We start from the raw sequence: 243,793 nt of genomic DNA, 5'->3' as shown, positions 1-243,793 counted from the left end.
GAATCCCGCCAAGGGAAGATATTTGTATGATAAATATAAATGTCTTTTCCAGGGTTATGGATGTATATTAAATATATGTATGTGTATAATAAAAATCTTACATTTATATCCGTTATCTGGTACCTGTAACACAAGTTCTTTACGAACTTATCACGGGACCAGTTAACGTGGCGTGATTGTTAGTAAATATTTATTTATTTATTATTATATATTGAAGTGAAACTTCTTTAGAATCGTTGTGATTTCAAATTATCATGGAGGCTATAATATGAAAGATGCTAAAAAGAAGCGATTTCGTTTTTTTTTTGTTTTTCGCCATGGGGTGATATCAATTTACACAAAAATATTTTGGGGTAATAATTAAAAAAGTACCCCGATCGCTGATCTACAGCAATAAAAAGTTATTTTATCAATTTATCGTTTCTTTAATACACAATAAGTGAATGTCATCTGAATTGTTATCTAGTTTCACTGAATAGTTTTCAATTTCCGAACATTGTATACTTTTAGACTCTGAGCAAATAAATTACTCAAACATAAACTAGAAAAAGACAAAAACGATTTAAAACCTACAAATTAGAAGATGGAAGTGGAAACAATGCTGTTGACCGATTCGTTACGACCGCGTAATCTTTTTGCATAAGTCAGCTGCATGACACTTTTTGAACTAAGGTGGGTATTCGCTATCATGGACATTTAAAATTTGTCATAGTGGTTGATAAACTTTACATTTTTTAAATTTTATTACTAATTCTTTAGTAATTCCTACATAAGTAATGAATGAAAGTTACTTGAATAAAATTTTGTGCTAATTTGTAATATTCAGAAGTAATATCTCCCAAATGCCGTTTCCTCCATTGCTACTAACTATGCATGTTATACATGTTGTAATCGTGAACCAACTCACAGCTCACCTGGTGTTATGCTCTTACTGGATCTTACAAACATCGACAACGTAATTGTCTCCACCATGAGACATAGTTCTAATGTACAGTACAGTGGCTGCTCCAGTCTTCAAATAATGCGCGAATAAAATAAAAAAGATAACTATTGTGTAGAAGAGAGCATAAATAATGTGACATAATGGTCATTATCAAATTATAGAAGATGAAGATGATGCGTACAGCAATTGGTGATTACGTTGCGCAGTCTTCTATGTATACGGTCGACTGAAATAATAGCCACGATCGACCGGTCGATTGCGATCTACCGGTTGGCCACCCCTGGTAGGTATATTGGCTGTCCCACACTCAAACAGGAACTCATTACTGCTTCGCGAGATAAATAGGCAGGATGAACCTAACCATATAGTCTAACAATACCTTACAACACTGACTCGCAATCATAGTATACTCCTATGAATGCCTTAGTGGCATTTTTACAAGAACAGGGTACTTTACTGTCAATAAGGGGGCACTAATATCAGTAGCTTAGTGCTCTATAGGTTTTCCAAGGACGGCCAAGAGCACAACTGTCTCTGAGGCGCACTAATAATAATAGTATTTAGTAGTAATAGTAATAATAGAAACTAATAATAATAATAGTAGTAGTAATTACTGGTGGTAGGACCTCTTGTGAGTCCGTGCGGGTAGGTATCACCAATTATACTTCTTTACAAAAAATTATACTTCTTTTCTTTTTCGACTAATGAATTGAGGGCATGCTTCGCTGCGACATTTTTGTTGTTACAGTTTGGAACGAGTCCCCGGAACAGCTGTACGGAACAGTTGCTACGAATAACCCGATACTGTTCATGAAAGATCGTCTGGCATTATTGAAATCTATTGGCAAGAACTAATGAAACGAGACATCGACCTCCTTTTTTTATTGGTAGGTAGTGTAGAAAGTGGACATTCACGTTGTGGTTTGTATGAGCTTCGTTTACGCCAATTTCGTGTTGTGAACTAACCTCCATCTAAACATATAAATAAAATTGGAGTGTCTGTTTGTAATATTGAAATAGCCTCTTTTTACTACATGCATATGAATATATATACGGTACATACACGAAAATAACATTTTTTACAATTTTTGTCTGTCTGTCTGTTTGTTCCGGCTAATCTCTGGAACGGCTGAACCGATTTTGACGGGATTTTTACTGATATGTAACTGATGATATAAGGAGTAACTTATGCTACTTTTTTTGGACTAGCTTCGCCCCGCGGCGTCACCCGCGGTACAGCAATAACCGCGGGTAACATCGCGGGACTCAACTATTCAATAAAACAATTTTATTAATGTTTTCAAGGCGAAGCGAGGGCGGGTCGTTAGTCTAAAATAAAAATAGTCCGCAGTTAGCTTCCTTCATTAAGCAAGATAAGGCACAGGCAGATACCGTGAAATTAATGTTTCTGTTACAGAATGTTCTCTCATTGATCGTTTACAGCGATCGAATCGGTTACAGTTCGGAAAGCCCAATGTGAATTAATAAAACGAATTAATGCGTATTTATTGAATGCGGTTATAGTTCTCAAACTTTCATCTTTCAACGACAGTTATTTTCTTGGTGTTTCACTGAATACAAGAAGTACGATTGGAGCAGTTCAATACTGTGTATCTAATGATGATCCTTCATCATATAGTAGAAACACGCTGTATAAAATAACTATCAACAACTTTATAAACCGTGTTTTAGCTAATAAAATTTGATTTGATTCGAAATCGCTCACAAAAAATCACTCTTTCCCCCTTTTTTATATATTTGAAGATGGAGGATAGTCGGAGCGAGTAAGAAGAGGCTCCGGTCCACATCTGGTGCGAGGTTACCCTGCGAAGGTCAGTTTAAATAACGTAAAACACGTAAACGTTTTTTTTTGCTTCAATGGGTGGACGAGCTCACAGCCCACCTGGTGTTAAGTGGTTACTGGAGCTCATAGACATCTACAACGTAAATGCGCCACCCACTTTAAAATATAAGTTCTAAGGTCTCAGTATGGTTGCAACGGCTGCCCCACCCTTCAAATCGAAACGCATTACTGCTCGACGGCAGAAATAGGCGGGGTGGTGGTACTGACCCGTGCGCACTCACCTACCACGAGTAATTACGTAAATTATAATTTTGCGGGTTTCATTTTTATTTCACGATGTTATTCCTTCACCGTGGAAGTCAATCGTGAACATTTGTTGAGTACGTATTTCATTAGAAAAATTGGTACCCGCCTGCGGGATTCGAACACCAGTGCCTCGCTTCAACACGAACGCACCGGACGTCTTACGGCCTGGCCACGGGGATCGGCGGTGCGAACAGCGAAGCGGTGGACGAGGCGACCATTCGCGCAGCACCGTTTGCAGGCCACGGGTACTCACGTTCGCCGCCGCGACTAGTAAGGAAGTCCGACAGCGAAATGTCTATATCGAAATTATCTCGATATTGCTTACAAATTAATAGCTTTTTGGTTCAGGACCTATTATTTGGAAAATATTGTGAAGTACATGATTTGAATAAGAATCGGAGTATACCTAAAGATGGAGAATTCCACAAGAAGTACGAGAAATACTTTGGGTGGCTAGACTTCCAAATAGCTGGTCTAGCTAGTATTTCAGCTAATTTTTTTTTATTGCTTAGATGGGTGGACGAGCTCACAGCCCACCTTGTGTTAAGTGGTTACTGGAGCCCATAGACATCCACAACGTAAATGCGCCACCCACCTTGAGATATAAGTTCTAAGGTCTCAAGTATAGTTATAATGGCTGCCTCACCCTTCGAACCGAAACGCATTACTACTTCACGGCAGAAATAGGCAGGGTGGTAGTACCCACCCGTGTGGACTCACAAGAGGTCCTACCACCAGTAATTACGCAAATTATAATTTTGAGGATTTCATTTTTATTACACGATGTTATTCCTTCACCGTGGAAATCAATCGTGAACATTTGTTGAGTACATATTTCATTACAAAAATTGGTACCCGCCTGATATTCGAACACCGGTGCATCGCTCAACACGATTGCACCGGACGTCCGTTAGGCCACGACGACTTTAAAAATATAAAATAAAAAATAAATAAAAAATATAAAAATTTCGGCGATAATTTTTCGCGGCGAAAACAACTAAACTCATTTAATCACTGTACTATTCGCCGCGACTACCGCTCGACTCCGTGGCTCGCGCCGTCCGTATTCATGCATTTGTTTTGCTCGCCCGCCGCATCGCGCGATTCGCTCGGTACATTTCGCCGGTCGCTTCGTCGGTCGCCGGTGCGCGTGGCTTGTTAGGTACATTTCTATGCGCTTGTTTTAGTCGCTAGACGCTTCGCCGTTCGCACCGCGCGAATATTCGTATCGGCGAATGTCCCGTGGCCAGGCTGTTATCCCGTTAGGCCACGACGACTACAAAATTTGGTTAACGTTACGCTATCGAGAAGCCCACAGTTTCTCGCCGGATCTTCTCAGTGAGTCACGTTTCCGATCCGGTGGTAGATTCGGCGAAGCACGGCTCTTGCTAGGGTTCGTGTTAGCAACGTCGTCGGGTTTGAGCCCTGTGAGCTCACGTACTAGTTAAGGTTACGCTGAAATAGCCTCTCAAGGCTTTCAGCTTAGGTAGGAAAAAAAAAAGCTATCAAGAACGTTAAAAAACTCGCACTAAGCACACAGCTACTTCCGCTTGACTCCATATAAAAACCAGGAACGTTGCGATTTCTTTGTGGTTTGTACGACATGTCCCACGGGAAGATCGGCGGAAATTTTAGGGACGATTCCATTATTTCCATTTTACAATCAAATCAAATCAAATCAAATCAAAATCAAATCAAATCAAAAAAAATTTTATTCAACATAAATGAAAGTACATACTTGTTGAACGTCAAAAGAACTACCGCCAATTCACAAGAACTAGCCTCCGTCCTGAGAAGAATTGGCAAGAAACTCAGCGGGCATGTCTTTTTTTTTACATATAAAATTATTATTTATTTATTTTTAATATTATTATTTTTTTAAATATGAATTTTTTACACTGAGTATTATAACGTAACAATTACTACAATATTGAAATGCCTGGAGCGAGCAACTCATTCCCACTTTGTGCAATCTTCTAGATAATCATTGACTTTATAGTAAGCTTTATTGCACAGATGTTCTTTAATAGTTTTCTTAAACCTATGTATATGTAGGTTCTGAACATCATGTGGGATTTTGTTGTACAGGCGCACAGACAAACACCCGAATGAATTTCGTATCTTATGTAACCTACTCATCGGCACAACAAGCTTGTGTTTGTTCCTAGTATTTCTATTATGTATGTCCGACTGTTTAGGAAACTCCTCAATATGTTTACGAACATACATCAAATTTTCAAAAATGTACTGGGATGGCATAGTGAGAACTTTAATTTCTTTAAATTTCTCCCTCAGGGATTCCCTTGAGTGCATGTTATAAATAGCACGTATAGCTCTTTTCTGCAGAATAAATATCATTTCTACATCGGCCGCATTGCCCCATAGCAAAATGCCATAGGACATGACACTGTGGAAGTAACTAAAGTAAACTAAACGAGCCGTGTCCGCGTTTGTTAACATTCTAATTTTTTTTACTGCGTACGCTGCAGAGCTGAGCTTACTCGCCAATTTATGAATATGAGGTCCCCACTGCAGTTTGGAGTCCACTGTTATACCAAGAAATACGGTTGACTCAACAAGCTCCAATGATTCCTCAGAAACAATTACATCACTATCCACTTGTCTCACATTTAAAGATGGTTTAATACATTTTAAAGTAAATTTAATACATTTAGTTTTCTTACTATTCAATAATAGGTTATTGATACGGAACCAATGAACCACACACGAAATCGCATCATTCACTTCGTCATAGACTTGTAGTTGTCGTTTAATTTTAAATAATAAAGATGTATCATCTGCGAATAATACGACCTCGTGTCGGGACTCAATAAAACTAGGTAAATCGTTTATATATATTAGAAATAAAAAAGGACCCAAAATGGAACCCTGAGGTACACCCATTTTCAACAAGGTGCCTGAAGATCTATTACCTTTCACATCTACTGTTTGTATCCGTCCTGATAAATAGGAAGTAATAAGTTCCAATGCACCATCCCTAATACCATAGTGATGTAGTTTCCTCACCAATGTTTCATGTTCAACACAGTCAAATGCTTTGGATAAGTCACAGAAAATTCCAAGACAATCATGCGATTCCTCCCAAGATTTAAAAATATTTTTGACTAGATAAGCACCTGCATCAGTTGTAGAGCGACCCCTGGTAAACCCGAATTGTTTATTATGAAGCAGGTTATTTGAATTAAAATGTTCTAAAAGTTGGGTCAAAATAATTTTTTCAAAAATTTTACTCAACGTAGGGAGTACTGAAATAGGTCTATAGTTAGAGGGGTCATCAGTACTACCAGATTTAAAAAGAGGAATCACTTTACTATGTTTCATTAAGTCAGGAAATACACCACACCTAATACAGTCATTAAAAATACTAACAAGATGAGGAGCAATAATGTCTATTACAGACTTCAAAATCTTTACTGATATTCCCCACAAGTCAGCTGTATTTTTTACATTAAGGCTATTAAAACTTTTTATTATACTGCTTGAATTAATTTCCTTAAATTTAAAAATTTCATTACATTTGTTGACATGTTTATGCAATAATATTTCAGCTGCTGTGGGGGATGAATTTAGAGAAGTGGTAGTTGAAACTGGAATGTCAGAGAAAAACTTTTCAAAAGCATTAGCCACATCTTCATGACTAGTTACCAATTTATCATCTATTTTTAATGAGAATTCTTGGTGGCTATTTCTGACTTTTCCACTTTCTCTACCAATGATGTTCCAAGTCATCTTTATCTTGTCAGGGGCATTTTTTATTAAATCACTTAAATGTAAAGATTTTGCCGCTAAACAAACTTTTCTAAATAGTTTTGAATAGTTCCTGACATATTGATGAAATGTTTCATCATTATTATAAGCTTTTTCAGAGTACAGATCATATAACTTTTTTCTACTCTTGTACACTCCGGTGGTGGCCCACTCGCTGAACACGGTTTTGTTTTTTAATGTTACAGTTTTAGGAATAAATATATCAGTAAAGACCAAATTAATTCTCTGAAACATATTCTGGTATGACAAATTTGGGTTTTTGTTATAAATAATTTCTGAATGTTCTTGCTTAATATTATTTCTAAACTTCTCAATTCGTTTTTTATTAATAGGAACAATCACAAGAGTATTTTTATCTTTAGGATTCATATTAGATTCAAAAGACAGAAATTGTCCACTATGGTCTGATGTTAACTGATTAATAATTTTTTTGTTAGTCGGTGTTACATTTGTAAATATGTTATCTAAACATGTTGCCGATGTGGTCGTTGTCCTAGTAGGCTCTAAAAATAAGTTTGGGAGGTTATATGACTTTAACAGTGTTCTGAATCTAATAGTGGTATTTGTGTTTTCTAAAAGATTAATATTAAAATCACCACATACCAAAATTTGTTTATTAGAGACAGAAAGCTTTAGCAATACATTTTCCAAAATATTTTCAAAAGAATCATATAACGCATCAGGAGGTCTGTAGACGCAGACAACGATGAGGTGCTCAAGCTCAACACAGGAAATTTCAATAATTCTCTCAACAGAGAGGGCCACTACATCCTTTCGTTCCTTACATTTCAAACATTTACTAACGAGAATCAGTGAGCCACCGCGAATAGCGTTCTCTCTGCAGAAGGAACTTGACAACTGGTGATCATTAAAATTAAACAATAATTCATAGTTTCTAAACCAGTGCTCAGTGACACAGAATACATTAATATTATGCATATTTAAAAACATTTCAATTTCTAGCTCTTTACCCATCATCCCTTGTAAATTTTGATGCACCAAATTGAATATGTTAATAATTGAAACGTTAACGTCTTTTGATGGGTATAATCTAGTTGCACCACTCATCATCGGAACAATCTGAATAGTATTTGGGAACAACGCGCTGATCCACAGTTCGTTACAGATATCTTTGACACGTATCTGATATGACAACTGAGTAAAGTACTCAACGCTATATTTTGTCGTGCATAAGTGATGAACGAATGAAAACACGAATTTGTATTATGTCCACTCTAAATAATTAGAATAGTATTCGAAAAGCATAAATAAAAGTATTAATATTTTTTTTTTACTATTCATTTTAATATAAATTAACAACGCAATAAAAATAAGCACACGATTTAAGGAACATAAATTAAATAATTAAGAAAATAAAATTTATTTTTATTAAAAATAACACAATATATAATATAAAAATAAACAACAGGGGGTTTATATTCATGACGAAATGTACAGTGAAAATGCTTGAAGATTCATTTAAAAAAACTATTGTTAGTAAATGAATATAAATTCGTTTTAGAAGTCAGATAGCCCGGTAGTTTTAGATTGCTCTAGGAGATATGATTTTATATTTAAAGTAACATGATGAGGTACATCTCATTATAATAATTAAGTACATTTATAATTCAACCGCACAGCTATCGTCGATTGAAAATTATCTTTGTAATTTTCACTAATATCATACTTTATTACGATTAAAACGTATTTGCTACATTCTTTTTCGGCGGAAAATTTGCTAAATATGAGTGGTGTCTAGTGTTACGAGCGTATACTAATAACAATTACGATTTTTTAAAATGTTAAATGAATTCTGGTTTATTATAATGATAATCAACAGCGAGGATCTCTAATTTTAACTTTGGTATAAGAATAGGTGCTTATCGAATAAATCGAATATTAAAAAAAAACTAGTAGTATATAATAATAAAATAATAAATTTGTAGTTTTATACTGGAATATGTCAAGATCATTCTAAAAAAAAAAACTAATAAAATTAGAGATTGTAAAGTAATAAATATACATTTAGGGCTTTTTTCTGACGGAAAGGTTACATCACGAAATTCGTCAATTTTTAAACATGTAGGTAACTTTCTAGATCTAGATATGTATATATTACAATAGCAATATATACTTTAGGACATAAACATGTTAAATCCAATATATATTATATACTTATATATATGTTACATCCGGAGCTGATTAAATGCCCCATAGACTGAGTTTCTCGCCGGATCTTCTCAATGGGTGCCGATTCTAATTTACTGGTAGATTCAACGAAGCACAGATGTTGCTAGGGCTAGTGTTAGCAAATTCACTGCGGTTGAACCCGTGAATTCACCTAGTGGTCCGCGCGAAGTTGATATAGCCCCTTAGGCTCCTAGCGATTAGATAGGAAAAAAAAGATTTTATGTGAAAATCGTGGTAAAAACCCTTTTTTTCCCAACCTATTCGATAGAAGCCTAAGAGGTTATTCCAGTTACGCCCGGACGGGTAGGTGAGCTCACGGGCTCAACCTGTGAGAATTTGCTAACACTAGCCCTAGCAAGAGCAGTGCTTCGCAGAGTCTACCACCGGATCGGAATCACGACTCACTGAGAAGGTCCGGCGAGAAACTCAATGGGCTAAGTAAGAACCCGTTAAATAACAATGCGCGTGATATGATAGGTTTTAGAACACTACCCCAAAGGAACTTTCATATTACAACTATTCATTAATATAAAATAATCTTTGTACACATCACATCGTATGAAATACAGTGTCCTAATTTTTCTCGCACTTTTTTCTAGTTTTAACATGTCTTACATAATCGATAAATAATACACATTGATAAATAGCTTAGTATTTAAATGAAAGATCCACTAAAATTATTACATTTGTAACTGAGAATTCCATTCGGAAACATGACAGGAGTTGTCAATCTCATTAACAAATTTAATAATATTGATCAGTTACGATGAGCATCCCTCGTGTTCACGACAATAACGATAAATGTCCATGCCATGGCCGGATGGGCCGGATACCGGATAGTTACCGGATATCCGTTTCATCTCTGAGCTAACTGATTTAGCGTATCAAGATAGAGTTTCTAACCTATATTAAAAGTGAAATGCAGGGACCTGCAGTTTTTGAAGTAGTTCTGTAAACCTGAAGCGAAAGGTTATCACTATGCACTTCATCATATTGCAAATACAATAATCAGAAGCTAATATAAACAAGTCATTTAGACAACGATCATTATTAACTCGAAGAGATGACTGGACAGTTATCATTATCAATACCGTCTTTACCATAAGGGCACACGGGGCCCGTGTCCAGGGCCCCCATTCTCAGGGGGCCCCGAAAGACCGACAATTTCTCTCACACGCTTATTCTCAAAACATTTTTGTCGGGCACATTACACTTTTTTCACAAATCAGTAATCAGAAGGTATTTACTATGACTATAATAGAAGATTTTGCTCAACAGAAATCCCGAAAGAAACCGTTATCGAAATCGTAACCAAAAAACCAGCAGCATTCTAATATCATTAATGACATATTATATCATACTGTATTTGATTACTTACCTATAATAAATGGTCATACTCAGTAAAAAATGTTATTATAATTCGCTTTTTTACTTTCCAAAAGAGCCTCAAATTCTTGTGTGCCCAAGGGCCCCATCCTAATTTAAGACGTCCCTGATCATTATAGGTATCATATATCCTGACGTATAGAGACTTATCTGAGATTTAATTCATTGTTATTACTATTTAATATCATAAGAACGATTATGTGTCAAAGAAGTAATATATAATATTACAAAACGTGTACTAATGAAATGAAAATTTTTTTTACCGTTGTATAATTAAAATAAAATTATGAAAAAAGTAAACATTGATCATTCTTGCAGTGGACCTTTCAAATGTCTTCTTTAAATGTCATTTTACAGAATTTATTATCCTAAATTGTATAACAAATTTTAAAATTCTCTACATAAAATGCGGAATAGGTATTAATTAACTGGCAAGTAATATGTAATAAGCTAATACTGTCTAAGACAAGAATATCCACTTTCCTATATTTTATATCTATCTATCATGATATATTTTTTAATTTAATACCAATCTATACTTTAGATTTCTATCAATAGATGTAGTAAACGAACGTACTACATTATTTTCATCTAGTTATTTCAGAAACATTGATAACGAAACGCTATAATATAATTAGTGATATTGAAGTTTTTTTTTTGTATTTTAATAGAAACAAAGTGTATCCTTAACACAGATTTCATCTCGGACATCCAAATACCGCCAACTTGAAGATACAAATTTTATTTATAATAAATATACTGAGAACCATTTAATTTATGAAATGTAAAGGTATATTTAGGTCGACTAAAACTAACTATTAGAAGTTATAATATACAATTTGGTCGGGGATTCAGTTATCTCGTACAAGTCAATGTTTAATCAACAACCACGCCAAATATTACGAATTTGCGTTTAATGACAAGATTTTTATTAAAATTTTTAATTTTGGCGGTCTTTTTTATGTTCTACAGATTATACCCTGTATGCTGGTTGTACGTACATACCTACTTGTATACCTACAATAATTCATCGCATTGACATTGTAAGCAAATGTTTAATTTTAAGGTATTCGTTTTGTGTAATTCTACAAAGATACATGATTCAGAAGTTTTCTTTGTAGACTATGAGTCACTGCTTTAAATATATTCGGACGTGATACCTCCACAGCAATTATGTATATAAAAATCACAATTTGAATCTTCAAGTTTAATTTAGGTCAACCAAGCTTATTACGTTGTATGTATACAGCTCACGATAATATTTGACTACCCTAGTTACCGTTTGTAATACGCTTTTATTAGCTTCAGACATATGTATGTTAGTAAGTAGTTAGAATCTTTGAACATGATTTTGACGCCTTCAAAACGTCGGATTAACTCAAAATTTGGTATACTTATTAAGGACCGATGACAATTTAATATTAAGAAAAAATTAAAAAAATATATGACAAAATTGAAATTCAACTAAAAATGAAAAATAAATAATAGTTTATAAAAACTAACAAAATACCCTTTTATAGAAAATCCAACTAAAAAATAGAAAATAAAATTTAATAAATTTGAATTAAAAATAGTGTAAGAAAAAATGATTTTATTGTAAAAAAAAGCGTGGGGTGCATGTTATCAGTAGTTATAAATATTTTATGAACAGATATAAGTAGAAGGGTTATTTTGATAATATCCTGAAGTCATTTTTTCTTACACTATTTTTAATTCAGATTTATTAAAATTTATTTTCTATTATTTGGTTGGATTTTTTAAAAAGTGTATTATGTTTTAGCTTTTTTAAACAATTATTTATTTTAAATATTGGATTAAAAATTTTAAAGCTTTAAGATATCATCGAGAGTTGTTTACAATTATGTTGGTTAACCGTTTAGAGTAGGTATTATTACCTACTCTGGCAGTTGGACGTCGGTGATCAACGCGTATCGGTACCGTCATACGTTGCATATGGCCTGGTAGGCCTCGATGTGCCCGTCAGCTGTGGGCGTGAGTGTGAGCTGACGGCTCGCCTTCAGGAACAGCACGACCCCGGCACGGACGGGCACCGGCTCCGTGTCGCACGCCGAGCCCGCCCCTGACGTCACTATGAGGAGACTCGGACTGGGCCGGATCTGGGTGTTGTACGGCTCCGGACCCACCACCTGAACAAACAATGCAAAATCCCATTTATACATTGTTTTCTGGTGGTAGGAGTCCGCACGGGTAGGTACCACCACCCTGCCTATTTCTGCCGTGAAGCAGTAATGCGTTTCGGTCTGATGAACCGTTGTACTCATGTCTCAAGGTGGATGGCAGCAATTATTGTAGATGTCTCCAATAGGCTCCGGTAACCACTTAAGACTAGGTGGGCCGTGAGATCGTCCACACATCTAAGCGATAAAAAAAATACAGGACACTACAGAAACCTTAACACAACAGAAACGGCTCTATATCGATAAGCACAAACACTAGTATGCGAATAATACTTTTTTTGTAAATATAAAATAACTGTTAGATTTCATACCTACAACTCATTTCTCAATATGGGTGGCAGAATTTACATTTTGAATATCTGTGGGCTCCAGTAACACAGTCGTGAGTCCGTCTAAGCAATGAAAAAGTTAGTAGTTTCCTACAAGGTAATTAGGTTTGCACATTATTATTAATCTAAACCTGAGGGATCTATGTAGATAGATTTACTTAAGTAACTAAGCCACGGCTTTCCAGCCACTGATAATAATAATTGTTGCTTAGATATATTGAAAATATTGTGTGCATTTCGAAACTGTTTTGAATATGTAATACACATAGCAATATACATACATTTATCTTCACAACAGCAAAATCAGGCACCGGAGGACGCCAAATACAACTATTTGCATCTTCTAATTGGGGGTGGAATAGGAGTTGATCTTTTCCATAGCTATTATAGTCCAGCATATCGACTAGTGTGGGCACATCAATATGTTTCGGAGTCAAGCCAGCACGGATCACATTATCAGAACATGCCATGCATTCTACACAATCTGTAAGGTAAAGTTTAACATGTTAGTATATATTTATAACATATTACAAATTAATTAATTTCTTATTATTGAATACCATCATTGAATTTAATCTAGTCTAGTAGAGATTTTAATAAAGTTTTGTTATTCTATGAAATATTTTAAGTAATGAACTTAAAATATTTCATGAATATTTAGTATTAGCTAATATAATTTGTTTAACATTTAATGTAAATATAACTTTAATCAGGGAGAAGTTAAACTGACATTTGCCCCCAAACTAAGAGCCCCTCTAAGAGAATCAGACAGTTTGATTATTAATATATTTAATATAATGTTTTTATAGTTAAATATATTTATATATACATTTGAATGTATATATATACATATTTGAATTTTAAACACCGGTATAATGATATTTAAAAATTAATTGTACTAATTATTTGTGAATGCATTGCTAACCTTCACGTGGCACAATGAGCACTCTCATTTGGTACCAAGTATACTTTTCAAAACAATATAAACAAATCAGATAAAATAGTGAAGGGGAAATTAAAAACACTTAAAACTGACTTTCCTGTTTGGGTAAATTAGTTTCGTATTTATAACTGTGTATGATTTTGAATATTTCGTTTGGTCTAGTCACATCTAGTATTCAGACCTGTTAATTAGTATTGTACATTACAGTAACAGTTAGTTCAGTAGTAGATAGTACTGTATAAGGTTTAGGTTTAATTACTGGGTAAAGATAACGTTATGGTAATTAAAATATACTTTGTAGTCTCTGTGAACTTGTTCTTGTATGTGCGTTTTCAGGCTGTTGAAAATAGACCTTAATGATTTTGGTTTTTGATCCCTTTATTTTTAATTCCTAATGATTATTCATTTATTTAGACAATCTTTGATCTAATTCAAAACCATTTACCTCCACTCAAGTAGGCGTGTGGCAGGTTCGGCTTCAAGAAAATAGCTTGGCCTGGGTGCAGCACAATATAATTCAAGAAGTATGGACCCCAACAGCCAACATCTCCAGGGAAATCACTATGTAAGCGACGCAGAAGAGAATAGAGTAAAAATGTTTGATTTGATGCATCTAAAATCAGAGTTTATGGATGAAAAATAATGTAACAGATATTAATAATCCGATTATTTGGTGCAACTATATATCCTTAATTTGTATATTAATGTAACATTTGATAGTTTATTATCACTAGTGTATATAATATAAAAATTGTAGTCCATACCATCTTTCTCAAGCCTGTTGATCAAGTTTTGCAAGCTGTTGGAAACAGAAGCTTTTTCACAAGTCATCAGTGACTCAAACAATGGCCTTAGAATTTTGTCATTGTCTCCTTGATCCTGATTAGTGAGCACTCTGTGAACAGCTTCTTTGGATAGAATGTTGGTAAGTTCAGGAAGTTCTGAAAATAGATATGAAACCAATATGACAATGCTGTCACAAGCACCACAATTGTTGGTAGACTGGAAATGACAGATAAGCAGGACTGAAGATAATAGCGGATGGAAATCAATATTAGATTTACTAAAAAACAATACTTTCTTAATGTATTCAGAAAAAAACTGTCAGTACCGTGAGTTTATATTGTCAGGTTGAGTCACAGAGAGCAATACCAAAAAATGGATTAGAAAGAGTGTAGGCAGATTTTTCTGCTCTTAAGTTCCTACATTAGTCTTCAGTCTACCCATGCTCATGGCGAATAAAATAGCATAAAATATTGTGTACTCATTAAATGTGAAAATTATGGTAAGACCCCATTAAATAATAGGGAGTGTAATGTTTTCAATGTATAAAAATAATAAAAAAAAACAATCAATTAACTAACTTTTTAAGAACTCCCTGATTTCAGACAAAGGCCTAAATCCACAAAGAGCCTCAAATGATGTCAAGGCAATGGCAATCTCGGGCTTGTGATTTGGATCTTTGTACATATCAGGGAAGTTTTTGTGTAGCTGTTCAGCATGTTCCTAAAATCAGAAGAAGTAATGAGTATTCTTAAGCTATAGACAGCAGAGTATCAATAATTTATGGTTGTTCACAACACACCACCTGTAATTGGATCGCTTTAATTGGATTGATTGGTTTATATGAAAAGAATTAAACTCAATTAATTTCTTTTAAATGTCATATACTAAAGCTATTATTGATAATTATTAAACAAATCATCTTCTAAAAAAACGCTTTGGTGTTATTTAAAATGTTGATATATTACCTTGTTGGGATGGGCTTGTATAGACAGGGCCTTTTTGATAGACAATATCTTCAAAAGGAAAGGTATGGCTACACCAAATTTTTTCCTTACAGCTGGCCCAATGGCATCAAGATTTTCTTTGAGGTAGTCAGACAATAAAATATTTCTCTCAATAATTAGAGAAGGACCATTAGGATGAGTTCCCATCCATAACTCAGCATAAGGTTTTGTTTGATCTATGTCAATTCTAGAATCAGCACTATGTAACAGCCTAGCAACTATACTCTCAGAGCCAACTTTGCCCCAATCATAATGCAAAGCTTTGCACTGCAATTCCATATTTGTCTGAAATGAAATTCACAGTTTAATCACAGTATTAGTAGTTACATAGTACCAACATTACGATTGTACTGTATTGTTTTTCGCTGCTATTTATGTTGTGTTAAAATGGGTACAGTTCTGAATCGTAGAGATAATGCAAAAACAAATTTTCTATGCCAGGGAGCAAACTCGACTTACTAGTGCCAGTGCGAATCAAGAAAGAAAATTAAATTATTTTTAATACTTACCAATCGATATTAGCGATATGAGGCAGTTTGGAGTGGTTAAATTTATTCAAAACGTGTTTGATTATATACCACAAGGCACCAATGCAAGGTGCGCATTAAATATTGACACAAACTAAAAGAGAGACCACATTTTATTTTTATAAACTTTATTAAGCAATCATTTTTTTTTATTAATCTAACGAAAACAACCGCAGTTTTTTTTTTGGTTAAATTGTTTTCACAGATAATTATTTTATGACCTTCAGATTTTATGACCTGGTAACTAAGATCTTTAAGTCAAGTCTTATTTTAATTTATATTCTTATTTTTCTGAAAAATGATAATATGAAGTGAAATGAAATTAAGATGGGATGAAATTAAATGAAATGAGTTGAGATGGTATGGGATCAAATATAATCTCAGTAAAATGGTGGTGGTCATTTACTAAGATTTTTTCAGTGGACTTTTTGGAGGATCCCGAGAAGTTACGTCCAGCGGCTTTTTTCATTTTCCCACATTTGTGCACTTTCACAGATATTAAAAAGTTATTAAACCACCGTTATTACACATTTAAACCTGAAGAAACACTAAATAGACAAAATAAAAGAAATCACACAGCTTCACTCGTCGCGTTCCCGCCAAAAAGTCCTTCAGTCAGTGTTGTTCATGAATACAGATTATTAAACAATTTAAATACACTAAAATTGTTACACAGCTACCATGCCTAATACGAGAGGGGATATTTGCAGTGGTGTCGGGAGGGCGACCCCTTTTGAAAAGCACGGCTGTTTTTCAGGTGGAATTTGCTTAGAAGGAGCTATCAAATAATAATATTCCTTCTGCAACAAATGGTTGTATTATTTCTTCTAGCTTGGTAAGCGACTCAGAGAAAACATGCAAGAGATCACAAATTTATTATCTTTATTATCACCCACTATTGTTCATTCACCGGTACCAGCTGCTTAACAGTAGGTAGCGGCTTGGCTTTACCCTTGGCATTTCTGATATTCATGAATGACGGTAACCACTCACTATTTGGTGAGTAGTATCATCGTCTGCGTGCAAGGGCAAAATAAAAACCATAATTCCCTTCTTCGAGAATGCAAGAAATTATATACCTCCTCGCTACTTCAAATGTTCTTCTTCAATACCTATCCCTCATGTTTTATCTGAAGCACTAAATAATGTTATCTTAGGCGTGGGTTTGGCAGAAGTTGTGGACGATTTGGTTATTGTGGACAGGACGCTTTCAATTAGGTTGTTGAAACTCACACTGTTGACTTTTCAAAAATTTCAGAAAAAGAAGAAGATTAGCGTCTATTTTGTCCATCTCTGTCTCCCGATACGCCGTAACCAGTGGTGTGGAATAGTCTAAAGTGATTTTGGGTAACAAAGATTTGTGGCATTTACTCTTTATTGATGCAAATTAGGCCTCGTCATTTTTGTCCAACCTTGCCCCTAATACAGTTCCAAAAAGTGAACGAACTCTGTGTAAACTGCAAACCATATTTTATAAAATTCATTTTCAAATTTGTATTTTTTTTATTGCTTAGATGGGTGGACGAGCTCACAGCCCACCTGATGTTAAGTGGTTACTGGAGCCCATAGACATCTACAACGTAAATGCGCCACCCATCTTGAGATATAAGTTCTAAGGTCTCAGTATAGTTACAACGGCTGCCCCACCCTGCGAACCGAAACGCATTACTGCTTCACGGCGGAAATAGGCAGGGTGGTGGTACCTATCCGTGCGGACTTCCAAGAGGTCCTACCACCAGTTAAAAATGTGTGTACCATGTGTAGTACTTTTTTACTTTCCTCCACAATTTGGTTTAGTTTAAAGTTATATCTAAAAATACATAGTCAAAAGTTCTTGAGTGGCTTCCGTGTACCGGAAGACGTAGCGTGGGTAGGTCTCAAGATGGACCTATTGAGGTTCGCGGGGATCCGCTGGATGCAAGCAGCACAATACCGAACTTTGTGGCGAGGCTTAGGGTGGCCTATGTCCAGCAGTGGACGTCTGTGGGCTGGTAGAACTAGAAGTTGTAGGTATCTATTGATAAAAGTGTAAAGGTATTGCAATGTTAGTTTATTGATATTTTTTTTGAATTCAAATAGATTCTAAATCTGAGGTTTGAGTATGGCATCTTGCTTATACAATTTTTCATTGTTAAAAACTTCAGCTCCTTTATTATCCCTCGGAGGAATAGTGAAACCTGATAATCCCCTATTGAATATTTCTACGTTTGGCCCCTCTTCTAACGGTTCACATAAACTGGAATCACCACGAAGATGCGATCCAGATTCAAATTCAAAACTTTCTCGTGCAATCTTGTTTGATGCCGGCCTGTACTTCATTTCGAACTCTTTTAAATCCAGATAAGGATATTTTTTCATAAAGACCAATTGTTCATAATGGGTCAGGTCATTAAGATTATTTTTTGATGTTTCTTTATTTTTACCATTCAAAAACAACTGAAAATTTTTGCCAACATCTTGAGTTGAATCTTTTATTTTCTTCAATGCGTTTTCAATATTACTTGCCCTTTTTTTTGTTCGATAAAATGGAGTACCCTGATTTTCTTTGTTGCATAATTTAAAATCTGAAAAAAAAAAACAGTAATCCAAGGGTTATTATTATTAAAACCTAGCTGGAATAGCCCCTTAGGCTAGCAGCGAATAGTAACAAAAAACATTTAAATCGAAGACAGGTATTAGGTCTAGTGGTTTCATTTGTTTATTTATTCCAATAAATGAGTGAACAAGCCACCACCACCTACCGCGAGTTAAGTGCTTACCAAAATCTATACCTAGACATCACAACGTAAATGCTGCCACGCACCTTGAGACATAGAGGTTGAAAATATGTGATAGATACGTTGTAAACAAAAATTAGTTAGTCTTCCTAATCGTTTACTGGTGATAGTATGTCTTGTGAGTCCGCAAGGGTAGGTACCACCACCCAGCTTATTCCTACCGTGAAGCAGTACCTAATGCGTTTCGGTTTGAAGAGTGGGGCAGCCGTTGTACTGTAAAAACTGAGACCTTAGAACTTATGTCTCAAGGTAGGTGGCGGCATTTACGTCGTAGGTGTCTATGGGCTTTAGTAACTACTTAACACCTTTTGAGCCGTGAACTCGTCGACCCACCTAAAAAATAAAATCGACTTACGGGTAACATAATGAGTTTCAAAGGGCATCATTCGCTTACTATCTCGGTGCATTGGAAATGTGGAATTGAAAGAAAGACACAAAAACATATAAATTAGTCTTAGAACACTGACATTGTACATTTTAGATGTATTTACTTTTATTTTATTATTTGAATGACATTAGCATTTTCCATCGCAAATTTACTTTTTACTGAATATACTTTTTACTGAAATTCAGAAGTTAGAATCACGCTTCCTCGTGATTACTACACGCTTATATTATTTTGTTAAATTTTATATAATGTTTTTAATTATATCATATCTAGTGTGTATTGCGAATTTCATAATGAACAAAAATATCGAACATTTGTCTTAAATTTTCCATCCCCAATGGAATTTAACAGTAGAGAATGTAGCAGTGCTTCGCTCTGTTAGTTCATCAACGTCTGCAACTGAAGTCAACATCGCAAAATGATAACTGAAAATCTTCATTCAAGCTTGTGAGAGATAGCTGTCGAACTTGTCATGTCTCACGAGTCGATTTTACATAATCACTTGGGTATGAAACATGTTGCTGTTGAGCTGTTCTGTGCTGTATTGCTGGTCGGTTAGTTCGACCTTATATCCCACGTTGATGCGATGTGGACTGCGGTAACCGCTTACCACCAAGTGAGTCATGAGTTCGTCGTTAAATTTGGAACTAATAAAAAAAACTCATAAAATCTAACACAATTGATCTGTATTTTCAATAAACTTGCAACTAAATAAGATTGGGAAAGAATTAGCTTCCTTTCTAATACATGCAAGATAGTTTAATATCAGTTAGTTGTACTGAGTTTTAAATAAATGTACAATAAAAAAATCTCACGCTCCGCCTCACTAACACGCCTCTCCAGCGCTTATTGGTTGAAAAGCTCTATTCCCTTGTGAAGTTGTTCGGGATAAAGCAGTAGCCATAAATAGGGGCGGGACTAACGTCCTACGGGAATGAGTTATAGCCACGATGAAAACCAAAACACGCGTCGTCCGCGACTGGGCAAGACGTCTCCCGTCTGTTATAAGCCTCTTCAGTGACCGGTAAAATGAGTGACGAGTCAGATCCGGATAAGTTACAAACTGATGCTAGTAAAATTCACGCGCCACGTCCCTCGTCACCTCGAAAGTTTTTTGCCAGACTCTACGGTCACCTTGAGGAGCCGAAGCGAACTACCCAAGTCGAGGGTCCTGTTGAAAGTGAATCTTCTTCGGATATTGAAGTGGGCGTGGGAGAAACAGAAGGTGTTGAATTGATGACGAATCGAAATATGACTTTATGGCAGCCACCGCCGTTACCAATTTGTCCCCGGCCCATGCTGCTGCCTCATCAGCAACTAGCCTTTGGTGCTGGATTGGCGGCTTTTTGTGAGTAACTTTTTTTTTGTTTTCAATAAAAATTAACTACCATAACTTTTCTGGTTTTTCAGTCTTGCAATCTATTTAAGAATAAGCTATATATCTACTTATTGTAGGTATGTAATATATGTATTTTCTTTAATAATGTATTGTTAATAGTACACAGCAACATATGTGCTGTCTATTTATCTTTTTCAGAAGTTCTGTAAATAAAATGGTTGTATGGAAGACATCCCTTTAGCGTTATGGCCACCTATTGTACAAATATATCTGCTTCTTGACTGTTTTTTAAAGTGAATTATATTGTAGTGTGCACTAAAGTATATTCTCTCGCTCTCTCTATCTCAGAAAGGAATAAAATTATTATAGATAACAGTTTTTATTTATTTTATAAATAGTATAATTAACGTATTTTTATCAGAATTTTTACATGTAATGAATTCCTGATATTTTGGCGCTGGTACAAGCATGTACGCATGAGAAAACTTTTTCATCTTTGTGTTTTTCTAATGGTCCTCCGCCTTTCGTGTCGTCTCACTCCGTAGTGTGCGTTATTTTGTTATAGCGCTATCATGACTTTCTATATCAATGCTTCCCAATCTTTTTTCGAAATAAAATTTTCATTAATTACCACCCCTCCTCTTATAACTCGATACCTAATCCTAAAAATGTGTCTCGTTATTCTTAAGATCTATCGGCCGCTCGGTTTCTATTAAGGACGTTTTAGTTATAAGGTTTATTTTATAGGCCCCGCAGACTACCTAGTCTTGCCATAAATACTAAGATAAAGGAAAAAAAAATTATATTGCAAATAACATTTATTACTTTTACAGTGTGTTAGTTTAATACAAAAATATAAAACAATTTAAAGTATAAAAAGCTTATTCGAAGTGGTCTCCATTGGCTGCAATACAGTCCTTTAAACGTTGAGGCCAGTTATCAATAGAAGCACGCACTCTTTCCATGGGAAATTTTTTCACTGCCAATCGTACGGATTGTTTTAGGGAGTCCAAATTATCATGGCGCTTAGAGCAAGCCGTACTCTCTAAAACTGACCATAAATCATAATCCAGCAGATTAAGATCGGGACTAGACGATGGCCAGTCTTCAGCTCTGATGAAGTCCGAAACGTTCGTTTCCAACCAAGACTGCGTAAACCGAGCTTTATGACCTGGCGCCGAGTCTTGCTGGAAGGACCATTCTTGATTATTGAACATGGTGTTGTTAAGGGGCTTCACTACCTTCTCAAAAATGGTATCTTGATACACTTGTGCCGATGTTTTGATACCTTTTTCACAAAAGTATGGCTCAGTCACTCATTCATAGCTAATACCCCACCAAACCGTCACTGAAGTCGGATAGTGCCCACGTTGCACTCTGTCGACTAATTGGTAAGCTTCCTTAGAGCTTTGAGCATAAATACGGTCATTTTGTTTGTTAAAATGAGGCTCAATTGTAAAAATTTTCTCATCCGTAAACAAAAAATGTCTATGACCTCCCTTTGCGTACCGCTTCAGTAGTTGTTTCGATTTTACCACCCTATTCTCTTTTAAATTATCAGTTAAGAAATGACCAGTATGTCTCTTATAGGCTGCAAGTCCTAAGTCATCTTTTAAAATACGCGACATGGTTCTAGGTGCTATCTTTATCTCCCGAGATAAAATCTTTTGCTTTCAGACAGGATTTCTTCGAATTCTTTCCCTTACTGCTTTTACCACCTTTTTCGTACGAACACTACGTGGACGGCCAGATCTTTTTCTGTCACAAACAGAGGAGGTCTCATTGCACCTATTAATAGCCCGGTACACAAACATTTTACTAATATCAAGCGTATGGAGAGTTTTAAAAATTGCATTTGGCTCCATACCTACTTTGTGTAATGTAATCACAGCGATTCGGTTCTCTTTATCACCCCACTCCATTTTAATATCGCAAAATATTGTACAATGTATTGGCGCCAAAATGAGAAAACTCAATGAGCAATCATATAAAAATGACAGATTCCAAATTCAAATGTAATATTTTGTTTATTTTTAATTGTAGCAGTATTTATGGCCAGACTAAGTAGACTTTCTATCGGCCGATGATTTGGTCGGCGCCTTAATCAGTATGGAGATGTATGCAAGTGCGCAAACTGTAACGATTAGTAATCGGCCGATGAATCAGTTTGATGGGATTCCCGTTGCCTTCAAGCTAAGCTGTCGGCCAACTATCGGGCGATCGCTTGATCAGTACGGCGCTCTTGCCCGCCCGCACACTTGCCGATTGTTACAGACTTCTTGTTGACTTCTTCTTGACTTGTTACATACTTTTGTTGTTAAACTTTTCTAATCTATACAAATAAATAAAATTGGAGTGTCCGTTTGTAATAATAAAATAAGCACTTTTTACTAAACGCGTAAGTACCTATGTACTCAAAGTACATATACCAAAATAACATATTTTTAAATTTTTGTCTGTCTGTTTGTTCCGGCTAATCTCTGGAACGGATCGATCAATTTTGACGGGAGTTTCACTGATAGGTAGCTGATGATATAAGGAGTAACTTAGGCTATTTTTTACACTAGCTTCGCTTCGCGGCGTCGCCCGCGGTACGACAATAACCGCGGGCAACATCGCGGGACTCAGACATAAGTTAAATTTATCAGCGACGGTGACGACTAATTATCAGGTGGACCATACCACTATGGAAAACGTTAGAACAACGGCATGTCAAACGATACCACAAGTTTTGACAGACGTTTATGTCAAATCTGTTCGCTTCATCACATCCAATGTGTTGGATCCATTTAACGTTAAACTTTGTATAATTAGATATCAGTTATTAAACATTTCTACAAAACTCATTTTCTAAAATTTTGGAACAACTAATTTGTATGTAATATTAAATTAATGTTTACGTTAAAATAATTGCAAAGTAAAATAAGTTGATACATATATATATTTTTTTAAATCATCTATATTTGTCACATCTACCCGCGTTTACCGACGCTTTACATTTATTGTTGATTTGTAGCGTAGCTAATATTCGTGAAAATGATTAAATAAAAATAATCTTCAGATTTTTGTAATTTTCCATTTAATTGATAAGAATGTTAATAAAAGTCTGAAAACGGAAAACCGCTATCCATTGCGGTTTCAAATGTTTGCGGTATGTTTTGTAATTTGCTATTAACAATTAATTATTATTGATATTACGGTTTTTATTTTGTTTGAACTCATGTTGCGTGTGAAGAAATTCTTCTTCTTCTTCTCAGTCGTGTCACTCTTGACAGAGTGGTCGTGATCGTCATGTAGTGTTGGAAGGGGCAGACTTGATGCGTCTCACGATGTCGCGCCATCTCTCCCTGCTCATCAATTAAGAAATTAATCAACAAAATACAAAAACAATCGTGGTAGCGGGTAGTTATCATGGAACGCAAGATATTTGACAGATGCCTGAATTTCATGTTATGAATGTTACAAAGAATTACGACCATCGATCTACCAAGTAATTCACTCGCTCGGTAGAAGACCATCCCTTTTCTTTTTATTTCAAATAATACATAAACAGTTATTCAAACAAATCAATTAACAATCACACATTGTTCTCAGTAACAACGTTTGATTGCTACGAATACAATATATAAGTACATAAGTTTTTCGTTACCTACATTCCTATAACGAAGGAGGAAAAATATTTGAGGCATTGTCATCACTTTTGAAAGAAAATTATCATCTGAAGACAACTTATGTTTAATTCTCAATGATTTTCATATACATATTATTCCTGCTTTTAATAGACAGTAGATGGAAGCTTCACGTAAGAAGGAAATATTTTTAATAAAAAACAATGATTGGTTGGAATCAGAATATTCAATAACTTTATCGAACTCTGAACACGTTACAACCGAATGTAGGTATATCATCTACTATTCTGGAAAACGTTGGAGACCGCACGTATCTATTAGAATCTTCACAATCCAGGTAAATATGAAAAATAGTATGTTACTTAATGAATACAGATTTATGCACAAATACAATGCATATCTTTAAGGATGACGTTCAATAGGAGAAGAAACAGAAGCAAAACTTGTGGAAACATTACTGACAGTGAAAATATGACCTTATTCTAGAGGCTTAGAGAAGACGCACGGCTGAAAAAAATGTTAACGAATCAGGAAGCTTTGAGTGTGTTTATTGATTTAGATTTTACGAAACCGCAATGTTTGTACTTTAGAAATTTAACAAATGACTTTTGTTCGTGTTTTGTGTTTGCCCCATATTACGAAGTTAAAAAAACTTGACGACCCTTTCACACTTTCCCTGTTAATTTTTCCACTCGTTGGTGGCTCTTCAATAGAACATTTTCCATAAATTGAGGTTGCGCAAGCTTGATATAGTTTGTTTTATGAACCTGTGCTGAAGTAATGAAACAGGCTATGCTATTCTTCTAGTTTATCTCATTTGAGTGTTCTCTAATTTAATGGCACGGTATTTATTTATTTGGGAAACAAACAGTACAATACAAACATATAATATTTTAAAAAAATATAGCTATAACAATAACCAAATATGTTTCCAAAATCAAAATCACATATAAGTAAAAAGTGAACAGAGAAGAGAAATTTAGAAATTTAAATTACAAAAAAACAAAAGCAACACAATACACACATATTATTTTATACATCAACTTACACTATAAAACTATAATACTTATCGGGCTAAATCACCTTATAAATATTTTAAAATAGCTTTTCTATATGCTACAAGTGACAAGCAAAAGATGTCTGCATTAGAGAACTTGGCATCATACAACCTACAAGATCTACGGACAAAAGAATTAGAAGCATATTTCGTTCGAGCCGTGGACATGTGAAGGTCTGTTTAGAACGCGCGGAAATACGACTACATTTAAATGAAATTTTTAAAAGAAGATAGCTAGAATCATGCTCATTATTTATTATTTTATGTAAAAACATTTGATCCCTCAGTAGCCTACGATCGACTAGAGAGATAAATTCTGTCGGTTCTGGAGAGGTACAACAATGGTATAAAATATGCTTAAAAATTTTTTTTTGGAGTCTTTCTAGTCGCTCAATATAAATATTATATTGGGGATTCCATGTGACGGAGCCATATTCCAATATAGACCGTACAAAACTGTTGTACAACAGAATCAGAGTAGATGGTCTTTTAAATTCTTTACCAACTCTAAGTATGAAGCTTAACATTCGAAAAGCCTTATTTACAATTTCATTAACATGAACATCAAAAATCAAACTGGAATCCAAATAAATACCCAAATCAGGAACAACTGTGGTGCGTACCAAAGTTTGACCATTAATAGAATAGTCATATAAGATATTCGATCTTTCACGTGAGAATGTTATAATAGTACACTTGTTAGTATTCACTGTAAGTTATTTTGACAGTAAACAAATAAGTTGTTCAAATCATCCTATAATTCCAAACAGTCATTTAAGGACTTTATAACTTTATATACTTTTTTGTCATCGGCGTACATAATGATTTGGATTTCTTGAAAACATTTGAAACGTCATTGACAGTTATGAGGGAACAGGTGCAAATGGAGAACAAAAACCATTGAAAGTCACAGCCTGACTGCGATCTCTAACATAAGACTCAAGCCATCGCAGCAAATCACCGTGGACCCCAAGTCCATGCAATTTCTCAATCAAAATGTCAAAATTTATTCGTTCGAACGCTTTGGAATAATCCGTGTACACCACATCAACCTGATGACCATCCTCCATGCCGTTCAATACATAATCCAAAAACTCACAGAGGTTTGTCTCAGTAGATCTATGGCTTATAAAACCATGTTGCTGCTCTATAATATGAGGCCTAATCAATGGAAAAAAAAAATCATAAACTATACGTTCAAACATCTTAGGGATGGCACAAATTTTAGAAATTGGTCAGTAGTTAGCTGTTATGTTTATCACCGCTCTTAAAGACAGGTACCACGTACGATCGCTTCCAAATACGGGGCAGAGCAACAGTTGATAATGAGAGATTAAAAAGGAGATGCAAAGGCTAACACAGCTGAGTGTAACATTGTCGCAAAAAACAGGCGGAATACCATCCGGACCAGCACCCTTGGAAATATCAAGATTTTTCAAATATTGTTTGACTTTACCCACCGAAATAAAAAATAAAGAAATATCTACACTGTTCAGGTCGTAAGAGGCAGGGGTATAACTGAACGATGATACTAAAGGTGTATTGTTAGTTAAAAAGACAGAACCAAAATGAACATTATTACATAAATTACATATTTCAGAGCAATCAGATGAGCACCTATTATTTAAAAACAACCACTTATAAAACCACTAAGGCCCACCGGGTATTGAGTGGTTATTGGAGCTCAACATCAAATATATACCTACATCATAACGTACCACCAACCAGCTTGAAATACGAGGTGAAGCTCCAACTTTCAATTAATTTACTTGTCCTTCCTGCGACCTACTCCAGGGTGTCGGTTCACATTCTACTCCTTCGAAAGCTTAGTGGATAATCAAAACGTTAAGAGGCCTCAAGTCTACACTAACCTTCGAGCAGCACCTGAAACATGAGGTCAGGCAGTTAGGTAATGTGAATTAGGCTAACTCTTACCCCGTTTTTCGGGTTCCTCAATCTCTGTTTGGGGTTCGTTTCAGGGGCCTATGAAGACATAACATTATAATAAATAAATAAATACAATCAATACAGTAGAAAAGCACCGGGCTCTCCGACGTCGCTTCGTAGCAGGGTATGGTAGTAGCCATACTATTACAAAAGTATCGCCTTTAAAAACGCGGTCTTGCTTATAAAAAAGCGGAAGTGATCCGCATATGCATGCATAAAGTATGCATACAAAATATGTTAGAATATACCTACTTCGAGCGTGACCAATAGAAAGGATGACTTTCTTTTTTTATATGCTACCTACTAGAAAGTACTTCTTGCGAATAAAGAAGCACAAATTGCAAACCATAGGACATTTTATTAAGATTTATAAAAGAAGTTCCGAAGCAGGTAGGTACTGAATGAATTCATCTTGTGATAAAAGTTACAATTTCCATTAAAATACCACTGAAGATAAACTTCTGGGATGTTTCGTATTTTAAATACTTCGTAGATACCTACATATTATCCGATGAAAGTGATGAAATAGTAAGATTACGTTTTGAAAAGCGCAACGATATAAAAACGAGGAGATCAAAGATACGAATGTGCTTTATACATCGCTCGCTGGCTACTTATCGTCACAAATAAAATATCACTACAAAAATATTTGAATATTATCACAATATAATGGTTGGTATCGGTCCAGATAATCCTCGTTGCGTGGAAACGTCTGTAAATACCCTTTTACTTTTTACTGGACAGCTCTTTGAATAGGAAAAATCAAGAAACGGGGAATTTATTTCTAACATCATGTTTTCTCATAAGCAGCACCGTATCTACTAAGAATATATTGAATTCAAACCAAAATCTACTATGCTATATTGTTGCCCATTTAGCTGAAAGTACATAAAACATGATACTTTGAAGATTCCTTTCCTAAAATTTATGTGATGTTGATCCGATTACTATGGTTTCATTTTTAGCCTGCAAGTTAAGACTCACTTTAAACTATATTCACTAAGTATGACGTACTTATGATTTTAATTGAGACAACAGTATAAGCTCCATAATTGAATTCATTATTAAAAGACGTAAGATTGTAGATAGTCGTTAGTATATTTTAGACTATCTATACATTTGAATAAAAATCAATATCAGCTGATACGTGTGACTTCGTTCCTTACCCGTTCATCTGATTATGACTAAATTTTGTAGTTGTACATATTTGGTATTCCATGGAAGTATTTGGTATTCAAGTTAAAAAACCATGTTTGAAACTATTTTGTCTACACTCATTTTTAAAACTATTTTTATTATATAACCCATTGTTCGTGTACAAGAACATTATAATTCGAATAATAAAAATAATAATTCGAAGCAGGCGAAATAACACAATGAATTTAATAAGTGCGATATTAAACCCTAAAAGTAGTTTTGATTTAACTGTAACAGGGTCACATTATTTACTTGTATAAAAATTAATTCAGTCTTCTTTGTATTTAATTTTGTAAAATAACAGAGCGAGCCATAAAATAACAAAGATACCTATTCCTTTATTTCACAATACTAAACATCCAAAAACAGTATAAGCTCATTAATTGTAATCATTTTCTGTGGGCTCTTATTGCCATGAAAATAGAATCATAATGGTTTGTCGCGTCGCTGAAATGCTTTCAGAGGGTGTTTAATGGAGGCGTGGGTGTCGGCTGATGCGGGAGGCACGACAGCCCGCTTGGCGTCGCTTCTGATGCGATTACCTCACCACGTCTCGGCGCCTCCCAATGCAAACGAGTCGGCTCCTATTGAGAACCAGTCTCATGTGAACTGTTTTCGTTCTACCGTTATAAAATCCATTGTCCAACTCTAATAACTATTACGAAATAACAGCCAATAAAATTCGAATTGCATTAAGCCGGGTCTCTGTTGTTTGTTTTGATAATAAAAAAAATTCAAATTTAATTGATAATAAATACTTAAATTTTGATGTTTCAAACTGAACTTGTCCCCATTAATCATTTATTTAAAAGAATCTTGTTACTTGCCCAATGTACCTAATCTGAGATTCATAACTGATTAACTTTTTTTCATACCTAATCGTTGATAACCTAAGTTGCTATTCTAGCTATGCTCGGTCTGGTAGGAGAACTCACGGGCTCTATCTGACAGAATTGCTAACACTAGCTCTGGCAAAAGCATTGCTTCGCTGAATCCACTACCGGATCGGAATCGCAAACCATTGAGATGATCCGACGAGAAACTCGGCGAGGTAAGCGGTAGCATTTGGTAACAAAAAGAAGAAAATGCAGGGTTTAATTTGTAACTGAATATCTAACGCTTATTCAGAAACAACTTCCACGCAACGGTGGAATAACATCATGTCATCAAATACAACTTCCAAAATGTCTTTTTTTTATTGCCCTTGTAGGCAGACGAGCATACGGCCCACCTGATGGTGAGTGGTTACCGTCGCCCATGGACTTAAGCAATGCCAGGGGCAGAGCCAAGCCGCTGCCTACCGCTTATTACTCTCCACAAGCCTTGTTTGAAGAAGGACATGTCATAGCGCTCGGGAAACACCGTTGAGGGGAGCTCATTCCATAGCCGGATGGTACGTGGCAAAAAAGACCTCTGAAAACGAACTGGGGATGACCGCAGTGGCTCCAGGTAGTATGGATGAACTCTACTCCGGTGGCGGGCGGTGCGATGGTAAAAACGAGATGCCGATATCATCTCGAACAATTCCTCAGAGCACTCCCATGGAACATACGGTACAAAATATAGGGGGAACCGAAGTCCCTCCGCAGACCCAGAGGTTCCAAGCGATCCATGAGAATGGGATTATCGACAATCCGAACGGCCCTCCTCTGTATGGAGTCAAATGGAAGAAGCTGGTATTTGGGAGCCCCGGCCCAGAGATGGAAGCAGTACTCCACGCGAGGTCGGACTTGTGCTTTATAAAGCAAAAGCCTTTGTCCAGGCGTGAAGTACCGCTTCGCTCTGTTGAGGACTCCCAGCATTTTGGACGCCAACTTGGTTTTGCCTTCCAGATGACTCCGAAACTGGACATCGCTCGAAATGTCTAATTTTTTTTATATCTTATATGGGTGGATGAGCTCACAGCCCACCTGGTGTTAAGTGGTTACTGGAACCCATAGATATCTACAACGTAAATGCGGCACCCACTTTGAGATATAAGTTCTAAGTTCTTAGTATAGTTACAACGGCTGCCCCACCCTTCAAACCGAAACGCATTACTGCTTCACGGCTGAAATAGGCAGGGTGGTGGTACCCACCCGCGCGGACTCACAAGAGATCCTACCACCAGTAAACTAAATTTCCGTTTCGCATTGAAGGATAATTGAGATAGCTCATCAATCGGCTACGTTATATCATGCAATAGAGATTTCGACTTATGTATGAGATTTCGAGCTCACCTGAGTTCGCCAGCTTATCTCGAGCAATAAAAAAACATTAGATACCTCCGAATCATGTGTTCCTTACAATTCTAACCTAACTTTAATTCCTATCTTGAGTATTATTATTTTTGCCTCTGCCAAGGCAGTCGAGAACACGAAAGGCCTGATGGAGAGTGGTTACCATCGCTCGAGGCCTGACTGATTACTCTTCGTAAAACTGCAAAGCGCTAAGGAAACACCGAGATGGGAAGTTCATTCCAAAGCCGGATGGTGCTTGACAGAAAATATTCGAACAATTATTATATTCTGTCACATAGCTTATTCAGATTAATTGTTTCGGGTGAAAAACACATTTTCCTAATATTCGTTTTCTATATTAAAAGACCAAATACTCATCTATATCATTCTCGTCCAGTCAAACGATCCGAGCGTGAACCATGCTCACGCCTCTAAAAATAAACACAAAAAAACAATCTCAGTGCGATTTTCCAACAGGACTTGAGCCCAATTGAAATTCACTGAAGCGATGTCTCCTCAATATCAATATTTCTAGAAAACCTATTGAAAACAATACGAAATAATAAGTAAGGTGTATTGGTTTCTCATTTCAGTATTGAAACGGACGAACGGGCATGGTAATTAGGGGATTCGTAATATACATTTAGGGGTGGTCCCCACCCTATCGCACACAACGTTATTGTAATCACGATCTTGCATTTAATCTTAAAATTTGTATGGTATAGTTCTGTATATTAATTGTTCATAACCATCAGTTAAGCGATATATTTGAATTTACGATACACTAGCTGCTATCCACGACTTCGCACGCGTGCTCAAGAAAGTGTCAGTGTTATTTGAGATGCATTTAGGGAGGGATTAAAGGTAAACTACCTTTGTGCTCTCCTGACCTAAAACTATAACTTAAATTTTTTATCATGTCAATCCAATCATGTGAATATACCTAATCTTGTCAATCCGTTGCACTGTTTCGACGTGGAAGAAGGATACACTAACCTAAACTGTGTTTGAAAATCTTACACATTTTCACAGTTTTTAATATTAAAGTGTAGAAGAATGGATTTGTTGTTAATACAGTCGACTCTCGTTAATTCCAACCTGCGATAATTAGAACCTCTCTATAATTCAAAGTTATCATGAGTTCCCTACAAAATCTCTTTATATTTCGAACTAAATCAATACCTTTTTATGCACTTGGTAATACGAACGAAAAAATCATTGCTATATAATAAAACGACGCGTTAATGCGAACTCATCGGCGTCCAACACTCGACAATTCAAAGTTGCAGAGAGAAAGAGGTCGAATGATTGTAATGTACGTACATTTTGCGACAAGTTCAAACTTGTATCAACATACACGAGCCTTTGTTTTTGTTATGAACAAAAGTGAAGAAAAAGCATTTCAGGCTCTTTTTCTATTAAAAAAAGTTATTGAGCAGTCTGAGCAGCAGCAATGTGTTTTGAAGCAAACCAGTAAGTATAACAGAGTTCTTTCGAAACATTAATTAATTTACATTATGAATAGGTTTATGTATGTATACGAATGTAGGTACATGTATGTATGTACACTCTAAACTTTTTTCATTGTTATAGAATAGCAGTTAATAATTATTGATCAATACTTAGTAATTCGAAGTTTTATTTATTTTCTCTCACAAATTTCGAACCATTTGATATTTCAAACATTCGATAATTTATAATTCGTAATATTTTAAGAGTCCCTCAAGTTTCGAATTAACGAGAGTCGACTGTACTTATATTTAGTAAAGAGTTAGTGATTCGTTATGTTTGTCGTTCATTATTTACAAAGCAATTATTTTACTATAATAGTCAAGCTGTTAAGATTATTATTTTTTATTGCATTTGTAGGTAGACGAGCATACATACCTACGCCCTACCTGGTGGTGAGTGTTACCGTCGCCCATAGACGTAAGCAATGCCAGTGGCAGAGCCAACCTACTGCCTACCGTTAAATAGTAGGTATATTATAATGCTATGCGTCATGATAATCGCCTTATCGTTGCCGCCGCTGACTTCTCCCCGAATCCTGATCATGCAGGAGCCAGTCACCGTCGACACCCTAGACACGTCCTTACGGATCCATCAGATTCAATAAACTTTGCATTAGACGCCTTCAGCTCTAATACTAGGAGCAGGCTTAGGGACCCCGGTAACCGTACTCATCGAACTCGACAAAGAGGTCGACGCGCAACTTAACCCATGCATCAGCCCACTGAGTTTCTCGCCGGATCTTCTCAGCGGGTCGCGATTCCGATACGGTAGTAGATTCATTCGCGAAGCAATTGCTCTTGAGTTGTTAGGTCTCCTTCGGAGACGCTCGGGCAGCTGTTAGCAAATCCCACCCCTCCTGGCTGAGCCTTTGCTCGCCCACCTGTCCTGGTGAAACTGGAAAGGCCTTCGGGCCACTAGTAATCTGTCAATCATAAAAAAAAAGTATATTAAAATGAACATTTGTGCAATATAATTTAATGTAGTACCTATAATACATACGTGTAGTAATACAGGAGCAGTAGTTATTGATCTTGAAATTGCATCACATCGCATGAAATTGCATGGCATCGCAATCTGAATGGCGCCTACCCTGAGACATGAGGTCGAAGTCTCCATGGTATTAAATAACGGATGTCCCACTCTTCAAATCAGAACGCATGACCACTTTGCAGCAGGAATAAACAGGATCAAACCTGTGTATTTTTACAATCCGCCTTCCCACCAATATATAGGGGTTGGTGATCGCAGGATGCTAGTATAACATTCAAAGAATGTTGCTGCCCATTCCCCAGTGAATTCTTGAGTCGTCCTTTACGACACATACGAAAAGAGACGGGCTGGTGGTATTCATGAGCGACATCACATTATAAAAAAATATTTAAACAACTCGCGGAGAGCTTATTTATTTTAATAGACTTGCTCACTATAAATAATATGCTGTATGTGGTAAATACAAACACTACCTACATACTTCGTTCTGATTCATAAAAAGAAGAGGCCTCCTCTACGAAGAGGGGCGTATATTTATATTCGTAATACTGCAGGTGCATCAACCAGGAGGATACGGCGTCTTTGGATTCCCACTGCACTAGAATCAAATGAAATCTGATTACGAGTGTAACAATACACAATCGAGAAGACATTTTAAAGACATCAATGACAACGTAGCTTTGGAATAACCAAGTCAATATAAATTTTATGTTTGTGTTTGACACACAACGGACACCGTGAACTAGATATTTTTTTTCGGAAGATATGTTTAGAAAAAAAACACGTGTTGCCAACTTTTAAAACAAAATCCTCCGATAATCCATTTAAATACCCTCGTATAAGTACAATTACTTTCGAGTCGATTAACCGCATGACAATTTAATATGACAACACTCAGTCAGATAATATCGCTATTGTGGCTCAATTACATGTATTTATGTGTGTTTCGGTGATCACAGCTGTAGACTCCCACAGTATCAACCCCTTTTGAATTTGCTCACATTATAAAGTGATCGGATCACACAATACTACGGAGCACTTGATTTATTTTTATTGAATAGATTTTCGGAAATGCTGCCTAATTGTTTTTTTCTCTCTACAATTTGGCTTTTTGTTATAGTACGCTGCTTGATACTGAGGTTAAAATTGAAGCACAATTTAAGTAAATGTCACACACAGTGTCTTACTCAATGTTTAGTTCAAAGAAATAAGTAATAAGCGATGCACTCAGTATGTTGCTATTCCATTCCGGTGGTAGATTCAGCGAAGCACTGTTCTTACCAGGGTTAGTGTTAGCAATTCTCTCCGGTTGCCCTCGACTCACCTACCGGTCCATGAGTAGTTAGGATAGTATGCACAATGACAAATATGTTGTTTTAATGAAATAAATATTCCATTAATTTCAATCAAAATCCACACTCTCTGATCCCATGTCTTTTTTGTTTGTTTGAAAACAACAGAACAATAAACATATTGTTAGATAGAAAGAATGAAATGAAAATAATGTGGCACGCACAACTCGAATTCAAGCTAATGATGTCGACCACGTGAAGATCTGCAATCTATGTATTCGTATTGTCTCTTCACAAATGTATTGTTAGGATATTTTTATGGAATCATTTCCGTGCCCACTCATTTTATCATACTATCTTATGACTGTTAATTGTAGATTGTCTTTCGCAATTAAGAATGTTTTTCTTTCGTATTTCGACTTACTTTATGGAAAGTAAGTAATATTTATAAATTACCTACGTGAAAAAGGTTATTTTGCGGAGGTGTCAGCTAGGTATGTTCGTTTTGCAGTGTGTAGTGTGTATAAGATATATGTAGTATGCAATGTAGTATGTATAGGAAAGGTTAGTGTGAGCATTTCCTAAAGGGAAGATGTACCACCATGCCCGATACATGGATAGTGCCGACAAAATTTCGTTTTTAGGAATTCTAATGCTGGATCTATCAGATCCGTTCTCTATTGTACCTAAAGATTGTAACCATTTGAATAATTATATAATAAATCTAAACGAATTAGGTTCGAAATTTAGATACCCTAATATATATTGAATTTCACGCAATGTCATGTATATTACATAATTTAAATGAGCGGACTCACGTGATTTACGGTGTCAGTGGCGAGGCGGGCTGCATCAGACAACAATAATCGCGATTACTTAGAAATCTCAACTTTAACAGTAGCATCGATGCTTAGTTTGGTAGACCAAAAGTGTTCTCTATTTCTAGTTTACTGCCCTGTTCTCTAGTTTACCCCCTTAAACTATGTATGTGAAAATAATGTTTAGTTAGGTACCTATAAGATGTAATATTTATTAGTTCATAGATACAGCTCACTGAGTTTCTCGCGGGATCTTCTGAGTTAGGTATAAACAAGTACCTATTTGATTTAAAACATAATTGCCCCAGGATCGACCCCCAAACCACTAGCCGGTATCTATATTGCCCATAAGCGAACCTTAACGATTCATTTTCTGCTGAAATATTTAAGACGTTGATGTTTAAATGGAAGTATTACTAATTGTAACTTATTTCGTTAATCTAGTATTAATTCGGAAGTTGATGAATGCTCATCATTTCCGGCCAATCTGTGATCGCTGTTCACTGTATCGTGAACATTGTCAAGCATATTGACCGGACGATATTGTAATAGACACGGCGCGCCATATGGCAAAGACGAAACCACGGGCCGTTTTGATTTCTGAGTTGACAAGATTTTTTATTAACTTAATAACGTGCCTAATAGCAAAATACGAGTATTTGGGACGGATTTTCCTAATTAAGACCAAAATTTAGTAAGCTTGAATCACTGCTGATAGACCGTGACACTTTAACTTGAAGTGAGTGAAGCTTTAAAAGTTTGTGTATGACTATTGCTCTTGAAGGTTACCTTCCTTCGTAGACATCAAGAACAGCCCACTGAGTTGCTCGCCGGATCTTCTCAGTGGATCGCGTTTCCGATCCGGTGGTCGATTCTGAGAAGCACTGCTCTTGTTAGGGCCAGTGTTAGCAACACACCCGGTTTCCACCTCGTGAGCTCACCTACACGACAAGGAGAAGCTGAAATAGCCTCTCAAGGCTATAAGCATAGGTAAGGAAAAAAAAGACATCAAGATTGATAAAATTAAGTCGCTGCCTGTCAGAAAAACTCACAAGTAACAAAAAAAAAATGCAGTATTAATAAAGAAAATACAAACACGGGTTAAGTTGTAAGTAGTATATTTACGTATTAATTATTATATTTTATCGTGATTCACCTTTGTCCGGGCGCCGCAGGGTTTCACTTCCGGCACAATATGGTGCGGAATCGCGGAACCTTACAAGCACGTTTTTCTCATGGCTCAATCAGTTGCCAGCACTTGCGTGCAGGAATCACGAAGAATCCTTATTATGTTTTAACGCGCATTATAATCCAGTGGGTAAAACAAGTAAATGATATTTTAAATTTTCCATACCGCACTAAGATTTTGTTCGCGGTTTGTGGTGAATACTGAAAAACAAAGCGGGAAGATCCTTTTTGTTTTTTGTTTTAAAAATTTGCACGGGAAGATTCTCACGGTATAATATGTTTATACTATAAGTATATAAAGTGCACGTATGTAAATACCTAATCATATTTATGATATGAAATATACACACATTTAAATGAATAAGTCACCTATTCTAAAAAAAAATGTGTGCGTGTACTAGTGTACACACGTAAGAAGTGAAACTTGTTTATGGCCTTATTTTTCGAAAAATGATCTACATGCAACTTTCTAGAAATTGGTTAAATAAAGTTAAATTAGATAAAGTTTAAACAAAAGGATTTTATTATCATAGACATGAATACAAAAAAGTTAAATTAGATAAAGTTTAAACAAAAGGATTTTATTATCATAGACATGAATACAAAACAGATGGCGCGTAACGGAAAAAAGTGACGCGTAACCGAAAAATGTGACGGTAAATTTTTTTCCAACGCCGATAAGGAAGTTTCACTTCAATATTACCATACTTCTTCTTTTGAATTTTTTTTCCTTACCTTATCGTTGGTACTTAAGGGTCTATTCCAACTATGCGCGGTTTGGTAAGGTTGTGTCTATTGGCTAGTTCGCACGCCGAACTCTTCATCGTAATCGACAAGTTCGATGAGAACAGTGAACAGTGCTTGAAGACCATAAAAGTACCGAGAGTGGATCCGGAGGATCCGACGAGATAGATATGTTTGGGCGACGGCAGCTTTGCGTTTCCTCGTCGCCTTGGTCGGATTTGTAGTTAACGGCGGCCACTATATAAGAGAGGGTTAACGTAGCGCACCGCTTTTTCAAAGTAGCGTTTTGACACTTAAATTTTTATAAACGATTGTTGAACCTCAACCTCTAATACTTAGTTATTTTTCTTATTATTTTGTATTATTCTACTGTTATTCATTGTTGTTGGTATACTTTAGTGCACATTGGGATTACTAATAAGAGTTAAGTACAGTTATTTACGATTAACGATATAGGTATTTATGAGCACGGAGTATCTTATCCTTTAGGCTACGACGACTTACATAAATGTTGTACAACTAAATAATTGTAGGTACTATTGTATTTTGAACGCGTTTACCTGGATACAAATTATATTTAGGTACAGATTTTTACATTGTATTTACATCCGGTTACACGAGGTCGATGAATATAACATTTAAATAATAAAATAAAGTAGTAATTAGTAAAGCAATTCCATCATATACATATCTATACTAATATTATAAAGAGGAAAGATTTGTTTGTTTGTATTGAATAGGCTCTGAAACTACTGAACCGATTTGAAAAATTCTTTCACTGTTTGGAAGCTACACTATTCCCGAGTGGCATAGGCTATAATCTTTTTTGAAAAAAGTTAGGGATCCTTACTAAAACTACAATAACGTAATCCAAAGTGTAAAAAAATTACCTAAAATGTTCATTACATCGCGTGCGCTGCGAAAACTATTGATGATAGAATAAAATAATGTACTACGACTTTGTAGAACACATTATTATTTACAAAAAGTGTTGCAGCAGCATATGTCTAACTATTATAGTTATGTCGCAATAAGTGTTCTTTTATTTTAAAAAATAAAACAACGTCAAATATCGTTGAAATTTTTGTTAAAGACCTGAGCGGAGCTGGAGCGAGCCGCTTGTATCTTATAAATATGTACTACTATTTCACCATTCCTAAGAAGGGTAGATTTGCAATACTACAACCTAAATTAAACACAGGTTTTTTAATACATTAGATAAACGGCAGCTTACGGTTTACCTAGTTACTAGGGCCCATAGACATCGCCAGCTGAGCCCCGCGGCCCATCTTGAGACATGAAGGGGAAGTCTCATTCATATTGTCCTCCTCAGACCGCACACGAATTTTTCACGACTTACCATAAGGTTTACAAACCGCTAGCATCTAAATGCCTTTTTTTCCAAGCTGATAGTCTTGACAGGCTATATCAGCGTAACCGAACGGAGTTGAGCTCACGGGGCTCAAATCTTTTTTTTTTTTTTCTTAGGTCGGTGGACGAGCTCACAGCCCACCTGGTGTAAAGTGGTTACTGGAGCCCATGGACATTCACAACGCAAATGCGCCACCCACCCCGAGATACAAGTTCTAAGATCTCATTATAGTTACAACGGCTGCCCCACCCTTCAAACCGAAACGCATTACTGCTTCACGGCAGAAATAAGCAGGGTGGTGGTACCTACCCGCGCGGACTCACAAGAGATCCTACCACCAGTAAATCTGGCGAAGTTGCTAACACTGACCCTAGCAAGAGCAGTGCTTCGCAGAATCTACCACCGGTTTGCAAACGCGACCCACTGAGAAGATCCGGCGAGAAACTCAGTAGGCTGTGTCTGTGAGTTAGTTTACTCGCCGAGCACTTCGTCGCAAGCAACGGGTTCGACGAGAACGATGACCGGTGCTTGAGGTACCTAAAAGCACCGTTAGTTTTACTGGTGGTAGGACCAATTGTGAGTCCGCGCGGGTAGGTACACCACCCCGCCTATTTCTGCCGTGAAGCAGTAATGCGTTTCGGTTTGAAGGGTGGGGCAGCCGTTGTAACTATATTGAGACCTTAGAACTTATATCTCAAGATGGGTGGCGCATTTACGTTGTAGATGTATATGGGCTCCAGTAACCACTTAACATCAGGTGAGCTGTGAGCTCGTCCACCCATTAAAGCAATAAAAAAAAAGTAGATCGGGAGGTTCCGAAATGACATATAAATGTCTACATCTATCTATAGAACAACGTTTCAGCAAAAAAAATATCTCGCACTCGAATAGGTTAAGTTAACATGAGTTGTATAAAGACCGTACAGTGGCAACGTTCCGAACTTATGACCTCTACTATCATAACAGAGAATCGTGAATACCTTCTGGCAGCGCTATAAAGAATTCTTATAAATAACATCAAATAGCTCTCACAACACTGGGGCATATTAAATTTTAACCTACACTTATTTGTTTTCAGTGGCCCGGAGACGACGAAAAGAGAGTAGACCAAGACGACAGAGGACAACATTTTCAGCACATCAAACACTGCGATTAGAACTAGAGTACGCTAGAGGAGAATATGTTGCTAGAGCAAGAAGGTAGATAAGATCTTAGTCTTCAGAAACAAACGCTAGTTAAGTGTTTTAAATGAGGTAAATTCTAATTAGGTAGTAGTGAGTTTCGGTTTGGAAAACAAAACAGCTGTTATTATTTCAAATGATACTCTAACCTAACGTCTAAAGGACGGTAGTAAATAATCAGTATACGGGCTTCAGTAATACCTCTTAACTTTAGATGGTTCGTGAGCACGTTAGCGTATATACGTCAGCAAAAATATACACGCGGTTCAGATCAAAATCTGCTGATACGAGGCGCGATTAATGGCGATTAGGGTAGGATACCGTATGCTTTACTAATCTCAGATACAAAATGATCGTATATTTTATTACTTTCTCATTTTCAAATATTTTTAAGAGCATGCGTTGAATTTTATTGCTGCGTTGATTGACATGGCTCGCGGCTGAAGTCAGCGCTCCAAACATAATGTATAATTATTTAACAGGTGTGAGTTAGCTTCGGCATTATCGTTAAGTGAAACCCAGGTTAAAATATGGTTTCAAAACAGAAGAGCCAAAGATAAAAGGATAGAGAAAGCGCAAATCGATCAACAATACAGGTAAGTTCTAGCGCAGCTTTTATTTAGTTTTTTTTCCTACCTAAGCTGGTAACCTAGTGGGCTATGACAGCGCAAACGGGCGAATAGATGAGCTTACGGGGCTCTAACCTGAGGACGGCTTTTACTAATTAAAGCCGTTGTATACATACTGTGTGCATCTACATAGATCATACTAAAGAATTGCGTGTAAGCCTGTGACCCGTGCGGGCTTATTATTACGCCCCATCGCCAGTATTTCTTTTAATATTACTAATCTTAGCCGTTTTCGTGTTTGTGTACCAGCCCCTCCTCTTCCTCCAATCGATTGATCATTGCTGAGCATCGTGATGCGCTCGTCTGAGACCTTTTCGCGTAATTTGTAGCCACTTAAGTCGTTCAGTGGCACAGTGAAGGGCGTCGCTCAGGCTCGTGTCGATGATCGGACACTTGATCACTGCATCTTTTTTTGGCTCCGACCTCTGGATAGTTGTATATCTACTTTACCTGTAATTATGAGTCTCTCCAGTCTCTCCAAATAACGATGTGTAATCTGTATCTGTAACCTTTTTACAGCAGCGGACGAATATCTTGCTTATAATACAATCATATTATCAATAACAATCAATATTTTTCCATCGATTTGATCTCGATCTGTAGATTTTTTTGGGTTGACCTCATCAATTTTTTTCTATCGCGTCACCTACCATCGGAATACATCATCACTGTCAACTTTTCTTTATATACCTACTCCTATATAATCGTCCCGAATGTGTCCTTCAAAAAAAATTTAAAAGATTTCCGATTAAGTATAATATCGTTTGGCTATTTTTTTTTTTATTGCTTAGATAGGTGGACGAGCTCACAGCCCACCTGGTGTTAAGTGGTTACTGGAGCCCATAGACATCTACGACGTAAATGCGCCACCCACCTTGAGATATCAGTTCTAAGGTCTCAGTATAGTTACAACGGCTACCCCACCCTTCAAACCGAAACACATTAATGCTTCACGGCAGAAATAGGCAGGGTGGTGGTACCTACCCGTGCGGACTCACAAGAGGTCCTACTACCAGTAATTACGCAAATTATAATTTTGCGGGTTTGATTTTTATTACACGATCCTTCACCGTGGAAGTCAATCGTGAAAAAAAAAAAAAAAACACCCTTGTAGGCAGACGAGCATACGGCCCACCTGATGGTGAGTGATTACCGTCGCCCATGGACTTCAGCAATACCAGGGGCAGAGCCAAGCCGCTGCCTACAATTGGTACCCGCCTGCGGGATTCGAACAGCGGTGCTTCGCTCAACACGAATGCGCCGAACGTCTTATGCTTTAGGCCACGACGACTTATATTGCTGTTATGAACGACGGTAAACACTTAAACACTCATAGATTGTTTTACTGCCCTTGACAATAAAATAACCGATTTATCAAATAGTCAAATATTTATCGTTCTAATTTTTATTCGAATTATATCGGCAGGAATTTAGCTGCAGCCTCCGGTCTCTTCCCCACGGTACTCGGACCACCTTACTGCACCGCACCTGTTTGTCCATGTTTACCGGGGCCACAACCTTCAAGTATAGAGAAATAGGAACAGAAGAAAAAGAATCAATGAAGTGATTATTTGAGCCATTAAGCTATAAATTAACGTTACGTAAAATCACGAAGTAACGAACACTTTGCGACTGTCGCATTTATTCAAGCAGATACCGGGCGTTACCCGAACACGTCATTAGCCATGAAGAAAAATATTACATTTGTTAATCCAGGTTATTGTCTTTCTCCGAAGTTTCATCTGAAACCGTAGACCCATTAAACGTAATTGAATTACAACATCCAAACATATAAACTAATAATGTAAGGTAATAATAAATATATTATTACACATTGTATATAGTCTACACCTTTACCTTTATATAACGATATTGTTTTTTTTGTTACTAGAGTGAATCGAATAAATAATACTCACAATGTCAAATTGAGTAACTGAAGTGTTTTAGGTACCAGGAATTCCTATAGGTTACTTACCAAAAAATGTATTATATAAGTACTTCCTTTTTTTTTAATTCATATCTATTAATTAATTTTATGACTTTACAAGGGATTTATTACCATCGAAATTATATATTTTTTTATTTAACTGTTAAATAGTGTATTATTTATTGATCACCGTGTTGATATAGTTTATTCGACAATACATCAGATATGTGACTCGTTTTTTTCTCCTACCTATGCTGATAGTCTTGAGAAACTATCATTCGCCTTGACGTGTAGGTGAGCTCACGGGGCTCAAACAGGAAGTCTTGCTAACACTGACTCTAGCGAGAACAGTGCTTCGCAGAATTTACCACCGGATCAGAAACGCGACCCACTAAGAAGATCTGGCGAAAAACTCGGTGGGCTGTCCGTGGGTTAATTTACTTGTCTACTACTACCTGCCATGGAGGCTCCGGTTTGAAAGCCTTTAGAGAATATAATTGAGACTCAGAACTAACGTCTCAAGGTGAGTGATGGAGTTGATATTTTGGTATTTAACGGCTCCGGTGACCACTGAACACCAGGTTGCTCATCACATTGTCTGCCAATCCACGACAATAATGAAACGTAGAGAAAAACTAAATTTAAGCCCTCTTCGTGAGGGGATTCTGTCCCAGGAAGCCACCCTAATTTTCTAAAGCACTCAATTCTCAACTATCGTACGTTGACTGTTCCAAATTTTTATATCACTCAATTAAGCCACAACGGACGCGTAGACAGTGAACAAACATACAAACATTACTTTTGAATATTAGAATAAGATTTTTTTTAGATAACTATTGTGTGACTACTGTATATTGTTGTACATAAAAAATATATATATTGCAAGACTTAGGTTAAAACTTACTGTATTACGAATTTAGAAACATAAGGTTGGATATGAAATATTTTTTGTGGAAAATCGTTTTCAAACTAATTCGATTGTAGATTTTTGTCTTATTAATGTGTTATCTAGTCTATTTGAAAAAAACCTTAAGTCGCTAACTTCGGAATTTATTTAGTTTTACTTATGTGTAGCATATCGGCTGTAATGTTTGCTAAAAAGTGTTAAAATAAAACATTGAATGTATTTTGTATGGTTTTATTTGGTCAACTTACCACGGCCATTTCCATTGAGGAAAGCTCGACACCGTTTAAGCGGAATCCATGAAAAATAGTATTCATTTAATTTTATCCACACATACAATAACAAAATATATCATACTATTCTAACATGACAAATAAAACTTATTTTTTTTTAAATCTTAATGATAAACAAAAAGGTCAAATCACAATTATTATAAGAACAATATAATTAGGCGTTGCACTTTTCAACTTAGAAATTAAAACGGTAATACTCAATATCTCTGGTTTATAACCAGGCACCTTTCAGTTTTACAACAAAAAATTATAATGTATTATATTCTCAAAAATAAATATCTTCTTAATCTCGTTGGACAGTTAATCGGTTATTTGTAAATACGTGTCTGCGTTAACGCATTCAATATTAAATGTTGTCGTCTTATAACTAAGTAAAACGTTAGGAATGTATTTCTTTAACTTGTTATTTTTTCTTCTTCGAAATACGTCTGAGAACATTTACTGCTTATTTTTAATGAAAAACAAATTAGTAAAAAGAAAACAATTTAAGACACATACTTCGTGCATCTTATACAAACGTTTAGAGAAACATAAATCTTGAATTCTCTGAATGAATGAATGTAAAAATGTTTTCAAATCATTTACGTAAAAACTATTAGAATTTTGAGTACTAGTAACTATGTGTTTAATGCACGTTATATTCTATAGTACCTATAATACCTTGTGAACAAACCTGAGTGATAGAACGATTTATAAAATATTCAAAATTAATTTCGCCTCACTATGCCGCTTGTCTGTCATTGGCTAGTTGTTGCAAGCCTACCTTCGGTCACTACTCTACCGTCTGCCTGCCTAGCTTCAACTTAGCAACTTGAGACCTACGCATTAAAAAATAACCATTGTCAGTACACAGAATTGTATTCACAAGACATCCGATTCAGAATTATCATTCAAAATAGGTAATATATTTTTTTACCAATTTCAGTTAGACCTTATAATGTGTAAGCCCTGTGAAAATTCTAAAAATATAAACAACTAGCTGTACCCGTCCGCTTCGCTGGGCATTTAAAATTAACATTATTATTTCTCAACCCCGCAAAGATCCTCAACATTGACGCCCCCGCAACTAGTGTAGGGAGTCCAACACTCATATAAATATTAGCCTATCCATTAAGCACATGTATTTTCTACATGGATACCAAGTTTCAAGTCAATCGGATGCATGGTTCAGTAGTTATAACGGAACATCCGTAAAAACCACTGTACATTTATATATTAGTATAGAAATATACACTCATCAGTCCAAAAATATTTCCTAGTTACTTGAATTTGACATGTATATAATATATAAATATATATATGCTTAAAGTATCAATAAAAAGATTTACTTACATGTTTAGTGAAGCAGTTTAAAACCTGCGCTGGTTACCGGTTGCAGGAGCTGTGCCTCCAGAATTGTATCCAGACGAACCATAACCGCTACCTAAAAATTTACTTTCCACTATAGTTTCTATATATTATTTTAAATGTAATGTTTGTGAGCAATTAGTTTTTTTTTTTTATAACATATACTGGTGGTTGGACTTGTTGTGAGTCCGCGCGGGTTGCTACCACCACCCTCCTTATTTTTGCCGTGAAGCAGTATTGCGTTTCGGTTTGAAGGGTAGAGCAGCCGTTGTACCTATACTTGAGACCTTAGAACTTATATCTCAAGGTGGGCGGCGCATTTACGTCGTATATGTCTATGGGCTCCAGCAACCACTTAACACCAGGTGGGCTGTGAGCTGGTCCACCCTTCTAAATATAACAAAAAAACCTATTCATGTACAGTCTGCAGCCCATGACATTACCACACTAGCTTGACGTCGTAGCTTTGCCAGATTGGTTTACACTTATATCGCGTTGGTAAAAACCCGTATTCAGCGGTGGAATGAAAGGTAGGTTAATTTTTTCTATGGTTCAAATTATAACATATCAAATTTCATCAAAATATCTTTGGTGAGTTGGGTGTGAAAACGTAACGGAAAGACAAAGTTAGATTCTTATTTTATGTATATAGTATATAATAAATATTGAGGTGTAATTAATGTTTTACACTTACCAGAATTATATGGCTGTTGCCTTTGCGTATTATAATTAGGCCTCACGGGACCACCACTGTAACTTTGTTGGTATCCACTACCAAAGGACCCCCAATTACCCTGGTCTCCATAGCCCTGATTAGACCAGTTTCCGCCACCATTATCGTCCCAAGGGTTTTGATTCCCCCAGTTGCCACCTTGACTGTATCCTTGCCCCTGGTTAAAACTACCATCTAAAACATTATGAATTGCATGATGATGTAAATTTTTTAGATATTGATTCATATAAACTAGGTCAAGGACAATGCTTGACAATGACAACGACAAATCCAACCTTGATTTCCCCATTGATCAGAACGACTCCAACCTCCGCCGCCTCCCGCCCGACCCCCGCGTCGACCGCGACCTCCTCTATCATTACCCCCGCCAGACATGTCAGTTTTCGATATTGCTTTTTTCACATCCAAATGTTGATCTTTAATTTGGTGATTTTGTTGCACTAAAATTATTTATTATACACAAATAAATTGACACTTTAAATTCACTACACGGTACAAAAATATGAAAAATATTAAATATGTTTAAAATTGAAAAGCAACTTACAGCATACTCTGTCAACTGGATCATAATCATCAAACTCTACAAAACCAAAGCCCCTTTTCTTTCCAGTTTCTTTATCTGTCACAACACTAACAGAAACAATATTTCCAAATGTACTAAAATACTCTCTCAAGTCTTCTTCTTCAATGTCTTGCTTCAGTCCAGCTACAAACAACTTTTTAACGGTGGCACTAGCTTCTGGTCTTTTAATCTCTTCCCTTGGAACTGCTCGTTTTGGCTCGACAATTCTATTTAAATTTCAATGTTTATTACAAGATGCACAGAAATACCGTTTTTTTCCATTCTGTAAAGCTACATTTTAAGCAGTGTAATATTATAATCAACATTATATTCAGCAGCAAGATGTACAGCATTTACTGATCATAGGCGTCCTATTGTAGGTTTTTAACATTAGAATGTGTAAGCTAGCTCTATGACCAATACAAACAATTTTTTATGAAATAAAATTAAAAAACAAACAATTAAATATTACCTTCCGTCAATTTTGTGAGGCCTATTATTTTGAGCTTCATCAACCATATGGGCTTGAGAATATGTAATAAATCCAAATCCTTTTGATCTCTTGGTTTTTGGGTCTTTCATTACAACTACATCTACAATTTCTCCCCATTGCTCATAGAATTCTTTTAATGAAGAATCTGTGGTTCTATAGTCGAGTCCACCGATAAAAAGTTTACGTGTGTGTTCAGGTTCTTCCTTAAATTGCAGAGAAAGTTTTTTTAAACATTGTGATATATTGACCAAAAATGTCCTTAAATTTTAACTGTATTTTTATATCCTAAACCTGAGTCAAAAAATTATTGTTACTGTTGCCCTGGTGGCCCCTGTTTACCTTTTAATTTAATCTTGTTATTTACACTTTATTCCTTATATACTTTTACTGTACTTGTAACATTTAAGTTATATTTAATTCTTTCTTATTTAATATGTAGTCTTTTGCCATATAAACATTATGTAGACTTGTCAAGTAATTTCTATATTTTAATTATACAAATTATAAAAACATTTTAACTTCATTGACTCATTAAACTAAATAGTACATCTATTGCATTTAGATATTTCCTAATTGGTTTCATCTTCTTTAGTGATACATTTCAATGTTTATTATAAAATTAGGACCTTTTTTCTTAAAAGATGGCAGTTGCAGTACCCAGTTTGTGAAATTACGAATTTTCGAAAATCGAATACACATGCAAGGTAGTAGTGTATCTAACCTTAAATTTCAGTGTATGGTGTGGGACTTCAGTGTAAACAAATTAATTTTTCACAGTTCTGAAAATGTCTACTTTTGTGCCAAATAAAGTGTATTTAATGTAGTGAATTTTATTGTACTACTTTATTCAAAAAAATCTGCAGCTGAAGCACATAGAATTCTTGTTGAGACTTATGGTACCATGCAGACTGGTTTCGACACTCCGATTCGCTTTCGATTACTCGATCAAGATCAATGTGAGACGCTAGCAGAATTTTGAAAAACATTACAAGTCAATGAGCCAACTGTTTCAAAACATTTAAAAGTTTTAGCGGCTATATGAGTAGAGACACAACAAAATGATTATGCTACAATGCTCTCTCATGTTGCAAAACCTGTGAAATCCTATCTGGAAACACTTCAATCTGAAGTTCTACCTCACCCGCCGTATTCATCTGACATCGCTTCTTCTGATTTTCACCTATTACGTTCAATGACGATTTTTCGATGTGGAATTCATATACTTCCAGAATGATGGGAGAAATGTCGCTAGCTATGGGCAATACTTTGAATAATATATTTTTGTTCCTTAAAAACCTTTTATTTTAAAAAAGAAACAGCAAAAGCTTATTCAAAGTGCGAATATATTGTACGGATAAATATTTCAAAATGTTTTAACACCCACCTTAATAGTGAAATGCAATCACCGTTTTCGACCATACCTATTTATCTTTGGTAGTTTCATGATGGTATTTAATGAAAGTGAACAAATGTATTTTTTTTTTTTTTTTTTTTTTTTTTTTATTGCCTTTGTAGGCAGACGGGCATACGGCCCACCTGATGGTGAGTGGTTACCGTCGCCCATGGACTTCAGCAATGCCAGGGGCAGAGCCAAGCCGCTGCCTACCGCTTAATACTCTCCATAAACCTCGTTTGAAGAAGGACATGTCATAGCGCTCGGGAAACACCGTGGAGGGGAGCTCATTCCATAGCCGGATGGTACGTGGCAAAAAAGACCTCTGGAAACGCACTGTGGATGACCGCAGTGGCTCCAGGTAGTATGGATGAACTCTACTCCGGTGGCGGGCGGTGCGATGGTAAAAACGAGATGCTGGTATCATCTCGAACAATTCCTCAGAGCACTCCCCATGGAACATACGGTACAAAATACAGAGGGAACCGAAGTCCCTCCGCAGACCCAGAGGCTCCAAACGATCCGAGAGAATGGGATTATCGACAATCCGAACGGCCCTCCTCTGTATGGAGTCAAATGGAAGAAGCTGGTATTTGGGAGCCCCGGCCCAGAGATGGGAGCAGTACTCCACGCGAGGCCGGACTTGTGCTTTATAAAGCAAAAGTCTTTGTCCAGGCGTGAAGTACCGCTTCGCTCTGTTGAGGACTCCCAGCATTTTGGACGCCAACTTGGCTTTGCCTTCCAAATGACTCCGAAACTGGACATCGCTCGAAATTTCGACCCCAAGTATCCCGATACTCTCGGAAGGTTGCAGGGATACTCCTTGGAATTGCGGCGCCATGACAAAGGGGTCCTTCTTCGCAGTGAACGCGCAAACCTGTGTCTTCAACGGGTTGAATTGAACTAAGTTCGATTCACCCCATTTGGAGACTCGCCCCAGAGAGTTCTCCACTTCAGACACAAGTTTTGATCGTCTCTCTTGCACCACGCTCCGAGAGAGACTCTGATGGCCGATATATCGCGCATCCCCCGTGCTATCATCTGCATAGCAATGCATGCCATCAATAGACAGCATGTCATTGATATACAGGATGAAAAGCGTGGGGGAGAGCACCGAACCTTGTGGAACGCCAGCGTTAATGGTCATGGTATCAGAACAGTCACCGTCTACAACGACCGTGATGCTCCGCCCATCCAAAAAGCTAGCGATCCACTTGCAGAGACCCTCGGGGATTCCGTAAGATGGTAACTTCGATAGAAGTGCCCTATGCCAGACCCTGTCGAAGGCCTTCGCGATATCAAGGCTCACAGCAAGAGCCTCGCCCTTGCTCTCCAAGGCTTCAGCCCACCTGTGAGTAAGGTATACAAGAAGATCGCCAGCTGAGCGACCGTGACGGAAACCGTACTGTCGGTCACTGATCAGCTGGCGATCTTCAAGATACTTCAGGAGTTGTGTATTTATAATTCGCTCCATCACCTTGGAAAGCAAGGAAGTTATCGCGATAGGCCTGTAGCTCGATGGGTCCGACCGGTCACCCTTCTTGGGGATAGGGTGGACGTGGGCGGTCTTCCATGAAGACGGAACCCTGTTAGTGCAATAAGAGAGGCGATACAAACGCGTTAGCGCAGGTGTCAGCTCAGGGGCGCACGCTTTCAAAACCACTGCGGGGATGCCGTCTGGCCCACTCGACTTATGGACGTCCAGGAGTCTGAGCTCCCGCCTGACTGCACACTGTGTGAAGCAGATTTCCGGCAGGGAGCTATCACACCGGGGGATTTTCGGTGGTGTGGCACCCCCGTCGTCCACAGTCGAGTTCGAGGCGAAGAGTTTGACCAGAAGGTCAGCCTTCTCTTTCGCGCTGTGGGCCAGACTGTCATCGGACTTGTGCAGTGGTGGGAGACTAGACCTGCAGAAGTTTCCTTCTGCAGCTTTGGCGAGCGACCAAAAAGCACGGCTCCCGGAGGGATAGCTCTTCAATCGCTCGCCAACTCTAGCGACGTGCTCCGACTTCGCCTTGGCAATTACCTTCTTGTAGGACCTGGAAGCGGCGTTATATTTCCGCCTTTCCCCTGAGATGTTAGGATCCCGACGTCTCCTGGCATTATTCCATGCCACGTATGCGGACCGCTTGAGGTGTGCAGCATCCCTGCTGGCATTGTTATACCAGGGTCTGCTGCGACCCCCAACGGGCACTTCAGAGGAGGGAATAAACAATTCCATCCCCTGGAGCACCACGTCTTTAAGACGGTCCGCACAGACGTCAGGATCAGCAGAGGAAAAGCAGAACCGCCCCCATGGGTAGGATGCGTAAAATTCACGCAATCCATCCCAGTCTGCTGACATATACCGCCAAACTCTTCGATACCTGGTCGTCGTTCGACGATCAGGACGAGAGAGTGGTACGGCAGCACGAATAAGGCAGTGATCAGACGATCCAAGCGGAGCGTCGACCACCACACTGTATCCGACCGGATCTGTGGTCAGCAGAAGGTCCAACAAAGAAGGCTCGTGCCCCTCGATATCTGGGACACGGGTGGGCTGTGTCACCAGCTGGGAGAAGCCGTAGGCCAAGGCGAAATCGTAGGCAGTCCGACCCGGGAGGTCAGTGGTTCTGGATCCCAACCACTCTTGGTGGTGAGCGTTAAAGTCTCCAAGAACCACCACCTCCGCAGATGGGTACTGCTCAAGCACGCGGTTAGTCCCCTCTTGCACATGCTCAAACAGAGCTGAACCTGCATCACTGCTGTGGGACCTGTACAGGCACGCGTAGATTCGGCTAGGGCCCCCGTGATCTACGCGCAGCCACAAGAGGGACAGGTCCCGTTGTTCGAGGCCCCGAAGACGGCGACAACAGACATCAGCCCGGACGAATACGCACACCCCGGCTTTACGCAGGAAGTTGTGCTCCAATACGTAGCCGGGGTATTCAAGGTATGAGGTATCATCCGGAGCAGATATCTGCGTCTCCGTTAAAAAAAGCAGGGCAGGCTGCGCCGTCTCAAGGTGGTGGTGTACGGCGTCAAGGTTGCTATGTAGGCCCCTGACATTGCTGAAATCCACATTAAATGTGGAATGGGGGACCGCCTGTGAAACCCTTTTCTTTTTTTTTGTCGTCTTCATGATGTTTAAGTTTTCGGAGAGTAGGATTAGGAGAGGTAGGATGTTGGAGGTGAGATCGAGGCAACACCTGAATGAAGCGCGGAACATAGTACGTGCTCGACCACGGGTTGCGTGAGAGACTGACGCAGGGCATGGAAGGGCCCCCAGTCCACTCTGCGTGCGATCGCCGGGATCCACTCCGGTCTCCGACTCCGGCACGACGACCGCACGGCAGGATTTTACACCGGTTGGCGGGACAGCTTCCCGGGGCGGAGTTTAGTAGAGACACCCGGGTTCAGGTCCCCTACTGACCGGCGGGCGGCAGCGGGTACCGTTTCACTGGGTCTCCCTATACCCCCGTCAAACAATCACGCCCCGTGAGTTCGCACGCACGTCTGCTCCGCAAGTTCCAGGCGTCACCAAGACTCAACCCCAACAAGGAAGGGGAAAGGGAAGGGATAGAACTGGCTCTCCAACCCACGCGCCGGAACACAGCTAGGCTATTTGGCGGCGGACTCTAGTTGGAGGGTGGTCGCCAGCCAGTCGGACTAGGTCCTACCACCGGTTATGTTTTCGGCTCCCGTTTAGCACCACCCAGGGGTCACTTGTAGGGAATCGCGGGTTAAACCTACGGAAGCGGGAAGCACCAACCCCAACCCAATAATAAATGTATTAAATACATTTATTATTGTTTTGCTGGTTCGAGTTTCACTTTTGTATTCCACTAAATTTGTATACTATTAAACTATTAAAAGCTAAATATTTCAATTGTTTGAAATTATAACCAGAAATGGCGTGATTATTTTAAAATATATGTTAGGCAATGAATTCACTCATTAAACTTGTAAAGTTTAGATGCGATTTCTACCATATTTCTAAACTGATAAAAAATATAGAAGTACTTTGACAATAAAATCATAATCACTTGGTTTTAATCGGATTCGACCACCGTGACAGAAAATAACTGACATTTTACCCAAACGTGCACACTTACATAGTCATCGCCGCTTTCCGAAGGCTTCATATTTAATATTTACTAGACTTGAAGTCCTAAGATGTTAATAATCAATTAAGAATTGGATTTCAGTTTAATTTGCTAAGTCTTTGTTTCTGCAGTATTAAATATTCCGTGAGCTTCCTTTCGTTAATCACCTCTACTTTCCAAGTTGCCGATGCAAGCAGCGTTCACGTCACCGTAGCAAATGTCAGACAGAACATGTGTCAAGTAGTAGTAGTTTTATTTTTCCAACTAGAAAGGCAAAAGTATCATACCATACAGTCTAATCTTTTATGTACCGTAAAATGGGGCGATTAGGGATTGGGTGGTGAATGGGGAAAAAACCAGGAAAATCTTTCGACGCTCAATATTAATCATTTAATCGTTGCAAAATCTTCTATTTTTTGTAGTGTAATAGTAGAACGTTGAAAGTTCACAAAACAACTCTGAATATGCATGATAACAGCTGCTAACTTATAAAAAGGCGCATTTCAAATTAACTTCTTGTGGTGGTAATTATTTTAGTGTTAGAAACTTTGCTCTCTTTTATTTATCTAATAATAATAGAAGACGACTGTGATTTATAAACGTAATTTAGTGTTTGAACCATCATATATAATAAAGGTACCGTACAATGGGGTAAATAGGGACAAAATTGACCTTCAGATTGAATTTTAAAATAGTTCCAATTAAATAGTCACTGCTCAACCAAAGAAATAAGTTGAGTCTTGAACGTACCTAGGTGATAAAAACCGTTACATTATTTTAATTATTCATTTTAAAGAAATAATCGGTAAAATAATGGCCGTCCCAATTTACCCAGCGTCCGGGGTAAATTGACACGGTTAAGGGTTAAATTGGGATATTTGTAAGGGTTGTCAACTCGCAGTACTGCGATATATAGGTAGGTGCCATATAATTATTTATATGGACCGAAATGATGAATACAATCCATAATTTAAGCACAATACACAACATAGTGTAAATTAAGCTGGTTTCTATTCCGAAGCAATGTGACGTGAATGATAATCAACAATACAATGATCAAAAAAAGTACGTGCATGTTATATTTTAGAAAATTATTATTTAATTTCCTTAAAAATCACAACTCTGAACCAAAATCATAAAATAGAATAAAAAATAGAAAACAAAAGGACTCGAAATGCATTAATACAATTTTATTTAATCAACATTTTCAAAATGATCTTTGAGCAAGAGTAAGATATCAGGTGAATAAGATAAAAAAACAGCTTTATCTGATTACTGCCAATAATAACAAAAATAAAAGAAATTCTTTCTAAGCTAAATAACTAAACTCAATTAATTCACTCACTCATAATTGGATATCTCGGATTTTTAATTAATGTTACATTTAAAATCTGAGGCCTGTTTTTATTTGTGTGTGTTCGTTGTGAATGTTAACAAAATCATGATTCGACGCGTGAATAGATTCTGAAATAACAAAAGTTTTGATTCGTTTGAGTTCTTTTAACTTTTAATTTTTTTTATTGCTATAAAGAACATGCGACCGGGCAGATATTACAAGGTAAATGTCGCGAAAAAAAGTAATTATATATATACTTTTCTTTTACCTATAATACTTACATAAACTAACTGATAAACACATTAACCTTCTTTACATCACGCAATTAAGTGATAGTATAGGCTAAAAAATCTATTATAAGATATCAGTGACAACCCTCACAAGCCATCCCTATTTTGTCTTTTGGCGTTCCAATTTTGTGTTTTCTCGTCCCTAATTTTTCCAGTCTCGTTTCAAATTACCCTACATACGTCCCAATTTTCCCCAAAAAGAAAGGAAAAAATATACATTTTTTATTTTGTCGAAATATTGTATTTAAAATAAGAATATTGCAACTTACCGTTTGTTGTGGTATTTCCAGGTGTATTAAAAACTTATATAAACTGTGATCTTATTGAAAAAACAACGATAATATTACTTTTTTTAAAAGTTCTTTAAGCTGTTTTAAAACGCACTTTTCAACCACTATTTTAAATTTAATTTGACGAATTTTTGGGACCAACTTAACTCATATTTAGTACTTCCATAGTTAACTTGGTTTTTCTTCTATACATTGATAAATATTAACATAAACAAAATTAGGTAGATTCCGTGTTACAGGTACTTTGAGAATCTTCCGCAGGTTTGTCCCAATTTACCCCAGGATCCCAATTTACCCCATGTCATGGTAAGTCTCAGTTGTTATTGGTTTTCGAAACGATCTAAGTATAAATAGGCACAGGTTTCTATTGTCTGTGTAGTTATAACATTTAAATTTGTTGGTAAGAATCTGGTTTAATCATGATGTTTTTGTCTAGAACTTTTATTCAAAATTATCAATGCAGTGTTATTTTATTGTTTGGCAAATATGTATATTATCAGTTACGCGTTGTTTTCTATTTTTAGATATGCCTCGCGTGTACTTATCAAAGAGTGCAAATCCTTATAAGAGATATGATCCCTTAATATTAAAACAGTAATAGAAGCCATTTTAAACTTCAACAACTACCTTAAAATTGTTCATCAAGTTGGAATTTGTCCCTAATCACCCCGTTTTACCGGTATATATTTTTGTAAGTAAAATTATATTATTATGAAATGAAATAATGTGAAATAAGATGAGATGAAATGGGATAAAATATAATCTCTGTGAAATGGTAGTCATTTTTCAGTGGAGATTTTGGCGGACCCGAGAAGTTACATTCAGCGGCTTTGTTTCATTTTCCTACATGTTTGCACTTTCACAAATACTAAACGTTAATAAACCACTGTTATTACACATTTAAACATGAAGAAACACTAATTAGTCAAAATAAAACAAATCACACTTCACTCCTCGCGTTCCCGCCAAAAGTCAGAACGTGTCTAATCCATTTGGTAATAGAAATATAAAAATAACGAAAAATCCGTATATATTCATTACAAAAACAATCAATAATCGATACTCTAGTATCGTTACTTTTAATGCTTCATGACATAGTATAGAGCGGGCCTGCCCAATTATACCTTTGCGAGATAATTACATTTACTAGAAAAGCTGCAGGGCCACAAATAAGAAATATTTTCAAAAACAAAATACTTTCCCTAGAAAAATAGTTTCAATTCTATAATATTTCAGTAGTTTTTTTTTTCTACCTAGGCTGAGAGCCTTGAGAGGCTATTTCAGCATAACCTTAACTAGTAGGTTAGCTCACGGGGCTCAAACCTGACGACGTTGCTAACACGAACCCTACCAAGAGCCGAACTTCGCAGAATATACCACTGGATCGAAAACGCGACTCACTAAGATCCAGCGAGAAACTCAGCGCTTCAGCCCGCTATGGGTTAGGTCGAACGCTTTACCGAGTTCGACGAGTACGGCTACTAGGGTCCCTAAACAGACTCCTAGAGCTAGAGCTGCAGGCGTCCAATAATAACGTTATTGGATTGGAAGGATCCGTAATGTCGGCCACTCACATGCGGGCAAATATTCGTACATTGTACGAATGTTTGCGCGCATGTGAAGAGCCTTCAAACATTCATTCGCAAACATACCAGCTGTGCAAATGGGTTCGGATACTCAATTTGCGAACCCGTTTGTGCTTCCTCCTACACTTGTTTAGGAATGTCTCACGAATTTCTCCTCCTTTTTAATTCGTCAATAGAACATTGAAGACAAAAAGAGTTTTGAATTCTTTCCCAGACATCAACTAGGGTCGGCAGACTAAAGCACATAAGTCAAAATTTTCAGTTTATTTTTTATTACATCATCGGTTTACATTTTGCTCAACACACAATCTGACTAAAGCACATAAATCAAACTCAAGTATTTCATGGCGTATTCAAGCGGCGTTCTGTATCAACCTTAAGAAATCCTAATATAATCAAACGAACTAAAAAACATAACTGGACTTATGTTCTAAGGAACACCATAAGTACAAAGTTATTAACGTAAGAAGTCTGACTTATGTTATAAAGAACATCAAAATGTAACATTTCTTTAGAGAAAGTGGTTACTTAAAAATATTTATAACGTAAACAATACTTCGGTAAGTGGTTTTAATTTACTAATGTTGTCGATTGTGCACAGTTTGTTGGTTAGTTGTGTTAGTTAGTTGTGTGTGAGTGCTTAAATATTTTAATTATTTAAGATGAATATTCAAAGATGCAAGAAATTAGTTGAAATGGCGTTATCCACTCATCTGGAAAGCAATGAAGGTATATTTTCACATATCTTCAAAATTATGATTTGCAAATTACGTAATTATATCAATATTATATCATTATAAATAGATGATTGTCTTGTCCTTTTTTAGAAAATGTAAATCAACAGTCGATTTTGAACTCAGAGAACCTAGTGGCAGACGATCCTATACCGTCGACATCATCAGGTCAAGTCAGTAGTTTAACATACCATCCTGTACTTGACTTCTCTAGTGATGATTCTGTACGAGATCCATGTTATGAATTACCGAGACTTTCAACCACATCAAGTTCAAGTACTTGTGATGAAATTTCAATTAATCTTAATGTGTCTCCAAAAAAGAGTATACGTACTATAAAAAGAGAAAAACAATTAAAACGTAACTTAGGACAGGCATACAAAACATTAAAAGGAAAATGTATATCAGATCGCACTATGAAAGAGCTACCTGTTTGCAGAATGAAATGTAAAGAACGTATACCACTAACTGATAGGCATGCCATATTTACAGAATATTGGCAAATGGGGTCATATGCAAAAAGATCTGCATACATGGCGTCTTTAATGGAAATTAAAGATAAATCTACGCAAAGAATACGAGCTATTGAACCTGAAAAGCAAATGCTTAGAATGAAGACATATAAATACTTTTTTACTGTGCATGGTAAACGTGAACCTGTCTGCCGAGGATGTTTAATGAAAACGTTAGATGAAAGTGACAATTTTATAAAGACAGTTGCTATGAAAAGGAGATCATCCATAGGGGGTACTCAAACTGATGACATGCGAGGGAAAACAATTCCTAAGCATAAGATATCAAACGAAAAACGCCTAGAAATTAAGACACATATCATGTCATTTCCATCATACGAAAGTCACTATACGAGAAAGTCTACATCAAAGAAGTATTTGCCATCTCACTTAACAATGCAAAAGATGTTTGAGTTATTTTGTCAAGATCGGAATAATCCACCTTCAATCAAAATCTATAGTCAGGAATTTCACAAATTAGGACTTTCATTTAAAAAACCGCGTGTCGATACTTGTTACACTTGTGACAAGTTTAAGATGCAGATACAGTTATGTCAAGAGGAATCTGTTAAAATAGATCTCATACTTCAACATGATAACCACAAAACGCTAGCTGATCAAGCCTATGACATGAAACGAGCTGACACGCTAATGTGCAAGAATGATGACACGTTACAGGTGTACACATTTGATTTACAGCAGTGTTTGCCAACACCAGCTCTAAGTTCTTCTGTAGCCTTTTATAAACGGCAATTATGGACGTTCAATTTAACTGTCCACGACAACAAAACTGGTAAAGCTGTTTGCTATGTGTGGCACGAGGCGGTAGCAGCTCGGGGAGCTAACCAAATCGCTTCTTGTATTTACAAGCACTTAGAAACATCCGTATCTGATAATACGAAACATATAATTTTTTACTCGGATACATGCGGTGGGCAAAATAGGTATTCCCATGTCAGTTGTATGTTTACTTGGGTATTGCAAAAACATCGAGCTATCAAAACAATTGACCACAAATTTATGATACCTGGCCATAGCCATTTAGAAGTAGATACCGATCATGGCATCATAGAAAAAAAAAAGAAGAAAACGGAATTACAGGTATTTCATCCACATGATTGGATACAGTTGATCCGGTCTAGCAGCAAAAAGTTTAAGGTTGTTGAAATGAAAAATACAGACTTTTATGACTTTTCATCCCTCCTCAAAAGTGCTTTAGTTTTAAGAAATAAAGATACCGATGGGCGAAGCAAGAATTTGGCATTCTCACTTATAAAGACACCCTGAATATAGATTCGCCTTTTTCTACCTTTAACTATAAAAGAAGAGGGTCCAGTATTCCTGATCATATTCCTATAATATCTATACAGCCATTACCCATATCCATCGAGAAAAAAAATGATTTAATTTCGCTGCTCCTTTAATACCGGATATTTTCCATGAATTTTACGTAAGTCTTCCCACGTTGGAAACTTTACGAAATACTGATCCAGATATTTTAGAACTCGATGAAGAAGTAGAATTTTAATTAAACATTGAGTTGTTATTTATATTTATGACTTATATTATTATAATATATATCTTAATTGTTGATCTTTTTCACTTAACTCATACTATTATTGTGTTCCTTATAACTTAAGTCATCTAAAGATTAAATAATCACATTTACTTTAAAATATTTAATTTTAATAATAAGTTAGTGTTATAGACTTATATAATTCAAATAAACATTATTAAGTTTGTTAATGTATAAGATTCTAAATAGTTTTTTTTAATTCCTGTAAAGTAGAGTTTTTTGACTTATGTGCTTTAGTCTGCGGACCCTAGCATTAACAGCCATGCTGTTTTTATGGGATTTCTTTTGATGAAGTTACGCTACACAGTAGACGTCACGAACTATGAAAATGGCGATACGTCCGTTACCTTCGCAATCGTCGGCGCAACTGGGCAAACGAATGTGTGGGAGACTACGCGAAGGCTCGCGGTTCGCACGCTTTGATGTCTGTTAAAAAACCGACACAGCGAGCGACCGGTGTAGCACCGGTCACTCACATGCGCACGAATACGCAAACCTGTAAGTGTAATGCCGGCCACTCACATGCGGGCAAATATTCGTACATTGTACGAATGTTTACGCGCATGTTGGCATTATCTATTACACCATATATCAAGTTTATGGCAATCGCTCGTTCATCAAAATATAATATTTTTTTACTTTAACCTAAGATTTTGACCACAATAACAAAAAAAAGTTATTTATATTTATAGTTCGACTTACTAAGCAAAAGCGTTTTCGAGTTCAAAATAATTTTTAATTATAATTTGTAATTTGAAATTAAGTTTAATTCAGATTATGTAGGAACAAAGGCTGACAAAAATGTTGCTTTAGCTTTGTTTTGAGGAACAAAATCCATTTAGAAAAAAATTAACTATAATGAACTTCCTCTCTTTATAGCCGAATTTACATTACGAAATTAGTGGCATGAAACTAATTTCGTGACATTAGTTTTACCAACAGTTTCACGTGTAATTTAATACTTTCGTAATGCATGCATTAATTTCATGCATGTAAATTAGTTTCGTGCCCTGCGCGATTTTTTGGTGAAATTAGTGTCATGCAACTAATTTCATAGTGTAAACGCGACGTGAAACTAATGTCGCGAAAGGGCCTGCGCTGTGCGGACGTGTGTATTGTTAGTACGGACGCGCTTCGAGCGTTGAAAATGACAAACCAATGATGGAGTACAGAAAAAAATATAGATCTTATTAATGAATATCAATGACAAGGGTCCCGAAACACCTATAGTAAAAAATCAAAATTATCTTCACTCATTCGAAAATAGTTTTTATAACTCTCAGAATCTTCATCTGCTAATTCAGAGACTAACTTCATTGCACCTAAATGCCTTCTTGTTGACCATCCTCGAAACTACCAACTTTTTTTTTTCTTGATAGTCTTTTTTTAAGTTTATAGGTATATAAGCATTTCTTTAGCTACATCGAATATAGCAAATTATAGCTTTGATGCTGGCGGCGCCATGGTTACTGCGATACTGTGGATTTCGTGACACTAATTTTTTAACGAAATTACTTTCGCATATATCGAAACTACTTTCGTGAAACTGAGCTCAACATGCATGACACTAATTTCGTAATGTAAACTCGGCATAAAATATTATTACAACAGTGTGACTAAGTTTAAGCTCGATGAAAACTGATTCATAGAATAACATTTTTGTTCTTGTTTTATAAAAAGAATAATTTCCTTTTGGCCAAAAAAACTTTTGAAAAGGGGTTGTTTTATTGTACTTTACAATAATATTAGGTCTATGTGATTATATTGTGAGCCTCAGGTACCTAGAGAGATGCCTCACGTACAGAGAAGAGGGTAAAAAATTCTTTGCTCAGGCAACACAGAAAGTTTATTGACTTTTCTATGAATTCAATATCTAATTCTTTACCTCGTGGCGTTGGTGGAGAATAGTCGTTTCAGCTGGGATTTTTATTTTAAGCTGTAGGCAAACAATTGTGATTTTCTATTAAATTTGGGCTCTTCGGCATCTTAAAGTATAAATAACAACTAGACGCATAGCATTTATTCAAACATGAGGCCACAAAATGGTGACGACGGATATGTAAGTAAATTTTCACGTTCTTTTTAAAAATTGAAATTATATGTGTTCATTGTAACCAAATAATTTGTCAAATATCGTCATTTCTAATCAATGATGGACTGGTATAGATTCAAAAAGTATGATTCATATCATACCAACTATGCCACGCTGGCCGCCATTTTGTTGAAACTTTGTCCTACTTCCAGGAAGAGCCGGAGGTTCACCGTAAAATCTTCATTGGCGGTCTTAATTACAAAACTACTGACGAGTCTTTAAAAACACATTTTGTAAAATGGGGAGAAATTGTCGATGTCGTCGTCATGAAGGATCCGAAAACTAAACGTTCTCGTGGCTTTGGATTCATTACTTATTCCAAGGCGCACATGGTTGACGACGCCCAGAACAACAGACCGCATAAAATTGATGGCCGGTTAGTTTTCAAGTATTTTGTCATGTATTTATGTCAATTTTAACATTCCAAATAAGGTACTTCTAGTCAAAAGACAGTTGAAAATTACCATTTTGTTGAATTTTCTGCACATGATTTTTATTGTATTAAGATTACGGTAAACCCCTTAGCGTGCTCTGCAGTAGAAGCAGAAGCAAAAAGACAAAAAGTTGCAGCCCAGCTATGTGAAGGCTATTTATCGCCTTTACATCGTTTTTAGCTGCATACATCAATGACTCTGCTTGGTGAATGTCACATTGTCCGTACATGTGGCATTTTCTGTGGAGACAACAGTTTTAAGTTGTACTAGTAGTAACATATTAAGATTCTCTTATAGCACACATTAATATTGAAAACGTGTGTTTTATAATTTAGATTCGTTGAAACCAAACGTGCTGTTGCAAGGCAAGATATCAAGAATCCTGAAGCTGGTGCAACTGTTAAGAAGCTGTTCATTGGGGGTATAAAAGATGATCATGAAGAGGAAGAACTAAGACAGTATTTTTCGAACTATGGCAACGTACAGAACGTTAGCATCGTCACAGATAAAAATACTGGAAAGAAGAGGGGATTTGGTTTTGTTGAATTTGATGACTACGACCCAGTTGACAAAGTTTGCTGTAAGTTTTTTCTAAGTTATATTAAATACTGAAATCCCACAGTTTTGCCCCAGGAAGGAACAATGTGACCTGATCTGGCTTCTCTAACTGTGGAGATTAATCCAATGATTAAAGCTATACCTGATCATTGATTTAGTGGATGACCTGGTACGCAAATCATTGAACATTTAAAATTATAAATTATATTTGTAGTAAGTCAATTTATTTTATTTGCATTCAAAAGATTGCTAATTTGTTTATTTATTTGTAGTAAATGGCCCCCACAAAATAAATGGAAAACCATTGGATGTAAAGAAAGCACTTCCTAAAGATGGGTCCGATCAGAGGGGTGGGGGTGGCGGTGGAGGCCGACAGGGTGGTGGCTCTGGCAGAAATGATAGCTGGGGCAGTTCAGGTTTGTAATTTAATAATCAATGATGTGTATTGATCTAGATGAATTATGTATTCATTTCTATTTGCTTTTTCTTAAAAAAAAACTTAAGTGATAATTATTTTCTAGGAGGATATGGCAACAACCAGGGTGGATGGGGAGGAAATTCGAACCCATGGGAAAGCAATCAGGGGGGTTGGGGAAATCAAGGAGGTGGTGGAGGTTATGGAGGAGGGGGTAATGGAAGAGGGGGTTGGGGAAATCAAGACTTTGGCAATTATAATCAGCAGAGTTATAGCGGGGGTCCAACTAGAAATCAAGCATATGGGAATAATAGGTCTACTCCATACAATATGAACCAGGGTGGCGGTGGTGGTGGTGGCGGCGGCTATGGCGGTGGTAACTATGGAGGTGGTCAGGGCAGAGGAGGTCGATTCTAATCGTTATGTGAGTATGAGTTTAAATTAATTATCAGACAATACACACATTCATATACTTATTAATTTAAACACAACCCAATTAGCCTATAGTTATATTTCTCTTGATTGTCTGTTTTTAGAGCACTACATAGCATTAATTGAGTATAGGAAAGTTCCAGGCTGTAGATTCGGCGTTTAGTTGTTAGTTACAATAATTAATGCTATGCAGGTAGTTCGATCTGTTAGTGTATTATTCCATGTAACTTACAACATTTTTTCAATCTCTAGGTTTCGTGCTAAGTACACTAGTAAAGCAGAGTTAACCGTGCTAGTGTAGGCAGTACGCTCCGGAGCACTAGATACACTCATCATGGTCCACACGCGAGACCAGCTAGAAGCCCTCAGGATTGTTAGACATTAGATGAGCCCTTAGCTCATATTTAGAAGAATTTCAATATTTATGTGAACTGAATTGTAAGGTCTTCTGTGTATTTAATGTAGTAGGTACTGAGGTACTTATCGTGACATAATTTTAAGGAATTAGCCATGTAAAATTAATTAATTTTATTAGGAAATAAGGTTAAAATTTCCATTATGGTCCATCGATTTATGGGGTGGGGAAGGGGAGGGGAATGGGGCTACCCCTCTGTATCATTATTACCTTGTGCAACTCCATGGAGATATCCTTGGTTAATGCTCTTTGGTTAGAATAGCATTATTTACTGAAAGTGGGGACCTTCTTTCTCCCCATCTTGTTTGGTTCTGAATTATCTCCGGCGCTGCGGGAAGAGCAGCCCTTCCGCCTTTGGGTGCTGAAGCACGGTCAACTCATGACCAGCTCTGAAGTTTCGGCTGGTTGGTCGCATTCAGCATCCAGCCTCATCTGCTCTACCTCGTATGGTACCCACACTCTGTCACACTGGGCGAGGGCCGCTCTCACTCCGCGCCTCCGGTTTTTATATATACATTAGGAGTAGGGCAGACAAGACCATGTGGAAAGTTGGATGCTCTGATTCAGTTTTGGGTAATTTTTGGATATTCATGTAGTGAGAATAAAACACGAGAGTTTTTTGTATTGTTATATTTAATCCAATTTATAAATAGATTTTATTGCATTTAATAATTCTTCACAGGCATCCAAATGGTTCACCATTATCTCATGCCTTCATGAATACTTGTACTACCATTCTGTGAAATTGTTTATTTTGGAGAATAAAACAAGGAATTTTAATATTGTTATATTTAATCAAATTTATAAAGAGATTTTATTGCATTTAACAATTCTTCATAGGCATCCAAATGGTTTACCTACACTTCAATGAAGACTCACACAACCAGTGTTAAATTGTTTATTTTGCTGTTATCGAAATACGAATTTATTTGTTGGGTCACACTGATTTTACTCCTTCATGTTTTATCCATGCCAAGAAAGCCAAGACAATACGCTCTCCAATAATTTGTGAGTAATGGGGCCTTCATCAACATATTTTTTGATTAATGGCTCCAATATGTACGCAAAACTTTCATACACATCTCCATCCGCAGATCGTCACTGCCGTTCTATTAGTCTAATTACCCTCTTTGGCTACTATGGTTATATATTTTTTACAACTGATTCGTCAATTTGCACCAATTTATTAGAGCCCCCTATCTTTCCTTGAGGTCTTGGAACTTCCGACTCGTATATGGCGATTGTCTCCCAGCAATAACTGAACCAATCTGTTACTGTTCTCATTGAAACTATCAGATTCCTCATAATATATGCTAATTCTTTCCTTGTTTGATGATAAATTTGTCCCTTACTAAAAGCATACATAATTTTGTAATATTCACGTGAGGGACAACCGTGCGTATTCACACCAGGCTCTTCCAATAGCCCGAGAAACTTGTTTCGTTTGGCAATTTATCTAAACTTGCCCAGACTCTTTTGATAATGGCATCACAGGAGCAATATCCTCATCCTCAGAAAAACTAGCGATAGCTGGTAAACTACCACTAAAGCCCAGCTGCTATTCTGAGATCAGCCATCCAACTGGAACCTTAACCGGTTCATCGAGGACAGACTATCCACGGGAACACAAGTGGCTCATTTGAGTCCAACAATTACACTCGCGCAGCAGGTACAAGCGGCCCTATAGAGTCCCATCACTCACACACTACCTGAAGAATGCACAGAAGAAGAGACTGACAAGCGGTTCATCTGACTAACGCTTGCACACCACTCTTCAGACAAAAGCATAGGGCTTTAATGTTATAAGGCTACTAACAAGGGCAAACAGACTATAGCCGACATTGACGGTTAGCAGACCAAAAGACTGTAAACAAAGGTGTCACTTCACGTTCCCCACGTTCCGCTTCATAGTGTAAACAAAACTTATTTTTTTTGTAAAAAAGTTGTGTAATTGCGTAATACAGCAATAATTATTGTGCACAATAATTACACCAAATTTAATATGTGAATATGTGAAAATATAATTATAATTAAGTAAAAAAGTTACATAAAATTTAATAAATTACCTTTTAAGTAAGCGGAACGTGAAATATCAATCTTGACTTCTACCATGTCAGATAATTTGTTTTGCATCTTGAATATTTGCAAGCTTTTTTTTATCTATGAGTACGATCTACAAAAAAAAAAAAAACAATGCTTCCCAATTAATGGACTATAATGGAAGTTTTATCCCGAAATAAGTACAAGTTAGGATAATATGTAAGAATTCCTCAATATACACTAGGTGAAATAGATCAGTTTTGTTGATATTTCAGATAGATTTGAATCATGATAATTTGAAATTCCTATCTTATTCAGTATTAAGTTCTCAAAAATAGCTGTTAAATCAACATCTAGGCATACAATTAATGGACTTGTAGGATAATGTAAAATAAAATAATAAACTATAATAAAAATAAATGTAGGAGTGTTTCTTTAGATCTGTATATAGTCCTTTTTTATTTATTTTCCTAAACATTCAAAGCTGTGATATTATCGTCTACTCAACAGCAATCAAGAATTAAACAAGATTTCTGGGAAATCGGATGTGCTCACTTCTGATTACAAAAAAAAGTAGTAACACAATATTTGAAATTTTGTTTTTTATCCCTGCATTCTTAATCATTAATATGCGCTTGATCGTGAAAGTATTATTTTTCATTTATGGCGATAGAAGAGAGTACCTATTGCCAAATAGTGTTTTTATACTAGCAAAATGTTACAACTATGGAAATGTGTTTACCAAATTTGAATTGTAGTTTACATCCACCTGTAAATAATTAGTCTCAAAAGTAGGTTCGTTTTTAGTGACTGGCGTAACTACTATTTAGACTTCAAGAGAAATTTATGGGCGCGACATTGGATATCATAGTCAACAATAAAATAATGTACCCAGCAGAATTTAAATTACACAGAGTTCACTAAAACATTTAGAAGTTTTATTGGAATTAAATTGAACTTTGAATTGACAATATCACATTTTCTAATATTTCTATTTTGTTTTCATGGCAATGTTGGAGGACGACCACTCTTTATCCTATGTGAAGTTTGTTTTTCCGACAGGTAAGTGTTGCTTTGTGACATGTACATATTTTTTTTTAATAAAGATTTTGAAGTAATATATCCTTTAATTTTTAGTCCTATAGTTTGCTTTCTCTGGATGATCAATTGAGTATTGATCGCAGATTGCTCATAACCTCGCAAATTGCTGTAAGGTTAACCGATGGTTTGCGCGTATAGGTAGGTAATCGTGCCGGATCAGTACGAATAGGACGCGATCAGGCTCAACTATAACCAGTCTATACCGTAACACCTTTTATTACTGGCGTTACCTGGTTTAATGAGTTATAACGTAGGTAGCTATAGTACATAAATGAAAAAATGAATATTCTCACTAATATAATTGTGGAATGTAAAGGATCCTATACAATATTTTGGATGATTCTTTCCGTCTGTGTCGCTCTTTGGCGTCATGGAGAGCAAAATGCGGATTGGTCTTGAGAATTTGACCAATTTCGCATGATTGGGCTGCTGCGGCCATTGATCTTCCCAGTAATCGGCAGCTGTTTGAGGTTGTGACTGACTAGTCATAGGCCAAATCGCTCACCAAGAAGAGAAGAGTTAATATATATTTTGGATACAAAGATATTTCTTTTATATATTTAACTCTTTATCTTATAGTGAATTAATAGTGAAAATTGCAGACGTGATGAGTTAATATAGTGATATTTACTCTCTAAAATGTAAATGTTCTGATTTGATACTTGACAGACTTAGGACTGTCAGCAAAAGTTTAAATAGGTACCATTTTTGATACTTACGTCTAATAAACATATGTGATATTTTGGAGGAACATAGTTTTATAGAAACTTACAATAATTACACTAGTTTATTTACACAGGTATTGGTCTTCTTTATTTCAAGTCCTCGTTCGTATTTATTTAAAAATCACAGTAGGTAATCAATTAATTCCTTAACATGAATACATATTCGAATAATAAAGAAAACAATAATTTTATTGCAAACAAGTTTCTTTGCTACAAGAAAACCGTTATGAAAAAATCTAAACAAAGACGTTAAAAGATATATATTAATATGATTACATTCAAAATTACACTATAAAAGTAGCTGTACGATTTATTATGACTTGTTACTATAATCGACCTCATTCACTTAATAGTAGGTATCTACGCTTGCGCAATGCGCGGGCTAATCAGTAATCTTTCTCACTCTCAGTGGGACCTACAGTCATGGTGTGAAATAGGTATAACTGTAGAGTTTAAGATATAAAGATATTCTGTATTGTATCTGAAAAAAATTAACGGATGAAACTGCATAGCTTCACGTGTGAACTTCCAAAGATCCTTGTCTTTGTCTTACGTAGGTAGGTATTGATAGGTATCTATTTCGAGAATTTCGATCACGTTGTGAAGAAAAAGGGTGACAATCTTGAAAGCCTAATCACCGGCAAGTGTTAGGAAAGAGGCCTAGGGGGCGTAGTCCCATGCGCTGGTCCGATCAGATTAAGACTACATTGGACTCCAGCATCAATGTCGCTATCTACTGCGCAGAGGACAGGAAGGAATGGAGGAACGTCCTAACAAAAGTACTCCGTAAAGGTCACGACCCTCAGCACTGAAAAACACGACGCACGGAGGGGACTGACTTTAGGAAAAAAACCAGGTACCGCAAGCATTAGCGCTTGAAATCATGATTACGCATAGTAATATTTAATTTTATTCGATAATTACGTATGCTATGCCATACAGTTCAAATTTCTGATAGAAAATGTAAGATGAGCTAACTACAAGAGTGATAGGAGCGTGTTCAGTGTTTTTGTGTGATGGAATAGTTTATATCTTCAATTATATTTTGTTCTTGATTTAGAATCTTATATATAAAATTCACGTGTCACAATGTTAGTTAAGTACCATACTCTTTTGAAATGGTTTGACCGATTTTTATAGGATTTTATATGCATGTTCAGTAGGTCTGAAAATCGGCTACTATCTATTTTTCATACCCCTAAGTGATAAGGGTTGTCCACCACTAACATAATTTTTTTATTTTTTGGACAGTTTTTTTTGTTTTAAAAATGATGCATTATGTGGTTGAATGAGGTTTTGTTATTTTTATGTTCCCTCATCGTTCACAGCTCTACATGCCTCTTTCATCCTTACACACTTACAATAAGTTAGTTTTTTTTCTACAATAGAAATTCCCTAGAAATCATATGGCAAAACGTTTGCTGGGTTAGCTAGTGGTTATCTAATTTTGTTTTATAATAGTTTTGCGGTAGGTAGCGGCTGGGCTCTGCCCCTGGCATTGCTGACGTCCCTGAGCAACGGTAACCACTCACCATCAGGTGTGCTGTATGAACGTCTGCCTACAAGGGCAATAAAAAAAGGTTGAATATAGCCTGGGATCTCTGGGTCTACTATTGGATGCTCTTTTTGGCGTATTTCTGTATTCAATACTACAGATTACTATATATTAAGTAGTCAGTTAACGGCTTCTTCCAGATTAGATTATGGAACTGTGAAAAGTATGGTGGGAAAATATTTTTTATAATTATCGGTAAACCTGACTGGCACTATCCATGTAATTTGTCAAATAAATAGATAATTCTAGAACATCGGAGAACGATTATTATAATATTATTGTATTATAATACAACAATTAATAGTAGGAATGTCAGATTATGGTTTAAATAGGGGTTTCTCTTATTTTAGTAGCCGAAACATTAGGTATATTATGTTAGAGCGAATAAACAATTGCATATCTCAGTGTATCGATATTAATCTAAGATCGTAGCACAGATGTAGGGCGATGTCAAGATATACCTAATAATCTGTTTTTAAATTATTCATAGTTGAGGAGATAGTGTGTTTGTTAGTCGAAATTGCCCATAGACCAGCATTAATTATTCTTACCCTCCGTACATGAAATGTGGAAAATCACCTCTCACAGTAAAATTTCAAATATTAATTTACTAAAAAAAACTTGAAAGCTAATTAAGAATTACCAAAATGGCCACGCTGTCAGCGCCTCCTGGGGCGAGTCTGATTATAACATTGACCAAGGTAATTGTTCCAGTCTTTCCGGAGTTTCTGGTCGAGCGTCCGGCGAAAGAGTACAGGGGAGTTGTTTGTTAGGTGGGCCTTTAGCATCTTTCGCCAAGCCTTGCCCAGGCCGGGACACTCAGCCGCCGAGACCAGTTTCGGGCCCCTGGCCTAAAAAAGGCAATTTACAAAAGTCTATAGGTATTCTTAGTCTATATATTTATAGTTTTTTAGTAACACGGTCGCTGTGGCCTAATGGGTACTAAGCTGTGCTTGTATAGACTGAAGCGACGGTGCCGGGTTTTTTTGCCTAATTATTGTAAGGAACTTCCGAGGGGTTATCCTAGATTCACCGAACATGTAGGCAAGCTCATTGGGCTCAACCTGGTAGACTTTGTTAACATCTACCCTAGCAAGACCAGTGCTTCGGTGATCTGCCACCGCATTGGATTCGCAACCCACTGAGAGCGAAATACTCAATGGGCTATGTCTGTGGGTTAATTTTCATGACGAACCGTTGTCGCATTCGACGGGTTCGAAAAGAACGGTGATGGGTGCTTGGAATGCTTAAAAGCACACTAGTGTTATTAGTGTACATATGACGCACTGTGATTCCGCTCGGGTGGATATTGCAATCCTATCTATTTTTGCCAGGAAGCAATCGTTCGACTTCGACGCTGGTTTTAAGGTAGATGATTTTAAAAACGTGATGATTCGTGATGGACGTACGCTAATGAATAAAATGAAAAATGTTGACCATAAATTATGATAGCATAAATGATATTTGGGTACTTACCTACCTATTCGTTATTTGTTTGAAAGGAATAAAGGTGATCCGACGGTTTTTTTTTCTTAATAACTATTTACATAATGACGATAAAAAAAAATTGCAGTTAGGAATAATAATACATATTTTCAAAGATTACGTGATCTTAGATCGGAGAATGTACCTAATTGTGCGGATAGCGGAAGAATCGACGGCCGCGATTTCACTTTCGTTTGTAGGAATCTACCTAACCAACGCTGAGTAAGATGTAAATGTAGATTAATGATTTACGTTTTAATATAGGTATTGAGAATCATAAATTTAACACCAACATTTAGGTTAATGAATCTTTAAATGGGTACATATTCTTATCTAATATATACCTAAGGTAATTTAAAAGAGTAAATTCAGCATATTTTGTAAGGCATTTTTTTTATATAGCTTAGATGGGTGGACGAGCTCACAGCGCACCTGGTGTTAAGTGGTTGCTGGAGCCCATAGACATTTCGTAATATACATAACATAAATGCGTCACCCACCTTGAGATATGTTCTAGTCTCAAGTAGGTACAATGACTGCCCTACCCTTCGAACCGAAACGCATTACTGCTTCACGGCAGAAATAGGCACGGTGGTGGTACCTACCTGTGCGGCCTCACAAGAGGTCCTACCACCAGTAAAAGTTTATTTAGGTATTTCGTAAATTATGAACTTGATACTTGGTGTCCTAGTTTTTTGCCAAAGTCGCGGTAAAGCTTTGAAGAATGATTGGCAATCACCCGATAAAATCTTTTAAATTTTATGCAGCTTACAATATTTTTTTAGGTTTCATATGTGATTTCATGTGACCACTTCATAGGTAATTTCCGGGAAAATAATTTGTTAAAAAGTTGTCGTATTTAATAGGATGCCGTGCAATTTTTGATTGTATAACGTAATCGTACCATCAATACCCAGATAAGTTCTCAATATATGAAACCACCCACCTAAGTTGTCAAAATGGTTCAGTAAAGCTTTGTTTAGATTTGAAAGTTCAGGTTTTCTGCTGATCATATAAAAGCTGAAAATAAACGCTATAGGTGATTCAGTAATATAGTTTTTGGAATTAAGTGTTTTTGGAACATAATAATATATTGAAATTAAGTTTGTGTAGGTACACAGTTTCGGTATTTCGGCTCATCCCCCACGTTATTGGTGGGGCGCTTCTTTAAGTGCTTACCAAGTGAGTTTTGCTTGAAGAGAAAGTAAAATTGGTGGTGGTCGAAAATACCAACGTCAGCGACACTCGGTAGACTCCGTGCGGCCGCGGCCGACACTCGGCCCGCATTTCATGGGCGGTTTGCGAAATAATGCCATTGAATTGCTCAGCCTGAATTCGCCAGTGAACGTTCTGTCTGCGGAGATGTCGCGCAAATAAATAGTGGCGCACGAATAACAACATCGCGCTTTCGACCCCACGACAATGTGCCAATGGAAATTAGTGATAATAAACGTATTTTTCATTTTAACAATCGACGCCAGGCAGATAAATTCACAGGACGCTGCTCTTGACAATTATGTGAGTATAGTTTTTTAAATATATATTTTTTCTAGATGTTCAGGTATCGCCCACTGCATGCATGAATGTTCAAGTGCATTGACTTTGTACGTGCGCTTTTACTTTCTTTGAACGTTCCGTTTCTGCATTGCAGTACTTATTAAGGATTGCCTCGATTTGTTTTAAGTCCTGCTAATTTTCATAGGTGCGGTATAAGGAACAATAGAAATATAAACCCTGCATTTTAGTTTCATAATATCACATCAACTTCGATCAACAAAATCACGTTTTGTTGATGACTAATATAATATTCGTGAGTAAGGGACTGAAAGAAAATTTAGTTTTCTTTTTAAATCGCTACCGAAAAAATGTTACTTTATAGCTTCTTTTTATTTTAGTGAAGTAGCTACATCGGCTGCGTGGCAATTGACGCTTTTGCTAAACGACAATGCATAACAAAATGAGAGCACAATATCATCGTGAAAGGCCCCTGTCCATAATACTTACTTTGGAAAGCGGTTTATTTGTTGACCTTACCAATTCTGAGATATAACAATAAAATCGAATGCGGTGAAAATAAACGCAGTCAAGCGTGAAACATTTCTTGTCATTTCTTCGTAATGTCGTTCTTGTTTGCGCAAGTATTACTTTTAAAAAAATGCATTATACGTATGTACGTAGCGACAAAATTAAACATTATTCTAAAACTATTATTTGTTCATCACCTCATTCAAATTCATTGATTTCAATACGTTCAATATCGTGTCTATCTCAAATTTACTTAATGGCAAAAGCTTCCACGTCCACTACATATACATATTTCCACATTTAATAAAGGGAGTCAGTTCAAAAAATCATTCTTGAAAATGACACAATCTATATAAAAGTAATAAAGAACTTGATGTAGCTACATGGGATTGATGATATTTGAAATAAGAATGTGGCGAAACCTTGGGTTAGGTCACGCGCATGCGCGGCTAAAAAATCCAGGAGGCCATGATCCCCGCCATAATAAAAACAGATTGTACATTTTTACATAAAATAAATATTTTATTATTTTACTTAGAACCTCTTTTATTTAAGTGTCCTACAAGAACTTCAAAATAAGTTTAAAGGACCATAAAAGTAAAATAGTACCTAATAAAAAAATAGACCAAATAATTTTTACATTTGTTTTTATCTCCGTTACCATTCGGCACTGGAGTAGTTCTTCGTTCTATAAAGAATCTCATAGATCATGTTATGCATGTCAGTGCAAAGTGTTAACAGCCATATTTTCGTTAACTCGAGTTGGACTAACTTATGATATGAGACGAACGAGAGAGATCGGGGCTACATACCTATGTTTGTTTGTTGTGTGTAAGGATAATATCTGGTGAACTGTAGTCGCATTGGCCCTGATATTGCTGACGTTAATGGGCGGCGCTGATTTTATCAAGTAAGCCGCTGTCTTCCTGCGAAAGGGAAACGAAAAAAACAACAATAAAATCATTAAAAATATGCATGGAGAAAAATCGAATTTATTGCATGAATTGCATGATTATTATTACGTTTGTACTGATTAAATACAAAATTTATATTTTTCTCATAGCGTCTATTGTTTTGCGACATTGAACTTCAGACGATATCGCAGCCAGGGCCGTTTGTGAAACCAATTGCTTACTATCAGGGTCACGGAGCAATCTTTCAGGTCCGAATGTGTTCGTGATATCTAGGTTTTAACTATTTCTATTATGTTTTGTCGCCTTGACACTAATTATTGGTAAAACGATTTCTTTTTAATAGGCGCTTTAACTCTTGACAAATCACAACCCATTAAGTGGCGGAAAACCTAATCTTTAAACGATTGTTCCTGTATGTTAGTGTATTAGCTCGATGAATAAGTTTGTAAATTTAACATAAAATACCCTGACGTAATATTCATTCGTACCATAAGTTTAGCTGCGTCGATCAGAATGGTTTTTCCCAATGGCCTTCTCTACCTACATCTGAATAAATCGCATTAAAAACTAACTAAGTATTCAAAGTTAATCGCCTAAAATCACGTATACTCGTAATACGAATATTATCTCTGATAGTAATTTGAATGGTTAAATAGTGATCGTTTAATGAAAAACATCCTCCAATTACGTAAAATAAGCTCGTTAAGTCTATTGCGCAGCGCGTAGGATATACTCCACATTGTGCTAACCTCATTGTCCATAAACGACAACCTTAGCCTCAATAAGCCCATTATGTCACAAGTTCATAACCGTTCGATTGTTAGCTAACACATCGGTGACCAAAAACACTATACAGTTACGTCACGGATCACGTGTAACATTCGCGCGGAGAAAGCGCACGATTGTTACGAATACGCTTCACGATTTTGTCTAGCGTCCCAAGTGTTATCGCAATTTCGGAAACACCGTATTTTTATTGATATTAGAATGTTGTCTTTTGAAAGTTGAACGCTAATTTTATTTTATTTACAAAGCGGCCCGCTCCGGCTCTGCTAGGGTCTTTAACAAGAATTTCAACGATATTTGACGTTGTTTTATTTTTTTTAATAAAAACAACACTTATTGCGGCATAACTATAATAGTTAGACATATGCTGCCGCGACACTTTTTGTAAATAATAATGTGTTCTACAAAGTCGTAGTACATTATTTTATTCTATTATCAATACTTTTCGCAGGGCACACGATGTAAAGAATATTTTATTGGAGTTTTAATAAGGATCTCTAATTTTTTCAGAAAAGATTATAGCCTATGTCACTCGAGAATAGTGTAGCTTTCAAACTGTGAAAGAATTTTTTAAATCGGTTCAGTAGTTGCGGAGCCTATTCAATACAAATGCACAAACAAATCTTTCCTCTTTATAATATTATTATACCTAGTATAGATTCGAATGTGTATAGGTTACTCAGTTAAAATACTGTTCGTAATAGTAAATTGAGGAAGTAAAACTCAACGAACAGAATATCCTGTAATTAGGGTTATCTAACAGAAAGGTTACCACGCTCGTGAGACGAGAAAGTGATTCATGAAATGAACGTAAAAACGTAATGATAGCGGAACGAGTCTCATTGTGAAAGCAACATTGACATTACTACCCAATTACTTGTTGCGCAACTTGCGTCGTATTGCAGCGCCGACGCATATTGCGTGCTTGATTAGGAAACGACCAGGAAAATCGATGCAGCTCAAATGAAATAATTCAATATTTTTTATCAATGCCAGGACTCGTTAAAAGTTAGTCCAAAAGCATCAGTTTAACGATGTTTTTTTTTTCCGCAAATAGGCGAAGGAGTTCGCGGCTACATAATGTTAAGTAACTATCGGAACTCATTCTGCGCCATTTTGAGAAGGCGGCACAACATGAGAACCCTCTCATCGTAGCCGCTGGAAATTACATACCCGACCCAGTAGACCGAATGGTAAGCCGTCGACGTCGCCCAAAGCACGTCATGGGATCCTCCTGATCCATTAACGGTGCTTTTAGGCGCCACAAGCACCGGTCACCGTCCTCGTCGAACCCGTCGCTTGCGACGAAGGGCTCGACGAGCGAACTAACCCATAGACATAGCCCACTGAGTTTCTCGCCGGATCTTCTCAGTGGGTCGCGGTTCCGATCCGGTGGTAGATTCTGCGAAGCACTGCTCTTGCAAGGGTCAGTGTTAGCAACTCTCCGGTTGAGCCCCGCGACCTCACCTACTAACGTTAGAGCGAAGCTGAAATAGCCTCTCAAGGCTATCAGCATAGGTAGGGAAAAAAAAAGGAACTCATAGACACTATAAATTTTGTGTTACTTGAATCAACTTTAAAATCTCGTTTTCATTACAATAACGATCATTGTAGTCCTTAAAGTTTTCTGTGAAGAATGACTTTTCAAATTGCTCCGAAAATGCCGTGGAGGGGAGTTCATTACTGAACCAGAGAATACGGTAAGAGTGCCCCTGGACTCTCACCTTGTATGAGTGTGTGTATGACAAAGTACCGTAATTTCCAGTAACATTGTTTTTTCAATATTCAAAAACTGGTAATTTATGAACTGCCGTTTATTAATGCTAATAATGCAGGCACTAATGAAGCTAATTTTTCACTCTACAGTACTGCCATAGTTCAGCCTTCACACTGCCCCGGCTTATCGACAGTACGTGATTAGAACTACTAATTTGAACCGTACTATGTCACCAAACAAAAGTTTTTTATGTTTGTCTTTGCTGTACGTTTTGCTTTTGTGTACATTTAAATTTTGAATATTTCTTTGCGCTTTTACGAATTCATTTGCAAAAAAATGATATTTGGTGAAAAGTTGCTTTCTTAATATATTACTATTACAAAATTTTTTCACATACAAATATTTTTACATTATCAATTAATACGAAATCTATCTATATATATATCTCGCTAAAACTCGAGAATGGCCGGACCGATTTGACTGATTTTGGTCTTGAATTATTTGTGGAAGTCCAGAGAAGGTTTAAAAGGTATCAAAATGTGAAAAAATGCTCGGATTTAAATAAAAATAACAATTTTGTTTCCTTTGATGTCTCCTTTGATTTATTGATTAAGGCACTACGAAGTCTGCCGGGTTAGCTAGTATTCAATATAAATTTTGAAAAGTTCATTTCTGACTTCTTGTCTCTCTGACGACGTGAAAGAATTTTATTTGTTTTTAAAGTAGGTAATTTAATCAAACAGCGTTGTTGAATTACCTAAATCTATAAACAAAACTTACATAAGGTAAACTTCCGACGGAACTACTTAACGTGCATTAGCATGTTACGCAATTATTGAAGTTCGTGATAAAAGTTTTCTTACATAAGAAACAGGTAGATGTAGCACATTCACCTACTTTCGTTTCAACATGCGATCAGACTATTATAGACGCACAACGGTAATTAAATATTATTAAAAATAACATGCTACTCGTCATAATTAATTAATTTGGTATTATAATTATTCTGCTATTTAACTCTTGTGTCGTGGCCCAGAGGATATGACGCCGCGACGGCTGCTATACTCGTATTGAGGCGATGCGACTATTTTAGTGTTCAAATCTCGTAGGTAGGATCCCAATTTTTCTAATGAACTACGTATATTACACGTATTCAAGTATAGGTAGCTTGTAGAAATTACACCATATAATAAAAATCAAGCATAGAACAGTTTTATTTGCGTAGTTACCGGTGATAAGGTTTCCTGTGAGCTGGAATGAGTTGGTACCACTACTTTGTCTGTTTCTGCCTCAAAATAGTGATGCGTTGTGCTTTGAAGGTTTACACAATCGCTATTTGCTGTGGGTGCGGTTAGTTTCGGTAACTATTTTATACTAAACAGCCGCCGAAAAAAAAAAGCTAGAACTTATATTGAAATCAAGAGTGAAGTGAAATCATTCCTTGATTTCTCTTAATTATTTTTTGGTCCTTTGGTTATTTGAACTATATATTAGTAAGGTTGATTATAATCTATAAATCTACATTATGATGTATCTTCGTTTGCACTTATAATAGTAAACAATGAATTCAAAGTACATATTATATTACTCTAAAAGTAGTTTTAGTAAAAAGATATGTTTATTTTTCAGGTACCCCCAATTAACAGAACGCAGCGATTTCTTTTCGATGCCATTTTCGGATTGGAAGTGCCGATTCTCGAAGAACAAAGCGTAGAAGACGACGAAGATGACACTCAGGTCAAAAAGTGTACCTGTGGTATGTGTTCTACAAATTTACATTTACCGCACGGATAGGTACCACCACCCTGCCTATTTCTGCCGAGAAGCAGTAATGCGTTTCGATTTGAAGCGTGGGACAGCTGTTGTAACTATACTGAGACCTTAGAACTTATATCTCAAGGTGGGTGGCGCATTTACTTTGTAGATGTCTATGGGCTCCAGTAACCACTTAACACCAGGGGGGCTGTGAGCTCGTCCACCCATCTAAGCATTTAAAAAAAAAATGTGTCTTCTTATGTCCGGGCTTGATACGTAGCACCTTGAGTATACTACATGCAATACTATTATAAAATTTAATTAGTTAATGTAATCCTCAAAACTATCTTCAGTTAGTCAAGACAGTTGAGTAAACTTGTCAACATTTAGCATTTACATTTAAGCACGTTGAAAAATGTTATTTCAAATGGTGCACTAGAATCTTCCTTAGTGAATTTTTTTCTTCGCTTCCTGTCTGATGTTACACTTTTAAATACTATAAAAGTACTTTTTTAATTTTCACCGTTAATGTCCTATAGAGTGCGGAAGGGCAAACCCACTACCTAGAAAGATGGGTAAGTCTTCATTGTGTTCAGCACAAATATTACGGCCATGGCACTATGTAGTTTTAGCAACTGTTATGTAGTGTACAATATTTCCCTGTATCTAACAAATTTTGTACTTTAACGCTATTTTTTATTTGCTTGTTCCTTTACTTATTCCTCAAACCAAACTTGTGAAAAATATTTGCACCGATTATAACTATATAACTTTTAATACAAAAGTGTGCAATAGTGGTTTCAGTCGTGGTTTTTAACGAGAAAATTTAATTTGTGTTCTAAAACAATTAACATTTGTTTATTGTTATAAGAGAAACATTATCGAAGACTTTTCCTTTGCAAGCACACAAAGCGAAATGGTAAGAAGGCTTAATGAACCATGTACTAAGTGAAAGTTCAAATGCGTTTGATTCGATGATAAGTCAGCGTGTTGTAACTGATGTTAATAACGGGTAGACATAAATGCTATGTTCCGGGGACCGGTCGATGGAATTTCCTGTACTTTTCCTTGTTTAAGGTTTACGTGAAAGTAATTTTATCGATTCCATTGAATCTTGCAAGTTCAGTTTTTTTTTATAACAGGATATTTTGATTTTACATTTAGCGATTTCGATAATTATAGAATTCGCTCCTTTTGTATATCGACGCTTGAAAGGCAAACGTGACTAAACGACAATGCGTGAACTTTACAGTAGACTAATTTAAAGTTGAAATACCTGAAAAAAATTCTATTTTAACGAATCTAGCTGTAGGATTGAAATGATTTTAATAGACCTAGAATTTTTTTTTTTTTCGCGTCGTATATGCTTATTGCCTATCATTTATGTATAAAGCAGTTATTGTCGCTTAGTCACGTTTGTATGTTGTATAGTATATGCATAAGTAAAAATTAAATTCCAGTTTATCTTGCACGAGTAAGTTTCAACTTAGAGAAATAATCGTTAATTTTAAATTTTGTTTGTGAAATTGCTTACGGAAACTAACATAAATGCTTAAGTAAGATCCTTTATGATGTATAGCGACTGTGTTATGTTTTGTATGGTTGTGCCTCCGGTATTGGCTTTATATCTAGGCACTAACCACTCATAGGGTGCTCCAGCTGTCTTCGAAATTCGCTGTGAATCGATCGACAACCTGAAATTCTCTTTCTCATTCACAGAGTGCGGTGGCGCCAACCAAGAGAACCGTATCGTGGGTGGGATGCCAGCCAGCTCAAACCGGTACCCGTGGATGGCCAGAATCGTTTACGACGGACAGTTCCACTGTGGAGCCTCAGTTCTCACCAAGGAATACGTGTTAACAGCAGCGCATTGTGTCAAGAAGTGCGTTTTTTTATACCCTTCTATATAACTTTTTTCCCTTCCTGGCTGAGTCCCCTCCTAGCTGAGCCTTTGCTCGCCCACCTGTCCTGGTGAAACCGAAAAGGCTTCAGGGCCACCAGTGATCCTTCAAACATAAAAAAAGTTTTTTTTTTAAATTAGCACATATGTGAAAGATGCGAGGAATCAAGATAACTTTTAAGTTTGCCGCCACAGATGGCTTTGAAAAACATTTTGAACGTTGATGTTGTCAATTTGTAAATATCTGTCGTTCCTAATCAGAATGTAACATTAAAACCATGTTACCTATCTATAAAAAATATATTTGAATGCTTAGTATTGACAAATCAGTTTTAGTGCCTGGCATTATTAGTATTATGTACAAATCAGTATTGTTTTCTGCTTTAGTAATTAAATGATATTGTAAAATTTTCGTAATCACCGTCGGGGCTTAAATAAGTCCACTGCAAGCCCGTATTGGTAGATTAATATCTAGTTCTGCTGTGAAAGAGTGATAAGACCTGTTTTTCAGGTGTCGGGCGTTGGATAATAATACAATTAGGGCTTCATCCTTATGCTTGAAAGTGGATGGTGGCATCCACGTTATTCTTTTATAGGATTCCGTAGTAAATTAACACTGCAGAACGTTTTATACACATTTGAGCGATTAGCCACATTTCGCCTAACGAGCCATAAGCTAATTTACATCTGCGCGATTAAAAAAAAGTGTCATATTTAGAAATCAGTTGACACTTAGAACTGGAGGCTTTCAGAGGACCTAAGAAGCTTCTGTTAGCGTTTGTTATTTATACTTCGCTGTCGACTCACACAATTTAAACTGTATGAAAAGTAGAAGAAAAACTTACTTTAGTAAATGAAGTTTGTTTTAAATTCATGTTAGGATACTTTTCGTTTATCCCTTGATGGAGCTTGACGCATTGTTTAGCTCTGATTTGCGGAGACATTCTTACAGGCGTTCAATGATCAATAGCGATTTCGGATTCAACTGTTGACTGCTTTTAATATAATTCCACGTTTATCAAAATGTGTTATATGATAGAAAAATAAGGCATGTTTTTCATTTTAATCAGATTAAAAAGATCAAAGATCCGGGTGATCCTCGGAGATCACGACCAGACGATCACGTCCGAGAGTGCGGCCATCATGCGGGCGGTCTCTGCGATTGTCCGCCACCGTAGCTTCGACACTGAATCATACAATAACGATATAGCACTACTAAAGTTGAGAAAACCCGTGAATTTCTCTAAAATCATCAAGCCCGTTTGTTTGCCCCCTCCAAGTAAGTATCGAATATTGATTAATTAAATAAACTCAAAATTTCACTCAAATATTGCTCGTATTGTGGTATCAGGCACCAGCGTCGTTTAGTTAATGACAATAATATCAAGCGCAATAAACTAGTCGTTCTGAAGTCGTCGTGGCCTAAAGGATAAGACGTCCTGTGCATTCGTATCTAGGGATGTAACTTTGCTCTAATCCCGCAGGCTGGTACCAATTTTTCTAATGAAATACGTATTTAACAAATGTTCACGATTGACTTCAACGGTGAAGGAATAACATCGTGTAATAAAAATCAAAAACGGCAATTTTTATTTTTTATTTTTTTATTGCTTAAATGTGTGGACGAGCTCACAGCCCACCTGGTGTTAAGTGGTTACTGAAGCCCATAAATATCTACAACGTAAATGCGCCACCCACCTTGAGATATAAGTTGTAAGGTCTCAGTATAGTTACGACGGCTGCCCCACCCTTCAAACCGAAACGCATTACTGCTTCACGGCAGAAATAGGCAGGGCGGTGGTACCTACCCGCGCGGACTCACAACAGATCCTACCACCAGTAATTACGCAAATTATAATTTTGCGGGTTTTACTTTTATTACACGATGTTATTCCTTCACCGTGGAAGTCAATCGTGAACATTTGTTGAGTACGTATTTCATCAGAAAAATTGGTACCCGCCTGCGGGATTCGAACACCGGTGCATCGCTTCAACACGAATGCACCGGACGTCTTATCTTTTAGGCCACGACGACTTCAAAATTATAATTTGCGTAATTACTAGTGGTAGGACCACTTGTGAGTCCGCACGGGTAGGTACCACCACCCCGCCTGTTTCTGCCGTGAAGCAGTAATGCGTTTCGGTTTGAAGGGTGGGGCAGCCGTTGTAACTATACTGAGACCTTAGAACTTATATCTCAAAGTGATTGGCGGCATTTACGTTGTATATGTCTATGGGCTCCGGTAACCACTTAACACCAGGTGGACTGCGAGCTCACCACGCAACTAAGCAATAAATAAAAAAAAAAAATACGCAATTAAGGCACCGGCTATCATAATTGAACTTAAAATATAAATGCATATACAGGTATTGAATTCGGGACATTACTGTTTAAACAAATGTAATTACATTAACAAGTATTGTTTTTCAGGTATTGACCCAGCTGGAAAAGAAGGTGTAGTGGTGGGATGGGGGCGAACATCCGAGGGGGGTCAATTACCCGCAGTTGTACAGGAGGTTCGCGTGCCCATTCTATCACTGAATCAGTGTCGAGGATTGAAATACCGTGCATCTAAGATCACTAACAACATGGTTCGTCATCTTGAATAAAACTAAATTAAATTGAGCACGATTAATAGTTGGGGAAATGCGTATTATCCCATGTTGAAATTTTTTATGAAATTATCTGTATTGTCAGTATAGTTTTTCTGATCACGAAATACCTAATAGAAATATCGTTACGGGCTGGGGTTCAAGATAAATAAAATTCTACCGAAGTATAAATTAAAACTATATTTAACGCTTAGAACACTTAAAATACTTTGAAATTCTCAATTCACTTCTTACGCTTCGCTTCAGGTGATCCTTTCGCTGTTTCGGTTCGAGTAATTCCGATTACTAACTGACTGCGTGGCATCTCTGCAACGTTTTTATAGTCGATACGACATCCCTAGAATTATCGAGAACATTCCTCACAAGTAGAGTTTTTCGATATGAGTTTCTGTTATCTGACAATAGATGGCGTTGTACTTCTCGAGCATTCTAGGTGTTACTAGATCCTTTGATATTCGTTTTGGCTATTCGGCTATAGTTAGCGTTAACTACTCTTACCGGCGTAACAATATTTGTAACAGCCGTAATTACATATGTTTTGAAATAGCGTTTATAGTGTAAGAACTTGAATTCGTGTTTTTCCCAATTTTACCAATTCAATTGTTTTTCAACTTTGTCGTTTACAGCTGTGTGCGGGCAGGGCGTCAACCGATTCTTGTCAAGGAGACAGCGGTGGGCCTTTGCTTCTTCAGCAAGGGGACAAGTATCAAATTGTTGGTTCGTATCTGATTAGAAGTTTTATAAAACATATATACATATATCCTTGTATTATAAATACGAAATACATATACCACACGAGGTTTTACCGAATCCATTAGAGCTTAGTGGAAACGACATTAATATATTGTCCCGATAGATTTATTGTGTTGCTCAATTTTTTTAATCACTCACCATCCTGCTCACTTTGCTGCCAGTCTTTGATTGAACATTGATCCGATCGCTACTAAAATTTTAAGGGGCCAATCTGCTTTGATGAGAATATCGTCGAAATCGGTCCAGCCGTTTCGTGAGGTAAATCGTAGAGGTTGTAGTTTTGTCGACGTGAAATATTACCACCAACTACAATCTTATATTTAATTAAAGAGCGATATTATACATAGCGACCCGCCCTCGCTTCGCTTCGGAAACATTAAAACACACATGAAACCAAAAAAAAAAAAAATAAAAAAAAAAAAAAAAAGTAGCCTATGTTCATCAGGGACAATGTCGGCTTCTAATGGAAAAATAATTTTTCAAATCGGTCCAGTAGTTTCGGAGCCTATTCGAAACAAACAAACAAACAAATCTTTCCTCTTTATAATATTAGTATAGATAGTATAGACAAGAATACATAAGTTAACAGCGGAGTATAAATATGTCTAATCCGAACTCAACCGAACAAAAGCACTAGCGAGTACCGTCGAATATTCTAGTCCGATGCTCCAGCGCAGGGCCGTACTTCAGTCCAGGCTTTGCATTCGGGCTCGCCACAAGGTTATTGCCTACACGGGTGAACAAACTCAGGGTCCATCCGGTGTTGAGTAGTTACTGGATCCTAAACGTGAGTCCCGTAACCCACTTTGAGACACGAGGTCAATATTTCAACTGTGTAGTAATTACAAAAATTATAAAGAGCTTTCCAGTAGTAGACGAACGAACGCAAGTTGTAATTAATGTACTAACTTTCCTGTTACAGGCATAGTGTCATGGGGAGTCGGTTGCGGTCGACCGGGATACCCGGGAGTCTACACGAGGATCACTCGATACCTACCCTGGCTTAAAGCAAACCTTCGAGACACATGTCTGTGTGAAACTTAGACAAATTTAATAAATTACAATAAAATGTTATTTACAGCAACAGTTGCGCTTCGTCTAGCAGAAGACAGTTGCCATCGTCGCGAATGAGTGTGACCAATTTAGGGAATAGCCGCATTATAAATTAAACTTAATTGCAGGTTATGATGGTATGGGATGGTAAAGATAGTTAGTTATCCATGAGCCTCATTTGAAGAAAAATGTATCGTAGTGCTCGAAATACAGATTAAATTTGTTATTTTCATACTTTTGTGGATTCATAATTTGCAAATAAAAAAAAAGTTTTTTTTTGCATTATTTCTAATTTTATGGGACATCATGGTTTATCTCTTCTGTGTGTTTTATATAATATTTTATCTGGATATGTATTGCAGTAAGCTTATAAGGTTTCAAGATGTTTCAAACTGAAAATATTGTCTTTTCTGTCAATGATCATAATCTTTTTTATTCCAGTAAATTAACACACAATTTCAAAATATGTACGTATCTATTATTATAATTTACTTCTGTTTCTGTGATTTGTAGACATAATTACGGCTGCTTTTACATTTAGAATAAAACGCACAATATACGCGAAAGTAAAAAAAAAACTAAAATAAACCGTAAAAGCAGCTATAAGTGTGTATGTATGACTAGTATTTGTAGTGGGAGAGTATTAATAAATATACTATGAGTTTTAGACAGTAGCAATTTTCTTTGCTGGCCATAACTTTTAACATAGCTATGTTGAGTTTAGAAATAATTTTGTTTTGTTATTCATTCGTAACAGACTTTTGTATATAGTTTCTAGTAATTTGTGTGTTATCTTATATCGGAGAGTTTTAGTAGAATTATATCATGTGCTACGTTAATTTATCTATTTAAGAGTGCTTTTTTAATTTTTATGTTTTGTTTATTATTGTTTTTTGTATTTAATTTTAACTGAATTATTGTCAGGCCGGTGGTGCAGATTACCATTAGATTATTACGTTACTACTTAAGTGTTCAATGCGTTTTAATTTTAATCGTTTTAGTTCGCGATTCGTGAAGTTCTTGCGAGTCGTAGGCGTGCTTTAGAACACTTTTACGTATAAATCTCCCCTTAACAGCCGATTACGCCTCTGATATTAAATAAGTAAATAATTGCAACCGCTGAATATGTACCAAACAATAATCTTGTCTGCTAGATGGATCGTTGGGGAACAAAACTTTGGTCATTCAGGACATCACTGATTCGAAAATAATTAAAAAAAAACCAGAGATCAATCGTAAACGTGTTTTAAGCATTATTTTAATCTAATATTAAATAACTAATAGGATATATTTTTAAAACTTTTTATTTATTTACTTATCGAATAATTACATGTAACATTCGCTAGTTTTGTCTTGTTAGAAAAATGTAATGCTTAATCCAATTTCGTTGCACAAAAGTTGTTTTGCTTCTTGAAAACCTCCAGTAGAAGAGATATTTATTTAGAAAAAATTTGAGTTTTTCCCGCACGAGTAAGTACCATCTATCCGCCTATCGTTGGTCTATGGCCGATGATGACTACTCACCGTCTGATGGGTATGTTTACCTTTTTAAGGAAACACAAAATTCTGTGAACAGACGTAATCATTTGATATATTTGGAACTACAACCTCAAATTTTATATAAAATTGTTATTTTAAACCGAAACAGGAGGTTCAATAAAATACTTCCGCGGCTAATGTCGTTAACGATCTCAGAACACTACTTACATATAATACAGAAGTTTTAACGCATGTGTGCCTTTACTGGTGGTAGGACCTCTTGTGAGTCCGCACGGGTAGGTACCACCACCCCGCCTATTTCTGCCGTGAAGCAGTAATGCGTTTCGGTTTGAAGGGTGGGGCAGCCGTTGTAACTATACTGAGACCTTAGAATTTATATCTCAAGGTGTGTGGCGCATTTACGTTGTAGATGTCTATGGGCTCTAGTGACCACTTAATACCAGATGGGCTGTGAGCTCGTCCACACATCTGGGGTGGCCCACCTGATGGTGAGTGGTTACCGTCGCCCATGGACTTCAGCAATGCCAGGGGCAGAGCCAAGCCGCTGCCTAAAAAGTAATTTTTGTAGTTTGTTATTGCATAATTGCATATATGTTGGGTTCTTAGAAATTTGTATAGTAATAGCATTATAGATTATGAAAATAATAGTGGGAGATTAATAGTGGGAGAAAATTAACACACGGTCATAGCTCCAAACTAGGATTCACTGTGTTATCGATACTGGCTGATATATAATATTTTTATAACAAAAATTGTTCGTCACACATTTATATGTTTGCCTGAAGAGTGAATCGAATGCACGACCTTCAATCCAGATGTCAGAGATCTTAACTACTTCGCCACTTAGTCGGTTAACGTACCGATAGTGTTTATTTAAATAATTAAATATCTATTTATATATAATCAGCTTCGATCCTACATTATCTTTCTTTGTCCAGAACTAAAAGACAAAAAAGCCACAATCTTGATTACGTTCAAAAAAAAAAGTAGGAAAAACTCATATGTGATACGAAATGGAAATTTGGATTAATTAATGTTACGGTATTGTATGGCCCTAATAAAGAATGAAAAAAAAATATTACGGTAAATTTTTATTTTAAAATAATATTAACAGTGGAGGTTATTGCTTTTTTTCGTTTTATTCTTAAGTCGACCGCTCTAGGCTGCATCTGTGATCCCATCACGTTTCATGTACATTAATTAAAAATAATATGTAATTAAATTGTTTAATTTATTTTGTTATAAAGAAATTGTTGTTTGGACACTAATTAAATCTTAGTTTTATTTAAAAAAAATCATACAAGTTTTTTTTAAGGGCACAAAAAACTTTACTTTGTTTATAAGCTGCCAGTTTGATTGAGGTACCCGTAAATGCTTTTTAATATGGAACCTTTTTACCTGTATTTCAGTTTAGGTTTCGATTTCGAATAAGCAAAGTCGCGGTCAAGGGCCAAATTCCTGTTCTCAAGGTCACATAAATCGATAAGTCGTTGATCGGAATACGTATATAGCTTAAGACATCGTGACAGAATGCGGTAAATAAATGTTTACAGATGAAGAGGAGAAAAAATATATATATAAGTTCAATGAACGATTTATTGCTTGGCGCTATAATTATGACCATTAACAGTTTTGATGTATTTAGTTGCTATTTATTGAAAATTAAAACAATCTAATACAATTTATATTTTTATTTCATTAAAAAAAAACCTTCGCATGTTGTGTATTCTAACTTCATTCGATTCAATTAATGTTGTCCTTAAAAAGAGATCTTATTGTTTATTTTGATATTTCTTAGATATCCCAACAAATAATTCAGGGTCTCTTTTTCTTAAATATTTTGACATATCCTAGTTAGGTATTAAGATCGCCCATGCTGATCCTATGTTGATACTGAGGTCTCGTTATAACTTCAATGCTTAACTGCTACTTTTCATTTCCCCTATCTATTTGCTGGTAGCCTAAGGGTCTATTTCAGATACGAACGGACGGGTAAGAGAGAGTGCTGAGAAAATTAGCTAACACTAGCCCTAGCAAGAGCAGTGCTTCGCAGAGTCTACCACCGGATCGGAATCGCCACCCACTGAGAAAACCAGTGGGCTATGGTCCTAGCTGCTATGAGACGTGATATCGAAGTTTCGATTGTTTAAAACAACGCCAGTTTTACTCTTTCACCCAGAATTAACCGCTTCGCAGCAGCAGTAGACATACCCCGCGAACATTGAAGTTCCATTTTACTATAGCTTCAGAGGTTTTAAAATATTATACCTTCATATACATAGAAAGAATTGGCTGTGCCTCTTGCATCGATGACGATGATCAGTGATGGTAACGGTTCACCATCACATGAGGCGTATTATCGTCTGTCAAAAAAGCCAATGAAAAAAAAGGTTCCACTATTTTTCTCTCCATACACGGTTCTTTTGTTCAGAAATTTAAACCTGAATTATCAGCTCGAGAAATAATGTAAAAGGACGTTAGTGGCACCATATAGTTGTCTTTGGAAAGTCACTTTCGCTCGACAACCGGTCGGCACGCGTCACATTCATCTCCTTATTGATGTATTTCCATTGTTAGAGAGTGTTAATATTAGGTTTCATTTTCTTTAGATACCATATATGATTATTTTGTTTTACAGGAAGACATTCTAATGATCTAAGGTCCAAAACAAACAAAATTATTAAGTAGGATTTTGTCTTTTTTCTTTTCAAACTAGTGAATTTTTACCATGCTTGGCGGTGACAGTTGATCTTAGGCATAGATGATGATATAGTAGTCATGGCTCAATAGAGTTTCTCAACAAGTGGGCCTTAAAATGAATATGGATAAAACGAAAATCATGTTCAATGTCCATATTAAGCCCACCGCAGTTACTGTTGGGAACTTTACTCTTGAAGTTGTAGACGAATATATATAGGTACCTGGGACAGGTAGTCCGATTAGGTAAGTCCAACTTCGAGAAAGAGGTCAGTAGGCGGGTTTAACTCGGCTGGGCAGCGTTCGGTAAATTAAGAAATGTGTTCTCGTCCAAAATCTCTCAGTGCCTGAAGACAAAGGTGTACAACCAATGTTTGCTACACTAACAGCTATGGAGAGGGCTATGCTTGGTATTTCTCTACGAGATCGAATCAGAAATGAGGAGATCCGTAGACGAACCAAAGTTGCTGACATAGCCCGTAGGATTAGCAAGCTGAAGTGGCAGTGGGCAGGCCACATAGCGCGAAGATCGGACGGCCGAGGGGGCAGAAAGATCCTCGAGTGGAGACCACGTACTGGCAAACGCAGTGTGGGACGGCCACCTACCAGATGAACCGACGACCTGGTGAAAATTGCTGGGTCACGTTGGATGCAGGTGGCAACGGACCGGCCGCACTGGACATCAGTTGGAGAGGCCTATGTTCAGCAGTGGACAGTAGACAGGCTGAGATGATGATGACGATGATGATGACATGTCACTCCTATATCATACTGTGCCGCAAGCCTTCCGTGACTTTTTACTGGTGGTAGGACCTCTTGTGAGTCCGCATGGGTAGGTAACACCACCCTGCCTATTTCTGCCGTGAAGCAGTAATGCGTTTCGGTTTGAAGGGTGGGGCAGCCGTTGTAACTATATTGAGACCTTAGAACTTATATCTCAAGGTGGGTGGCGCATTTACGTTGTAGATGTCTATGGGCTCCAGTAACCACTTAACAACAGGTGGGCTGTGAGCTCGTCCGTCCATCTAAGCAATAAAAAAAAAAGACTTGCCAATAAACAGACAAAGACTCAATTCAATGGATTAAGCAGATGTTAAAATATAATTAGACTGACTAGGTGGTGCAGTGTATCACTTAGCGTTCCTGACTACTGGGCCGTAGGTCATGGGTTCGATTCCCATATCGATCAAGGATCTTGGATGGATGGGTCTTGTGATGAACAAGTTTGTTTGTTTTTTGTCAGGGTGTTTAATATGTATATGTGTTTATATTTAAAGTGTTTCAATCTCTGGTTTCCACAGTTTGTGTGACTGGTGATCCCAGCAGTGGTCTGGTTAAAATCCACATTGTAACAAAGATTTAGGGTCCATGAGATATGAAAAATAATATTTGCTTAATGCGGTCATAACGGAAATTTGGTATTTTCGCCTTTGTAACAATCTTCATACGCTTCCTATTTGCACGGGCATGTATTTTTCTATTAATTTAAAAAGTATATAAAAGTGACCTCTATGCATCATTGTATAATTTTAAACAATAAATGGGAAGCATGTGGAATTATCGTTGTGTTAACGCATAGATTACAAACGGACAATCAAATATTTCGTAAAATTAAAAGATGAAAAAAATGTTCGACGTATTTTGAGCCAAGTAGGAACGGTTATCCTTAAAAGACCGTTCTGTCTATTTCTGCGGTAAGGCAGTAATGCGAAGCAGTAATAACTTACAGCCAACTATCTTTCGATCTCATGTCAATTTATATTAATGTCAAACGAAAAGAAGAAGGCAGAAGATATACATTAAAATAAGATTTCGAGCCTATTTCTCATACAGCATATGTGCGGTCTCTGTGCTTTATTAACAACTAAGTATCACATGGCTAATTTACAGCTATGGAAGATTGTTAAATTTTTTGGTAAAAAATTTTTGTTTGATCTTGTTTATCGGGCCACATATGTTCCGTAATTAACGTACTTACACTCACATGATAGGCTAATAACATAGTATTTATTCCAAAACACTATGTACTGTCGCCAACATTTTTAGTTAATAATTGCTAAAGTCACAGAATAAAGAGCTTGGCATCTCGTAATGAACGAATACCGTTAGATGCCTACCCGCTCTCGATTCAAGAGTTCAATTCATCACTGTTGCTTCTACTTCAACTGCAGAATCTTAAATAAAGATTTCGATACATAATTTACCATCCTACGTGACATGTTTGCTACGTGTAATGGAAATGCAAATGTGCCTTATGTGTGCCGCGCATGACGATCAAGGGCTCAAACTATACCAGCTTTTTACTGCTCTTATTTTTATATAGAATAGAGTAAAAGGTAGAAAATGTCTGGCTTTTCCCCCATAAATGATCAGAGAAACTGACACATTTGGTATTAAACGGTTATTGGAACTTATTAGATAACATATGACATACAATGACAATATTTGGACTGAAAATTTATAACTTTATAAGTTTATTTATTAAACATATAATAAATCCACACTGAATTTTCTAGGTTAAGTTGGTTTTATCTATTAATCTATTTTGAAAGCAACTGAACCTACAAATGAGAAATATTGGCATCCTCTCAATAGCATCTTGGACATTACACTTTCTTAAAAGGATCAGTGAATTGTAATTATTATTGGTTCGGTTTTCTAGTAGGATAAATTAAAGATGCACTCTCAATGATTTGCGAGTTGTTGCCGTTTAATTGATCTCAACATCAACTCAAAATACACTTTCTTAACTTTAAAATTGTTGTAAAGTGAAGTTTTTAAAACTGGAGGTGTGAATCACTGGGTCTCTAAGTGAACACAGAATTTTGTTCACTTGTTCACTTTGAACACTTGTCTAAAATTCAAGTTCATCGATTGCTCTGACGATGGCTCTGATTTATTGTTTATCAGCACGCCACTAGTGGGGTGGGTACCTTGGCGTATCCAAAACACGTCCGTTGTTTGTGAGACTATGTCAGCGGTCGTGTCGCATCTCAGTGCGAGTCGGTTGGCGGACGCGCGCGTTGATCTCATCAACATTAACTACGATGTACTAAGCGGCCGTAGCCCGCGAATATTTTAAATACATATTCAAATAAGAAATATTTGATTTGTCTTATTAAGTTTTTTTTTATTAAGCTTCAATAATGTGGAGGAGTGCTCTAATCTTATTAGGTGTCTGCTTAACTTTCACTTGTACTGAGGTTCGTATGCTTTTTGCTTTCATTTGTATTATTAAATATCTATGAATAACTTAACAATAATAACCGTTAAAAATACTTATGTTTTCTAATATTTTATCTGTAAGATATTTTTCAAGGAACTGTGTAAATGGAGGCCTGGGATTTTTTTTCATATAGATTAATTTCAGGTTATAAATATGTTTTATTTATTCCATTTAAAAGTTGATAAACACTAAGCTATTTGTTTTATTGTTTCTGTATTAGAATAGTAAAATATCGACTTCTATTTTTAATTATATTTAACAGTTTAGATATAATGCGATTATCATAAATGAAAATACGTAAAATATGTAAGTAGGAAAAAACGAATGTGCATCTAGTTTGAAAGTATGATCTTATATTTCAAAATTGTATCTAAAATAAGCATATGCTAATTGTTAAACTCTATTTGTATAATATATATAAATTTTTTGATAAATAATTAAACAGAATTAAGATGTTGCTCATACAATATTTCGAAACTTCAGGGTGATGAAATTGTGCGTGATGCAAGGGGTATCTTCACGAAGAATTTCTTCGGTGGTGTATGGGGAAACCGACCTCCCTTTTTGGATGCCAATCGATTCAGAACAACATGCACTTGCAGTAAGTTATTTATTAAATTACAATGTATTCGCTTTCGTAGATAAGCAACCTGCTTACATGCATCTGCACACTGAGCACTATGATTGTATGTATACATAATTCTTCTTCTTGTCCTTATCTGACATTATATGGAACCGATGATCGGCCGCTTGCCTGACGTCAATTTTCCCTGAATGTAATATTAAGTTACCAAAAAACTGAAGAATTGTTGGTTTGGCTTTCGCATCACTAATACACATGACACCACAAAGCTTAGAGACACGTGAGATATTAAGAAAAAATAGGGTTAGGTGGAATGTATGAAGCGAAGTAGGTTTATTGTATGTATTCTAAAAAAAATATAGCATGTTTTATTATTTCACCGCTAAATATTGTTACATCTGAGTAGTCAGTAATTACTATAATAAATAAAGGTACATAAATCTACCTATGGATCTTACAAAGTATCTACTTAAAATAGCATTCACTTTCTTTCCTTTTTTAGTTGATAAAATATACGATCAAGTTAGATAAACAAATAAGATTTCTTGCATTTAAGGAAATCAGTCTATACTTAAATTCTTTTCATTATGTTCCTTAAAAGGGTACTTCCATTACATCTTTTTACTGCGATTTGAAACCGAACTATTGTCAAGAACTAGTGAATTAGTCAAAGTGTCAAGTGAATTAGTCAAAGTGTCAAGTGAATTACTTAAATACATACTAGCGTATTGAGTTTGTGTTTCGTTATAAAATGTGATGTATTTACAGAATGCGGTGAACGAAATGAAGTATCCAGAATAGTTGGAGGTGTAGAAGCAGGAGTTGATGAGTTTCCTTGGATTGTCAAGCTTCAGTACTTTAAGAAATTTTACTGTGGCGGGATGCTAGTCAACGACAGATATGTTCTAACGGCTGCTCATTGTGTGAAAGGGTACGTAAATTACACTAATGTGTTTAAAAATTAGGCTAATTCTATACTAAAAACAATCCTAAATAGAGGAAATCAGAAAATTAGCGGATTTTCTAAATTTTTAACCATCGGCTATGTTCGCCTGTTTGGATTTTCTTATTGCATTTGTACTGAATGGAGTACTTTGGTAGTGTTTTTTATGATTGAAATATTACTAGTGGCCTGGAGGTCTTTCCAGTTTCACCAGGACAGGTGGGCGAGCAAAGGCTCAGCCAAAGGGTGTGGGATTTGCTAACAGCTGCCCGAGCGCCTCCGAAGGAGACCTAACAACTCAAGAGCAACTGCTTTGCGAATGAATCTACTACCGGATCGGAATCACGACCCGCTGAGAAGATTCGGCGAGAAACTCAGCGGGTTAATACATGGGTTAGGTTGCACGTCGACCTCTTTGTCGAGTTCGACGATTACGGTTACCGGGGTCCCTGAGCCAGCTCCTAGTGTTAGAGCTAAAGGCGTCTAATGCAAGAGTTATTGGATCTGATGGATTCGTAAGGACGTGACTTTGGTAGTAGGACATAAGCCCGTGCATATAGTCACCATTATCTAGCCTATTTCTCAATGTTGTGATCCCTATAGCCTCGATAACCAATTAAAATTTAAATAATAAAATAGTCTTAAATTAGACAACCAACGATCGCTATAATAACAAACACAGTTAAAGATAAATTTGGTCAAATAATGCTAAAAAGGGGGTAAATAAAAAACATTAAAAATGGTATATAACCCCACACTAGTAAGAACCACGGTCACGATGTAAAGTTGTAACTATCTATGGGCTCTAACTAACTGATTCCCACCAGGTCTGGTGGAACATCTTCTTTATAGGTCTCTTTATTGTGGTTCGACCAATTTAATCGAGATTTATTCTAAAATATCAAAATTATCTCAATGAAATGAGTATGATATGATATGATATGATATGATATGATATGATATGAGTAAATTAAATAGTTTAAAGGAACAAGTTGAATATTTCGTATTTTTTGTTAATTAAAAAAACCCATGTTTATCCATTAGACAATAATTTCCATAGAACGTCTTGGTGCGGCGTCGTGAATACGCTAATTGAGAGATGCGTAAATATTTGTTTAAGATCTCTAGAGGATCTTGACTCTACACACATATGCAAGCATTTTAAGTCAGCTTTTGAAATTTATTTTGACCATTTTAGTGCCGCCTTTCTTTTTTTGTAATTAACGAAAGCGATTTCAAATGATTTATGTTTAAGGATTTCGCTAAGACGTGCTCGTTTTTGATACAGATTAATCATTATTTATCTACTCAGGCATTAAGATTATTAGGGGTCATTAAGTTTAGACTATTTATGTATATATGTGTTTAGACTATTCATATATTTAGGATTATCATTTTAGCATTATTGTTTTTATAAGTTATTAAGTTCCAATTGTGCTAAAAAAATCAGCTCTATGTTTAAAAGTTGATTCAAACAAGTTCAATGAAACATTTATAGGCACATGTTCAAAACTTTAAAATCACTGATGCTTTTTTCGTAGAAATATCGGAAAACAAGGAAAAATAATATAATTTAACGCTACTTTGTGGTACGGCTGGTTTTATTGTAGATGAAGTAATTTGTTGCTTCGATTTGCTACTTAGCGAAATCATTGCTGCTAATGCTAGCCATACTAGAGATCGCCGACACTCATGATAGAGAAACCTTAGCTGTTTGTGCTCCCAGTTTTGAAATCCTTATTCGAAATTAATGTCGCGCGTATAACATACGCAATTAAGGTTAATCGAAACAGTTGATGTCATTTGATTTCTTTCCGGGAAACAATAGCGCTTCAAATGAGTTAAAGCATTTTGTAATTGGGTTAATGCCAAGTAATTAGTGAATACGGTACAAGAAACTTAGTAGAACAACTCAATTAATGTAAATTAAAACAGTCATTTTATCGCAGATAAATACTTACTCGCTGGGTTAGGATTGAGTTCTGTTTTAATGTCTGTATTAAAATAATCTGTAACGATTGCAGAGATTTTGCAAGCTGCAAATAAGATTTACTATCAAAATACAGGTCTGATCACCTATGATTCGACAAACGAGTCCAAAATAATTTTGCTGTTCGAATTTATGAATTCCAATCAGTATCGATAAGTACGTTCACCTTCAAACCGGCCCGGGAGCGAGCTCCAAATTTTAAAGTTCATTATCCTCGCAATTCACCATTTTAGATGCCTTCCCGCGAAGGCTTTTGTTTTGAAAAACAATATCCAAGACACGATTAAATAAAGCGCGCGCAGCAAACGCGCAGTATCGTGACCTTTGTGACGTCTGCAAATGAAGTTTTTTTTTAATTTTTTTTATTGCCCTTGTAGACAGACGAGCATACCACCTGATGGTGAGTGGTTACCGTCGCCCATGGACTACAGCAATGCCAGGGGCAGAGCCAAGCCGCTGCCTACCGCTTAATTCTCATAAGTTATGTTAACATAAGGAAAATTGACGTTTGTATGTAATGAGATATTGGTAGATTGGTGAAAGCGTAAATGAAGTGACATTAATGGTGTGCATGACCGTCGTCTGCCAAAACGTTGGCTCACTTTCGCTCAATGCCGACACAAACTTGACTCGGTTATCGTGGTATTGTACAATTGACACAGACCCTAACAATTAGTTACACAATGAATTGTACAAAGCAGAACTGTCACGCTGTACCAAAGCGACTTTCCAATCAAGGTTCGGTATCACCTGTTCGTTGCATTCCTATGTAAAATTATTCTTTAACTTTTCTTCACGAAAGCCATTGCAGATACATACTACATATGAGTTTCTCGTTCCTGGTATATTGAGATCTATCCTTATGATACCCTCGTTTATTATACAGAAATTTAAGGCTGATTTTTAATATTTTTTTATTTAATTCAATTAAAATATGCATTCATGGCATCAATATATCTACTTCTACTGTCTCTGAGGCGTTGAATTTTTTCCCTGCCAAGAAGTTGTCCATACTTTGAAACAAGAAAGTAGGTCTCTTGGTCTGGTAAGTACGGTGGATGACGTAACTTACAACCTCTCATAGTTTAGAGATTATCTGTTATGCCGTATGTGGTCGTGAGTTGTCGTGCAGGAGTAGGAGGGATGAGAGATTAGATTTGTAGGCAGGTGAGCATATGGCTCACCCGATGGTAAGTGGTTACCATCGCTCATAGTCGTCAGCACCGACAGGGGTACAGTCAAGTCGCTGCTTACCACTGAGTACACACTGCAAGCCTAGATTGCAGAAGGACGTCTCATAGCGCTCAGGAAACCCTGCGGTGGGGAGACTCGAGAGCTTCTTCATCATTGTGTCCAGTTCTTCACAGTACACATCCATAGTCATACTAGTACCGTTTGGTGAGAAGTTGTGATGAATTATAGGTGTATATATATTAGGTGTATGTTTTCGTTGGGGCTGTTGTCTAGGTGTTGAACTAGCTTCCGCTTACCATTATAGAAAGACTCCATTTTATCAGCGCAGGTAACAATGCGGTTCAAAATCTCTTAAGCAACGCAAGGCATACCTCCACGCATTCGTCGCGCTGGCGATCGTTCAGTTCTGGTGGCAACCACTTATGAAGCTTTTTTGCCTGGCTAATATGACGCAAATGGACCAATATTATTTTGATGCTAACGTTGGAATTTACTGCTAGTTACGGCGAAGAGTGCGACGTGCAAACTAACGTATAGACACAATTTTTGCTGGATCTTCTCAATGGGTCGCGATTCATATCAGCTGGTAGATTCGGCAAAGCACTGTTTGAAAGTAGCAGTGGTTGAGATTGCCCCTTAGGCTACGAACAATTAAGTAGGGACTAAAAAAGCTGCTAGCTCAGTGTTAGATTGGGTATTGTCAGCTTCCACTATCGTCTTTAATGTGTCGTTGTTGACTTTAGTTTTCCGGCGGCCACGGGGCTCCTTTTTTTACACCAAAAATTTTATGTTGTAACCGTTCAAACCAATAAATAAGGAGTATTACATTCGTATTTAGTGTTCACAGCATACACGTCATTAATGTTGTCAGCCGTTTGCGGGGAATTATTACCGCGTCGGAACTTGTATTCCACAATTACTCGTGTTTTTTCTCGTGTTCATTTTGATGAAAAATATTCTAATGTGGTGAAATCGAAACATTAAGCAATAATAAGCAAATGACTGAATTAAAAAATAGAATTAAATATTTTTAAAATTGAATTCATTTGTATTTAGGATTTATTCCCAGCAACGCGTCAATTCCGTTTCAAATGACGAGTACTGTAAAACTTTTTAGGTTAAGTGCTATTATTTGAGTGATCGATGGAATCAAGGTATACCTGAACGTAATTAGATTTTTATAATGGTGGTCTTATTTATTTGCATTTAGGTTATTGTACAGCGGATTATATGTTTTTTTATTATTATTCAGGTTCATGTGGTTCATGATTAAGGTGACCTTTGGGGAACACAACAGGTGTAATGCGACCGAGAGGCCTGAGACGAGATTTGTTGTGCGAGCCATTTCCCACAACTTTAGTATGAGCAACTTCAACAACGACATCGCTCTGTTGAGACTTAATGAAAAAGTTCCAATCTCGGAAGCGATCAAACCGATTTGTTTGCCTTTTAACGATGGTGAGAAATTTCATTTTGATTTAAATTATTTTATCGTGTTTCAGAACATAATATATTATGGTACTTATAAAGAACGAATATCTTAATGAAGAAAAAAACTGTACAAATGATTATGCTTGTACCAAAATTTGAGAGTTTTAAATGAACAATAAAAATTTGATGTTTAATTTGAGGTGATGATGATCAATGGTTTTGAATGATATTTTGAACAAACGGGGTGATTGAAAATCAGCGCTGTTCGATTTATCGACCTTGAACAGCATTAGCTGTGCCATCTGCTTTTGCCTCTTTTTTTTTCCTTTTCTTTTTTTCTGTTTTATTTTAATGCGAAAGGCACTAAATGTTTTTTTTATTATTATTTATTATCATTGTAAGTATTTCAGCACCCTAGGAATTCATTATTCGCGATAATCTCACCATTTTTGACAGGCTTTTATTAGCTTGGTTTGTATATGTGTTTGTTTGGATGTAATGGAATAATTGAACGGCAATTACCGACTTCAAGTCGTGCGATTAACTTGAAAGCTTGCACACGCATCAAGGACCGATGACAATACAATTTTATAACTTCGCTCTTAATATGCTGACTAGACTAGTATTGACGTGATAAAAAATATGCTATCGTTGTTCAATTTTCCACTCAAGCGTATTCTTTAGTTTTTTAACTATATATTAATTATTATTTAGTTACGACCACAGCCAGAGGAAAAAGTACCAATATTCCAATGATAATAAGAAATCTTTTTTTTTAACTATTCCGTTTATTATTAACAGACAGTCTCTATGTCGGAGTGACAGCCGTAGCCTCGGGCTGGGGAACTCTAACAGAGGAGGGCAAAGTCTCCTGCACTCTGCAAGAGGTAGAAGTACCGGTATTAAGCAACGAAGAATGCCGTAAAACGAAATATACAGCAGCCATGATAACCGATAGGATGTTGTGCGCCGGCTATCCGAAAACGGGACAAAAGGATTCTTGTCAGGTGAAATACCTATATAAATCTATTCTTAAAGCTACGTAACCATTCTTTAATACGTCAAAAATAATATAAGTACTCACCTGTCACAATGATATTTTTATAACCAATCCTTATGACAGGTGAATTTCTATTTCTGCCGTGAAACAGTACCTAATGTGTTCTGGTTTGAATGGTAAGGCAGCGGTTGTATTATAAAACCGAGATTTAGAAGTAATATCTCATGGTGGGCGGCGGCATTAACTTGATGCCTATTAGAAGATTAAGAGAGAAAATGTAATTGATACAATTTCACCGAGTGTTTTAGATTTCGTGGCTACAGACGCTAATTCATGTGCTTTTTTTAAACTGGTTTTAGAAGAAATTATCTTTGTTTGTACTGTGTTAATTAGATGATTTATTTGGATTATTCCAGGGAGACAGCGGCGGCCCGCTCATAACCGAGAGGAAAGACAAACGTTACGAATTGATTGGTTAGTCAAATATTTATATTCAACTTATATGTTTTACTAATAATTTATATACCTGATGAAAAACTTAGAAGCAATAATAAACTTGGTGTTAACGTTATTAAGTGGATAGTATAGTATTATTGTAGGTATTTTAGGACTCTTTGGTAGATACTTTCAAATTATATAAATATCATTTTAGTTTATGTTAAATAAATCTATACTAATATTATAAAACTGAAGAGCTTGTTTGTTTGAACGCGCTAATCTCAGGAACTACTGGTCCGATTTGAAAAAATCTTTCAGTGTTAGATAGCCCATTTATTGAGGAAGGCTATGGGCTATATAACATTACGGTAAGACTAATACAAGTGGATACAATTTTAGATTTAAATAGCACCTTAACATTCTATAATTCAAAAATATTTTCACTTTCTACGTAAATGTAGTGGGGGTAAAATTTTGCGTTATGCCAAAGTAACTATTCCACGAGAACGGCGTCGCGGACAAAAGCTAGTGCTTTATAACCATATTTTCTTACATCAACGTTGATTGCATAAATCTATACGTCTATAAATCTTTAAAATTAATTAAATGTCTCTAAAAGCTTTAATATTTAATAGAGCTTTTAGACTACTTAGTCTTAGGTTAATTTTTTTATAAACACCACTGACATTTTTACTTCTCTTTTCCCGAATTAACGGAAAATACCTTAATTTTCTAGGTGTAGTGTCGTGGGGAAACGGCTGTGCCAGGGCTGGCTACCCAGGCGTTTACACCAGAGTCACGAAATACTTGGACTGGATTCGAGAAAATACTAAGGATGGGTGCTATTGCTCTAGCTAAGCAGCTTAATGACTTCACTGGATATAAAAGCAAAAAATAACAGATTCATTTATTTTATGTAATACAGGGCTTAGTGTGTATTCAATTAATGATGTAAAATTAAAAAAATATATATGTAAAATTATAATTTCGTGTTGTTCACGAATGTAAACGTTCAGTGAGTTTAAAACACACACTATCATGAACGAAGGATAGGTTTTGAAAAATTACACATTCGTTATGTATATACATATGTATACATATGATACATATGGACGCTTGAAAGGCAAACGTGACTAAGCGACATTAACTGCTTTGTACATAAATGATAGGCAATAAATAAGCATATTCAATGCGCAAAAAAAAAATATTTCTAGGTCTATTAAAATCATTTCAATCCTACAGCTACTAGCTAGATTCTGCTACAGCTAGATTCGTTAAAATAATTTTTTCTTCAGGTAGGTATTTCAACTTTAAATTAGTCTACTGTAAAGTTCACGCATTGTCGCTTAGTCAGGTTTGCCTTTCAAGCGTCGACATGTATGTCCATAATAGAATATCAGTTTAAAATTTTATAAAGCAGTGCGCAGCATTATTTAGAAGATATTTAAGAAAAGGTCATGTCTAAAGTTTGAAATAAATTCAAATAAATTAGACTACTATTCTGAAATATGTACTTGTTGTGAAATAAAAGAAAATAAAATTTTAAATAAAATTTTAAAGTTGCCTGGCTTTGATAAATAATGTAAACCAGAATGATATTCTAGTAATAATCGTTGGTATTGTGGTTAATATTCCTACCTACTGTACCATGAGATATATTTTTGGTCCGAAGCAGTATCTTTCGAAATATATTAGGCACTCGGTGTTTGAGTCTATTGTTTTTTTTTCTCGTATAAATCTACATAATACGCTAGACGTATAACACTCTTATACCGGTGGAATTAAAAGGTCTGATATGCTTAGTAGTGATTTGAAAGAAATCTTATGTTTATAAATAACATGATAAATGTTTTCAAGTAATCTTATGTAGCTAAAATATTATTTGAAATAACATACACACCTAAATATACAATTTATATTAAACCTTATATCTATGGAATTTAGACGAAAGTAGATGTATTTTTAGGATTTAATTATTTGTCAACTACTGTATTTATGTCATTATAGTATATTCGTTTTCACGTTACATGGTAAGCGGCAAATCATCGCTTGACATTAATTTCAAGCTGAAATCGTTCTCTGCATACTTTAAGAATGTATATTAGTGAATTTTATAATTGAATAACAAAAAATGAGAGTATATCGTGTGAATTTTACACAAAATTAAATATTTAAATTCTACACAAAATAAATAATTTAAATTTGTGAGACGGATTCTTAACACGCATTTCAAATTTGTGCTCTTACCTTTGGGTGCAAAAGTTCGTTCACAATCAAAAATAATATTAACTTAAAGAAACAAAAATATATTATAAGAAATTAAATATTAGATATAAATATATACACGGAAGAGTAGTATGCGTGCCAATGAATTGACGCTTACTTACAAATTTATTGGAAAAAAAAACTGGGAGAGTTAAATGTTTTTTTTTTCTCGGCAAATAAAATCATTATGTCATTAAATTGACGGTGATTTTCTTCTACATTTCGACGATATAGCCTTATAATAGCAGCAATATTTTAAACTCTCACTGTACGGATTAATTGTCTGACATATTTGTTATACGAATATTATGTCAATAAGTAAAGAATGCTCTCTCTATTCCTTCAATTGATTTGGAAATTATTCTAAAGTCACTATGGTTATTAAGTTACAAATTAACAGTACTTATTCTGGTCCATTTTGTGATGTGCCAAAAATTAATATAGCGTTAATATTTTTATTTATTTTCGGTAAATATTTTAGTAAATTAAATCTTTGATTTTCGTATTATTGTTATTAATTATTGGAGCTTTCTGTAAGTTTTACATTAAAAGTTAGATTTATTAATACTAACGTAAAATACTACAGCAAATTTATCGAAATATTTAAGTAACAAAAGTATACGTACACGCATCGCGAAACAAATCTCCTTAGATAAGTAATTAGTACTCATTAGTTTCTAAGGATTTTTTTGTAATTGATTCCTTCTGTCGTCTCTTATGCCATACATGTTTAAGTAAATTGGTTTTTATTTAGCTTAATTATACGTACATATTGATAGAAAGAATGTAATTTCACCAATAAATTACCTCAAATTAAGCATGTGTGTTTTAATCAACCTTTCTGGTATTAACAGTGTCAAAAGCTGCTCATAGTCTAGCTGGCATTGAGTAGATCTCAGAGCCCAAGACAACATAGCGTGAATGCCATGCCACCCACGATTACCTATGAGATCAAAGTTTAAATTACTAGAATAGTTTCTTGTATCAATCAAACTGGAATGTTCCATTTTTTTCTGATCTAAGCATATGTTGTTGGCCCAGATGTCTCTCCAAATTCGACACGATAGGAGAAGTATCATTGTTTCATCTAGAACTAAGAAGGGTCAGACCTTTTGCATACAGTACTTACCTTACCTTACTTGTGGTAGGACCTCTTTACTGGTGGTAGGACCTCTTGTGAGTCCGCGCGGATAGGTACCACCACCCTGCCTATTGCTGCCGTGAAGCAGTAATGTGTTTCGGTTTGAAGAGTGGGGCAGCCGTTGTAAATATATTTCAGACCTAATCTAAGCAATAAAATAAAAACATGGCCTATCGGTCTATGCGAGTATTCAAATTATTTCAGCCCAATGGGTATTAATTCTTTTACTGTCAAATAAGGATGACGATCACGATGGCTATCGTAAATGACAACAGTTATTGAAGGACCTTAAATCATACGACTGAAGTATCGTTATGTCTGTGCAACGATTGTTCTACCCTTTAATTAGGAATGCTTGACTACCCTACCCGGAACGCCAGCACTACCAGTACCTAGTCATTGTGATCGAAGTAGTTGAAGAAGGATATGTCATAGCGCTCGGGAATCATCGTGGAGGGGAACTCATTCCAAAACCAGATAGTACGTGGCAAAAAAGATCTCTGGAAACGTACTGTGGATGAACGCAGTGGCTCCAGGTAGTATGGATGAAATCTACTCCGGTGGCGGGCGGTGCGGTATAATAAAAACGAGATGATGGTATCATCTCAAACAATTCCTCAGAGCACTCAAGTCACAGTAAGTATGTATGTATATGAAGAAGATACGCTCTTGTGTATTATTATTAGCTCCTTGTCCGTCAATGATTAATTTTGCAAAACTTATTACGGTTTAAATGAATGCTTTTTTTAATCAAATTTTATAGGAAAAAACAACCGAAAGTATCAATTTTGTCAGATTTTATTATTTAAGATCCTTTGAGATTACTGCTTCATTGACATAAAATACCCTTGTATAATGTGAAGGATAATTTGAAAAGTACCATAAAATGCGAAATACATGTGCATTTAAGGAAAATACTTCTTTATGGAATAAAGGCTTATAAAATTTAAAAGAGTTTCGGCTTTAAGCGTAACAACTTAAGGCTTGTTATAATGATGTCATTAATATAAGTAGGTGGTTGAACGGGTTCATTGAACTTAGAGGTCATTGCCAAATACACGCAATCTTTCTCCGAGCCTTCGCAGTCCACTAAAACTACGCTTTAAGATGTTATTTTATAAAATGTAAACAGATTTATATTCTGCTTTTTGAATTTCAGTAGAAAATAAATCTTGACTTTATTGCATTAATATTTCAATTATTGATTAAAGTCAATTTAGTGTTTTTGTTTGTAAATTATTTTTCGATATTTTGGAGTTTTCTTTGATTTTTATTGGGCAACATTTTAGTGTATCGATGTCCATAAAGTGCCTTGAGATCGAAGACATGACTTAGTGTATCAAAAACATTGAACTTCAAGCACATGGGACTTTTTTGAGTGAAATGAATATTAAGTTTAAAATAAATCATTTTGTTCTATGAAAATGTGGTTGTTGGTGTTTTGTTGTCTCTTGCGTGTTGCTTCGGGTACTCCTACGCCGCGATATATCAATGAGGTAAATTATCAGATTTTTTTAAAAATATTATATATTTTATTAAAACGCACACAAATTGTGTCGAGCGCGAAAATTAACTTTAATAATTTACTAAAAGGCTCAACTAAAGTATTTCTAATAGATGCGAAATAAAAAAATAATCGTGAAAATTTCATCGGAGTGTAGATTTCTTTGTAACCAATACTATAGAATATATCAAAGATCACGTTATTGTCATATCACATCCAGTATGATTAGGATTCGCAATTATTTACGCCGTGTTAGTAATACGAAAAAACAATAGGTTATTTTTAAAGTGAAGTGCTATTAATAGAATAATAATTACACTTGACCTACGGTAACATATTTAAATGAAGTAAATTTCACTATGCTCTATTCAATTTTTCGCTCTTAATTGAAGCACTTCAGCTAGTTTACTTTCAGTGTTCTAATTTAGTGATATATGTATTTAATTAATAGTTAAAACGAAAAATTAGGTATTGTTGTTTCAAAAAAATATGTAATTTATTCCTTTTTTCACATAATTTTACCTTGTTTGCTTGCATTTATCTATTGTTTGATTGAAAATGTAACTTAAATTTTGTTTTACTACTTACATAAAGTTTTAGGAAAAAAAGTTACTATTAAAAACTTTGTAGATTGTAATTACTGTTAATTTCTCAATAGAATTGCAAGTCAGCAATTTGTCTGTCCGTTTCCCGTTAAAGCTCGATCTACACAATGCGTTTTATCTTTAGTTTCTCTCTCACAGATCGTCACGTAATTTTCATGGATTTTTTTCAAGAATCAAACAGCGATCTAATTACTTTTAAAATGACACATTTACAATAGTTAATTTCATATTTTAGGGAGGAGTTTCGCTTAGCGAAGATTCATCTAATATACGATCACAATACCAAGGACAGCTGCCACCATGTCAAGACTGTCGTAAGTACATTTTGTCCATTAAGTACTTCTTTTTTTCCCCTACCTAACCTTGTAGCCTTCGAGGGTTATGCCAGCGTAATCGAGCGAGTAGGTGAGCTCACGGGGCTCTAACTTAGTGACGTTGTTAACACTAGCCCTAGCAAGAGCAGTTCTTCGCAGAATCTATCACCGGATCGGAAACGCGACCCATTGAGAAAATTCGGAAAGAAACTCAGTGTCTGTGGGTTAATTTAGTCGCCGAACTCGAGCTCGATGATACGAGGTTCGACGAGAACGATGAACGATTTTAAAAGAATGAATTTGCCTAGAAACGTGTTACCATCTAAATGGTAACTATACACCATAAATAATTTTACTGGTGGTAGGACCTCTTGTGAGTCCGCGCGGGTAGGTACCACCACCCTGCCTATTTCTGCCGTGAAGCAATAATGCGTTTCGGTTTGAAGGGTGGGGCAGCCGTTGTAACTATACTGAGATCTTAGAACTTATATCTCAAGGTGGGTGGCGCATTTACGTTGTAGATGTCTATGGGCTCCAGTAACCACTTAACACCAGGTGGGCTGTGAGCTCGTCCACCCATCTAAGCAATAAAAAATAAAAATAAAAATTATTATCTAGATGCATCTTCCAGCATCACTGACTCACAATTTTTTCCCATCAAAAATAATATAAATCTCTACCCAATCTTCCTCATAATATTTTATTTCATCAATAACTCTGTTTACGTCCAATCCTAAAACACCAAGTGAAATAATAAATACATTACTTTTTTTAACTAGTAGTTTAATATTCTGTGCAAGTTGTGTTTGAAATTTAGATTGTGGAGAACGTAACGAGAAGCCTCGTGTGGTTGGAGGTATGGGGACAAATGTCAACGCCTTCCCGTGGCTGGCTCGACTCATTTACCAAAAGTCTTTCGGATGTGGAGCTTCGTTAATCAACGATAGATATGTTGTGTCTGCAGCTCATTGTTTGAAAGGGTATGTATGTATGTGACGTAACAACAATATTTTTCTAGAATATTCCAAATTATAATTTGAATATTACAGGAACACACTATTATAAAACTTAAAATTCTTTTGTCGTTTTAAAATTTGAGATATTCACCAAATTTTTTATAGTATTATAAAATTAAATATACTCTAAAGAATACACGAACAAAGTATTTAGCCTTAAAATACACTAAGTAAGGTCATTGGAATTTATTCTCAGAGACAAATAGTAGTTTACGTTAAATTAAAATTATTTACTACCCTTGTTGAGCTTATTGAGCTAAAAAAAAATAAAAAAAAATCTTTACAATCTTTTCGTTTTTGTCAACGGTCTAATCCGGAGACTTCAACCCTCAAAATTAATCTTTTTTTTTAATATAAATATAACCCAAAACATAAATAATCAACGGATATGGTATATCCTAAAAAGTATATTTTTAAAATAATAATATTGTTAATATAAGTTGTATAATGTTAATAATGTTAATTTTAATATAAATAATATTAGTAATGTTAATATTAAAACAAATATAATAAGGTATGATTGAACGAGACGTCGTCGCCTTTTTTCTTTAAACAAAAAAATTTCTAAACTTGATTCGAAATTTGTATCGGACTAAAAGCCTTGAATAATAATTCCATTAATTCTCTTCTTATCAACTATAAAGGAGAGTTGAAATATGAAGATTACCACGAGAAGGGGATAACGAGTTTTATTTTATTAAAACTTGATAATATCATGACGGTATACATCATGCTGTTTTTGTCGGAAATAATTTAATTAATTGATGTAACATTTTTGAACTGACAGTTTCGAGCAATATGAGTTCGTTCCACTATTACATTTTAGATTAACATTTGAAGAGTTGAACAAAAAGTGTTTTAAATTAGAATGCGTATTTCTTTTGTTAATTTATCAACTATTTAGATTTTTAAATGCCAAATTTATCATTTCCTTTATGTAAATATACCTGCGGTTATCAAGCTAGTTGACATTTAATTTTGAGAACTCAGCTCGTTTTTATAAGCTGTCTAAACAATAATCAGCTTATGTATATTAAGATACATAGTTGCACTATGTGACTAGGCAATACCTAATAGCAATTTGTGTCTAGATTACAATAATTTTATCTTCAACAGTAAACGGATAGTTTCATGGTCCGGGTCAGCCCTAACAGCATCCTGAAGGCATTAACAGATCGTTATGACTGTCGGTACTTGAATCATTGTACCATGGTTCACTTGCGGACTAAATAATAATAATAATGGTTGATTCGAAGTAAGTATCAGTTGAATGGAATATTTGAAATGTATTCAACTGATAATTATTTTTAACAAATGTATCTTTTTTATATGATTGTTTTTGTTAATTTTAAGTATGTTTTTAATAATACTATGTAGGTACACATATGGACTTGTTGTTGTCTGAAATAAAATAAATCATTCATTCATTCATTATTAATGTTAATATTATGGAAACAAAATAGTAACATATACATTATAAAGCAATTAATTCCAGTTTCACTTGTTTAAGATGCTAAGAACAAATCAATGTATCTCGTTTCAAACTCAAATAAATTTTTAACTTTTCGATACACAGCTTCATGTGGTTCATGTTTCGTGTGAAATTCGGAGAGCACGATCGCTGTGACCGCTCTCATACGCCGGAAACCCGTTACGTCGTCAAAGTCATAGTCCACAACTTCAACCTCAAGGAGCTTAGCAATGACATTTCGCTGATACAGCTGAGCCGGCCTATTGGGTACTCGCACGCCATCCGACCTGTATGCCTGCCTAAGACACCAGGTAAGGTTACCTTGGTTTTTTTATTAAATTTTTTATTCACGAGACGGGTTTTTGAGATTTGTGGTGACGGTTTCGGTTGATTCAGCTTAATTGCATTTTTATACATTACTAGCTGTACCCGCCCGCTTCGTTGGACATTTAAAATGAACATTATTTATTGTCATTATTAAAATATCTTTATAAGCAATCTTTCCCTTTCCGTCTTAAATCAATCTTTTCTTTAATTAATAAACCAACTATTTTTTTTACTTTTAAACAAACAAAGTTTTAATGCTACAGTAAAATATTAATTTCATAGTAATAATTTATTAAAATTAATAATAATAGTAATTAATGTACATGAAAATAATAATCAATAATAAGTTGATAAAGACTGAAATTTTAAATTTATCGTTTAATTTAACGTTAAACATTAGCGCCCCCACAACGATACTGATCATTAACTGATTTTGAAGTCGTCGTGGCCTAACGGATAAGACGTCCGATGCATTCGTATGTAGCGATGCACCGGTGTTCGAATCCCGCACGCGGGTACCAATTTTTCTAATGAAATACGTACTTAACAAATGTTCACGATTGACTTCCACGGTGAAGGAATAACATCGTGTAATAAAAATCAAACCTGCAAAATTATAATTTGCGTAATCACTGGTGGTAGGACCTCTTGTGAGTCCGCACGGATAGGTACAACCACCCCGCCTATTTCTGCCGTGAAGCAGTAATGCGTTTCGGTTTGAAGGGTGGGGTAGCCGTTGTAACTATACTGAGACCTTAGAACTTATATCTCAAGGTGGATGGCGCATTTATATTGTAGATGTCTATTGGCTCCAGTAACCACTTAACCAAGGGTGGGCTGTGAGCTCGTCCACCCATCTAAGCAATAAAAAAATAATAAAAAATAAAAAACGCCCCCGCAACTGGTGTAGAGAGTCCAACACTCATATACTTATTAGCCAATCCATTAAGTACATGTATTTTCTACATGGATACCAAGTTTCAAGTCAATCGGATGCATAGTTCAGTAGTTATAACGGAACATTCGTAAAAACCACTGTAGATTTATACCTTTATATTAGTATAGATGTATTCATATTAGATTTTTTTTACGTTTCGATAGACCTATTCACGGCTATATGAGACGTGGGATGTAAGCAAACTTTAAACTAATACAAAGTATCTGTGCTTTTTGTTGATTAGACTTCGTTGACTTTTATAATCTCCATTCCTGTCTTAAAAATACCGTTACAAGTAAGTGCTCAAAAAGACGAAATTTCAAATTTCGAAGTCGAGACACGTCCATTAGTAACTGATTAGTTTTGTATGTTTTTCTTTTGTAAATTAAGCTGCGTTATATGTCTGTGAAATTAAGAAATAATAAATATTTTTTGCTTAAAACCAACGAAAACAAAATACTTCTTAATTCGTGAATCTTCAACGAATACACAATACAAAATTTATTTTGTCTTTTTTCAGTTAATGATCGTAAAATAAAGAATTCGATTGTGTTGTAAAATTTTCACAGAAAGGCAAAACCCGACCTGAGCCCTTATTAAATAACCTTTACCAAATTATCTGGTTTTGAGATTTTACTTGGGTTTTTTTATAACCAATTTTGGATTTACAGCTCCGTATATATTCTTTATGGTTTTTGTAAGAAACATTTATTATCATCACTTGAATATCTCCAAATATCGTTTACGATTAAAATGTTCTGTCATCAATCTCATCATCTAACTGAATTCGTTTTGACCTATTATTTATAGCATTGATACTATATTTAATTATTTCCTTTGAATTTTTTTTCTAAACTAGACACAGTTTTAAAATATACTAGCTGACCCGGCAGACTTCGTAGTGCCTCAATCGATAAATAAAAGACACATCAAGGGGACACATCAAAGGAAAAACAAAATTGTTTCTTTTTATATAATTCCGAGCTTTTTATATTTTCTCACCTTTTAAACCTTCCCTGGACTTCCACAAATAATTCAAAACCAAAATTAGCCAAATCGGTCCAGCCGTTCTCGAGTTTTAGCGAGACTAACGAACAGCAATTCATTTTTATATATAGAGCTATAGATTACTAATGCTGCTTATATTTTCAATCAATTTAGACAGCTTATACACCGGGGCTGAAGCTATAGTGGCAGGATGGGGAGCTACTGGTGAGACCGGGAATTGGTCCTGCATGTTACTTAAGGCAGAATTACCAATATTAAGTAACGAAGAGTGTCAGGGTACCAGCTACAATTCTTCGAAGATAAAGAATACGATGATGTGCGCCGGTTATCCGGCCACTGCACATAAAGATGCTTGTACGGTGAGTTTAGGCTGTTAATTAAATTTAAGATTTTGGCTTTTTAGATTTCCTCCTAAAACTTTTCAATGAATTGTATTTTTAGTATAGTCTTATTGTTTTCGATCGCAACTTTTTATTTATTGCTTAATTGGGTGGACGAGCTCACAGCCCACCTATTATTAAGTGGTTACTAGAGTCCATCGAAATTTACAACGTAAATGAGCCACCCACCTTTTTTTTTTTTTTTTTTTTTTTTATTGCCTTTGTAGGCAGACGGGCATACGGCCCACCTGATGGTGAGTGGTTACCGTCGCCCATGGACTTCAGCAATGCCAGGGGCAGAGCCAAGCCGCTGCCTACCGCTTAATACTCTCCACAAGCCTCGTTTGAAGAAGGACATGTCATAGCGCTCGGGAAACACCGCGGAGGGGAGCTCATTCCATAGCCGGATGGTACGTGGCAAAAAAGATCTCTGGAAACGCACTGTGGATGACCGCAGCGGCTCCAGGTAGTATGGATGAACTCTACTCCGGTGGCGGGCGGTGCGATGGTAAAAACGAGATGCTGGTATCATCTCGAACAATTCCTCAGAGCACTCCCCATGGAACATACGGTATAAAATACAGAGGGAACCGAAGTCCCTCCGCAAACCCAGAGGCTCCAAACGATCCGAGAGAATGGGATTATCGACAATCCGAACGGCCCTCCTCTGTATGGAGTCAAATGGAAGAAGCTGGTATTTGGGAGCCCCGGCCCAGAGATGAGAGCAGTACTCCACGCGAGGCCGGACTTGTGCTTTATAAAGCAAAAGTCTTTGTCCAGGCGTGAAGTACCGCTTCGCTCTGTTGAGGACTCCCAGCATTTTGGACGCCAACTTGGCTTTGCCTTCCAAATGACTCCGAAACTGGACATCGCTCGAAATGTCGACCCCAAGTATCCCGATACTCTCGGAAGGTTGCAGGGATACTCCTTGGAATTGCGGCGCCATGACAAAGGGGTCCTTCTTCGCAGTGAACGCGCAAACTTGTGTCTTTATCGGGTTGAATTGAACCAAGTTCAATTCACCCCATTCGGAGACTCGCCCCAGAGAGTTCTCCACTTCAGACACAAGTTTTGATCGTCTCTCTTGCACCACGCTCCGAGAGAGACTCTGATGGCTGATATATCGCGCATCCCCCGTGCTATCATCTGCATAGCAATGCATGCCATCAATAGACAGCATGTCATTGATATACAGGATGAAAAGCGTGGGGGAGAGCACCGAACCTTGTGGAACGCCAGCGTTAATGGTCATGGTATCAGAACAGTCACCGTCTACAACGACCGTGATGCTCCGCCCATCCAAAAAGCTAGCGATCCACTTGCAGAGACCCTCGGGGATTCCGTAAGATGGTAACTTCGATAGAAGTGCCCTATGCCAGACCCTGTCGAAGGCCTTCGCGATATCAAGGCTCACAGCGAGAGCCTCGCCCTTGCTCTCCAAGGCTTCAGCCCACCTGTGAGTAAGGTATACAAGAAGATCGCCAGCTGAGCGACCGTGACGGAAACCGTACTGTCGGTCACTGATCAGCTGGCGATCTTCAAGATACTTCAGGAGTTGTGTATTTATAATTCGCTCCATCACCTTGGAAAGCAAGGAAGTTATCGCGATAGGCCTGTAGCTCGATGGGTCCGACCGGTCACCCTTCTTGGGGATAGGGTGGACATGAGCAGTCTTCCATGAAGACGGAACCTTGTTAGTGCAATAAGAGAGGCGATACAAACGCGTTAGCGCAGGTGTCAGCTCAGGGGCGCACGTTTTCAAAACCACTGCGGGGATGCCGTCTGGCCCACTCGACTTATGAACGTCCAGGAGTCGGAGCTCCCGCCTGACTGCACACTGTGTGAAGCAGATATCCGGCAGGGAGCTATCACACCAGGGGATGCTCGGTGGTGTGGCACCCCCGTCGTCCATAGTCGAGTTCGAGGCGAAGAGTTTGACCAGAAGGTCAGCCTTCTCTTTCGCGCTGTGGGCCAGATTGTCATCGGACTTGCGCAGTGGTGGGAGACTAGACCTGCAAAAGTTTCCTTCTGCAGCTTTGGCGAGCGACCAAAAAGCACGGCTCCCGGAGGGATAGCTCTTCAATCGCTCGCCAACTCTAGCAACGTGCTCCGACTTCGCCTTGGCAATTACCTTCTTGTAGGACCTGGAAGCGGCGTTATATTTCCGCCTTTCCCCTGAGATGTTAGGATCCCGACGTCTCCTGGCATTATCCCATGCCACGTATGCGGACCGCTTGAGGTGTGCAGCATCCCTGCTGGCATTGTTATACCAGGGTCTGCTGCGACCCCCAACGGGCACTTCAGAGGAGGGAATAAACAATTCCATCCCCTGGAGCACCACGTCTTTAAGTCGGTCCGCACAGACGTCAGGATCAGCAGAGGAAAAGCAGAACCGCTCCCATGGGTAGGATGCGTAAAATTCACGCAATCCATCCCAATCTGCTGACATATACCGCCAAACTCTTCGATACCCGGTCGTCGTTCGACGATCAGGACGAGAGAGTGGTACGGCAGCACGAATAAGGCAGTGATCAGACGATCCAAGTGGAGCGTCGACCACCACACTGTATCCGGCCGGATCTGTGGTCAGCAGAAGGTCCAACAAAGAAGGCTCGTGCCCCTCGATATCTGGGACACGGGTGGGCTGTGTCACCAGCTGGGAGAAGCCGTAGGCCAAGGCGAAATCGTAGGCAGTCCGACCCGGGAGGTCAGTGGTTCTGGACCCCAACCACTCTTGGTGGTGAACGTTAAAGTCTCCAAGAACCACCACCTCCGCAGATGGGTACTGCTCAAGCACGCGGTTAGTCCCCTCTTGCACATGCTCAAACAGAGCTGAACCTGCATCACTGCTGTGGGACCTGTACAGGCACGCGTAGATTCGGCTACGGCCCCCGTGATCTACGCGCAGCCACAAGAGGGACAGGTCCCGTTGTTCGAGGCCCCGAAGACGGCGACAACAGACATCAGCCCGGACGAATACGCATACCCCGGCTTTACGCAGGAAGTTGTGCTCCAATACGTAGCCGGGATACTCAAGGTATGAGGTATCATCCGGAGCAGATATCTGCGTCTCCGTTAAAAAAAGCAGGGCAGGCTGCGCCGTCTCAAGGTGGTGGTGTACGGCGTCAAGGTTGCTATGTAGGCCCCTGACATTGCTGAAATCCACATTAAATGTGGAATGGGGAACCGCCTGTGAAACCCTTTTCTTTTTTTTTGGCGACTTCATAGTTGTAAAATTTTCGGAGAGTAGGATTAGGAGAGGTAGGATGTTGGAGGTGAGATCGAGGCAACACCTGAATGAAGCGCGGAACATAGTACGTGCTCGACCACGGATTGCGTGAGAGACTGACGCAGGGCATGGAAGGGCCCCCAGTCCACTCTGCGTGCGATCGCCGGGATCCACTCCGGTCTCCGACTCCGGCACGACGACCGCACGACAGGATTTTACACCGGTTGGCGGGACAGCTTCCCGGGGCGGAGTTTAGTAGAGACACCCGGGTTCAGGTCCCCTACTGACCGGCGGGCGGCAGCGGGTACCGTTTCACTGGGTCTCCCTATACCCCCGTCAAACAATCACGCCCCGCGAGTTCGCACGCACGTCTGCTCCGCAAGTTCCAGGCGTCACCAAGACTCACCCCCAACAAGGAAGGGGAAAAGGAAGGGATAGAACTGGCTCTCCAACCCACACGCCGGAACACAGCTAGGCTATTTGGCGGCGGACTCTAGTTGGAGGGTGGTCGCCAGCCAGTCGGACTAGGTCCTACCACCGGTTATGTTTTCGGCTCCCGTTTAGCACCACCCAGGGGTCACTTGTAGGGAATCGCGGGTTAAACCTACGGAAGCGGGAAGCACCAACCCCCAAGATGGTAAAGAGGTTGAGATGATAAAGAGGCTGGGTCTCGACGTGGCGCTCAGTAAATCCGAGGCTCTGTGGTTTCACGGGCAGCGGAGGGCGCCACCCGTTGACGCCCACATCGTGGTTGGAGGCGTCCGGATAGGGGTCGGGGTGCAGTTGAAGTACCTCGGCCTCGTGTTGGACAGCCGGTGGGCTTTTCGTGCTCACTTTGATCAGCTGGTCCCCCGATTGATGAGGACGGCCGGTTCTTTGAGCCGGCTGCTCCCGAATATTGGGGGACCGGATCAGGTTGTGCGCCGCCTCTACGCGGGGGTGGTGCGATCGATGGCCCTGTACGGTGCACCTGTGTGGGCTGAGCCGCGCAACCGGGCCACTATGGCTCGGTTCCTGCGCCGGCCGCAGCGCACCGTTGCCATCAGGGTCATCCGCGGATATCGCACCGTCTCCTTTGAGGCGGCGTGTGTGTTGGCGGGGACGTCGCCATGGGAGCTGGAGGCGGAGTCGCTCGCTGCCGACTATCGGTGGCGCAGCGAGCTTCGTGCTCGGGGCGTAGCGCGTCTCCCCGAAAGTGAGCTGCGGGCGCGGAAGGCCCATTCTCGGCGGTCCGTGCTCGAGTCGTGGTCGAGGCGATTGGCCAACCCCACGTGGGGGCTACGGACCGTCGAGGCGGTTTACCCAGTCTTTGATGACTGGGTAAATCGTGGCGAAGGACGTCTCACCTTTCGTCTGGTGCAGGTGCTGACCGGGCACGGATGCTTCGGGAAGTACCTGCGCCGGATAGGGGCTGAGCCGACGACGAGGTGTCACCATTGTGGACACGACCTGGACACGGCGGAGCATACGCTCGCTGTCTGCCCCGCTTGGGAGGTGCCGTGTCCTGGTCGCAAAGATAGGACCTGACTTGTCGCTGCCTGGCGTCGTGGCATCGATGCTTGGCGGCGATGATTCATGGAAGGCTATGCTCGACTTCTGCGAGTGCACCATCTCGCAGAAGGAGGCGGCGGGGCGAGTGAGGCAAAGCTCTCTTCACTACGCAGAAACCCGCCGCCGCCGAGCAGGGGGTCGGGACCGGGGTCGTATCCGTGACCTGGCTCCCTAAGAGCTATGGGCCCCACCCGTTTTGTGCGGGGAGAGACCCAGATGTGGGGTGGCGTGCTTTGCACGCTCACCCGCAGTAGGAAGCCGGGTGATGGTAGACCGCGTTCCCCCGACCGCTCTGGGGGAAGGTGTAACGCGGCGCCATCAAAGCGGGCTCTCGGCCCGCTGAACGAGGGAACCGGTGGTCGTGTCGCTGGCGGCCGCCGGTCCGGCGTCCGTGGGACGGTGGGATGGATGTAATGTGCTCTGCGTCAACCCTGTCCCGCCGTTTCAATAGCCCCGACTGGGCTCCGGCCCGGTCCGAGGTAGGGCGCCGGTTGTGAGCGGCAGGAGTTTTTAGTGAGGTTCAACTCCCACATACCCCACCTGCCGCGCGGGTGGGGAACCGGCGAATTTCTCCAGTGGAAAAAAAAAAAAAAAACACCTTGAGATATAAGTTCTAAGGTCTCAGTATAGTTACAACGGCTACCCCACTCTTCAAACCGAAACGCATTACTGTTTCACGGCAGAAATAGGCCTTTTTCCTGTATTGTATGTATTCATGTCAAGTTAATAAATGGGGCCACAAATGCTTCTGGGACGAAGCATTCGTGCGTTTCAGTTTAAAGAGAAAGATTGCCGTCATACCGATGTTAGAGATTTAGGTCTCAAGTTTGTGGTATCAATGGGCTTCAGTTACCGATTCACAGCTGTCGGGCAGAGATCTGTTCCTTTTACCTACATTATCAGTACTAAATCGACAATGTTGGATATTCAGACGATGTCGTTATAAACGTAGAGATGAGCTCATGTTCCTCAAGGTGTTAAGCGGTCGAAATTTCAATTGTATAACGGTTTTCCTACATCAGTGGTTGCCAAACTTATTTCGTTTACTGCCCGCTTTGAGAATAAATTATATTTTAGCGCCCCCATTTTGTCTACCTACTTAATAACCGCTATAGTGAGAGCTCAGTCGGTGCCTAAGAGTCCTCCTAGATGAAATTACAAATCGCCTTCCAAGCCTCTACACAACGCCCTAATTTTTTTCTGGGTCTCTTACCCCATTAGGCCTGCAGCGCCCACAAGGGGGCGTTATCGCCTACTTTGGGAAAGGCTGTCCTACATGAATGCGATGCATGATTTCTTCGCGATATATCGGTGTTAATTTTCTCTTATGGGCTCATAATACACTCAGTAAATCTTTGAAAGACTAAGGCATAGAACATTTTTTCTACGTTCATCTTTTGCGAAGCTTTTTACACCACATTACTTTCTTCATCATTGAAAAATCTCCTGTCAATCTGTTGTTTATCTATTTGTTTCCAGGGCGACAGTGGCGGTCCTTTGGTTGTTGAAAACGAAAGAAACGTCTATGAACTAATAGGTATGTATGTATGATAAAAATTGCAGCCTCGGACGCAGTAAGACTTGATTATTTATTTTACTTTATAGCTACTAGAAGAATCCATTCACGCTCCGCTGTACTTATCGTTAATGTAATACGTATTTATACGTCCATAGTACAGCGATGATATTATGGCAAAACCTTTACCAAATCGCCAGTAACTGTATCAGGTTTCACCACAATCGTCTTAGGGCCGCGAACCTAATGAGTCATTTATTTTTATTTTATACTCGTACTACTGAAACTCGATTACGTTACATTGTATTGATAATTACGAATACAATAAATCAGCCAAGTCGGTCAACTGGATTTTATTTATTTATCTAAAACATTTTATGTCATTGAAAATGAATACAATGTCATTATTAAACAATCGTGTTCTTTTTTCGTCAATTCATTTAAGGATTTTTCTACATTGTTTGCAGGAATCGTTTCGTGGGGCTACGGGTGTGCTAGAAAGGGTTACCCTGGAGTGTATACGAGGGTTACCAAATACTTGGACTGGATCAGGGACAATACCGACGGGGCTTGCTATTGCAAATTTTGATTTGAATGATTACAGCAACAAAACTGTGTCATATTTTCGTAATGTAAATACCTCGCTTTTGAAATAAAGAAAAAGGAATACTAAAATGTATTTTATTTGTTGAATGCTTACTTGATGCCATTTTTAAAAATTATACTATTATATATAACTACAATTATTCTACACTACCCATTTAGTGCGAAATACCTTGGAATTATTCCTAAAAAATACTAAAAATTATCTCTTAGTATCTTTTTTCGTATCGTATCGATTTATTTGATCGACAGCTTATTAAAGAATAACTTTTACTTAGGTCAGTTAGATTTTGTATTGATTTTTTTTGCATAGCTATTCTGTATTTCTTCAAGTGTCGTCAATAAAAAAATCTAAGGGATTTAAATCGGCGGAGCGTGCTGGCCACTCAATCGGTCCCGAGCGACTGTTTTTTTTTACTGGCTCATAAGAGGAACTTTTCGCCGATTCTGCGTTATTGTTAACTTCCGGGACACCCTGTATATAAGTCAACAAGGAAATCGTTCCCCGAAATGAAGACGGGAGTGTTATTGAGCATATTAACAGTCGCCATTTTAAATTTAGTTTGGTATTCCTTTTTATTTAAAGGTATTATGTAATAATGGTTATCAGTTAATATAAACCGACAAATGGCAGGGTCACAAAAGTGGGTGCGATGTCCGCCGATTGCAATATGCTAAATATTGAAGGTTTTGGAAATACAAGTATGTTAGGGGTTTTGTTTCGAGAAGGCTTCGCTAACACTTTGAAGATTTTATTTAATATTATTAGGATTTTACTTATTAAAAAGAAACAACTAAACTATAATAACGCGCATGCAACGAAATAATAACTACAAGAATTTTAATAGATGGATTATCTGGAAATGAATATTCAAGTTTTACACCAATATGATGATAATATGATCGTATGATTTTACGGTTTATTAGCGATGTTCAAGTTTATAAGTTTTCGTCCCTTTCCTACTTTAGGTTTTACTAAAAGACACGAGAAGACTTGATCTTCGGCCTAGAACCTGTAGGATCACTAAATAGCTAAATGTCGTACAATGTTTGTGAGGTGCATTGGCCTCTTTCCCGCAGAACTTCCTCTCCTTTTGTGGGATTTAGACGCTTGCAGACTTGTTTTAAGAGTTTCATATTTAGTATTTTAGTGGAAAATGTGGAGACTTGCGGTGTTTTTTTTGTTAAGTGTATTCTGCGGCAGATGTACAGTAAGTTTTTGTCTTAGTTTTAATACAACAATCTGTATAAAAACGATGATAAAATGCAACCGATAGATAGATAACGCATAGATAGATCATAGATTACAAGAAATAAATAATAAGGAACGGTTTATTTAAAAAAAATTTTTTTTCATAAGTGTTGGACAGACAATAGAGACAGATAACAGAGAACCGAAAATAAATTGTATACAATCATAGTTTAAGTTAGTTAGAGAAATAATTACGATGCATTCAATATATTGTATTGGCTTCAGATTTTAGCTGACAGTGAGACAGAAGCAATTCGTGATAATGGGGATTACGGACGTAAATGTAATTGCCGTAAGTTTTCTATGAAATTAATATACTATTAATGCCAATAGCATATCTCCAAAAATATGTATGTATTTAACAAGACACAATTACTTCATCAAACGTGACAATAAATTAACATAATTTTGATATTCAAATAGGGAAAGACGAATAAAATATATGATATTTTAAGTATTTTATAAAAATTAATGAAGTGAAATAAAAAACAAAAGATGAAATAGAAAATGTTGGCACGGTGTAATGGATATACCTACTACTGGAGTTATTATGGACGGCTTACGTCAGGCAGACAGCTGGTCGTAAAACTTATGCCCAATCCCTATGGGGCATCATAAGAGGCCAAACCATTGAGGCCTAAGAGGCTAAGAGGCATAAAAGGCCATAAAAGGGCAAGAAGAAGAGCCTATAAAACATCACCAAGTCACCTTTATTGCCGATCTCAAGATATTACAACTAAATTTGGAGCCAACTAATTTTATGGTTAATATTAGGTTGTGGTGAGCGCAACGAGGCTTCACGTATCACCGGGGGAGTGGAGACAACTGTGAATGAGTTCCCCTGGGTGACAAGACTTTCATACTTCAACAAGTTTTACTGCGGAGGTACTCTTGTCAACGACAGATTCGTGTTGACCGCTGCACATTGCACAAAAGGGTTTGATTTCAGTATTACTTTTATTTTACGAATAAAATTTAGATATTCATTTTTAATAGAAATAAAAAGGATGGTGTAGTTTTATGAAACCACAGTAAAAGTGAAACTTTTTTTCACATTATAGACATTTAACTCCGACAAACAACATTTACATTAAAGACTGATAAAAACAAAATAGCGTGGAGCACTGGCACAAATGCGTAATAGTCTTTACACTACACGAACTGCGAACTATAGGCGCCGCCATATTGGCCTTGGCTGCTCTGACGAGCGCCTTTCACTTTATCCCTACACCGCGGCCGACCGTCACGCGACATGCAACACACAGATGAAAAAGTTTGAGACGATGTAATAAAAGTTTCACTTTAATAAATTGTTTATAATTCTTCGACATTGTTGATATGCCATCTTGTACTTGTAATACCTATATTTCGTTACAGTTTCATGTGGTTTATGATCAAAGTGACCCTCGGCGAGCACAACCGTTGCAATAAAACACATCGACCTGAAACACGCTTTATAGTGCAGCTTTTGTCACACAACTTTACATTCTCTACCTTCAAAGATGACATCGCGTTGTTGAAGATGAATGAGAGGGTAGAGGTTTCGGATACCGTGAAGCCAGTTTGCTTACCGCATAATGATGGTGACTAATTCCAGTTTAATATCTTAGACAAAGTGGTATTTGTGTGTCCGTCGTTTTGTTTGAAGTGTTGTTGATTTTTTTTTATGATGAATGATTACTGGTGGCCCTGAGGCCTTTCAAGTTTCACCAGGACAAGTGGGCGAGCAAAGGCTCAGTCAGGACAAAAAATACTAAAAATCACAAACAATAGTTATCAATATTGTATTATAGAATACCAATATTTCATCAGTAATCTGTTACATGTAGAATAATTACTACTTTACTTTTTACTGGAAATAATAATTGTAGGTTTCAAAGTAATATGTAATACACAATTTTGTTTGGAATATTTTATGACGTAACGAGACCTTCAAGCAAGGCTTATTGCTTTTTATATTCTGTCGTATGAAGAATGAAATGAAGCGAAATGAGATGAAGTTGATTAATTTGAGGCCAATCAATTGGAACAAAATTAAATGAAGTAATTACTGAGACTTCAGTGAACTTTTTGGAAGAGCATGAGAAGCTGTGGCCAGCGGCTTTGTTTCATTTTTCCACATTTGTGCACTTTCACAGATGACAAATAGTTAATAAATCACCGTTATTATTATTATTTTTTTATTGCTTTGATGGATGGACCAGCTCATAGCCTACCTGGTGTTAAGTGGTTACTGGTGCCTACATACATCTTTTTTTATTTTATTGCTTAGATGGGTGGACGAGCTCACAGCCCACCTGGTGTTAAGTGGTTACTGGAGCCCATAGACATCTACAACGTAAATGCGCCACCCACCTTGAGATATAAGCTCTAAGGTCTCAAGTATAGTTACAACGGCTGCCCCACATTTCAAACCGAAACGCATTACTGCTTCACGGCTGAAATAGGCAGGGTGGTGGTACCTACTCGTGAGGACGCAGAAGAGGTCCTACCACCAGTAAAAATTTTCACTAGTATTACCAATTTAAGCCCGAAGAAAAACTATATTAACAGAATTAATCCACACAACCACGCTCCTCGCGTTCCCGCCAAAAAATCCATACAATTGGCAAAACAGATGACTGTTTTAGAACATAACATTACAGAGAGTACGTATGAAGCAGTGAGAGCGATTGCTGCTGGCTGGGGTTCTGTAGGCGAATCAAAGAATCGTTCCTGTAATTTATTGGAAGTGGAACTGCCTATTCTGAGTAATGCGGAATGTAAAAAAACCAAATACGAACCATCAATGATTCTAGATGATATGTTATGTGCCGGCTATCCTGAAAAAGGAATGAAGGATACTTGTCAGGTAAACTGCTTTATATTTGTCACATTAAGTAAATGATAGTTAAGTTATAAATATTAATAAATCATTGGTTGTCAAATATTGCTTTATCATTTATGAGTGGTATTAGGGAATTTATTAAAGCTAAAGTTTTAAAAGGAATTTTAGTGTATAGGGTATGAATAAATATTAGCGCTTTTTCAGTATTTGGTACAGGATGTTTTTTTTTTTATTTTAAATATCGGCTTTCAAGTTCTTTTGTTTAATTACCGCTATGCCAGTATTCAAATTCTCCGCTGAAACACATAGGTGTGTCGGAAGGATTTTTGTCAAGGAAAAAATGTCCTTCATTTCTCTCAATCTATTTTCTTTCATTTAGATCTATAAACAATATAGATTCATCTCATTCTTTTAGGGAGACAGTGGCGGTCCTTTGTCAGCTGAAAGAAAAGATAAACGATATGAACTTGTTGGTAAGTTTGATTTGTATATACTTCGTTATAAAAACATTTTTGATGTAATTTCTTATTCTGTGCTATATCGGTTTTTGCCATTTAACAAACTGTTTGACTCTATTCAGCGCTATAAAAATTAAATAACAAGTATAGTTCAATAGGAGAGTGATTTATAATCTTCTTTTTCTCCACCTTATCCCACTAGGTGGGGTCGGCATAGGTGATTTTTCTCTTCCATTCTTTTCTATCAGCCGTCATCTCAACACTGACTCCTCTTTCTCTCATATCGTCATTCACACACTCCATGCATGTCTTCTTCGGTCGACCTCTTCCCCCTCTACCTTGCACTACTATTTCCATACATCTCCTTATAATAAAGCACATATTTGTAATCTAAGGTACATACACACAAGGATACACACATACAAGGATTAAAGATTGAAAAAGATTGTGCATTGAACAATTTTAAATTTTTTATTGATTGTGGAACAATTTCGAGGAACAGAGTTGAGCTGACTACCGAAAACAATTTTTAATGAAAAACAATTTTTACTTATTAATATTGTTAGTCAACTGTCTTTGTTCATTGCTTGTACCCACATGACGTCATCATTAGCTTTATTCAAACATATATTTTAGCCTAAATTTTTATATACTCTGTGTATAACTCAAATCTCAGTTTTGGTACGATTTTATTGACAACTAGTTTGTCTAGATAAACTAAAGATAGTCTATCATTCAATTTCTCTTGTTTTTTTTTCGTTTAGGTATCGTTTCCTGGGGCATCGGGTGCGGCCGACCCGGTTATCCGGGAGTATATACCAGAGTCTCTAAATATTTGTACTGGATCAGACACAATTCTAGAAGTGGCTGTTTCTGCAGTGATTAAAGTCTTCATATATAACCTTTTGTTATTCACAGTAATATTTAATATAATTATTAGCAATTTATTACTATGTTTATTTAAAAAAATGAAGAGGAATTACTTATATCTTGTTAATAACCAAACATTTTAGTGCGTCCTGATTGTAATTAGCAGAAGCTTGATTTTTGTAATGGATGTTGATGGAAAATGCAATTTTATTTACAGAAAATAAGGTCCAAATTTATTGCTGCAAACGTGACAGATATTATTGTTTGTTCTATTATTTTCGAGCATTTAAAATGGGAATCGAGTTAGTTCTGGCCATTATATTATTACATTGGTTAACGAAGTTGTGATAAGGCCAGTTAAAATATGAAACGGTTATTAAACAAATAATGAATTACAAATCGTTTAATTAAGAAATAAATACGATACGACTAAAACATTAAACAAATATAAAAATACAAAATTATTATTATGTTGTTTTATTTTTAAATATGTTTGGAGGAACGTAGAATGGGGGATTTGTTTTCGTCTTAAAATTTAGTGCGCTGTTTTCCTAAATCATCATTCATCGACTGTTCATTTTTAAAAGAGCCACCCTTCTACACTGCGATGCGTGACTCTTCCATTGCCAGCATCAGCGATCCTACTGACATACATTCTCCTTTCTGAGTAACAACCCTGATACCGAACCGAAATATGCGGGATATCCAAATGATGTTCTTGCCTGCCTATTTCTGCAGTGAAGCAGTAATGCGTTTCGGTTTGAAGGGTGGGGTAGCCGTTGTAACTAAAACATGAAACCTTAGAACTTATATCTCAAGGTGGGTGGCGCATTTACGTTGTAGATGTCTATGGGCTCCAGTAACCACTTAACACCAGGTGGGCTGTGAGCTCGTCCACTCACCTAAGCAATAAAAAAAAAGTTATAATTTACAATATTTTTTTAACCGTTATTAAATGCACAATTTTTAACAAAAAAAAAAAAACTAGAATTTAAACTTAATATATTGCGTTCAAAAATAATGATACCAGTATCGTTTACGACCCAAGTCATTAAAGATTAGGGCTCCAGAGTGAGAAACCACACAATACCTGCAAGAACAACCTCTTTCTGTACAAGGTCCTTAATCCAGATGAATAGCAAAGGCTTAATTTTTCTTATTGCCTTTTTAAGGTAGGCATATTGCCGATGGTGATTAGGAACCATCATCAATCCCAAAAGCAACTGTGTCTAACGCTTAACATTCTTCAAATTAGAATTTCTTTCCTCATACAGAGCTGCGACCGCTATTGTGTCTTCCGTCCGGACGTAGCTGAAATAGCCCACTAGGCTACCAGCGAATAAGAAGGGAAAAAATAATTGTCTCTGCATTCTCAAAAATGCTTGCTTGCGGAATACACACAACAATTTGATTAAACTTATAGTATTCAATATTTAACCAATTTTCAAAAACATTAAACCAGTTCCGTCCACAAACAATTTGTTACAAATTTCGACTTACAGAAAAAAAGGCAAATATTTGAATAAAATCACATCTGACAGTCAAGCATAGTGTAATTTATTTACAAAAAATGCAAATAACTTTTACATTAATACAAATAATTCATTACTTCCATTAGACATAATGATGAATGAGGAGAATATTTTAAAATATAAATTTGAAACATGTTTGTTCAATCAGGTCTTTACGTCCATTTGTTTGACGTAAGGCGCTTGTCAAAAAATATTTTATTATAAATTGATCATTTTGCTTTTTTCAACTTTGATTTTAATGTTCAATTCATTGGAATACATTGGAAATAATATAATTAATATGTCAAACGCCAGATAAAACCATAAAAGTAATTTTAACTACTTGACTTAGATTGTTTTCTTATTTTGTAATAACATAAGATCATAATAGACTATTATAAGGTACTATGTGATACTTTGTATATTTAGACTTTACATTTATTTTGAGAAAAACAAAAAATCGGAAGAGTACCTACCCGACGAATACATACGTCTAGTTTAAAATTCATGTATAATAACTTTTGAATGTAATTTGAAATTCATAATAATTGAAAAACAAAAATAATCAACAAATTATCCAGCAACATTTCTTCTAGTAAGATCGTTAATGAGAACATCCTTTTCGTGGAATAGCGGGAGGCCTTCAGGTTTGAGGATTGCGTCAGGGGATTTCAGTGTGCTGTTGTATGTTGGGTTCAGAGGATGAAGAGGACCGATAGCGCTGACCGCTGACTTGGCTTCATCGTTGCCCAGCACATGGTGGGTTCCGTCACCCGATCGCACAATTCTGTTTCTCACCTGTGATATTTTACATTACATTTAGACTGGGTTCGTACGTAGTTTAAAAGTAGGTAAAGTTATTTTATTGCTCTATATGGGCAGACCAGCTGATAGCCCTCTGATGTTATGTGGTTCCATGTTTACTTTATCATCACAGCCTGCACGCCATCGCCCACCTTGAGATATAAGATTAAATATTATGCAGAATTATGGGATTTACCATTACGGGCCAACAATACACTCTGCCATAAATATTTAACCTTTTTTTCTTAATTACGCAATTTCTTCAGCGCGCAAGTCATTCGAGAACACGTTTTATGTTGAAAGTATATGAAATAAACGGTTAGGTTATTTATGCTTTGTCTACTTTTTGTTCTTTTGTGATAATTTATTGCATTATGTTCTTTCATATATGTTTACAGTCATACATAGGCAAATGCAAATAATAATTACTTAGTTTACTAATGGTGTTTGAAATATAGTTTGATAAAAACAAGCTATCTAATAACTTCGTTGGTGCGTATTCATTACTATATTATGCAGTAGTGGTAAAGTAGATAATTATATATATTTTTTTAATTTTTAGAATTAATATTTCATGAAATCAAATTTCTAATACATTACCATATCTGGAGAAGCTATCTTCAAGTCATAAGCCAAGCCAATTCGTTCGAAAAATCTTATTATAGTAGCATTGGAGTTAAAATGCATCGATTCCTCGGCTGCCTTGTAGTCCCACGGGAAAGCGTGGTGGTAATTGTGCCAGCCCTCGCCTAAGCTGATACACGACACAAACCAGGATTCGACTGGCTGGAGTTTCCTAAAATATTATTTCATTTCAGTAACCACTTAACTCCAGGTGGGCTGTGAGCTCGTCCACCCATCTAAGCAATAAAAAAAATAAAAAAAACAAATAAACATTATCCGTTCTATCGTATGGAGACAATGCGCGAAGGGTTATTGCGTTAATAATGACTCATCGGATTCTTGAATGATGGAGAAATTTTGTATACATATTATGTTAATCTTTAAGACTATGACTAATACGCAATTAATAAAAACCCCGACGCTGATTTCAGAATACTACGTATTTTAAGGTACTTATGTAGATCTCGAAATCAGCTCGATCGCATTAGTGTTCGGGTTATTCATCCGTCTCTTAATATAAATTAAATGGTACCATGTTATTTTATAATTTCAGAAAAACATACAATTTTCATATATAAATAATTATGCAATAATAATTAGGTGTGAGTTACAAATTTAATTTAAAGATTCCTATTTCACACAGTAGGTACATCAACACACACATATTTATGTGCAATATAAGTTTATAAAAATCGTGTAAATATTACCTGTCGTATGGCCTAGTGCCGTACAGGTGCGCCGCACTATTGACCAGCCAAGTCCCATTCAATTGTAAAATGTATCGAGCACAATAGCATACGAGGAACGATGACAACCAGTGCTCATTGAAGAAGTAGATAGGTACGAATACTGGTATCAGAAATGCCACCACGAAGTATAAATAGTAATAGTACCTGAAATAGTAAATTCCTTTAAGTGTCACCTTCTAAGTGTCATTCTAAATTTCGTCGCCTGGATTAATGTCGTAAATAATATAAATAATTTAATTAAATCTATCTATATATGTATATAAAAATGAATTGCTGTTCGTTAGTCTCGCTAAAACTCGAGAACGGCTGGACCGATTTGACTAATTTTGATCTTGAATTATTTGTGGAAGTCCAGAGAAGGTTCAAAAGGATTAGATAAATATGAAAATGCTCGGAATTAAATAAAAATAACAATTTTGGTTTTCCTTTGATGTGTCCCCCGTCGGACGGATTCCTTTTGTTTGTTTTAAGTTTATTTTATGCAAAAGTTTAGGTCTTTATTTATCGATTGAGGCACTACGAAGTCTGCCGGGTCAGCTAGTGACATATAAATATGCACGATTTTAGCGGAAGACGTGCTCCCGTTTCCCATCGTGATCGTATTACGTTTGATCAAAAATCAAGAATCACCCAATAATACCACTATAAATACCTAATGTAATGTAAAATGTAAATTTTTACTATTCATGCACTTTTATAGCCCGCTGTACATTGAGATATTTTAAATTATTCAGTTTAAAAACTAAAACCCGCTAATAAAGAAAAACGAAATAATTTCGACTTTTTCTGTCTTTCTTTCTTTCTTTTTGTACTGGTTGTAATAGGGGAAGTTATAAAATAAGTGTATTATTATTCTTGGTCCTTAATGCGTGTGGAAAATTTCAACTTGACCTCTTGAAGTCGATGGGAATGACGTTAAAAGATTCCGTTATACACAACAAACATACGTACATATCAAGTTAATGAAAGCGTGTAAAAAAAACATTATTTAAAAATTAATGTTATGAATCACAGATTGTTCAGTCAATAAATATTCAGGGGGCGTTGTTTTGTGTTTTCTTGAAACTTTACAGTTGTTGAAACTTAAGGGAAAATTACCGATAGGGTACCATTGACAGACAGGTAGCGTTCAATTAGTGTCAATAAATAGGTGTATTTGATACAAAATATCGTGATAGTGTGACAAGACAGAGGTCAGGTTTACTAGCTATTAATAAGAAATAACACGCCTACTTACTTCTTTTGGAACATTATCATTTTATCCGCTTGAAGGTCACTCATATCAATTCTTCTTCCTAATTCAATCACATATGGATGTTTTTTCATCATTAGCCATCCGATGTGACAAAAGAAGAAGCCTCTCTTAGAATTATGAGGATCGGCATCGGTATCGGAGTAGCGGTGGTGGAGACGATGATCGCGAGCCCAAATGAACGTCGAATTCTAAAACAAATTAATGTTTTTAAATCATTCAAAAATAAATCTAAACGAATTAGTTAAAAAGCGAATTTTACCTGTCCTGCTACGGTCTGTAGACAAAGCAGAAAAACTTTGAGAAGTGGTGTTCCTTTGAAGGTTTTATGAGTGAAGAATCGGTGGGCGCCGATTGTGATGCCTATAGTTGCAGCATACATAAATAGCACAGCTGAAATAAATCGAAATTTAAATAAGTGAAAATCAGAAAGAGTATTATTGACAAAAAAAAAAACTTTTGTGGGACTTACTCCAAAGAAATGTTTTCAGTCCAATATTTCCAGTTACTATGAGTACGACTCCCCATAACGCAAGTAAATGTAAAATAAGAAATCCAATAGCGTTTTTCCATACAATTTGATGTTTGTACGAGTAATCGGTTCCTATATATTTAGTGCTAATCAAAAAACTATCGAATTTTGTAGTGCCATTTAAATTTCCATTTTCATCAACCGATTTTGGATTTTGTACTTCTGCCGTCATTTTTGTATTATTGGACCGATTACTTGGACCGACTCGTACTTGAATACTGAAGTTCAGCATTTGATGTTTATCTTTATAGTGTATTATTATTTGTTAGCGTAAATGTGTCGTATTGTATTCGAAGTATATTGAGCAATGAGAAGATAGGCCACGGCTACTTTGCGTTAATGCATGATTATGTCCAAACATTTTCAAAGGCATTGTTTCGACTGTATTAAGTCATTAGGTAAATCAGAGTTTCTGCTACAATTTTGATCGAAGTTTTAATTTAACTAGTGGTCCCGCAGTAGTCGAAATTCGACTATAATTAATTGAAATTATGAGTTTAAACATTATTATGGTTCTATTGTCAAACACAATTATAATTCGATAATATTATCAGTGTTCGCCAAAACTGCACTATAGATAAATAAAATTAAAGGCAAACAATATTAATCTATTCTCAATTCTATCACAGACTTTAAACAATAACAAAAAAATCACAATTGACAGCAAACAAAGAGTATATTTTTATGCATGTGTTGTGTCAAATACATGGTAGGGTGTGTGATGCTTTTTTTATTGATTTAATATGTTTTATGCATAATTTTAAAAAAATATTATCATTCTGCACATCTGCTCTATATTCTCTATAAGTATAAGAAATTTCATACTCCTCCGCCCGCGCAATTTTCGTAGAAAGGGGTACAAAGCTAATGCTTCACGTATTAATATATAGATAAACGAATTATTCTATCCATATCTAATAATACAATATAAAAATTGGATGATCGACTCCACGGTCCACCGTGTGGTAGTTGGGATAGAGGTCTACTCGCGGGCAACGAGAATGTTTTCATTCCATATTGAGACAAATTGTGAAAGTCTCAAGTATACAATACTGCTTAACGACTGTTCCGCCATTTAAATTAGAACGCATGATTGCTTCGCGACAGAGACAGTCAGGATAGTGAAACGTTTCCAGGCCACCACACTATACGTCCAGCGCTTTACATCCATTTTTACGTCCATTACATTTTGCTGGTTTAAATTTTATTACACGTTTTTATTTCTTCATCGTAGAAGTAATTTCTTGAGTCTTGTTTAAGACCGTCGCGTGGTCAGTAAGTATATTTTTTGAAAAGTTTGTATCTATTTGTGTGATTTGTAATCCACACAGCAGCATTGCTAGATACAAATAAACTGGGCTTTCCATTTTGTACATCATGACAACTTGCTGTAAATATTCCGAAGGCAGATGTTACGAGAACACAAAGGACACGACGGGCTCGTCATCAAGCCACTTACTATAGTAAAAATAATTCATCCCCGCAATCGGAGCAGAGTTCATTCATATTATCTGGAACCGCTGCGTTCATCGACAGTGCGTTTCCAAAGATCTTTTTTGTCACGTACCATCCGGCTTTGGAATGAACTCCCCTCCACGGTGTTGTCCGAGCGCTATGATATTATGTCCATTCCGATAGAGGCACCCGTCACGCGCGGACGTGCTCATCGACCACTCGATCGCCCGGCCTTTGTTCGTCCGGCTTTTGTTAGCCCGGCCATTGTTCGCGCGGCCTGTGTTCGTGGTACATCTGCCGACCAAGTGTTTTTCCTGGAAGTTTTTATTTGTTTTGTTTCCTTTTGTTATTTCTGTGTCGTGGTACATCTGCCGACAAACTGTCTTCCTGGAAGTGTTTGTTTTGTTTCTTTTTGTTAATTCCGTTTTGTTGTGTTTTTTCTTTGTCCTGTAGTAATCGTGCCGCATCGCCACCTGTGTTCAATAGAACCGCTCAGGTCCGAGAAGTTGGGGCTTCTAAGACCCAGGGTAGCCCCACCTGGGCACGTAGACATCATGGACGCTGTATTTGCGGAATTTCTCCGGCTTCGCTACCCAAAGCTCACTTCCGAGTTTCAGGCCTTCAAGGCCGATCACACAGCGAGCCCTCTCGTGGACTCCGCCGAGCTCGCTGCTCCTGCGTCGCCTGTACCTTCGTGCAAAGCTTCTGCATCGAGCACCGCAGCCTCCGTCGTGCCTGCCGTTCCCGCGTCGCCTATACTGGCGAGTAAAACTGCTGCGTCGTCCGCCGTGGTCACCGTTCCAGCAGCGCGATCATCCGCGGCCTCCGTCGCGCTCTCCAAAACACCTACTCGTAGGTCACCTGCGCCCGCCTCCTCGTCCTCCGACTCTGACTCGGAGATGGAGGTCGACCTCGCCCCCGCCTCATCGACGGATGGATTCACCCTGGTGCAAAAGGGTAAGAAGCGTGCCGCGGAGTCTCGAGCTCCCGCGGCCGCTAAAATTAGCAAAGCCGCGAACGCGTCGCGCCCCCGCCCTCAGACTCCCGTTGCGTCTCCAGCCCGTGCCACTCCGTCGCCGCGTCCGGTGGCACAAAATAAAACTCAGACCCCTCCCCCGGTAATCCTTCAAGAGAAGGCAGCTTGGGAACGAGTTTCCCTGGCCCTTAAGGCCAAAAATATCAATTTCACGAATGCCCGTAACCTCGCGAACGGCATTCAAATTAAGGTTCGAACACCCGACGACCATAGGGCCCTCTCTTCTTACCTCCGTAAGGAGCGTATAAGTTTCCACACGTATACGCTCCAGGAGGAGCGCGAACTCCGTGCCGTTATACGTGGCATCCCTAAAGAGTTGGATGCCGAGCTCGTCAAGGCCGACCTTCTCGAACAAGGCCTACCGGTTAACTCCGTACACCGCATGCACACAGGCCGCGGAAGGGAGCCATATAATATGGTTCTCGTCGCCCTCCAGCCTACCCCCGAGGGTAAGCAAATATTCAACATCCGAACGGTCTGTAGCCTTTCCGGAATCGCAGTCGAAACCCCACACAAGAAAGGCACACCTAGCCAGTGCCATAACTGCCAATTATACGGGCATTCTTCCCGTAACTGTCACGCGCGCCCCAGATGCGTCAAGTGTTTAGGCGATCACGCCACGGCCCTATGCACTCGCGATCAAAAAACCGCGATGGAACCGCCCAGCTGCGTCCTGTGTCGAACACAGGGTCACCCCGCAAATTACCGCGGATGCCCCCGAGCCCCTAAAATAAATCGCCGCGTCGCCCGCCAAAACCGCCTCCGAGCTTCCGGCCCAGACATCAAAGCCTCGGCTCCCTCTGTGTCGCAGGCTAAGCCAGCGTTCGTTCCGGCGCCGGTGCCCAGTGTCTCGGCCTGGGCGAAACCGCTGCCGTACACGAACACGGCTACAACTCCCTCCTCCGCGATTCGTCCCGCCCCCGCGACTCGTCCCTCTCCCGCGACTTGCCCTCCGACCGCGTCCGACAATCTCGCTTTAGCGATCGACTTCTTTCAGTCGATCAACTTTGAGCGCGTTAACGCTTTGGGCGACGCCATTCGCGCTGCCTCCACTGCACAACACTTTATCGCCGTTGTGCAAGAATACGCCGACGTATACGCGTCATTAAATACGTACGTCCTCCCCTCACTCCGCCGGTAATCAATGGCGTACATTAGTAGAATAAAGCCCCTATCCGTAACGATAGGATTTTTTAACGCTTACGGTCTCGCAAATCAACGTGATCAGGTTTCTGACTTTTTGCGTGACCATCAAATTGATATATTTTTAGTGCAGGAGACCCTACTTAAGCCCGCGCGTCGTGACCCTAAAATCGCGAACTATAACATGGTCAGGAACGACAGGCTCTCTGCTCGTGGTGGTGGCACCGTCATTTACTATAGAAGAGCCCTGCATTGCGTCCCGCTCGATCCTCCCGCGCTCGCTAATATCGAAGCATCAGTGTGCCGAATCTCACTGACGGGACACGCGCCGATCGTTATCGCGTCCGTTTATCTTCCACCGGATAAGATCGTTCTAAGCAGTGATATCGAGGCGCTGCTCGGCATGGGAAGCTCTGTCATTCTGGCGGGCGACCTAAATTGTAAACACATCAGGTGGAACTCACACACCACAACCCCGAATGGCAGGCGGCTTGACGCGTTAGTTGATGATCTCGCCTTCGATATCGTCGCTCCGCTAATCCCGACTCACTACCCGCTAAATATCGCGCATCGCCCGGATATACTCGACATAGCGTTATTAAAAAACGTAACTCTGCGCTTACACTCGATCGAAGTAGTTTCAGAGTTAGATTCAGACCACCGTCCCGTCGTTATGAAGCTCGGTCGCGCTCCCGATTCCGTTCCCGTCACGAGGACTGTGGTGGATTGGCACACGCTGGGCGTCAGCCTGGCTGAATCTGATCCACCATCGCTCCCGTTTAACCCGGACTCTACCCCGTCTCCTCAGGATACCGCTGAAGCCATAGACATCTTAACGTCACACATCACCTCGACATTAGATAGGTCATCGAAACAAGTTGTAGCGGAGGACTTCCTTCACCGCTTCAAATTGTCCGACGATATTAGGGAGCTCCTAAGAGCTAAGAACGCCTCAATACGCGCCTACGACAGGTATCCTACCGCGGAAAATCGTATTCGAATGCGTGCCCTACAACGCGACGTAAAGTCTCGCATCGCCGAAGTCCGAGATGCCAGATGGTCTGATTTCTTAGAAGGACTCGCGCCCTCCCAAAGGTCTTACTACCGCTTAGCTCGTACTCTCAAATCGGATACGGTAGTAACTATGCCCCCCCTCGTAGGCCCCTCAGGCCGACTCGCGGCGTTCGATGATGACGAAAAAGCAGAGCTGCTGGCCGATACATTGCAAACCCAGTGTACGCCCAGCACTCAATCCGTGGACCCTGTTCATGTAGAATTAGTAGACAGTGAGGTAGAACGCAGAGCCTCCTTGCCACCCTCGGATGCGTTACCACCCGTCACCCCGATGGAAGTTAAAGACTTGATCAAAGACCTACGTCCTCGCAAGGGTCCCGGTTCCGACGGTATATCCAACCGCGTTATTAAACTTCTACCCGTCCAACTCATCGTGATGTTGGCATCTATTTTCAATGCCGCTATGGCGAACTGTATCTTTCCCGCAGTGTGGAAAGAAGCGGACGTTATCGGCATACATAAACCTGGTAAACCAAAAAATCATCCGACGAGCTACCGCCCGATCAGCCTCCTCATGTCTCTAGGCAAACTGTATGAGCGTCTGCTCTACAAACGCCTCAGAGACTTCGTCTCATCCAAGGGCATTATCATCGATGAACAATTCGGATTCCGTACAAATCACTCATGCGTTCAACAGGTGCACCGCCTCACGGAGCACATTCTTGTGGGGCTTAATCGACCAAAACCGTTATACACGGGAGCTCTCTTCTTCGACGTCGCAAAAGCGTTCGACAAAGTCTGGCACAACGGTTTGATTTTCAAACTATTCAACATGGGTGTGCCGGATAGTCTCGTGCTCATCATACGGGACTTCTTGTCGAACCGCTCTTTTCGATATCGAGTCGAGGGAACCCGCTCCTCCCCACGACCTCTCACAGCTGGAGTCCCGCAAGGCTCTGTCCTCTCACCCCTCCTATTTAGCTTATTCGTTAACGATATTCCCCGGTCGCCGCCGACCCATTTAGCTTTATTCGCCGACGACACGACTGTTTACTATTCCAGTAGAAACAAGTCCCTAATCGCGAAGAAGCTTCAGAGCGCAGCCCTAGCCCTAGGACAGTGGTTCCGAAAATGGCGCATAGACATCAACCCAGCGAAAAGTACTGCGGTGCTATTTCAGAGGGGAAGCTCCACACGGATTTCCTCCCGTATTAGGAGGAGGAATCTCACACCCCCGATTACTCTCTTTAGTCAATCCATACCCTGGGACAGGAAGGTCAAGTACCTGGGCGTTACCCTGGATGCATCGATGACATTCCGCCCGCATATAAAATCAGTCCGTGACCGTGCCGCGTTTATTCTCGGTAGACTCTACCCCATGATCTGTAAGCGGAGTAAAATGTCCCTTCGGAACAAGGTGACACTTTACAAAACTTGCATAAGGCCCGTCATGACTTACGCGAGTGTGGTGTTCGCTCACGCGGCCCGTACACACATAGACACCCTTCAATCTCTACAATCCCGCTTTTGCAGGTTAGCCGTCGGAGCTCCGTGGTTCGTGAGGAACGTTGACTTACACGACGACCTGGGCCTCGAATCTATACAGAAATACATGAAGTCAGCGTCGGAACGGTACTTCGATAAGGCTATGCGTCATGATAATCGCCTTATCGTAGCCGCCGCTGACTACTCCCCGAATCCTGATCATGCAGGAGCCAGTCACCGTCGACGCCCTAGACACGTCCTTACGGATCCATCAGATCCAATAACTTTTGCACTAGACGCCTTCAGCTCTAGGAGCAGGCTTAGGGACCCCGGTAACCGTACTCGTCGAACTCGACAAAGAGTTCGTCGTGCAACCTAACCCATGAATCAGCTCGCTGAGTTTCTCGCCGGATCTTCTCAGCGGGTCGCGATTCCGATCCGGTAGTAGATTCATTTGCGAAGCAGCTACTCTTGAGTTGTTAGGTCTCCTTCAGAGGCGCTCGGGTAGCTGTTAGCAAATCCCACCCCTCCTGGCTGAGCCTTTGCTCGCCCACCTGTCCTGGTGAAACTGGAAAGGCCTCCGGGCCACCAGTAATCCTTCAATCAGAAAAAAAAAAAAAAAAATATTATGTCCTTCTTCAAACGAGGCTTGCGGAGAGTACTTTATGGTAGGCAGCGACTTGGCTCTGCTCTGACGGTGACCACTTACCATCAGGTGGGCCGTATGCACGTCTGGCAACAAAGGCAATAAAAAAAATTTAATGTTAACCACACATTTGCAATGCAATTGCTATTTATATATTCTTCTCAGACAGATATTACTGTGAAAGTTGGTGAGGAAGCACCAATTTAAGTAGTAATTTAAATATTTTTTCTTCTATCAGGAATGCGTTCTGTTTCAAGCAGTATGACAAACTAACTCTGAACTATCTCTATTATATACATAATTGATTATTCGACTTCATAGTACCTACTAGGTTTCGACTCTGTACCAAAAGATAAAATATTTTTGATGGTTTCTGGGTTTTTTGTCGACACATTGATTTTTGTTAGGCTAAGTGTGACAATGCATTACTGAGAATTTTCTTACTTCATAGTGCATTTTAAGATGATGGATAATGCTTATTGTAAGATAACATAAACGGCACAGCTTAAGTATTCACGGCGACGTCTTACTTGTATTGGTATAATGATTGCCCTACTCTTCAAGCCGGAATGCACGATGACTTTGAGATAGAAACAGATCGAATTGTACAAGCAACTCGCGTGGTCATAAAGAACAGGTTCATTTGTGAATTAATTGTGTAGAATCATTTTTAAATATAAGCGAACACTTGGAAAAAAAAACTATGATAATACCGGCTCTAGTATTAATGCGTTTATGAATTAATCATGTTTTCTGAGGTTATTCTGAGTAATCGAATCAAAGTGCATATTTGCATGAGTGTCGCCCGTGAAGTCAAGGAATAAAATTATTTTTATTATGTACTGAGTATTTTAAATATCTGCAACCATTTTTAACATAAGCATCAGTTATTTTTTATATTTAAGACAGGGCTTAATGGATAAAGAGGACATGCTGCACCGATTCCACATAGTGGGATAAGCGCAAGAAGAAGATCAAATAGCATATGTTGAATTTTTTTTATCGGAGACTACCAGCTCTTTTCCATTGATAGCTACAGAATCACAATACTACATTACATATAACACGTACAAAAAAGTGAGAGAGATGGCGGCTGGCTGTGACTGTGGCTGAATCATAGAATCAATCCGGTTTTTTTTTTTTTCTGCCTATGCTGATAGCCTTAGGGGCTATTTCAGCGTAACCCTAACGTTTGTAGGTGAGCTCACGGGGCTCAAACCTGATGACGATGCTAACACGAACTCTAGCAAGAGCCGTGCTTCGCAGAATCTACCACCGGATCGGAAACGCGACCCACTGAGAAGATCCGGCGAGAAACTCAGTGGGCCGTGTCTGAGAGTTAATTTACTCGTCGAGCCCTTCGTCGCAAGCGACGGGTTCGACGAGAACGGTGATCGGTGCTTGAAGTACCTAAAAGCACCGTTAGTGGATCGGGAGGATCCGAGATGACGTGTTTTGGGCGACGTCGACTGCTTTCCATTCTGTCCGCAGGATCGGGAATGTAGTTACCGGCGGCCACGATGAGAGGGTTCTCGTGTCGTGCCGCTTTATCAAAGTGGCGCATCGACGCCGACTGAAGATACTTACTGATGGACTCTAAGTCCAGGTCGTCATGGAGGTCGACGTTCCTGACGAACCACGGGGCTCCGACGGCTATCCTGCAAAAACGGGATTGAATAATTTGGAAGGATTTTAAGTGAGTGCGGGCCGCGTGAGCGAACACTACACTTACATAGGTCATGACGGGGCGTATGCAAGTTTTGTAGAGTGTCACCTTATTTCTAAGGGACATTTTACTTCGCCTACATATCATCGGGTAGAGACGTCCTAGAATGAAGGCGGCACGGTCGCGTACCGTCTTGATGTGAGGGCGAAATGTCATCCTACTGTCGAGGATGACGCCTAAATATTTGACCTTCGGGGCCCACGGTATGGGCTGGTCGAACATCGTGATTGGGCGAATGGCGGAGGCGGAGGTGTTGACGCGCCTAGTCGGAAGAGTTCAACCCCGTAATTTACTGGAAGTTGAACTCTTCTGAGTTCTCTACTCTGTCTTACTGGTGATCCGTGCGACAACAGTTCGTCCCTCAGTTTAAATATTGGATCCCTTGAATCGTGTAAGACATTAGGCCTCAATTCGCAGACAGCCACAGATGAGCTTTCTTTCTCTGTCGATTCGTGTGAAGCCTCGCCTTTTACGAAACGCTCTATGCTTTCTGTTACTGCAAGCATTTTTGATCCCATGGGGTTAGTTTCTCCCTGTATCGTTCCTATTAAAATACTATTGCAGCGGCTATGGGTTCATAAGTTATCATGGGATGAAGAGCTCCCATTTGAAGTAGCCAAAATTTGGGCTAATATAATTGAAAGCCTTCCGCTTTTAAATAATTTGTGCATTCCTCGCCTTATTGTTTGCAAGGCTTATACTAACGTCGATCTCCACATTTTTACAGACTGCCGGCTAAGCCATCTCACCAAGTTCCAGCGGTTAGAGCTTATGCGACAACAATTTTGGGCCAGATGGTCAAAAGAATATATTGTTGAGCTGCAGCAAAGACAAAATGGCGCACCAATCAGTCATCGCTGAAGCTTCACAGCCTGGTTGTGGTGAAGGAAGACAATCTCCCGCCACTTAAATGGAGACTGGGCCGCATAGTAGCTGTCTATCCAGGGTCCGACGGAGTCAACTGAGTCGCAGACATTCGTACCTCAAGCGGAGTCATCAAGGGGTCGTTTAGTAAGATTTGTCCCCTGATTGCGGATTAGTTTTGGGTTTAAAGGAAACCTTTCAACATCCGGGGGCATGTTCGGAACCGCAGTAAAAAGTTTAGTTGCAAGCAATTGTCATTTATATTTTTATAATTTTTAATTTTCTTTTGTGAGGTTGTCATTAATAAACTGTCAGCTACGAAATTTGCATCATAATTCTTTTTATTGTAAAATCTTCCTCCTCACAAACCCAAAGTACACATATCTAAATAAGAAACCGTCCGCTACAAGTAGTAATCATTAAGTTAAAAGTTTGTAAATTTAAATATGTAACTTCTACCACATATTGCGCCAAATCTTTAAAATAATTTCACATCTTATATTTTATTCGAGCCGCTACATAAATCGAAATACAAAAGAAATAATTAAATTAATAAACAAATTATCCAGCAATATTTCCTCTAATTATATCATTAATGAGAACGTCGTTTTCGTGGAACAGCGGGAGGCCTTCAGGCTTGAGGATTGCGTCAGGGGATTTCAAAGTGCTGTTGTATGTTGGGTTCAGAGGATGAAGAGGCCCAATAGCACTGACCGCTGACTTGGCTTCATCGTTGCCCAGCACATGGTGGGTTCCATCACCGGAGCGCAGAATTCTGTTTCTTATCTGAAATATTTTACACTACGCTTAGACTGGGTACGTACGCAGTTTTATTAATAATATTAATAGCGTGTACATATGTGGATCATTATTTGATATCCAAAGATTATTTCTAGATCTTTAACATTTAATTTTCATTAATTTAAATTTCTAATTCATTACCATATCGGGAGAAGCTGTCTTCAAGTCGTAAGCCATGCCAATTCGTTCGAAGAATCTTATTATAGTAGCATTGCAGTTGAAATGCATAGATTCCTCGGCTGCCTTGTAGTCCCACGGGAAGGCGTGGTGGTAATTGTGCCAGCCCTCGCCTAAGCTAATACACGACACAAACCAGGATTCAACCGGCTGGAGTTTCCTAAAATAGTAAATCATCCAGATTATCAGTACTTAGGTTACTCTCTCTCTCTCTCTCTCTCTCTCTCTCTCTCTCATGGACTGCTACTCTCATTCGATTTTGAATGATGGAGCAATTATTATGTGAATTTTTAGAATTATGACTCATACGCAATTAATAAAGCCTCTGAGGTTGGTTTTTTTTGGGCATCACCTCATGATCGGAGGCGTTCGTGTCGAGATCGATGCGACCGGGTTGCGGTACCCCGGTCTCGTACCGGACGGTCGTTGGAGCTTCCGTGCTCACTTCGAATGATTGGATGCCCGACTGATGGCAGCCGCAGGCTCGCTGAGTCCGCTGCTGCCGAACGTCGGTGGTCCCGACATGGTAGTGCGGTGCCTTTACACGGGGGTGGTACGGTCGATGGCACTGTACGGAGTTCCCGTGTGGTGCCACGCCCTGATCCGCGACAACGTCGCGGCGCTGCTACGTCCGCAACGCGCGATTGCAGTCAGGGCGGTTCGCGGATACCGCACCGTCTCTAAGGGCGCCCCGCAGGACCCAGTCGTAGCCGATGTTCCACAAGAGAGGGCCCAGGACCGATCCTTGTGGGACACCGCACTCAACGGGAAAGCGGAACACCGCCCCACCGTGCCCGGCCGGTGCATAGGACCGACCTGTCCTTGAAGTAGGACCCGATCAGCCGACGGAGATACGCAGTCACGCCGTGATATTCCAGCGCCCCCGCGATCATAGACCAGGGCAGGGTGTTGAACGGGTAGGCGATGTTCAGGGACGCCGCCAGTGCAACCCCGCCCTGGCCGACAGCCTCATCAGAGAGGGCGCGCACGCGCATCACCGCGTCAATGGTCGAGCGGCCCTCCCTGAATCCGAACTGCTCCACTGACAGATCGGGATTCACCCCCGTCAGGTGCTGGACGATGCGGGTGGCCATCACCCGCTCGAGCAGTTTTCCCGCCTCGTCCAGCAACACGATGGGACGGTACCCAGCAGGTGAGTCCGCAGGGCGTCCCTCCTTCTTCAGCAGAACAAGCATGCCCGTCTTCCACTGCTTCGGAAACCGTCCCGACTTGATGCAGGCTTCAAAGAGCCGCACGAGCCGGACTCCTATGGCACCGAAGGCCTTATCCCAGACCCGGCCGTGAACACCGTCAGGGCCGGGAGCCGCATCCTTCCTTCGCATCCTCGACACGGCCGCACGAATCTCCTCCTCTGAAATGCTCGGAGGGACCACTTCAGCAGGGGCATCACCACTCCCGTTACCGCGTGGTGGCGCCCCCATGGGAAGGGGCTCAAAGCCCCTCTCCACCCGCGGGAACCCGTGTGTTAACTATACCATAACGAATAAGACGTCCGGTGCATTCATGTTGAGCGATGCACCGGTGTTCGAATCCCGCAGGCGGGTACCAATTTTTCAAATGAAATACGTACTCAACAAATGTTCACGATTGACTTCCACGGTGAAGGAATAACATCGTGTAATAAAAATGAAACCCGCAAAATTATAATTTGCGTAATTACTGGTGGTAGGACCTCTTGTGAGTCCGCGCGGGTGGGTACCACCACCCTGCCTATTTCTGCCGTGAAGCAGTAATGCGTTTCGGTTTGAAGGGTGGGGCAGCCGTCGTTACTATACTTGAGACCTTAGAACTTGTATCTCAAGGTGGGTGGCGCATTTACGTTGTGGATGTCTATGGGCTCCAGTAACCACTTAACATCAGGTGGGCTGTGAGCTCGTCCACCCATCTAAGCAATAAAAAAAAAAATACCAGCTTAATGGTACCATGTTATTGCATTGTTGTCAGAAGTACGTATAAATTCAAAATTACTTATGATGCAACAATAATTAGATAATGGTCTAAAATTGAATTTAAGGGCCTGGCCACAGCTACTGGCGGTGCGTTTTGCGGTGCGTTGCGAGGCGCGGCGGGCGGTGTGACTTGCGGGGGTATGCCACAGCTAGACTAGTTGCGACGGCGGCGGCGTCAGAGGTGCACGTATTTAGAAAGCCCTATCAAATTTCCCTTTCAAAAGTGGCACGATATTACCTTGAAATAAGTGCGTTCTTAGCTGAAGATATTATTCAATTAAGAATAGGCACCCAGTTAGAAAAAGAGAGGACTTGGCGAATTTCACCCTATTTATTAGGTATTCTATTAGGAATATTAGGAATATAAGAACTATCCCGATAAATAGATTATTAATAGATTCAACCTTCAAATCTCAATTTACCATACGTGTTAATTGTTGATAAAGCCTATCCTCTTAAAAATTATTTGATGCGCCCATATAATATATCCACCGGGTAGTTTAAATGCGGAACAAATAATTTTCGACAGAATATTATCCCGGGCAAGTGTCACAATTCAGTACGCGTTTGGTATTCTAACTAATAAATTTCGTATTTTTACGAAAAGTGTAAAGGCAAACAAAAAGCACGCGATATTGATTATAAAGGTTTTGTGCCTTAAAAGAAAGTGATGGAGACAGAGATGCAGCAGTTTGTTTCCCAGTTTGGAGACTCCAATATTCACAATAGCGTACGCAGATCAAGACGGAATAATCGAGCAACGGTTCAAGCATCTAGAATACGAAATCAATTCAAATTTCAAATTTTATTTCAATAATCCTATCCAAGGGTATCTAGGAAACCATTAGTACCAGAAAATTGTTGTTTTATTTCGTCCCACATTTTTTTTTATAACATGCCTATATTTATGATGTGGATGTTTTAACATCCATATTTCTGGTCTACTCAGTATTTCACTAATGAATTGTTCCACATCCATTATATTTTATTAGCTCAACGCGCGGTAAAAACAAAATGATTTGTTTCGGTCGCGCGATGCCTCAATGCGTCCACCGACACCGCCGCGCGCGCCGCTCTGAACTGTGGCCGCCTCCATATTGTCTAGTACATTTGTTTCACTCGCACATGGCGCAGCTCGTCGCCGCCAGATGTCACGCGCCTCTCACCGCGCCTCGCAACGCACCGCAAAACGCACCGCCAGTAGCTGTGGCATACTTCATAGGTTGTCTACCATTTGTTTTCGCCGCTCCCGCTTGCCGCGCCTCACGACGCACCGCAATTCGCACCGCTCTCGGCTGTGGCCAAGGGGTAAAGTTTCCAATCCAATCGTACATACAACATACATAATAATAAACTATATAGAAACACAAATTGTCTAAATATTACCTGTCGTATGGCCTAGTGCCGTACAGGTGCGCCGCACTATTAACCAGCCAAGTTCCATTCAATTGTAAAATGTATCGAGCACAATAGCATACGAGGAATGATGACAACCAGTGCTCATTGAAGAAGTAGATAGATACGAATACTGGTATCAGAAATGCCACCACAAAGTATAAATAGTAATAGTACCTGAAATTAAAAAAAAAAATCGCTGTAGTGTCTCTTAAAATTCCATCATCTGAATTAACGTTGAAAACACTATAAATAGTGATTTCTTTTCACTACTATTTTTCATGAACATTCATGGTGTGGACAAACCGTCCTCGAAGGCGAAATGGAGCCTTTTGACTGAAGAGAGCGCATCACTTGATTTTTAGTCAGGTTGCGTTGGAAACCACACATATAATAATATGTATATATACACTATGTACATTGCGTGCTGGAGTCATGGTCCAGACGGCTGGCTGATCCTTCGGCTGGTCGTAGGACCGTCGAGGCGATTCGCCCGGTCCTTGTGGATTGGGTGAATCGTGACAGAGGACGCCTCACTTTCCGGCTCACGCAGGTGCTCACTGGGCATGGTTGCTTCGGTGAGTTCCTGCACCGGATCACAGCCGAGCTGACGGCAGAGTGCCACCATTGCGGTTGCGACTTGGACACGGCAGAGCATACGCTCGTCGCCTGCCCCGCATGGGAGGGGTGGCGCCGTGTCCTCGTCGCAAAAATAGGAAACGACTTGTCGTTGCCGAGTGTTGTGGCATCGATGCTCGGCGACGACGAGTCGTGGAAGACGATGCTCGACTTCTGCGAGTGCACCATCTCGCAGAAGGAGGCGGCGGGGCGCGTGAGAGACGCGCAAGCCCGCCGCCGCCGGGCGGGGGCCAGGGAGGCGGATCTAGCCCAAGCCCTGGCCCTCTAAGGGTTTCGGGTCCCCTTCACATGTCGGTCTGGGGACCGGCGAAGGGGGCCTAAGAAGATGACGTGCAAGCTGCTCTGCACGCGTTTTACGCAAGAGCATCCGGGTGATGGAAGGCCGGCTATCCTCGACCCACGCTGGTTCTGACCCAGCGGGGTATTCCGTAGGATAACCCATTCTAACCGGCGCCATCTAGGCGGGCTCCGGATAGCCTGCCGACCGAGAGGGCTGGTGGTCGTGGCGCCGACGACCGCCAGTCCGGCGTCCCGAGGGGGAGGGTGATGGGAGAGATGTGCTCCGCACTAAACGCTTCACTTTCCCCCCTTTGCCTTTTCATGGGTTCTGTCTCATGCGAGGTTCGGAGGCGGGTTGTTGAGCGACAGGAGGTTTTAGTCAGTTCGACTCCGACATGCCCCGCCCTTCATCCCCAGGGGAGGGCGGAAGGCCGGCGATTTCCTCCTGATCAAAAAAAAAAAAAACAAAAATGTACATTGCGTCAGTAATGTAATTTTCGAAGTTCTTTTTAAGTGTTATCGTTTTACGTAAAGCAACTCTCATTGTTAACGGGTAATTTTAACACATCCAGAATATGTATTTTTGGTAGGCAGCGGCTTGACTCTGGATCCGGCATTGCTGAAGTCCATGGGCTACGGTAAGCACTCACCATCAGGTGGGCTGTAAGCTCGTCTGCCTGCCCTTGCAATAAAAAAAAACCATCTTCGCAATCTTCATTTTCTCTCTCATTCTGTCTGTCATTCCCTATTGCCTTTCTTACAGTTTTCTCTCACTCACATCTTAACGATCCCTTCTACATCTCTTTTCATACGTTTCATTTTTACCAATCCTAAATTAATATGATTCTTATAATAAATACATCTCGTTTTTACCATCGCACCGACCGCCATCGGAGTAGAGTTCATCCGTACTACCTGGAGCCACTGCGGTCATCCACAGTGCGTTTCCAGAGATCTTTTTTGCCACGTACCATTCGGCAATGGAATGAGCTCCCCTCCACGGTGTTTCCCGAGCGCTATGACATGTCCTTCTTCAAACGAGGCTTGTGGAGAGTATTAAGCGGTAGGCAGCGGCTTGGCTCTGCCCCTGGCATTGCTGAAGTCCATGGGCAACGGTAACCACTCACCATCAGGTGGGCCGTATGCTCGTCTGCATACAAGGGCAATAAAAAAAAAATAAAAAAAAAATCTTTACGGTAGTTGAGTGGACGAGTTAGAACGCTGACTTATTATGTGTTTTATACTTATAGTTATTAAAGTGACATGTGATAAAACGATGCGTAAATAAATTCTAAATCATATTTAATTGATATTCTAAAAATTAGATGCCTTCTACATCAGTCGCATGATCTTGTAATAAAGTTCATTTTATTTTTAAATTTAAATAAAATTGACCTATGGAGATTTGTGTATTTTATTTATTTTTATTGCATAGATGGGTGGACGAGCTCACAGCCCACCTGGTGTTAAGTGGTTACTGGAGCCCATAGACATCTATAACGTAATTGCCGCCACCCACCATGAAATATGAGTTCTTAGGTCTCAGTATAGTTTATATATATACCTAGTCTTGCCATAAATACTGAGACAAAGGAAAAAATATTCTATTGCAAAAAACATTTATTACTTTTACTGTGTGTTCGTTTAATACATAAATATACAACAATTTAAAGTATAAAAAGCTTATTCGAAGTGGTCTCCATTGGCTGCAATACAGTCGTTTAAACGTTGAGGCCAGTTATCAATAGAAGCACGCACTCTTTCCATGGGAAAATTTTTCACTGCCAATCGTACGGATTGTTTTAGGGACTCCAAATTATAAAGTATAAAAAGTATCTTATGTTACTTCTAATACCTCTAAGAATATGTGTACAAAGTTTCATGATGATCGGTTGAGTAGTTTTCGCGTGAAAGCCTAACAAACAAATTTATATTCACATTTATATATTAGTAGGGATTGTAACAGTATTTATGGCCAGACTAAGTATATATAGACTTCGCCGCACATTGTACGGTACCGTAGGTTTCGTGGAGTCGGAGTGGTAGAGCTCGATGGGGTTTACCGGGCATCCATAAACGGATTCCCCAGTGTTAAAAGAAAAGGTCCTACTACCAGCAATTACGCAAATTATAATTTTACGGGTTTGATCTTTATTGTTATTCCTTCACCATGGAAGTCAATCGTGAACATTTGTTAAGTACGTATTTCATTATAAAAATTGGCATGTTTATTTTAGCTGAAATTTTCTACAGCTGATGGTACTTCAGAGAAATGCGATAATGCTTCGTTTTTCTTGAATAGAAACTCTACAGTTGTTGAAACTTCAGGGAAAATTACCGATATGGTACCATTAACAGACAGACAGCGTTCGATTGGTGGAATTAATAGGTGTATTTGATGAAAAAAATTCGGGATGGTTCAAGAAGACTGTGGCTAGGTTTAGTGGTTTTTAATATAAGAAATGACATGCCTTTTTTTTCCTACCTAAGCTGATAGCCTTGACAGGCTATATCAGCGTAGCCTTAACTAGTAGGTGAGCTCACGGGGCTCAAACCTGATGACGTTGCTAACACGAACCCTAGCAAGAGCCGTGCTTCGCAGAATCTACCACCGGATCGGAAACGCGACCCACTGAGAAGATCCAGCGAGAAACTCAGTGGGCTGTGTCTGAGGGTTAATTTACTCGTCGAGCCCTTCGTCGCAAGCGACGGGTTCGACGAGAACGATGACCGGTGCTTGAGGTACCTAAAAGCACCGTTAGTGGATCGGGAGGATCCGAAATGACGTGTTTGGGGCGACGTCGACTGCTTTCCAATCTGTCCGCAGGATCGGGAATGTAGTTACCGGCGGCCACGATAAGAGGGTTCTCGTGTCGTGCCGTTTTATCGAAGTGGCGCATCGACGCCGACTGAAGATACTTACTGATGGACTCTAAGTCCAGGTCGTCATGGAGGTCGACGTTCCTGACGAACCACGGAGCTCCGACGGCTATGCTGCAAGAACGGGATTGAATAACTTGGAATGATTTTAAGTTAGTGCGGGCCGCGTGAGCGAACATTAACTACCCTTGCATAGGTCATGACGGGGCGTATGCAAGTTTTGTAGAGTGTATAACATGCCTTTTTTTTTTTTTTTTGGTCAGGAGGAAATCGCCGGACTTCCGCCCTCCACTGGGGACGGCGGGCGGAGCATGTCGGAGTCGAACCGACTAAAACCTCCTGTCGCTCAACAACTAACGTCCAAACCTCACATGAGACAGAACTCATGAAAAGGCAAAGGGGGGAAAGTGAAGTGTTTAGTGCGGAGCACATCTCTCCCATCACCCTCCCCCTCGGGACGCCGGACTGGCGGTCGTCGGCGCCACGACCACCAGCCCTCTCGGTCGGCAGGCTGTCCGGAGCCCGCCTAGATGGCGCCGGTTAGAGTGAGCTATCCTACGGAATACCCCGCTGGGTCAGAACCAGCGTGGGTCGAGGATAGCCGGCCTTCCATCACCCGGATACTCTTGCGTAAAACGCGTGCAGAGCAGCTTGCACGACGTCTTTTTAGGTCCCCCTCGCCGGTCCCCAGACCGACATGTGAGGGGGACCCGAAACACTTAGAGGGCCAGGGCTTGGGCGAAATCCGCCTCCCTGGCCCCCGCTCGAGTATAACATGCCTACTTACTTCTTTTGGAACATTATCATTTTATCCGCTTGAAGGTCACTCATATCAATTGTTCTTCCTAATTCAATCACATATGGATGTTTTTTCATCATTAGCCATCCGATGTGGCAAAAGAAGAAGCCTCTCTTAGAATTATGAGGATCGGCATCGGTATCGGAGTAGCGGTGGTGGAGACGATGATCGCGAGCCCAAATGAACGTCGAATTCTAAAACAAATTAAATTATTTAAGTCCTTCAAAAATGTCTTCCATAGAAATTAAAAAGTCATTTTTACCTGTCCTGCTATGGTTTGTAGGCAAAGGAGAAAAACTTTGAGAAGCGGTGTTGCTTTGAATGATTTATGAGTGAAGAGTCGATGAGCACCGACTGTAACGCCTGTGCTCCCCGCATACATATATAGGATAGCTGAAACGAACCCAAATTAAAATAAGGAAAAAACCAAAAATATGTCTTATGTATGTAAAATGTTTGCTAGCACTTACTCCAAAGACACGATTTTAGTCCAATATTACCAGTTACCATCAGTCCGACTCCCCACAAGCCAAGTAAATGTAAAATAAGGAATCCGATAGCGTTTTTCCATACAATTTCGTGTTTGTATGAGTAGTCAGTTCCTATATATTTAGAGTTAATCAACAAACTATTCAGTTTTGTAGTGTTATTTAAATTTTCATTTTCGCTAACCGCAGTCATTTTCGTGTTAATGCACCACTGTTTTGCATCAATTCTTATTCGAATACTAAAGTTGAGGATCGAATGCTCATTTATAATAGTTTTTTATTTAAAAAAACATTGCCGTGTCACGATGTTTGACCGGGATGAACTCCAAATACGATTATTAACGAATTTTTTAAAATGTTTTTTGTTCCAGCTTGAGAGATGGAACAGAGGTAGTTAGGTTCTCCATTAATATTCATATTATTATTTGTTGCAACTATATTAATTTTATATGTAGTTATTATAATATGTGAGCTCTATGACTTTCTAACAGTTGACGGCGTAAGTTATCTTGTCAACATGGTGCTTTAGTGTCTGAGTTGGGTAAGTATCTTAGATAAGAAAGCCAGCGCCATGGCGCTGTGTTCAAAGCCTTAATGTTTCTTCATTTATGCTACAATTAGTTAGTGTGTATGATAAATTACAATATCGATGAATGTTTGTCCCCAATGGGTTCCTGTACCGTGCATCTAATTTAATGAAACTTGGTACAGTAATGGTTGGCCCTCCAGGGTAGGTTTCAAGATTTCGATGTTTATTACACAATTAATCAATGTCACAACGTAGTGGAACCAGATTTACTAGTAGTATATACTTATACATTAGTTTCAGTACATCATTACAAATGAGGATGAGGTGGGCAAGCAGCTGGAACGCGTTCTGGCGGCCCGCATCATCCAGCATCCGGTCAGGGTGGGACCCAATCTGTCGGCAGAGCAGTATGGCTTCCGAGAGGGCCGCTCAACGGTAGACGTAATCCTTCGCGTGCGGACCCTCTCGGACCGTCTCCAGGGGTGGGGTGGCTTTGGCGGTGTCGCTCTATATTGCCAATGCGCTTAACACCCTGCCTTGGTCCGTGATAGGGGGGCGCTGGAACGACATGGAGTGCCCCCCTACTTTTACCGGCTGGTGGGTTCTTACTTGGAGGACAGATCGGTCACGTGTACTGGACACCTGGATCCTGCACCGGTTCCCGGTCGTGTGCGGTGTTTCACAGGGGTCGGTGCTCGGCCCCCTTTTGTGGAATATCGGGTATGACTAGGTGCTGAGAGGTGCCCTCCTCCCGGGCCCGCGCTTAATCTGCTACGCAGACGACACGTTGGTCGTGGCCCGGGGGGGGAGTTTTGCTGAGTCTCCCCGTCTTGCTACCGCTAGGGTGGCGCATGTCGTCGACAAAATCAGGAGATTGGGCCTCGACGTGGCGCTCAGTAAATCCGAGGCCATGTGGTTCCACAGGCCCCCGACAGTGCAATCTGTCGATGTCCATATCGTGGTTGGAAGCGTCCGTATCGGGGTCGGGTGCAGTTAAAGTACCTCGGTCTCATTCTGGACAGTCGTTGGACCTTCCGTGCTCACTTTCAGAACCTGGTCCCTCGTTTGTTAGGGGTGGCCGGTGCGTTAAGCCGGCTTCTGCCCAATTCACTCTAACCGGCGCCCTCTAGGCGGGCTTCGGATAGCCTGCCGACCGACAGGGCTGGTGGTCGTGGCGCCGACGACCGCCTGTCCGGCGTCCCGAGGGGGAGGGTGATGGGAGAGATGTGCTCTGCACTAAGCGCTTCGCTTGCCCCCCTTTGCTTTTTCATGAGTTCTGTCTCATACGAGGTTTGGACGTTGGTTGTTGAGCGACAGGAGGTTTTAGTCAGTTCTACTCTGACATGCTCCACCCTCCATCTCCAGTGGAAGGCGGAAGTCCGGGGATTTCCTCCTGACCAAAAAAAAGGTCTCATGCAGGACTTTTTTATTGCCGTGCTGGAGGCGTGGTCTCGCCGCTTGGCGGACCCGTCGGCCGGCCTCCGTACCGTCGAGGCGGTCCGCCCGGTTCTCGCGGACTGGGTGGGCCGCGACCGCGGATGCCTCACCTTCCGGCTGACGCAAATGTTGACCGGCCATGGTTGTTTTGGCCGGTACCTTTTCAAAATAGCCGGAAGGGAACCGACGGCGCAGTGCCACCACTGCGCTGATCGCGACGAGGATGACACAGCGGAACATACATTGGCGCGTTGCTCTGGATTCGACGAGCAACGCGCCGCCCTCGTCGCGGTCATAGGAGAGGACCTCTCGCTGCCGCGCGTCGTGGCTACGATGCTCGGCAGCGACGCGTCCTGGAAGGCGATGCTCGACTTCTGCGAGTCCACCATCTCGCAGAAGGAGGCGGCGGAGCGAGAGAGGGAGAGCTCTTCCCTTTCCGCACCGATCCGTCGCCGTCGAGCCGGGGGCCGGAGGCGGGAATACGCCCGTACGTCCCGGCCCCTGTAGGTAGCGGCCTCCCCCCGGTGAAGGTCAAGGGGCGACCTGAGGGGGTGAGGCCGCGCGGCGCGCTACCAGCACTCTAGCGCGCTGCCGTGGAGTGATTAGAGCGACCGGTCGACGGTGTATCGCGTCCCGACCCGGCAGGCTGGTTCTGGTCCAGCGGGGTATTCCGGGACACCAGCGGCACCGTCTGGGCGGCCCGACGGGCTGCCGTACCGAGACGGCCGACGTTTTAGAGCCTTCGATTCGCCTCGAAGGCTCCGTCGGCTGGGCGTCCTTGGGGTGAGCCGCGCCGTCTGGTTGTAGTGTTGACCGCGGTAGCCCCCCTACCTCATCCGGGTTCTGACCTCGGAGGGGATCGGACGTCGGGTGTAAGAGTGCAGAGGAGTCGTTTAGTGGGTGGGCTCTAAAATCCTTGGGCCCGCGGTCTGCTCACAACACCATGCAGATCGTTGAGTCTCACATACCCCGCGCGCCCCTTTTGCGCGGGGACCTCGTAGGAGGTTCGGCCCTCTACCCGAAAAAAAAAAAAAAAAAAAAAAAAACTTTTTTATTGTGCGTTGACTATAATTATGCTGTTTCACTCCTTGCGGGAGGCTCTAACGTGTACAGTTCTTTAAGTATGATTAAGACAAATATACGTTTTTGCTTCCTGTTTAAGTTGAATTCAAGGAAATAAAAAAAAAATTTGATGGATTAACGCACCTACAGCAGTATAATTTCATTCCTTGCGTTAGGAGACATGTCGATACTCGTGGAATCGTACCCCTCGTGTCTCAAGAGAGGGAGGGTGGGCGGCGCGGGGGCTGCGTGACTCGATTTAATTTAGTGTTGTCCTAGTATCGACGTGATCGAAATCGCGAGCACGTCGAATATTTCAATTCGAAATAAAATATATTTAAAAAAATAAATAATATTTTCAAAAAAACTAACAAACACGCTTTATGTAAGATTCAACTTCAAAAAATAGAAAATAAATTTTAATAAATTTAAATTGAAAATAGTGTAAAATATATTTTATTGCGTTTTTTTTATTCCCCTAACTATTCCCTGGTAGCCTAGGGGGCTATTTCAGCTACGCTCGAACGAGTAGGTGAGCGTGCGGGCTCAACATGAGAGGATTTGCTAACACAAGCCCTAGCAAGAGCAGTGCTCCGTAGAATCTACTACCGGATCGGAATCGCGACACACTGAGAAGATCCGGCGAGAAACTCAGTGGGCTGTGTCTTTTGGTTAGTTCGCTCGTCGAACTCTTCGTCGTAATTGACGAGTTCGACGAGGACGGTGCTTTAGAAGTCTAAAAGCACCTTAAGTTACAAAACAGTTACTAACCTTTATTAGGAAATACGTACTAAGCACACGATGGGCTTAAAGAGCACAATCACGCGAGGTATGACAGCGATCAAACACACGATGCACCGTGGACTCGATCATCCATTTATTGTAAGTCTCAATTTTATAAATAGCAAAGGGTTGCCTCACTCTTCACACTGAATAGCATTCCTGCGTAACAGCAGAAATAGGCGGAGTGGTATAGGCTCACATGATGCTCTATCACCAGTAGTACATTAGAAATGAAATTGTTTTTGAAATATTTTTTAAACACATCTCAGTATGGATGTATGTCAGGGAGCACCAAGAACAGTAGGGCAAGTTCAGTACCCGAGAAGACGCTGAATAAATTATTAATTAAGTTTAAATCTTTTGAGTGTTATAAGGTTTGATTTTATTTTCGTTTCAATTGAATATTTGTTTTGGTTTGACTATTTGTTACTACTGTCTTACTTATATTCTACGCAGATATTTCAGGTCGAAACGGTTAAGCGACCGTATGTGGCAGCGGTATGCTGTCCATTGGTAGGACCTCTTGTGAGTCCGCACCACCACCCTGCCTGTTTCTGCCGTGAAGCAGTAATGCATTTCGGCTTGAAGGGTGGGGCAGCCGTTGTAACTATACTGAGACCTTAGAACTTACATTTCAAGGTGAGTAGCGCATTTACGTTGTTAATGTCTATGGGCTTTAGTAACTACGTAATACCAGGTGGGCTGGGAGCTCGTCCACCCAATTAAGCAATAAAAAAATAAAAATACTCTACAGTTCAGCAGCAATATCCCAGTGTAAATGTCAATTTTGTTAATCGTTTTCAGGTGATGTGAGGTGAAAACCTGGTGGTCCAGTCTGCCGCACACCGCAACTGCGGCTTCAATCCAACTTACAGTTAGTTTCAGCATCAAGGTCGCACTTTGATGCTATAGTGCTCCCCCGACAACGGAATGTATTGACCTGCTTAAGTATTAGTTAGTTACAGTTTTATGATCAGTGCCTCTGAACCGTGGATAAATAAATAAATCATTTCCGTCTTTTTGTCACTATAATTTTCAGACCGAAACTCCGACGAGACTCGTGAATAGTGATCAAACGTTGTGGCAGACCTTCTGGGAAGGAGGCAATGGAACGGGAGAAAGAGTGCTCGTGTTCCTTCTCGGCACCCTGCCGCCGCGAAGTTGGGAAACTGAGGAGGGCATTCAACCCTCCGGACCTTGTGAGAAGGCAATTTCCAAGCAGTGGCAGTCGTCGTCAGACGTTCTGTGGAAGAGCAACTTGATTTGCAGTGTATCACGTTCCGACCCGGTGAGGTGTCCCGGGATAACAGGGGGACCGCCCAGGCGGTCTGACTGCCGTACCGCGGAGACTATAGAGATAGCTTTGCATTTTTCAGTTTCAATTTTATGTTGCAATGTTATATAGTCTATATACCTACTTATCTGAATATTGGTTCAATCAATGTAGGCATAGTAAAAAGTTAACAGAACAACAAAAAACATTCGGGTATTTTCATTTTGTGTAAATAATTTTATTAATTGACTTAGTTGCGGTCTCGGTGAGCAAAAATGTATCTGGGGAATTTTCGATTTTTAATTAGCATAAGACTTTGTTTTCTTTAAAATGAACGGAAAGTACAAATGTGTAATTTATTTTATATAAACTATATCAAGTAATAATTAAGTCATTAAGTTTGTAAATTCAAATATGTAACTTCTTTCACCAATTGCGCCAAGCATTTAAATAACTTCACATCTTATATCATATTATTCGAGGCGTTATACTAATCTAAATACAAAAATAAAATAAAAAACAGAATTAATATGTATATTATCCAGCAATATTTCCTCTTATAACATCACTAATAAATAAAAAATAAATATTTTATTTTATTATTTATTAATCTAAATACATAAATAAAATAAAAAACAGAATATGTAAATTATTCAGCAATATTTCCTCTTATAACATCACTAATGAGAACGTCGTTTTCGTGGAACAACGGGAGGCCTTCAGGTTTGAGGATTGCGTCAGGGGATTTTAATGTGCTGTTGTATGTTGGGTTCAGAGGATGAAGAGGACCGATAGCGCTGACCGCTGACTTGGCTTTGTCGTTGCCCAGCACATAGTGGGTTCCATCACCGGAGCGCAGAATTCTGTTTCTTATCTGGAATATTTTGCATTACGCTTAGACTGGATACGTACGTAGTTTTATTAATAATATTAATAGCGTGTACATATGTGGATAATTAATTATTTAAGATCCATACTTTATTCCTAGATCTTTAACATTTCATTAATTTAAATTTCTAATTCATTACCATATCGGGAGAAGCTGTCTTCAAGTCGTAAGCCAAGCCAATTCGTTCGAAGAATCTTATTATAGTAGCGTTGCAGTTGAAATGCATAGATTCCTCGGCTGCCTTGTAGTCCCACGGGAAGGCGTGGTGGTAATTGTGCCAGCCCTCGCCTAAGCTAATACACGACACAAACCAGGATTCAACCGGCTGGAGTTTCCTAAAATATTAAGTCATTCAAATAAATATTAAGCAATTGCAGTGCGCTCTATCGTATGTGATAACTTCACTAAAGACAGTGTCTGCAGGACTGTTGTGCTCATAGGCACTCTCTCTCTTTCATCGACTGTTGCTGTAATGGGATCTTGAATGATGGAGCAATTATTATGTTAATCTTTAAAACTATTCTAACTAAAACACATTTCATAAAACCCCTGGCGTAGGTTAGGGTATGTAATAAAAAAACACACTTAATATAAATCCAGTTAGATTAAATATTATTTCATTTTAAGAGAATTCGTAGCCAGTTCAAAATTATTTTGCGTATGTTTCAAGTTCATTAAGAGACCAGCTCGATTTTAATTGAATTAGATAGTGGGATGAGTTTGAGGCCAACACAACTCACCCGTGTGGGTTAGCAATACCAATTAAATGGTACCATATTATTGTATTGTTATCAGAAGAACATATTAATTCAAAATTACAAAATGATTCAGAAATAATTAGATAATGGTCGAAAATTGAATTTAAAGTTTCCAATCCAATCAATCGTACATACAACATACATATTAATAAACAATATAGAAACAAATTGTGTAAATATTACCTATCGTATGGCCTAGTGCCGTACATATGAGCCGCACTATTGACCAGCCAAGTTAAATTCAATTGTAATATATATCGAGCACAGTAACATACGAGGAATGATGACAACCAGTGCTCGTTGAAGAAGTAGATAGGTACGAATACCGGTATCAGAAATGCTACCATGAAGTATAAATAGTAATAGTACCTGAAATAAATAAAAAAGCCATGTAGTGTTATCTTAAAATTTCATCCTTTGAATTAACATTGACAACCACTATCAATAGGTCTTTAGTGGTTTTTGTTCAATATTCTTTTTCATAACCATTCATGGTGTGAGCAGACCGTTCTTGAAAGGGAAATAGAACCTCGCAACAGAAGAGACTGAGCATCACTTGATTTTGGTCACGTTACATTGACTGGTGGTAGGACCTCTTGTGAGTCCGCACGGGTAGGTACTACCACCCCGCCTATTTTCTGCCGTGAAGCAGTAATGCGTTTCGGTTTGAAGGGTGGGGCAGCCGTTGTAACTATACTGTGAACTTATATCTCAAGGTGGGTGGCGCATTTACGTCGTAGATGTCTATGGTCTCCAGTAACCACTTAACACCAGGTGGGCTGTGAGCTCGTCCACCCACCCATCTAAGCAATAAAATAAAATAAAGGCACACATTTAAACATGTCGGAGAAACCACTATATTAACACCGTCGTCAGACATCATAGGGGCGAATAGGGTGATCGAGCTAAGAGAAATATTAAGTACACCAATCACGTTTGTTGTCTTAGAACAATTTAGAAATCTTCTCTTGACGCTAGCAAACGAAAACGAATGACAGTTCATAGGACGGAGGCACCGCTCTTCAAGAAGGCTGGTTGGTAAGTGTATAATGACGTCTATGCGCCTCCATCGGCTTGGCTCTGTTGTAGCACGAACTTAGCCGAGTTCCGACAAGATCGCGATCGTGCTGCCACCTATCGGGAATCGTGATGCGTTTCGTTTAGCTACCAAACTATGACCGTCTCCGAAATATATATAGTTATATACCTATATGATATACAGTCAAAACCGTTTACTGCGACATCGTTTAGAACAACATGCCGGTTATAATAACCTAGAACAAAGGTCCCGGCTGAATGCCATATGACTGCCTTATTAAAAACATTGCTTTATACGACATTGCTTATAACGACATACCTCATAAAACGACCACATTTAACTAATATTTCGGAGAATTAGATCTGTTAGAACGACCGGCTAAGCTGTATTGTAAACAATTTGAATAGGTATCCACATCTGTCTTCAATGGCTATTAAAATCAGGAAAGAAAACAATAGGATTTAGTTTAGTGTAGGGTCTTTTCTAATTCTTAGAAACAAAACACGTGCATGCAATAGAGTCAAAGTCCGCTTCTTCATATCTGGTGACGCAGGTGAGCGTCACCTTAAACGTGAGCTGATGAGCTGAAAGGGAGCACATGAACTCTGCGGAGAATGAGCGGACACGAAAGGGTAGGTAGGAAAACGGGACTTACTTGGAGGCTGATGCTGGCACTATCACGGTCGTAGTGGTGTTCCTCTGCGATGGGTGGCACATACACCTTTTCACCGGTTCACACTCAACCTTTTACTTAGTATATACGAAAGGCGCGCGCGCACAATTTACTCAATATCGAACGAGCGTATCTCCGCGTGCCGTCATGTACCGCACTGTTATGAGAGGTGCGGGGTGCGTACGGGCGACGGCACCCGAGTTGAGCCGAACATTTACAAACGTCGCGCTGTCGCGCGAACATCCTGGGGCGGCCGGGGCTGAACTTCTTCATGTGCTGAATCCAGCGGCAACCTGGCTAACTTGAACACAGGTCTCCGCAGACTTCCATGCTTCGTGTCCAAATCCACGACTCTGATCACTCCATCCTTGCCGGGTAACGTGCGGATAATCCTTCCAAGTTTCCATTGCAGCGGGGGCTGATTGTCCTCTTTGATGAGGACGAGCTCTCCAACTTGAGGAGGTGAGGATGTGGAAAGCCATTTGGAGCGGGTTTGGAGGGTATGGAGATAGGATTTGGTCCACAGAGTCCAAAAACGCTGAGAGAGAGCTTGGATGAGCTGAAAACGCTTAAGAGCTGATAATGGCCTATCATCAAAAGATGGCTCAGGGAGAGCGGCGAGTGGACGGCCAATAAGAAAGTGGCCAGCTGTTAGTGGCTCAAAATCGGAGGGATCTGACGAAAGTGGACAGAGAGGTCTGGAATTAAGTACTGCCTCGACTCGAGTTAAAAGTGTGGAAAATTCTTCAAACGTGAGGTGCTGTTCACCTATAACATGATAAAGTAACTTCTTAGTGCTCTTGACCGCAATTTCGTGAAGGCCCCCGAACCAGGGTCCCGTGGGCGGTTGGAGCAGCCAAGTTATGTGCTGATTAGCGAGCCTATGCGTGATTGTGTCATTATTTTGCGCGAGAAAATCTTGTACCTCAATGAGATGATTCTTAGCTCCTACATAATTTGTGCCACAGTCAGAACGGACAAGAGCAGGAGTACCGCGACGCGATACAAACCGTTGCATTGCAGCAAGAAACGCTTCAGTGCTGAGTGACGAAACGAGTTCCAAGTGAACCGCCTTGGTAGATAAGCAAACAAAGATACAAAAGTATGCCTTCATGAGTTTGGCGTTACGTAAAGTACTAGATTTAATGAGAAACGGGCCAGCAAAATCTGTAGAGACCTGACTAAATACTGGCTGGGGTGTGACCCTGTCTGCGGGCAAATCAGCCATCAACGGAGCTCTGGCCTGAGCGCGATATCGGAAACATCTAATGCATTTGTACACGCGATGCCTGATGACACGACGTGCTGAGAGTATCCAGAACTGCTGACGGAGGATAGCGTGTAATGTGTCAGCCCCGGGATGACAGTTTATTCTGTGATAGTGGTCTACGATGAGATCAACTAGTGGGCTAGAGCTGGGCAGAACGAGAGGATGCTGAGCATCGTATCTTATTGGCGCATGAGTGAGGCGACCACCAACTCTCAAGAGATCATCTTTCATCAAGGGTGAAAGACGCTGAAGTCGAACGGTACAAATCTTGCCTGCCTGAAGACGGTAAATATCTTCCGCAAACTCATTGTGTTGAACAGAGCGAACCCAGAATAACAGAGCATCTCTACGTTCTCCAACTGTCAAGGGACCAGAGCACCTATCAGTTGAGTTGTGTCTACAATTGAAAATAAAGCGTTTTATGCAAGCTGTCACTCCAACGAGCTTGTCGAGAGAACTGAATCGAGTAAGCAAGTCAAGGTCGAGGTCAGGAACTGCTATATGAGCTGGTACTTTCTTGGGCTTCAGACCTGGTAATGCATGGTGGCCTAGAGCAGGAGGCATTTTGGGCCAGGTGTCAGGAGGCTCCTTCAGCCAGCTAGGAGACCACCAAAGACCATGAGCTGATAGTGACTGGGCAGATATTCCCCTGCTCGCACAGTCTGCAGGGTTCAGGTTTGTAGGAACATGTTTCCATGTGGAGGTGATTGGATTGGATGTTATCTTGGCAACCCTGTTAGCTTCAAAGACCTGAAGTCTATGAGGAGGTGTGTTTAGCCATGCTAGGACAATGGTACTGTCTGACCAGCATATGTGTTGCTTTATGGTAATATGGGACAACAATTGAGTCGAGACACGTATCATAAGCTGTGTTAAGAGACTTGCAGCAGATAACTCCATCTTGGGGATGGTAAGACGATTTTTAACGGGTGCGACTCGTGATTTAGCAATTACGAGGTATACGTTGACACATCTGTGCTCATCGAGTTCATGGAGATAAATAACGGCAGCAAAACCTGCCTCTGAGGCGTCTGCGAACCCGTGAAGCGAGTAAGTAGACTTAAGTTTGTTTGTACAAATAAGGCGAGGCAAACGAAGGGTTGACAATTGGGGCAGATCCTGTGATATGCGGTTCCATTCTGTCTGCACTTCAACAGGGGTGTGTTCGTCCCATTCTAACTTTAGAAGCCACAGCTTCTGTAGGAGAAGCTTTGCGCGGAAGATAACAGGAGTAACCCAACCGTTAGGGTCATAAAGAGAGGCGACTGTGCTGAGGATTGAGCGTTTGGTAATTTGTTTTATTGAGGGGAGAGAAATACGATAAGTTAACTCATCCGATTGAGGAATCCACTGTATACCTAATACTTTTATGGAGTTGGAGTCTGGGCTAATGGCAAAGTCCTTGGGCATGTCACACTGATCATCGGGAAATCTTTCAAGAAGCTGAGGGCAGTTTGAGGTCCATTTACTGAGCTGAAAACCACCTAAGGCTAGTAAGTTAATCAAGTCGTTTTGGAGAGCTTGAGCCTTTACTACAGAATCGTGACCAGTGAGAATATCATCGACGAATATGGACTTGCGCAGCACTTGAGCAGCTGCAGGATAGCGATGACCTTCATCATCCGCTAATTGGATTAAAGTGCGTATAGCATGATATGGGCTTGATCGTAACCCGTATGTAACAGTGTTTAAGGCATATGTAAGGAGGGGCTGATCTGGCGAAGAGCGCCAGAGAATGAGCTGGTAACGCCTCTGATCGGGATGTATGAGTATGTTTCTGAACATCATACAAATGTCAGTGCTGAAAACTACGGGATGAGTTCTAAACGACAAGATAATATCGACAATGTCCTGTTGAAGAGCTGGACCAGTGTGTAAACAATCATTTAGGCTGACACCATTTGAGCTTTTACAGCTACCATCAAAAACAGTGCGTAGCTTGTCTGATCCCGACTTGAAGATGCCATGATGAGGGATATAGAAGTGAGGCTTATGAGCAAAAGTACTCGGGTGGCATGGGGACATGTGACCCAGCTTCTGATAATCTGCCATGAAATCAATGTATTTCACACGGAGATATGGGTCAGCTTGTAACTTCTTTTCAAGATTAAGAAACCTACGCAATGCTATGGCATGGGTACTTCCTAGCTCAGGCATATTATGTAAAAAGGGCAAAGTTACCGTATATTGACCTGAGGGTTTACGAGTAGTGGTAGTGTGGAATATTTCTTCACACTGATCTTGCAAAGGGGTAGTTTCAACATGAAGTTGGGGCTCTTCAGATTCCCAGAACTTCTCAAGGCTCTTGCGAATGTCATGTGTAGATACCTCGAGTTCTGGTTGTGCGCTGACAATGTGAGCCGATTCAGTTTTGCTTACAAGAGCAGTATACAAATCGTGTATGGGTCCTAACAATGTAAAATCAAATATCGTGCCGAAGGCTATTGGCCTGCCGGGCCCCAATGAGACTTTAGTCCCATCTAAAACCTGTCCGAGGATATCCGAGCCTAACAACAGATCAATTGGAGCTGGTGTATGGTATCCTTGATCAGCTAAGGGGATCGTTGACTGGTCTACCATATGTGATATATTCTGTACCTTCCCTAGAGGCAGATAACCGGTAACATGTTTTAAAATATGAGCTGTAGCCGTTATCGTAGGTGTTTCGCTATGAGTGGGTCGACATACAATTTTTATTGATGCCTTGGAGTACTGTGTGTGCTGATTTCCCACTCCCGAAATTTGTAATGAAGTATTCTTTAGTGGTAGTTGTAAAGTTCGAGCCATGCGCTGAGTAATTAATGTTACCATACTGCCACAATCCAATAGGGCTCGTGCTCTTTGAAATTGACCATGAACATCTGCTATTTCTAAGGTGACAGTAGGCAATAATATGGGTGTATTAGGGTTGTGGTTTTCATGTTGTGCTGAAGTTATGGTTTGTGTTGATACCGTGGGACGAGTGTGTGTTGTATGGGTGTGCATGAGCTGAGCGTATTTCTCTTCCCGGTCGTGTTCGGTGATGGTAGATAGTCATTGGTTCCGGCGTGGTGATCGCGATTGATGTAGCGAAGAACCATGAGTTTGATACTCTTGGGGTGAGACTGGCCTATTTGCCTCTTTATACAACCAGGGCAAATGTGGTGAAGCCACTTGTGGTGTGTGCGATGAGCTCGGCATATGCGTGGTCGCATGTGACGAGCGTGCCTGAGGACAATGAATAGGGCGCTGCCTAGGCTGCTCCCGTAAATTCAGGGGAAGGAGATGTATTGTGCAGATGACTGTGTTGGAGAGGATGCGCCATGGCGGTGAAGTGAGGTGTGATGATTAGCACTTCCACATTCCTTACACACACCCGTGGTTTTGCACTCGTTTTCATAGTGCGGTCCTAGACAGCATTGACAACGCTCGCGGGCTCTAATAAAGTCCCATCTACCCTGTATTGGCTGATCATTGTAGCGAGTACACGTAATTAGTTTGTGCCCTTTTGTATTGCAATATGGACAATATAAATTATTATTTTGGGAGAGCTGGGTAGGATGAGCTGAGTTAATTTGCCATGGTGGGGCAGTAGTTCGGGGTAGATACTCTGGGCGGGAATTATTTGGGGTAAAGGGCCGACGCTGTTGATATTGTGTTTGTCGTGAAACTTGAAGGGGCTGAGAAGTGGGAGACTGCCTACGAGAAAAACCAGATTTTTGAGAAGGTTGATTGTATTGGGAGTATGTTGTATTAGACCATTCAGTCTCATTACAGCGCGCGTGTTCTTCTAAAAAGGAGATTAAATTTTTTAAAGTGGGTAAAGACTGACGCGACCCATGTCTACGCTCGAAGAGAGTGCGGAGCTCACCTTTGAGTTTTCGCACCACTATCGAGACAAAGATATAATCGCAGTCTTTCATGGGCAGATCTAGAGTACTAAGGGCTGATTGCGCGGAAATCAAAGGTGTCAAAAAGAGTGTGCGGATATTAGAGCGTGAATGTATATTTGGGAGGCTCATTATGATGTCCACAAACCTATCAATCAGCACGCGGCGATTCTCGTAGCGCCTGGTTAAAATGTCCAAGGCAACGGAGAAATTCTCATTAGTAATTTTGAGATGAGACACCATACCAAGCGCTTCGCCCGATAGGCATGAAAACAAATAATGGAGTTTGACAGAATCTGAGAGAGTGAGCATATCATCCGTGAGACTTTTAAAAATTGTGATAAATGAAGGCCAATCTTCGACCTTTGAGCTGAACTTGGGGAGGGCAATTTTAGGCAGAACAGTCGTCAGTGTACTAGAAGTTGAGGGTTGAGAGCTGGGTGAGGAAGCAGGCTTCGAGTTTATTTTTTCCCACGCTACTAAGATATCATGGTAGTCAGCAATCGAGGTCTCATAATTTTTTGTGTACATTTTTTCCTGCTCCTCTGAGAGATCCTCGTCATCGAGGATCTCATAATATACATCTTCTAGTTTAGATTTATTGGTATCCAATCTAGGCAAGCGAGCAGACAAATCGGCCATGTCATATTTTATTCTGTCCCCAGCCAGTATGGACAAGGCAATTTCCTTTAATAATGTTATGAATTTTGTTGCTTCTCGAAAAATAGCTGCCTGAGATTTCGACGGCATTGATAACAATATATGGACTTAACTAAACAAAGATGAAGAGAAAAAAAAAACAAGAAAAAAAAGTGTGTTCTAAAAATAAAAAAAAATTATAATAAAGAAAACAAAATGGGGCACCCTGTATACTGAACCTACCCTGTGTAATGATAATGTAAATGAAAACATTTTTTTTTTCTTTCAAAAACCTTTTGACCTACTGTTCTACACCGAACTATGGCAAAAATCAAAGTTACAGTTGACTTACTGTTGTGAACTGTACTGTGGCGCGCAAGCACCTAAATATCGTAAGAATTGTAAGTACCTACAAGTATGTAATTACAATAAAAGTTGAAGTATAATGAAATGACACAAATCACGATACGCTTTGACAACAAATGAAAAAAAAATCATCAATGTTCCACACTTTTAAAAATTAAACTAATGTACTAATGAGGTCTATATGATTAGAAATATATTTAAATAGGTATAACATTCATTCTATGAGCCGAGACGATAAGTTCCTACTTGTTTACGTTCTTCGTTTTAACTTTTAATAACAACTTTTTATTGTTGTGGGTAAAATGGAATGAAGTGATTGTATAATGGGCAGACAATTTATATACTTTTGCCGTGTTAGTAATTATTATAAACAACGAAATGAAGATATTATTTACTATGAGTTAAATAATAGGCAGATTATAACCGATTGAAACCTACAAAAGGGCCAATTTTTTTTTTTTTGAGCCGTTTGTATATCAAAATTTGGGTGGGTCTATGGAGGGCAATGGATTGTATCCAAAGGATTTAGGGTTCAAAGCTCGAAGGACCAAAAAATGGTGACGCAGGTGAGCGTCACCTTAAACGTGAGCTGATGAGCTGAAAGGGAGCACATGAACTCTGCGGAGAATGAGCGGACACGAAAGGGTAGGTAGGAAAACGGGACTTACTTGGAGGCTGATGCTGGCACTATCACGGTCGTAGTGGTGTTCCTCTGCGATGGGTGGCACATACACCTTTTCACCGGTTCACACTCAACCTTTTACTTAGTATATACGAAAGGCGCGCGCGCACAATTTACTCAATATCGAACGAGCGTATCTCCGCGTGCCGTCATGTACCGCACTGTTATGAGAGGTGCGGGGTGCGTACGGGCGACGGCACCCGAGTTGAGCCGAACATTTACAAACGTCGCGCTGTCGCGCGAACATCCTGGGGCGGCCGGGGCTGAACTTCTTCATGTGCTGAATCCAGCGGCAACCTGGCTAACTTGAACACAGGTCTCCGCAGACTTCCATGCTTCGTGTCCAAATCCACGACTCTGATCACTCCATCCTTGCCGGGTAACGTGCGGATAATCCTTCCAAGTTTCCATTGCAGCGGGGGCTGATTGTCCTCTTTGATGAGGACGAGCTCTCCAACTTGAGGAGGTGAGGATGTGGAAAGCCATTTGGAGCGGGTTTGGAGGGTATGGAGATAGGATTTGGTCCACAGAGTCCAAAAACGCTGAGAGAGAGCTTGGATGAGCTGAAAACGCTTAAGAGCTGATAATGGCCTATCATCAAAAGATGGCTCAGGGAGAGCGGTGAGTGGACGGCCAATAAGAAAGTGGCCAGCTGTTAGTGGCTCAAAATCGGAGGGATCTGACGAAAGTGGACAGAGAGGTCTGGAATTAAGTACTGCCTCGACTCGAGTTAAAAGTGTGGAAAATTCTTCAAACGTGAGGTGCTGTTCACCTATAACATGCGTATATGCGTAGATAACGAGCGTATCTCCGCGTGCCGTCATGTACCGCACTGTTATGAGAGGTGCGGGGTGCGTACGGGCGACGGCACCCGAGTTGAGCCGAACATTTACAAACGTCGCGCTGTCGCGCGAACAATATCTATTCAGTTAGTTTGTTACTTATCTATACACAAGACGCACCAAAACTTTGTGGAGTTATTCGTGATACTTTCAAAATGTCGCAAAGAAAAAGAAAACACATTAATATTGAAGAAAAATCGCGTATTATGTAAATTTATTTTTCCAATAATTCCCTATCGATTTGTTTGTACTTGCACGATACACATTAAACATCACCGGTTGTTACGACTATCGGTTTTTACGACTGAATATGAGCAGTCCCTTCGATGTCGTTATAACAGATTTTGACTGTATATATTGTGTCAGTAATGTGATTTTCAAAGTTCTTTTTAAGTATTATCGTGTTATGTAAAGCAACCCTTTCTGTTAACGGGCACTATTTTAGTACATCCTGTATATGGTCAACTGTAATATTGCTGGATAACTTCAGTTCTATAATAATTCTACAAACTCTCGAATCCATTTTGACAATAAAATTACTCATCTATATATATAAAAATGAATTGCTGTTCGTTAGTCTCGCTAAAACTCGAAAACGGCTGGACCGATTTGGCTAATTTTGGTCTTGAATTATTCGTGGAAGTCCAGGGAAAGTTTAAAAGGTAGCTATGAAGTATACGAAAATGCTCGGAATTCAATAAAAATAACAATTTTGTTTTTCCTTTGATGAGTCCCCCGTCGGACGGATTCCTTTTGTTTTTTTTTAAGTTTATTTTATACGAAGGTTTAGGTTTAAGCACTACGAAGTCTGCCGGGTCAGCTAGTCTAATATAATATCTAATATAATCTTTTCAAATTTATCATTAACCCGATTCTTATAGGACTTAACGATAGTTGATTGGACGAGTTAGAACGCTGACATAGTATGTGTTTTTGTAGTAATAATTATTAAAGTGATATAATATATTAAAATGATGCGTAAATAAAGTATAAATCCTATTTAGCTGATATTCTACAAATCAGAATGCGTTTCCATTATTACATTATTACACGATCAATAGATGATACTGTAATAATGTACAAATTACATAAAAAGTTCGTTTTGACCTATGGATATTTGTATATTTATATTCTATGCGTTCCTGGCAGGTTTATTTTGAGCGGAAATTTTGTAAAGTTGATGGTACTTCAGAAAAAGTTACGGATACTCTACCAATAACCATTAAGTTGGATTACTTGTTATTATTAAAATATAACAACCCGACTTACTTTTTCTGGAACATTATCATTTTATCCGCTTGAAGGTCACTCATATCGATTCTTCTTCCCAATTCAATAACATATGGATGTTTTTTCATCATTAGCCATCCAATGTGGCAAAAGAAGAAGCCTCTCTTAGAATTATGTGGGTCGGCATCGGTATCGGAGTAGCGGTGGTGGAGACGATGATCGCGAACCCAAATGAACGTCGAATTCTAAAACAAATTAAATTATTTAAGCCCTTTAAAAATGTCTTCGTTAGAAATTAAAAAGTCAATTTTACCTGTCCTGCTATGGTTTGTAGGCAAAGGAGAAAAACTTTGAGAAGCGGTGTTGCTTTGAATGATTTATGAGTGAAGAGTCGATGAGCACCGACTGTAACGCCTGTGCTCCCTGCATACATATGTAGGATAGCTGAAACGAACCCAAATTAAAATAAGGAAAAAACCAAAAATATTTCTTATGTATGTAAAATGTTTGGTAGCACTTACTCCAAAGACACGATTTTAATCCAATATTACCAGTTAACATCAGTCCGACTCCCCACAAGCAAAGTAAATGTAAAATAAGGTAGCCAATAGCGTTTTTCCATACAATTTCATGTTTGTATGAGTAGTCAGTTCCTATATATTTAGAGTTGATCAACAAACTATTCAGTTTTGTAGTGTTATTTAAATTTCCATTTTCACTAACCGCAGTCATTTTTGTGTCAATGGACAATGGTTCTTGGATTAATTCTTATTCGAATACGGAAGTTCAGGATTGAATGCCCAAATATTTATTATATAACATTTATAATCTTTATGTATATTCTATATCTATATATATATATATATATATATAAAAATGAATTGCTGTTTGTTAGTCTCGCTAAACTCGAGAACGGCTGGACCGATTTGGCTAATTTTGGTCTTGAATTATTTGTGGAAGTCCAGAGAAGGTTTAAAAGGTAGATAAATATTAAAATGCACGGAATTAAATAAAAATTACAATTTTGTAATTCCTTTGATGTGTCCCCCGTCGGACGGATTCCTTTTGTTTGTTTTAAATTTATTTTACACAAAAGTTTAGGTATTTTATTTATCGATTTAGGCACAACGAAGTCTGCCGGGTCAGCTAGTATATAATATTTACGTGTCCCGGTGTTTGTCGGGGATGAACTCCGAAACTAACTATACAATTATTAACCATTTGTTTTTAAATGTGTTATTTGTTCCAGGTTGAGTGATAGAATAGAGATAGTTGCCTCAATTAATATTCACATCTTTTTTTATTGCAAATTGTTTAATATATTTATAATATATAATATATGTATTTCTATACCGTGGATCTGATTATGATGAAATTTGCTTGTGGTTGTGGTTTATTACAGAATTAAACGGAGTGGGACCAAGTGTACTAGTAGTTTATATATTTATTCATTAGTATAATATTATGTATTGTATGCAAATAATTTTTAATCATGAGAAGATTTGGCATTGTTACAACCGCATGATGAAAGAAAATCTAAATCTTTTTCAGTGCTTTTTTACTTATTGTTTGTCCAGCTACTCTCGACGGGTAGGTGAGCTCACCGGCTTAACCTGAGATACTTGCGGTGTTATTGTGCTTCGCAGAATCTACTACCAGATCGGAATCACGACACACTGAGAAGATGAGGCGAGAAACTCAGTAGGCTGTGTCTTTAAATTAGTTCGCCAAAATTAGTTAGGTAGTCAAACTTACCATCCTGGTAGGACCTCTTGTGAGTCCGCGCGGGTAGGTACCACCACCCAGCCTATTTCTGCCGTAAAGCAGTAATGCGTTTCGGTTTTGAAGGGTGGGGCAGCCCTTGTAACTATACTTGATACCTTAGAACTTATATCTCAAGGTGGGTGGCGCATTTACGTCGTAGAGGTCTATGGGCTCCAGTAACCACTTAACAGCAGGTGGGCTGTGAGCTCGTCCACCCATCTAAGCAATAAAAAAAAAAGAACTCTTCGTCATAATCCTAAACGGCACCTTAAGTCACCTAAACAGCTACTAACCTTTATTAGGAAATAAGTAGTAAGCACTTGACGGCCTTAAAGAACACGAGCACACGAGCGATCAAACACACTGTGCACCGTGGACTCAATCATCTATTTTTTGTAAGTCTCAATTTTATAGTACAACGGTTGCCCCACGGATCGGTGCCTTCACACCGGATAGCATTACTGCTTCATGGCAGAAATAGGCGGTATGGTAATGGGCTCACAAGACGCCCTACGACCAGTACATTTCAAATGAAAATGTTAGTAAAATATTTTTTTCAAACACATCTCAATATGGAAGTACGTGAGGGAGCACCAAGATGGGGAAAGATGCGACAGAGTTTGGGCATCCTCATGCTATTTGCTGGAGACTAAAGCAAGTTATGTGGAATATAAAAACTGTAGAGAGTCCACTCATTTACAAAAAATAATCTCGTTAGTGACACCGTGATGTGTGCTTAAAAAAGGTCAGCAATGTTAGAGGTGCAGTCAAAGGTTGTAAATTTTTTTGAAGAAGGACATGTTGTATCACTCAGTAGACTCAGTGGAGGGAAGTTCATTCCGGGGGCGTATGGTACGTGGCAAAAACGTTCACTGGATAATCAAAATTCACATTCGAAGATTAAATTAATAAAAAGTATTTTCCACAAATATTTACCTCATTCGTTAAATATAAGTTGTGCATCTTACTAAAACATCTCGGTCATTAAGGAAGTTTGTATAAAAAAAATATTCTTGTTTTAAAGTCATAATTGTGTGTATCCTTTTGATTTAATTTGTTTTCTTATTGTGTGCTTAATATTTTTTCATTTATACTGTTGTTCTAGTAACCGTAATGTGAGGACGGGGCATCCTAAAAATACCGCGATGGACTTTGTAAAAGAGGATATGCGAGAGAAGTTTGTGAGTGGAGAGATGTCGTCGAATAGGCCTGAACGGAAAAGGAGGACATCCTGCCCTGACCCCACATAGTGGAATCAGAGCAAGGAGGAGTTCAAATAACGTACGCTGTTATCAATAGAACTTTCTATCTTAAAATATCGGTGATTAGCAGCCTCCATAGCAGAAGCCTTTTTTCTATTAGTGAAAACAGATGAAGGAATCAGAATATCCTATACCTATAAACGAGCAATTCTTGTATATTAATATATATGTATATATGTATAATCTGAATCTCGGACACGGCTCCAACGATGTTCATAAAATTTAGTATACAGGGGATTTCGGGGGCGATAAATAGATCTAACTACGATTTATTTTCAGAAAATGTTGTCTTATTCGTGTTTTCAATAATCAACTCTTCCGAATTCTTGGCGAATAATAATACTATTCTTCTTAATTGAGGGCAACTAACAGCTTTAAAGACACAACAATATGGCGTTATCAAAAAAAAACCGAGCAAAGCTCGGTCATCATCTAGTTTAATTACAGAGATCACGTACCAAGGAGAGAGAGCGATTGAATCTGGCTGGGACTCTGTAGCTGGATCAAAGAATCAATTCCGTAATTTACTGAAAGTTGAACTACCGGTTCTGAGTAATGATGAATGGAAGGACACTAAATGTGAATTATCAAAAGTTGGAGATGAGATGTCGGGTAAGCTGCTGTACAGTTATCATGTTAAGTTAATATTATTTAAGTTATAAATTTTGATAATTTGAGTGTCAGAAGGAAACATCACTATTTGTAAATATTGTGTGTAATGCGCTTAATTAATTATAAGTAATTTTAGGGAATATACTAAGCAAAGGAGAGAGCAAGCCTTTTTTTAAACGTAAATTTAGTGTTTAACTTACGAATAATTTAGCATCTGTTTAAAATTTGAAACGGAATGTTTATTCATAAAGATAAATTCATCTGCTTTCAATGCTGACTATACTGAGAGTTTAGAACTTGTATCTCAAGGTGGGTGGCGCGTCTACGTTTACGTTGTAGATGTCTATGGGCTCCAGTAACCACTTAACACCAGGTGGGCTGTGAGCTCGTCCACCCATCTAAGCAATAACAAAAAAAAAGCCTGGTTTTCATTAAAATATTTTATTAATAGTATTATATTGGTGTATTTGTATAATATATCGAGAGTATTTTTGTCGAAAAAAATAGCTTAAATAGATTAAAGAAATTTTCGATCTGTTTACTTTTCTTTTTTTATTGCTTAGATGGTGGACGAGCTCACAGCCCACCTGGTGTTAAGTTTAAATTTGCAAACGTGACTGATTTTATTATTCTATATTTATTATTTGTTATTATAATAATATGTTATTGTGCTATTAACTTTAAGTATTCAAAATGTGAATTGCGTTAGTTCTGGCTACAATATGCATAATGTTAATGGTTAATGAATGTGTGATAACGCCAATTAAAATATGAACGGCTGTTAATAAATAATCAATGACAAATCGTTTAATTGAGATAAAAAAAAGGCTTGAATGTTGTTTTATTTATAACATATTTGTATGTATTATAACAAATTTGTCAGTAACCAAATTCCCATTCATCGAATATTCCCAACCTTCCACATCAGGAGGAGTGCTTAGGCATTTTTCCTTTTCAGTCATAATCCTTCAGTGTAAGGTTCCGGTAAAGTGTCAATAAATATTACAGTCACGACCAAAGCCAGTAGTTATGGGTGCGGAATGAGAAACCTCACGCTACAAACAGAGTCAAAAACGTAGTCTTTTTGTACTAGCTCTATAAGTGCACATCGCAATGCGTGGCATATTATGTCGACTAATAAAGAAAGCTAAGAGTAATAGTTTGACGAACACTTTAGTAAAACCAGATCAAACTTTAAGCAGTAAACCAGTCAAAACTTTAGACACATTAATCAATATTTTGAAATCTACATTAGAAATGTGTTTGGTCATTCAGACTTTATCCATTTGTTATACGCCGCCAGATACTTGTCGAACAATATTTTAACAACGAGCAATAAAAAAATGAGGTAAAATAAATAAATATCTAAAATATATCAGTTTTTATTTTTTTTTAAATAATATCTGACATAAATCACTATAAATTTATAAAGAATCGTATATCTATGGTTAAATTTTATATGAAGAAAAACAAATTTTCAAATCCTTTATTTAATATCCAAGTTTCCGACGTATACAATAGTATCTGTATTCGAATTAGGTAATTCTTGCACCATAACCTGTTAAATAATTCATATCTTATTCGAGCTGAAATTTTTATCGAAAAAAGTACAAAAAATGAGGTAGAAAATGAACAATTAAATTATTCAGTAGTATTTTTCTAGTAACATCATCAGTAAGATAATCTTTTTCGCGGAACAATGACAGGCCCTGAGATTTGAGTGTTGCGTCAGGAGACATCAGTACCCGGGACCTGGGCGGGCCCCCCGGTGCGCACTCTGCGTGGCCGGGGGCTCCGTCTGTGGGGGAGTTTTGTTGGACTTCAACCGGGCGCGTCCGTAGGTGGCGGATAACGGGATCCTCTGGGCGACATTCCCAGAGGTATCGTCCGATCTTTTTCGTTGCAAGGATTCTTAGGTTTAGGTCTTAGGTATAGGGTTAGGTTTAGATGTAGATTAAGGTCCTAGGTATACGGTTAGGTTAGATGTAGGTTAGGGTCCTAGGTATAGGGTTAGGTTTAGATGTAGGTTAATGTCCTAGGCTTAGGATTAGGTTTAGGATAGCTTAGCTAGGCTTTGCGACGAAAGAGATCGGATGACGCGGACCAAAATCAGCACTAGGAGGAGCGGAAGGACTGCGCTCTCCACACTCTTCACTAAGTGAAGAGTGCTCCTTCTGGAGATCGCAGCTTCCGACGGCACCGGTTCGCCGGCCTGCTGTGAGCGGTGGCACCCTGTGCCCCGTTATCGTGGAAGTGAGTTAGCGCTGCATTTTTGCAGCTGCTGGCCGCTGGTTACTATGGCCCCGGCCTCGGCTACAGGGGAACGCCCCCCAGATATGGGGGGTACCGGTTCGCCGGCGTGGCTTCGTGGTTGCTCGTTTCGAGCGTTGGGCGGTGGTCTGCCGAGTTGCCCTGTGCACCCGGTGGGCTGCCGACCATCCCGTAATCCTCACTGAGTGGGGGCGGTGGCCGCTGCCGCCAGGCACGGGGTCGCGAGGACGTAAACCTCTATAAAAAATACCCCAATCCCAAGCTCCGATGCCCGGCGAAGGGATGAATGGCTGGAGGGAGTCCAGTCCCGAGGGCATTACCTGATCCCAGGGGACCTCACCCCTGGTTAAATAAGAAAGGAAAAAAATGAACATGGACAATTGTGAAACAGTATTAATCCAGGAGGGTACCTCCCGCTCAGCGGGAGGAGAATCCCTTGCTCGATTCCTCCTCCTAATCCAGGAGGAAATCCGTGTGAAGTTTCCCCTCTGAAATAGCACCACAGTACTTTTCGCGGGGTTGATGTCTATGCGCCATTTTCGGAACCACTGTCCTAGGGCTACGGCTGCGCTCTGAAGCTTCTTCGTGATTGGGGACTTGTTTCTACTCGAATAGTAAACAGTCGTGTCGTCGGCGAATAAAGCTAGCTGGGTCGGCGGCGACCGGGAAATATCGTTGACGAGTAAGCTAAATAGGAGGGGCGACGAGCATCAGGTGCCCACGCATCTGGTACACCTTGCTGTAATTTTGGTATTATCTACTCCGACAGTGGGTATTATGAGAGGAGTACAAAGGAGACAACAGACTCGTCGTGAATGCAAACCACTGACTACGAAATTGCTTATAAAATATTTTTCTCAGACACATCACGCTATTGAAGTATACTATGTGGCAGCACCAAGACCATTAATGCACGTTCAGTGGCCGATAAGACGAAGACTAAATTATTATTTAAGTTCAAATTCTCGGAGTGATGTAAACAAAAATTCAATTATTAATCCTCCGCGCTTGGCTTGAAGTTGATGAATATTTTCGTTTTGATTAAATGCTCTTTGTAATAAAATGCTTAACTGCGAGTGTTTGTCGGCGATGACGACAGTAATTTTATATTTTCTTGACGTAATCATAAAATGAGAACAATACCGATTATTTCTTTTTTGGGGGTCTGTACTTTGGTATGTAAGAAAAATCACTATGTATGTATTTTTATTGCTATTCTGGCTTTTCTGGCGGGAGTTCTGCGTTCTGGATTAAAGGGTATGACGTACTTTAAACAGTGTAATTGAGAATTCGACGCCATATCCTAAAGAGGGTGGAGGCATAATACCAAGTTATCCACGACCTCGTGTCTGTCTAACATCCTACTACATATTGTCTATCTATCCACAGCAGATTTTTCTTTTTCTTTCTGGATATCTTTGTGACCACATTTTTCTTTGTTAACAGGCATATAACCAGCGTCTAAATCAATCGTGCGGTAAGTTTGGTTTGCCTATAAAATATCTATTTAAATGAAAATATCGATATATCCGCCGTAACGTCAGCTAATTATTATTAATAATACAAGTTTTTCAGTTAAGCATAGCTTTGTAGTGTGTGGTTTTTTTTAGTTTATAATCCATTAAGGTCATGGGTCTGTCAATTAGTTACATGATAATAACGCTACCCACCTTAAGGCGTGAGGAACCACCTCTTCCTTTCAATTGCATTGGTAAAATACCCTGCCCAGTCTTCCAATCGAAATGTATTCCTTACGACTCGATAGAAACAGTTAAGATAACCACCACAGGACAGTTAATTCGTCCTTATTAATGATACAACATCAACTTTACGCTGATTTTCTTATTAACTAAAATACAGTGCAGCAATATCTGTTTTGTCGAATAGACAGTCGACAATTTAAAATTTTATACGACGCCGAATGTTTTAAATTAAAAGAAGACGTAAAAAATAAATTTAACAAGTAGTTCTTTGAATTTACCAATGCATAATTTTGTAAAGTGAAGGATGAATTGTATGATCTAGTATTTGTTCTAGAATGCGGCATAGAAGGTAAGAATCGTCGTATAGTCGGTGGTTCGACGGTCCAACCCCACCAGTATCCTTGGTTGGTAGCTTTGATGTTGGGACCGAAGCTTCACTGCGGAGGAGCTATCATCACCGACATACATGTGCTGAGCGCTGGACATTGTATTACATTTGGGTTTGTTTCCCTTTAAAATGTTTATGAGTTTGACTAAAATTTAAGTAAAATTTTGCATAAATTACTGAATTTCTAGGATGATTCAGATGATTAAACTGCTGTATACTCGGTAAATCAGGGCGACTAATTAAATTATTGAAGCGATCAAAATCAGTAAGCGTATGAACAAGGCTCAGTGTCATTTTGTTTCTGAATATATCTTTTTTTCCTACCTAAGCTGATGGTCTAGAGAGACCATATCAGCGTAACCCTAACTAGAAGCTGAGCTCACGGGGCTCAATGACGATGTTGCTAATACGAGCCCTAGCAAGAGCCGTGCATCGCAGAATCTACCACCGGATCGGAAACGTGACCTACTGAAAAGATCCGGCGAGAACCTCAATAGGCTTGAATATATCACATACTCTGTTGCTGTATGGTTTGTAACTGCTGATTTATACTATGCTTAGTCGTTACTCAGCAGTGATGATCTCAATGAGCGATAGTACGAACCACAAAAAATTTGAGGGGCTATAGGCTTAGCTGTTTAGGGAGGACAATAAATTATAGCCATCAAAAACTTACACATAGTAATTCTTTATTGTCAAAAATAAAACTCATATGTTTTTCCTTAAAGTTCATGACTGACGCAATTTTTTTTCGGGCAGAGGTCCGAACCTCTTACGAGGTATCCGTGCCTAGGGGACGCACGGCGTATTCTTCACGGTCTGCAGATGTTGGAAGCAGACCGCGGGCCCAAGGATATAACCGACTCATAGTATAATCTTTATAATTCTAATTGCTATGTTTCCAGAGTACATTACCGTGACCTTAACGTGTTTGTGGGTATGCACGATCGCTTGGACAACAACCGTGATGAGTTACGTATCAAAAAGGCTATCAAACATCCTAGTTTTACTTCGAATGCAGTTAGAGACATCAATGACGTGGCGATACTAACGCTTTACAAACGTCTAACGTTTTCAGAAAAAGTTCGTCCCATATGTTTGGCTACGGAAGGTAAAAAAACAAAAATTAACACTATAAAAATATTCTTAGATTTTCGAAAATTGTGGATTTGGTTTTGGTTTCCAAGTAATTTAAATCACTGTAACGGCTTAATTTTGCATTTATTCGGCATTAGGTTTTAAAAAGATTTTCAGGCCTTTTTTAACGCTAGCTATGCTAGTTAGTTTCTACTATGTACAAAGAAACGTGTATTTATAAAAAGCCGGATCCGCAGAATTGTACCCGTCTTAACGGGACCTCATTATATAATTTGATTTTTTTTAATAATGTTTAATAACTACGGAACAAAAGAGTTGCTAATCTACGAAAAAATGAATGGTGATTAGATAATAAATGATCGTATTAATGCAATAGCAAATTAGTCATGTTTTCAAGATCGTCAAAAAAACAATTAGGTTAATTCGATTAATCGGATCAAAGTGCACACTCGTCGCTAACCGCCCGTGAACTCAATTTGAGGAGTAAAACTATGTCAACTATTGTGTGTTTTAAATATCTGTAATTTTTTTAAAATGTATAATTCGGTTAATATTGAACAATATACAATTTTATTTTTTTGTAGAAAAAAACACTGGAATATGGAATTGAATGTGGTGAATAGTACATAAATAAAAAAATAAAAATGTTTATTGTTTGTGTTCTAGAAATGGATTTCAAAAATACACCTATGACTGTGGCTGGGTGGGGAAAGACGAGACAGGGAGCTCTGGCATCCTCCAGATATTTGCTTGAGGCTAAAGTACATTACGTAGAGTATGAAAATTGTAGAAAATCCTCCATTTACAAAAACAATCTCGTCAGTGACACCATGATGTGTGCTTACACTAAAGGGAAAGACGCGTGTCAGGTATAATTGAACTTAATGGTTTTTTTATAAAGAAAATTTCGTCTGGGTGCGCAGATAAACTCACTATCCACGTAGTATGAAGTGGTTAGAATAAAATGGATGCCGCAAAACCAACTATGTAACGGCATGAGATCAAAATATCAAAAAACATTTCATTTAAAAAAAAATCGAAAAATATTTAGACGCATAGGTAATGAATGATATCATTTTGATTAAATTACGAAATAAACAATTAATTTAATTTCTTTTAAAAATGTTGTTAATGTTCCAAACTTAAGCTTTTATAAGAACGGAACTTTGGTATCGGAAAGTGTCAGAAATACAGATTCTTTTTTTTTTATTACAGGGAGATAGCGGGGGACCTTTGTTTGTAACTGATCAAAAGCGTAAAAACAAGAAATGGTACCAAGTTGGTGAGTTTGATTTCAAGACAATAAATATTTACAAAATACCCAATCTATTTGCGATTGCTCTATTTTTTTTTTATTGCTTAGATTGGTGGACGCGCTCACAGCCCACCTGGTGTTAACTGATTACTGGAGCCCATAAACATCTACAATGTAAATACGCCATCCACCTTGAGATAAAAGTTCTAAAGTCTCAATATATTTACAACGGCTGCCCCACCCTTCAAACCGAAACGCATTACTGCTTCACGGCTAAAACAGACAGGGTGGTGGTACCTACCCGTGCGGAGTCACAAGAGGTCCTACCACCAATAAATGTGATTATGTCTATCGAATTCGCATGGTTCAATTGGATATCTTGCACTCGTTCAAACTTCAAATACACTAAGCTATTGACTACATATATCAAGGTCTGTGGCAGGACCCATACCGTGATCTAATGGGCTCCGATAACCTTGTAACTACTACAACTTTACACAGGCTCACATCACTCACACTGCTACAAATTCTTCTACAAATTCTACCACAAATTTAAATAGCTCCACAATTTGGGCACTTCCTTCCTTTTCGATCTCCGGGAGTATGATTAGGCGTCTAAATTCTTCTTCTTTTGTTTGTCAGAAGCCCTATGTCCTATCCATTTGCGACTTTATAAATATCTAGTATTTTATAGTAGTTACATGGCGGGAAAGATGATCAATTACATACTTACTAGGTACCGTTTGATTATCTTCTCTTCAATACATTTACAGAAGTTTCTAATTGCCTTGGTAGTTCATTCGTTGTCTATGCAGTACGAGTGTGGAATTCTCCCCCGTGTTCTTAGACTAAATATTCTTAAGAAACAAACCAAGGGACCAATTTCATTACATAAACTATTAATTGTAATTTGCTAACTGTAAAATAATTGCTTGTACCCTATAGCATTGACATTAATAAGTATTCTTGTTTGTATTAGTGTTCACTCATTGATTGATAATCAATGACATGTCAAGATTTAGCTTAATTTTATGTATTACTTTTTCACTATTGTTTTTACTGAATTCGTGAAAAAATAAAAATGTTTCCAAAACAATTTTGATGGCAAATGGAAGAATTCCGTGTAAAAACAAAAAAGACAAAGGTATAGAACTGTTTTGTTTTTGCCTATTAAATGCATTACATACGTGATGCATTTATAAGACTTTATTTATATTTAGTATTAAACTATGCATTATGTGTTTCTAATTGATTTTATATTCTGATTTATTTTTCGATTAACAGGAATCGTATCTTGGGGCATCGATTGTGCAAAACCGGATTATCCAGGTTAAAGTTATTTTTAGTTCATAGATTATTTTTTGTTACTGATACTGTAAACATTTTAGTCAGATATTTGATAACAACAGTAATATTTTCTGATGGTGAGATTACTCGTAATGTTTAAATGGCAAAAATAAGATTATAATTTTTATTTTGAAATTCGTGCATATTTTAACTCGATATAATGGTGGGAAATCAAAATAAAATGAAATTGTTTTCATTTATGTCGACAAGGTCACTTTTAAACTAGGTATTTTGATTTTCCTACCAATTCGGAATGTAGTTTCATCACTGATATCAATTGGCAAGAATTCCAGGGCTTTCTTTTCCAAATCGTTTTCAGTACGTTTATGTTCAAATAAAACTAATTTTTCGGTTTTATTTCGCATTTATGAATGTCATTAAAAAATTAAATTATCTCCGATATTTCGAACACTTTAACTTTTTATGTCGTCATACATGGACGACATAGTCTGTTTAATAAAAATGATTAGGAAGCAAAAGCATCATCGAGCGGTGATCAAATATCTGTTCGTAATGATGCTATGTGGAGCATAAATTTAAATTCACTGTGGTCTGGAGATACAGAAATAAAAAAATAATTTATACAACCAAAATTTATACTCTTCCATTTTATTTCTTTCACTATTATTATATAATACTAGCTGTACCCGTCCGCTTCGCTGGGCATTTAAAATTAATATTATTATTTCTCACCCCCACAAAGATACTCATCATTAACGCCCCCGCAACTGGTGTAGGGTGTCCAACACTCATATAAATATTAGCCTATCAATTAAGTACATGAATTTTCTACATGGATACCAAGTTTCAAGTAAATCAGATGGATAGTTCAGTAGTTATAACGGAACATCCGTAAAAACCAGTGTAGATTTATATATTAAGTATAAATATGATTTTATAAACTTAATGATTTAATACATTTTATGAAAATTAATCATTTTAATCGGGCAAATTTAATATTTTTTAATTTAATTTCAGGCGTATATACTGTAGTGTCAAAATACTTAACCTGGATCAAACAAGAAACAGCGGATGGAATATATTGTATATGAAGAGTATTTAAATTATATATAGATGTGTAAATATATAAAATATTTCTATGAAAATCATAAAATTTTATTCATACGTTGCAATTTCTATAAAGTTTATATGTATAATAATTTTCGATCAACAAATATAGTTTCCTATAGCGATAAGAACTTTGCGTTTTTCCTATAAACTATGTTTTTTTGATGTCATGCACGTCAATTTTTTACATTAAATTCCATATTATTTTCACGGTACACAAATACTAATATAGTTAGATTTAAGGTGATTTAAATGATCCAATAAGATTTATGGATAGCCCAGCAGTGTGGTGAATTCACTAGTATTGTGTACAAAGGCGTGGATAATTTCGTCTTATATCACGGAGAGTGTAAATTAAGTGAACAGTATTGTGCGTGTAGCTTAGAAACGAAGCGGAGTGTCCAATGGATTTCATAAGCATGAGAAGTATATTGAGTCTTACTGTTGTACTATTTTGTTTGGGTTTTCAGGTATGTATGAATAATATGTGGTTGACTCGTGGTTACGACTATATTCTTAAATTACAATTGTATTGTAGGTTGCGTTAGCGCAGACACATGGATGCAGTAAGTGACAACGTTTTTTTTAATACAGTTATCTTATATATTCTTCAAAAAACTAAATAAATGACCGGGATAACACAATACTTTTTTAGTTTATTATGGTAATTTAATAAAGATAAGATCGCGTACTAAAAATCAAACTTGTAAAAATGAAATTTGCATAATTACTGGTGGCAGCACGTTTGGTGTGAGTCCGCATGGATACGTACTACCACCCTGGTTATTTCTGCCTTGAAGAAGTAATGATGTAAAAATTGAGAACTTAGAACTCATGGTCGGTGACGGCATTTCCGTTGTAGATGTCTGTGGGTTACGGAAACCACTTAGCATCGGGTGAGCTGTGAGCTCGTCCACCACAGCAATAAAAATATATATAAAAATATGTGATTAATCAACCTTAACTAGTTCCCTTGATTTTGTTGAATTTAAAATAGATTGACGTCAGAAGAGTCAATATTTTTATTAGCATTATCAAGCACAAAATCTCCAGTATCCAACCGACCATCACTCAGACGAAAAATTATCAATTGTTTTGAAATAACAATTCTTATGCCACCTTACGTAATTGTTTTATGCTCCTTAAGCCGGAATACATGACACGGTAGAGATATAACTGTGGCATTAACCCATCTGAACACACAATACACTCTGATAACCGCTTCAAGTTCGGAATTAGGCAAAATTTGATAGAAATAGATAGTGAGGCTACTATAGGCCAATGAGAGCGAACCAGTCATATGCAAACTAGTTCCAGTTGGCTAGGGTTTTAAAGCCGAGATGGTAAGCACCTCGACCGACTGTTGCTATTTAAGATACTTATTTATTTATCGGGTTACGAGCACATAAGCCGTAACACAAATCCGTAGTATACGCAGGCGAATACATCGCGTCTGTTATATCTTCTTGTGGCCCAGCCGTATTGTGAGGTAAGTCACGGACTCAAAACTGTGTATTGGGCAAGTACCTTATTTTTCAGAGTTTATACAGGCATATGCGTGCTGTAAAGTGTCTTAACGAAAGTCCAAGGTCTGTATTGTATTAACGCTACGTTCAATTTATCGAACTAAGTATGCTTTCATATCAAAAACGGTCACAATATGTGCACAACAGATTTATTTATCGCACTATAGAATACAGGGTGTTACTCAGTAGCTACTGAAGCTGAAACACTTTCATTTTTATTAAGGAAAACAAACTTTGTGTTATTAATAATAATAACTGGGAACTAATCGCGCACGGTCATCCGGCTTCAATTTAGGATTCCCTGCGTTTTTGGACCGTTACCAGAGACTGAATAACATACTTATATTTGTTTAAATGTATACATATATATAATAGACTAGCTGGCCCGGCAAACGTTGTTTAGCCTTATAAATTATTTCTAGTAAAAATAAATAACCTAGATACCAACTGCAGCGCCATCTACCGGGCTGATTTGTAAATCTAAACCATTCTCGAATCTACCTGAAGGTACACAGAAAGTTTCACTAAAATCCGTCCAGCGGCTTAGGAGGAGTTCAGTGACAAACACACGTACAGAAGAAATATATATATTGAGATAATAAACAACAGCACAAAGAGCAAACAAAACTGTTGAACACATAATGCTTGCCCGACGTGAGAATCGAACCCTCGACCCTCGGCGCAATAGTCAGGAGTGCTAACTACTGCTGAACTGCACCACCACGTCAAGTAAATTGTTGTAATCTAATTCTATCAGATTGTTTCGATATGTATTATTAGGTAGTGAAAAAATTTTTCTGTGCACGTGCAGTAGGTATTTATTGTTGAATACATTTCGCAATTCAAAAGCATGCAGATGGCAATAATTATCAAGAAACCAAAATCCTAAGTTTTTTAATAATATTATTTTTTTTAGAATGTGGTAAGGCTTCGGGTTCCATAGTAGAAATGAGGATTGTCGGCGGCCGAAGAGCGGTTCCACACTCCTTTCCGTGGACAGTGGCGATCCTGAAGCAAAAGTTGCTGCACTGCGGTGGCGCTCTCATCACAAATGAGCATGTACTCAGCGCGGGCCATTGCTTCAAATGGTTCAAAAATTGCTAATGAATTTTCATATAATTTAGATTCTGATGTCACAATAATGATTCTATTTGAAATCTTTAATTAAAGAACTCACATGAATTTGCCAATCATGTAATTTGTAGAAAAACTAGCTACGAAAATTAAAATATTAACCGTGAATAATAAAATGACCATAGCTTTAGATTTAATTTGTCGTACCGTGAAAACGTTATTCAGAACCGGAAAATAGTATATAATACGTTAAATTTGTGATAAGAAGACATTAGCTGAAAGGTTTATTGTTAATAGGTATAAATACTAGAATAAAATACTAGAAATAATAGAAACATAATACTAGAAATACTATAATACTAGAAATTTCGTAGTGGTTAAGATTAGTGTGAGCGTTACGCATACTGACCAACGAGCCAAGTCTAATCCTGTATTAAAATAATTATAGGGCAATAATTATTGAAATAAGGATCTCTACGATTTAAAAGTCTGCGAACCTTTCCCTTCCTAAGCAGAAGATGATTAACTGATGATGAGTAATCACCGTCGCACATAGATAGCACTAATGCCTGCGGTATTTCTGGTCATGGATAAATTGCGGTAGATAATTCTTTGCTTTGAGGGCGATTCTAGGGGTATAGCTAAGTCGCTGCCTACTGATTTAATTATTAGTATCTAATTTAAGACATGCGTATTAAAAGAGGTATCGCTTTCCTTCATTTTAAAATACAATACGTATTATATTTAAACATTTTACACTTCAAAACTGACTATGTTTTTGTTTAAAATAAAGGAATCGTGGCTCCTGTTGTAAATTTTGTTCTAGGCTGAGCATGATGCAAAGCCGACTGTCTTAACAGCAGTTAGATAACTAACTATAATTTTTCTTTTATGCAGGGATGAACCCAAAATTATGAGGGTTTTGTTAGGACTGGATCATTTGGACAATATGACCGGAGTAGAAATTCGCACGATATCGAACGTGAAGATTCACGAACACTTTACTTCGACAGCTCTACGAGATGAGCACGATATCGCCATAGTAACATTGAATAAACCAGTTTTTTTCGGAGATAACATTATACCGATATGCTTGCCGAGCCCAGGTAATTTTTATTTGATAAGACAGGCAGAAGATGACACTTGATACTTGAAAATGTCGCTGACCATGAAAAGATTAAATTTATGGCTATCTTGCTTTCCAAACCGGAGCGTATAATTCTTTAGTGAAATAGGCAGGATAAGGGTCAGTCGAACAAAAACCGAGCACCTGTTCTGTGGTTCTTCAGACTTCACGCCAATCGCCTTAGATAGTGTATCCTTGCCAGTCTGCTCCGACCTCAAGTACCCCGGCTGTATACTCCAGATAGACGGCAACATAGACCGTGACGTATCGAGCCGAATAAACGCTGGTTGGGTGAAATGGCGACAGGTCTCTGGAACAGCATGCATGAAAGCCCTTAAGCTCAAGGGGAAAGTTTATAAAACGATCATTAGCCCTGTGCGCTGTATGGATCTGAATGTTAAGCGACGAAAGTAAAGCATGAAAGAGGAGTGCAAGCGGCAGAAATGCGAATGTTGAAATTTATGCGTGCAGTGACAAGAATGGACAAGATAAGGAATGAGTATATCAGAGGAAGTGTGGAAGTAGCCCGGTGATTAAAAATTAAATAGCGGATGATTAGCGTGGTATGGACATGTGATTCGTAGAGAGGAGATGCACGTGACTAGGAGATATATGGAAATAGTAGTGCAAGCTAGAGGGGGAAGAGGTCGACCGAAGAATAAATGGATGGAGTGTGTGAATGACGATATGAGAGAAAGAGGAGTGTGTGATGATTGAGCTAGATGAGAATGGAATAGAAAAATTTGCTGTGGCTATCCCACCTAGTGAGTTAAGATGGAGACAAAGAAGATGAAGAATAGGCAGGATAGTAGTACCAAGCCGTGTGGGCTTTCAACACGTGCAATATTACGTACTTCTAGTAGGTTTCAATTTTATGGTGACGATATGTCTTATAATGAATTTATGATCGGGATACCGTTAGTTAAAGAAGGCCTAAGACTATTATCGGACCAACTGGTGTCGATATTTTATTAGTCTTTAGAATTAGAACTTAATCATTTTTCAATTAGCATACTTGTTAGCCATCGGTATGCAGTAGTACCTATACGCATAGGTTAGTTTGTTTTCATACAAGTGATTATTTATAATCGATTAGATTACTGCAGGTGTGGAGTTTCAATGTTCACGACAAAAACAATGAATTCTGATTCTACATAATTTGTTAAGAATTCTCTTCTGAATATAACTCGTACAGTTACGTGAATTGTTGCACAGAGCGGCTCTAGAACATTGAATTTCGAAAGTTGTTTGTATACGTATGTATATCTGATAGGGTTGATACGTAATCGTAAACATATACCCTGGGTCAGGAAGGTCAAGTGCCTGGGTGTCCTCCTAGATGCATTCTTGAAATTCCGCCCCCCTAAAAAATCAGTCCGCGTCCGTGCTGCGTTTATTCTCGGCAGACTCTCCCCCATGATTTGTAAGCGGAGTAAAATCCCTACAATCTCGCTTTTGCAGGCTAGTCGTCGTAGTTCCATAGTTCGCGAGGAACGTTGACCTATACGACGACCTGAGCCTCGAATCCATCCGGAAACACATGATGTCAGTGTCGGAACGGTACTTCAATAAGGCTGTACGTCATGATAATCGCCGTTATCGTTGCAGCCGCTGACTTCTCCCCGAATCTTGCTCTCGCAAGGCCTCCGGGCCAGCAGTAATCTCTCAAACATAAAAAGGTCACTGATAACGAAAAGTGCTATTCATCGACTTATGAATATTTTTGGTATATTTCTGGAAACTCTAAAGTATTCGAATCACCGTCATAAATAATTTAATAACTATAAAAAATTCGAGACGGAACTGTAAAAATATTTTTAATTATGTCTATAATAACGAATGATTGAATGGTTTTTTTCTGTATATCTCAGGTGCAGATTTTGCGAATAGAATGGGTACAATAGTGGGCTGGGGTCGGGTGGGTGTGGACAAGTCATCCTCGAGAACCCTTTTAAAGGCCTCACTACGGATACTTTCACAAGAACAATGCATGAAATCGGAATTGAAACAACATCTCAAACCAACGATGATGTGCGCTTTCAGTAAAGGAATAGACGGTTGCCAGGTCTTTATTTTTTAATTATTTTTACTCTTGCCTTTATTTGTGTAGACGGCAAGCCCATGGACAACACCACCTAAATGTCACCATCTTGAGACGTGAAAGTCTCAGTTCTAAAGATTGTGTCCAATAGTTGAATTATATAAAAAATACATACATAAATAAAAGCTACCGAAAGTGAGCTACATAGAAAAGTCGATTCTATTTTCCTATAGTATTCACGTAACGAATTACCTATTTTACTTGCACCTATTTTCCTCAAATACAATAATAATAAATATAAAAAAGTATGTACAGTAAATAAATTAACTTATAATATTTACTGATTTCTTTGTAAACTATGCATTCGCTTGCTCCAATACGAGTACATATATTATTTTTTTTTTTTTGTTTAGATGGTTGGACGAGCTCACAGCCCATCTGGTGTTAAGTGGTTACCGGGGCCCATAGACATCTACAACGTAAATGCGCCACCCACCTTGAGATATAAGTTCCAAGGTCTCAGTATGGTTACAACGGCTGCCCCGCCTTTCATACCAAAACGCATTACTGCTTCACGGCAGAAATAGGCAGGGTGGTGGTACCAACCCTCGCGGACTTACAAGAGGTCCTACCACTAGTGAAAAAGTTGATCGAACAAACTACTGTAATAACACGCTTTGGAATTTTCTTACATGAAGATTGTAGATACAATTCAAATTACTACCACTTACCAAGTGAGCCGTGAGGTCGGCCAGCCATCTAAGAAACAAACAAAATGTTTGTAGTTTCGGTAATTCTTATTTAACATTCAAAATATCTCCTAGATAACTGTAAATATATAAATCGAATTTTATTTTCCGATTTGTGTATGTATTTTAAATATTTTTTGTTTTATCAAGGGAGACAGTGGCGGTCCGCTAGTAGTGTTAGAGCCCACAGAACGATACGTGCAAGCGGGTAAGGTTCATTATTGGTTATACTTATTACCTACCTCATACCAACAGGGCGTTACAAAAATTCTATAGGATTCGTGATATTTCGATTTGGCAGTCGCAATGTGTATTGGTGACCCTGCAAACATACATGCCGCTTCAAACGAGATGCCACTCCAGCAGTCGTAAGATGGAGAAACTGGAGAAAATTATTCCTCCAGGCAGCCCCTGTAGTTTCATTTGCATAGGAAATAGCGCGGAGACTGCGGCAGAGCGTATGTTTCTGTACCCAATCATACACGACATCCTAAAACTGAGCACATTGGCTTAAGTCGTAATAATAAAATTATCAGCTAAAGAGATTGATTTTAATCTTAAAAAAGTACTGTTATTCTCGTTTAATGGGCATAATAGTACCTTTTATGTTAATTAGGCATTTTAATAATTCTTGATCGATTAAATTTAATATTAATGAAAGTTTGGTTTGATTGGTTTCTTGTGATCATTTATTTCGATTTATTAATCTCGTCAAAATCTTTATTGTAGTTATAATTTGGTATTCTGCGTATGGGGGTAGACTTCTAGTATCCATAACCCAGGAGAAAATTCTTTCAGGGGTTGTTTTATGTGTAAAGCTTACCATAACTATAAGCATTTATTTACAGGAATAGTTTCTTGGGGCATAGGATGCGCTGATCCAAGATATCCAGGTATATAATAATGAACAATATATGATACGTATATTAATAACGCAAGTTTTTTTGGAAGTTTTTTTTTCCCCGCATAAGTATAAATAAGCTTATGGTCCACGTATTAAGCGGTTGTCGGAGTTCATAGAAATCACAATGTAAATGCCACCTACCTTGAGCATGTCTCTAGCTTAAAACCGGACAGCTGTGTCCCGACAGATAAAAGCAGGTGGTAGTTCCCGTGCGAATACAACTATAATCACGCAAATTGTAATATACTAGTATAGTATACCAGTAATCATACCAAAATATTTTTTTTGCGGGTTTGGTTTTTATTACACGATGTTATTCTTTCATCGTGGAAGTTAAAAAATTGGTACCCACCTGCGGGAATTGCTTACCGCCGTTTTCTCATCACTCGGTGTGAGTAGGACATCGGACGTCTTATTCTAATAGCCATAACGACTTTAAAACAAATGAGTCGACGATGGTAAATTATTGGGTATGTAATTGGTGGTTATTTATTACTGGTGGTAGGACCTCTTTTAAGTCCGCGGGGGTAGATACCACCACCCTGCCTATTTCTGCCGTGAAGTAGTAATGCGTTTCGGTTTGGAGGGGAGGGGCAGTCGTTGTAACTATACTTGAGACTTTAGAACTTATATCTCAAGGTGTGTGGCGCATTTACGTCGTAGATGTCTATGGGCTCCAGTAACCGCTTAACACCAGGTGGGCTGTGAGCTCGTCCACCCATCTAAGCAACAAAAAAAAAAAAATTAAAATTGTCTCCTTACAGGTGTGTACACAAAAGTAAGCGATTATGTGGATTGGATTAAAGAACACTCTGATGGAGCATGGACATGTGATTAATTAAAAAGATTAAATTACATGAAAATGATAAGCTTTTAATTTATTATCTACACTCCCACAGTCGCGGTTGTGCGACCACCACGTGAAATATCAACTTCTTCGAAGACACGCCTGGGCCACTAAACGTGGCAATAATTGTTCGTGGCAGTTCGATTTCTCAGATTTCTCATTAATGTAGGGCCGCGCCATTGCTTTCCCATCGGTGTGTAGAACCGCCAAAGATACTGAAAAATTCAAATATTTCTATTCATATTGACAGGGAGACTATGACATAGTCCGTATCTCATTGACAGCTACTTACTTTTTTTAAGAAGTACCTATCTAAGAACTTTTCATGTTCGACTTTTTAAATGATGGGATAGCAACGTGTTAATGAAAAGTCATACCGCAAATTTATTTGATATGGCTGAGCAGCCATTCATTCCAGTTTGAAGGGTGTGAGTGTTGTGAAATAATGCAAATAAAACTTGAAACTGACGTCTTAAGGTGGGTGGTGGTATTTAGTTTTTAATGTCTATTGTTTTTTTTATTGCTTAGATTGGTGGACGAGCTCAAAGCCCACCTGGAAGTTAAGTGGCTACTGGAACCAATAGACATCTACAACGTAAATGCCGCCACCGACCTTGAGATATGAGTTCTAAGCTCTCAGTATAGTTACAACGGCTGCCCCACCCTTCAAACCGAAACGCATTACTGCTTCACGGCAGAAATAGGCGGTGTGGTGGTACCTACCCGCGCGGACTCACAAGAGGTTTTACCACAAGCTAGACCGGTAACCACTTAACGATATACTGAAGAAATACTCCTTTTATTTAAAACTCGTAAAGAGAAAGCGCACCTAAACAAGGAATGTGGCTGCTGGAACGCTAAATATACCTATTAGAAGAAATCTGACAAAAACATGAATCGCGCTAATAACATTTTGCTTGGTCCTCGATGAGGAAACTTACAATATGTCAAGCAAGTTCCAAAAATAGCATTGGGACTGTCAATATATCTAGTGAGACAGCCATTTTTTTTATTCTCGTTTCATTTCTAGTTAGAAATATATTGTCCACAAGGTGAATGTGAAAGCAGTAGGTATACCGCAATAATTTGCCATGTAAACTTCATACAAAAAGTATGTTAAGGATAAAGTCTGAAGTTCAGCTAGGAAGGAACTGCCCTTTTTTCTACCTAAGCTGATAAGCTTGAGAGGCTATGTCAGCGTAACCCTAACGTGGTGAGCTTTCGGGGCTCAAACCAGGAGGCGTTGCTAGCACTGGCCCTAGCAAGAGCAGTGCCTCGCAGAATCTACCACCGGATCGAAAATGCGACCCACGGAGAATATCCGGCAAGAAACTCAGTGGGATATGTCTAGTGAGTTACTTTACTTGCCGAACCCTTCGTCGCGAGCGTCGAGTTCGACGAGAACGGTGACCGGAAAGCACCATTAGGGGATCGGGAGGATTCGAAATGACGTGTAGGGTGACGTCGACTGTTTACCATTTGGTCCGCAGGATCGTGTATGTAATTTCCGGCGACGACAATGAGAGGGTTTTCGTATCAGACTGCCTACTAGTAACGTCAAGTACATATATTTAAATACTCTTTCCAGGTTTGTTTACGCTAATTTGCTTGCAAGTGCAAGTAATCAACTCTGAGAGAAAATGCGTCTGCTCTGGAACATAATACGTAATTAAATATGATGAGGGATGCATGGGGTTCGATTTATTCCGACGAAATCGATTAGAAAAATTGTATTAAAATAAATTTTCTACAATTTTAAATTAAACTAACTTCTAAACTTCTAAAATTTTAAATTAATTTTTGAAGTCGTCGTGGCCTAAAGGTTAAGACGTCCGGTGCATTCGTGTGTTCGAATCCCGCAGGCGGGTACCAATTTTTCTAATGAAGTACGCACTTAACAAATGTTCACGATTGACTTCCACGGTGAAGGAATAACATCGTGTAATAAAAATCAAACCCGCAAAATTATAATTTGCGTAATTACTGGTGGTAGGACCTCTTGTGAGTCCGCACGGGTAGGTACCACTTCCCTGCCTATTTCAGCCGTGAAGCAGTAATGCGTTTCGGTTTGAAGGGTGGGGCAGGCGTTGTAACTATACCGAGACCTTAGAACTTATATCTAGAGTTGCGTGGCGCATTTACGTTGAAGATGTCTATGGGTTTGATTTTTATTACACGATGTTATTCCTTCACCGTGGAAGTCAATCGTGAACAATTGTTACCTAAGTACGTATTTCATTAGAAAAATTGGTACCCGCCTGCGGGATTAGAACACCGTTGCATCGCTATATACGAATGCACCGGACGTCTTATCTTATAGGCCACGACGACTTCAAAATGTGTGTGAATGTGTTGAAACGCGAGCTACATGGTAGGCGGAGTGAGGGGTGTAAGGTTTTTTTCGTTACGGAATTTCATGATTCGGTCGCCGCGCTCAAGGCCCGCGATTAAATCTATGCAATAGCTTAAAAATGAAAATGAAAATCTTTTGTTTATAAGTTTCGTTTTATATTCACGCTCTTATCTTTTATTCTGTACATCTATTTTTAATATACTGTTTAAGTTATAATAAGGGGCACTTCGTTTTAAAACGAATTCTAATCAAAACAAAAGCTACGTAAATTCCTGTAACTTAATTTAGTTAGCTACCATTATCCAATAACTGTATTAAATAGTGATAAGTTGATGATTTTAAGGTTGATTTTGAATTTTACTGATTTCATAATCTTGACACTTTCACAAAAAAAGCCTATGTATCGTTTAAACGATTTTTTTTAAGTGATTTTATGACTTGGTAGCTAAGACCTTTAAGCCATGTCTTATTTTAATTTACATTCTTATTTTTATGAAAAATGATAATATGGAGTGAAATGAAATGGAAATGATTAATTTGAGACGTTAATCAACTGGGATGAAATTAAATGAAATGAGATGATATGGAATGAAATATAATCTTAGTAAAATGGTGGTCATTTACTAAGATTTTTTCAGTGGACTTTTTGGAGGATCCCGAGAAGTTGCGTCCAGCGGCTTTGTTTCATTTTCCCACATTTGTGCACTTTCACAGATATTAGACAGTTAATAAACCACCGTTATTACACATTTAAACCTGAAGAAACACTAAATAGACAAAATAAAACAAATTACACAACTTCACTCCTTGCGTTCCCGCCAAAAAGTCCATCGTTTAAACGATTTATCTCAGTTCCATAGATTATACGTAAACAGTTAAGTTCGTTCAATCTTGTTCGTAATGTTCGTTCTTCATTCGTCTTGAAAACTTTTATATCTATTTAATCTTGATTTTGAACTACGATTGACAATTTGACACAATCTTACACACGCACGAACTTTTAGTTATTTCTTTGTTTGAAATGTTACTAAAGATTAATTTAATTTTTAATTAAGTTCAAGTGCAATGTTTTATGTTTTTACAAAATGCCAGGTGTAAGAAAATATCGTCGTGACACAAGTGAAGTCAGTTGTTGTTTAAAATATGTAATTTTTGGTGTAAATGTTTTGTTCTGGGTGAGTGTAATTTTAGCCCTTTCTTTTACAACATTCTGTTAGATCTGTTTGGTTTTAGTTCTGCTTGTGATATAACAAATAATCGTTAATAAATTAGCACTGCATTTGAACCCTAAAATTATGATTTATTGAGGATTTATAAACAATTAAGCACAGAATGTGTGAGATAAGTTGAATATAATAAATAGAAACCAATATATTAGACACAAAAAAACATGCCAGGAAATCAGGTACTTGACTTATAATAATTAAAACTAAATAACTGGCAATTACCACAGTCATGGTAATGCCCAGGTTGACCTAGATTATTATCCTAATTTCGAAGGATATGAGTGCAGCTATGATATGTGCTTACTGTTTTTTTTGCATAATATGCTAAATGTGAATATTCAATTTGAAATTCATTGGTTGTCATGAAGCAGCCATTCATTATATTTGATTACATTTTATGTTTGAATTGATTACATGCTGAGTGCATAAAGTTTTAGTAAACTAAAAACTATTCAGCTATTCTTCAAAGGATATTCAGAGCACATAGGATACAGTTAGTAAGAATGAAAAAACTCTAATATAATGTGCAAATTTGCAAAAAATATACGATTAAGAATCAATGTATGTCTAATTAATGTAAACATGTTATGCATCGAGGTCAATAACATAATAACAGTACTATACAATATAATCTCAGCAGTGAATCACCAACCCAATTCCTGAGATCTTAAAATATGATTGACTATTACTACAAACTCTGTGCAGCAAATAGTTATAGTTTTAATGATTTATTTGAATACGGTCCAGAAAATAATAGAGTAATACTTTCGTTTGTTCTATATTTTGATAATGAGTTTTAAAGGCATTTAATTTTTTTATCACAATTGTACTTACTCATTTCCATAACATAAACAAATCTTATGACTCCTCAAATATTACAATTTGTTAAATGTCTTTCTCGGTTAAAATGTGAAAAATGATTTTTATTATTATAACATAATATGAAATTAATTTTACCAGATAGATAAAATGATAAAACTAAACTTAGTTAATTTTCAGCATAATGTTAAAAATGGTAATTGTAACCAGCCATTAAAACAGGCAACAGATTTTTTGAAATTGTTTATCATCAGCACAATACAAAACAAAAAAAACTCAATTATTATGACTTGCAATTCCGATCCTGTAGTGCAATTCTGATTCAGTAGTAGAATCATTTGTGAAGCAGCTCTTGAGTTGTTAGATCTCGTTCGGAAGCCCTCGGGTAGCTGTTACATTCTGGCTGAGCCTTTGCTCGCACACCTGTCCTTGTGAAACTGGAAAGGCCTCCAGGCCACCAGTAAGCTCTCAAACATAAAAAAAAATATGACAATATTTATACTTGCTTACCATATAAGAATTATTTATACATAGTGACTGTCAATATAATGAGCTATTTCTTGCAGTTAGTGGGCTTAATAGTCCTCGCTGTGGGTGTGTGGTCTTGGACAGAAAAAGACACCTTCAACAACTTGTCCCGCCTTACAAACATAGCTTTAGATCCAGCATTCATACTCATATGTGTTGGTGAGTATTAATATAATAATTTGTTAGTTATTTACCGTAGTCTCAATATATAAATCGTAATTATTATAATCCCATTTAATAGCAAATCTTTGCATGTTAAGCAAACTAGATCATTTTGATGTTAATTCAGATTAATTCCAGTTTTCTGCTTCATGTCCTCATTTTATGTTTCAATCAAATCTTTTTAAGACACCTCCTCCTCACATTACTGTCTACTTAATTCAAGTCTCATAATGTAAATACAACTCTTAAAATCATATTGCATGTTGTAAGTTGTTGTCTCATTGGTTGTAAGACAGAGATTTATTGTAGATATAAAAGTATCCTCTCTATTTTATCAGGGGACTCATGTGTTGCATTCTTGAGGTTTTTACATTCTTTAATGCAATAAGTTCATTGTTCAGTATCCATTTTATACTAAATTTTTTATAATATTACCTTGAGAATTCTAATGCTGTATATAGCACATCCCTCAGTATCAGTACACCTGCAGTCTGCTAAAGTTTATTACAGTTTTATTACAGTGAACAAAAATGTACAATTCTCACAGTAATGCCACTAATGAAAATGTATTCTATTATAGGCACAATAACATTCATAATTGGCTTCACTGGGTGTGTTGGTGCACTTCGTGAAAATACTTGTTTGTTAGCTTGTGTGAGTATAAAATTGAATAAGCTATCCTTTCATACGTAACAAATTCACTATATCAAGGTATTAGATAATTGCCTAGAAATATTAATCAGACAGAGATTTTTATAGGCTCTAGACTAGTGAGAGAGAAGTTAATATAGTTGGCTGGTACTCAATCAGTAAAATTGCAGTTTTAAATAAAGTGTTCATAATGAGCTATTGTTTATTATTTAACACTGTGAGAGAAACAAACTGTTTAAAAGAATTCATTATTTAGAAAATATTTTTATTCTGTTTTGTTTCATTATGCATAAGTATATAATGAGTCATTATTAAAAATGTAACATTTATTTATTTATAAATAATAAGTAAGAAATTTATTAGAGAGCAAAACGATTATTTTTTTTTGTATTTTCTTTCATAGCATTCTTGCCATTTTAAAATTGACTAAATTTTGGTTTTTTCAGTATGCTGTGTTTTTGGCACTTCTGCTACTTGCAGAGATGACAACTGGAATCCTGTTCTTTGTCTTCAAGGACTGGGTAAATATGCTTTTTATTTGCTGACACATTATACTTATTAAATATTATACTATTAAATACTTTAATATATTTAGTATCGTAGATTAGATCTCACCATGCACACTAGTTGCTGATAAGATCCCCAGAAACTGTTTGTAGTCCAGAGTCATTGTTTGGAGCTTCTAGTGTTAGCTAGAGAGTTCGCTCTCTGTGTTTTATATTCTGTTTCTTGGTATATTGGATTCGGAAAGGATTCGATTTGAACGTGGTATTCAGTGAATGTGAGGCTATGTGACTTCATGGGTTGCGGAGAGCGCTGCTTGCGTTGAGCTTGAGGTACAATGGTAGTACGTTAGTCTTAAAGACAGTCCTTATAACTTCGTTGCCATAGTCCCCAAGCTATTGGTGACGGCAAACGTATTAAGTCGGCTTCATCCCAACGACTGTGGTTCGAATCCGATCAAATATGTATACATATAAACATATTTCTATATGTATTTATAAAGACCGCTCGATAAAACTAATTATGTGTGTAAGTTTCTACAATATTTTTACGGAAAAATCTGGTTTGAATTTACATATTTTTTTTCGTGCATTTTGCAATATTGAAGCAAAAATCGAGTATGAGGAAATGAGTTTTTAAAAACCGGTCCGTAATATTAGTTGTCTTTTACATATTTATATGGCGTCTATATTTTTCAAACCCTTGTATTTGAGTCTTGTGTATCTTTTACGGAATTAAAATTCGCACTCTCATAGTGTAATTAGGTCAAGGTCAAAACGAAAAACACATTCCGCTTTGCTGATTCCATTACAGTTAAGATCTAAAAATACTTTTACTTAACAATAATGTTATATAAATATAAAAATCTGTCAACGCATAGTATATACGAGTGTTACTGTGTTACTTGAGTCGACTATTATCAAAGGCGGCAATCTGACTTTTGGACAATGATTGGTAAATCAGAAAAACGAAATATTGACTTTGTATTCCATTGGCAGTCACAAAACTCTTCGGAACGACATCTTAGATAAATAACAGGTTAACTATTAACCTTTATTTAATGCAGGTTTTGAACCGTATTCTTTGAAGGAGACGATTATATTCAAATAAATCTGTATTGACATATCAATATTTTTTTTTTGTCCAAATGCACAGATTGCCGCCTTTGATAATAGACGACTCACTTATAATATTTGCTATGTGTATGTGCTGTAATTCTCATGTTGTATTTGTTATTTTAGTTATGTTTTATTTGTTCTACACACACTCATTACTTTTTATTATTATTCTCATTTTCCTCTCGCAGGTCTGCTGGAAGAGATTTCTCAAAGAAATAAGCAGTGCCTTTGTACATAATTTTCCTATTACTCTGTACTATGTCTTGTTTTCTGTGTGTACGTAAATAAATAAATAAATATAATTTATACCCCAATGAAACTCTTGCTTGCTTGCGAATGTGTACATATGAAGTTTGTTTAAAATGTATTTTCTCTTCATTCAGATAAAACAACAGGCCACGACTGGATTTCAAACGTTCATCGTCCACTATAGAGAAGACCCCGATCAACAAAACATGATCGATTGGATCCAAGAAGAATGGGTAATCTCCTACATACTTTCGTAGTAGGACATTATGTACTTGCTTTAACACTAAACACACCATAAAGGGTCAAATAGCCCATTTTGAACTTATCGTACTTAACGTATCATCTTAATGCTTTTGCACATTTGACTTCATGCCTTTTTCTTACCAATTAATTTAATTAACCAAAAAAAGGTATATTAATTTACAGTTAATATACCTTTTTTTTTTGGTTTTATTTATTTTGAGTAATAATTGTTGTATACCAGTTATGTACCTGCTATGGTAGAAATATGTATCAGTGAGTGTTGGTATGGTTAGTGTTAATAATAAGTCGGCGAAACGGTTATGTCGTAAAGCCGTCGCCAGACCAGAGTATGTCTTTGCTATCTAAATCCATATTCATCGTAAATGATTGCAGAGATATTGAATTGTCAGTATCGAAGCCACTTACCATCCGGCTCTGGAAACTCCACGGTGTTTCCTAAGCGTTAGTCTTTAAATTACAATTCCATATACCTATGTAAATCACTATATTTTTTTAATTGCATAGTTGTGTGGCCGACTTCACAGCGCACCTGGTGTTAAGTGGTTACTGGAGCCCATATAGTTATCATTGCATATTCGCGGCATCCCACAGACACAGTTCACTGAGTTTCTCGCCGGATCTTCTCAGTGGGTCGCGTTTCCGATCCGGTGGTAGATTCTGCGAAGCACGGCTCTTGCTAGGGTTCGTGTTAGCAACGTCGTCAGGTTTGAGCCCCGTGAGCTCACCTACTAGTTAAGGTTACGCTGAAATAGCCTCTCAAGGCTATCAGCTTAGGTAGGAAAAAATAAAATAAACGCGGCATATTTACGGAACACATAAACCTTTTACGGCCGTCTGGGGTAGTGGTAAGTGACATGGTCACTGCACAAGGAGGTCGCGTGTTCGAATCCCGCCAAAGGAAGATATTTATATGATAAATATAAAATGTCTTTTCCAGGGTTATGGATGTATATTAAATATATCTATGTGTATAATAAAAAACTTACATTTATTTCCGTTTTACCACGGGACCAGTTAACGTGGCGTGATTGTTAGTAAATATTTATTTATTTATTTTACTATATTGCGTATAATTCGGAATGGCAGCTCCAGTGTTGCGGCGTCGAGGGTCCCAAGGACTGGGACAGGAACGCGTACTTCAACTGTTCGAGTGGGGCGGCCGGCGCTAGGGAGGCGTGCGGCGTGCCCTTCAGCTGCTGCAGGAACAAGCCTCAGGACATCATAAGGAACAAGCAGTGTGGATATGACGTCAGGAAGTCGCCCGACGTGAGTGTTCCTCTACTGTTTTTTTTTTAAGTAAAACTTCTTTGTTGACGTAAGGAGGAAAAAAGCGTATGTAACGTTTTTCGGTTACGCGCCATCTTAATTTCTTCCGTTACGCGCCATGTTTATTTTATTTCTATTTAGTTTGTTATCAACAGATGTCGCTGCACGTAAATAGCGTACCGGATACCGTGATCGTGCAGCGGTTTCCCCGGGGTGCGGCTACTCCATTGCACTGCGGAGTGGTTGACCCTTGCGATTATTGTTATATTTTATAAGTTTCACTTCTACCGTGTGCGACTTGCACACACACACACACACACTCATTTTTTATGATTGAAAGATTACTGGTGGCCCGGAGGCCTTTCCAGTTTCACAAGGACAGGTGGGCGAGCAAAGGCTCAGCCAGGAGGGGTGAGATTTGCTAACAACTGCGAACGAGGCTTGTGGAGAGCATTAAGCGATAGGCAGTGGCTTGGCTCTGCCCCTTGCATTGCTGAAGTCTATGGGCGACGGTAACCACTCACCATCAGGTGGGCCTTATGCTCGTCTACCTACAAAGGCAATAAAAAAAAAACTCCGGGCGCCTCCCGAACTTTCTACTGTTATATTATTATGTTATAACAAAGAGAAGGTTCGTATAGTTGTCTCGGTGTTCGAAGAGTTGCTGGTGTGGTGTCTGTGAACTTTGTGTTCTGTTTTTGTTTTAAAATTAAGATATAATATCAGATCAATTCATGTTCAGAAGACAGGCGAAGAGTCTTGGAGTACCGTACAATTAACACGTAATTGGTAATGATAAGTAGGAGTAGCATCAAATTGTACGGGCTCATAAGACACCCATTTAAAGTAGGATTGGGGGGTATTTGTATATGTAGATTGTACATAATATGAAGAATAATGGATAGGTGAAGGAGCAGTGTTGTATTTCATCATTTGTAAAGATGAATAGACGAATACTCGTAATAATTTATAAATATAGCTTTAATTTCTTTGTTTTTGGCTTCACGAAATCAAAATTAGTATACAATACATCGAAACCAAACCGATTTGTAATGTTCAATTTGAAAAGCCAATATCCTGCGGATATGAACCTTATGTAGAGACTCGAAAGTGTCATTTTCGATTTTTCGCCTCTACCCTCATATTGTAGCAAATAATGGAACGCGTGATCCACGAGCGAGGTTGTGTCTCCGCCGGGGAAGATTGGCTTCAAAGAAACATAGCGTCTGTAGCGGCCGTCGCCATAGCTCCCTTGGCTACCAAGGTTCAACTTGTTAAGCTAAATGTGACTAAACGTACGGCCATTTCAAAGAAATTATGCAGAAGATTTTAATGAAGCAAAATTCGATTTGCTGCAGTTAGGTTTTCATTGCTGCATTCGAAATTTAAATATTAAGCTGATTCGTTTTGATCAAAACGCCTTCCATTGCAAGATGAAGAAGGGTATTAATTAATTTTCTGCGTATTTTTTTTGTATAAGATTTCAGACACAAAAATATGCCCAGAAATGCGATTTTTTTGTCCGGTAAAGGGCAGTTCGAATTTTTTGAAATTTTGATGCAACTTCGTCAATACGTTTTCGCAATGTTAGAAATGTAAAAATACAAACCCAAGTTTCTGAAACATTACAAAAAAAAATGTGTAATTTGTGACTGAAATCAATTTGATTGTCCGTTCCTGTAGACATAGTCATAGTAATTGTTGTGTGTAATGTTGTTTTCTTTTTGTTTTGTTCTAGACTTTAGAAATTGCTAAGATAATATACGATAAAGGTTGCCTCGAAGCAGCCGAGGAGTGGTTCGAACACAACCTGTTGATTGTAGCGACTTCGGCTGTATGTATCGCTTTTGCACAAGTAAGTCCCATCTATACGCGGAGTTGCATGTTGTACACGTAACACTTCTGTAGTTGCTCGAAGTAGTAATTAGTTTTGAAGTCGTCGTGGCCTAAAGGATAAGACGTCCGGTGTATTCGTATGTGTAGCGATGCACCGGTGTTCGAATCCCGCAGGCGGGTACCAATTTTTTTAATGAAATACGTACTTAAGACATCTTTACGATTGACTTCCACGGTGAAGGAATAACATTGTGTAATAAAAATTAAACCCGCAAAATTATAAGTTGTGTAATTACTGGTTGTAAAATCTATTGTCAGTCCGCACGGGTAGGTACTAGCACTCTGCTTATTTCTGCCGTGAAGCAGTAATGCGTTTGGGTTTGAAGGGTGGGGTAGTCGTTGTAACTATACTGAGAACTTAGAACTCACATCTCAAGCTCAACTCATACAAGCTCCACTAACCACTTAACGTTAGGTGGGCTGTGAGCTCGTCCACCCATCTAAGCAATAAAATTAGACAAAAAAAGTTGGGGAGTCGAAATTTGTTATTTTTACGCGTTTCTTCTTAATGACCGACTAATGATTGAATGACTTTTTAATTAATGACAATTCTAGTGATCGGATTTGAATGACGACGTTAACATTTTTTATTTTTTAATAATAGATATTTTAATTTAATCCGGATAGCGCTATTCATAATTATATTTTCGATAAATGGCTCGTGCTTTTTTTAGCTTGGCATGTATTATATATGTGTTGTATTATGTATGTGTTTGTTTATATGCGACGGAATCTAAACGTTATTTTCACTTCGTGTCGTCCGATTAACTCGAAAATTTGCACACGCAATACAATCATTTATATAACTTCGCTCTGATACCGTGACCATATAAAAAAAGAAGCTTAAATTAATTGTAATATCGGTTTGCCATTCAAGCGCTTAACGTTGAAAAAACAACTTTTTTTTTTTGGTTTTGTTTAGATTACTTAATACATATCTGTCACTAAATTTAGAGCAGCTTTCATTTAGGAGATAATCGTCGAAATTTAATTATTTTTTTCTTAATTCACCAGATCCTGGGTATATGCTTTGCTCAGAACCTACGAGCGGACATCTTCGCTCAAATGGCGAAGTGGCACTGACAATCAGCCTCTCCTGCAGCGGTGTGACGCGACCGCCGCGCCACCGTTCCCTACGCGATGCTCTGCGGACACGCACCGATCGATTCTGAACTCTGACGGTAACTATTTAAGATCGAGTTCTCTACAATACGCCTAATGAACTCGTACTAAGTCGCGCGATACGAACATATGTGTAGGCGAACGAAGATTGAAGTGACTAAATATTGATGTTGTCGTCCCTCTTTAACAAGTAAACTTTATGACGGACTTCATCTTCTCTCCCTCTCTTTCGTTTTTGCGTTTCGTCTCATTCGACATTTAAATTTGGACAAAAAAATCAAAATCGGATCTGATTGTGGCGAAAATCTCTTTTATACTTATTCGTGTTTAGTTTTATTATTTGAAATGAATGAAACTTGTTTAGCACTGTTGTGATTTAAAATGCGATGAAGCGGAAACAACACCAGAGACAAACTTTTTTTTCCTTCAAGTTGGTAACCTCGGGGCTTACATCCACAGGATTTAGCCAGCGAGAAAATGAGGTAGAATACTAACGAAGGTTTCACTTCTACCCCGTGTGTATTACATAGATTTTTTTTTTTAAATCCTGAAATGATTGCGTAGAGAGACACAATATATTAAACCAATCGCATTACCAAATGCTAAATTTGAAAAGTTGTAATCATTGTGTAAGAGGACCATTCTCGAAACTGAAACAGTAATATAAACGGAAAATAACTTGTGTTCCGTCAATTATGGAAATTCAACTATATTCATTGCAATTTAAGACTTAGTTTCATTCTTCTATTTATTAGCTTTTCTCTTGTTGTTTTATTATTGACATTATAAAAAATATCACATTATAGACAGAAGAGAAAAATGTACTAAGCAATTTTTCTGTTTGTCTATTATGTTGTAATTGGATTCGCAAAGCTAAATCTAGCTAAATATTTAGCAAATTCATATATTCGTGAAAGCGTCAATGTAAAGCGAATTTTCAAATGTCGTACATTGCGTTCAGTACTAGTGCATTCGTTGAATGTTCTTAGGCAATGGTTGCAATGGTTTTCAGTTCAGGAATCGTACTCTTAACGTACAATACACATGGCCGAATGCCGTTCGGTTGTTGTCACGCCAGAGTTTGCAAGCTCGAGGCGGGACCGTAAATTGTAAGTTTTTCTGCAAGACGAAGGTGTTATCAATCGAAATATATTGAAGACTAAATTCAGAATACTTTATATGTGACGTCATTACCCTAAAACCATTTATTATGTCTGTATTATTTTGTTATATAGTATATAACATTATGTTACACATTCAACAAATAAATAGAACTAAGTTATGAGGTACGAATTCCATTTGTATTTGTTGGTAAGGAAACCAGCAACAGTCATTTGATTACTTTTTGATGGATCCCTTTGTCTATATACAATGAACTAATTGGATGAAAAAACATTTGACAGTGACATTTTGTACTAGGAAATTGCTTCTTTTTTTTTTTAATTTCCGCTGACACTGTTGCATGGAATTCGCCGGGAAACACGCACATTAATAAAGTAAATTTTTTATATTGCTCGTTTATATACGACGTTAATGTTGTGAAGAGATAATGTAATTATTTATATAAAAGTTTTAGCCATACCGTAAGTGATTAATGTGAAGAAAAAAAACTAATTACCTTCCAGTGAATTGTTCTGTCGTTTCTCTTCTTCATAGGTCCCTTGTTGTCTGTCACTAATGTTTCACGTCTTGTGTTATTCCGTCTAAAATTTTTTATATTAGATTGTCAAAATGCGTTGGTGGGATCGATCGGTTTCGAAAAACACAAATAGTTAAGTAATTTAAATGTTTAATTAAAAACATGACAGTTCTGCCAACTTTAAAAAAAAACAAGTATATGGGGTCATTCGGGATGATGTTAAGCCTCCTTTTTGGGCGGACGTGTGATAAATTAAAAACGAGTTTGCTCATTTTACGCAAATCGATTTCTAAAACATTTCATTCAAAGAATTAGATGAAGTGTATTTTTGAATTCAGATTTCGGAGCCGATCGTGTCCTAGAGAGTGATGTGTTCAATAATTGCCAACATTAGCCTTAAAGGGAGCTGTGAGATGAGTTAGGTCGTGGAATTTTAGAGTATTGTACATTATGAAAGATTATTATTATATATTATAAAACGATACGATATATTTATAATTGAATATGCAATTTCGAAAAGGGTACATGTCGCATATTTTGTAAATACGTTTTTTCATATACATGTACTTTTGAGGCTTACCTACACCCATTTTATAATAATTCCAGTTATTTTCAATTGCTAATTAACACTAAAATATATCTCAAAAGTTAATATGTATTTTAAATTTTACACTGCTTTAGAAAATATCAGTTTTTTTTTTCATTTCCTGAACATTTTACATTGTCAGAGATGTGCCCTTTTCGAAATTGCATATATTCAATTAAATTACAAAAGAATAATTTATTTACATTTAGCACGTAAAACAATGTCGGTTTTTTTTTTAAATGATTATTGTGAGCATAGCCTGAGAAGTCAGTTGAGGAATATTTTTCGGGTCGTCTTAGGCGAGTGCGATCATAGCGTTTCGTTTTAAAAGCATCGTTAGGGATCGAGTGAGGTAGCAGGAGAATAATGGCTGAACATAGTTTAAGTAAAAAAAAAATAGTTTTAGACGAATTATATTTTGAGACAGCTAGATATTAATGATACTCACTTAGACTTAGGCTTGTATTGAACGTAATTATAGGGGATTTTTCGAATGTTCTGGATTTGGCAAGTTGAATTATCCGGCGTTTTTTTTTTACATTCAACCTTCTGTTTTCAGTACATGATAAATTAAAAATAAATAAATTAAATTAATTCGATGTTGGCTTCCACACATTTGTTTTATATGAGTCGTCTATTATCAAAGGTGGCAATCTGTGCATTTGGACAAAAAAATGTTATTGATAAGTCAATACGGATTGATTTGAATATAATCGTCTCCTTCAAAGAATACGGTTCAAAACCTGCATTAAATAAAGGTTAATAGTTAACCTGTTATTTATCTAAGATGTCGTTCCGAAGAGTTTTGTGACTGCCAATGGAATACAAAGTCAATAATTCGTTTTTATGATTTACCAATAATTATCCAAAAGTCAGATTGCCGGCTTTGATAATAGTCGACTCATATATAAGAATTTATTAAACATTGAGATCGTATATTAGTAGGTTAATAAATCGGTGATTTCATTTTTTATTTTTATTTTATTTTATTATCTAGTAAAAATACTTAAAGAACAAACACCTATACTCGTATTAAAGTAATTCGTTGAGAAAGAATTGCTTATGCGGCTTATGTATAGTATTATTATGTATAGTATTATTAACTTTTGCGTTTCGTAAATTCAATTCAAAAACTAATTTTGTCGACCTGCTAACAACTTGGATGCTCGTCACCGTGAAAACTGCAATGTATTCAAAATAAGTCGGTAACAATATAATGATATATGATAAAGTACTTTTAATTATATCGTGTGATAAAAGGTTATTTGGCTTAAGCGACATGTATGCATATTTACAGAAGAGCCATTTAAAGTTTAAAAATTTGGAAAATATATCATAACAAAAAAACTTCTTCAGCTAAAAATTTTAATGGGGTAAACATAATTGAAGTTCAATTAAAAACATCGAACTATTTATATTAGTATTAAATAAAACGGACCTTTAATTACAAAGATAAAATATGTCGCTTAAACCAAATAGCCTCTCCTCACTCTTAGATCGTCTTTTTGCATTAAAAGTGTACAATTTCCAAAAGTATTCGAAATTGAGTTAATACGCGGAATCATTTGGTATCACCAGTATTTTTCTCACAAATGCTGTCAAAGGAGCATAGATTCGTTTTTTTTTTTTAGTATGTCTATGTTTTGACTACTATTAACAAAATTAATACATAATTTTATCTTACTTTAAAAGACAGATAATGTAACTAATGAAAAATAAATGTTGCAAAGATGATTAATATGAAATTAAATATTATATTAAATTAAACCTTTAAGACACTCCTGTGAAATTAGTAAGTTTTGAGATTATCCAGTTTTAATGCGAGAAGACGATATGTGACGAGGTTTTCAAACGAGACTTTTTTCAATTAGAAATCTCCAATTGAATCTTAATACATTCCTGTTTATCATCAGTAAATGAAATAATGAATCTCAAAAGCATGGCCGTATCGGTTTCGTAATGAATTCGTTTGAATTCCTCCACAAGATTCTCAAATACTTATGATAAAACTTTTGAACTGTAAGAATTGTATTTTTTTTTTGCAAATGAAGTTCCAAGCGAAACGATTCCTGCCCAGTATTGTAATAAGGTATTTTAATATAATAGATTATTTTTTAATATTTAAAACATTCTGCTGAAATTATTTTGCGGTCAATTTTTGTCGTGCCTTCACTAAATATATATTTGTAGTCACATGATATTATTGATAACTTTTTTTTTTAATTAGTAACATAGCGTTTTGAATAAACTTGGTGAGTGAAAGTATGTTTTATGACTTTGGTAACATCGGTCGATTAATTTTCTATTGTTTCCTCTTAACTATGCGCTGGTAGTCTAAGAGGCTAATCTAGCAACGCGCGGACGGGTATGTGAGCTCACGGGTTCAACCTGAGAGAATTTGCTAACACTAGCCCTAGCAAGAGCAGTGCTTCGCAGAATGTACCACCGGATCGAAATCGCGATCCACTGAGAAAGACCATATTAACTGCGCCACCGTTTTCTTCAAACTAAAATAACTAATACTATAGAATTCTCTGTATGAAAAACGTGTCTTTACACAAAAAAAAAAACAAAAAAAAAATACTGTACAAAAACTCCGAAAAAGTACATAAATATTATATGCATTTACGTATTATATAACATATGAATCTGTGGTGTAACCAGTGCTTTGTAATATTAATTTCAGCGCTCTATTAATGATATATTCACTAACATAATGAAAAATATACATGATATGTTGAATAGATTAATTACTCTACAATAAATTTCTGTGCCATCGCTCTGCAAATTTAGAATCGGCCATTAAATCATTCATGTTCTAATCGTTTTTTTAATTTTGTGCTAAAATTAACAGCGACTACATTTTGTCATCTCACGGTCTTATTCAGAATAAAACGCCCATCAAAAGTACAATTAATATTGTCGGACTGTTAACTAATGTTTTAGATCTATAAAGAATTAACAGTTGGCAATCGTCTTAAGACCAAAATAGTATAGAAGTCGCTTAGAACTGTTGTTACTATATAAAAATCTGCTTTTAGTTATAATATATTATAAAGGGTGTATTGGAATTTTTCTCGAAGTAGAAACAGGCTGAGAGTACAAAAAAATGTCTATACAACTTACAATAAAAAAGAAAAAAAAGTAAGCGATGTTACATTTTCTTACATACATTAGAAAACTACACTACATTTCTATACATGTTAGTTCCGATCATCTTGAATGTGAATACTTTTGAATATATTGCGTATAGTTCTGAAGCCGCAATATAATACAAATTATCAAGACTTGAGATTCCACGCGTTATATTAAATTTTGATCATAGTCTATTATCGTTTCGCATTTGTGAATGATTTCAATACACCCTGTATAAATGCGTTTGTATTATGTAACGTACTCATAATAATGTAGCGTAGAGATTATATTGTTTTATTATTATACATGATTTAAATAAACATTATATATAAAATAAATCATTATGTATTTTAATCTTTTTGTTTGTGTTTCAATTATTATGTCCATTTCCCTGTTCTTTGTTTACTTGTGTTTTGACTGAGATTAGAATAAAATAATAGAAATTAGAATAGAGATATGAATAAAATCTTTGCCTTTCATTCAATATTGAGGATGAAATCGTAAACATAATTTCAAGCCGGAACGGAAAATTTTTGCGTAAGAATTCTCGCGTCTGGACACCGATTTAAGTGTGGCTATTTAAGGATTTAAGGTATTTTAAATAATAGTATTAAACGACGAACGTTTTTTTTTTTTGAAACTAATAGATTCGTACTTCGGTAAGAACGTAAGTTTTAAGTCGTCTTGACCTAAAGGAAAACACGCCCGGTGGATTCGTATCGAGAAAGGCCTATCAAGAGCGATGAAGGGGTTCGAAATTCGCACGAATGAAATGCGTTCTTAACTCGTACACGAATTTACGAAGAGGAAATACCATTCTGTAATGAATATCAAACTTCAAAAAAATTAAGATTCTCGTAATCACTGGTTGTAGGTCGTCTTGTGTTTACTGGTGGTAGGACCTTTGAGTCCGCACGGGTAGGTACCACCACCCCGCCTATTTCTGCCGTGAAGCAGTAAAGCGCTTCGGTTTGAAGGGTGGGGTAGCCGTTGTAACTATACTGAGACCTTAGAACCTATATCTCAAGGTGGGTGGCACATTTACGTTGTAGATGTATATGGGCTCCGGTAACCACTTAACACCAGGTGGGCTGTGAGCCCGTCCACCCAACTAAGCACTAAAAAAAAATGCACTGGTACCGCCAACGGGTGAGGGTCGCTCTACATCGCAGTTCTACGGAGCTGTTGTTAAAGAGCAACCGGTTGGCGGTGTATCGCGTTCCTACCACAGGCTGGTTCTGGTCTTCCGGGATATTTAGGGACAATAGCGACACCGCCCGACGTGGCCTCAAGAGTTGCCGTACCGAGACAGCCGACGTAGAGCCGTTGTTACCCACAAACACAGCCCACTGAGTATCTCGCCGGATCTTCTCAGTGGGTCGCGTTTCCGATCCGGAGGTAGATTCTGCGAAGCACGGCTCTTCCTAGGTTTCGTGTTAGCAACGTCATCAGGTTTGAGTCCCGTGAGCTCACCTACTAGTTAAGGTTACGCTGAAATAGCCTCTCAAGGCTTTCAGCTTAGGTAGGAAAAAAAAAGATAGTCAAAGGCTCTTTTTTTTTATCCTACCTATGCTGATAGCCTTGAGAGGCCATTTCAGCTTCGCCATAACGTGTAGGTGAGCTCACGGAGCTCAAACCGGAGTATTGCTGTCACTGGCACTAGCAAGAGCGGTGCTTCGCAGAATGTACCACCGATAAAACCCAGACCCCTCCCCCGGTTATCCTTCAGGAGAAGGCAGCTTGGGATCGAGTTTGCCTGGCCCTTAAGGCCAAAAATATAAATTTCACGAATGCCCGTAACCTCGCGAACGGCATTCAAATTAAGGTTCAAACACCCGACGACCATAGGGCCCTCTCTTCTTACCTCCGTAAGGAACGTATAAGTTTCCATACTTATACGCTCCAGGAGGAGCGCGAACTCCGCGTTGTAATACGCGGAATCCCTAAAGAGTTAGATGTAGAGCTCGTTAAGGCCGATCTGTTAGAACAGGGCTTTCCAGTGAATTCTGTGCACCGTATGCACACCGGTCGCGGTAGGGAGCCATATAATATGGTTCTAGTCACCCTCCAGCCTACCCCCGAGGGTAAGAAAATCTTCAACACACAGACCGTCTGTAGGCTCTCCGGTATCGCCGTCGAAGCCCCCCATAAAAAAGGCACTCCTAGCCAGTGCCATAACTGTCAATTGTACGGGCACTCTTCCCGTAACTGTCACGCGCGCCCCCGATGTGTTAAGTGTTTGGGCGATCACGCCACGGCCCTCTGCGCTCGCGACCAAAAAACCGCGACGGAACCGCCTAGCTGCGTCCTGTGTCGAACACAGGGTCACCCCGCGAATTACCGTGGTTGCCCCCGAGCCCCTAAAATAAATCGCCGCGTCGCCCGCCAAAACCGCCTCCGAGCTTCCGGCCCAGACATCAAAGCCTCGGCACCCTCTGCGTCGCAGGCTAAGCCAGCGTTCGTTCCGGCGGCGGTGCCCAGTGTCTCGGCCTGGGCAAAACCGCTGCCGTACACGAACACGGCTACAACTCCCTCCTCGGCGATCCGTCCCGCCCCCGCGACTCGTCCCTCTCCCGCGACTTGCCCTCCGACCGCATCCGAAAATCTCGCTTTAGCGATCGACTTCTTTCAGTCGATCAACTTTGAGCGCGTTAACGCTTTGGGCGACGCCATTCGCGCTGCCTCCACTGCACAACACTTTATCGCCGTTGTGCAGGAATACGCCGACGTATACGCGTCATTAAATACGTACGTCCTCCCCTCACTCCGCCGGTAATCAATGGCGTATATAAGTAGAATAAAGCCCCTATCCGTAACGATAGGATTTTTTAACGCTTACGGTCTCGCAAATCAACGTGATCAGGTTTCTGACTTTTTGCGTGACCATCAAATTGATATCTTTTTAGTGCAAGAGACCCTACTTATGCCCGCGCGCCGTGACCCTAAAATCGCGAACTATAACATGGTCAGGAACGACAGGCTCTCTGCCCGTGGTGGTGGTACCGTCATTTACTATAGAAGAGCCCTGCATTGCGTCCCGCTCGATCCTCCCGCGCTCGCTAATATCGAAGCATCAGTGTGCCGAATCTCACTGACGGGACACGCGCCGATCGTTATTGCGTCCGTTTATCTTCCACCGGATAAGATCGTTCTAAGCAGTGATATCGAGGCGCTGCTCGGCATGGGGAGCTCTGTCATTCTGGCGGGCGACCTAAATTGTAAACACATCAGGTGGAACTCACACACCACAACCCCGAATGGCAGGCGGCTTGACGCGTTAGTCGATGATCTCGCCTTCGATATCGTCGCTCCGCTAGCCCCGACTCACTACCCGCTAAATATCGCGCATCGCCCGGATATACTCGACATAGCGTTATTAAAAAACGTAACTCTGCGCTTACACTCGATCGAAGTAGTTTCAGAGTTAGATTCAGACCACCGTCCCGTCGTTATGAAGCTCGGTCGCGCTCCCGATTCCGTTCCCGTCACGAGGACTGTGGTGGATTGGCACACGCTGGGCATCAGCCTGGCTGAATCTGATCCACCATCGCTCCCGTTTAACCCGGACTCTATCCCGTCTCCTCAGGATACCGCTAAAGCCATAGACATCTTAACGTCACACATCACCTCGACATTAGATAGGTCATCGAAACAAGTTGTAGCGGAGGACTTCCTTCACCGCTTCAAATTGTCCGACGATATTAGGGAACTCCTTAGAGCTAAGAACGCCTCGATACGCGCCTACGACAGGTATCCTACCGCGGAAAATCGTATTCGAATGCGTGCCCTACAACGCGACGTAAAGTCTCGCATCGCCGAAGTCCGAGATGCCAGATGGTGTGATTTCTTAGAAGGACTCGCGCCCTCCCAAAGGTCTTACTACCGCTTAGCTCGTACTCTCAAATCGGATACGGTAGTAACTATGCCCCCCCTCTTAGGCCCCTCAGGCCAACTCGCGGCGTTCGATGATGACGAAAAAGCAGAGCTGCTGGCCGATACATTGCAAACCCAGTGCACGCCCAGCACTCAATCCGTGGACCCTGTTCATGTAGAATTAGTAGACAGTGAGGTAGAACGCAGAGCCTCCTTGCCACCATCGGATGCGTTACCACCCGTCACCCCGATAGAAGTTAAAGACTTGATCAAAGACCTACGTCCTCGCAAGGCTCCCGGTTCCGACGGTATATCTAACCGCGTTATTAAACTTCTACCCGTCCAACTCATCGTGATGTTGGCATCTATTTTCAATGCCGCTATGGCGAACTGTATCTTTCCCGCGGAGTGGAAAGAAGCGGACGTTATCGGCATACATAAACCCGGTAAACCAAAAAATCATCCGACGAGCTACCGCCCGATTAGCCTCCTCATGTCTCTAGGCAAACTGTATGAGCGTCTGCTCTACAAACGCCTCAGAGACTTCGTCTCATCCAAGGGCATTCTCATCGATGAACAATTCGGATTCCGTACAAATCACTCATGCGTTCAACAGGTGCACCGCCTCACGGAGCACATTCTTGTGGGGCTTAATCGACCAAAACCGTTATACACGGGAGCTCTCTTCTTCGACGTCGCAAAAGCGTTCGACAAAGTCTGGCACAATGGTTTGATTTTCAAACTATTCAACATGGGCGTGCCGGATAGTCTCGTGCTCATCATACGGGACTTCTTGTCGAATCGCTCTTTTCGATATCGAGTCGAGGGAACCCGCTCCTCCCCACGACCTCTCACAGCTGGAGTCCCGCAAGGCTCTGTCCTCTCACCCCTCCTATTTAGCTTATTCGTCAACGATATTCCCCGGTCACCGCCGACCCATTTAGCTTTATTCGCCGACGACACGACTGTTTACTATTCTAGTAGAAATAAGTCCCTAATCGCGAAGAAGCTTCAGAGCGCAGCCCTAGCCCTAGGACAGTGGTTCCGAAAATGGCGCATAGACATCAACCCAGCGAAAAGTACTGCGGTGCTATTTCAGAGGGGAAGCTCCACACGGATTTCCTCCCGGATTAGGAGGAGGAATCTCACACCCCCGATTACTCTCTTTAGACAACCCATACCCTGGGCCAGGAAGGTCAAGTACCTGGGCGTTACCCTGGATGCATCGATGACATTCCGCCCGCATATAAAATCAGTCCGTGACCGTGCCGCGTTTATTCTCGGTAGACTCTACCCCATGATCTGTAAGCGGAGTAAAATGTCCCTTCGGAACAAGGTGACACTTTACAAAATTTGCATAAGGCCCGTCATGACTTACGCGAGTGTGGTGTTCGCTCACGCGGCCCGCACACACATAGACACCCTCCAATCCCTACAATCCCGCTTTTGCAGGTTAGCTGTCGGGGCTCCGTGGTTCGTGAGGAACGTTGACCTACACGACGACCTGGGCCTCGAATCAATTCGGAAATACATGAAGTCAGCGTCGGAACGATACTTCGATAAGGCTATGCGTCATGATAATCGCCTTATCGTTGCCGCCGCTGACTACTCCCCGAATCCTGATCATGCAGGAGCCAGTCACCGTCGACGCCCTAGACACGTCCTTACGGATCCATCAGATCCAATAACCTTTGCATTAGATGCCTTCAGCTCTAATACTAGGAGCAGGCTTAGGGACCCCGGTAACCGTACTCGTCGAACTCGACAAAGAGGTCGACGTGCAACCTAACCCATGCATCAGCCCGCTGAGTTTCTCGCCGGATCTTCTCAGCGGGTCGCGATTCCGATCCGGTAGTAGATTCATTCGCGAAACAATTGCTCTTGAGTTGTTAGGTCTCCTTCGGAGGCGCTCGGGCAGTTGTTAGCAAATCCCACCCCTCTTGGCTGAGCCTTTGCTCGCCCACCTGTCCTGGTGAAACTGGAAAGGCCTTTGGGCCACCAGTAAACTTTCAATCAAAAAAAAAAAAAAAAAATGTACCACCGGATCGGAAACGCGACCCACAGAAGATCCGGCGAGAAACTCAGTGGGCTGTGTCTGTAGGCGTTGACTATCGCCTCGACGTATCCGTTGGTCGGACGTCCTTGGAGAGAGCTGCGCATCTGCTTATATGCTGGCCGCGGAATCTTCCTTAACTTGCTTGGTTCCTGTCTTGAACGGTATCGCAGTTCGGGCTTACTGGGAAGTCGTTTAGTGGTGGCTTACCTTTAACATCGTCTACCACGTGCCACATATCCCGCGCGTCCCCTAAGCGTGGGAATCTATTAGGAGATTCGGTCTTTGGCTCGAAAAAAAAGATCCCTGAAAGTACCTGCTATTTTTTTTTCCAATTCGAAATAGTAATAATAAAGAATCGATAATCGTAGTCGCCATTTCTGATGTTAATCTGGTACCGCAGTCAAAAGAAAACACAAGAAGCTATTAGAAGAAGCTATTCTTCAGTGTGCTTAGTGCGAGATTTTCAAAGTTCGCGATAGCGTAAAAAGTAACGTAGGCAAACGTTCCAACTCCATACAGATTTGAGATAACTTTTACGCTCTCGATACGTCGTACGAAAACTCGCACTAAGCACACATGTTCAATCACGAAAAGTCACAAGACGAAGTACAGTGGGTCTCTTATAAAAACTTAATATTAGAAGCTAATAAGTCACGCCATTAGCGTAAACGATTGTCCCCGGGCGATATTATTCCCAACATTACAAAGTATGGGCCACGTATTTGTTCGACACGTGAGTCACGTAGTCGGCGTAAACAGCAATAAGTTGGACAGAAACTGTGCATTACTTTCAGTTAGACCGAATGGAGTCGGACGCACCGAATTGTGAGTTAAGACCTGAAACTACATACGTACATTGTTTCAGACGTGGCGAAATAATTACAAAACATGACCCGCGACTTTTAGTGTAGATGTTTAATGATTTGTCTTGTAAAAAAAAGTAGTTTTAGGATCCAAATATTTCGTATCGTATGCTCCATGGGGAGTGCTTCGAGGAATCGTTTGAGATGATTCCATCATTTCGTTTTTACTATCGCACCGCCCGCCACCGGAGTAGAGTACATCAATACTACCTGGAGCCACTGCGTTTCCAGAGATATTTTTTGCCACGTACCATCCGGCCTTGGAAAGACCTCTCCTCCACAGTGTTTCCCGAGCGATATGACATGTCCTTCTTCAAACGAGGCTTGTGGAGAGTACTTAATGGTAGGCAGCGGCTTGCCTCTGCCTCTGGTATTCCTGAAGTCCATAGGCGACGGTAACCACATATAACGGTATATATTAGATATAAATACCAGGCAACAATGAACTTTTACCAACACGTGTGATGCAAAATACGTTGGCAGATTTCAATTGAAATAGTGTATCGATTGAAAGGACGTAAAGTGAAAGAACTGAAACAGAACTGAAAAGTTGATAGGGGAATGGCAGTGCCGACAAAGTATTTTGAGAGCCACGTGGTGATAATGCAAACAATTCGCTATACAATATGCTATTGTACAATACGCTATATAAATATAATTACATCATTTCGTCAGGTTCAGATTTTTATAAAAGAAAACTCAATAAAATAATTTATTTTTTATTTTTTTATTCCATAGATGGGTGGGCGAGCTCACAGCCCACCTGGTGCTTAGTGGCTACCGGAGCCCGTAGACATCCACAACGTAAATGCCGCCACCCTCCTTGAGATATAAGTTCTAAGGTCTCAGTACAGTTACAACGGCTGCCCCACCGTGCGGACTCACAAGATGACTTACCACTAGTAATTACGCAAATTGTAATTTTTCGGGTTTGATTTTTATTACACGATGTTATTCCTTCACCGTGGAAGTCAATCGTGAACATTTGTTGAGTACGTATTTCATTACAAAAATTAGTACGTACCCCCGCCTGGGATTCGAACACCGGTGCATCGCTCAACATCAATGCACCGGACTTCTTATCTTTAGGCCTCGACGACTTCCAAAAAGCGAAGCGAAGCTAGGGCGGCTTGCTAGTGAGGCTATAAATTATAACATAACTTAATTTTGTATGTTGACGTAAGCCGACGGGCTGTACCAATCCGTGACCGGACATAAATCATTGTTGCTCAGTGACGGCTGACATCGCGACTAACGACCAATTAACGAGACATCCGCGATACAATTAATTTGTTAACGAATTCATTGTTTTCAGATTAATTGTTTCCTGATGAAAATTGATGAAGATCTGCGAGTGATGAGGGAATAATTGTTTAAAGTAATTTTGTTATGTTATTGTTTCTCTAACGTCTATATGGTCGTAGTATAAATCGGTTCAAGTTAGGTTTTAAGGATTATTAAGTTGAACTACCCAATTTCTTTATCATGTCTTATTCAAACTTCTGTCACATTAATTTTACCTAGTGGAAGTACTTTCTTTCATTCGAATATGCTTGGCTTCTAATTGTACCAGAGATATTTTTGTAGTAATTTAACTATTTTCCCCTTTCTATTATCTGGTAGCCTAAGGGGCTAATCCAGTTACTGACGAATAAGTGGACCTCAACCTCAGAGAATTTGCTAATACTGGCCCTAGCAAGAACAGTGCTTCGCAGAATCTACAACCAAATCGGAATCGCGACCCACTTAGAAGATCCGACGAGAAACTCAGTGGGTTTTGTCTATAGGTTAAGTCACCAAGTGTAGGCATGGGTCAGAGTACCATTCATGTATGTCAAGAATTCTATACAATTTCAAGATTGCATCGACCGTATCACAATAATTTCGAATTATGAAATGTACTGAATTCAAATCGATGAATGATATGACTTAATGTGGTGTAGGAGTATTGGTCAGATTTTTCATAAATAAATTTATGTGTTCTGTTAGTTTTTTCTTTAATTCCATTTGATGTATACACCAGTTCAGGGACTAAATGAGGTTGATATTTCAATTTAAATAGAATTACAGTCATCCTAGCCTTCAAATCGGAACGCTTGACTACTCCATGGCAAACAATAAGCACTAAGCAGTATCTTCCCATTCGACCTCATAATAGTTATTAGTAATTATCAAAATCTATACATTTCGCGTTCAAGTAATAATAAAACAATAATAATAAAGCCTTTTACTCTGAGAACAGATATACAATTTTGTATCTTATACTACTGCACTGTTATATGGTATGTATTTGCATTTTTTAAATTTTCACGCATTTAGTGCTTCTTAACTTTCTGTAAATCCGTTTGCTAATTGCCAAATAGATGTTTTTAATTGGTACCTGTTTTCTGGAATAACCACGTCTGAATATTTCATTATTCGATATCAATATATCGGTCTACCCATCTTTCAAGCCATGATTGCTTTAGTAAAAGGGCTGTGTTAATTCTCGTGTAAACTTAGCGTAGCAACTAAGTACAAAGAAAAATAATAAAAGCCGCGCTCACAAAATAGAACTTGCCTTCGCAGAAAATGTGCAACGGAGCGCTAGGGATTTCAGCGCGATAATGTCTAGTTTAAAAAGAGCCGCGGCTTCGCTTTTTGCATTGTCGTTTATTTGGTATTTAATAGAGGGCCGGGGGCTCTGGTTATAGCGGACGTGCATAAGACCTGAGAACGGTAGAAGGGCCTCTTTGTCCGCGTAGCGCAGTGGAGGCCGTCGCTCATTTGCAGAAAGCCCCCGCCTGAAGTGTCGTCTGAAATCCGGCCATTTTCGTTACGTTTCTGAATTTAAAAATGAGCCGCTTTGAAAATATTCAAGGTTTCTCTTACTTTGGCTGTCCGCCATTGTCTTGATTCGATACGACTTTTGTTCGCTGGAAATTTCGATTACTTGTGATAAACGACGCTTGCCGTGGTGTACCTATCTTTGTTATTTTTGTATGTTCTTGTAATATTGAATTCTGTAGTGTTAGTCTTAAAGACAATAATAACAATATAAATTATTATTATTAACATAACAATAGATTATTATTATTATTGAATCAAGACACGATTCATGATACGAGGACAGAATATGATTGTCACCTGTTTTTTTTTTTCAATAAACAGTGACATACTTGAAGTCGTCGTGGCCTAAAGGATAAGTCGTCCGGTGCATTCGTTGTTGCGATGCACCGGTGTTCGAATCCCGCAGGCGGGTACCAATTTTTCTAATGAAATACGTACTTAACAAATGTTCACGATTGACTTCCACGGTGAAGGAATAACATCGTGTAATAAAAGTAAAAAACCCGCAAAATTATAATTTGCGTAATCACTGGTGGTAGGACCTCTTGTGAGTCCGCACGGGTAGGTACCACCGCCCTGCCTATTTCTGCCGTGAAGCAGTAATGCGTTTCGGTTTGAAGGGTGGGGTAGCCGCTGTAACTATACTGAGACCTTAGAACTTATATCTCAAGATGGGTGGCGCATTTACGTTGTAGATGTCTATGGGCTCCAGTAACCACTTAACACCAGGTGGGCTGTGAGCTCGTCCACCCATCTAAGCAATAAAAAAAAATAAAAAAAACATACATAAAATGTTCCAGGTCATATACGAATCAGTTTGCTCTTTGAGGACAGTAACTACGTTACACCAAACACACGTGGAAAAAAGTATTTGGTATTATCAGTTTTTAGATACACGAGTTTGTGGAATGGAACCGTACATGATTAGATTAACCTTTAGCGATGATAGATTTAAAGAAACATTTTTAGAGATGCAATTAGCGATGAGATGATTTTAATTTAAAAAAAATATTGAAGTAGAAGTCAGACTGATTTACAGTCCAATTGGAGTCCATGGACACCACAATATGAATGTCGCGATCCACCTTGTAATAAGAAGTTGATTTCTTAATGGAATAATGGATGTCGCACCCTTCATATAAAGATTAAAAGTAGTTTTACGGTTTAATCTTCTTTTTTTTATCATTAAATTTCCGAAGTTTTAAATACTTTACAGTTTTCGTGGTCATGGACGACTGTGTCAGTCGAATGACCGTCTGCGACTCAAGGAAAATGAAGAAATTACCAGAAATAAATATAAATATTTACTAACAGTAACGCCACGTTAACTGGTCCCGTGATAAGTTCGTAAAGAACTTGTGTTACAGGTACCAGATAATGGAAATAAATATAAGATTTTTATTATACACATATTTAATATACATCCATAACCCTGGAAAAGACATTTATATTTATCATACAAATATCTTCCCTTGGCGGAATTCGAGCCCGCGACCCCTTTGTGTAGTGACCATGTCACTTACACCAGATGGCCGTTTGGTGACATCATGCTTAATTCTGTCAGAAATAGACATTAAAATGGCCTGTACTACCTCGAAATCCTATCCGCGACCAGTGAATATACATTACATATTACCACAGATTATTCACTATTTTATTTAATTACTGGTGGTAGGACCTCTTGTGAGTCTACACGGCTAGGTACCACTACCTTGCTTATTTCTGCCGTGAAGCAGTAATACGTTTCGGTTTGAAGGGCGGGGCAGCCGTTCTAACTATACTTGAGACCTTAGAACTTATATCTCAAGGTGGGTTACGTTGTGAATGTCTATGGGCTCCAGTAACCACTTAAAACCAGGTGGGCTGTGAGCTGGTCCACCCATCTAAGCAATAAAAAATAATAATAAGAAATAATACATAAATATAGTTCCAACCCGAGCTAACATTTTCCATCTACTGTTCCCGAAGAAAAAAAACTGGAGTTGATTATTCTTGGTCTGTCATTTGCATGAAACTCCTTTAAAATACGACAGTCGTCTTGGGTATAATACAAAAATAACAATTGTCTTTCAAAGTTATTTCCATAAGGTTGCGTCGGCGGTTGCCTGCTGGGCTGTCGGCTGCACGAGCGATTGTAAGTGGCTTTTTACAGCCCTTCAACGATATCTCTACTCATTTTTCCTTAAGTAGCTTCACTTATTAAATTTATACTTCAATTTGTTTTTGTTGTAAATTATGTATGCGACCAGAGTAAGTTGCAAAATGCTATTTTTGATCGATATCAATATATTCATTAAGACGTAGAGTCATCAGAAAAATATTATTGTTTTAGAAATTGAAGAAGATACACCTTATAACTAATTATTTTATCTGTATGACTACATTTCTTGTCGCAAGGCGATTTAATATGTTATCTCAAGATGTTTATTTTCAAAGAATATTAATAATAATTTTTTCAGTAAATTTCAAACACAAAATGTCTTATTTGTGGACAAAAGGTTAGATTAGGTTCAGTTAGGTCGAATGTTACAATAGAAATGGTACTATGTACACACAAAGATTGTTATTTTTCTCAAAACTAGAGGCCCCGCAGTCGTCGAAATTCGACTATAATTCATTGGAGTTGTAAGTTTGTACACTATTATGATGTATTTTATACTTCTATAATCACAAATTTCGCCAAGACTACACTATAAAAAATATTAACAAAGACGAACAATATTTAATCTATTCTCAATTTGACAACAGACGTCAAGAACAAAAGTTCGACAATAAATGGTATGCATGCGTGTGTGCGTCAAATACATTGTATGTAGTGTGCGTAATGTTTTCTTTATTGATTTAATGTATCTTTTATGCATTATTTAAAAAAAATATTAGCATTGTGCACTTCTCTATATTCTCTATAAGTGTGGAAAATTTCATACTCCTCCGTCCGCGAAATTTTCGTAAAAGATACAAAGTTTTTGGTTCACGTATTAATATATAGATAATATAAGTCGGTAACGTGCTTAGACACGATATATGTCAGCTGCTTTGACAGGTAGCGACGGTTCATGATAATCGCCTTATCGTTGCCGCCGTTGATTATTCCCCGAATTCTGATCACGCAGGAGCCAGTCACCGTCGACGTCCTAGACACGTCCTTACGGATCCATCAGATCCAAACCTTTACATTATACGCCTTCAGCTCTAACACTAGAAGCAGGCTTAGGTACCCCGGTAATCGTACTCGAAGTCCAGATAAGGTTTAAAAGGTAGATAAATATGAAAATGCTTAGAATTAATTAAAGATAACAATTTTGTTTTTCCTTTGATTTGTCCCCCGTCGGACGGATTCCTTGTGTTTGTTTTAAGTTTATTTTATACAAAAGTTTAGGTCTTTTATTTATCAATTGAGGCACTACGAAGTCTGCCGGGTCAGCTAGTGAACTATAAAAACTCTACAAACAAAGCCAACCTCTGCAGTTAATGTTCTAAATGTGCATTACATTACTCTATTTCTTCTATGAATTACTATTATGTTTGTTTCCAAGTTTTTTTCTTTTAGATACATAGAAAAATTGTACTGGAATCGAACTTATACCACCACTGTGACTTAGCCGACAACCCTAAGTCCGCAACCCTCACGCATTTGAAATTATAAAAGGCGATACTCGGAACAGACATTCAGTCTTTTGCCATCTTCCAAGCAATAAATCTAACTGTACTATGCTCGTTTGCTAGTTCATTATTCTTTATAAGTATATAGCAGAATGAAGGAAGCATTTATATCACTTGTAGCTTTTTTGGCAATCTGCGCTTCAATCAAATGTCACGATGTCGGAAAAGATGGCTTCAATTTCTATAAAGGTATCATATTTTTGAGTATCGTTTTATCGTTTTTTATTTTCCTATGACTGTTATTTCCATATTTAACCTGGTATTCCGTCGAAATTTTAATTTGAAAATATTTAGGTTTGTATAATAGGTTGGGGAAAAAGTTTCTTCGCATTTTTTAAGAAAATTTTTTTTTTTTTTCGTGGCTTGCGTTGCATTTTACCTTTTTTGTAGTAAATTTTTTAAATGTATCGAATTTCTTCATTATATTCACTCATCTTGACAGTACGAAAAATAAATAAAAATCACACATTTTTCTAATTTGAATTTGGAATTATCTTCTTTAAAATTTAAACTTTTAATGATACCAAAACCAGCTAGATACGAATAGTATAGCCAAAGAGATTTTATTACAAGCTCATCGTACATACAAAAGACTTTTCCCCCAACCTATTATGTTAAATTTCCTATTTACAATAAATTAATAGGCGTATGCATACGACCGGTTTAGCCGGCGAGACATTAATGTCTTAATAAAACATAAAATTTTAGCATTTAACTTTCGATCGACAACGAAGTGCCTTACATAACAATAAACATAAACCATGTTCGGTACGAAACAAAATTGTATTTAAAAAGAAAAAGGAAAAAAGCATCCGCTTTGACGTAGAGTGCGGTTCGAGGAGAATATAAAACGGAATGACGGTCATTGATAGGCCATCGACTCGGCGATTTCATCGGCAAATATGCTATCTCTGCCAAACGACGTTCACTGGTCGTCAATATTTTTTATGTATGAACTCAGATGTATACCTATTCTTTATGTTAAAATAACGGTACTTACGGGATGCGTGCATTTTAGAATATCGCAATCGGTCTTTTTGACAACAAATTTATCAGTGTGCTTAGTGCGTGTTTTTTAACGTTCTCGATAGCGTAAAAGTAATAAACTTGAGTTAACTTTTACGCTATCGAGAACGTCAAAAAACTTGCGCTAAACACATAGAACACCTAAACTTTTCATTCTCATTTTACGTTGTAGACATAATGTACTACAAGCGATATTGACCGTAGTTTTAAAAAAACTGCATCATTTTTTGAGCCCTAATGTATATTTTATTATATTGCTTATCGGTCGAAATATAAACTATGGTGCTGTCAGTAAAATTTTCCCTACCAGCTAATTATCTTGCATTTTCGTAACGAGTAACTTCAATCTAGTATTTTTTACGATTTTCGTGTTTTCCTTCAAACTTTTCATTTTCATGCCTAAGAGAGCTATCGTCTGTGAATCTAGGTTAATTTTAATTAAAAGATTCGCTTTCAGAACCCTTTCATTCATCGCTTTCATCGTTTGCCGGTAAAAATAAAAGATGGACGGCTTTATTATATTCCGAAGAGGGCCTTTCAAGCTCTCGATGTGAAAGCAAATGAAAAATAAAAATCAGATGACTCAAGTCAAAATATATATAGAGACTAATAGGGTTTTTTTAAATGTTGGTAGTATTTTCAACGTAAGAGCATTGTATTTTGATTTTATAATAGTATCACGAAGACTAGTGATAGGACTTCTTGGTACCACTATCCTACCTATTTCAGCCGTAAAGCAGTAATGCGCTTCAGCTTGAAAGGTGAGGCAGCCGTTATACTCTAAAACGGAGACTTTAGAACTCATACCTCAAGATGGTTGGCGGCATTTACGTTGTAGAAGTCTATGGGCTCTGGTAACCACTTAACGCCAGGTGAGCTGTGAGCTCGTCCATGCATCTAAGCAATAAAAAAAAAAACTTTTAAACGTTTAAAGATAATTAAGTTTATATTCATTTTTTATAAATAACGTCCACAATTTATTATTCAAGTGGATAAGCTTTTGTCATTTTTTTTACTGATAGTAAATTTGAATTGTGAGTAAGCATTTTTTTAATTCTGCTCGGTAATTCGGAATGTTACATAAAAGTTGAAAATGAATTTAATTTTCATTTATCGAGGTTGAAGAATGATTATTAGTGTTATTACAATCGCGTGACCAATGAACAGGTATTTGTTTGTGAGTCTAATTTCTGTGTAAAAGTTTCTTGTATATAGTGCAAGTTATTTTAAGCTTTTTTTTATTTATTTATTGCTTAGATGTGGTTACTGGAGCCCATAGACATCTACAACGTAAATGCGCCACACACCTCGAGATATAGTTCTAAGGTCTCATCCTTCCAACCGAAACGCATTACTGCTTCACGGCAGAAATAAGCATCAGGAATTCAGCTAATATTTACTAAGTACTAACTTTCAACCCGATTTTTCGTCTGTTTGGACTGTATTTTCTAACGAGTGGGTGAAGGCTAGTGCTCAGCTGTGTGGGATGAAAGGTAACCTATATCCTTTCCCAGGGGTCAAACTCGAATTTTATTAAAATCGGTTCGGTGGTTTGGTCGTGAAAATGTAATAAAGATGTAGAGTTATATACGCATTATGAATTATTAATATTATCTGCTATATAACACTATAAGAGATCGCGCTTAGCGATAAGACCGCCAATTGTATTTTTTGTATTTAATGTTTCAGATTATTATTATTTTGGGTGTACATTAAAGAACACTCTCTCCCGCCCCCCCTCTCTCTCCCCCTCTCCCCCTCTCCCCCCTCTCTCTTCCTCTCCCCCTCTCTCTCACCCTCTCCCCCTCTCTCTCCCTCTCCCCCTCTCTCTCGCCCTCTCTCTTTCTCTCTTTTTCTCTTTCTCTCTATAACGATAAATTTCATAAGTCTTTAAATAACGATAGCCATTTTCTAAAATTCAGTTTTAATGAAGCAAATTAAATTCTATCGACTTGTGAAAATTATACAAAAATCTGATTAGTAGGTATGTAGTTCCGGAGATGTGAGAGAAAAAACTGTTCTCTGTTCCATTACTATTCTTTAGTTACATTAACAGGAACTTATTTAATGTAAAAATCTTGGTAAAAACCTTTAAGTCGTCGTGGCCTAAAAGATAAGACATCCGGTGCATTTGTATTGAAGCGATGCACCGGTGTTCGAATCCCGCAGGCGGGTACCAATTTTTGTAATGAAATACGTACTCAATAAATGTTCACGATTGACTTCCACGGTGAAGGAATAACATCGTGTAATAAAAGTGAAACCCGCAAAATTATAATTTTCGTAATTACTGGTGGTAGGACCTGTTGTGAGTCCGCGCGGGTAGGTACGACCGCCCTGCCTATTTCTGCCGTGAAGCAGTAATGCGTTTCGGTTCGAAGGGTGGGGCAGCCGTTGTAACTATACTGAGACCTTAGAACTTATATCTCAAGGTGGGTGGCGCATTTACGTTGTAGATGTCTATGGGCTCCAGTAACCACTTAACACCAGGTGGGCTGTGAGCTCGTCCACCCATCTAAGCAATAAAAAAAAAAAAAGTGTGTGTGTCCGCTCCGACGCACGACTGGAGTTTACTGGATATAAAAAATTAAACGAAACAATACGAGAAATAGTTCTATATTACGACAACACGATACACTACAGATTATTAACAAATTAACGAGACACAAAACAAACGACTAACAAATATATGAAAATACAATAATGAGAGAAACGCGCGATCAGTACGAGGCTTTGTGGCGGACTGCCGGCGCAGCAGCCCGGCGTCACCTGCGATAACGCATTTCGTGTGACATGCGCAATCAGGCGCATAACGCATTTCGTGTGACATGCTAGTACGATTTTGGTCCCCATAATTTTCATACCCCGGGCCTATATATGTAAATCGATTCTAAAGGAGTAAACTCCAAAAAAAATATAGGTATAGTGAAGATAGCCGCGAAAGCTTAAATCAACTTTTTCTATGTACAAACACACCGGATTCCATTTTTTTATTACATGTTTTGATTAAATTATTCCTGAAATTAGATAATACTTACTTTGATTCGCTGTATACATTCTTTGTAACTGAATAAATAAGGATGGAAACATGTTAATATAAATAGCTTTCTTTTTATTTTGTTAATCAGTAATAGTCGTTGTATTAATTATAACTTCTAGGTGGAAAAATAAATTTTAATACTTCTAATGGATTTTTATCCAAAGCTCGACTCAATGATCTTTAATGGTGTAAAATTATTACTTTTAGAGCTGAATATTATTTGGTGGTGTCTTAGCTGAAAGTACTTTCTTTGAAAGGACTAATTCTTACCTTAAAAATATTACATATTAATTCCTTACTTTCTATAGCAATCAGTTAATTAATAATTCGTTCTTTATTGATTGCTCTAAATTGGAAGACAAGTACCAGATCATCTGGTTTTAAAAGGTTATAGAAAACATTAAGTTGTATTAATTACTAGCGACCAGCCCCCGCTTCGCTTCGGAAACTGTAATTTATTATTGATTTCTCCACTATTTAATGGATGTTATTATACACATAAACCTTCCTCTTCAATCACTCTATCTATTAAACCGCATCAAAATCCGTTGCCTAGTTTTAAAGATTTAAGCATACATAGGGACAGACAGACATAGGGACAGAGAAAGCCACTTTGTTTTATACTATGTAGTGATTATTACGTTAATCTATTCGCGTGCGTAATTTTGTTCAAATGTATGTCCTGTAAGATAAAAAAATACTTATTTACAAATGCTTACTTCATTAAATGTCTTGTTTTTTAATATTATATCTTCAATAAGAATTTCAACTATGGTTTTATTAGGTTGTTACTTTTTTATTAGATAATCTTTGAACGCAATTCCGAATTGATTTTTCATTGACATTTTATTTGGTGCTTGTTCAATAATCGTTTACTCAAATAAACAAGATGTTAGATATAGCACGTAGACTCAATGCTAAAAACATAATATTACGGTCGGTCACCAATAAAAATAAATCGTGAAAAACATTTTTACCTGACATAAGTGAAAATATGAAAAGTATACTTTAAAGAAATAAGACTAAATCAAATATTATTTGAGTTACATTTATTTTATTCGTTCTGCTAACGTTAAGTCATTTTCAGATTATCTTCGGGCTAGATCTGAAGAGGGGTCGTCGGAGGGGCCAGCTTCGAGTGACCGAATGCTATGTAAGTTTAAATATTACAAAGAGGCTATTTTGTATTTAACTTTATGCCGCTGTAATGTTGTTTTAATTAGACACGCTCACAATTCCATATATTGTACAAAGCAATAATATTAAATTTCATGAGATTTCGAGTATTTTAAAATGAACCAGTGTTCCCCCAGTAGTCGAAATTCGACTATAATTAATTGAAATTATAGGTTTGTGCACTATTGTGATTCTTTATTCACAGATTTCGACAAGACTACACTTTACACAAATACCTTGAATACTTACTCTATTAATGCTTTTGACTACAGACTATGAGAAATAAGAAAACTTTCACAATAAACAAATAGTATGCTTGCGTGTGTGTGTCAAATACATGGTAGTGTGTGTAATGTTTTATTTATTAATTTAATGTATTTTTATGTATAATTTTATAAATATATTACAATTCTGCACTCCTTCTCTATATTCTCTATAAGTGTGGGAAACATACTCCTCTGTCCGCGCAATTTTCGTAAAAACGGGTACTGAGATTTTTCTTCACGTATTAATATATAGGTACAGATCTCTTAAGATAGGAGCAGTACAAGTGTGTACTTTGTTGATGTTTTCAGATTTCTATCGAACACCGCTACAGCTGTATCCGGGAATGCTACCAGCACTTGAACAAGAATACAAAAAGAGAACTGGGAACATTTATAAGAGTTGGTATAATTTATTTTCTGATACTGACAAAGTCGACGGACGACATGTTGAAGGTCATAGATTCTATAAGATTGCTCTTTTTATAAAGGTTGTCGAGAGAGACATTTTTCAAAAGAATGTCTTACAAGTATCTCAATTGTTCTATTTGAAACTAACTATTAAAAAATGTTGTTTGTTCGTTGGGTGATCAATTTTTTACAATATTTTTGACGTGACAACGTCTTATACTTCGATGGAGCCGGCTGCACGCACGAAAAAACATGACTCATGCGGCGTTACCTCGCTCTGAGGCTTTCCATGTAAGGCTTGAAGTCCAAGCGAGAGCGCGCAACGACCGACAAAGAGGCACAATCGGCCTCCGCGTTCAGCAGCGTTCGACATCTGTCTCTCTCCTACTTGAGTGAGCGATGCATCCGCGTGGACAGCTGCTATACAATAATACATTTACATGTTTTCGTCAAGTATGAAGTTCAGTGTAAAGTGAATGTGGTTTCAATTGTTTATAGCAACGATGATTGCTATAATTGAAAAATGAAACCATTCCTTCAGTATTTTCTTATGACGTTGTCACGTTCAACAATCGTCAGTAAGCCGACTTTATAGACAACCGATTTTTTTACAGATCACATGCTAAATAAAGACTTATGGACAGACGAATCTCCTGGAAAACGCAGCTCCAAAACGGCCCTTTCTTTGATGATGCAAAGCAAGCACCCTTATGTGTAAGATTAAATTATGAGTGATATAAAATATGATATATAGTTTAGTTATGATAATAATTCTCCATTATGTTTCATGCGATCTTAGAAAGTAAAAATAAACCGACCCGATTAAAGTTACATAAATTCGAAATAATCTCATGTAAAGTGTAATAATGATGGGAATTGTGAGGAAATTGTTAACTGTCTCTGTGATGAAAGTTTTTACTATTTTATATTGAATGTAATGAATTTCGGAAAAACGAACTCACGGCCCATCTAGACTTGGAGCCCATAGACATTATGCACGACGTCAATGTTGCCGCCCCTGTTAGACATGAGGCTGAAGTTTCATTGTTTAGTGTTCGACTGTCCTAGCCATCACCGCATGATTGCTTTGAGGCAGAAATACATGAGCCGGATGGTGAGGCCGTGCGGGCTTATAGTTCATCTTACTACGAAAATATAAATATAAATAAAATAGAAATAAATTTTCATTGCACGCTATTCCTTCGTCGTGGAAGATTAAGGTTTACGAACGTGTGCTAATTACATATTTTCTTACAAATATTCTATTTATATAAACATATAATAATATATAATAAAAATAAAGCTTGCCTCGAAATTTGAACACGTATAGTTGCATCGTTTCATAGTATAGGGTATATCGGGCGTCTTATTTTTTTAATTACGACAATTATTAAATTTCGTTATAAAATACAAAGTTCGACTTTTACTGTACGGAACTTGAAAGTTGGTATCGTTTATAAGAAGTCAGTATGTTCGGTGATATATTACCGAACACCTTTGTCAGCATAATTCGCGTGACGCGTTAACTTCATTTCCACTATTCGTCAGTGCACGATCAACAACCGCGTCACCCGGGTGCATTCATAACATTAACATTTAATTTAATTTATCTATATTTTAACAATAAACATTTTTAAGTAACATTATCTTTAACTAACAAACTCACATCGCACCCTACATTTTGGTCCTTCGAGAGACCCTTGCGCGTCGGTGAATTCCGTGAAAAAGTGTTCCCGTCGAATGAGGTTTTGAACTAGCGTAACATTTATTGTGAGCGTGTGTGGTGTGAGAACTATAACATAACAAGAACTTTGGTGTCGAAGAACAAGAGGCTGAGTTTCGTAAGGTGACAACAGGATTATCAAGTAATAAAATTCCTTATTATTCTTCAATAATACATAACAAACATACAACATGGCAGAACTCATTGAAATTCAATCCATGATTTATGACAACATTGTCAAACTTAGCATCAACATAAAAAAAGGATAGTGCGGATAGAAAGACGGCTGATTATTTTAAGAGAAGGATGAGTACTTTAGAGAGCTACTGGCAAGAATGCCAATTTAACCATGACCGTATACAAACCGAAATAAGTAAGACTCATCCTTACTTCATCGAACAACAGTATGAAAAAATATATCAAACGTATGAGGCAACCAAGAATATGATTAACGAGCAGTATCAGCGACTAGTAGAACAAGTAGGCATTCTTCAAGAAGGGGAGGAAGCTGGTGCCCGTTCCCGGACGCCAGCAGGAGTGAAGTCAAAACAAATAAATGAAGAAACAAGAACCAGTGGGCAAAGCCAACAGGTTGAACAAATGAAAAGAAGCCAAGGCACAAACAGTAAATTGGATGATTTCTTAAAAAGACAATATGCTAATTTTAAAGCCTTTATACGAACAACATCAAACATAGACGTAGATTTGATTGCTGATAAATGGGAATTTGAAGACTCTTTAAAAACACTACACGAACGATGGGCTGCTATCGATAGCCTTCACTGGGAAATCGAATCCGAGATGGACGGAGAAAATGAAACATACGCCGCCATGTACGATAGATACGAGAAGAAATTTAATACTCTCAAGAAAACATTGAACACAAAGATGTGGTCGGTAGCTCATAGATCGAATGCTACTCCACAATTGGAAATACCTGTCTTCAGCGGAAATTATAATCAGTGGGTTTCTTTCAAAGATTTATTCACGGAAGCTGTTCACAACAATCCATCTCTATCTAACAGTCAAAAAATGCAACACCTGAAAAGTAAAATAAGAGGAGATGCTGAAAAGCTCATACAACACCTTCAAATAAGTAGCGATAATTATTTGGTATGTTGGGATATTTTATATCATCGATACGACAACAAAAAGTTAATCTTCTCATCTCACATAAACATTTTGTTGGGACTCCCAAGTATGCATCAACAATCCTTACAACAAATTAAACGAATGCATGATACCACTCAGGAATGCCTTAATGCCATAAAAAACTTAGGGGTTAATATAACATCATGGGACCCTATAATCGTTCATATACTAGGTCAAAAGTTAGACTCCGAGACCTACACGGATTATATACAATCGTTGAAGAACTCCAGAGAACTACCAATTTTGAAAGAATTTCTGGAATTTTTGGAAACAAAATTTTTTAGTCTTGAAGCATCGCGTCGAAAACAAGAAATAGTACCTCAGAGGCCTCTAAATCAAACAAATTATCCTCAGGCATTTTCTAACATTCGAAAAAATAATTATAATCCATTCAACAAATCAAACAATTTTATTAAACAAAGTGATGGAAATAGACCGATTGCGAAATCAATGCATATTTCGTATTTCAAATGTCCACTGTGCAATAAACAACATGGACTTTATAATTGCAAGAATTACTTATTGATGAATGACGAACAGAAACTCAAAACCTGTAAACAAATTGAAACTTTGTATCAATTGTCTTTTTAGTCATAATGGAAATCCATGCACTTCAACATTAACTTGTCGGAAATGCTTAGCTCCGCATAACACTACATTACACGAAGCATTTACGAAATACATGAACTTGTCAGCTCCGGTGTCAACTGAACAAAACATTGCGAAACAACGCATAACACGAAATGAGAATGTTTCAAAAACCTCTAATGCTTCGCTAAATGAGAGTTCAGAAGTTTTATTAGCTACTGCTTTGGTGAAGGTGAAAGCGGCTGATGGAACCTATTACAACATGCGAGCTTTGTTAGATCAAGGCTCGCAAATATCTTTGATAACTGAAGCAGCAGCCCAAACATTAGGATTAAAGCGTCAAAGATGCAAAGGGGTGATATTTGGTGTAGGCCAAAACGAAAACAGCTGCAAAGGAAAGGTAATCATAGAATGCTCCTCAATTAACAATGACTTCAATTTCGAACTAGAGGCACTCATTATGAACAATTTAATAAAAAGTTTACCAAACAAAACTTTTTCTAAGCCAGCGTGGTCATATTTGAATAATATCAATTTAGCTGATCCCGAGTTTTACAAGAGTCGGCCAGTCGATCTACTGTTCGGTGCGGATATCTACGCTAACATTATTCTGGGAGGAGTGATTAAAGGAGAAACCTTACAACAACCCATGGCTCAACAATCACAGTTAGGATGGTTTTTATGCGGAAGTATTAAAACTTATCATTGTAATGTGGCTCTCAATAACGTGGAAGATATACATAAATTTTGGGAGGTGGAAGAAATCAACGAATCGACGAATATTTCCGTAGAAGATCAGGAATGTATCGACTTTTACTGCTCAACAACAAAACGCATGGAAAATGGTCGATATGAAGTGAGATTGCCTCTAAAGCAAGATTTAAAACATAATTTAGGTAAATCGAAACCAATGGCGATTGCTCAACTCAAAAATTTAGAACATAAGTTTAATAAACAGAAGGATTTGGCACTAAAATACAAAACATTTATGTACGAATATGCTAAATTAGGACATATGATCCCAGAAAACAACAAAAACATAAAACATGAATGCTATATGCCTCATCACGGTATTTTACGTGAAGAATCCTCATCATCAAGCTTAAGAGTCGTGTTCAATGGGTCAGCTTCAACATCTTCTAAATTGAGTTTAAATGACATTATGCATAAAGGACCTAATCTACAAAAGAATTTACAGGTTCTCTTATTACAATGGAGACAGTTTCCGTATGCATTTACCGCTGACATTGAGAAAATGTATCGACAAATTTTAATAAATAGCGATGATCAACAACTTCAGAAAATCGTATGGAGACAGTCACCAAAACAACCGATACAGTCATTCCAACTAACAACAGTCACTTACGGAACAAAAGCAGCACCCTTTCTAGCAATGATGACGTTAAAGCAACTGGCATTAGATGAACGAGACAAATATCCGGAAGCAGCAACAGTTTTAGAAGGATCCTTTTACATGGACGACCTTCTCCACGGGTGCTATTCTATGGAGAAAGGTAAAAAAGTGATATCAGATTTAAAGGAGCTCTTGAAGTCGGGCGGATTTAATCTCAGAAAATGGTCATCAAACAAACATCAACTTCTCGAACAAACACAAGAATGTAACGATAAAACAATTTTTTACTTTAAGGCGGACGACACTTCGAAAACATTAGGCTTACGTTGGAATCCGAAAGAAGATCACTTTACCTTTAAATGCAACTTCTTGAAGTCTACAACAAAACTTACCAAACGGAAGTTACTATCAGAAATATCTAAATTGTTTGATCCACTCGGCTGGTTAACACCGCTTTCAACAAAACTAAAATTACTATTCCAAAGACTATGGAAGAAAGATCTGATGTGGGACGATTTAGTGCCTGAAGATGTTCATATTGAGTGGTCAAGATTAACGACAGACATCGATAACATTAACAATTGTACCATACCCAGGTGGATCTTATCAGAAGAGAATAATATTATTGAATTACATGGATTCTGTGATGCGTCCACTGCTGCATACGCTTGTGTGGTGTACGCTCGGTCTAAAAATCTACAGAACATAACGCTTCTAGCAGCCAAGTCGAAGCTCGTACCCCATAAGAAAGCCTTAACATTACCACGGATTGAACTTTGTGGGGCTCATTTGCTTTCTAAGCTCATTAAACTCATCAAAGCAAGTTTAAATTGTCGATTGGAGCTCTACTGCTGGTGTGATTCGATGGTCGTTTTAGGTTGGCTGAATGGAGAGCCAAACCGTTGGAAATCGTTCGTTGCTAATAGAGTTACTGCTATAACATCAATAATTCCAGCTGAAACCTGGAGATACGTAAAATCAAGCGAGAACCCCGCTGACGCGGCAAGACGAGGACTTACTGGCGATCAGTTGGTAAACCATGCTTTATGGTGGAACGGACCGTCATGGCTAAAAACATTTAAAAGGGAACAGGAACAATTAATATATAAAACAGAAGAAGAAACAAAAAACAAGAAGTTAGTACACGTTTTACAACATGAAAACAAACAATATGTTATTGATAATTTACTACAACAATTTAGCACATTTCAAAAAATTGTTCGCGTATTAGCATGGATACGACGAGCATTGACACCTATTGTGCAGCGTAAACAATTACCGTCGTACCTAACTTTACGAGAACTGCGCAATGCCAAATCAGCTATTATAAAACATATTCAAAGAACGGAATTTAGGTCCGATATAGAAAAACTAAGCAAAAATGAACAAGTTGCGTCGAACAGTAAATTATTAAATTTAAAACCGTTCATCGATCAAGACGGTGTCCTACGTGTTGGAGGTCGACTAAAGAACGCGAACATGAGTGCTGAAATGAAACATCCCAAAATAATTCCCAACAAAGGCCGTTTAGCCGAATTATTAATAAACGAAGCACATGGGTTAACATTTCACGGAGGGCCTCGACTTACCTTAACAACACTCCGACAACAATACTGGATAACTAGTGGATACAATACAACCAAAAAACAGTTAAGGAATTGTGTAACATGTCGTAGATATGATACAAAGAAGTTGTACCAGCTAATGGGTGATCTTCCTGCTGCTAGAGTCAACCAGGCTGCGCCATTCTACCATACTGGAGTAGATTATACTGGTTTTGTAGATGTCAAGATCAACAAAGGAAGAGGTGTGAAAACAACCAAAGGATACATCGTCGTATACGTTTGCTTGGTTACGAAGGCGGTATACTTGGACTTAGTCTCTGACTTAACGAGCTCAGCATTCTTGGCTTCACTCAGAAGGATGGCGGCCCGAAGGGGAGCACCGCGCCACTTATACAGCGATCAAGGTACGAACTTCGTTGGAGCCAACCGAATGCTACAGGAAGAATATGATACTTTATGCCATGTCCTTAGTGACAGTCTTTTGGCTGAAGTTGCAGAAATGAACATTGAATGGCATTTCAACGCACCCTCTTGGCCGAGTGCAGGAGGCCTGTGGGAACGAGCCGTGCAGAGCTTGAAGTGGCATTTAAAAAGAGTCGTAGGAGAACAAAAGTTAACGTTTGAAGAGTATTGCACTATCTTAGCACAACTGGAGGCCTGTCTTAACTCTAGGCCATTGTGTTCTTTAACAGAAAACATAGAAGACCTGGATTACCTGTAACCAGCACATTTCTTAAATGGAAGGGTGGGGGTAACCGTTATAGAAACAAAAGAGGACGCTAGAACTAGATGGCATTTGACCAACAGCATATTCAAACAGATTTGGCATAATTGGAAGACAAACTATTTAACACAATTAACAACGCGGCAGAAGTGGGTGAAGCCACAAACAAACATGAAGATTGGAGATATGGTGGTTATTCATGAAGACAATCTTCCGGCTGGAAAATGGCTCATGGGTAGAGTCATAGAAGTGTTTCCCGGCAACGACGGCTATGTCAGGGTGGTATCGCTCAAAACAAAAAATTGCATTATACAACGACCTGTCGTCAAACTGTCTAAATTGCCCATTGAATCAGCTGAGCAAGTGGACAATTCTGACTATAAGAAAACACAAAATGATTGTTCTTCTCAACCTACAAAACACAAGCAAAAACAATCAAGACGTGGAAGACTATCGTGTATGGTGATGGCATTAATATTTTTCATGTCATTATGCACCAGCGATGCCTGTAACATAACCGAGCTGAAAGGTGATCGATCATTATATTTTGATCCCGTAACAAAATTATATTTAATAAAGAACACTTGGAACTTGGTTGTATATTATAACATGTCTCCATATCGAGAAGGAATGAAGGCATTCGAAAAGGCGACAACACATTTAGATAAATCATGCAAAGTCCTGGAAGATGGTCAGTGTAGCATAATAGTCGATCAATTGATCCACGAATACAAAGAATTAACTTACTATAATGAGCTACTTATGAATCAACATTTGAATGAGCACTACAGACAGCGTCGTGGTTTTATCAACGGTGTCGGATATCTTGCTAACTCTCTGTTCGGAGTATTAGATGAACATTTCGCAGAAAAATACTCGCAAGACATAGAGCTCGTAAAACATAATGAACAGTACTTAGTGAGTTTATGGAAAAACCAAACTTCGATCGTCGAATCTGAATACAACTTACTAAAAAGAACAGAAGAAGTCATGTCTAAGCAACATAAGACTATTAATAAACACATAACTAACCTAGAAAACATGTCAAATCGACTTCAACAGCAAGTAAACAACATATCGATTCTACAAGAATTTACCTTAATGTCCATTATTACAACTAATTTATTGCACAATTTGAAAGGGTCGCAAAATATATTGTTAGACATTTTAACTAACATACATCATGGTCAATTCAACATTCATTTACTTACTCCAGAACAACTTCAAAAGGAACTAAACATTATCACCGGATATTTACCGGAAGACACAATTCTTCCCGTAGAACCGCAGAATATTAAGAATTTGTATCCTCTGTTAAACATAAAGGCTCGTATTACTCTACAATATTTCTTATTCGAGATAACATTTCCACTCATTTATCAAGATCGATTCAAACTTTATAAAGTACATTCTATTCCTCATCAAAGCGGAAATATGACTATTGAAGTAGTTCCGGCATACGAATACATTGCTACCGACTTGAAAAGAGATTCCTTTCTTGAACTCACCACCGAAGAAGTCTTATCCTGTAATCAACAAGAAGAAGCTTACTACTGCAAGCTTAGAACGCCGATTCTTCATTTACGACCGGAGACTAAGTTTTGTAAGATTAAACTTAATAGCAACGTATGCAAATTAAAGTATTCTAATTGTGAAACCAAAATAATAGCACTAACTCATCTCTCTTTATATTTATATCACTGCTGTGGCACCTGCGAAGTAAAGGTCATGTGCGGAGAACATATTGCCTTGAAACAGTTGAATAACACTGGTCGTCTGTATCTAGAGCCAGGTTGCCTCATAAAGGGATCAGATTATACACTTCATATCCCTAAAACAAACAACAATAAGCTGGAGATTCAGTCTAACATTTACGTTCCAATAATAGATCCCATAAATAATATCATAAACAGCTCTCTTCTCAACACTGAGAACCTGAATGTCAGCGAGTCTAAAGATTTGCAGAACGCTCTCCAGAAACTACACGTGCGTATTGAAGATCTAGAAAACTCCCCGCCAGTATTGGAGACTTCATTAACATCTCACGATATTCATCAGTATGTGATAACATACATCATCGTCATCGTCATCGTGCTGGCCACCGGCGTGCTACTCTGGCGACGACGACGGTTGAGTGCGAACCGGGCGATCATCTCTGACGGCATCGAGCTTCAACAGTATAGTGAATGTGAAAATGTAAATAGTGCTAAGGCAGGGTTTAGTGCGCGACCTTCTGTGGTGGACCCTTCGCCTGGTGATGTGAACATTTATGCCAAAGTGTCAAACAAAGCGTGCTCTCCAATACCAAGAAAACCTATATGGACCCTAAGTTCTTAAATTGTATTATACTAACATTTTAATTTAATTTTTGTTTGTCTTTCATCCTCTTGTAAGCCGTAATCATCTATTTACTAACAATTATTTCATTAAAGTATACTCTATTTTGTTGCCCCGGAATATGTTCGGTGATATATTACCGAACACCTTTGTCAGCATAATTCGCGTGACGCGTTAACTTCATTTCCACTATTCGTCAGTGCACGATCAACAACCGCGTCACCCGGGTGCATTCATAACATTAACATTTAATTTAATTTATCTATATTTTAACAATAAACATTTTTAAGTAACATTATCTTTAACTAACAAACTCACATCGCACCCTACACAGTACGTTACAAGAACGGTTGCAACACTCATGTAACCACGGTACTTTTTGTCATAAAAATATTTAAAGATTGACGACACAGTAATTATATCAATCGAGCTATCGCCATGATGCTTCAGTTGATTTAAATATATATTATTTAGCATACGTAATTGTGTCTACAATTTAAGGAACGACAACTCGAATCAGACAACGTCTTTGTTAGGGTCCACCGATTTTTAAAATGATGTTCTTCAAATCGATAATGTATGTTTCGGGTTTTAATATATAATAGTAAATTAGTGTTTCCCTATTGGACAAGGTTATTATTTATCAAAGAAAATAAAATCTACTAAAAAAATAATTGAAAAAGAAATTTGTTTGAGAAACATAGGAAAAAATGGTACCAAACTGTCTTATTGATAAAGCTAAGCTCATCAATAGCCGTTTAATAAAAATAGGAAAATCGGTTTAACTAAACTCTAGATTTGATTAAAAAGAATTTGAATGTCAATGTCAGTAATCGATTGAGATAATGATCTTACGGGTGGTTTTTTGAAATTAAGAGTTTTTAAGACAAGATTCACTAGATTTCGCCTTATCGTCTCACATACAATATACATATGTATGTGTATACTGATTAAGTATTGCACACAACTCAAATAAATACGTAATTCACACTTGCAGGGACAGTACACGTTATTGTTTATACGGCTAACGAAGACATTATTTAGGTAACTAACATTGTTTATAACTTAGTAAGTTCCATTTTTATATCTCATTTTGTAAAGGAAGTGGTATTCGTTCTTCATAGGAATGCACATGGAATCTACTTATTTGAAAATACGATTTCGGAAAACGGGATACTTTGACCACTACCCTAACCTACCCTAAATAAAGGACTCGTTTGTAACACGATAATACAATAAAAAATTGCAATCAGTTCTTAAAGGATCTCCTTACTACGCATTACTAAATAAAACCAATGTAGTTTATATTTAACAACTTGGCTTCAATTGTCAGCACAGCATTGTAGCACTTTAGGAACTTAAAGTTGTACTGTACAATTTAGACATAGACCTCATGCCTCAAGATTGGTGACGGAATTCACGCTGTGACGTCTGTATGGTATGGGTCCGCTATTTAGCTGACACCAGGTACACTTTGATCTCCTTCACCCGTCTAATGCACACGTCTAATCTGGCTATATGTTGTCTACTTTTTATTACAACGCCCTCAGCTCTATTCGCTGTACATTGCGGGTTTGTCCAATTGGATTTTTTTTTAACCACAGACAATAATTCGCATATTCATTTTTTTTTGTTTTTATTTTGCATTGGTGAATGACTATTTAAGGAAGGAAGCATCCACCAACCAAACACCAAATCCACTAATGGGAATAAAAAAATAAAGAGCTTAGCATTAAATAGAACCCATTCAGAAATTATATTACTTTTCAAGGACGAATGCATCACTCGCAATAAATCCATCAAGCTACATATAATATTATTTACATAAATTTCCAAAAGTGTCACAATAATAAATTATGTTTAATAATATTTTTCTTGTTTCAGTACTGAATATCCCACGGGAGACGTCACAGAGATTCCGTACAAGATATACGTTTGAAATGTCTCATACAAATAAAAACATGAAATATGTTTTATTTAATGTTGTAATATTATGTACTCCTCTATGTGTATTATGTAATGATTTAATCACGTACCTATAAACTTATTGGTGTTGATTAATAGTTCCCAATATGTGTGTTATATCATTTAACTATGTATTTAAATCGTTTTAATGTAAATTAAAAAATAAAGCGTTGAAAAATATGGCTTGTTTATTTTGAGCTCCCATCAGATCCGTCAAAGGCTATCAAAAAGAGAGAGAGAGAGGTAGCTAATATTTTTGATATGATTTAGTGATCATTTGATTTAAATATGTAGTTCAGATATCTATTCACAAGAGGTTTCTAAGTTTTAAGTGGCTAAATATTTTTGAAAAATGGTATCGTGGACTGGAATAGTATCATGGAGCATTTTGCATTTATTTACTCATTTCAAACTTACTTCGGTTTGTGTGATAAAATAATGAATGTTTCGTACCTTCGTGACTACTCTTTAGTACATAGTAGACTTAGTGATTTCAAAATATAATATATTTTTAATTATTTTAAAATGCTGTGAAATATTTTACTTTCGGTAAAATCGGATCTATATAAGTAGCAAAAAAAAAACATAGAAAACTACATTCATACATATACATATATCATGGCTTTAGAAAGTTTAACTGATGTGTAGTTTTTTGATTGGGTCTTAGTCAAGGCGAACGAATATTTCATTTCAATAGAATCGAAAATCTCTTGGCTGTGTAACTTGAACTCACAGGAAATTCGACTTCATGATTTTGTTCTGAATTTATATAAAAATGAATTACTTTTCAGTCAAAGTCAAAAATTTGCTCTAGATTGTAGTTTAGTACTATTTTCTTAATTTAGTATACTAAAATTAGTATACTATATTATGTAGGTACCTATATGATATTAGTTAGTATAGCTTACTGGTGGGAGGACCTCCTGAGAGTCTGCGCGTAGGTAGGTACCACCACCCTAATGCGTTTCGGTTTTGAAGGGTGGGGCAGCCCTTGTAACTCTACTTGAGACCTTAGAACTTATATCTCAAGGTGGGTGGCGCATTTACGTTGTAGATGTCTATGGGCTCCAGTAACCACTTAACACCAGGTGGGCTGTGAGCTCGTCCACCCATCTAAGCAATAAAAAAAAAAGTGCGTGCGTACAAAGTACACATGTCAGAAGTGAAACTTTTTTGGCGAACTAATTTATAAGTCTTGCTTATATTTATACAAATCTAAAACTTTAAATTTCCGAGACTTAGAGGAAGGGAAAAAGGAAGATATGTTCCCGCCAAAAGTCTATCAAATGTCAATCTCAAACCTCAGTGTTGACAGTCACATTATGTTTAGAGTTCTAAATTGTAAATGACTAATATTTTGCCAATTGAATTGACTAATTTAATTTCATGCTATTTAATTAATGTTCCAAATTCTTTTCATTTCATTTCAATTCCTATTAACATTTTTCACAGAAAAATTATAAAATATTAGGCTGTATGGTATGATACATTTGCCTTTCCACTTGGAAAAATACAACTACTATTACTGACATTTGACAAGTACTTAATTTCAATAGTAGTTTGATTTCACTTCCGTCGCATACCTGCGTGACGTTCTTCAAAAATTTAACCCCCATGCGCCTAAAGAAGTTTCACTTCAAAAGTAGTTTTTGCTCTAATACGGATTTTTTCATGTATCACTATTTTGTTATAAACGCAAATCAAAACTTCGTTTTGTAACAATAGCTTATTCAGCTTGTACGTAGCGAAAATGAAAAGTAGCGCGCTAGGTACCTCGCTCCTAATCAGTTCAGATAGGGCAATATTGTGAGTGCTCCGCTCGGCAGATCTCAGTAATTCCATCTCGGGAGATCTTCTCCAGGCCGCGTCAGAATCGATTTGTTTTCTTATTCAGTTATTAGTTAAGGTTTAGGGTTCCTTCGTCGAATCTAAGTTAAAAATGATAAAGTGACAAATTAACAATATTTGTTTAATATTTTTTTCGATTTTTCCGAGTCGGAGACATAATTAAAACTACATTTACGTTTTAATCACACGTTTTTATTTGTCATTTAGTTATACTATGAAGTCGTAAATGACAACAAAAATAATTTATTTATTTATTCATAATATTTACATTGGCGGACTTAATGCCTAAGGCATTCTCAGCCAGTGAACCAAAAGCAGTGCCCAGTAAATAATGGTCATGCTTTGAAATATAAATTAAATTACAAATACAGATACATAGATATAATATATAAATATATAGTTTATACAATATTCAAAGGAATATATTTACACAAATTTAATGGTTTTAATAAATCACATATTCGTTTAGTTGATTGCTTGCTGTGTAAATAAATGTTATTTAGACCAGTTTAACTTTTCAATCGTTTAGGTGTTTTAGGCTGAAATACACGTACGTTTTTAATAGGTACAATAAATACAGTTATAGTTCTGAGAGATCTAGACATATGGAACAATATGATTTAAAACAAAGATTTATTAAGGATGTTTTGTTTTTAAAATGTTATTATTTTTTAATCCCATTACATGTAATATAACATTAGGTAACTGAAACTAAAAAGGTAATTTTGTGGCTGTGTCTTTGTCGTAATTGTTTAATACTGTATATTTACAAACAATTGTTTATTATTTATTACACATGTAAGCTTGAGGGTAGACATTATTTTGTTGAACACCAAGTTAAACGAAGTCACCTTTGATTTCTGATTTAATCAACAATATGTTATCTTAACAATTCACTTTAACACTTGTCCAACTTTAACCAGTACGTACAACAGTCACTGAATCACACAACGTAACAAGACTATAGTAAGTGCACCAGGCAAACGCAGTCCAACGAATGTTTCGTACAACAGTCACTGAATCACACAACGTAACAAGACTATAGTAAGTGCACCAGGCAAACGCAGTCCAACGAATGTTTCTCGCATTTTTTTTTTTTTTTTTTTTTTTTTTCCTACCTAAGCTGATAGCCCTAGCGGCTATTTCAGCGTAGCCTTAACTTTAGTAGGTGAGCTCACGGGGCTCAAACCTGACGATGTTGCTAACACGAACCCTAGCAAGAGTCGTGCTTCGCAGAATCTACCACCGGATCGGAAACGCGACCCACTGAGAAGATCCGGCGAGAAACTCAGTGGGCTGTGTCTGAGAGTTAATTTACTCGTCGAGCCCTTCGTCGCAAGCGACGGGTTCGACGAGAACGGTGACCGGTGCTTGAAGTACCTAAAAGCACCGTTAGTGGATCAGGAGGATCCGAGATGACGTGTTTAGGGCGACGTCGACTGCTTTCCATTCTGTCCGCAGGATCGGGAATGTAGTTACCGGCGGCCACGATGAGAGGGTTCTCGTGTCGTGCCGCTTTATCGAAGTGGCGCATGGACGCCGACTGAAGATACTTACTGATGGACTCTAAGTCCAGGTCGTCATGGAGGTCGACGTTCCTGACGAACCACGGGGCTCCGACGGCTATCCTGCAAAAACGGGATTGAATAATTTGAAAGGATTTTAAGTGTATGCGGGCCGCGTGAGCGAACACTACACTTGCATAGGTCATGACGGGGCGTATGCAAGTTTTGTAGAGTGTCACCTTATTTCTAAGGGACATTTTACTTCGCCTACATATCATCGGGTAGAGACGTCCTAGAATGAAGGCGGCACGGTCGCGTACCGTCTTGATGTGGGGGCGGAATGTCATCCTACTGTCGAGGGTGACGCCTAAATATTTGACCTTCGGGGCCCACGGTATGGGCTGGTCGAACATCGTGATTGGGCGAACGGCGGGGGCGGGGTTATTGACGCGCCTAGTCGGGAGAGGGATGCTCAGCGTGGTGTTCGGAGGGCGACCCCTTTTGAAGAGCACCGCTGTGCTTTTCGTGGGGTTAATGTCGATGCGCCACTTCCGGAACCACTGTCCCATGGTGGTAGCTGCGGTCTGAAGTCGTCGATGAAGCAACGCCTTCTTCCTACACGAGTAGTAGATGGCGGTGTCATCGGCGAAGAGCGCCAGATGGGTCTCCGGAGATCGGGGTATATCATTGATATACAAACTGAATAGTAACGGGGAGAGGGCGGAGCCTTGCGGGACTCCGGCTGTGACGTGACGGGGCCGGGAACGCGTTCCCTCGACTCGATATCGGAACGAACGGTTCGACAAGTAGTCTCGTATGATGAGCACGAGTCTGTCTGGCACTCCCATGTTATACAGTTTGTATATCAAACCGTTGTGCCAGACTTTGTCGAAGTTTCTCGCAAGGCACGCACCGCCTTTTTATACTAGCCGGCGCAGCTGGCTTATGAGTCACTTCTGTTGCACGAGTGGAACGACACGGCCGGCGCACCCGGCTTGTGTGAGTCACGCCTGTTGCACGTGATGTTTATTAGAAATATTGTTAACGCCGTCACACACACCATTTATAACATTACGGAACCTTATTCTAGAAACAAATATTTATATTGAGCGAATACTTTTATTGAAACAATAAGTATGTATTTTAAGTAAGCTTTTACGGTGAAAGCGATTCTAGTGAATTCCACAACAAAAACCAGAGGTAAACCGAATAATCTTATTAGCAAAATAGAGAAAAAATGAAAATGTATTATAATTTAACAATAGTCAATTTTTGGTAACATTTAGAGCTATTTAAGCATAGTCTTTTGAGTATTTTTTTCTTTTTTGCCTTAATAAAATACTGCTTTAATAAATAATGAAATGTAATATCCGAACTACTATAGCACTGCTTTATGATACTTACTGGTGGTAGGACCTCTTGTGAGTCCGCACGGGTAGGTACCACCGCCCCGTTAATTTCTTCCGTGAAGCAGTAATGCGTTTTGGTTCGAAGGGCGGGGCAGCCGTTGTAACTATACTTGAGACCTTAGAACTTATGTCTCAAGGTGGATGGCGCATTTGTGTTCTACAACATAAATGCGCCATCCACCTTGAGACATAAGTTCTAAGGTTACTGGAGCCCATAGACATCTACATGTCTATGGGCTCCAGTAACCACTTTACACTAGGTGGGCTGTGAACTCGTCCACCCATCTAAGCAAAAAAAAAAGATAGGGCACGCAATATGAATGCATATAGGTTCTATCACGATAATTCTAAAAAGACTTAGGTTCCCGCAGTTAAATTAAGCTGAGAATTAGGATTGACTTTTACTAATAATTTATTTTACATTTGCCTGAACAAAACGGTTACATCTCGGTGGAACTGTTAGAACAACATGCCGATTGTCTTGAATTAAAACGGCCGTTCTTAAATTTATTGTACCCCATTAATTATTGCGGTTAAATATAATTACGAAGCAGATGGTGAAATTGTGAAACTTTATACAAATTGTACAATTTTCTTTGAAGAGAAATGAAATAATTATTTATACTTCAATAAGTTGCAAATGGTGGATACGGCTCGAGTTACGCCAAAGTTAAGTAAATAGAGCCTTCGTCCAGTGTCTTTATTAGAGTAGAATAACGGAAAAGTGGCATTTAGGGACGCGGCTCACGTTCTTAGTATTAATTTTGGGTTTATTGAATAATACGTGACCAACATAAGCAATCTGTACACACTACACTTGGCGGGTGCCACAAAATTGCGTCCACTCAAGTGGATTGGGTCACTTATTCCTAATAGAAGGTGTTTCGGCGACCTGTAAGACCCTTCCTCAACCGATTTATGTAATTCACTAGGCTCACTGAACGTCTTGATGCCGGCTATAAACTTCAGTCGATTTCGTGTAAACGAAAAACCACGCTTACGTAAAGTAGACAAAATTCTACCGATTGCATATTGAAATTGTCGTTGTTACATAAAATTGGTATTGACAACGGCTTTCATAAATTGATGTGAATTTTGTCCCGGAAAAGGGTGTCTAATGTGAAACGAAAACAAAAGAAAATTGTGAATCTGGTCGACGTAGCGATTTGTTGAGTAAACTTTTGTAAGCTCAGACAACAATCGGGTGACACAAGCGGCTTTTAACGATGTTTGAAGGATGTTGATCGAAGCACCAGGGGTGCTATTACAAACTCTATGATAAGTTCTATATATCAACCCTGAGTTTTTTTTTTACTTTTAGCTCTTATTTTTTTATATTTGAAATTCCAAAGAACTTTTAAGAATAATTAGGAATATAATACTGCTATTGTGTCAATTAATTGACTTCAGCTTGTTGGACAACTAAAGTGGCGGATGAAAGGCGATTGCATGCAGCAGAGTTGCGAATGTTGCGATGAATATGTGGAGTAACGAGAATGGATAGAATACGGAATGAATATGTTAGAGGAAGCCTGAAAGTGGCACCTGAGATAGAGAAGCTGAGAAGTGCGCGTTTGGGATGGTATGAATGTGATGAGACGAAATGAAAATAAGGTTGGTAAGAGAATGTTAACTATGAATGTGGAAGGATATAGAGGAAGAGGTAGACCTAAGAAGAAATGGATGGAATGCGATGAAAGACGATATGGATAAGAGGGGAGTGAGCGAAGAAATGGTATATGATAGAAGAGTATGGAAGGAGAAAATATGTTGCGCCGACCCCAGGTGACTGGGAGAAGGGCAGGATAATGAATGATTGTGTCAGTTAATAGTATTTAACATCCATGGTCTTGCGGTCGTACTACCAAACCACACAGTGCCGTGACCGTGAAACTGTTTCATTGACCTACCAAATCACTATTAATTTCCAATCACTGACTTGTAATTAAATAAAATAAAAATTGTCACATAGTCAAACAAATCAATTATTGATTCGAATATTAAAAAACCGGTGCCTATATTGTATTTATTGGATATCTCTATTATAATCGAACCAAATATTAGATAGTTTTTTGATAACCATTTTCTTTTAGCCAAAAAATACAAGTCTCAGCAAAGCCATCAGTAGTCAATGGCGGGCGTTTAAATGGAATTACCTATTACGTCCCGGGCGCGACGCACTCATTTGGTGTACGGAACCCGAAATGGCCATCATCGAATTGAGTTTCTCACGTACACTGTATCAATTTGCAGAGACGTGCTTGATGTGGCAATTGGTCGAGCGTGTGCTAACTTACCCTTCATTCTTTGCTCGATTGAACGTCACTTAAACCTAACTATTTTGCCATTAATTAGTCGTGCTCCTTGAATTTGACAAGAACGAAACCAATAATCAGCTATTCAAAGCTCAGTAATGACTATAATATTATAAAAAGGCTAGAAAAGTTGAGATTTTTTATTAAATAGAATTAAACTCAAGAACATTGTCACAGCGCTACCTACTGGGTCCAATTGTAAATCTAAAGCACTCAAACAGACACAAAAACATTCTTCGAAATTGGATTAGTCCATTAAAAGAATCTCTGTGATAAATAAGTGTACAAAATAATTATTTGTATTCCAGTAGAAGGAGAACAATGACAGCCCTATCGAATCGGGGTTTGAGGAGCGAGTGCCTCATCCAAATAAATATGACCTTTGTAAATTTATTTAGTAATTCCAGTGTTAGAAAAAGATCGCTAGATTTGCACATGTAATGATGCAATCTTTTTATTATGCAATATGAATTATTCACGTACATAGCAAATTCGTTTGTAATTTACCGAACCTATGTACAAGCAAATATGCCATGAATTGTAATAAGTAATCACGAATGTTTCCAAACGGTTCGAATAGTTACAATTAGTTTTTTAAGAATTATGTTACAGATATTAACATGCTATAGAATAAAGAAATACTAAAGTTTTAACAACAAAACATCTCTACATCTTTGTTTAAATTGCTATTATTCCATATATTTAGATCTCTCAGAACTATTTATAGCTGTTTTGTACCTATAAAATGCTATAGACACCTTTAAAGTGAACTATATAAACTCGTAATCATTCCGTTACTGAAGAGAAAGAAACTTAGAGTCTGCACTTTTGGGTTCTGTAATTTTTTATTTATTTATTTATTTATTTGGGAAACCAATAGTACATTACAAACATATAATATTTAAAAAAAAAAGCTAAAACAATAACCAAACATGTTTCCACTATCAAAATCACATAATATAAGTAGAAAGTGAACAGAGAAGAGAAATTTAGGAATTTAAGCTTACACAAAAAAAACAAAAGCAACATAATACGCACATATTATTATATTTGAAACACGGAGAAAATCGCACTGTACAGTCTTAAATACATATCGACGCTTGAAAGGCAAACGTGACTAAGCGACAATGCGTGAACTTTACAGTAGACTAATTTAAAGTTGAAATACCTGAAAACAAAATTTATTTTAACGAATCCAGCTGTAGTAGAATCTAGCTAGTAGCTGTAGGATTGAAATGATTTTAATAGACCTAGAAATATATATTTTTTGCGCATCGAATATGGTTATTGCCTATCATTTATGTACAAATCAGTTATTGTCACTTAGTCACTTTTGCCTTTCAAGCGTCAAGCGATATATTAAACACGTAAATAGCTCAGTGCTGAGTTTACGGGACAACAGACACTGTAAAGGTGAGTACACGCGAAATTTATTCATAAACTTGAAGGAACATTGAACAATACCGTTGAAATTTACCGAGGGTCGTGGTCGTAGCTTTGAGGGTACTCGATCAAAATAATCTACACTGTACCTGAAAACTAGGGGACTCGAATCTGACGAGATAAGAAAATTTCTGCTATTGTCTTAGATTTTAGAGTTTAGTGGCTTTAAAATGAATTGTTGTTTGAATTATACGTTCTCAACGCAAAATAATATTTGTTGGCTTTGTCTTCTTATAGTGAGAAAAGACTATTAAAGAAAAACATTATTGACACGTATTCGTCGATAGTTAAAGTTAAGTTTTAATTTTGTTTCTACTTTAAGATTCTCTAATAATATAGTAAGTACTGTTTTGAAGTCGTCGTGGCCTAACGGATAAGACGTCCGGTGCATTCGTGTTGAGCGATGCACCGGTGTTCGAATCTCAGGCGGGTACCAATTTTAGTAATGAAATACGTACACAACAAATGTTCACGATTGATTTCCACGGTGAAGGAATAATATCGTGTAATAAAAATGAAACCCGCAAAATTATAATTTGCGTAAATACTGGTGGTAGGACCTCTTGTGAGTCCGCGCGGGTGGGTACCACCACCCTGCCAATTTCTGCCGTGAAGCAGTAATGCGTTTCGGTTTGAAGTGTGGGGCAGCCGTTGTAACTATACTGAGACCTTAGAACTTATATCTCAAGGTGGGTGGTGCATTTACGTTGTGGATGTCTATGGGCTCCAGTAACCACTTAACACCAGGTGGGCTGTAAGCTCGTCCACCCATCTAAGCAATAAAAGAAAAGAAAAAAAATATCGGTTATATTGTTCATTGTTGTATCATTTTATTATAAATAAACCAAGTTCTTGTGAATGTTATTACGAAAAGGAACCACGGCAGCGTATCAATTTGAATCATTCTATTCAGAATTATCTTAAATTAACGTTATTCAAGGAAATACTTTATTATTATTATTTAAAAAAAAAAAAACATTCGTATAATGAAAATGTAGAATCACTGTTATGTTTCTACACGACTAAAGCGTAATTCAGTTACGACTGAATGTCGTCGTAAGCGGCCGTAAAATATCTACTTTAATATAATTTACCTCGCTTTGAAATTATTTTATAGCCTTATTCGCATCAATTCGGCTCAACAATACGGTAAAGTTGTAAGGAATTGAGCCGGCAGTAGCGCCGGCCTGACGCGATGGAATTTGATTAATTATTCCCTCATTTTGAGAATATTATACGTTAAATTTATAATATTAAATTTGTTAGTTCAATGGTAACGTGGGAAAATAGATGTAATTTTGTGGATATTATGTTAATATATGTAAGTTTAATAAAACAAATATATGAATGATTTTTGCATCATTTGTTAAACTTTGTTTTTTTTTAGTTGACAATATTACCATTAATATCACTATAAGTAATAATAAGTAGGAACAAAATACGCACGGTCATCCGACTCAAAATTAGGATTTTCTCTCTTATGGGTACCATAGACTGACATACATACTTATAGACGTTTAAATATATAGATAATAAACGTAGAAATATAGATAATACAAATATAGATAACACACATTCAGACAAAGAGCAAACAAACCTGTGCATTACACAAATATTTGATCTATATGGGATTGAACGCAACAGTGAAGGTTGCTAACAACTTTACCACCAAATCATTAATGAGCAACTCTTCCGTTCATCTTTTCGCTGGTACTGTAAGGGGCTATTCCAGTCACGCGGAGATGAGGTGTTCATTAATCTTTAAGAACATAATGTGGCGGCTTCTCTCATTAAATACCTATACCATAATATTTTGGAAAAATAAGAATTAAAAACTAGAATTTTCTGCCCACTACTATCCAATACTGGAGTCCTACGTATGCAGTAATGAAATACCATAATATAACAAATCTTTTTAATAAAGAAACCTAGTATCAAACCTGGATCGTGTACAACACAGTTAAATGGCTAACAAAGCATTTTTAAAGATAGCAAAAGATAGATAATTAAATTAGAAATTATTCTAAAAAGTCTTTAAGCCTTCAATAGATTCCTACTTTCACTATGAACGTAAAACCGTAACAATACCTACCTACTTTATATGAACAAATTTTTACCTTTTTTTGTGGAGCTTGTGCTTTTCTTAACCCTAATCATCCGGAAGTTTGTGGCTTTTTATAATTGAAAAGCCAGATTTATATTAAAATAGCACGTACTGGATTTTTCTGCCGGTTAAAATTTTACTATCAAATACGTGAAAAAGGAAGGCGCATTAATTTGAAGGTCTGCAAACAACGGTTATTCATTGGATCGGGATGTAGGTACTGTAAATACGTTACTGTTATCGCATTTTGTACGTTCGCCTGAACAACGAATTTAGGTTACTCTGAATTGTAACTTAATACAGTATACGGTAAAATTAGATTCACGAATTTTATTGGATTACTTTTGTGCTATTTGAATAAATTTTTTTTGTTCCAGATGCTAATGAACAAACAAAAAATCGAATGGATTGAACAAATAGAACAAACGAATACATTATATTTTTTATATATTTTTCTTTTAATGTCTTGTAAATACAAGATTTAGCGAATAATATACAGGAGGCACAGATAAGCCGTTGTCTCTAGAATAGTCTCTAGAAATAGAACTCTTATCAAATGGAAACTATGGCGGAGGGCAGTTGACTTTGAAATCGGACTGTATACAGCAAGAAATGTACCTGAAAATGAACTGTGAATGAGGATTGTGTTCCCAGGTAGTATATGGATACCGTACCGTGTGTTCCATGAAACAAATACTTTTATTTCTATATTATTATATTATAGTATTAGTGTAACATGGTATTCGTAGATTAACAATGGTTGTGAATGGACAACATCGAATCTAAGTACACGAGAAAAGTGTTTTCTC

General features: G+C 38.2%; 14 protein-coding genes and 3 long non-coding RNA genes across 31 annotated transcripts; 10 read left to right on the top strand and 7 right to left on the bottom strand.

The window, feature by feature from the left end:
- Positions 1 to 495: 495 nt before the first annotated feature.
- Positions 496 to 2,774, top strand: LOC101739421 (uncharacterized). Its single transcript, XR_005244793.2, has 3 exons — positions 496 to 672; positions 1,692 to 1,830; positions 2,708 to 2,774. It is a non-coding gene; the product is annotated as an uncharacterized LOC101739421 (long non-coding RNA).
- Positions 2,775 to 8,125: 5,351 nt separating this feature from the next.
- On the bottom strand, positions 8,126 to 16,410 carry LOC101739279 (mannose-6-phosphate isomerase). The gene is made up of 7 exons (XM_004930506.5): positions 16,188 to 16,410; positions 15,640 to 15,963; positions 15,253 to 15,394; positions 14,653 to 14,829; positions 14,334 to 14,501; positions 13,227 to 13,429; positions 8,126 to 12,565 (listed from the first exon to the last, which is right to left on the bottom strand). The coding sequence occupies exons 2-7, from the start codon at positions 15,955 to 15,957 to the stop codon at positions 12,359 to 12,361; spliced, it is 1,215 nt and encodes a 404-aa protein (XP_004930563.1). The 5' UTR covers positions 15,958 to 15,963; positions 16,188 to 16,410; the 3' UTR covers positions 8,126 to 12,358.
- A 1,826-nt stretch (positions 16,411 to 18,236) lies between these two features.
- LOC101739140 (uncharacterized) lies at positions 18,237 to 19,636 on the bottom strand. Its single transcript, XM_004930505.3, has 2 exons — positions 19,338 to 19,636; positions 18,237 to 18,769 (listed from the first exon to the last, which is right to left on the bottom strand). The coding sequence occupies exons 1-2, from the start codon at positions 19,456 to 19,458 to the stop codon at positions 18,288 to 18,290; spliced, it is 603 nt and encodes a 200-aa protein (XP_004930562.2). The 5' UTR covers positions 19,459 to 19,636; the 3' UTR covers positions 18,237 to 18,287.
- Positions 19,637 to 19,676: 40 nt separating this feature from the next.
- LOC119628627 (homeobox protein rough) lies at positions 19,677 to 44,092 on the top strand. The gene is made up of 4 exons (XM_062668993.1): positions 19,677 to 20,718; positions 39,753 to 39,873; positions 40,338 to 40,451; positions 41,911 to 44,092. Exons 1-4 carry the CDS (start codon positions 20,400 to 20,402, stop codon positions 42,020 to 42,022), a joined length of 666 nt encoding a protein of 221 aa, XP_062524977.1. The 5' UTR covers positions 19,677 to 20,399; the 3' UTR covers positions 42,023 to 44,092.
- On the bottom strand, positions 43,534 to 52,458 carry LOC100101226 (heterogeneous nuclear ribonucleoprotein A1). 2 transcript variants are annotated; one of them, NM_001099849.1, is given in 7 exon segments: positions 43,536 to 44,426; positions 44,941 to 45,031; positions 45,650 to 45,862; positions 45,964 to 46,128; positions 46,233 to 46,477; positions 46,723 to 46,946; positions 52,231 to 52,428. In NM_001099849.1, coding segments are annotated over 6 exon segments (951 nt in total). In that variant the 5' UTR covers positions 52,261 to 52,428; the 3' UTR covers positions 43,536 to 44,426; positions 44,941 to 44,957.
- Positions 52,459 to 60,370: 7,912 nt separating this feature from the next.
- LOC101738991 (heterogeneous nuclear ribonucleoprotein 87F) lies at positions 60,371 to 65,351 on the top strand. 2 transcript variants are annotated; one of them, XM_038011758.2, is made up of 6 exons: positions 60,371 to 60,604; positions 60,790 to 61,013; positions 61,407 to 61,651; positions 61,902 to 62,045; positions 62,154 to 62,468; positions 62,729 to 65,351. In XM_038011758.2, exons 1-5 carry the CDS (start codon positions 60,575 to 60,577, stop codon positions 62,459 to 62,461), a joined length of 951 nt encoding a protein of 316 aa, XP_037867686.1. In that variant the 5' UTR covers positions 60,371 to 60,574; the 3' UTR covers positions 62,462 to 62,468; positions 62,729 to 65,351. The 2 variants fall into 2 exon arrangements, with proteins under 2 accessions (XP_037867686.1, XP_037867685.1); XM_038011757.2 differs by having other exon boundaries at positions 62,151 to 62,468.
- A 1,794-nt stretch (positions 65,352 to 67,145) lies between these two features.
- Positions 67,146 to 86,494, top strand: LOC101739978 (trypsin-1). 5 transcript variants are annotated; one of them, XM_062668990.1, is made up of 9 exons: positions 67,146 to 67,613; positions 69,027 to 71,315; positions 76,869 to 76,995; positions 77,534 to 77,569; positions 78,714 to 78,876; positions 79,965 to 80,173; positions 81,326 to 81,486; positions 82,134 to 82,224; positions 83,183 to 86,494. In XM_062668990.1, exons 2-9 carry the CDS (start codon positions 71,220 to 71,222, stop codon positions 83,302 to 83,304), a joined length of 1,005 nt encoding a protein of 334 aa, XP_062524974.1. In that variant the 5' UTR covers positions 67,146 to 67,613; positions 69,027 to 71,219; the 3' UTR covers positions 83,305 to 86,494. The 5 variants fall into 5 exon arrangements, with proteins under 5 accessions (XP_062524974.1, XP_037867682.1, XP_037867683.1 ...); XM_038011754.2 differs by having other exon boundaries at positions 67,475 to 71,315; XM_062668991.1 differs by lacking the exons at positions 67,146 to 67,613; positions 69,027 to 71,315 and adding an exon at positions 76,504 to 76,599.
- Positions 86,495 to 90,455: 3,961 nt separating this feature from the next.
- On the top strand, positions 90,456 to 116,254 carry LOC692777 (serine protease-like protein). 2 transcript variants are annotated; one of them, XM_038011396.2, is made up of 14 exons: positions 90,456 to 90,713; positions 91,220 to 91,337; positions 92,088 to 92,250; positions 96,699 to 96,904; positions 97,679 to 97,884; positions 98,294 to 98,351; positions 99,052 to 99,170; positions 103,143 to 103,217; positions 104,066 to 104,144; positions 104,962 to 105,124; positions 106,737 to 106,942; positions 109,057 to 109,262; positions 115,543 to 115,600; positions 116,047 to 116,254. In XM_038011396.2, exons 1-14 carry the CDS (start codon positions 90,657 to 90,659, stop codon positions 116,166 to 116,168), a joined length of 1,836 nt encoding a protein of 611 aa, XP_037867324.1. In that variant the 5' UTR covers positions 90,456 to 90,656; the 3' UTR covers positions 116,169 to 116,254.
- Positions 116,255 to 117,258: 1,004 nt separating this feature from the next.
- LOC119628330 (trypsin-7) lies at positions 117,259 to 122,056 on the top strand. The gene is made up of 7 exons (XM_021350831.3): positions 117,259 to 117,393; positions 117,660 to 117,726; positions 118,209 to 118,371; positions 118,812 to 119,017; positions 120,080 to 120,285; positions 120,677 to 120,734; positions 121,484 to 122,056. Exons 1-7 carry the CDS (start codon positions 117,340 to 117,342, stop codon positions 121,603 to 121,605), a joined length of 876 nt encoding a protein of 291 aa, XP_021206506.2. The 5' UTR covers positions 117,259 to 117,339; the 3' UTR covers positions 121,606 to 122,056.
- Positions 122,057 to 123,530: 1,474 nt separating this feature from the next.
- On the bottom strand, positions 123,531 to 127,255 carry LOC101739697 (acyl-CoA desaturase-like). Its single transcript, NM_001309601.1, has 6 exons — positions 127,002 to 127,255; positions 126,792 to 126,922; positions 126,515 to 126,720; positions 125,236 to 125,421; positions 124,505 to 124,700; positions 123,531 to 123,898 (listed from the first exon to the last, which is right to left on the bottom strand). Exons 1-6 carry the CDS (start codon positions 127,231 to 127,233, stop codon positions 123,674 to 123,676), a joined length of 1,176 nt encoding a protein of 391 aa, NP_001296530.1. The 5' UTR covers positions 127,234 to 127,255; the 3' UTR covers positions 123,531 to 123,673.
- Positions 127,256 to 136,726: 9,471 nt separating this feature from the next.
- On the top strand, positions 136,727 to 151,531 carry LOC110385937 (uncharacterized). Its single transcript, XR_002431190.3, has 4 exons — positions 136,727 to 136,860; positions 137,052 to 137,246; positions 150,474 to 150,623; positions 150,709 to 151,531. It is a non-coding gene; the product is annotated as an uncharacterized LOC110385937 (long non-coding RNA).
- On the bottom strand, positions 136,884 to 146,069 carry LOC101739553 (acyl-CoA desaturase-like). The gene is made up of 6 exons (NM_001309545.1): positions 145,841 to 146,069; positions 145,633 to 145,763; positions 145,359 to 145,564; positions 140,765 to 140,950; positions 137,373 to 137,568; positions 136,884 to 137,216 (listed from the first exon to the last, which is right to left on the bottom strand). The coding sequence occupies exons 1-6, from the start codon at positions 146,049 to 146,051 to the stop codon at positions 136,992 to 136,994; spliced, it is 1,155 nt and encodes a 384-aa protein (NP_001296474.1). The 5' UTR covers positions 146,052 to 146,069; the 3' UTR covers positions 136,884 to 136,991.
- On the bottom strand, positions 151,526 to 163,954 carry LOC101739422 (stearoyl-CoA desaturase 5-like). The gene is given in 8 exon segments (NM_001309595.1): positions 151,526 to 151,816; positions 151,971 to 152,166; positions 152,773 to 152,958; positions 163,239 to 163,444; positions 163,513 to 163,643; positions 163,721 to 163,742; positions 163,745 to 163,750; positions 163,752 to 163,954. Coding segments are annotated over 8 exon segments (1,152 nt in total). The 5' UTR covers positions 163,932 to 163,954; the 3' UTR covers positions 151,526 to 151,591.
- A 6,552-nt stretch (positions 163,955 to 170,506) lies between these two features.
- LOC100301507 (male reproductive organ serine protease 2) lies at positions 170,507 to 184,253 on the top strand. Of its 2 annotated transcripts, XM_012694106.4 has the most exons (12): positions 170,507 to 170,585; positions 171,146 to 171,311; positions 172,105 to 172,310; positions 172,964 to 173,166; positions 173,513 to 173,579; positions 174,837 to 174,881; positions 178,410 to 178,581; positions 179,465 to 179,673; positions 181,565 to 181,758; positions 182,634 to 182,691; positions 183,332 to 183,376; positions 184,152 to 184,253. In XM_012694106.4, exons 2-12 carry the CDS (start codon positions 171,229 to 171,231, stop codon positions 184,223 to 184,225), a joined length of 1,356 nt encoding a protein of 451 aa, XP_012549560.1. In that variant the 5' UTR covers positions 170,507 to 170,585; positions 171,146 to 171,228; the 3' UTR covers positions 184,226 to 184,253.
- On the bottom strand, positions 184,240 to 187,385 carry LOC110385938 (uncharacterized). Its single transcript, XR_002431191.2, has 2 exons — positions 186,884 to 187,385; positions 184,240 to 184,449 (listed from the first exon to the last, which is right to left on the bottom strand). It is a non-coding gene; the product is annotated as an uncharacterized LOC110385938 (long non-coding RNA).
- A 135-nt stretch (positions 187,386 to 187,520) lies between these two features.
- Positions 187,521 to 202,110, top strand: LOC101738541 (tetraspanin-5). 2 transcript variants are annotated; one of them, XM_004930500.5, is made up of 9 exons: positions 187,521 to 187,762; positions 189,199 to 189,319; positions 189,903 to 189,976; positions 190,420 to 190,494; positions 191,979 to 192,077; positions 193,195 to 193,374; positions 194,525 to 194,638; positions 195,113 to 195,229; positions 196,285 to 202,110. In XM_004930500.5, the coding sequence occupies exons 1-9, from the start codon at positions 187,673 to 187,675 to the stop codon at positions 196,351 to 196,353; spliced, it is 939 nt and encodes a 312-aa protein (XP_004930557.1). In that variant the 5' UTR covers positions 187,521 to 187,672; the 3' UTR covers positions 196,354 to 202,110. The 2 variants fall into 2 exon arrangements, with proteins under 2 accessions (XP_004930557.1, XP_037867553.1); XM_038011625.2 differs by lacking the exon at positions 194,525 to 194,638 and having other exon boundaries at positions 187,524 to 187,762.
- Positions 202,111 to 214,893: 12,783 nt separating this feature from the next.
- On the top strand, positions 214,894 to 232,540 carry LOC105842260 (uncharacterized). 6 transcript variants are annotated; one of them, XM_021350903.3, is made up of 6 exons: positions 214,894 to 215,225; positions 220,190 to 220,255; positions 220,854 to 220,943; positions 221,567 to 221,666; positions 231,393 to 231,439; positions 232,280 to 232,540. In XM_021350903.3, the coding sequence occupies exons 1-5, from the start codon at positions 215,129 to 215,131 to the stop codon at positions 231,421 to 231,423; spliced, it is 384 nt and encodes a 127-aa protein (XP_021206578.1). In that variant the 5' UTR covers positions 214,894 to 215,128; the 3' UTR covers positions 231,424 to 231,439; positions 232,280 to 232,540. The 6 variants fall into 6 exon arrangements, 4 of the variants coding, with proteins under 4 accessions (XP_021206578.1, XP_062524972.1, XP_012549611.1 ...); XM_062668988.1 differs by having other exon boundaries at positions 231,393 to 231,463; XM_012694157.4 differs by lacking the exon at positions 231,393 to 231,439.
- Positions 232,541 to 243,793: the final 11,253 nt, after the last annotated feature.

Source organism: Bombyx mori, chromosome 6 (genome assembly GCF_030269925.1).
Source record: "Bombyx mori chromosome 6, ASM3026992v2".
Lineage (NCBI taxonomy): Eukaryota > Metazoa > Arthropoda > Insecta > Lepidoptera > Bombycidae > Bombyx > Bombyx mori.
This window is presented reverse-complemented; position numbering and strand designations above follow the sequence as displayed.

Bases quoted from the DNA above. Each gene is read 5' to 3' on its own strand.
- LOC119628330 (XM_021350831.3), top strand. From the start codon at position 117,340: ATGTGGAGACTTGCGGTGTTTTTTTTGTTAAGTGTATTCTGCGGCAGA. The intron at 119,018-120,079 runs GTGACTAATTCC...ATAACATTACAG, and splicing joins TTGCTTACCGCATAATGATG to AGAGTACGTATGAAGCAGTG. The intron at 120,735-121,483 runs GTAAGTTTGATT...TTTTTCGTTTAG, and splicing joins TAAACGATATGAACTTGTTG to GTATCGTTTCCTGGGGCATC.
- LOC692777 (XM_038011396.2), top strand. From the start codon at position 90,657: ATGTGGAGGAGTGCTCTAATCTTATTAGGTGTCTGCTTAACTTTCACT. The intron at 96,905-97,678 runs GTGAGAAATTTC...TATTATTAACAG, and splicing joins TTGTTTGCCTTTTAACGATG to ACAGTCTCTATGTCGGAGTG. The intron at 103,218-104,065 runs GTAAATTATCAG...TTCATATTTTAG, and splicing joins CGCCGCGATATATCAATGAG to GGAGGAGTTTCGCTTAGCGA.
- LOC100101226 (XM_062668862.1), bottom strand. From the start codon at position 52,260: ATGAAGCCTTCGGAAAGCGGCGATGACTAT. The intron at 46,129-46,232 runs GTAAGTTGCTTT...AAATAATTTTAG, and splicing joins TCCAGTTGACAGAGTATGCT to TGCAACAAAATCACCAAATT. The intron at 45,032-45,649 runs GTAAGTGTAAAA...GTAAATTTTTAG, and splicing joins GCAACAGCCATATAATTCTG to GTAGCGGTTATGGTTCGTCT.
- LOC119628627 (XM_062668993.1), top strand. From the start codon at position 20,400: ATGAGTGACGAGTCAGATCCGGATAAGTTACAAACTGATGCTAGTAAA. The intron at 39,874-40,337 runs GTAGATAAGATC...ATTATTTAACAG, and splicing joins TATGTTGCTAGAGCAAGAAG to GTGTGAGTTAGCTTCGGCAT. The intron at 40,452-41,910 runs GTAAGTTCTAGC...TTATATCGGCAG, and splicing joins CAAATCGATCAACAATACAG to GAATTTAGCTGCAGCCTCCG.
- LOC105842260 (XM_012694157.4), top strand. From the start codon at position 215,129: ATGAAGGAAGCATTTATATCACTTGTAGCTTTTTTGGCAATCTGCGCT. The intron at 220,256-220,853 runs GTAAGTTTAAAT...TGATGTTTTCAG, and splicing joins TTCGAGTGACCGAATGCTAT to ATTTCTATCGAACACCGCTA. The intron at 221,667-232,279 runs GTAAGATTAAAT...TTCTTGTTTCAG, and splicing joins CAAAGCAAGCACCCTTATGT to TACTGAATATCCCACGGGAG.
- LOC101738991 (XM_038011757.2), top strand. From the start codon at position 60,575: ATGAGGCCACAAAATGGTGACGACGGATAT. The intron at 60,605-60,789 runs GTAAGTAAATTT...TCCTACTTCCAG, and splicing joins AAAATGGTGACGACGGATAT to GAAGAGCCGGAGGTTCACCG. The intron at 61,652-61,901 runs GTAAGTTTTTTC...ATTTATTTGTAG, and splicing joins CCCAGTTGACAAAGTTTGCT to TAAATGGCCCCCACAAAATA.
- LOC101739279 (XM_004930506.5), bottom strand. From the start codon at position 15,957: ATGGAATTGCAGTGCAAAGCTTTGCATTATGATTGGGGCAAAGTTGGC. The intron at 14,830-15,252 runs GTTAGTTAATTG...ATCTATTTTCAG, and splicing joins AATCAGGGAGTTCTTAAAAA to AACTTCCTGAACTTACCAAC. The intron at 13,430-14,333 runs GTAAATGGTTTT...TTTACCTTACAG, and splicing joins ACACGCCTACTTGAGTGGAG to ATTGTGTAGAATGCATGGCA.
- LOC101739697 (NM_001309601.1), bottom strand. From the start codon at position 127,233: ATGACGGCAGAAGTACAAAATCCAAAATCGGTTGATGAAAATGGAAAT. The intron at 126,721-126,791 runs GTAAAATTCGCT...AATTTGTTTTAG, and splicing joins TACAGACCGTAGCAGGACAG to AATTCGACGTTCATTTGGGC. The intron at 123,899-124,504 runs GTAATGTATTAG...AAAATATCACAG, and splicing joins AGATAGCTTCTCCAGATATG to GTGAGAAACAGAATTGTGCG.
- LOC101739978 (XM_062668990.1), top strand. From the start codon at position 71,220: ATGTGCCAATGGAAATTAGTGATAATAAACGTATTTTTCATTTTAACA. The intron at 71,316-76,868 runs GTGAGTATAGTT...TTTATTTTTCAG, and splicing joins ACGCTGCTCTTGACAATTAT to GTACCCCCAATTAACAGAAC. The intron at 82,225-83,182 runs GTTCGTATCTGA...TTCCTGTTACAG, and splicing joins GGACAAGTATCAAATTGTTG to GCATAGTGTCATGGGGAGTC.
- LOC101738541 (XM_004930500.5), top strand. From the start codon at position 187,673: ATGCCAGGTGTAAGAAAATATCGTCGTGACACAAGTGAAGTCAGTTGT. The intron at 187,763-189,198 runs GTGAGTGTAATT...TATTTCTTGCAG, and splicing joins GTGTAAATGTTTTGTTCTGG to TTAGTGGGCTTAATAGTCCT. The intron at 189,977-190,419 runs GTGAGTATAAAA...TGGTTTTTTCAG, and splicing joins ATACTTGTTTGTTAGCTTGT to TATGCTGTGTTTTTGGCACT.
- LOC101739140 (XM_004930505.3), bottom strand. From the start codon at position 19,458: ATGTACAATGTCAGTGTTCTAAGACTAATTTATATGTTTTTGTGTCTT. The intron at 18,770-19,337 runs GTAAGTCGATTT...TTTTTTTTTCAG, and splicing joins TGAAACTCATTATGTTACCC to ATTTTAAATTATGCAACAAA.
- LOC100301507 (XM_012694106.4), top strand. From the start codon at position 171,229: ATGTTGGGACCGAAGCTTCACTGCGGAGGAGCTATCATCACCGACATA. The intron at 179,674-181,564 runs GTAATTTTTATT...TGTATATCTCAG, and splicing joins GATATGCTTGCCGAGCCCAG to GTGCAGATTTTGCGAATAGA. The intron at 183,377-184,151 runs GTATATAATAAT...GTCTCCTTACAG, and splicing joins CGCTGATCCAAGATATCCAG to GTGTGTACACAAAAGTAAGC.
- LOC101739553 (NM_001309545.1), bottom strand. From the start codon at position 146,051: ATGACTGCGGTTAGCGAAAATGAAAATTTAAATAACACTACAAAACTG. The intron at 145,764-145,840 runs GTAAGTGCTAGC...GGTTCGTTTCAG, and splicing joins ACTAAAATCGTGTCTTTGGA to CTATCCTATATATGTATGCG. The intron at 137,569-140,764 runs GTAATATTTAGA...TTACTATTTTAG, and splicing joins GGCACTAGGCCATACGACAG to GAAACTCCAGCCGGTTGAAT.